Here is a 288358-nt window from a genome sequence, read left to right as displayed (position 1 = left end):
TAATATTTTTTATTATTATTCATTTTGGTTTTACTGCTATTTTGAGCTCCCCAGAGTCGTATTCTAAAATAGTCAGCCATACAAATATTTTAAATAAGTGATCAAATCCAAAGAACCGCTGGAAAGGGAGCGGCAGAGAAGAAGTCTTCTTCCGCAATCTCTCCCAATATGGTTGTCAGCCACACCAAACCCGTGCTAAGAATCAGTCCAAACAAAAAACAACAACTCATAATGGTATTTGGAAATGATCTTTTGAGACAAGGGTAAGAGCCATAGCTATGGGAATGCTCGGACAAGAGGCAGTTTAGTCTGCAACAGGAATGTGGGCATGACATATGTCTCAGAAGGGACCCACCCTAGTTTCTTGGGCTATAAATTCATTTATTTATATCTGAAACAAGCTTATATGGCTGCCCAACTCACACATAGTGTCTCTGGCAGCTTACAACATTAAAATGGGGAGAAATGTATAAATACAGCCACTGATATTTTGTGTGAACTCTGATTTGGGCACAAACTAGTAGAAACACCCCCCCACCCCCGGAAATATAAGAATAACATGATTGATAGGTGCTACATTAAGAATCCATAAAGTTTCACTATTCGTCAACAATAAAGGAAAAATGCAATGACCACTATTATCATATCTTCTGCTTGTTCGCTTCTGCTTAGCTGTATAATAAGAATCAACTGTGCAGAAATGTCATGCATGCAAAATCTATGCAAAGCCTCTAACTATGGTGATGCCTGAATCAATTTAAAGATACTCTATCAAATAAGATAAAGCCAGATTAAGCACATACACATGAAACAGTATGAGGGCATAGAGCTTATCACAACTTATTGGTATGTGTCCAGAATATAAATGTAGAAGCGGATTCTATCAGATTTTATATGAAACCTATTTAGTAAATGTATCTGAAAAAGGTCAGAAGAAACCACAGAAATAGCCAGCCTGGATGTCCTCTTGAAAAGGTCATGGAAAGCTCGGAGAGAAAGTTATCACAGATTTATCACAGATAATCCCATTTGGACCTAAAGTACTACTAGCTTTGATGTTATGCAGGCAGGGCCTATGAAACATTCCCAGCCTTCTCAGGTTGAACATTTTTTTCTATAGCATCTTGTCTATCTTTTCTTATATGATATACAAATTACCCAGCCTAATTTAAACTGCGTTATCTGTCTATTTTAAATCTAGTCAAGAAACATATGAGTATAGTTTTCTCTCTCCATTTTATTGTGCTGCAGGAACTTGCATCAAAACTTTCTTTCAGCATTTTTTAATGCAATGGAAATGGATCTAAAGTTTACTAGTTTGGCCTCCTAGATTTTCCCATCTTCAGACACAACTGGAGATATATCACCATTTGGAAAGAAAGAAAAAGTGATTGATATATGGAGAAAAATATGAAAAAGTAATTGGATATATAAAAATACATTTAAGCATTGCTGATAATGTAATAGGAAATAGTAGTAATGAATTTATTTTAGGGAGGAAGGGGGCATCAAACTGGCAAGATGATAGGTGTAGCATCATAGTCAAAACCCAGTCCTTTTTGTATGAGCTTCCATGTTTTGGCTCTACCCACATCAGAGAGATCATTGAGCATTCCCCTGCAAAATTCCCCTCCACACTTATGCCTTCTGAGTAGAAAATGAAAGCACCAATTTGATAATATTTTAATGTAATATTTCATTATTCTGCATGACATTGCATTGCTATGTCCAATTCTGCCCACATGCCAAAATTCATGCTTACTTTACCTGTTCTTTCTTGCAGACATTGGATATTTTTCTTCAACAATTACACCTGTTAAATATACACACAAGGATAAATGAGATCTATAATATAACTATTAACATGTCTCAGAGGATCTCAAATGTATCAACTGGCACGTCTCAACATTATTATATTGCTCATCATTTGTTATGAACCCTCTTTCATGGTGATGAAACAGTGCTGAGTTTTGAGTACTGAATCATTGGCATTTTACCACATTTGTGGATTCATTTAGAATTGGACTTTTAAAACCATTAAAACCAGCTACAAACATTTAGTTTCAATGCAATTAATTCGGTTTTATCATCTTCAAACCTCTTTTGCCTTTTTTCTCCTTTTCCTCAGGCACCACACAAGGCCCTTGAAACTGCTCAAGCATATCCAGATCATATTCAGAGATGCAAAGAACAATATTAAACATAATTCCAGTGGTGCTGTGAGTATATGCCCTTTCTGTGTGTCTGATGTTTCTGGCAATGCTTATTTTTTGCATTATGACTGGAGAAAAGATAAGAAATTATCCTTTGCTAGTTTAAATATAACATTTTCCTCAGTGACATATGAAGATTCACTTGTGAATAATAACCACAGGTACATTACAAGGACTGTGTAGGTGGTTCCTGGTTTAGATATGAAAATTTTAGGCAATCAGTTTTCACAAGACTTTATCATTTGAATTCAAAACTGAACAGAATTCCACATACAGTATAAACCTAAATCCTCTTAACTTCTACGTTCTCAAAAGCTTTCAGGAAAGACTGTATTGGTTTATATAAAGAAAAAGGCTAGGAACATCTATTTTATGACTATAGAATAGCAGACATTTTGTACCCAGTGTATGGATTCCTAACCTTGCACTTGGATAATGAATTTGTATATTGTGTATTCAACAGGTATGTTTTCCTTAGACAAGCAAATCTTTAGACAAGCAAAATGTTTTAAGTGATGTCTTCCCTGAGTTATTTCTCTATTTAGAAGCAACAGGAGTATTATCAAAGAAAGTTTCTAATGCATTTTTCTGCATAAGAAAAGATGAACTGTAATTCTGTATGACTGTAAAACTGTATGACTGTAATTTTGTTGCTGGTGTCCTTACGATTTACATTGATATTGTTTCCTGATTGCTTATTTGTACCCTATGACTATCATTAAGTGTTGTACCTTATGATTCTTGATGAACGTATCTTTTCTTTTATATACACTGAGAGTATATGCACGAAGACAAATTCCTTGTGTGTCCAATCACACTTGGCCAATAAAAAATTCTATTCTATTCTGGTCTATGAAATGTTTCATGGCTGAACGTAAATGAACTGCAGGATTTTTACATAGTAAAGACGAATCACAGAGCCTCTGTTAACTTGATTTTTATTGCCTGACAGACAAAGTATAATTTTATAACATTTTTCAGTATGCATTGAAAATCATATCCCTGTTTAGTATCAAATGTCTGAATAAAGTATTTACTGTTGAATATGAACGAAGGTAACATATCATGCATGGACAGATGATAATGGAAACAGAGAAATAACTAATCTTTTGTTCTGAACTTTTGCTTCTTGATCCCTGCAAGAATCCATCCGTTTCTATGGTTTCTCCAAACGCTACTCATATCTTTTCAATATCTTATTTGCAAACCTGCAGCGTCAAAAGTCCTTTCTTACAGAAGAAAATAAAACAGATATTTCAGCTGCTTAATTTTGTATCATATACAAGATTTTGCAGTGACGGCCCCATCCAATGGATGACTGAAACACCTTAACATAGGATTCATGTGTAAAGAAAGATTCTTGAAATATTCTCATGCACAAGTGGAAGTCACGCCTTTGGTCACCTAGTATTTTCTACTTCTTTTATAGGCAACAATAATCTGTAAAAGAGAACTTGATTACCTAAATTTTATAAGACCCTTTTGTTGTACATATAGCACTATACTGATCCGCCCTAAAAATAAACAAAAAATAAATAGAAATATTTCAGAACACAAAATGGTGGATTAAGTGAGGCAGCATGTTGATTGAAAGCATAATCTTTATGCTATGAGTTTAAGTGTATTTGAGGCTTGGACAAACATGCCAGAGGACAGCTTTTTAATTTTTGTTTTAATTGATTACATTTTGGTTCTATATAGATCAAAAATATGGAACTGGATTAAATCTTATTGCCATAGTTAATTTATTTCTCTTGAAAAGTTACAGATGATGCCTGATGGTGAAGCATGCAGCTCTTCTTATTTTGGCAATGATATATGCATAGTTGTATTCCCACGAAGAAATAAAGGAAGGAGATACACTGGTTTGCCAGAAACAGCCAGAGGAGATGAGCAAAATGCTGAATATTTGATCAGCTGGGGGATGCATGTATAGTATATGTGTCTGAGTTTGTATGTATGCATGGGTGAATATATGTGTGTGGGTATATATATATATATATGTTTTATTTTCGTAGGCCTTTATGTGTATTTCTCTTTAGCCAGGTTCTTCCTACGTAAACCACGTAAAAAAGCCTAGAAACTAGTGGATTGAGATTTCACTGAACTAGGGCTGCATAATAATCTTGGTTTACGTAGGAAGAACCTGGCTAAAGAGAAACACACACACACACTCACACACACACACACACACACAGAGGGAAGGAAAGAGGGGGGAGGGAGGGAGGGAGAAGGAGAGGGAGAGGGAGAGAGAGAGAGAGAGATTTTATGGTATTAAGAAGACAACTTTGCTATTTTTACTTGTTGGATTGCCTGTTTAGCTGCTATGGTAATGCCAGTATGTTTGTTTGGTTTTTGTTTAATGTGATATATGAACCCAAATATTGTAGCTAGTAAACCATAGATTATGACTTAAACTGGAATGGTTGTTATTATTGGTTCAGTTAATTTTTTAAAAAAACCTTCTGCATATTAGCATGCTTCTTACCTGCACTCATGATTTCCTACCTGATCTTACATCCAAACAGAACCATTGTCAACTATGCTACTATAGTACTTTTCAGCACTCCTATAAACTGAATATCATATTCTGAGATCCTGTTCATACTTCCCTGCTCTCACTGGAGAATTATAGCCTATTTCTTTAGCCATGAAATAAGATGTGATTGAATTCTTTAATTAGTGCAGTTACTTTTGAATCTCATAGCAGGTACATCTACTATTGTTTCATTTCATTTCTTTCAAGAGCATAATTTCCTTCTCTAGAAAATAAGTGGCAACCATTGTCTCCTATGCTCTTTTCTGAGTATGAATCATCATTTCTCCATCATTGTGGTAGCTGTTGCTTATGGTTCAATAAGCTGCAAATAGCATCTTGCAGCACCATAACTCATCAAGCATGTTTATAAATGGAATAGCTGGATTCTCAGCACATAGTAAACCAAAATTATTCTACACAATGTGCAAATCTGGTCATTGACAACTTGGTTAAGACATGTTCACCCCTGCAGTGAAGGAGCATTGAATTTTGAATAACTATAAGAAATCTTTCAGCCTATCTGATCTTCTCCTAAGCATTTTGTATATAATTGCCTTAGGATAAAGAATTATTCTAGAAACTTGCAAAATGCACAGTGCATTGGAAAAAGCAGATAAAAGTTGCTGAGCTGGGATAACAGATAAAAGATTTGAGGCAATGCATTAATCCTTTTTCTTTTTTCATTTTTTCCAGTTAAAAAAATAAGAAAGACACTGAAGAGAATTTGTTTAATTAGAAAATTTCACAGATTCAGCTTTGTAAGACAACGTCTTCACAGAAGAAGAAGCATGGAAGAGAAGGGAGTATTAATAGTAGCTGATCAATAACTAATCCACAGTGTCCTAGATACTAGTGTGATGGGGAAAAAGATCATGGTGCTTAAGTAATTCGAACTAATTTTAATGAATACCACCATACTGGCATGCCTGCTGAGCAGTGTGAAATTTATAGTAAAAATGTAATTCTGCTTCCCTGTATATTTTCTTTCACTCATAAAATGTAGCATAAAAATGTTGTTAGATATCTGTTATCTCTGCCTGCCAGATGAAGGCTTCAAAAGCTGAGCACTCATTTTGCTTTTTTAAATAGTAATTTTGTGAAAAATTACAACTACAATGGTAAGCAATGAACACAAACTAAAGGGAAAAATAAAAAATAAAAAGTGCTGTAAAGAAAAAGAAAATAAATATATAAAGAACTGATTTTTCCTTTCATCACAAGTATAACCAGTTTTAATAACTTAAAATACAACAAATTATCTCTTCTTCCCATATTCCATCTCTTGTCTATAAATCATTAAAAACTTCATCATCCATTTCCTAGTCCATTGTTACCATATCTATTTAACTTATCTATTTAACTTTGATCAAATAAAACAATTTATATTCTTTCCTTTTACTTTAAACAATCCTGAACTTTAGTCCTTCAAATAATGTTATGCAACATGATTTCAATTCTCACAAAATTCCTAAAAGCTTTAACAAGTTCCTTCTGTAAACCCAATGTAGCAAGATTATCCAGACCTCAGTTTCTTATTTGTATATATGTTTTAATAATTAAGATATCAGTTTCTTTTGTATGTCCATTGTACCAATTTTTTCTCCATATCATTCTTGTAGTTTTGTGAGAGCCGCAGTGGCGCAGTAGTTAGAATACAGTACTACAGGCTAGTTCTGCTGACTGCCAGCTGCCTGCAGTTTGGTAATTCGAATCTCACAGGGCTCAAGGTTGTCTCAGCCTTCCATCCTTCCGAGGTCGATAAAATGAGAACCCAGATTGTTGGGGGCCATATGCTGACTCTGTAAACTGCTTAGAGAGGGCCATAAAAGCATTGTGAAGTGGTATATAAGTCTAAATGCTATTGCTATTACTATTGTCATTTTTAAATTCACTTTTAGATCAGTTTCAGTCTTGTCTGGTAAAACTTGTTCATCTTCCATAGCAACTTTTAAATGCAGTCTGTCTAGACAGGCTGATACTCTTAAAATTGATTTCCAAGTCCATCGTTCCAAAATATCCTTAAATATAACAAATATATTATTAGTAATTTACCATATTAGTAAGTCAAATTTAAGTGTTCTTCTTTAATTGTGATCTTTAGTTTCTTATGTTTACCATAGTGTCCTATTTTCGAAGTCCCATCCTGTTATTCTTTTTTAAGAATTAAAAACAAAAGTATTTTCTTATAACAAGAATTCTTATAAATAATTCCAAATGGTATTTCAAATTTGTCTGGATCCTTACTCCATTTGTAACTTTCTAAAATCAAACTTTTAATTACCCTTTTGCTGTTCTTTTTATTTTTTAAGGTTCTTAAACTTGTATTTAAAACTTGTTCTGTATTTAAAACTTCAAGGATTGAAGGAAACTTGTGGATCCAAAAACTCCTAAAAACTGAAAAGATGTTGACAAGCAGTTAACAAGCAATTTCTAAAAATGATTAGAAAAGTAAATATATGAACCCAGTGTCTTTAAAGACCATGGGTTGCACAAAATAGTCATTCCTTCATTTCCCATGCTCCAAATGTACTAGACATTGCTGCCTTGTGGACTCCTTGCATTGAACAATTGTATGGAGAACTTATGACTTATCTTAAGTACTCTCTTTGTCCAAAGAGGAATTCCAAAAAGTTGATCTATTTTCTAGGTTCTTCATTCTGTCATAGTTGTGAGGTCCACTTTTTATGGAATCATCTCTAGTTTGTCTTTTCTTCCCTGGAAGTCCATGAGCACTCATTTTGTGTGTGTCATAAACAAAGACAATTTGAGTATATTATCTAGTTAATATTTTGGGGGGGGGAGGGGGAATCAAAACATCTAATTTTATCTTCTTCCCTGTCCATCTTATGTCTATAACCCTTTTAGTCCACTGCCATCACCTGGGGACAAGAAATCTGAGCAAATGGTTCCTTCCATATATTTATTTATTTATTTATTTATTTATTTGTTTGTTTGTTTGTTTGTTTGTTTGTTTGTTTGTTTGTTTGTTTGTTTATCACCCTTTTCCCGAAGGACTCAGGGTGGTGAACAGCCAAGATCAAATACATAAATATAAAAGTTAAAAACAATTTAAAACCAGATTAAATATTTTGGCCCACAATTAAAAACATCCCATTAAAATCCAATTTAAAATTTAAAACCGTTAAAATTAGGCTAGCCCGGCTTGCTGGAATAACCAAGTCTTCAGGGCACAGTGGAAGGTGCGCAAGTCCAGGATCTTCCGTACCTCCTGGGGCAGCTCGTATATGACATTTCATATAGCGTTCCTCAACTGTTGTGATCATTAGAAAATCTCTCAATGCTACCCAACATTTGTATATTTGTCTGGCATCAAACAGAAATATGAAATTTTCCACTGTAGTGTCTGCTGTTTGGTTGGTTCACAGAATATGACAACCTAGTATTATTTAAGTATCTTTAGGAAATACAGTAAGTCACAACAACCATGGTTTATAAGCTGTGGGTTTGCACACAATACATTAAGCAAAAAATAATTCAACCATGTTATAGCTAGGTATGATATGTTACCTAAACTTGGTATACCTTTTTATAATTTAAACACATACTGAAAATGTTTTTGGTATCTTAAATTAATATTGGTATTCACTCAGCCACAGGCTATATTACCTGCTTTGTTTTTTTATATATATCTCATTATATTTTGATCGTGTATTTAATTTAATTTTCATGTTATATATCATCTAGAGATGCTTTGCATGAGAAATACTTTAAATAGATAAGTAAATAAACTCACAGTGAAGGGTTCCTGTCTCTAGTACAGCTTGGCCAGAAAAACACATTCATTTATAAGATTCATGTTGTATTAGCTATTAGTGATCTTTGAAAGTGATTTTCAGTACATGCTTTAATGTACAAAAAATAATAAATAAATATGCCAAATGCAATGTACTGTAAATTCAGTATTTGTGCCTTGTGTTAAGAACCCTGGACTGATTTATTCAACAATCCATTTGTTTGTTTTCTTGGCTTTCCATGATATTCTTAGGAGTCTTCTCTAACATCAAAGTTCAAAAGCATCAATACTCTTACCCTGCTTCTTCAAAGACCAGCTATATGGAGTAGTGCCTCCTTATAAGACTTCTGAAGGGCCTTGAAATCATGGTTCTTCATGAAAGCTTTTGAGAATAACAAGGACTGACCTACCCTCATTGGGTGAATCTGTTACAGAATAGTGGTTGTCTTATCACAGTTCAATCTGGAACTGAGTGGTGGTCAAGCCATAATGCATATACATATACATATGCGTGTGCATATACCGATTGGCGGCCCCCAGGGGGAGAGCCTTCTCTGTGGGGGCACCTACTATCTGGAACGAGCTCCCCCCAGAGATACGGAGGATTCCGGATCTGCGTACCTTCCGTTGCACGCTCAAGACATTCTTATTTCATCAAGCTGGCCTGACCTAAGTTTTTTCCCTTTTTAAATGGAAATTTTAAATTTGGCTTTAAATTATTGGGGTTTTAAATTTTCAGCCAAATTATTTAATTCGTTTTACTCTATTTTAAATTTTGTATTTATATGTTTTATTCTATGGCTGTTCACCGCCCTGAGTCCTTCGGGAGTAGGGCGGTATACAAATTTAATAAAATAAATAAAATATACATAACCAGTACTGTAATAGCTTCTCCACAGTTTCAATATGACAAATTCTACTTTCTGTAACTCTTACATTCTTCATATAATCCAGTTGTTTCTACCTATATACCTATATATCACACCTCAAATTCAGTGTTGTACTGTACGTAGGATGTTGCTGCTTTCATCAAGTGGTAGAGATTCTAGCTTGACATTGCAGTGCCCCTTTAATCTGAATTAAATCCTTAGATCCGTCTGCATTGACTCAATCCAGTGATTTATGCTGCTCAAATTAGTAATTGTAGGAGATATCACTCTGGTAAATGTGAGACAAAATTGATGTATATATCAGAGGTGGTATTCAGCAGGTTCTGACCAGTTCTGGAGAACCAGTAGCAGAAATTTTGAGTAATTTGGAGAACTGGTAAATACCACCTCTGACTGGGCCTGTCCCCATCTATTCTCTGCCTCCTGAGTCCCAGCTGATTGGGAGGAAATGGGGATTTTGCAGTAACCTTCCCCTGGAGTGGGGAGGGAATGGAGATTTTACAGTATTCTTCCCCTGCCACGCCCACCAAGCCACGCCCACCAAGCAATGCCAGGTGCACCAAGACGGTACAGAACCGATAGTAAAAATTTTTGAATCCCACCACTGGTATGCAGTGGTGGGATTCAGCCAGTTCGCACCCCTTCGGGAGAACCGGTTATTAACTTTGTGAACAGTTTGGCAAACTGGTTGTTGGAAGAAATCATTAGGGCAGAGAACTGGTTGTTAAAGTACTTGAATCCCACCACTGCTGGTATGTATGAATGTATGTATGTATGTATGTATGTATGTATTTACTTATTTATTAAATTTACATGGCTATCCATCTCAAATTCCTGAGTCTGAGCTGTTAGCTACAATTAAATGCATACACCATAGACACACAGATATACATATCACATATCAGCAGCCAAAGTAAACAGTCAACAAGAACAACTCAAAAGACAATTGTCTCACATATGGAACTCCACCCCAGTGACAAAATATCTTTTTTATTTAAGCAATGACAAAACTAGTAAAAGGCAGGATCATGTAAACACAAAGGCAAAATTCACCTTTTAAAAAAAAAAATTTTTTTTGATTTATATGCCACCCTTCTCCGAAGACTCAGGGTGGCTTACAATGCGTTAAGCAATAGCCTTCATACTTTTGTATATTTATACAAAGTCAGCTTATTGCCCCCACAATCTGGGTCCTCATTTTACCTACCTTAGAAAGGATGGAAGGCTGAGTCAACCTTGAGCCTGGTGAGATTTGAACTTGCAGTAATTGCAAGCAGCAGATGTTAACAACAGTGCTTTAGTCTGCTGCATTACCAGGCTCCTAACAAATGTAAAAAGAAAAAAAGAAATGCCTAAATTGTTATTGTTAGAAGATCTACAATATTTCCCAGGTACAATTTAAAAGGGGAGGGTCTGAGCTTTTAAATCCCCACAGATCTTTAGGCCCAACTATTTAAGAGAATTTTTTTTCTTTGAATTAAATATGGATAACAGAGATGAAATAAATCAGAGATGAATAAATAAATGGTTATGGGTGTATTTATTTATTTGTATCTTGCCTTTATTATTTTTACAAATAACTCAAGGCAGCACACCTTCCTTCTCTTATTTTCTCCACAACAACAACCCTTTGAAGGAGGTTGGGTTGAGGGAGTGAGTGGCCAAAAGTCACCCAGCTGGATTTCATGGCTAAGGTAGGATCAGAACCAGGGGCGGGTTTCAAAACCCATCACTACCAGTTCACTCGTGGGCACGTGTGTGCTCGCTCGCACGACACTTTTGTGCATACGCAGAAGTATCCAGGCAGGTGGGTGGAGCCTCCTGCCACTGCTGCTACTGGTTCACATGATCTGGGGTGAACCAGTAGCAACCGACCACTCACAGTCTTCATGTTTCTAGCCTGTTTCTTAACCACTAGATCAAACTGGCTCCATCCCCAGGAATATTAGCCTCCTGAAGACAATAAAAATCTTTATGATTATTGCAGAATGCCCATAGGGTTTTTTTGTTTTGTTTTGTTTTGTTTTGTTTTGTTGACATAGTAGTTCAACATATCTATCAGCAATTAAAATGGAATGACCCCATCTCATGCTTCCCCACTTTCATATCAGCAGTGAAAAGAGCTTGACAAGGAGGGAAATTGGTAACAATTAATTAACTTCAATTTCTCAATCTTCCCCAGGCAAGAATAAGATACAGCTTCCCACAACCCACATTTCTTGTAAGCTTCTCTCCCTGGACTCCGTGTCTCTGAACCTCTTATTATTCTTGGTGACACCTCACTTCAAAAGATTTTTCCCCCCTTCTCCTTGGATGCCTTCAGGGCCCAACTTTGGTGGTGCAAAATATGAGCAGGATTATTTTCTTCAGTAATGACTGTAGTTTATAACTAGGCTGGTTGGAGTTTTATTAATTTTAACAGCATTGTTCCTCTTATGAAATATTCATCCCCCAGGATTTCTGCATACATGAGGATTTTGAAGAAATTGATCTGCAATGCAGTCACTCTCTTAAAAAGAACCATAGCTTTATTAGCTCTACATAGCAGCGATACTGTAAAGGCAAGTGGGAGCTGATTAACGGTGCAATCAATCTTGTGAAACTAGATAGATCTGTTTTTAATTGTGAACTAATAACTTACTTCCTAGGAGAGAGTATTCCAGGGAGCATGAACTAGTAATGAGTCCCGTGGCTTTATGTGCTCATGCTGTGCCCATGAAACATGAAACTAAGCTTTATTCACCCCAACACCCAGCTCTGGGATGTGTCTCTGTGTGTGTGTCTATACTTTCGCATGTTCACCCTTTCTAGTTGTTATGCAACAAGATTTCTCCACTTTTCTTTTGCCTAGGGGAGCTTCCAGACAAGACTTTTGAGATGCAATTGCTATTTCACAAAATTTTAAAGAGAATCTAGCCATTGTCATCTCCCCGGGTAACTTACCAATGTGTATCTACTATATTTTCTTATGACAAAAATCTTTTAAGAAAGAAATACATAAAAAAGCCTCTTTTTTGACTAGTAATGCTAAGAGCTATCTATCTAGAACAACTCAGTAGAATATATTGTAACTATGATTGATCAAGCCACACATGGTGTCAGTCATCACTACATATACTGTATATAGCTAGGAGTTGTGTGGGTGTGTTTGCTGATATATGCACAATTTTATACCTGTTTTCATGAAACTATGTTGCAGTTTTCAGGTCTCTTCAGCTCAGTTTGAAAAAAATCCTTTCTGAAGAGCTTATCTCTTTTTGTTTAACCATGTTGAACTGAAGGGCAACTTAAATCTAGCACCACCACCCTTTGTTGCCCTTATTTATACCTTAAAAAAAGTTTTTTTTTTCCAATATTAACCTTAAAGGACTTCCATTATTAACATCTTTCTATCTATATAATACTGTGTCCCCCTATCTTCTGTTTAAACTTCTTTAATCAGTTGTGAAGTTTTTAAGAAAGCATCTCTAATGTTCAGATGGTCAAACTAGATTCATGTAACCTGAGCTGGGCTATATTGGCATTGAGTATTTCATTATGTTGTTGTGGGAAGGTAGTTATTTTATGAGTGGCCTGAATGAACCAGCCTATAATATTAGGAATTGATTTATTTAGACATAATATATTTTATGAACACTGCAGTTATGTTCTGGTAAAATAGGTCTAGGTCTTCAGTGCATATTGTACAAAGCCATCCCTAAAAATCTGAAGAAGTAAGAGAAAGTATACATGTTTTGGCCTGTCGGCCAGCGACCCCTCCATCAACCAAATCAGATGATGAGGTGGAGTGGGAGTGGGGGCCAGGATCAAGGCAATCTGAGAGCTCCAAGGGGGAGGGGGAGAGGAAATGGAGCTGTCAGAGATAGAGACAGAGGCAGAGCCTGGACTGTCCATTAGCCCCTGGATGGAGAGTCAACAGCCTCCCAGGTCTGGAGATGGCTGATGAGGAAGAGGAGGAACAGCTGACTCCCGTGCCAGACGCGTGGATGCCAGAAGGCAGAGAAGAGGAGAGCATCAGGACTCTATGGGCTGGTCATTCAGATAGAATAGCCACCATTGCTCACTAAGCCCCACTCTAACTCTTGAGATAAAAGGCAGGGGGTGGAGATGGATAGGTGTGGCAGACAATTATTCATCTCCCTGTCAGTCAGCCACTGATAGTCCCAACTTCTGAACCCTATCTGGACTGTATTGGAATCCTTTATTGGGATCTGCAGCACTGAGAGTTGGAGTGTGTGTGTGTGTATGTCTCCACTGCTGGAAAAAGATTGGGCGCACCTTCCAGGACTTCCTTTACAAGTGTGTGTGGAGAGAGAGAGAGAGAGAGAGAGAGAGGGAGAGAGAGAGAAAGAGACTCCTGGTGTGTTGGGGCCATTTCAGATGGAAAGGGAGCGAGCTTCGCTTTCCACAGGCACTTAGAGACTTTGTTAGCCTGCTGTGTATGTGAGAAAGACTTTTGTCAATGTTTAGTTGACAATGTTTAGTTAAAAACAGCATGCTTGTTGTATTTGGGAGCCAGGTCAGAACAATACCCTTATAAAAACCATACTGATCCTTCTTAAGGATAATCACTTGGTCGTCTTTAGCCCTGATAACTTTTATCTTTAATGCCATTTTTAGTCAGTTATTAAGAAAAGACTTTAAGCTAATCAGTGTGTAATTTCCTGGGTGCACATTACGAAACTGGAATTACATCAAATACTTTACAGCCTAGGGCTAATATTAAGAATCCAAAATTTCTTTTCTTTAGTTTGAAAGATGGTTGTTTTGTTTTGGGAAGCAAAACACTCAGATGTAAGATGTAACATTCTCACTGTTTGTTAGCACTGACATTTGAAAAGAACTTGAACATTTTATGGACACCAGTGGATTGTCTTTAACCACGGATTCCTTTAACCTCCAGAATAACACTTCTTATAGCTAGCTTACCTCCTACCTCCTGAACTGACTTCAATTTTCGAGGGTTCTTGAAAGAAATCATTATATATGATACACTATAGAATTGGAAATAACAAGAAAAAGACTGGTCAACAACTGTAATATGGATTTGACTGATTGATTGACATGCAACAAAGGTCTATGTTACATGGTATGACTCATAACATGATCATCATTTTAAATATTCCTTAGTCAACATGTTTGTACTTGCACAGTGATTAACTGTAATAGGACCAAATTTAACTCCCTATTTTTGAGCCAAATAAAACAATTTTTAACAAAGTAATGTTTTGATTGGTGTAGAAATTGTCCAGTACTAAGCATGATTGTTACTTTTAAGTTAAAAATTATCTGAGTAAGGCATGGTTCAAAGTGATATTGAAAAGAGACAGTGTCTTAGCATGCTGTGTGAATTAGGTTACGGAATATCACAGTCATGCAACATAGCAGTTGGTTTAAAACAATTCAGTTTCATTGCTTAATATTCTGTATGAGTCTAGCTCATATAAATATACACTATGAAGGGTGTTGGGTATATGAGATTTCCTTCTCATATACTATGCTTTATTTTAGATATAGATATGCCATGGCAGTTATTAACCAGATAATAGGGATTATTGTTATTCTGATTTGGTTTATATGTTATGGATGATATTGCATAAAATGAAAAACTAAAATGAAAAAAGAATGATAGAAAAAATGCTTCTAAATCATTTTTCAAACTGTTTTCTTCTTTAGTTTATCCTGTATTCTCACTCCATATTAGTTCTGTGATATATGTATAAAAATAGCTACATAGAAAGGGAGGTTATCAGAAGACCTGAGGTAATTTCAGAGTTTGCATTTTTTTTTTACAAACATTCTTTAACAAAAAATAAAAATAAAAATAAGGTAACCCCTCCTCCCCAGAGTACCATAAAAAAACTAAATACAGATTTTTCCCTCTCACTTGCCCTCACTACTACCAAATATTAAGAGGAGGAAAAGTGCTAAACATGCTCAGTGTTTATGGAATGCTAGACTTGTCTATGTATAAAGGACGGGACTGAAGAATGGAGGGGGCGGGGAAGGGAGATGGATTATAACAGAGAAAGTCACTTTTTAAAGATGTCCCTTACATACAGACAGACCATATTTTGTCAGTATGGATCCATTTGTTTATTAAAGAACATTTCCCTGGTTAGATTTTGCTTTGAAATACTTGTTTATTGTTTATAAATATGCTTTGTGGCACAAAGAACAGTAATGAGTCTTAAGTTGTAATTTTTGCTCTGGATAAGAAATAATATTAACCTTACAATTTCAAAGGGTATGAGCAATTCTGCTTTAAGGATGATCCAGGATAGAGAGCTCCTTGAGGAAATAGATCTACATGCTTCTACTGCTTCAGAAATAGGATGCTATCTACGACATCTCACTGCACACCTTGTTTTATTGTCTGTGGAACATGGCATAAGAATGACTTAGACACATTATTTTCTGTACAGAAATGTATTTTCCAAAAGTGAAGGAGGAATTTTTGGTATCTGTAAGTTCTTGCTAGTCAGTACTTTTTATTGTCTTCTTTTTCAAAGGGGAATGCCTGCAGAGAAGAAAGTGCACTGAAATATGGGTGATATTATGGAAGTGTAGAAGAAAGCATTACTGCTTCCTAGACCTGAAAATGGAAATAAACATTATTGAGCTGCTGGGAAATATATTTTCTTTCATAACAATGGAGTCTTTGGTAGCCAGCAGCTATTTTGGCTGCAAAAATCCAGCTAACCACTAGAAGGAAAGAGAGATATAGAAAACTGTATCCACATTTTAACAGCCTGGATATGGCTATACTTTGGAACGTGTTCAATAAGCAGGAATAAACAGGTTTTAAAGATGATCCCTTTCAGTGGTTTGTAAAATGGTACCAATCTGCCAATGAAATTATACAGCATAAAATGTTAAATGTAAAAATTATTCTAATTTCTCATTTTAAAAATTGAACAGATTTTGTCATGTTCTGACATGAATACTAGCAGTATCAAATTTATTGGAGAGCTTTTATTAGGTCTAATTTAAACAGAAAATCCAATACTAGGAATCCTTTTTACACATTGTTCTAAATCCTGAATAACGTAGCCATAAAGGGTAGATTTGTTTTTCATATGGATCATATTATTGGTTAGTGTTTTGTGGGAAATTATTCCACAACTGTATAACTCCTAGAAAAGCTATCAAAAGTCTATGTTTTGCATGCTTTGTATGATTGCTGATTGCTGATATTGCTGATATGTTGATTTTAATTATTTCATATACTTTTATAGATTATGATTATCATCCTCTATATTAAGTGGCCTCTGTGATCTGTTTTTTTCCCACCCACTCCCAAATTAGGGATGGCCTTCAGCATATTGGCACAATTTCACAAAGCAATTGGATTATAGGACACAGCAAGAGAAGAGGAAATTAAATTTTGGTAGAACACAGATGTCATTAATGGAAGTACAGATCTGCTTCTAAATTGGGAAATCTTGTTGTGATTATCTACTGATTAAACAAAATGAAACGTGTCACATATCAGCAAAAATGGATATGTGGACTTTGATGAACATCTTGCTTCTTGGTCTGGGGTGTTTCTCTCTCTTTCTCTTATGCAGCCTCATTGCTATATTAACATTCAACATTCATTGCTTCCTGAGTATGAAAGTCCTTCCCAAGTTATTAAGTGGTTATATGATTGTTTGTCTTGGCAACAGGAACTAGTCAAGACATATTACTTTAATATACAGTCATTATGATTTTTGCTTGACATATGACAGCCCCAATTTTTTTCCTCCTACATCTACATTGTTCAGTGTTTGGATATTTACAAACATCTGAATGATCATTGTCTTTTTGGGAAGAAGCATGTCTCTTTCTGAACAACAATGCTCTTTCATCCCAGGAAGACTCCTCCCTCTCCCTTTTCTAAAAAGCAGAATTATAAGGCAGCTTGAAATTTTATATGCAAGACATCCAAAATCGAAACAATGGAGCAGTGACTAGTCTTTCAAATGCCAAAAATCAAGCAACAAAAAAGAAGTATTTAGAAAAAGTTGGAGAAGTGCTGCTGTCAGATTCTTCCTCAGGAATGCGCTGCTGCATAGGCAAAAGTCAGAAGAATTAAGGGAATCTGCCCTAGTCAAACCCACTGAGACATTTTGCCCATGAGACTCAAGGATAACTTAACCAAAGTCCCCAGTGAAGATGAGCAGGCAGAAAGTTAATTGTGGGTAGCAGAATGTAACAATATCCTCAACATCCACTTTATTCTACATAGTCCAACATATGTAGAATTAAACCCATTTATTTAGGAGAAATGCATGCTTCTGAAAACTGTATACCCAAAGGGGAAGTGGTGTTTTGAAAAGAACTTATCACATGTGACAATTTAAATTAGAAAAGCTTGAACTGGAGTTAAATGTATATAACAAAAAAGGATCTCATGGAAATATGGGGAAAGGGATTTGGAAAACAATTCTAGAGGAAAGTGTGGGTTTGGGAGAAAACTGTATATGAAACTTCTATATGTAAGGGAAAAGATCAAAGTAAATGGATGTGGGCTTTTAATAAATCATTTTTTTAAAAATAATCAATGTAGAAAATAGTTAAGATGCTGAATTTGAACTTGGGAAAGCAAGATTACACTTGGTTGTAGAGCTCACTGAATGATTTTGAACCAGTCACTGGTTCATTTATCCATGTTTAAGTCAATCTAGTCGATGGGTTCTCAGATTAACCCACCTCATAGAATTGCTGTTGTAGGGAAAATTTGGGGGAGGAAGTTTTTAACTCTTGGTGAACGGTTACAGGTACAAGTAAACGGTTATAGGTACAAGTAAACAGGTACAACTAAACAGACAAGACATAGTTACAAATCTTGCACCATCTGCACAAGTTATGTTTCATTAACGTTAACCCATTTTTTTTTATGGTTTAGCATTTTGCATGGTTCTAGATCTTCTAGTAAATTTATGGTTCCAAGTGGTATTCATACCCAGAAAATTGGTCTAAAATTTCAGCAGCTTTGTGATAAAAGTATGGCCCAGTAGTAGAAATGTAAAGCAGATGTGGGAGGCAAGTCATAATAAATATGTAAGCAAATAAAACAAAAATCAAAGTGTGTTGAGCACCAGAAGAACAAGCTGTCTTAAGTTAGCAGAAAAAAAAAAGAATTAAGTAAAATAAATAGATAAAATAAAGAATAATGTTAATGTACTATTAAGGAGAAAACAAACCAGAATATGGCTTTATAGCAATGTAGACAGTGAACCAGATCATATTTGTATCCCTATTTATGAGAACATTTTATTGTGAAATAGTAATGAAAACTTTATGCTCTACCCTTTACTTACTTACCGATAATAGAAAGTAAGACATTTGATCCATTTGTTTTTATCAATCCCATTTCTGTGATTTGAAACCATTAGGTGGGCCTGTTTACTAGTGAAGGCAATCTACCTTATCTATATATTTACAGATATATATGAAAGCTGAGGAACCAGCTGGTGTTACTTCTGTTCCATAGATGAATTGCAATTATTTTGCAATGATTATTATGAACTGTAAATCCAATATGTACTATTCAAAGCCTCATTTAGTTTTCTCAGTTTATTCCTTTTCACATAGACCCAAAAAGTGTCTCTCTCCCCAAAACATTGATTTATATTAATTTTTTTTTAAAAAATCTGCTTAAATGCTGTGATTGCATAACAAAATTAATGCAGAGCTCTATATTTTCAGAGACCCAAATATGACAGATATATAGGTATGTAATAATTTATTAGATGAATTTTGCAACCTTCTGGGATAAATTATTCATTGCCTTTTTTCTCCATGATTTGCCCTTTTTACTGAGGGGGGACTAATAATTCACAAGTATGTTAAATAATAAATTGGATAAATTTTGCAGAATGTCCCAGATATAATGCTCAGGTAACACTGAATTCCTTTTCGAAGGGCTTGGGAATAGTCCTCTGAAAATAAAATACAGATAATAATATAAGCATATTATTATCTGTATTTTAGGTTATTTTAGTAACTTAATGGGTATTTTAGTAACTTAATGGGAGTGATAAGGCAAATCATACTAACATGATAGATCTATTATATATACAGATTTGTTTGCAGATTTGTTATTTGCGAATATTTATTTATTTATTTATTTATTTATTTTATTATATTTTTATACTGCCCTTCTCCCGAAGGACTCAGGGCGGTGAACAGCCATAATAAAACAATATACAAGACAAATTTAAAAACCAGATTAAAATAATTCAATTTTGGCCGAATTTAAAATTCCCATTCTAAAACCCTTATAAAACCATATTAAAACCCATATAGATTGGTATGCATTTTTATATCCTGTTAATAACAGGATCTTGCTCCAGAGAACTGAACATTACTGCTGAGTTAAGTCTGATGTGGTGTTAGAGAGTAAGGGCACTTATAATATGAGTCTGTTCTATGCTATGTTTATTTTCAGATGAATGTTTTCAGTTGAAATGGAAAGTAAGTGATGTTGGAGGCCAAGCAGAACTTACAAAAGATATAAAGTTAACAGCAATGTGAACATTTATGTTGTATGTGTATATGTGTGTGTGTGCGTGTGTGTGTTTACTGATATATTGATAAGTTCTGCAAACTTTGACTTATTAACTGAATGGGAAGCAAGCAAAGCAAAACTGAGATGCTTGTCCATTGAGACAAAAACATCAAATTATAATAACTCCAAAGTGCTATCATTAAATGTACATTTTAATCATTGCTTCTCTTATACTCTTACCCTTCTATTTTACTAACTATGTTGAGGTCACTGACTGAGTCTGTCAGTTTCTTTTGAGGTGGCTCTCTGCCATCCTCTCTCCTTCTTTTTCTTTATCTCCTGAGACTGGTCACCACTGGTAGCTATCAGGGTACTTAGCTGATCTAGACTTGATGCTCCAGTGCTCTTCTCTCTTCATTGGCCCTATTCTTCGTTGCTCTGACCCCCAGCTGTGAGCACAACTAGAAAGCTGCCCTTGGCCCTACAAGGGGCCGGGGGATGAAAGACTATTGTTTTTTCTCCCTTTCCTCCTCTTCTCTCTTCTCCCAGCTCCTTTCCCTTTGGGATACTACAATCTATCCAGTTGTGGTGGGTTTCAAATATTCTTACTACTGGTTCTGTGGGTGTGGCTTGGTGGGCATGGCATGGCATGGCGGGCATGGCAGGGGAAGGATACTGTAAAATCTGTAAAATCTCCATTCCCACCCCACTCCGGGGAAAGGTTACTGCAAAATCCCCATTTCCTCCCCATCACCTGGGACTTGGGAGGCAGAGAATAGATGGGGGCAGGGCCAATCAGAATTTTTACTACCGGTTCTCCGAACTACTCAAAATTTCTTCCATATTAGGTGTTTAAGGACCAAATTTAATCCTAAATAAGATGTCTATCAAGTTGGGTTGGTGACCAATGCCTGTTTTATTACCATTTACAGACTTTTTACCCTGAATTGTACGTGGTTCTGCAGTAATTTAATAATCGGTTCTCAATTTATTTCTTGCTCCAAGAACCTGCTGTGCTAAAAACTCTTTTGGATTTAACATCCAGTAGCTGTTTAATACAACAATGTTCTTACGTTCTTGATCAGCTTGAGGCTTTTTATTCATAATCAAAATTTTTATTTCCCCAGTCTCCATCTTTTGCTAGTGCTCTGCTATAATTATTAGAAACATTATGCGTGTCCACATGTCAGAGAGTAGACCTAGCTGTCAAATTGTTTTCCTCCGCTGTAATGTATTTGCCTATGTGCATGTGTGTATTTTAAATAAAAAAGTAAAGGAAAAAACCCTTCTTGTTTCTTCATGGCTCCCCTTCACATTTGTCTCTGATAGTTCCAAAGGCTGGTTTTCCAATGCAAATATCTCTTGGGATACTTACAAGCTACAGTATATAGACCTCTTGTCTCAGTTTCCATACTTTGAATCTCAAGTACTGACAGCTTCCCATACTCCATTTAAGATGTCTCCTTACATATAAATGTGCAGGACATGGGAGAGAGCAGTAGATAGATTATTGCCAAGGACTCTGTTGTGATACTTCATACTTTGCTTAAATTCCTAAGTTCACCATAAATGTTATGCCGGTACTTGTTTAAGAAAAACATCTATTTTTAACACCAGTGCACCCAGTGGTGAGCTGCAACTGGTTTAACAACTGGTTCTGTGAGTTGTGGGCTTTGCGTGTTTCGCACATGTGTGCGCCTAAATACAGCAATTTGAAGGTCAGCTGCTTACCTTCTAAGGCAGCTCTGGTAAGTAAAACAGCTGAGGCACAGAAATCAGCTGTGCTGCGTGAATCAGCTGAGTCAGAAAGAAGGAAATATAGGACAGGATAGGGCAGGGCGGATGGGCGGCGCCAGCTGATCATTGGAACTACCGGTTTGCTCGAATCAGTCCAAACCGGCAGCAGCCCACCACTGAGTGCACCCTATTATTTGGAGTTCACTCCAAAACGTATGGTAGTTATTTCTTCTGCCTGTTTTTGTCCTGATTTTTTTTATTTGTTAAATCCTTGGCTATCATTTTTCATTTGGTTCACCTGTGTGCGAAGTACCTATATGCAGTGGTGAGATTCAGCCAGTTCACACCACTTCGGGAGAACCGGTTGTTAACTTTCTGAGCAGTTTGGCAAAGTGGTTGTTGGAAGAAATCATTAGGGCAGAGAACCGGTTGTTAAATTACTTGAATCCCACCACTGCCTATATGCCTTCCTTTGGCTTAATTGTGTCTTTTCAGATCTGCTGTTCATAGTTAGAAATGAAATAAAGTTCATGTTTTTAATTAAAAATAATTTTAATTGTTGTAATGGTGAGGAAGAAGAAAGTTCTATTTATGATTTGAGAAGGCCAAGGTAAGAATGTAATACAATAACTATGTTCTACTTATTCTCCTGCAATTGTTCTTATTCATTCTGAAGTTTCCATAGCTGGTGAGCTATGCATGCATTTTACATAGTTATTATGTAAAAGAAAAAAATATAGCTGTTAGGCTCCATTTTCAAATGGAAGATGCTTCTATTTTTGAGGTAGCAGCATAAGGAGAGTTTTTAAAGTGTTATTCAGATCTTAGTTCTTTGGCTTTTTGCCAATTTTTGCAATAGAACGATGTCAAATATTGGCCTCTAGCTATACAAAGGTGCAGGAATATAAAATTACTGTTGGTGGATATTATATTTCCCATATACTGATTAGCACACTTTTCATTTCAGGTCCAGGTGCTTCCATTCCATTCAGCCACTCTCTTGTAATAAATTTTCTCCTGTCGTCAAATTATTTTTTTAATAACAGCGTCTTCACAGAATTAAAATAGAGAAAAATAGAATACGGTACCTGTCCTGTCCATGTTATATGATATAGGGATCTGTTTTTTCTCCCTTATTCTTTCATTTCTTATCATCATCTGTTTTCAAACATTTAAAGATATAATGGGATGCACTGTTTCAGTATTTCAAACATATTATTTGACTGCGTTGAATCTTTCCTTTTCTCGGATGCAAATTATCACAGCCCAATATATTATTTGGGAGTTGGGACCTGCTTTATCTCAATGAACATTTATTTTAGTTTAGAGCTGCATATTGGTTATCATTGCTGCTGCTTCCTAAAAGTGTTTTCCTTTTTTATTTTTGCCCTCACTGTCCCTGGAAGCCTTGCCCACAATTATCACTGCCTTCCAAGGTCCACGGAACCACTTTAGTGAATGAAATATTATGGTGTTGTTGCAAAGTCAAATTAAAATTAGTTTGAGTGAAATGAAGCTAGAAAGAATGAATGAAGACAAATTGAAAGAAGCAAACTGATATTAAGAACAGCTTTAGGAAAACATGACTACATTGATAATGAGTATTAAAGATATGGAAACCACGAGACATATACTGACACTCAGTCAAACGAAGTCAACACAAGATACGCCACCTAAGCTCAGTTCTTGTTTTTATATTTTAAAAAGGTGTACAGCTTCAATATATAATCTGCTTTAAAGTTAAAAATAATTTTAATTGTTGTAATGGATAAGGAAGAAGAAAGAATCCCAAAGTGTATGTAGCTTTATTTATGATCTAAGAAGGCAAGAATGTCATACAAAAAATGTTTTACTTATTCCCCTGCAATTGCTTTTATTAATTCTGAAATTTCCAATTGTGTGCTGTGTTTTGCATAGATCTTATGTAAAAGAAAAATATAGCTCTTAGGCTCCATTTTCAATTGAAATATACTTCTATTTTGGAAGTAGAACAGCATAAGGAGAGTTCTTTAAGTGGTGTACAGATCTCATTTCTGTAGAACAATAGTGATATATCACATGTTAAATGGAATACTATGTAGAAATACTTTCATTCAAACAATTACTGCTTGTACTATATATTGTGAGGTTTTTGAAAACCTCACATTGTTTATCTTAACATTTTGAATCCTTCCTTATTACTGCAATAAACATCAGGGGGCAGCAAAGAGCTTTTTGTGTAACAACCAAACCCTGCAGTGACCTGAATTATAATTTAGTTCTTTACAAAACCAGCTGAGTGGTAAAACAGAAAATTGTTAGTAAAAAGTGGAAAGGTTATCTTTGAACAATAGAAGTGGTCTGTGCTCCTGATTTTCTTACCTTATTTTTTTAAAAGGAATATTATGTACAAGTACCTAACTATCCCTCAATTTAAGTAAAAGCTAGGCAAAGTTGGGTGGTATTTATCCATATTGCCCCAAGTAATGCTAAATTGTTCTATCATTTTAAAACATTTATCTGATTTTGTAAATAGAGGCATCCAACAGCAGTATATGATTTCTGTACCCAGAAGAATGCAGCGAAACACACGGCCTTGCATTTTTCCCTTTTGAAAATAAGGTATTAGTATCCTGTATACTCGGTCAAGGATTTTTATTTGAAAAGCTTTTGTTGTTTCTTTTATTACAGCCACACCGGGGTGAATCAGGATGTGATCACAGTGTGATGCTGCATGAGGAGAGAAGAATGCTTGATGGCCTTGTCATGGTTCATAGATTTTCATTATTTATCCCTGAGTTTGGTTCTTATCTATCCGAGATTTACCAATTCTAATTACTTAGTATGTCCAGTTACTCATTTTGATTAGGCAAGAAGCTTCTGCAATCAGTAAGTTATTGTGGATAGTATACTATACTACAATGAAATCTCAATAAGTAATGAAGTTGGATTGGCTGGTTTGACACCCTTTCTTAGCCTAATAGACATGAACAATGGAATACAGAGATACTTGGTCATCAATCGAGGTGACCTACCAAGGTATGATCTACCAAGGCCAGAGTGAATAGAATCATGGGGAGATATTGGGGTATGTGTGTGTGTGTGTGTGTGCATGTTTGTGGCCTGTATGTGGCCTGTGTGGCTGGTGGCTGATTCAGACAGCGAGGAGGCTGGTGTGGTGTTGCGCCAGCAGCCTGTGCAACTGGCACTCGAGTCGGACAATGAGGCTGGAGAAGATATGGTGCCAGAGGCGGGGATTCAGCCAGGGCTATCAGAACCTCCAGAAGCTCCCTTAAATGAAGAGGACGAAGAGGAGGAGCTTCTTCTCGATGCACGGGCACGCAGAGCTGCCAAAAGGCAGGAGTGGCTCTTCAGCAAGAGGTCTCCTCGAGAGTAAGGCTTGGGGCTAATTGGCCACTCCCTTAACCTATTTAAGGAGGAATGCCGACTGAAGCAATTTGTAGGGAACAACTTTAGTTCACTGTCCTTCGCGTCTGAATTCTCTGTAAATTGCTTCTTGGCTTTTTGCCAACCATAGTAAGATTGTGATTACTTTCTCTTGTATGATTCTTGTAGGCTGTTAAGAAAGTTTATTAATAGGCTTTGTTTGAAAAAGACTGAGTTATTTTAGTAAATTAAGTTTTGTACAGGCTTTGTGTGTGCTGCGTTCTTTAGGGTCCGTCGGGGGCAGAACAGTGTGTGGTATAGTCCAGTGGTGGGTTCCTCCCGGTTCTGCCTGGTTCCGCCGAGCCGGTAGCGGTGACAATATGATGTCACCGAACCGGTTCTGCCCCCCCACCCCTCCCCTCCCCACCCCCCCACCCCCCGCATTATTCTTACCTTTTATTTAGCCCCACCCCTAATCTATTGCTGCCTCCTGAGTCCCAGCAGATAGCTAGAGGGAAAAAAACTATTTAAACTCTTGCCACGGGGCTTCAAAGGGCTGCCCTACAGTGGATCAGTGTTAAAAGAAAACAAATGAGTAGAGGTGCCTGCAAAAATACATGAGTAGATCAGTGCCTGCAAAAATACACGAGTAGATCAGTGCCTGCAAAAATACATGAGTAGATCAGTGCCTGCAAAAAATAAATGGGTAGATCGGTACAGCCTGGTAGACCAGTACCTCTGCTAAATCCTAAATAATTGTCACATGACCATCACGCCACTCCCACAAAATAAGCCACCCCCACAGAACCGGTAGTAAAAAAATTTAGAACCCACCCCTGGTATAGTCAATCATATCATGTTTGCTACCAGCTTATTTATCTGATGAATTAGATAAACACAGGAATTTTTGACCCAAATCAAAAGTCAAAACTGCATTTTAACCATTCAACATCGCTTGAAGGAAAATAGACCTTTATCTTAGTTCACACTTTAGAGCTCTCCTGCAAAAAACATATTTTGTGCCATACTAATGGCTATCTTAGTGGCTACTAATATGATGTAAAATTTTCTGGCCAAAAGAAACAACTTCATAAATTGAATCAAATTAAACTAAGATTTTTATGCAACTCTCCCATATCATTTTTTTTCTTATTTCCACACTAATCTTTAACAATATAGGATCCCACATTGCATTGATTTTCTATTTCATCTTTTGATAACTTGTTTAGAAAATAAATATGCATTTTCCCCTATTTAACAATGCATTTAATTTTCATGTTGAGAAACTTAGATTAGAATATACAGTAGATGAGAAAATGGGAGTGGACTGCTAAAAATGGTTGTGTTGATAGAAAGGCTTAAAACAAATTCCCTTTTCTGGGAGGAAATGACCAAGAATTTGAAAAATCTTGTGGTTAAAAAAAAAAAGATCTCAAAATTATTCCAAGCCTTTTCTCAGAAGGAAATGAAAAAAAAAAAAAAAAACAAGGAAAAACAGTCAAAGTAATTGCTGAGTTATAGAATTGACAGATGGCTCCAAGACAGAAGTAATTATTCAAACATGTATTGACATCTGCAAATTCAAACCTGAACCCACCAAATCTATATCTTTACTTCTGCTTTGCTTTCTCTCTCCTAGAGATTTGTAGAGTTGGAAGGGATCCTTTAAGCCAGGGGTTGCCAACCACCAGTCCGCAGATTGGTACTGGTCCCTGGCATGCCAGAAACTGCACCACGCAAGGAAAGCCCCATCCGCAGGATGCAGACAGCACATGAAACCATACCTCTTCTGGTCCACCGAAAAACCTGTCTCCATGGAACTGGTCCCTGGTGTCCAAATGGTTGGGGACCACTGATTTAAGCCATCAGATCCAACCTCCTGCTTCATACAAGAATCCAAATTGACAGATGGCTCTTCAGTTCTTCTTGAATACATCCTGTACAAAGTATAGCTCTCTACTTCTCTGGATAATTGCACTGCTAAACTACTCTTAGAAAGTCCTCCCTCCCCCAACATTAAGTTGGAATTAGTCTTCCTGAAACTTAAACACTAATTTCATATCCTGTACTTTGGTGCACTAGAAAACAAATCTTGAACTCTGTGTGATATCTTTTCTGAGGTTTTTGAGTGCTGCTATCATATGCCCATTTAGTCTTCTTTAAACTAAACACCATTTAGTTTACTTTCCATTATCATTTCTCTTTACAAGGCTTAGTTTCATATTAATTCAATTTTTCTCATTGCCCTCCGTGAAATGTTTGTCATAAGACATAAAATTCAAAGTAGGGTCTGATGAAAGAATAAGATTCATTCTCAAAATTTGGAAACTATACTTTTGTTGAAGCCTAACTTTGGATTTTTCTTTTTTGAAGCCATATCATACTATTGATTTATATTCAGTTTGCATTCACTTACTATATCAAGATCTTTTTCACGAGAACTATTATAGAGCCTGGATTCCCTTCCTATACTGGTGTATTTGATTTCTGCTTTCTAAATGAAGAACTTTGCATTTGTCTCTTTGCATTTGCCTTAAAAAGAAAACATTCTGTTACTTTCAGTCCATTTGTGTAACCATCAATATTATTTTGATTTTTTTTCTGTCTTCTGTGATACTCATTATTCGATGCAGTAAGCCTTCATTTTTTATTGAAATCATTAATAGAGATACAGAAGAAAAGAAGTTTATTCAAACAGAAATCTCCCAGTCAAATAGAAAAATAAATGTACTTGTCCTCGATTCATTTTCCCAGTTTGAAAATTATCTGGCTGGCTTTGCACATGAATTGCTGCATAACACTTTTTCTTAGATCTTAAAGTCATAGGTTGGAAGGGATCTTGGGTCCAATCTCTTGCTTGAGCAGGAGACTTTATACCTGTGATGGCAAACTTATGACATGCATGCCAGAGGTGGCACACAGAGCCCTCTCTGCTGGCACATGTGCCATTGCCCCAGGTCAGATTTCCGTGGCGTTTCTTTTGTGAGCTTCTGTTTCCCTGCAAATGACGAAACAGAAGCTCATGAAAGAAAAAGATCTTACCTCTTGCTGCACTGCCGGTGTTGGGATGCTCTGACTCTCACTGGCCAGCTGGTCTTCGGGTCTCTGATGTGCATGTGCACATGTCCATACATGTGCACATTCACAACATGTGCACATGTCCGCACATGCACGTGTTCGTGCGCACACACTTTCAGTTTGGGCATGCTTGCAAGCAGTTTGGGCATTCAGTGTCTAAAAGGTCGCCATCACTGCCTTATAGTATTCTGGACAAATGCTTGTCCAATCTCTTCTTGATCTCCAGTATTGAAGCCCCAACAACTTCTGGAAGCAAGTCATTCCACTAATTAATTGTTATTACAGTCAGGAAATTTTTCCTTAATTCTGGGTTGGCTCTCTCTTTAATGAGCTTTCACCCATTACTTCTTGTCTGGATTTCAGGTGCTTTCGAAAATAAGTCACCATATTCTGTGTTGGACTGCATTGGCTATTTTTGCTACCTGTGGCACACTGCTGGCTTACACTTAGGCAGTGGTCCACTAGGACATCTAGATTCCTCTCACAGTTAATACTGTTGAGTGAGGTACTACCTGTGCATTTGATTTTTTCTTGCCTAAGTGAAGAACCTTGTTTTTCTTACCAGTGAATTGCATTTTGTTGGATAGTGCTCAAATATGTCAAGATGCTTCTGAACCTTGAGTACATCTTCCAAAGTGTTAGCAATTCCCCCCCACAGCTTGGTGTTGTCTGAAAATTGGTGTCATCTGAGCTCCCCTTCTATGCCCTCTGGTCTACTTTGTCAAATGCCTTACTTTCCCTTTTTATGACCCCATTATCCCTTAATTCAGAGTAGAGTTGTGGTGACTGTATGTAGCTGAGCATTTATTGGCTGCATGCCCTTCCTGATGCCATGCAGAGTTAGCATCAGATATTTTTTCCTTTACACCCAAGGAGAAAAACATCTGCCGCTGCCTAGGATTGAACTCTCAACTTTTCAAGTGAGAGGTGAGCATCTTCACCATTAGGCCACCACGCCATTCATTAAATGCCTTGCTGAAGTCCAAGTAAACTATGTCCACAGGATTTCCCTGATGCACTAATTTAGCACTTTATCACAGAAGGCAATAAGGTTTGTCTGACATGATCTGTGTTTAACAAACCCATGCTGGCCTATAGTAATTTCCTTGCTTCTTCTAGGTACTCACAAATCCACTGTTTTAGTACCTTTTCCGTTATCTTGCACCAGGACACCTCCTATCCATTTCTATAACCAGATTTTGCCTGTGTTGCACATGCCTAGAAAGATGCAGCTTAGAAAGTTTAGAGAACAGTCAAGAATATTCAGTAGTTAAATTATCCATTGAGCTGTCCTTTCTTCCTTTCCTCCTACTTCTTTCTCCCCCCTCCTTATCCCTGTCGCTTCATCTGGACTTTAACTGAACACATGCACATCACATGCTTTTCCCAGAGCTAAAAGAATCCTATACCTTATATATTTTGCTACTGAGCAAATTAAGCGTTCTGCTCAAAGGTCCTTAAAGATGAAAGGTGCTTGGCAGCTTCAGAGCCTCCTTTACAATAATTATCCATATTTCTTTTACATATGACCAGACAAATATTTACCACCCCACTGATTTTATTTCAAAATGCAGAATGAAATGACTGGTACCTAAATCTGACCAAAAAAAAAAGTATTGATTTGGGCTGGGCTGTTTTGATTGCAGACCCTTGCCACTTTTTACAGAAGCATAGATGAAGGAAGTTGAGATGAAATTGATAAGGATGTTTGTTAAAAACAAAATTTGGTTTTTATTGTGCCAAATTTCTGCTTTGCATTTTGTTTTGTTTTTTGAAGAAAGTGCCACTCATTGGAGTGGCAGAGATTGATACATTTGTCTCCTGCTTCATTTTGGTTTCCTAAATCATGCAATCCAACTACATTTTTCTCCTTAATATTTTCAGCTTGGGTATTCAAACCTCCAGTCACAAGCAGCACCTCTTACTTGCATGTTCTGTCAACTTCAAATTGAATTTGATCATAAAACTCATCAACCTTTTCTTCTGCATCAATGGTTGGAGCATAAGTTTTAGAGGATCGTCATGTTAAAGAATTGTCCATGAAGTTTAAATGATATTATTCAGTCACTGGTTATACTATCCTAAAATCTTCTATGGGCTTTTTAAGCATTTCCACTATTCTTGTTCTATTTCTTATTTCGTTATTTTTATTACCATATATTATTTCACAATTTGTTGCATTTGTTTTGAAGTATGTATTTACTGTAACTTGTCAAGTAAACATTTTACTGGATATTTTTGCTATTACACGGCCTATCTCTTCTTTTACATTTTTTTCCTTCAAAGTTAGTGCCTTGTAATTAACTTCTTTTCATTAAATTATATCCACAAAGGCAAGTATAACATTTTATTACTTTATCAAGAATCATATAGAGCTTTGTAACAATATTATATCATCTGCATAACATTTCACCTTATATTCCTCTTTTTCAGTTTTGATCCCAATTATCTGTTTATGTTTTCAGCTCTTGTGAGCAAGACTTTCAGAGTAATTACAGATACAAATGAGAAGAATGAGCAACTTTGCCTTGTATCTTTGCTAATTGAAAGAGATTTACTTTTGTTTTCATATATTTCTTTCAGTAACATAGATATTTATCTATATATAACATAAAGTAATAAATGCAGTTTTGTCTGAAATAAATCATTTAACACTAATATATGATTTCTGTACATATTGCTTTGTAATATGGGAAATTATACACTTTTTAAAATGATATAAATAGATGTTAAGACAACTATTGGTTGTCCATCCATCCATCCATCCATACATACATACATACATTACGTCCTCATGTACCTCTTGTCTTTCAGCTTTGAATTCTGTGTTGGTTTCAGTGTAGATAATTTAAAAGTATGTTTGTTACAAATGTTGTTTGTTAGCGATTTTATGTCCAATTCATATCCATCATTTGGCACTTCTCTGCTTTGGGCTCTGTTTCTAAAATGTGCTAATCACAAATGATAGACCATATAGTATCAGTCATTATCATTCTTTGCTAAATCATTTAAGTTTCCAAAATAAATTTTGATTTAAAAATTCAATTTTCCCTCTCAATCATCCCTTTGAAGTGTGGTTAACAAAGCTATTAAATGTCTTGTCAACTACTTGATTGATTGGCTTTGTATCTGTCTACATGCATACCATTGATGCCAAGATAAAAGCCAAGTTCAGCAGATACCAGCAGAAAATTGCTGGGGTTACTTCTCCCCAGCAATGAAAACTACAAATTATTCCTCCTCAAAAGATGCTAAAATAGCTATTGTCAGTGAATTGTCAAAATAGAGAATATCAAACATCCTTTCTAATTTATCATCACCAAGGAAGGAAATAATGGGAAAATAATGAGCTATTATTGTTTCCTCTCTGTAGTGATTTTCAAGTTATTTATAAATGTTGCAGTTAATGTTCCAAAATATGCAGATGAGACAACAAATGAATTTATTTCAGTGTGTCCAGTATAAAATGGGTGTCATGTGTTTTACTCTGGTTTGACAACAACGAGACTGTATCCCTTTTACTGTAGTTATATTACATATTAAAGGTGATTTTAAAGCCAATATTCACATTTATGGCTGACTAAAATCCCCTTACAGACTTTTTTGATCATATAGGAAAAAATGCAGCTTTTGATGATTAAAAAAAGAAAAAAAAGTGAGATTTTCTTTTTGTAACTATAGATTAAGAGATAACTTTGTAATCATACTTGTATTTGCTAAAAAGAAAACCAGAAGCTTCTTTCTATTTCATCTTTTTTCCCCTTGTACCTTTGTCTTTATCTTTTTTCTTTCCCTTTTTCTTCTTTCTTTGATCTATATTAACGCTTGTTGATTTTTAATCTTCTTAAAACTTTCAATAAAATTTCTATTTATATTTAAAAAGAAATGGTGATTACAGGAAAAAAATAATTATATTTTGGGGTGGGTTTTCATGAATACTTTTTATTGGTGAAATGACTTATGAGTACTGTACTATTGTTGAAGACAATATGAATATTGTATCATACTATTAGCTCCTTCAGAAGGAATTCTGAATCTAAACTTTGCAACAAATCTCATATCCTTAAATATTTCTGTGTCTATGACTATGTAGGTAAAAATTGATAACCTTCCTCTATATTTAAATTATTTAGATGTTTATTTATTTCTACTGGCACTATAATAATTCTTGGCACATACAGTATTGTGCTGGGATGTGGGCATTCTAATCTCCAGGAGAGATTTAGGTTTTGGGATCATGATCTAAAACACCTGGATAATGGACTTCAGACACAAGATAGTTTGTGCCTTACAAAGACTAGGAAGAATGTGTTTGGCAGAGGTGTGCTGAATTTGGTCAGAAAGACTTTAAATTGAATCCTTAGGGATTGGTGCTGAACACCTAGAAGAACTTCAGGTAAGGGTATATGTGCTGCAGGAGCTGATAAAGTAAGCAGACTGAGGCCTATTAAAAAAACCCCAATGAAAAATTGGGAATAAATATTACAGAATACAGAATAACAGAGTTGGAAGGTCATCTAGTCCAACCCCCTGCTCAAACAGGAGACCCTATACCATTTTTGACAAGTGGCTATCTCTTCTTGAAAGCCTCCAGTGATGAAACACTCACAATTTCTAAAGGCAAGCTGTTCCATTGGTTGATTATTCTCATTGTCAAAACATTTCTCCTTATTTCTAGGTTGAATATCTCCTTGATCAGTTTCCATTCATTGATCCTTGTCTGGCGCTTTCGGGTGCTTTGGAAAATAGGTTGTCCCTCTCCTCTCTGTGACAGCCCCTCAAATATTGGAAAACTGCTATCATGCCACTCCTTGTCCTTCTCTTCACTAGACTAGCCATGCTCATATGTTTTAGCCACCAGATCCCTAATCAACTTTGTTGCTCTTCTCTGCACTCTTTCTAGAGTCATTGATTCATATAGAGATATTGATTCATATTCATTGATTCTCTTTGAGTCATACTTTCATGGCCTTTATTTTTTATATACCTAATATATAAAATAGAACATGGAAAGTAAACACACCTGAACTCTTAGTACAACAAAACAAATTCAATTTAATAAATATTATTGAGAAGCCTGTAGGATGATTCTCATGATTAAAATACAGTAATTGAAAGATTCTATTTGCTCAGAAAGAAGGGGAAAAAAAAACACTAATGGAGGGGAAATTCTATAAATGTTAAAGGTATTTATATATGCACAGACGTCCAAGGAAATACAGTAACTTGTAGTACTGCTGAGAACACTCAAAATATATTGATCAATTAATAAAAGCAACCACTATTGTTTATCTAAGAAATTCCTAACTTAACTTGCTGGCAAGTCAAACTATCAGAACAATTGAGAACTTAACAAAAAAGCAAAGTATAATTCTGAGCTTCTTGATATTAAGGCACATATTTTGGGATTCAAGGCATTTGGGGATTCACAAGCTGATGGTTCATATACTGGGATGAATGTGGTTACTATTTATAATTACTTGTTATTAGTATCATTGAATTCAATTGTGTATCCATGTCTCTGTGTGTAGATCAATAGATGTTCTTTGGGATGGTTGCTTATACTGTAGCTTTTGTAAGCAACTTGAAGCCATTTGATTAAAATAGCATAAACACACATACTAAATATGAAATAGATAAGGAGATTTTAATAACTCACAATGATGATAAATAGAAGCTAATGAGAGAAACAGATTGAATGAAACCTAAAAAGACATGCTACAAGCATAACTTAAAAAGTCTATGAGGAAAGATATCTCAAGTAGCTAAATGTTATGCTTTTGGCAGGTCCCTGAAACCAAATGCAATTCTTTATAGCACAAAGTTTTCTTTAGCAATATTTACTAAGATGACAGGGATGAGGTTATAATGTTTTCAGCAACTGAACTGTTTCTGATTTAGAACCAATTTATCCTCTAATATATCAAACAAAGAGAACTGCTTAGTTTCTTCCCAGAAGGGCTCATGTGAACCAGCAAGGAGGTGGGTCTTTTCACTGATAATGGAAAAGTCTGCAGCTGTTTGCTTATATAACTATCTACCAAATCTTCCTTAGACTGAGAAGTCACTGTTACATCAATGTTTATTTGTTTTTATGCCTTTGAGTCAATGTTGATTCCTGGTAACTCCTGGGAGTGGTTCCTGTAGTTTTCTTGGCAACGTGTTTCAGAAGTGATTTGTCATTGTTTTCTTCCTTAGGACTGAAAGAAAGTGACTAGTCCAAGGTCACTCAGCTGATTTTATGCCTATGCCTTGATCTCCTGGTTTCTAGCCTAGTGCCTTAACCACTGCACCAAACCGGGTCCTATTATGCCAATGTGGCTGTACTGAAAACAAAACCCTAACTCTTCCCAACAAAATTCTTAGTAAAAAAAAAATTAAAAATCATAATGGATAAAAATAAGCAGCTGAAAAAAGACAAGTCATAAAAGTAAAATAAAATACAGGCTAGGCCCATGTGTATTATTTGTCAAGGCTCTTTGCTTGTGAAGCTGTTTAAAGCATGGTTGTCTTGAGGTTTTCCTAAAGTCTTCTGTTGTAGAATTGCTCTCCTTCAAGACAAATACACAGTGACTTGTTTATAAATCAAATACAAACTAATAAGTTTTTATTCACCTTGTCTTTTTTATAATCATGAAAATACTGATGGTCATCTTATGATGATGATTATGGTCACTAATGATACTTTTATGAGTATTATTTTATATACTTCGTATTATATTTTAATGTACTTTAATGTTATATACCATCTGACGATGCTTTGCATGGCATGGAGTAGATAAATAATTTAAAAAGAAGTGAGAAAGGCCCTTTATGCTGAGCCACTACTATGCTTGAACCTCTAAAGCATTGTGTTTCTCAATATTGGCAGTTTTAGATGTGTGAACTTCAACTTTCAGAATTCCCCAGACAGCATTTCCCAAGGTTGCCAAGGTTGAGAAACACTGCTCTGGACCATGATGGAAGCCACAGCCCCTTCTTTTTGCAAACAACTGGCAAAAGAAAAAGACATAATTGGGTTATTTTCTTTAGTCTGATGTAAAGAAGGCAACAATTTGATCAGGTCTGCAGGTAGAATAAAATATTGCTGAAATGAGGCATTTTCAGGGAATAGAAGGGTATAGGGAAGCTTATTAAACTTGAAACACAACCATCTTAATGTTCAGGTATATTTTGTGACGAGCTTCTTCATTTAGATGAGAGGTTGGCTGGAGAGAAAGAAAATCTATCCCTGGTCCTCCTGTTAACTGTGTTTCTTAAAGCCATCCTGTCTTCTTTCCACATTAATATGTTATTTCAATTCACACTTAAGAGACTGTACAGGTGTTCAGATCTGAAGGAAAATACTTCTCTGAAATGCACAGGGTCACATAACATTTGCATGTAGCTGCTTAATCCAAACATGTCTTTTCTCAAGAAAAAATGTGGCAGTTTTAGCAAGTTGCAGACAGGTGATACATTTTCTTGCGTGAACGTTCTGAAGGACATTTTGGCTTTGAATCTGAAGCACAGCAGAGCCCTGGTATAAAATACATACTGTACTTTTGAATGTACTTTGTCACAAAACCCATACTTGATTTGTTTTGTAATTCAGAGTGTAGGTTTCTGAAAGGGCAACCTGAGGCTGCTTCAAAACATTCTGGCATTGGAACACTCCAATGACATTATTACTTGATAGTTTGGAGCCTAGCAGGGTGAAGATACTGAAGGAACTGCTCATCTATTTAATTTCTTAGGAGAACAAGCCCCTCTGCTGTGTAAGCGAAGCAATAAAATAAAGTTAGACCATCTCAAAAATAGCTGTTTCCAAATGTGTAGGTATTTAGGGGCAAGCATAGAGTGGAATTAATCTCATCTTCTGGCTAATTATGATATACCTTATTTGATGTCTTCCCTTAAAAATAAAGCCTTTAGGAAAAATTGAAGGTGGTATTTAAATTCAGAAGGTGATAAATGCACTAACTTATACTTCCCATGGAATTATTCTTGAAGTCATAAATATGCTACCTAAATACATTTTAAAATACATATTTATAAATACATGTTGCTGTATTTAGAGCTAACTGCCTCACAACATTTAGAAAACTTCAAAATTTAGGTGCATTCCAACCCACACCATTGTCCTGGAGGAATAGATCAGATTAGTTGGCTTTGAAATGCACTGAAAAAAATCCTTCGGTATTCCTAGCTACTAATAGAAAGTAATAGTAACACTGCTGGTTAACGCTAAGACCAATCCACCTTATACTTCCTTTGACTTCCTGGTGTTAAATAAATCAAATGATCACATGTTAAATTAAAACTTGCTGTTCTTTTATCAAAATCTTAATTTTACCTATCATACAACCAATCCTGGCTAGGGAAATAACTATGATATGGCTGAATGATAAGAGGTTGGGGAAAACTCCATTATGAGGTAATTTTGTTGGTACTATCAAAGGTATTGGTTCAGCCCTAATAATTATGTTTTAATGGACTGATATATTGCTTTATTGTAAACTGGGAATTCCACTTCTAGTCTGAATTGCCCTTTTCCTTGCCAAAAACAACTGTTATGTTTCCGCATGACAAGTTACGTATGGTTACAATGTCGTTGTTTTGCTATGTAGAAAGATCTGTTGTCTCCCATCACTAACTGTATTTTCTACTGTTTCAATGCATAGCATCAAAGCAGCTTAGCAGGGCTTCCAACCGCCACCTGGCCATTAAATTGACATTTTCTCTTCATCAAATATTTCTTCTTACTACAGAGAACCGTTCATGTCACAGTCATCCTGATTACAGCTCTGAACCAGAGATTCCTACTGCCTCAAATGGGATTTTTGAATGAAGGCTGGACAACATCTGACTATATTGTTTCTGTGCAACTCAGCTGGGGCCTAGTTGGCCTCATTTTCATTGTTTACATTGGCCACGTTAAGTGCTCTGTGGATTACACAAAACAAAACAAAAATTAAAAAGCAGACTGTCACTTAATAGGATTATTTGATGGGTAGTTGCACATGCTTGAACAGAAGTTGGCTTGATTAGCTTTATAAAATGGCTTTGTTATTTGCATCCATTGGCATCTTCTTTCAGCTATATAAAAAGTAACTCATGAAATCTAATAAACTGGAGCTGAAGGGTGAAGTGAAGTTTATCACATGAACACAGACCATAGATGTAGATGTCCTCCAGTACTTTTCAATTCTGGATATACATGTAAAACCTGAAATATACTTTTCAAAGGTTCTAACTGATTCTGTAACATATAAAAGGAAGCTTAATAGTTCTGTACTATTGCCAATTGGACAAGTATTATCATAATTAGGAAAACACAAAAACAATAAGAAGTCTTATTTTAGCTAAGAACACTACTTAGGAAAATGGTGATTGAATTTCCATTGAAAACATTTGAAGGATTAACTATTTTGCTTGTAGAAAAAATTAAATGGCAAAGTTTTAATCTTTATATCCCACCTTTATTTTATATGGTTCAAGCCACTATACAAATATAATACTCCTACCTCCTATTTTTTCCACAGGCATCCTGTGGTTGTGGCTGGCTCAAAGTCACCCAGATAGTTTTTATGCCTAAGGAAGGATTAGAATTCACCATCTGTAGTTTCTACTCTAGCACCCTAAGCACTACCCCAAACAAATGTGTGCATGTGTCAATTTACATTGTAGAAATAGCATGGACAAGCATAGAAAAAGTTAGGCATCTTCTCTTTAAGCATTTCTTTTGGTAGCTTCATTCATTCCAATTTCTCATGTTGTACAGCACATCACAGTAGGAATAATTATATTGGGAACCACAGCCATGGTTGCCTTGCATAAATTGCATTTGGCACTGTGGTGAAATCATATTTTGGACTTAGTAATGATGATGAAGTTTGGGTATAGTACAACGTTTCTTTACAGTTATTTCTTTTCTTCCTTTTGGCTTCTTAATTTTATGTTTTTATTTCCATTTTATGTTTATGTATTTAAACTAACAAATTGGCTTAACAAATTTTTTAAATGATTTTAAATTTGTTTGTCTTTTTAAATTTTGGGCCAAATTGAGATATTTCCTTTTAATCTGTTCTTAATGTATTTATTATGTGTTTTTATTTGGCTGTACACCGCCCTGAGTCCCTAGGGAGAAGGGCGGTATATAAATTTGAAGTAAAATAAATAATAAATAAATAAATAAACTGGTTTATTTAAGGTTTTAAGCCAGGGGTGGGCAATTAATTTTCCCAAGAAGCCACATGAGAAACTGACACTCTTGTGGAAGCATGCAGGAATGCACACTGTTTTTCTGGACAAGAAAAACACAGTCCTAGGCTGCATTAATAGAGGAACAGAATCAAGAGCATGTGAAGTATTAGTTCCACTTTAATGTCACTTGGTAAGACCTCACTTTGAATACTGCATCCTGTTTTGGTCACCACAATATGAAAAAGATGTTGAGACTCTAGAAAGACTGCAGAGAAGAGCAACAAAGATGATGAGGACCTAGAGGCTAAACATATGAAGAATGGTTGCAGGAATTGGGTATGTTTAGTTTAATGAAAAAAAGGATTATGGGTGACATGATAGTAGTGTTCCATTATCTAAGGGGCTGCCACAAAGAACATGGGGTCAACCTATTCTCCAAAGCACTTGAACACAGAACAAGAAGAATGGATGGAAACTAATCTAGGAGACAACCAACCTAGAACTAAGGAGAAATTTCCTGACAGAACAATTAATCAGTGGAGCTACTTGCCTCCAGAAGTTGTGGGTTCCAACACTATAGGTTTTTAAGAAGAGATTGGACAACCATTTGTATGGAATGTTATAGGGCAGTGATGGTAACCTTTTCCAGACCAAGTGCCCAAAGCACATGTGTGTGTGGACGAATGTGTAAGTGTGTGCCTGAACTCCCAAAATGCAATGCATGTGCAGTCCCCTGCATGCATCCTGCCCCCCACATGCATGCGTGAACCCTTCATGCACCCTGCGCATGCGCCCCACCCCGTGCATGCACACACGCCCCTGCATGCATCCCACCCCACACATGCATGGCAGAGACCCAAAGACCAGCTGGCCAGAGGAGGCATGCATGCATGCATGGCAGAACTGAACTGGGCTGATGGCTTGTGTGCCCACAGGGAGGTCACTGTGTGCCACCTCTGGCATGCATGCCATAGGTTCACCATCACAGCTATAGGGTTTCATGCTTGAGCGGTGGATTGGACTAGAAGACCTGCATCTGAAGATGATTATTCTATGTCATCCTCATGCTAAGCATCCAATATAACAAGCAGCTGGGAAATAACCAATCTGCTCATCCAATGCATTGAATTGATCCCCACCCCTCTGAAGTTGCTTTCAACTGAATGTGAATCTGCTTTGACTTCCAGAGCTTGGAGAAAGTGAAGGCCAAAGTCTGCTCTGATAGAATTGTTCTTGAGAATAATAAAAGATTAAGATTAAAAACTAAAATGTAAGAAGCTAAGCCTCATAAGTTTTAATAAAGTCTGATTCTTTTAAAATTGTAATTGACATTTCTGACTCTTCTTTGCAAGATTCCTTAATACATATACTGGATTGGGAATAGAGATGATTTAATCTTTTTGCATAGCCTGGAGAATGGTCTTACTCATTTGTCAGTACTTCAGGATAGAAAAAAGAAAGACATAGAGAAAAGATTCATCCTTCTGTAAAAGTGCAACAGGCCTGCATTCTCATCTGTTCAGGTTGAGACTTAGTTATTAATTACAGAAATACAGGCACTGAAGTTGCCTCATAAATATATAACAAAGGAGGTCTGGCAGTCTCTGCTACTATTTGGATTGGAGGTGTTAATACATCCGCCCTTCAACCTGTTCCAAGGGACACTGTTACAATATCCGTTACATTTTGTTGCTCATTGGTCAAATAAGGAGTATTTCCAGTGGTGGGCTGCTGCCGGTTTGGACTGGTTTGGGTGAATTGGTAGTTGTGACCTGTGAGTGGGGTGGGTGGGCCCGCCCACCCATCCACCCATCCACCCATCCACCTGTCCACCCGCCCACCCACCTGGGTGCCATCCCGTCCTATATCGCTGTGTTTTTGATGCCGCACCCGTGTGCAGATGGTGAGTGCACGAGCAAAGCAAGCATGCATGCTCACATTTCCTGTGCTGGGCGAACTGGTTGTTACAGTATGTGACACCCACCTCTGACTATTTCCATAATGCAGTACATCTTTACATCCTTAGATATTTTTGATGTTCAGTCAGTAAGTCCTGTCTGACACTTTTCAACCCCATCCTTAGATATAGCAATTCTAAAAACAGCTTTGTATTGCCTCCTGTATGTAAATACTAATACTTATGCAACTAAGAAGACATTAGAGTAAAAGAATTCTCCCATCTTATTTGGAAAATACATTCGGAGTTACCTCCAGTTTTAAAAGAAAGAATAAAGTAATACATCCATTGGGAAGATGAATTTCTCTGATTCCCAAATTCTTTGTAGATATATTTTTTATTTCCTATGCCAGGAAAAAAAGAGAGGGGAGGGGAGGAGAAGAGAAGAGAAGAGAGGAGAGAGAAGAGAGGAGAGAGGAGAGAGGAGAGGAGAGGAGAGGGGAGGGGAGGGGAGGAGAAGAGAAGAGAAGAGAAAGGGGAGGGGAGGGGAGGGGAGGGGAGGGAAGGGAAAGAGAAGAGAAGAGAAGAGAAGAGAAGAGAAGAGAAGAGAAGAGAAGAGAAGAGAAGAGAAGAGAAGAGAAGAGAAGAAGCATAGCCTGTTTTGCAGCCTGTGATTACTGGGGTCCAGTTTAGCCTGTCAGTTCATATAATTTGTTCATATAATTTGAATCTATCCAATACAAAATATTATTCAAAATTAAAACATTATTTTTGCTGCTCAGATCCTCCTAGTGATCAATGTAATGTCATGTTTGAAGTTTTCCTTTTACTCTAACATTTATTTTTCCGCAAGCTTTTTATATATAAATCTACATATGAGATCCTGAACTTTTATGAGGCTTCAGACTCTTTATTTTATTTTTATCACCAAAGCTTTCATGTTAGTAATATTTTAATTGGCCACCAATTGAACATGAAAAGGAATGAGTTACAGTCCTTGACTTAACACTACAACTGGGACTGGAAAGCTGATTGTAAAGCATTGTGTAGAAAGTTGAGGCACCCATTTGACCGGACCCAGTTTTGGTTTTTTTTTTCTTTCTTTCATGGCAGTCATTAAGTGAACCCATTCTTCCAAATTGGTGGAAACCAGAATAATCACCAAAGAAATTCAAAGGAAAACAGATCTTGGCACAATCTTATTTTTTTACAATATTTGCTAACCTGCCTAATTAGTACACCATCGTCCCACTGTTTTTCTTTATAATATACTACATTAGGAAGCAGTAATTTGCAAGTTCAAGAAGTAGATAATGAATGTGAAAACACTGATGTTAACTCAGCATTTTCCAAATTGAAAATGTATCAGTTACAAAAGATGTTTGTTAGGAAATTTTCCATTTAGTCAACTTCTTCTATGACTGAGGTAATGCCTGATTCCAGGTATATGTATATTCGTATTAGTAGACATGTTAAGCTGAATCAACAAAACATGTAACTTTCTGTGGCAAATGGTTGGTTCCTTTGTCTCTGTTTTCTTAGTTGATTCATCATAAGATCTTATTTTTTCAGGAAGAAAGAGGAACCAGTGGCTAAGTAAATGTTTATTTAAAAAGGTGAGAAGATAGAGCATAAAGACTTTGATGTTTGCGACCTGACATAGACAAATATAGTTATATGCAGTAATGAGACTAATCATATTAACTCATGCCTGAAAGCTCTCTGCCAAATAAGCTAGATCTTGAATAACTGGATAAGTGTCCACAGACTCAAGATTTACATCTGAGTCTGGTGTGAAGCCTAACAAGCCCTGAAAGACATTAAAAAGGAGGCATTTTTGACACAATAAAAATATTAATAACAAATGGAAGTACTTTAACAGCTATGCCATGAATAGAACGGTGGTCTGAATGTATGTTTTGATGTTACAAATATATGATAGGTCAGGAAGGAGTAAAGTTGTTAATAGCATTTAGCAATAGCACTTAGACTTATATACTACTTCACAGTGGTATATAAATACAGCCGTATTTAAGTGGTTCACATAGTCAGCATATTGCCCCCAACAGTTGTCCTCATTTTATCGATCTCGGAAGGATGGAAGGCTGAGTAAACCTTGAGCCATGAGAATTGAACTGCCAAACTGCTGGCAGCCAGCAGTCAGCAGAAGTAGCCTGCAGTACTGCATTCTAACCACTGTGGTTCTAGACAGGTAGACCTCGACTTATGACCGCAATTGAGCCCAAAATTTCTGGTGTTAAGTGAGCTTTGCCCCATTTTACAATCTTTCTTGTCACAGTTGTTAAGTGAACCACCACAGTTGATAAGTTAGTAATATGTTTTTTTAAGTGAATCCATTGATTTTGCTTGTTGAAAGGTTGCAAAAGGTGATCACATGACCCCAGGACAAAGCTTTTGTTAATTAAGAACATAAATACAAGTCAGTTGCCAAGCACCTGAATTTTGATCACCTGATTGTGGGAATGCTTCCAAGGTTGTAAGTGTGAAAAACGGCCATCAGTCACATTTTCAGTGCAGTTGTAACTTTGAACGGTGCCTAAATGAACTGTTGTAAGTCGAGGACCACCTGTATAGGAAAATGCATATTTTGGATAATAAAAATAGTTATTGTTGGAAGAAAATTTAGGCAGTCCTTCCAGAATTGTTCAATAACAAGGAATATGAAATGCTAAATAAGTTGATTAAACAAAAGAAAATCAAGAAAATGATATCAAAAAGCCCACTATATTTGTCAAAGATAAAACCTGAAAATTCAAATTCTATCCATGTATATAATTGGGAACAAAAAGTAATAGTTGTAAACCGGTGTCTTTTTGAAGTTAAAAGAAAAAAGCTAAAATAGACTATTTTTTCCCCAGTTTAATATATCATAAAAAAGAGTCTGTTGTGAAAATAAAATTTGCCCAAAATGAACCCTCAGCAAAGAACTATTGTAATTTTAAGACATATAAAAAGATGGAGAGAGACACACACACAGAGAGAGCAGCTCTCAAGAACTTTTTGTTTTTAAGAGAGAGACAATTTTAATGAACAAAGGCCTTCATATCTTCAAAAAAAAATTAAAGCATGGAAGAGAAATGCAGAGGCATTTTCTAGCCTTACCTCACACCTGATCTGAAAACAACAATTAAGATCTAAAATAAAGCAGTAGCCCTGCTCAGCTTATAGTTTGTAGTGTTTTCTATGATTTGAACATTTGCACAATTATAGTTCTTTATCATGCATACTATCCATGTTCTTGGATAGTAACATTCTCTCTGGGACCAGAGCAATGGAACTGGAATGGGAGCTTCATTCCTTCTCTATGCTTGAATATCTAAAGCAGAGTACAGGTAGTCCTTGACTTATGACCACAACCGAGCCCCAAATTTCTGTTGTTAAGTGAAACATTTGTTAACTGAATTTTGCCCTGTGTTACAATCTTTCTTGCCACAGTTCTTAAGTGAATCACTGCAGGTGATAAATTAGTAACCTGGTTATTAAGTGAATCTTGCTTCACTTAATTGACTGCTTGTCAGAAGGTCGGAAAAGGGGGTCATATGACCTTGGGACACAGCAACAGTCATAAATATGAACCAAGTGCCAAGCATCCGAATTTTGCTCACATAATTATGGGGATGCTGCAGAGGTTTTAACTGTGAAAAATGGTCATAAATCACATTTTTCAGTGCTGTTATAACTTTGAACGGTTGTAAATCAAGGACTCTCTGTATTGTTTTAAGGCTGTGATGGAATGTCAAGAACTTAAAATCAAAATTAAGATACCTTAGTGAATAATGTATCATATTACCATACATACAGAGGTGGGTTTCTGCAGGTTCTGACCAGTTCTGGACAACTGGTAGCAGAAATTTTGAGTAATTCGGAGAACCGGTAAATACCACCTCTGACTGGCCCCACCGCCATCTATTCTCTGCCTCCCAAGTCCCAGCTGATCGGGAGGAAATGGGGATTTTGCAGTAACCTTCCCCTGGAGTGGGGAAGGAATGGAGATTTTGCAGTATCCTTCCCCTGCCATGCCCACCAAGCCACGCCCAGCAAGCCATGCCACGCCCAGCAAGCCACATCCACAGAACCAGTAGTAAAAAAATTTGAAACCCACCACTGCATACATACATACATACATTATTCTATTTGTGAATATCATGGTAGCTGAAAAACTATAACTAGCAGAAATTTATTGATTAAAATAGTAAAATATAACTGAACAGTATAATACATAAAAAGTTCATCCTATATGTAAGATTCATTTTGACATATATTTATATTTGTAATATTTCTGTTTTAGAAACTGGAAATATTATGAGGTTTATTGTTAGAGTTCCCACATCCCTTTGCACAACCTTTTATTTTATTTTCTACTGCACAATCTTTCAACTTCCCTTCCTTTTCCTACAAACAAGTTTTAATATCTAATAACTTCTTCCTCTCCCACAATCCTCTCCCACAATGGTTCCCATTGATGGAGCAAACCCTTGATTCAAAAGGGTCAGACACCATTCCGTCTGGAAAATCAATTCTTGATTCCTCTTTCTCTGCCTTCTCTGCACACAGGTATACTGTACACACAGGTATACTGCACACAGATATACTGTACACTGAAGAATTGACAAATCCAAGTTTGGATGCACTGGATTATGTTTGTATAACTGTACATACACTCATACCATTGGTGAAAGAATGAGGAGAAGTGCCACTGTATTGGACAGTCAAGATATTGGACAGACAGTTGTACTATGTTGGGTGTAATTCAAAAGGATTTTTCTTAGTCTTTCATCACAAGAAGCATAACAATTTAATAGGAAACTCTTTTGCTCTCATGATTTTCTGGTGCATCACCAGGCAGGGTTTATACCCCTATGAGATCATTCCTTGCTATCTTGTTTATAAGTTCTATAAGAGGAGAACAATATACAATGTTCTTGACATTGTATATTGGTCTTTCTGACTGTCCTGTGATTGACACACATGTCTAAATTAATACTAGGAAGAAAGGCTACATAGATAAAGTTTTTTCTATTTCTTTCCCAACCTATAAACTACTTCTTCGTTTTGTGCAAGCTAAGAAATAAAAACTTCCTGTTCTGGGTCTTGTAAGATATAGTAATTATTTATCTCTTTTGCCTTAATTAGCTGTCCAATACTAATAGCTACTGACTAAACAATGTGGGTAACCTTTGCTACTTTACTGATACTTAAGTAAATTCAGCTGGAGTATATGTGTGTGTGGAGGGGGAGGGGAAGAAGTTGAAGGGTTATAAAGTTTTAGGAGGCAGGGGAAGGAATCAAATGGGGACTTAGTCCAGAATCTTTATGTGGTGAAATCTGACCCCACCCCCACTGGAATGGCCTTGAACCATAACTAGTCTCATTCAGGTATAGTCTCAAACTGTCAGTCTGAAGAGATTCCTATGTATAAGCTTGAGCAATAAAACAGCCAACTGAACTCTTCAAGTATGTGTCTGACATAAATTTGTGCCTGGCAGAAATCTTTCTAACAAAGACAACCTTCATGTAAGCATAATATATTTTCCTCACCACTATCTGTGCTGACCATGTTTCTCTAATGCTGTAAATATCTAGAGTTAATTAATCAATCTTTATTAATTTTAACCATCACAGTGTCTTTCTCTGGGTCTTCCTCCTTCAGTATCCAACCTGCAGCTGCTTTAGGTGGCAATACTAAAGCAATCAAATAGGCATTTTTGGGATGACATTATCATATGGAGTGCTGAGAGAATGCAGGTACAAAAAGAGACTTTTACATTTATGATTTTGATATGTTGCAAATTACATATATGAGTTTTCTGACAGTCACTGCAGCCTCTGAATCAGAAAAATGTGGACAAAGTTAACATTTTTATTTGGAACTATCATTGAGAAAAGGTATTTGTCAAAGGTTGGAAATAAGTCAAAGACATGGCAGCAGGGGTGTTCCCATTTGATTTCAAAGATAATAATGAAACAAAAATAGACAGTATACATGATTCCTGAAATAAGCCCTCAAAGTGCTTATGGTCAAATCACCACTTGAATGAGAACATAAATTGCTTCAAGGAGACAGTTTACACCTTTGGTCAGCACTTCAACAAGGTGTTCTATGAGTGGGTACCTGGAGAGAAACAATTCTGGGGAACAACAGAATCATGCTGTGACACCTAGACTAGTAGTCATTTGATGCTCAGAGAAAAAGTCCAACAATGATATTTGTTTGCTCAAAAATTCAGTGCCATGCTGTGTCATTTTATGAAGTTTTCAATAGCAAATCAAACTTGGAAGCAGAACTGAAAACAGAAAGCAAAAAAATAGGAATGTCTACACACTCTAGAAAAGTTGTTGTTTGAAAGAAACAGTGATTATGGTCATAATCTGTTAGATTTTGCTTGTGCCTCAAACTAGCTTTAATGCGTACTGAAATTTTTAAAAGTGTTTTGTATTGTGATAGATTTAGTTAGCCATATATTAACTTTATGGGGGTTTTGTATTAATCTGATATATTTATCCCCTCTATAGATTTTTTAGATTTTTGTTTTATACATATACATGCACATGCATGCACACAAACACACTTTTATAAATGTAGTGCAGAGTAGGGCAACAAAGATGATTAGGAGACTGGAGGCTGAAACATATGATAAACAGAACTGCAGGAACTGGATGTGTCTAGTCTAACAAAGAGAAGGACTAGGGGTGGCATAACAGTCTTCCAATGTTTAAGAAATTGTCACAAAGAAGAGGAAGACAACCTATTCACCAAAGCATCAGAGGGAAAGGCAAGAAGTAATGAATGGAAAGTTATCAAGAGAGATACAACGTGGAATTAAGGAGAAATTTTCTGATATGAAAACAATCAATGGAATGGCTTGCCTTAAGAAGTTGTGGCTGCTCCAACATTGGAGGTTTTTAAGAGAATGGATGGCAAATTGTCTAGAATGGTATAAGGTCTCCAGCCTGGGCAGGGGGTTGGACTAGAAGACCTCCAAGGTTTGTTCCAACTATTATTCTGTAAATCCAGAATGTTGGTCTCTCAAATCCTTGACTAGGGCACAAACTGAAGATAAAACCATAGACTTCTTTGTAAATTATTTAAAGCCTTTAGTACAAACATGTAGGTGTAGGGAGCTGAAAATCATTTTTTAAATATTTCACAGGCTGTAGCATAAACTTTCTGATTTACAGAGGGCAGTTTAAATCTGTATTTTGCTGCACATAACTTCTGGGCAGAGAAACACATACAAAATAGTTAATAGTTCTGGGAGATGCAGAAGAACAAATAGATAAACAATTCTTGCATTCCTATACAATTTTCCTCAGAAGCTTCATTGCATTCAGAGAGATAAATTCCCAAGTTGGTATGAGGCTGCATTCTTAAAATGTTAAATAAAATCCAGTTTTGGGGCAAAGGAAGAAGTAGCATTACCAGGACTCAGAAGAATAAATGAGTATCACAGAGGTATGTAGTGGGAACAGGCTAGGTGTAAATGTGGTGTCAGATTGAATCTAAATTCCTGTCCAGCATACTGGAAAGAAATATAAAGGAATGTATAAAAATAGTACATAGGCAGAAAGAGATGAAAACACAAGTGATTTCTTTGGAACATTGAATATTTAGCTTACAAAGACAAGCAGCATGTGGATCTTTTCATAAACAATCACGAAAAGCAAAGTGTAAAATTGAGAAAGGGGTCATTCAATGTTGTTAACATTTAAAATAGTCTTGCAAGCTGGGACACTATGATTCAAATGCCATATAAGTTGCATATTAGTTGCCTGTTGTTAAAAAATATGATAAGTTTGAGCTAAATGCTCCTGTGGTCGTTGGATGAAATGGATTATCTGGACCCTTTTCAGTCTGGCTTCAGACCTGGCTACAGCACAGAAACTGCCTTGGTCACGCTGATGGATGATTTCTGGCGAGCCCGAGACAGGGGTCATTCCTCTATCTTGGTGCTACTTGACTTCTCAGCAGCTTCGATACCATTGACCATGGTATCCTTCTGGGGCGGCTAAGAGAGGCACCGTGTTATGGTGGTTCACCTCCTATCTCTCTGGTCGATCACAGTTGGTGCTGGTAGGAGGACAGAGGTCGTCCCCTAGGCCCCTCATCTGCGGGGTGCCTCAGGGCTCGGTCCTCTCTCCCCTCCTATTTAACATCTACATGAAACCACTGGGTGAAATCATCCAACGACACGCGGTGGGATATCAGCAATATGCTGATGATACCCAGCTGTATATCTCCACCCCTCGTCAGTTCAGTGAGGCAGTAGATGTGATGCGCCAGTGCCTGGAGGCTGTGAGGATCTGGATGGGAGTCAACAGGCTCAGACTTAGCCCAGACAAGACCGAATGGCTCTGGGTATTGCCCCCTAAAGACTATGTCGATTGTCCATCCTTGGTTCTGGGGGGAGAGAAAGTGCCCCCCTCAGAATGGGCTCACAATTTGGATGTCCTTCTAGACTCACAGCTGAGATTGGAACAACATCTGATGGCTGTAGCTAGGGGGACCTTTGCACAGGTTCGTCTGGTGCACCAATTGCGACCCTACTTGGATCAGGAAGCTCTCCTCACAGTCACTCATGCCCTTGTCACCTCACGATTGGACTATTGCAACATGCTCTACATGGGGCTACCCTTGAAAAGTGTTTGGAGACTACAGTTGGTCCAGAATGCAGCCGCGCGAGTTATAGTGGGTGCACCTAGATACACCTACATTACACCAATTCTCTGCGAACTGCACTGGCTCCCTATCGGTCTCCGGGCACAATTCAAGGTGTTGGTTATTACCTTTAAAGCCCTACATGGCTCAGGGCCAGGCTATCTTCGAGACCGCCTTCTACCACATAGCTCCCAGCGACCGGTAAGATCCCACAGAGTTGGTCTCCTCTGGGTCCCATCAGCTAAACAATGTCGGCTGGTGAGCCCACGGGGGAGGGCCTTCTCTGTGGCTGCCCTGGCTCTCTGGAACCAATTACCCCTTGAAGTCTGGACTGCCCTCATCCTATTGGCCTTCTGGAAAGCGGTGAAGACCTGGCTCTTCCGGCAGACCTGGGGCCGTTGATCTCGTTATAATGATCTTGCGAGACCTGGCCACAAATTGGAGTGTATGTGTTTTAACGTTTTAATGTTTTAATGTTTTAATGTTTTAATGTTTTAATGTTTTAATGTTTTAATGTTTCAATGTCTTCTTTTAACTTTTGTATAGGATATTGTTGCATTATTTTATTCTCTGTTGTAAGCCTCCCAGAGTCCTTTGGGAGTGGGGCGGCATAAAAATGCGACAAAATAATAAATAAATAAATAAATAAATAAATAAATAAATAAATAAATAAACAAACAAATAAATAAATAAATAAATAAATAAATAAATGACAGTGATAAAAAAGAAGGCAGCTAAAATTGGAATTTGCAACAGAAGGTTTTGCTATATGGGGTGTTCATCTATTACAGTTAATTTAAGTTAGGAACAACTATAGAGCTTTGTTTTTTAATGAAAGTACTTAAAATACACTTAAAGATCAATTATACATTGTTACAAGCTTTAAAGATTAATGTATTACATTGTTTTCTGTACCAACACGCATATACATATACATATATCTACACTAATATATAGAAACACACATATTTTACACACACTTACTCATACACACACATATATTAGAAGGTTTTTATCTAATTAAGAAATATAAAAATGAAATGGTACTGTTCATGAGAGTATCACTGAAGATAATGCATTCAAAAATATATGGCTTCAATACACCTTATTTTCTCTGCACCATTGAGATTGTCTTTGTGTCTGTGTCTATGCGTGTTGATCTCAGATTCGGAAAAATTCTCCTTCCTATCTTTTTCTTTCTCATTAAAAGCAGAGTTCAGAAGTCTGTTGCTTTTTTTCCTCTTTATACAAAGAATTGAAAATTGTGAGAGCTTTATATGGAATCCACCTAACAGAACAAGGAGAAAAATATATTTTAAGTAAGCTGATGTTGCTACTACATGCTTTGTGTTTAATCAGATAATCTCAGAGCACAATAAGTTTTTTAAAACATATTTATTTAAATTAAAAATATGTAACTTAAACAAACGAATTGTATTGCTGGATTGAAGTGTTTAGGTTATATATTTGGCATTTTTATTGGTGAAAATTCCCTGTGGATTCTTTAACTATTGCTTTTTGATAAGATAGCTTTCTTCTATATAATCCTACATTTTCATTTTAAAAAGGATAGGTTTCTGTTTTTTTACGAAGAGTCTTAGTTGGCTGCAAATATCTGTCTTTTATTTCTGGAAACAAAATGGCACTTGGAATGGCAGTCTAGTGTCTTTCTGCAGAAGATTCTGCAGAAATCTAGTGTTGTTATTGGCTGCAGTTAGAATACGTTATGATTTCAGTTTATTTTCTGTAAGAACTATTTAAAATTGGCACACAATTTGATGAATGAGATGGAGCAAACTTAAAGGTTTTTGTTAAATTCAAATACGAGTAAATTATAAATTCATCTATCCAGACTGAAAACTATTCAAGATCTGGTTTGAATCTCCCCCTATGCTTTGGGGGCTGAATTAGAGCTATCTTTTTTCCCCTGACAGTCTCCCTGTCTTTGACAACTACTTGGTAACACCTATTGCTTATGGCTATATCTGTTGAATTTCACCAATGCAGGTCTGTGAAATTTTATTTTATTCATTACTGGATAAAAATGCATCAAAAATTGCAAATGTTATAAACAAGATGGAACACATATAAAATGAATGCGAAAAAAGCAAAACTAAGCAAAATCTACTCCTGTCCATTCTTAGAAATAAACAAAGATATCACTGTGTAACAGATTTTAGGGAAAATATCCATTTGGTATTTGGGCTAGTTATGAATATCCAAGAGATGCTTGAAAGAAACCAAGGATTAGCAGATAATTTGAGCAGTTTATCCAAAGCTGGGAATATGGAGCATATTTAGTACTGTACATTTATGTTCCATATTTGAAACTGTAATAAAAATAAACGAAACAAAATCTGTGCAGAAATGTACAAAATCAACATATAGTCCCTGGATTCAGAGAAAGTTCAATAAAATAGTATTTGCATTTGTAACCAAGAAGGTTGAAACTGGATCAAAGCAGTATAATAAGAAAATACAATAAATACAAATATAATATTTTTTTTAAAGCAGAAAGGAAATTATTATAGAAATCCAAAGAATCCAGTGTTCCATATTAATGCAAGGATTTCTGCACACTAGACAACTGAGAGATGCAGTGCAGCCATTTTGAGTCCTTCCAAGAGACATTATGTAGTGATATGCATTTTGTTCCATACACTGTTTTTCTAATGTCATCTTATATAATGTTAATAATACAGAATCAATTCCGAAAAGCCTTAACAAACTATTATAAACAACAAGGGCAAGATTAGATTTAATTTTTGCTCTATCAGAATAGACCCACTGGAAAAAGAATAGGATTAAAATTAATCATGATTGGACAGAAATGATGAAATATAATCATTATTCTTGCTGTGCTGTAGTTCTTCTTGCTAGGCTAGAATGAGTCTGAGAGAGACAGAGAGAATGACTTGCATTAATCAGTTAGTGACACATTTCCAAGGATAGAGAAAACAGCAGAGAGAAATGAATAATGGCGTTTAAAGACGGACGTATCAGCCCAGTGCAAAGCTGTCTTTATACAGCATCACAGACAAGAGGGTTGGGACACTGCCTCCTTTTGTTTCTCATTGTGCCACTTTTTGACTTGAAGAGTTGTTGATAGGTGTCAGCAATGATGGATGGATTTCTCAGATCTTTTGTCATCCTGATGATTGCTCATAGAAGTCTTTTATTATTTTATCAAAGAAAGTTATGTGCCACTTATCCAAACTGAAGTTGGGGTGAAAGTAGTTATTGATTTAGAGCGGTATAATAGCATTTTCAAGTTTTTATTTCCTCTAAAGATGATAGAATTACCAAAGTCAGGATGAGATGGCAAACATTAGTTTGCCTGCCAGGAACTGAATCCATCTCGGTTGCAACTATTTTTTTTAAAAAAAAGTATTGCTGACATTGATAGAAAAGAGAGATATTCTTTCATTACAGAAGCATTTAGTCTCTTAAATGGGAATTTTAGAAAATGAACAAATTATTAGATCTGATGTTCAAAATTACTTCGTGACTTCCTAGTTCAGTTTGCTTCCAAAATTTACTGAAAGGAAAAGTCCCAGTGAGGCTTGTTGCCATAATATGATAGACATATTTCATCCTCCACAGGTGTAATTGGTGGACTTTCCACTCAATCTAGGCTACCTTGATTTGGTTAAAACTGGTTATTACAATGGCATTTATACTAGTGTTGGGTTGTCATTGTATTTTGGTGATTGGTTGAGTAGAATGGGAGGGGAGGTAGTGGTAAGTACTCTATTGCTCATGGTTTCAAAAAAGATAAAGGGAAAAGATCAACAGAAATATTATCATGGAGTGACTTCCGGTGGCTCTGCGGACGTCGAGGACAGTCTCCATTGACTGCCAGCCACCCGATCTATTAAAACCGCCCTGACAGCGCTAAACTGCTGTCCGGCGGTTTGAAAAAACTCTCCTTCAGGCAAAGAAGGAAAGGAGAGTCGGAGGGGGTGGGTAGAGCTCCCCGAAAGTCCCTGGATTAATCCCAGGGACTCGGAACGTGAGAGCTCCCCAGTTCAGCCCTCCCATTGCTCTGGATCGCTGGTGCCTCTGCTAACCAGAGCCAGACGTCGCGTCCAATTCTGCTGGCAAACAGTGAGTTTTAATGATTTCTAACAAGGCAGACAGAGCGGAAGCAAGAGTGCAAGCCTTTTAAAAGAAACAGAGCTTAACTCCGTGAATACATTGTTGCAAACGGAACTTTCCTGAGCTGGAGGCTGGAGAGGAAGCCTTTGTTATGGGCGGAAGGGAAAGTGAAAGTTAAAGGGAAATTGCTTGTTAAGAGTCTTCTGCTTGAAGAGAAAATTGCTGGGGACTGAGAACAGACTGGAGAGAGGACTGTTTATTCTGAAAAACTCTGAAATAAACATTGTAAGACTGTTTATAAGACTTTGTGGCTGTAAAAGGAAAAAAACTCATTTTAAAATAAAATGGCTGCTAAACAACTAAAGCCACCAACTTCTAAAGGGGGAGGAGGTTCCCCTGTAGTGACTCAAAAGCAACAACTTCCGGCAGATACACAGTCACAAGACCTTAAAGAATTTATAATGGGTGCCCTGAACAATCAGGCAGAAATGATGAAAGAATTTTTGGGGAAATAGACTCTGAGACGGAACTGGTTAAAGATTGCATGATTAAATGGGCACAAAATTTTCAAGAGCCAGTGGTGATGGAGACTTGGGAAAAGATTTGGACTAGAAATGTGAAATTTACACAAGCACAAAATTTAAGAGAAAACTTTTATAAAATGTTTTATAGATGGCATTTAGATCCAAAAAAATTATCATGTATGTATCCTAATGTGCAAGCTAAATATTGGAGATGTGACTGTGATGATGCAACTTATTATCATATATGGTGGACTTGTAGAAAAATCAAAGCATTTTGGATAAAGATTTGATGGGTGATGCAGAATATTTTTTTTAAAAAAGACTGAAATTTACTCCGCAGTTGTTTTTACTGGGTATAACTACAGACTGTACAGTTGCAGAGACTAAACTGATTTTGAACTTGATAACAGCAGCAAGATTGTTGATAGCACAACATTGGAAGAAGGATTTTTTGCCTACTATTGATGACTGGATATTGAAAGTAACTAATTTATCTGAAATGGCTAAAATTTCAGCATATTTGAAGGATCACACACAAGAAAGGTATATACAGGACTGGAGAAGATATTAAAAATATTATCATGAAAGCCCATCAGATATATGCCTCATTTTGATCATAAATGTAATATTTGCCATGTGAATAGGGTTGAACAATCCCTATAAGCATAGGTTCAATAGGACAGCCAGTCAAAGAAAAAACCTGAAGAGAAAATCCAGAGAATCCAGAGAAAATGTAGAGAGGAACATAATAGATATTATTTCTGTGCTATTTTTCTAAGCAAAGCTGGACAAGTTTGCTGGATCTTCAACAGAATACTATGAAAATCTATTTAGTATAGGACTTGGTTTTCTGACAGACTGCTTATCTCCAGTTGTTTCTATCTTTCCAGTATGTTTGAGTAGAGTGGGTTTACTTCTAGGCCCCTTCAATTATGTGTTGCCTTTCTGTGGGACCAAGGAAGTGTACTTTCTCTGTCACTGCTTCTGTCCTTTGGAAAAGTATCCCCCAATAGATTTGGATAGTGCTCTCTCTCTCCTAGGATTTGGGAAAGTTATTAAGACCTGCCTCTATTCCCAGTCATGGGGTTAATGTGGATGTGATTGTTGAACTCCTGTCATATTTTTGAGTATTCTTTGTTGTTTTAGTTGTTTTAAACTGGGATGCCTGTGCTAAAAATTTTAATTGTTTAATTTTTTTTACAGATTTTGTAAGACACCCAGAGAATTCTGAGTGACCAGTTATATTAAATTGAACAAATTAAATTAAATATTCAATTGCTATTTGTTTTGTTATTCAGTCACTAAGTCATGTCAAACTCTTCATGACTATAGCATGCCATGGCCTCCACTCTCCAAGTCTCTCATGGAGTTTGCCCATATTCATGTTCATTGTGTCTATGACACTATCTAACTATCTCATCCTCTGCCATCCTATTCTCCTTTTGCCTTCAATATTTCCCATCATCAGGGTCTTTTCCAATGAGCCCTCTCTTCTCTTAGGTGGCCAAAGTATTTCAGCTTCAGTATCTGTCCTTCCAAATAACAGTTAAGGGATAATTTTCTTTAGGATTGACTGATTTAATTTTGCAGTCCAAACCATTCTGAAGAATCTTCTCCAAAACTACAATTCAAAAGCATAAGTTCTTCAGTGCTTAGGCTTCCTTATGGTCCAACTCTCACAGCCATAAATTACTATTGGGAAAAACCATAGCTTTGACAATATGGACTTTTGTCAGATGGTTTCTTATGTACTTAAACGGATATATCCTGTTCTGCAGAAATTGTTCTTCTGGTCTAATAGGGTAGAGACACATAACATGCTTCATGTAGCTCTAAATCCATTTGAAAATTGTTAACTATTAACTATGTGGCAATAAACAAATTAATTCCATATGTTGATTTTGCCATAGTTCTGTCCATTTGTTGGAGAATGGCCTGGCCATAGCATTTATTTCCAAATATAACCCTACTCCATCATCCAGATGATGACCTGTCCCCATCATCTACCCTCAAACCATCAATACCATGCATTCCCATAACAAAGGTGGCACATGAATGAGTCTCCTTAATCTTCAGAATCTAATGTAATCTGCTTGGTAGGTTAGGGGGAGTAAGAGAACATCTGTTCAAGATATTATTGTTTCCCACCCATGTTCTCCATGCTTCATTTTGTGTCATGGCTAGGAAACACTTCACAGCAGCAAAAAAAAATTGACTCCAAGGATTGATTTTTCTTTCCTCGCAGGGTTGTTAGCTGCTTTGTCTCTTATTCAATACCTCACAGAACTTAACTAAGGGGGAGAGAATAAGAATGAGCAATAGACTTACATATAAACTCTGCAGAAGAGTACATGAGTATGTCAATGGAAGTGAAATCCCAGTGCATTCTTTGCAGCAGGAATCTATTTCAAATGCTGTGCCTTGTTATTATCCAAAATCAATTTGTACTCATTTTCTACCATCTAGGTTCCTAGCGTCCTGCAAGCAGTGGAAAGAATTAAAATCCAGTGCTTAGGTTGGTTGTTCTGAATAGAATGATTCACAGCAATGTAATTCTGAACCAGAACAGCTAGAAAGACAGCAGATTTAATGATATTTACCATCTAATAGAGAGTAACTTGAAGCCCTGATGGGATCAATGGGGCACATTAACATGAGCAACGCACAATGCAAGTGGCTGCCTGGCTTGGCTGAGCTGTGCATGGGAATGAGCACTTCAGAGGAAAACACATTTGCTAGTTTTGAACTAGGGAATTTCAAGAAGATTCATTTGCAAGAATCCAATAATAAAGAAATTCTTATATGTAGCATCTGTGACCTCAATGACAGGTTCTGGTGCTCCAAATATCTCAAAATGTGGTACTTCCAGGGGTAAAAATGACCCCAATATGCAGGATTATGTGGCCAGGATGAAATGGAGGGAGGTAGAACAGCTTTTAGGGGAATAGACCTAATTGAAATTTGGAACTGGGTAACAAGTATGCTCAGAAGATGAACCCTTTCTTTGTAGGTGAATGTGTATTATTCCTCTTATAAATGTGCATAAACTTATCAGTTGTGCAGGACCATTTCCACACAATACGTTCACTATACTAATAATCCCTGATATTGAATGGATATATGCACATTCCATCAAAATTCTATGAATGATTCTTTGCTGATCTGGTACAAGTTAGGAAGTCAGAACTTGATTGATCCTTACATATAACAGCACACACCAACATGCGTGATTTTCTTCTTCTTGCATTATTACCTTCTAGAAATGGGATCACCTAAAGCTTGTAGAATATCAGGTTTCTGCTTCTGTTTTGGTGAAAACAAAATGAGTCTTTCCAATATTATTGATCAACATTCCTAACTTCACTGAATATTGGTTTAGCTTCTCTTACATTTCTTGTAAGAGAAACTTAAAAAAAGTGGTGATACACTTTTCACCCATGTTGAGAAACTTGGGTGAATCAATTGAATAATTCAAATGAACTAAGTATTTATCTTTTCTAGAAGGGGCTCATTGTTCAAGATCCATGGCAGCATCACATCTTTTTAGAAAAATATACAAGTGGTAGAGATTCACTATATATGGTTAACATTATATTTCAATTAATGTTAATAGACAAATTCAGCACTGTTTGGAATAGAATAAATCACTGATGACTAAAATGGCAAACAAGATGATAAATTATATGTTTCTAAAAGGAGTACATGTGTTACTGTAAAAACCCTAGGAAATATCCTTCAACCATATTAGGGCTTATTTAATTTATATTGATGTGATATAAGAATCAGGGTGTAAACTATGCCGCCAAATAATTTCTTACCAACTTATTTTGATGGATTCAGCCTCTTCTTTCATCATTCTGTTGAAATTGGCAAAGTAGCAGTGTGTTTCATACTGAAAGAGATCCATTTTATGCAATTAACACATTTTGTCCATTGAATTATACAACCCCAAAGAGTTTCCTTTCCCTAACATAATACACAGACTCACAAGAAAGAAAAGCTTTGAATTCTTCATAACATTCGTCATATTGTTATGTATGAAGTTGGACTAATTGTTCTAAGGCAAACACCTTTATTTCACTAGCATTTCAGGATTTAACACCGAGACAAGAAAGACTGGATGCTGTTCTTGTGATTTCCTGGTTGATTTAATGCTGTGCTGTTGTGGTGATTGTGACAAAACTATCACTCTCAGGAAGATTCCCTGTTGTCCAAAATAACATACATTTCAAGATACTCTTTGACAGTTTAGCTTTCAATGGATAAAAGGTGTTAATTGCATAAAATGGCCTGCTTGCAGTGTGCTCACACTTGATAGGCAAAAAAAAAAAAAAAAAAAGGTAAACTGCTTATGCTTTCCACAATGATCCTTCCTCCTGGTCGGAAGAATTCCAAAACTTCAGCCACCTACATTAGGAAGAGAAAAGATGAATTTGTGTCATTGTAAGGTGAAATCCAAATTACTTTGGGATGAAGACTTCTAGGCAAGTGACCTCAGGTGAATTCCAAAATCCCAGACGCCTATGGAGATTCTCCATCATTCAGGTCATGGTTGTCCCAAAGGTGCTTTTTCAAAAGGCAACTGGATTTTGTTTTTCCTTGACGGCATTTTGCTTTTAATTCAAGAAGCTTCTTCAGTTCTTTCTGAATGGTGGAGGATGGAAGGATTTATATGCCTTGCAGTCATCTCATCATTAGCACTCTTTCTGAGAATCATTGAGGCCACTTGAAGGTTTATCTGTGCCCTCAGGGTCACCTGAATAGTGCAAATGGCTGTGGATCCTTCTTGGAACTGCTGAAAGGACTGTGTTGTAAACAGGAGATAGGTGGTGTCATATCCATCCCCCTCTGTTGAGAGAGAGAGCTGTTCAAGCTTAATGTGGATGGTCTCTTTGACTCCTCTTTGACTCCAACCTCCAACCTCTTTCATCTTTCTCAGGTGTTAACAAGGGATCGTTAGGCAACTCAGCTGGGATTGTCAGAGCTTGGATCGTCAGAGCTTGGATCGTCAGAGGCATTTAAAAGAAAAAAAGCCTCTGATGATCACGTGGCTCAGTTGGGCATGGGGGGCGGGGGCAGGGATTTTTGCTACCAGTTCTCCAAACTGCCCGCCGCCATCGCTACCTACTTGCCCGAGCCGGTCCGAACCGGGAGCATTTCACCCCTGATTGGTAGATACAAGGTACAAAGTATATGTGATTCCAAATCAGGTTTTTTCTTTAACAATTACTGTTTACAGGACTTGTAACACACACAGATTCAGTCATGGCTAATCATTTTTTGTTTTAGTGATATAAATAGCTTCTTTGATTTATCACAAAATAATAACCTTCCTCACAAGAATGGAATTTATATGGATTTTTTCCTAAATGATACTTACATAATCATTAACTAATCCAAGGTCTTCCAGATAATTCTTTGGAGCTGCATGCTACATTCCATCCCTTGAATACACATGCCATTTAGCTTTCCATGGCATAGAAAGGTGGCAAATTTAATAAACAAATATATTAATTAAAAAGATGCATCATCATCATCATCATCATCATATATTCTTCATGTCAATAAGAGTGGCTTGGAACTTAGACAGCTGCTCACTACATTCAAAGAAATATAAAAGAACGAGTTCAATGAAAGGCAAAGAAATAAGGGCAGTTTAAGCTATCAGAAGATAAATCAAGGAATTCTCTTGTAATAAAGCCAGAACAGTTTCTTTACAGATATCTTTAAATGGTGCAAATGTTGTTGAAGAGAGTCTTAATTCCATAAAGTAGAAAGCAGACAATAGAAAGCTCTGAGGTAACGTTCTGGTGGGATAAAAAACAAAGTTACCTTGCCTGCATGGACAAGCTGAGTGCACAGAAACATGAACTATAATCAATTTATTCAAATAACTGCATATACCTGTACACACAACCTGGAAGATAAACACTGGTTGTTTAAAGTACCAATCTTCCTGAACAGCACAGCTGGCACTTTTTTCTGAATATTCCTGATTTTAAAGCTTGAATTTCAAATACTGAATGTTCTGTAAATAACAGAGGCAAAAGTAAAATAATGTCCCCAAACACTGCTTTGCTTTTACTAGAGGCCAACAATAACCTTTTGTAGTGAATGAACAATTCTCCACTCACTGAGGCAAGGTAGGACAATTTCCTCATGTCCTACCTGACATTCAACCAGAGAGCCAACACACAGTTCCAGATTTGAACAGACAGGCTGAAGAATTCATAATGTGTACAAAATGCAAGGGAGGGGAAATAAAGATGCTCAAGCTTTGCCCAATACACCCTCCTGGACCCTTGCTAGCAAAAAGCTTTGTCATGAGACAAAGGGAAGAGAGAGAGAGCTGAAAAATGTGATAGAAAGTGATCATCTGGGAAAAGAAAGGACAAAACATAGCTGAAAGAGGGAGAAAATGAGATTGTTGGGAAGTTGTAATCAGGATGGAGACTGGAAAAAGTCAGATGTTCATGGCGAACTAGTTTCCTGGAGAAATAGCAAAGCAATGCTCACTTGCGAACAACCATGCCAGGAGTTCAGCTCAAATTCCTTGGGACTAGAGATCATAGATCTGGTACCTCCTTTTCTAAATAACACAGTTTAATTGACAGCCATAAATGTTTGTGGGCTGCAGCTGATGACTTTTAATAAAATGTCTTAGTGAGAAAAGATGTTGCCAGAATCCTGATATTTTGCCATCACAGATTACTTTGACATTCCCCCTACATTTTCTGGGAGGGAAAGTATAAATCAGAGCTAAGGAAAGATTCAGAGACCAGAGAAAAATCCGGCTCATGTGAAGAGGATGTGAAAAATGTAGATAGATAAATTCATTGCACAGTAAGAGCATAGTTACGTAGGTTTTGGCTGAAGGCGAGAGAAAGCTCCAAACAATGATCCAGAAATCTTTAGGGAGTTGACAGAAGTTAAGAGGAAGTGAGTTGATTGAGTATTGCAAAGCAAAAGCAACTAATTGGAAAAGTTACTTGGGGCAAGTCCTTCACCTTAGAGGTAAAATTAAAGCTCTAGGATCTGCATTTGTATTACTTTGTTTTAAAATATGCAACTTGTTGCATGGTCTCCTATATTGTGTCTAATTGTTTCAAGAATTTTGCCTCTGATTTTAGTGTGAGAAGTTAATTCTCTTTGTCCAAACATCATTTATCCATATTTTTGTCATATTTTTGTAAGCTAAATGTGTCATTTTATCTCACTGTGATTATTGTGGTCATCCAATTAAAAACTTTTATATTTCTTATTTTTAATGGATACTTAAATAGAAAGGCATTCATAAATCTTAAATCTTAAATTCCATGCTCTGTTTTTATTTCATCTAAAGGAGAAAAACTGCTATAATCTGACCAGATACTTCAAAGTTTTTAGTGCCAGAAGGTAACAGAATTGGTTTTCTCTTTGCAGTATCATTGTCCATCTTCTTCTTCATCAACACCAATACCATTATTGTTTTACTTCTAGTTTATTAGACAGTAAGATGCTCAGATAGTAAATAGAATATTTTATTTGGCCAAGTGTGATTAGACACACAAGGAATTTGTCTCCAGTGCACAAGCTCCCAGTAAACAACAAAGTAACAGCCCTACATGGATAAATATCCTTAGACATAAGACAGTGCTGTGGTAATTAGATATTCAGCCCGTGGCAACAGTGATGACACGAGGGAAAGTTGTCTAGTTGTTTTGGAATGCAATATCCTATAGTGGTGTCCTGAGGTGAGAAGTTGAAACACATATGTCCATATGTGTGGGGTCTGTAGATATTTCCTTAGCCCTCCTTCTTACCCATGCAATACACAGGTCTTCAATGGTAGGCAGTCTAATTGCAATTGTTTTTTCTGCAGTTCTAATGATCAGTTGGAGTCTTTACCTGTCCTGTTTGGTTGCTGTACCAAAGCAGACAGTTATAGAAGTACAGATGACAGAGTCAATAATTCTTCTGTAGAACTGCATCAACAGGCGGTGAATTTCCTAAACTGATACAGGAAGAACATTCTTAGTTGTGTCTTTGATGGTTCTTATGTTAGGTGTCCATTTCAAATGCTACGAGATTATAGAACCCCCAAACCTGAAAGATTTTACTGGTGATACTGAGCTGTCAAATATAGTAAGGTAGAGTAGGAGGGCTCTTCCTAAAATCTTTTTAAAAACCCTAAAAAAAAAATAAATGACAGATTTATTTTGCATAAACTGGTATTAAGGTGGAGAACAAAGTTGACCAAGGTAATCCCTTCCTCCAGGAAGATGGCTGATAGCAGAAGAAAAGCATTAAAGCAGGGGGAAAATGACTAGGAAGGTTGAAGCCCCTTCCCCAGCCATCCTCTATACCTTGTTGTAGAATCAGTAGGAATGTATGTTCAAATTTATATTTTCAATAGAAGTTCCCATTTCTATTAAAGTATCATGATGCAGTATATGGATTAAATACACTTAGCTCTGATTCTAGAATGTCTCCCTTTCTCAAACTCAAATTTGTACTCAAATACAGCTGCAAATAGTATTCTACCCAGTCCCATTAATCAAGATAGTAATGTCTTCCAACTTAATTTTTTTAATGAAGAGGAACTAGCTATTTGTTTGCGATCATTAGCATAAAAATATCATTATACCCCCACAAGAAGAGACTTATCTAAATTACTTGGCAGAAAACAGCAAAGCCACTTGTAACATGATATAAGGACAATTTGATTACCCTGAAAACAAGTGGAAGATGGGTATTGGACAAAGATGACCTGGGACATTTTTATAAAAAAAAAAGAGCAAAGTCAAGATGCCAGTTTCAAACAAGATCAAATTTCATGGCTAGTTCCATACTAAAAGACTTTGGGAACTACAATTCTGTATAGAGTGCAGTAGGAATCACTTAACAATAAACCTTATCACAAATCTACAATTACCAAAATTCCTTGGAGGGAAAACATGACAGTTTAAAGAGGTTTCAAAACCAGTTAAATTTGCAGTGGAGTCATGCTGAGAATAATTTGGAAACAGTGGTGCTCCATCATTCTGTAAACCATACAAGAAATGTTCAGATGAGTGAATAAAGAGAGCAGTAAAGCTGTCACTCACAATTTCATAACTCCAACTGTATTCTATAGCCACTTCTTTCCAAGTTCTTTATGTAACTCTATGGATCAAATATTAGGCACTTATTACAATGAAAAAAAGGAGGTAAGAATGCTAATGCACACTAGTGATGACATCTCTGCTTCTCCTTAATAAAGTTTTAATTTCAATTTTTTACTACAGAGGTGATAGTTGGTACACTTCAGACCTTTTTTCCATATAGTTGCTGAGGAGATGAGGCCATGAAGTAAAATTTACGTCTATGAAGTAAAATTTTCTAAACATCACATCAATTCTCCTTCCTAAAATATTTGTTACGACAGGATTCTCTTCATATATGTAAAATAACATTAGTAAAATAATAATGAAGTTTGAAAATAAAGTGAAATAAAGTGAGCAAATTGATAATTAAATTATCGGGGGGGGGGGGAATTATAGGAAGTGCCAGATTGCAAAATGATGGAAAATATTGCATAATTCTTTCTTTCTCTTTGGGTGTGCACATCTTACCATTAACATACCATGATTGGTGAGAAACCTGTGACAAATAATGAATACATCTGTTCCAGTATTCTATAATTTGCTATAATTATAGCAAAGCAGGAGACAGAAATTTTCTTCTTCTTCTAAAGCCCATACCTCACTCACTGTGTTTTCCAGCATGTTGGCCTTGTGCTTTAAAGAAAACAGTATAATAACATTGTTGTTCTGTGAAGGATACGCTTCAGGTACTTCCATTCTGTTTTTTTCAGAAGCATGTGAATGAGAATCAATGGGCTTCCTCCCTCCCTTGCAGGCTTTAATTGGAGAGCAGAAGGTAGCTCTTCATTCTTATTCAGATGGAGGGATTCTTCACAAGGACAAGGTTGCATGGAAGAGAGACGTGCTTTTCGCATGGTTCTTTGAAAGGATTTTTGGGATCATTTTCCCTAAGTGTATAAAGCCTAAATTTATTTCCTACACATTTCAGTATCTTTTTTTTATTTTCATACTCCTTGCCCCCATAAATAAAATATTTAAAAAGCCACAGTACATTCCAAAAAAATAATTTTTAGTGAAGAAGTACTGCAATTGTGACAGCTCACTGTATATTTCTTTTAGACTGAGCCAGAATAGAAAGAATAAACAATATTTTAGCAAAGAGATGAAAAGGGTTTTCATCTGATACAGATTCCAGGCAGCCATTATTAAATTAAAAAGTAGCTAAATCATTGGACATACATAGTTCATGAATATTATGGTATGGTTGAAGACCTTGAACCTTTCTGCCAAAATTTTTACATTGAATATTAAGAAAAAGCAGAGCACAATAATGTGGTCCAAGAACGACCACATTAATACTACTTCAGTACTTTATTTTCTTGTTGCACCAAGTATATCTACTTCTGTAATGTTCTCTAAAAGCTCCAGACCTTGAAAGCACATACCCAATTACGGAAGACGATTGAATTAATGAAATACATAAAATAACTTTACATATGAATATTCCTTATAATTCTCAACCTGCTTTTGCTGAGATTTGCTCTGTTGGAAAGCTGAAATACAAATCCCCATTCAGATCAAACTTATACTTGGCAGGGTTTTTACATTATTTTATCAATATTGTTTTTTTCCCCTACCTTATTTCCCAAGGAACATTTTGGTCTTGCTTATGTTATAAATGCTAATATTAGAACTGAAGTCAATTAGAAAGCAGGAGATCAGGGCTTTTAACTTCTATAGATTATTGACTTCCAACCTCAAATGTGGATAGAAGTTTATCTGCTAGAGTTAAGAAGGATTATCACTTCTTTTCAACATTTAAAAATTAAATAAAAGAATTAAGGAGCTATTCCTTTTTATTCTTCACAACAAAGACAGAAGAAAAAAATATTTTTAAATGCTCCAAAAGGAAAACATATACACAGATGTAAGCATGCATAGAGACACAGAAACTAATCCATAAATTGTGTTGTAATTAGCTTTTATCCAAGTAATTCCCTTTGCATTTTAAAAACTGGCTGCAGAAACAAATTTCGAAAGACAAGAGATAAAGAATTAACTCCTCCAAATCCAAAATAATAAACTTACAAACAGTTTCCCTGATATGTAAAATTTATAGATTAACATAGTTAATCACTGTGCAGTTTAAAATAGCTACCTTAAAGCTATTTCTAGTAATGTAGAACTGTGTTTATCACCAAAGAGCAAATTTGCCATGCTTGGTGCATGATCTTAAATAGGCTTCCAAGGCTTTTGCACCATATATTCAGGAATTAAATTATCCCAATGACATATGCAGTTCAATTTATTTATTTGTATGTATGTATGTATTTATATGTATGTATGTATGTATGTATGTGTGTATGTATGTGTTTGTTTGTTTGTTTGTTTGTTTGTTTAATATGCCTCCCATCTCACCAATAGCTTAGAAAATGGTAAAAACATAAATATAAAAGCAGTTAAAATGAATACGTATTAAATAAGAACAAAAACCCAAGGGGTAGGGGCAAGATCTCACTTCTACGATTGCCAGGTCTGCTTCCAAAAAATAGCGGACAAGCGGGGGGGGGGGGTGTTAAGTAGTAAAAAAATAAAAAAAAATTACAATTAAATTATATATTTTCTTACAAACATTTTAACACGTATTAAAATAATCACTTCAAAACTTTACTTAAAATTCAAAACATCAAATATATTATAATAATATGTAAAATATTAAATTACATTTTACTTTGCTATTGTGTATTTATTATTTGACTGCTCAGCTTTGATCAATTCTTTGTGTTTAAGGAATAATTCTTTAATTTCAGTACAATGTTGAGAAATATTAAAAAATATACAAAGTTCACTTCGGACTAATGGTACAAGCAGTCGGTTACATTCGTCAGTCCACAAATTTCCCATGACGCTGAAAATTGGTTCAACGTTTGCATTTGATACTGGAATTGATGCACAATACTGGAACAGTTTCAGTAAACTCGGAGCTGGCTCTTTCTTGAAAAAGTACGTCCACTTATCAAGGGATGAATTGCCCTGCAGATGAACATAAACTTCTTCTAAGGCAGAAATTTCATCGAAGAAAGTGTTGGGTGGAAGTTCTTCTCGCCATAGTGATAATAACCAGATGTTCGTCATTTCTTCTAAAGTTGGAGGATTATTGCGATCAATTAGATTAAAACAACTTAGTGTCTCATATACTGAATCAGTGAAATTATACCACTTTTCTAGATACGCAATGGCTCTTTGATACACGTTGATGGCTTCTTTCTTGAACTTTTGCACGGCATTCTCAGGCAAATGTTTTTTACGTAAGGCAAATAAAACTTTCATTCCAAAAAACTGCTCATCGTATTTTTTTTGCAAATAATCACGCAGCTTACACATGATAATGTGAAGATCACATGCAAGAATTTTCTTGCTTTCCAACTTCAGTAGTGTGTCTTGCATTATTGACATGAAGAAGTGCGTGAAATATAAATACAATTCTGAAATTGTTGGTTCATCATCCTTTGTGAGTTCATTTTCCTGATCCGAAATAAGGTTCCGATAACCCTATGGCACTCATCAGATCCAAGAGAAATAAAATACGATTTTAGAGGTATCCAGTTTAAAAGAAGTCTTTCGACCGCTTTAAACAAACTTAACCAACGTGTTGGAACATGGCGCAAAACTTCATGGAATTCTGACTAGCAAAACTCAAAAAATGATATCAACTCTTCTTGTTTCTTCGCAGAATTTGAAAATTCGGCAAAAACCTTCAGCACTACATTTTCAATATCAAAAGATAACTGCTTTAATGCATTTTTTGTGCTGTTGTGTAAAATGTGATTATTGCAATGAGCAGCTACAATATTGTCATTTTCCAGCAATAATTTTTGGTAAACAGATTTGTTCACACCATAATTGACCGATCCATTATCTGCTGAGTAAGCTGAAACATTATTTATTTCCAATTCGTTATCATTAAGAACTCGACACAGCTGATTTTTTATTGATGTAGAATCTTCGAAAGAATCCTCATAAAAGTTTAAAATTTTTACACACAGTCCTTCTTCACAAGTAAAATATTGTGCAACAACGGGATACATTTTGCGATTTTCCTTGTTTGATGTGTCAGTGGAGAGAGAAAATGGAATTCCAGTTTTAAGATCATTGAGAACCAACTCAATAGAAAAAGGATACAAAACCTCATTGACAATAGCTGATGATTTGGTTTTTCCACAAGACATCTTTTTTACAATTTCTGAATCATCAAAAGTTTGCTTCATTAACTTAATACCGCAATCTTGAGCCAGGAAAGAAATATGGTGTTTGATCCCATGGTAAGTTTCAGCCATTTCAGCTACAGTCACTTTCTCACTGAAAGAGGAGTCTTTAACAATGAAAAATGAATTGATTCGCTTGTTGCTGGAAGCTATTTTCTCCTTATCTAAATGATTTTTTGTGCTTGCATGCTGTGTGACAGCTTTTATACCAGATATTCAATTGTGAACGATTTCTGACACAATTTAGGCCATCATATTTGTTCTGTTGGTTTCGTTGTTAGTAATCCATGCAAAAGTAGCTTCCCAGTCTTTGGTGTATTTGCACACTCCTCTTTTTCATTTTAAAGAATTCAAAATTTCGCCGCTGTCACTCTCATCACTCGACGCCATTTTAGGTCAGTCGACACAAGTTACAATACATTTTAAAAATGTGAACTGTACATAATTTTATAATATATTTTTATTTTAATCTCATCATTAATTTTTTCGGATAATTGAGTTCAATGGATATTTGATCTTTGTCTCATTCTAACTTATGAAAAAAAAAGACAAAACGCGATTCTCCTATCCTTATTCTCTTAGACTGTACAGCTTTAGATTACGTACCATTTCATCATAAAGCTTTTTAATAAAAAAAAATGTCCACTATTTTTCACATAATGTGAAAAAAGTGGACTGTCCGCTCAAATAGTGGACACCTGGCAACTCTACTCACCTCTGTTGGCAGAATGTTCCATAGGATGGGAGACATAGCAGAAAAGACTTTTATAATCTCCATCGACTGAAGTTTCTTGTCAGACAGGGTCTGCAGCAAGCCCCTTCTGCTGAAGCAAGTGGGGCAGGCTAATTAAATTGTGGTGAGATGGCACTTCAGATACCCTGCCCATCAGATGCCCATGCTATAATGGCTTTAAAAATAATAACCAACACTTTGAATTGGACCCAAAAGCAACTGACAACCAACACAGCTCACGCAACAGCGGTATTATATGCACCATTAGAACATGGGTGTCAAACTTGCAGTGTCACGTCGCCGTCATGTGGTGTTTCACATTTATGTTAATGAATAACATAAACAAATATTAAGTATATAAGAGAATAAGAAGCAATACAAAAATCTGATAAGATACTAATCCCAGATGGACCAATAGCCTTATGCTATAAAAAGTTAAAGTAAATACTGTTGGAGCCATTAGTAGGAAAATGAGTGAAACTAAAGAGACCAAAGACATGGACAGAAGCGAATATAAACCTGATTTACAAAGAAGGAAATGATCCAGAGAAATCTCAGTCATAGATAGATTTTTTTTTACTGAACTTTGATTATAAGCAATTTTACAATACTAACTGAGTTTGAGGATATATATTTCTGAAATAATACATACCAACAAAATAGCTTATATTCTTTAGAGAAAAATGTGGGAAAACAGTAGATTTATAATATATGTATTGATAAAGAAGAATATTCGTAGCTCAAGGTTGACATGAGGGATCTTTGGTGCTCTCTGGGATTGGTTGTTTTCTTGCAGGCATTTCATTAGCCAGACTAGCTAACATCATCAGCACCGCAAGTTTTAGTAATGAAATGCCTGCAAGAAAATAACAAAGCTCAGAGAGCACCAAGGACCATTACATTTATAATAAATGTAAAAGAAGACAGCAATAATAATTTTAGATGCAGAAAAAAGCCTTTGACAATTTCTTATTAGTAGTTTGAAACAAAATGAATCCACGGCAAGAATTTAACACTTGGATGGAGAACATATATCAATCACAAATAACAAAGATCACAGCAAACAGAACACATATAAATATGTATAAGTTGAAATACTATGCAGATCATGTAGTCATTATGGAACCAAAATATCTGCAAGACTATTTATAAAAAGAGTCAAAACTTCGATGAATTCACCACATAAAAAAATCAATGAAACATAAACAAAGATAATAACAAGCTAATTAACCCAGGATAATAAGATGTGAAAAAGAATGAAATTTGGTACTTTCTTGACATACAATTGGATACAAAAACAAATCATATAGGTACTAATGTACCAAGGTAGTATGCTACTATTACATGACACTAATAGTAGTATACACAAGTGTACAAAAATTTGCCACAGCAGAACAAATTTTAGACATTTGGAGTATAATTTCTAGGAAAATAAGATATAAGACCAATAAAAAATAATAGACAAAAGAACTTCAAGACATGCAATAATCTTTAATGTTCAATGTAAAGTATAAATGTCTACCTTATGGTCAGTAATTGGGAAACAAGTGGAAGTGAGAGGGAGAATGTCCAACTAGAAAATTTCCCCATAATATTTTTGTTTGTGCTTAATAGTTACAGTTCATAGTGTTATTCAACATTACTATTCAATGCAGACTTTTCTTCTTTTGAATTTCATTATTCTAATAATAAAATGTTCTTTTAAAAATAATAAATCATAGAATCAAAATCATAAAATCATAGAACCATAGAGGTAGAATGGGTCTCTGAATAAATAGTTTCATTGTTGAATTCCTTTTACTGTTAAGAGGTTTTATTCTAACATTTAATCAAAAATTGCTTTCTTGTAACTTATATCCATTAATTTGTATAAGAAACCCTGGAAAAAGAGAGAAAAGATCTTGACTTTCTTCTCTGCAACATCCTTTGAATTGTCTCCTCATTTGTTTTTCTTAATGCTAAATATCATACTTCTTTCCCTCTCTAGTTCCTTGCAAATTCTTCTTTGAATCTGTTTCAGTTTATCTGAATAATGCTTAAACTGTGCTGCCTAGAACTGGATACAATATGCGATATAATGTGATTAATGTAGAATTCAGTGAAGAGGTTATTTTCTGAGATTTTGAAATTATATTTTCACTAAAGCAATCTAAAATTGCATTTTTCTTTTTTTTCCCAACCACATCACATAACTGATTCATATTCAATCTGTAATCAACTACTATTACAATAACTTTTTTCATAAATATGATTACTAAAACCAAGTATCCCCCACCTATGTCTTTGCATTTAATTTTTGTTTCCTAAGTGAAAAAGTGAATTTCTCCCTATTAAATTCTGCTTGGTTTTTTTCAACCTTTTTCTTTAGCGTAGCAATCTCATTTTGAATTTAATTTTTGTCTTTTAGGATATTAGGTAAAGGTAAAGGTTTCCCTCGCACATATGTGCTAGTTGTTCCCCACTCTAGGGGGCTGTGCTCATCTCCGTTTCAAAGCCAAAGAACCAGCGCTGTCCGAAGACATCTCCATGGTCATGTGGTTGGCATGACTAAACACCAAAGGCGCATGGAACACTGTTACTTTCCCACCAAAGGTGGTCCCTATTTTTCTACTTGCATTTTTTACATGCTTTTGAACTGCTAGGTTGGCAGAGGCTGGGACAAGTAACAGGAGCTCACCCTGTTACATGGCACTAGGAATTCAAACCGCTGAACTGCCTACCTTTCCATCGACAAGCTCAGCATCTTAGCCACTGAGCCACCACATCCCTTTTAGGACATTAGCTATCCTAAAAATTGTAACAACTTTGGGACAAATCCAATCATTCCAATTCTTCATCCACATATTTAAATAAAAATATATTGAATATAAGTATTCCAAGATGATTCATATGATGCCTTGCTCAATGCATCTCTGCAGTCTAACAAAGTTGTAGTTGTAGTTGTAGTTTATTTGATTTGTATACCGCCCTACTCCCGAAGGACTCAGGGCGGTGAACAGCCAACAATAAAATACATAAATACACAAAATTTAAAAACCCGATAAAATCAAATTAAATTATTTGGCCCAGACAAATTAAAATACCCCAATAATTTAAAAACAGATTAAAATTTACGTATTTAAAAAGGGAATATTGGATACATGTCCTTTTGGTATAATTTTTCAAACCAGTATGCCTGCACTTCATTGTCCTTCCATCCAGCCCACGTTTAAGTATCTTGCTAATCAGCTTTTCATGGAATCCTTTGGAAGGCTATGCGGAGATCTCAAGTTGAAAAGGAAAAAATGGGTTTCACAGTATGTTTAGATCTGGATATTGCATCTGACAGCAACTGTTTAAAGAAGACATATCTTCCATGGGGTTCACATGATCCCAGGAAAATGTATGTTTTATTTGTTCTCATCTTTGAATCTGGCATTTTGTGAAATGTTTACCAAAATTATATTAGCAGCAGCATTCCCACAAAACAGCATTTCTTTTTTCAATGTTTATGCCAATTCAATGGTGTGTGTGGGGGTGTTTTAATGATAATTTAAGGAAGTTAATTCCTAGTTTTAAAAATGAGGTAGGAATAGTCTGGCAAGATTTATTCTTAACACATCTATTCTGACTTCTGATAACTATAACAGTGTTTTTGGGTTTCTTCCGATTCATCTCTTAATCTAATATATAATCTTTCTGATTGATTTTTATTACCTTGGGACTTCCAATTTCCATTATGTTTTAGGGTACTTTTATTCTTCACTGGAAGACTTTGCAAGTTCTCCAGGCTTTTCCTACATTATTATATAAAGATTTGGATTGATCATGAGGTGATTTTTTTCATTTTCTTAGATTGGAATTCTCCTGACCCTAAAGATGTAAATCCATTCAAAGTTAAAATGACATTCCTAACCATGTTTTTATCAAACTCTGGCTTGAATCATGCCCTTCGCTCTGCTTTTTCTAACTTCATAGTGAAATCCATACTTTTTTGATTGAATATATAATAGGCCTTATACACGCACTTAAATGTCACCATATGATCTTCAGCATTTTTGGAAATTATCCATATGACACTAAATCAGTCCTGAGTGATAGTGTGTTCTTATCTTCTATTTGATAGTCAGTTTAGTAGAATACATAAGGACTTGACTTGACTATATTATCCTGTATTCACTGGGATTATCTGGGAAGAAAGCTGAAAGCAAGCCTACTTCCTGGAGATGTTGGTGCTATGAAACAAGATGAAATAGTTCAAATGACTGAAAACAGAAGAGTTGACTATTAGTAAAGAGATAACAGCCTTAACATAAAGAAGAAGGCATCACTTTTCTGTATTATTTGTCCCCAGTTATTGCTACTCCTTGTGCATATTGAAAACATGAAATTTCTATCTGTAATGATACCATGAAGGTATCATTGAGGTACAATGAAGGAACAAGGAACTCTGATGACAGCATCTGTTATTGTCGTTTTTCTTTCTGTACAGTACTACAGAATGATGCATTATTGAGTTATTTTTGAATTAGGGTACCTTACTGGCATAAACTGATCAGCATTCAGAATTGGCTGCAAATATAATTTTGTTTATTAGGATGCCTTGATTTGGTAAAAAGAAACTAATAGTTAAGTACTGTATATTTATAATCAGGATATAGAGAAAAGTGAAGAAAGGGGGTGATAGAGAAATTCAAATACGAATGATTGGGAATCAGCGTGATAATTTTTTCCCCAAATACTTGCTTTTTTTCTTGGTGAATTAAAAGAACATTTGATAGGAAATATAATTACCTACTGCATTCCCATATAATTTCTGAGCACTTTGTAAAGCAGTCCAGAAAAAACAGAGCAGCAGCTATCTTTCCATTAAACCCCAAAAATCCTTTCCTAGATGCTCTGTTGGCTTCTGGGTTCAATAATAGTTTTCTGTAGAAAGAACTTTTCTCCTATAAAGCAACCCACTGATTTCATCATCCAAGGGTTTTATTCCTCCTATTTTCACCCCTTATAGTTTTCCTGTTTTATGTCAACACACCAATCTCATTAAACTACAGAATGAACAGAAGTTTATTCTCCTCTGCTGAATCTCTGGCAAGACATCATAGCAAACACCTAGGAGTTTTTGCCAGGAGCAATAACTTCTTCCTTTGCAACAAAAGTCTGTGAAAGCTCTTGGCCTCTTGGGCCTTGTTTATCTTCTCCAGAAACCCTATTTTGCTGTTTGCATATAAAAGATGCATTCACACACACCTACATATTTTAAATGAAATGGAAATAAAATGAAAAATTGGAAACAAATAGAAGTATCCCTAATGCAATAGCACTTTTTTTTGGCTAGACACAAATATTTGAAACAAGCAAAAATCTGATTATACCACAGACTGAATGTTGGGTTAGTTTATTTTCACTGTATCATTTAATTTCCATATTCTTCTAGATCAGTGATGGCTAACCTTTTCCAGACCAAGTACCAAAGTTTGCATACACACAAATGCATGCGCATATGCCCAAACCCCCAAAATGCAATGTGCTCACAGCCTGGTGCATGCCCCCTGCCCCCAGAGCATGCATGCATGGACTTCGTGCATGCCTCGTGCATGCCCCTGTGCATGCGCCCTGCACATATCCCACCCCCTGCGCATGCACGACAGAGACCTGAAGACCAGCCAGTCGGCAGGAGGCGTGCACACATGCACAGCAGAGCAGAACTGGGGCGACAGCTTGAGTGCCCACAGAGAGGGCTCTGCGTTTCACCTCTGGCATGCGTGCCATAGGTTCCACAATCATGGTTCTAGATTGTGTTGATACCTGAATTGACAGCTTCAACAAAGATTTATATCTTATTTGGTTTTTTGTTATGATGTTCCAGTTGGGGAAATTATCTGTTCACAGCCATCTCTCTATCCTGCAGGAGATAACCCAGTTGGATCTTACAAAGCCCCATAGCATCACCTTTTGTGTCCATCTATGGTCAGGTAAATATACAATGAATCCTGCCCATTTATATTACTGTCATACTGTCTCAGTTATGAATCTTTGAAGTTTGTTGCAGAATTTCTTCATTTCTGCTATTATTACTGATCAAGGTCTTCAGTATTCATTTTTTCAATGTGTGCTGTTTGATTAATAGCTTTTCTGCACCTGGCTTCTACAGGGTGGATCAGAGGGAAAGGCCTGTAGCTGAAAACGTCAGAACAGTACCTCCTCTAACCCTAACAAACTGTAAGGAGGACCAGCCATTCAAATCTCTATCTCTAACACTCAAGAGTAGTAGTTAGTGACTATTTATTTATTTATTTATTTATTATTCATATTTCTATGCTGCCCACTCTCCGAGGACTCTGGGTGGCTTACAACAAAGACAACATGAACAACATATTGCCCTAAACAATCTGGGTCCTCATTTTACCCACCTCGGATGGGGAAGGCTGAGTCAACCTTAAGCCGGTGAGATTTGATCTGCTGATCTGCTGAACTAGCAGTCAGTTGAAGTAGCTGCAGTATTGCACTCTAACCACTGTGCCACCTCGGCTCTCTAATCCTGACCTGATATACACTTTACAGAAATATTGGGTCAATTAATATCTGTTACTCTAACAACTATATAGGATTATGAATATGAGAATAACATGCAATGAGAGATGCCTACTTGTGCTTCTTTGATGCCTGGAAAAAAGATGGAATATAAAGAGAAGATTACATAAGTAAATAATAAATGAAGAAGTAATTGGTACAAAACAACAAGTGAGTTTTAATGAAATAATAGTATGTTCTTCAACAACAAAAAATCATAGACCAATCACATGCCTTGCTTTCCATGCTTTTTCCTACCATGATTCCTTCCTTTTTCATGATTTTATTTCTTAGAAAAAAATGAAAATGTTATTCAAAAGATATTGTACTTTCCCTAACACTTATTAATTCCACTTCACCCTTCCACCACTTCCTGCAACTCAGCAGCCCCAGTTATCTTTGGTTGTAACTGAAGCATGTTCCTGAAGCTGTATTGATTGATAAGCTTATTCCTATTTAATTATATTTATCCTCCTTAGTTTGGCAGAGTATCACCGAGAGACAGAAATTATCTGATAGTTTAGGAACTAGAGTTCATAAATGGGAGACATAAAGCTTAATCTTCCAACACATAATAGAACATAGGTCAGAGTTTCTGATTATATGCATGCTAGTGACTTTTTCTAATAATTTCATTTATTAGCAGTATATAACACTACTTAGGAGAAACCACAGCTAAAGAAAATTACAGTACCAACAATTGTAATATGCTCTGCAGCCTTTTCCCCCCATCACCTATGATGTTTTATTTATTTATTTTATTTTTTAGTTTGGCAAACATGTACAAGATAGCAGGTATGAATATGAACATGGATATGAATGAGGGAAATGAATACAAATAAATGGGGACAATAGGACTGGGATGGTAGGCACACTGATGCGCTTATGCATGCCCCCTTTCTGGACCTCTTAGGAATGGGGTGATGTCCACACACTTTAAGGTTGAAGCTGTGAGAGTTTGTGGATGTAACAAGGTAGAGCATTCCAGGCATTGACCACTCTGTTGCTGAAGTCATATTTTCTGCAATTGAGTTTGGAGCGGTTTACCTTGAGTTTGTATTGATTGTTTGCCTGTGTATTATTGAGGTTGAAGCTGAAGAAGTCATTGACAGATAAGATGTTGTAGCTGACAATTTTGTGTACTGTGCTTAGATCAGACCGCAGGCAGCACAATTCCAGATTATCCAAGCCCAAAATTTCAAGCCTGGTGGCATAAGGGATTCTATTGTGAGTAGAGGAGTGCCTTACTCTTCTCGTACCTCTGGACCCACTCAATAGTATTAATGTCTGATATATAGTGTGGATTCTAGGCAGGTGAGCTGTATTCGAGAATTGGTCTGGCAAAGGTTTTGTATGCCCTAGTTAGCAATACAATGTTAACGGAGAAGAAGCTTCGCAAAATTAGGTTTACAATTCTTAAAAACCTTTTTGGCAATGCTGTTACAGTGAGCTCTGGGGCTTAGATCATTTGAGATGAGTTCTCCTAGGTCCTTGACAGAATGAGGGTTGTCTATAAGGTTGTTTCCACCCAACTTGTATTTGGTGTTCTGATTTTTATTGCCAATGTGTAGGATAGAGCATTTATTAGTTGAGATTTGGATAGCTTCTTCACAAGATTCATCCTCTACATATGGAATGGGTCGCATGTATGGATGTAGGAAACAGGGCTATAAGATTTGCTACCTATCCGGTGTGAAGGGCAACTAACTCAAGAACATACTGTATACTGTATCTCCATGCTTTTAAGATTTAATGGGAGGTGGAACTGGGATATCAATTTATATAGACTCCTTTGGATTTCTTTTAGCTAAGATAACCATGTCTAACTTACAGTCATCAAGGGAAAGCCTTGGTAAAACATATAATTCATACCTGAACCCTTTTAGGGAAGTAGAAAGATATAAATTGGGATAAATAGCATTGAACCATTACAGAAATCCATCATGCCTATGTATTAATTATGAAAAACAAAACTGACCCTGAAAAGTGTCAGTATGCAATGGTCCTTGGTATAGCTGTATTTTGCTTTGCGCTTATCAGACATAATTAATACTGTATGTGAATCTCCCACAGAAATACAATAAATTGTGGCCAAAGCAGGATTTTAAATCATCCTTGGTTCTAAATGGCTTAAATGCCAGCTTTATCACGTTTATCTTTTTAATTGAGGGATTTTTTTTCTCTCCTTTTCACAGGCTTAATTAGCACTTTGCAGGGCAAATTAAAAAACACTATCAGCTTATTCTAACAATCTCTTTAGAGATAAACATTAAATACATGATAATCTAGTTCTAAACAGACTAAATTTTTCTAACTTAGGACAATAATAGCTATTGTGCTACATCAATGTCGCTTGCACACTGATAAAACATGACCTCTATTAATGAAGATAGCTAAATGCAAAATTAATATTTTCATAACAGAAGATAAAGGAAAACAGAAACTTCAGAGACAGCTGTTTTATAATTGCATGATGTTAAGCTTAAAGCAAACACTTGGTAAGATTATCCAAAAGGATGAATTTTACATTTCCTTAGGTTTAGCTTCCTTTACTGATGATCCCTCAGCCCAAATTCTGGATTGACAGCTTTGTCCAATATTTCTGTGCTATGGGGGAAGCTATGGGAAACAAGAATGACTCTTGAGGCATTAGAAGGTTATATCTATATCTATCTATCTATCTATCTATCTATCTATCTATCTATCTATCTATCTATCTATCTATATAAAAGACAGAACTAACATTTCCTAATTCACGTAATCATCCAAGGCAGTTTCTTTCCCAAACTGAACTGGAAGCCAGATTAGACTGAATTTAAATAACCAATTCTATTCAAGATTGCTCAGGCTAAGAGAATATTTTTTGTTCAAGGTCTAGAAAATTGTGTTAAGAACCTTTCTTTTCTCTGCCTTTCATTATTAAAAAAAAGCCTATAAAAAAGCAGAACTTTAAATGTATTTTTTAAAAATGATAAAATACTTCCTGAAAGGGCAGTGTTTTTGTTTCATTTTGTTATTAAGAAAAAACCTCTTGAAACCGCTTGATTTATATAGGTATAATATTTAATGAAAATAAGTGTCTTCACTTATCAATGTCATGGAATGACCTCAATGAGTGCACCAATTTATCTTTCAAATGACTGCAAATCCTAAAGCTACTGTGCCCCTATTTGAAAAACCTTTCTTGCAGATCTTAACAGGGCTTTATACATTAAAATTAGCAGCTTGAATTCAGTGGCAAATATATGTTCATTTCATCTCTTTATGGTCTTCTTTAGATGTTATCATACACAGTGGTGGGATTCAAGTAATTTAACAACTGGTTCTCTTCCCTAATGATTTTTTCCAGTCCAAACTGAACAGTTTGTCAAATTGCTCAGAAAGTTAACAACAGGTTCTCCTGAAGTGGTGCGAACTGGCTGAATCCCACCACTGATCATACACCTAAATTAGTTGATATATACATGCTTGCATTTCTATAATTCAATGTGAAATTCAATCTGCTTTCTATCTGCAGGTATCATTTATTCCTTCTTGTTCCTTACTAATTCCCACAACTTTATGTCAATACAAATTGGTTCATTATTCTTTTACATCCAGTCCCATAGCTTACTTTTTAAACTGACCAAATATACATTAATTCCTTAGTTTACTCTTCTCTATTCATGAGTCTTAAATCATTATTGTTTATCTTTTGCAGTCAGATCCATATTACCAATCTTAAATCCTGCTGTCTCCTTTGTCTCCTTCCCTTTAATTAAAAAAACAACAAAAAAAACCCAAACTGTTCTCACTTTTCTCAGTTACTGATGCATTTCCCAATTGTCTTCAACTATAATTTAATTAACATGTGATTTTCTCCTACCTGTTATCTTGGCCTCCAGCTCTCACTACACATTGTTGTCAGCAAATATAGTTTTGCTACTTGTCAATGTCCTTCTCTTCATAAAATCCAAAGGACTCTTATACGCAGTATTCTAGGACTTCCCAATATCTTTATGGCTGCTGTTGTATGCTAGTGTCATTCACCACATTATAAAAAAGACATTGATATTTTGGAAAAAGTACAAAGAAGAGCAACTAAGATAATTAAAGGCCTGGAGATTAAAACATATGAAGAACAGTTGCAGGATTTGTATATGAGAAAATAAAAAAGAAGGACTAGGGGGGACATGATAGCAGTATTCCAGTATTTGAAAGGCTGCCACAAAGAGGACGGGGTCAATTTATTTTCCAAAGCACCAGAGGGCAGGACAAGAAACAATGGATGAAAACTAATCAAGGAGAGAAGCAACCTGGAATTAAGAAGAAACTTCCTAACAGTGAGGACAATTAATGAGTGGAACAGCTTGCCCCCAGAAGTTGTGGGTGCTTCATCACTGGGGGTTTTTAAGAAGAGTTTAGACAGTCACTTGTCTGAAATTGTATAGGGTTTTCTGCTTGAGCAGGGAGTTTGACTAAAGACCTCCATGGTCCCTTCCAGTTCTATTCTGATTCTGATTCATTGAGTCATCCAGCGTCAAAGTTTTGATGAGGCTAATGATTTCTTTATTCAACTGTTCCATAGATAGATCGATAGACATACATACATAGTGGAGTCATAGGCAGACTGCTTGGGTTTTGACTGAAAAAAACCACCAGGGTTGTGGACCAGTATTATATATAACATTGTCATTGCAATCAATAAAAAACTTCCCTTTTTCTGAGTGTTTGACTTTTACAGCCAGAAAGCATGTATGTAACATGTGGCTACAGCGTATCAATAAACTGATCTTCAGTTTGTTCCTCTCTCTGCTCTTAGAAGATCTGCCAATGGCATCTGTAGGATCTTAAAATATTTTTGTCAGAGTGACAAAAGTAGTGTCATGGCATTACATTGCAAGTTCCTGTTCCTTTGGGAGTATGTGCAAAAGTGTGAAAATAATTTGGGCTTGCTTCATGACAATGTCAGTCTACCTCCCTTTTCCCCTACTACTGGTGTTTACTATAAAAATATTTTATTATTTTGATAGGTTGACCATCCAAGAGCCATGGTAGTGCAGTAGTTAGAATCTAGTACTGCAGGCTACTTCTGCTGATCACCGACTGCCAGCAGTTTGGCAGTTCCGGTCTCACCAGCTCAATGTTGACTCAGCCTTCCATCCTTCTGAGATTGGTAAAATGAGGACCCAGATTTTTGGGGGCAATATGTTGACTCTGTAAACTGCTTAGAGAAGTGGTATATAAGTCTAAGTGCTATTGCTATCCAACATTTAATTAATTTCCTGCAAAGTCAGGAAATGGCTTTGGAATCAGCATGCTTAACTTAAGCTATTTATCTAAATAACATATGTGTTTTAGAATTCGTGTTAAAGTAAATCAAGAAGTTCAGAGAAAACATATCTGGCAATCTTTGTTATTTACCAGAATATTGATCTTTAGACTACCTTCTTTTTATTCTTAGCAGGATAGGCTGATCCCCTTGAAGAATGATCCTCTTTCATTTTTGGCAATTACCCTTTATTCAAGAACTTTCTTCAATATTTTATAGCCCACCAGTGGTTCTTCCACAGCTACAACCATCTTTTGCCAGCCATTATTTTCTTCTCATCAGTTTCTTAGTTCACTTTAATTTTCTCTTTGCCCATAATGAGAGGTTTTCTTTGTGTATGAAAGAAGAAGTTTCATTCTCAGCTACTGTACATTCTTATCACCTTATCACCTCCAGACACAGCTTTTGTGTCTTGGAAGATCAAATGACAGAAAAGTGGACTGTGATTACCTGCATCAATCTATTGGGGTGGGGGGGGAGGGAGGAAAGCATCTTAAATTTGATGCTCTCCTGATATGCTATGACTACAGCTTCCATTTGTATTGAAGTTATAACTTCATATACTGTCTGTAAATTTGGAAAGTTCTTATTCTAATACGTATGGTGGAACCAGCTTAATATTTCATTGGAGCTTCCACTGGACTTGATATTTTTATTTTTACACTTAATAAAATATACAACTGCTACCTACCCTTTTATAATGATGTCTCAATTCTTAAACATTTAAACATTTAAAAAATGTTTAAAGCCATTATTTTTTTCAAACAAAAGAAATAGATAGGGAATAGTTCTGGATACTTTAGTCCATTCTGTTCATGATCTATTACTCATCCATCATTCTGACATCAAGAACTATTCCTTGAGCCAACTTGACTAACAACTTTCACAGATTTTATACAGGTAGTTCTTGATTAATGACTTGTTCAGTGACCATTTGAAGTTACAATGGCCTGTATGAAAAGACTTGCAGCTGGTCCTTCAAGCTGAAGCTGTTGCAATATCCCTGAAGTCACTTGATTGTGATTTGGGCACTTTGTAACTAGCTCACAATTATTATCTTCGCTATGTTCCAGGGTCATGTGGTCACCATTTGTGATTTTCACTGCTGGCTTCTGACAAAGTCGGTGAAGAAGAGGTCACAAATGGCAATCACATGACATTGCACCTAATGACTGTGTTGAATTTGCCTAATGATCACAATTGAAACTACTACAACTGTCATTGTAAAGTTAGACTGGTCACATGATGTTCTGCTTTATGACCACAGGCTTAGTGATAAAGTTTCTGTTTCCAATTAATGTTGTTAATTAAGGACTTACAATATTTTATCTTTCCTTCAGCATATGAAGATCTTAAGAGGAATGTGAAGATGATATTGATGATGATTATGATGCTGATTTCTCTCACTGTACTACTTCTGCCCATTAGAAATGATAAAAGATACAGCCTAGCATCTGGAAAGTACAAAGTTAGAGAAAAATTCTATAAATAATCTATTGGAAGCAAGAAACAATTTTAATCTCTAACATTTTGAGTTTCCCCCTTTTTCCTTCGGAAGTTTCAGGGGGATCACCACAAATGAATATAGATTGCATAACTTATTTATGACAGAAGACATAGCATACATTTTCCTCATAGTAATATCCAGAAATAACTATACTTCTTCATTTTATTTGATTCCTAAATCAGAATTTAAGATGTTTCTATCCTTAAAGTTATATTGGCAAAGCTTCCTGTTTTCTTCTAATTGTCATGTTCCACAACTTGTTTAAGTTATCTGGATTTGTTTTGAAACACATTCTTCACCTTGTAGACATAATATGACTCCTCAGTGTATTTTTGCAAGCTATAATATTGCTTTCATGTTAATCCAATTCTGAAACGATAGAATCTGCAATACCACTCGTACTACAGACATTTCTCACTTCAGTAGCGAATGGATGAACATTGTAGAAAAAATGCTGTTCCAAAAGATGTCTTAAAAATTCATGTTTTTTGCCCCCCTCCCCCCCGGGAAATAGAATTCAGTTGCTCTATTCATTTTCAGAGTACATTTGAATTTATTCAGAATTTTATTTGATATTTGTGAGCTTCTATTAGTTTCTCAATGTGGCAAAATAATATTATCTTTTGCAAGTGTCCTGTTTGCACCTCTTTCTGGTCCAAAATAAATAAATAAATAAAAAATGCCAGGGACAAATTTGCTTATGAAGTCTTTCTTTGGATTTACCAATGTTTACTAACTCCAGGCAGCTGAAGGGATTATGTGTAAAATCCAAGGTAAACTCAAGAACCTTCCATGTAACCCCAATAATTTTACAGAACTTTGTTTTGAGAATAAATTAAAAGCAACAAACAAATTTTATTTTATAAAACAGATTTTATTTAATTGAATGAAAAGCATAAAAATCTGTCAAAATCTATCATAAAAGCCTCATAGGCTCTTAGGAAAGTTGCACTGTACAGAATTTGCTTTGATCATTTCGTTTCTGTATTAGTAGTTGTGAACAACATTGTCTTTATGCTAAATTTCATGCAACATACAATCACATGTATTACAATTAGATACACTTCCTCTCATTTCATTTGAATGCAAAAGATAAAAATATATTAGATTCTATCAAAGTCTCATGTTTTATGTAAGCTACACTGTACAATATTTGCTCTGACCATTTCATTTCTGTATTGGTAGCTGAGAATAACACTTTTTCATGCAAAATTTCATGCCACATGCAATCACTTGTAATTTATTTATGATATACTTCTTTTTCATTTTAGCTGACAGCTTTTATTATGGGGAAGGGGAAAAAATGTCAATTCTGGGACAGTAAATGGAGAGGAAGCCCCAGGAAAGTAGCAAAATTATGCCAAGGTCAAAAAGAGTAAATGATAAATTGGGGAAATATACTTTCAAATTAACATGAAACATGCCACATTTTCTCCCAAAATGGCCACAAATGAAGTCTCTAATCCTTAGATCTACTACAGTACATCTTTCCTGGGGCTCACTAATTGCAGCTTAGCACTTTTGCTGCCTCTTGACTACTCAGTGGAATTGCAACCTCAGTACATTCAACTGAAAGTACATTTATTGGTTGTATTTATCTCCAGCGATAATAAACTTACCACTTATGGTCTATTTTTATTTAGAGTCTAAACCAGTAATGGGCAGATATGTAATTTCGTTGTTTATGTAGTTTTCCCATCAAGTTTAAATTGCTTCTGAAAAAGCATCTGTTGATTCTTCTAATTTTGTAACTTTGGGTACCAACTAAAAAAGAAATAGTGACATGACCTCAAAGATTATAAAATTACTCATTATCTGTGAATTTACTGAACATTATAGAAAACAACTGTTTTAACAAATCTCAATAATGAAGCAATGATAAAATATTTGCTCTGTCATTATGATACAAATCCTGTTTTTTTGGTGCAAATAAGTTGATTATATTATGAAATCATGCATGTCATGGCAATAAAAATGGCATTTTTTTTTTAAAAAAAAATCCTGCTTGTAATGGAGACTCTTTAAAGAAATCAGAACAATGAGGATATCTTTCTCTTGATATCTGACAGCATTAGCAAGGGGCTCAGGATAGAGTTACCTGAAGAAATTATGATGAAGAAAAAAATGGATTTAAAATTATGGTTTGCTATCTAAAGGACAAATTTGTGCATCTTTATCTCTGTTTTCACAATGCAAGTCTTACAGAAGGGTTTGAGGCTAAGGAAAAGCAATTCTGTCTAGATGGTTTTCTCCAAAGTTCACTCTCAACGTTTTGTTTGACTTCACTATTTATAAGATTAACAGAAAGTGTTTGTAGAATATACATGTTTGTGTGTGTGTGTACCCTGTACCTATGACAGATTTTTATTCTTTTCTACACACAGAATTGTGGCTCTTATCTATCTGCCCGTCACCAAAATAAATATCCTAAACTTAAACAGAATACAATTAGATTGGGTAGTAATGGTGTAGAGAAGCCAGCAAAAAAAATATTTAACACAAAAGGGCTAAATCAAGCCAAGTACTATTGGGGGTGCGGGGGCGGGGGGAGAGCTCTGAAAAGTTATAAAAAACCAATAGAAGGGAATATATGTAAAGTGGCTCAGGTTTGAATTGTGGAGTTCTTGATGCTCTCTGAGATTGTTTGCTTGAGGAAGTTTGGTTACCTAACTAGATAATATTTTTATTGCTGAAATCTGTAATAAACTATAAGAAAAGCAGAGGATAATCCATGCACACATGCATTGGTTACACATATAGATATTGACACATAGTCCTTGTTGAAACAAGGACTGGAAAGGACTTCAGAAGCCATACTTTTGTTTTCCTGGTTGATTTCCTGGTTGATACTGATTAGTCTCAATATCTTGCATAAAATCTAATTATCCATCTTATCATCTAAAATATGCCTGAATCTCAAATGTTAGCCTTTGTATTTATAACTCTCCCTCGTGCCTATAAACATCAAAATTTATCTCACAATGTAATTTCTAGTAGGCCTATGACTGATTCAAGGTGATCCAATCTTTTTAAAACATAAGAAAAGCTTTGCTAGATCAGCCCAGGCTTATCTTGTACATCATAATGGCCAACCAGATACTTCTGGGTACATGCAGCTGTAAGTGAAAAAATAACTCTTTCCCAGCAATTGGAAACCGAAATGTGGTGGTGTGAAGGTAACACTGAGTCTGTCAAGAATGTATCTAATCCTAGTTTAACGTTATCCAAATCAGTAGTCTACAGCTCATCTTGTGGCAATGAAATATAGCCTGGGAAGAAATACCGTATTTTCCAGCGTATAAAACAACTTTTTAACACATGAAAATCTTCTCAAAAGTTGGGTCATTTTATATGCTGGGTGTTGTTCTCCTGTAACCAGGCAGACAAGCCCGAAAGGCTCTGACGAGCCAAGCTCTGACCATCCCAGCTGAATTGCCTGCTAATCAGAGCCATGTAAAAGGAAAAAAGTTTTCCCCCTCCAGCTTGCTTACCTTAGCTGCTAGTCGCAACGCTTGCCTTGCTTCGCTTGCCTGAATCCATTCCATCAGCAAGCAACTCCCTGCCTGCAATCAAGCAGGCAGGGAGTTGTGGACTTCAACTTTCAGAATTCCTCAGCCAGCAAAGCAAAGCTGGCTGAGGAATTCTGGGAGTTGACGTCTACAAGTCTTAAAGTTGCCAAGATTGGAGACCCCCGTTCTATTGGGTAAGTTTTTTCCCCTTTTGGGAGCTTTAAAAAAAATAGTTAATTGGGGTTTTTTTTAGTTGTTCTTTTTTAGACCTAGCCATTTAAAGTTTAGGAAGTTTTAAATTTAGCTTTTATATAAAAATAAAAATAAAATAAAATAAAATAATATTTGTGCAGCTTTCTGAGATTTAGTGTGTTTCTGTAGTGTTTCACTCTAACTACACAAACACACAAAATTTCACAAAGCTTCTAATATCTTCTTCTGTGGCAGTTTTCATGTTCTTTTTATATAAACAAACATCTGCAAACCATCCTTCTCTGACCTTTTATCAATTTTGTATTCAGATATAACTTGATCCACTGATTCTGTTGTATTAGGCTTTTCTTATATTAAGTCTTTTAATATTTTAGTTCAGAGATTTTCTAGCATTTGACAATTGCATCTTTTTCAAATATTGGCATTTTTTCAGGGTTTTTTTGTTTCCTGAATCTGATATCATCTCACCAATCTACTATTATAATATATTAAGCAACATCTATATATTTTCAGGTCAAATGCTACTCTGTTGACTTTCTTCCAAATATAAATTTAATTTTTTTTTTGTTTACTATCCAATAGAGTTTTGGTTCAGTTTGAATTCAAGTTGAGATTATTTCTCTTGTTCCAAAATATTCTTCAGGCTTAATATAATATAATCCTGACAGCAAAGAAACTGTCACTCCTAAGAATAGGATAAAGATATAAAATCCTGGAAAGTCTTGTTTACATACGTCATTGACTCTCGTGATTTTTCCAGTTCAACCACCATTGTTTCAAGGAAGTAAACTTGCTATCTGAATGACAGAAGCTTATTATATTAAGCATACAGTCATAAACTTAATACTCAACCAACTATAAAATATTCTATTCCCTGCTGATTGCTACCTTATTGTTGATAAGTTGGTTTTCTCACTTAGGAACTGTACAGATAAAAGGTAGTCTCTATATTTCATAGGCTTTGGAACCCTGGCTTCCTCACAGTCTCTGAACTTTCCTTGATCATTTACTCTGCAGAAAGGAAATCAGTTTTCTTTGTCCCTTGCTCAAGTCACAAAACTCCCATATATCTGATCCCCTGCTGTGGCCAGGAGTTCCTAGCTGCCTCTTTTCTTTTTTAAAAGTGTGGCTGAGACTGAGTTGTTAACCAAGCAATGTGGCACTATTTACCAGGTGCTCCCCCCCCCTTTTTTTTTTAGTTAATCAGATGCATCTGTGAGCTTCTCCCCTTCATACAAAGTGCTCGGATTGTGTGATCAGCAGACATGCAATCTCTCAGCAGAACCTCATATAGTCAGTCAAACAAGCCTTCCCAAACTTAGCAGATGAGCTTTACAACTGAATGTGTGGTATTTTCCTTCACAAAATTCCTGTGTTCTCAGTGGGCATCAAATAAACTCCTATGGCAATATATGTGCCAATGATATCATCTCCTAGAAATCATGGTTATATCACTTGTGTCCAGAAATCTGACATAAGTATGTCAGTTGTGGCTTTTGAGTGGTAACATGCATGGTTTACCATTCCTTCCCCCTCCTCTACACACAGATACTCATGCCTCTTCCAATTTATTGGAAAGGAGGAGCTAAATCCAAGTTTTCCTGCAAAAAGAAGGTACTTTTTAGATCAAGACTAGGGATATTTTTCTTCAATGAAGTGCATTCATTCACAGAAAAACAAAATGGAGACTGCAAGAAATTATAGAGAATCATAATCACGAATGGCTAGAATAAAATCCAAAGCCAAATATGGCAGAGCCAAATAAGGACAGGAACTACTATACTGCAATATTCCATAGTTCGTTCTCTCTCTCTCCCTCCTTCCCTCCCTCCCTCTCCCTCTCTCTCTCTCTAACTATATATATATATATATTGCACGTACTGACAGCTTAAAAGGAAGTTATTCAAGAAATGTGGTCCAAAGTAAAAAAAAAAGAAAAAAGAAACAAAACAAAACAGCTGGAGAGCTGAATGATACCATTCAGGCCTGGAATTGGAGTAATTGCCACATGTGGCCTGAAGATTTCCTTTCCCAGCTTTGGTTACTGTGGCAGTAAGAAGGAAAATCTTCTTGTTCCGCATTGCCCCCAGCTGAAATATTCAGGTTGATCTTCAGAGCAAGTATATAACAGTAGCAATATAAAATCATAGTGGGTTGAATTGTTCTTTGTGGCATTTTCAACATAATTTAGTACATTAGGATATAATTCAGCACTTGGCAAATATTGATATTAAGAATCTGCATCTACATGATCAGGACTGATTATCAATGGAGTCATCCATTTTTATTTTAATAAATAAACCCTAATTCACCAAATAGTCTAAAGAACACAGATATGTGAGGTAGAAAAAAGGAAGTATATTTGATGAAAGGTATTGGGAAAGTAAGGTAATGGGCCTTGTAATCTAACTAAATTCATATTTCATTCTGAGTACTTTTCATGCCAACTGCTATCTCAGAGATTTCATGGAATTTAAGCATAAATAATAATATGGGAAAATGAGTTAATGACTGTGGGCAAAGGAAAAAAGGTATATCTTTAGATGAAAAGAGATGGCAACTCAATGAGGCAGAAAGTTACAAGAGAGGTTTGATTTGGGTCAGATGTTTAATACTGACCTTTTCTACTATTAGTCATAAGTGATAAAATAGCACTAGTGGCTTTGGGGTATTCTTACTTTGAGTCAGATTTACAGAAGCTAATAAAGAAAGCTGAAAATTAAATGCTGGAGTTTTAGTGGTTGCCACTTAGTTGAATGACTCATTCTAATATATTAGATCCTTATTTCTGACCTACCATGATATTATAAATACATAAAATAGGTCTTCCTATTCCATTAGGAGATACAGCTGAAACAGCAATAGAATATAATTTGCGGAAACTTATTCCATTTTTAAATCTTACTAAGTCTTTTAATTTTGTTCTGAAAGTCATTATGTTGTTTTTAACCAGACAATAACAAACCAAAATGCAGCTACTGAAGAAAAGAATGCTACCTTAAGAAACATTAGACAATCTATATCATTCCATTATGGCTTCCAGGGCTTACAATCTAGCCAATTCAACATTGACTATTGGCAATTACGCACCTATGGTTAAGGCAGACTTTTCCAATTTTATTAATCCAGTTCCTTTAAATCGCAGGTGTCAAACTCGATTGTGTCACATGACATATCATGACCGTTGTTTGCCTTTGTGGAGCTGGGGTGGGCGTGGCCTGCATGTGATGCATCCACCCACCAGTTTGACAGGCCTGCAAACAGTGCTGAGACAGCATTTATTTATTTTATTTATTTATTTATTGTTATTAAATTTGTATACTGCCCTTCTCCTGCTGGACTCAGGGCGGTGCACAACCAAAAATAAAAAACATTCCCATATAAAATTTAAAATTTTTTAAAAGAATTACACAACTTTGGCCTAAAATTTAAAACATCCCAACTAAAACCCATAGACAATTAAAAATCTAACATGTCAAAAGGAATGCTCAAAAGCATGTGCTCTACTATTGAGTTACGGTCCCACAATATTACATTGCTTGATCACTTGGGCTTATGAGAAATATTAGGATAACTCTAAATGAAATCCCAAGAATGAAGCCTTGTTCAAAGGCTGTCTTGGTCCAGACTTATGAGCAAACTATGCAGTTGCTTAGGGCACCAACTTAAGCAGAACACACCAGCTGTATGTAGGATTCCAATTGCTGGCAGTTAGTCCAGGGCTATCAGTCATAATTTTTCTGGTGATAAATGTTTGTCATAAATGTTTGTCATAAAAACCTGGCTCAATAAATTTTTCTACCTAAGGCAAAGAACAAAAAATACATAACCTATTCTTTACAGCATTCACATACTGACAGACTTAACAGATGAAAGCTATTTCAAATTGTATGGTTGATGATTGGACAGTTTCCCACATTACACTTAGCTCAGCAGACTAGATTACTGAGAGCATCACAGAGGAAATTTAGGAAAATAATGGAGAACTGATGTCTTTCCCTGCAATATCTTCTATTGGAGAAAGCTAACTTGTTTTACCTAAAGCTGATGCCCCTCATATGTATTATGTTTTAGAACAGAGGTGGGGAATGATAGTCCCTTCATACTTGTGGACTTCAACTCCTAGAATCCTGAGCCAGCATGTTTTAGAAGAACTTTCCTCTTTTTTTCCCCCTAGATCTTTTCTTTTCTTTCTTACAATATATTTATCTTCACTATATTTGTCTTCAAAGTCAGACATTAAAAATAAACTAACATAATTCCCCAAAGGGAAAAGAAGCAGCAAAACAAATTTAAGAGAACCAACTCCATTAAGCTCTGCTTTCTAAGGCTGAGATCTTCATTATCTTGCAACAGGCTTGTTACAACCGATTGTCCTTATTGCTGGTCAGGATCCTCTCCTGCAACCACAGATATTTCCAAGTGAATGAAGCCTGCTTTTATGAATAGGTGCTGCATAGATACCAACTACATAGCTTTACAACTCCTGCCAAATATTTTATTTTCATTTTTTTTTTACTTTTGAAATATACTAGTGCTACATGAGTAACAATAGCATATGACTACACTGAGTGTTTGAAAGAGTCCATCAGGAGATTGATTTTATTATCAAAATCTGAAAACCTTTTATAGCTGTTTTAAGAAGGTAGTGATGCTGTTCTGTCTTTTCACTGAAACAATTACAGAAAAACAGGCTACCTGCTGTCACTATTGCTGGCCTGGAATTGTTTTGCTAGTGAAGTAGTGATCTGATTTGCTCAAAATCTTTTTCTTCTCAATCTTTATTTTCCTCCATCATTCTGCTGGCTTATCCATCCCCTTTCAGGCAGGGCAATTTCCTGCAAGTAAGCTATATTTTTGTTGAACTTACAAATACATGTTTTCTGTAATAAGCATTCTCTGCTATCACCTGGAAGCTGATTTTTCTACCCAAGTGACATAAGACATAAAATGAACCCTGTCTGGTTAGAGAATAGAAAACAGGTTCCTTAAGGTTACATTGTTTATGTAGATTTTCTCAATAATTATAATGATGATAATAATGATAATAAGAATGATAACAACAACAACAACAACAACAACAACAACAACAGAACTGGAAAACTTGGAATGGAAAACGCACAACTTTTGAATATGTACCACGCTTTACATCCATGAAGTGACATCGACAGGTTGTCCCTGCCAAGAAAAATATGGGGCAGAGGACTATTGCAAATCCATCAAACTGTAGAAGAAGAAAAACGAAGTTTCAATGATTATGTGAACTAAAGTACAGAAAAATTGCTGCAGGTTGTGAAAACGGAGAACATTATAAAAACAACAGGAACAAAGGCAGAATATAAGGAAAAACAGCTGGATGACAGATTAAATAGATGGAAAACCAAAGCTCTGCATGGACAGCACTTGAAAAACATTGAAGGAAAATGTGATGACAACTTTACATGGGCATGCCTAAAGATGGGAACCATCAAGAAATAAAGGTAAGGTTTAATATTCGCTGCTCAAGAACAAGCACTACAAACTAATGCCATGAAAGCAAAGATACAAAAATCCACCGACAATCCAAACTGCCGACTTTGCAACAACAAAGTTGAAACTGTTTCACATTTAATATGTGAATGCAGCAAAATTGCATGAACTGATTACAAAGCTAGACGCAACCGAGTTGCTAAATTAATCCACTGGTCATTATGTAAAAAATACAACTTACCTGTATCCAAAAAATCATGGGAACATAAAGTGGAAAAAGTTATAGAAAATGAGAAGGTGAAGATCTTGTGGGACTTTTGAATATAGACAGACCATCATTTGGAACACAACATGCCAAATATCACAGTTGTCTAAAACTGAAACATACAATTTATTGACATTGCGGTACCAGGAGATGCCAGAGTCGAAGAAAAAGAACTGGAAAAAAATCACGAAATATTGTGACCTGGCTATTGAAACTATGTCATTATGTATGAAACATGTAACAGTGATACCCATTGTCATTGGGGAATGTCCCATGTCCAAGAATTTTACAAAACACATCAAGAAATTGCAGCTTCCTGCAATAACACCAGCAGAACTGAAAAAAACTGCGCTACTCTGAACATCATATATTTTAAGAAGATACTTGGTTGATAGCTAGGACTCTGGCAGCAACCCGTATCAACCATTAACACCAGTCAATCGTACTTGTGACACGTTTTTAAATGTTCAGTTGACTGAGTGTCATGTTGAATGAATAAAAGAGATGATGATAATAATAATAATAGAAACTAACAAGAAGCAATGTTGCATCGTTCAGCATGTATTTTAGCATTAAATATCAGACAGCACTGATGGCTGAAACGATTTTGTGTTTTTTTCATATTGCTCAGGTTGTAACTTCTATACAAAATCTATTTTTTAGGCATTGTGCCAACTATATAACATGGGAAAATGAAGGTATATAATAGGAAAGGGTTGGATCAATAGGTTGATAAGTTTCTCATTTCTCCAATTTTATATTAATTTTTCCCATTTTCAGAACAGATATATACTATTTTAAAAAGGTCTTTATATTCATTTTTTATTTTAATTTTTTCTTTCTAGAAAAACCCTGTGACAGAATTTTATATATGTGCCTTTGGGGATTGCAATCTGCTATGATAGCATTTTCTTTGAATATCTGAGGGATATATAATCCTGTATTTTACAGTTTCTTCTGACCTGTGCTTTTAAGAATATTGTTATCTTTTTGTTTGTTGTTAAATCAAAATTGGTAAGCCCATTAAAGGTAAATAAAATTACTTCATAGCAAGCTACAAGATGAAAATTTAGCATAATATTCTGTAAGGTAGATACATATATTACTTCACATTTGATATGCTTCTGGCTCATATTTATAATTATTTCTTTTTAAAAAAAAACAGCTTGACCATTCATGCTGGTACTGTTTTTTAAAAAAGTAGAAAAATGAAGAAAATGGATGATCCAAATAAAAGTGTGGAAAATTGAAGATGCTCTTATTTATTTTTCTCTTATATAAAATATCTCTAGATAATTCACTAGATAATTGCTTATAGCAATCAGTAATTTGCTTGTTGTTACCATTTATCCTAACTGGGCAGGAGGAGATGAGGAAAAATAAACATTTAGAAAGAAATTAATTTCTTTCAGTAGTTTACATGAAAGTAAACAAAAATGGATTGCATCTGGATTGCTTTCCCCGCTTTGCCTTCTGGCATTTGCAGTTGTAAAGGAGGATGGTATGGTGGACTTACAATACTTGCTTCTTAAGTTCGCCCATTCCACGTTTGGTGTATACTTGAATACAGTTTAATTTTAAAATCTCCTTTTTCACAAGGTGAAAGCTGAACAGTAATGTAATGAAAAGTTGATAGGCATAGTTTTTTCCACTTTTTTTTAATAACTTCTATGTTGTGCAGCTTAAATTGGTTTAACTGGAGCTGAGCTGAATAATAAAATGAGCAAAAAGGAATTCATCTCCTAAACCATGAATATTTTTTAATCTTCTTTAGAAAGGGTTCAATCACCGAGCCTGTAACTCATGGGGAATGGACACTGCTCTTTCTCTAATCTCTATCACTGTCTGATAAGAGAATTATGATAATGATTTGCAACATCTGAAGCCATCTGCCTTCTCCGTGCATCACACTGACTCTGGAAAAGCAAGCCTTTCCATGTCTCTTACATCTTTGGAATACCCTGGCTGAAAATATATGTTAGAAATGGGGCTGTAGAGAATAATAATTTCACAAAATTATTCATGAAATATCCCAGTAATTTGAGGAAACACAGTTCCACATAATGCCCCCCTAATTGTTTTCTCAGAATAATTTTATTGATTCCTACTGAACTCAGTAGGATTCACTTTTCAATTAGATATGCACAGGATATGCACTGTTAATATCTAAATTACCCTCCAGACAAAAAAAGAAGGATAATCTTTTTTAAATCATGACCAATAAACTTGTGAGTTTCTTTTCTTTTTTAAGTGGCAAAGTAACCATTTTTGACATTTTTGTGATATATTTTATTCATTTAATATTTTCAAAACATATTGTGGATGTTTTATTTATCTTTATTATTTAGAACTATAAGCATTCTTTCTTAAAAGCAAATAGGAGTTTAACAAGTGAGTCTCTCTCTCTCTCTCTCTCTCTCTCTCTCTTTCCCTCCCTCTCCTCTCCCTCTCCCCCTCTCTCCTTCTTTCCTTCTCTCCCTCTCTCCAATCTATTTCCTTTAGTTCATGTTAGTCCTCACCAGAGTTGCAACTTCTGGGAACCCACATTCCAAAGAAACAAACAGGAAAAATTTATGTGAAAGTTCGGTAGGGGGAATTGGCAGGGAAAACTCGGAACAACATGTGCAGTAAGGGAACCATCACTGTGAAATATCTATGGAAATTCCCAGTCATCCAGTTCATGGTTCAAAAGGCAACTGGAGAAGCTTTTTTCATGCAAAGTGAAACATCTTCAAGGAAAAAGAAAAAGAAGTCCAGTCGCCTTTTGAAAAAGCATCATTGGGACATCACTGTGAAAGTATGCAGAGTTTGTCTTCCTACATGAAGAGGAGTAAAGTACACTTGCTTTCAGTATAACCTTGTTTTCTTATTCGGGGACAAGACTTCATTATTGAAGTGAAAGAATTTGAAAGAGGAGAGACAAAATACATTAGAAAAAATAAGAGCTTCTTGGACAGGACGAGAGCTTCTTGGACAAGCGGGACAGAAAAATGAAGGGAACACTAAAGGGAAAATCAAGTCAAAGCCATATCCATTTGGCAGAAATAAATGTGGAAGAACGTGATCCTAAAGCAGAAAAGGATCAGGAAGAATTCTGTCCTAATGGAACTCAATAACTGGTACTATATTCTCCCTCTAGAGCAGGGATGGGCAGCTACGGCCTCTTTTCAACCTATGGTCTTCAACTGTGGAGTTGAAGTCCACAGATCGTAAAGGGGCTGTAGTTGACCATCCCTGCTCTAGAGGATGATAAACAGCTATCAAAGCAAATTGCATCACAGAACATTGTAGAAGACACTGTGAAGAAGAAAGAAACCTCAAAGTCGCTTTGAGAAAGGAGAGGTATGTTGTTGTAGTCAATATGGACAACTTAAGTTTGCAAAACTGGTATGATATTGTACAAAGGGTATTATCTTCTAAGTGCCTGCTATAAAAATAATGACAGAGGTTATCAACACACTATAAACAAATAACTACGTTTCCCTCATATTTATATGGAAATGAATTACAAAGCTAGTTGAGATTCTGAAACTATCTCTGAATACTACAGTTCTTGGATAGAAAGAGAAAAGTAATGGGAACCAAGTTAAGTTTTTCATCAACCTTTCTATTTCAATGTTATGGTGCAAATATAAAAGCAGGAAGCTGGAAGTCAACAACTAAATGCATAAATGCTGTCATCAAGAAGAGTTTGAATAGTGGGACAATCACTACCGTCACAAACAAGTTTTGTTTTGGAAAAGAATGTGTCTAATAAAATCTGGGAAGAAAGTTTTGGGAAGATCTGACAAATATCAATATTAAACTAGAACAAAAGAAGGAGGGTACAGAATATGAATATGCAACCATTGATTAATGCCAAGAAACCATATTACAAGTAGCAGAAATCCAGAATAGAGACTCTGTGTTTCACAAGACCTTATCACAGAAACACCAATAGGGGGTACTCAAATGTTAGATATTTCAATACCAATACAAAGAGATCCTAATCCAGGAATACAAATATGATTTTACAGGTATCACTCAAATTTAGTGGGATGATATTTGAGGAGGATTTTTTGGGTAAGAATTAAAAGGAGAAAGGTAAACAAGAATGATACTATTGTAGGATTTTTATTATAAAACACTTGGATTAGGAGAAAATATAGTGGTTATGTTATTCTTTGATTTGTGATATTCAGAAAAACAACTAAGAGTCATACCTATGTATTGGATTTCAAAAATTGATTTTGATGAACTCTGAGGGAAGATAGGTTGAATTTAATAACTTGAAATCTTAAAAAAGAAAAGCATTCAAGAATGATAGGAAATTCTATAAAATTCACAGTCACAAACAATCCCCAAAAAAAGAAAAATGGGGGAAATCGAAAGAGGTCAGTTGGGATACATGTACAGTTTTCTAAAATGCTAAAATAAAAAAGGACATGTTCATAAAATGGAAGAAAGACAACATAACTGAAGACAAGTACAAAATGGCCTTCAGAAACCATAGGAACTGTTAGAAAGACTACAAATAAAAATGAGCTGAGGCTTTTGAAAAATAGCAACAATAACACAATAGGATTCTTTGAATATATCAAAAATAAAAAGTAAATTTTAGAATGGGGGAATTGTATCTTAGGATGGACAATTCTATCCTAAGATACAATTTTTACAACAACAAGAAAAAAAGGAAAAGACAACTTAGTTAATTTAAATGAATACAAGTTTTCAGGTCCAGATTGTGCAGATCTGAGAGTCCAGTGTCCAGAGTTGCTTGATGAGTCAAATAAATACTGAAGGAAGGAATGAAAATAATCACAAAATCACTCTGCAATATTCTGAAGAATAGATAAAATACCACACAACTAAAGGACAGAAAAAGGCATCCCAATCTTTAAAAAGAGGGGCGGGGGGAAGAGTCATGAAACTACATACTGTCAATTTCATCCCTTTATTGCATTAGGCTCTCAAAAAGATTACCAACAGCATTTTTGTGAGCATGTAAGTTCTTGGATAGGCAAGCTACACTTAACAAGAGCCAGAGTGGATTTGCCACAAATTTTCCAGACTAATATCCTCTTTGATAGCATTTTAGCTTAGAAGGTCAGGCATACCTGGACTTCAGAGCAACCTTCGATAGAGTGCCTCATGACATTTTTCTTAATAAAACTGTAAAATATAGGCTAGATGCTTGTAAACTCCTCATTGATTGAATGACTACTTTCAAAGTAGCTCCTTGATGTCTCTGCTTCATTTTGGAATCAAGTGAATTGCCACCAAAGTCTGCCTTGGCCTTCTGCTGTTCAATTTTTTTAATCAGTGACTTGATGAGGAGGTTGAAATAATTATGAACAGATTTGTGAATTACACAAAGCTGAGATGGATAAGATTAAGTTTTAGATAAAAATCAGAGGATTGAAAAAGATTTAGATTTAGAAAGGCTCGGGCAGTTGGATGAAATTCAACAGAAAGAAATTTCTGTATATGAGTAGGAAAACCATAAGGCACAAGCTTATAGGGTGAAGAAAACATGGTTTGACAGAAATGCATATGAAAGCAAAATAAAAGCCAGCAGTGTGATGCAGCTGTTGAGGAAGCAAATGCTATCTTGGAAGTCATTAAAAGGATCATTAAATTCAGAGAATGAGAAATAACACTTGCAGAGGTTTGGGGCTGGGCATTTTAAATCTATGCAAATAAACAAATAAATAAACAGTTTCACTTAACTCCGACTTGGCTTGAATGAATGTAGAGTACTGTGCCCAATTTTGGACACCAAAAACAATAGTGATGTTGGACACTGAATAGCTGAAGGGCTATATACGAAAAAGGAGGTAGATTTACAGTATTCTTTATTGACCCAAAGAGTAGGACCAATTGCAAGAGAGGAAACTTAAAAAGGTATCAGGAATATCCTCCCAACTATGAAATATCAGCTAGTGTAACACTAGCTTCTTCATTAGGTTTATTTGTTTGTTTGTTTGTTTGTTTGTTTGTTTATTTCTCACCTTTCTCAGAGTTTTTCAGGATCTTTAAACAGAAGCTGGCAGGTTATTTGTCAGAGATGATCTAATGGATATTGTATTGAGCAGAAAGTTGGAGAAGATGACCTTAAAGGTCCTAACCCTATGGTTCTGTGACTCTATGATTTAAAATGCATGTAGCATGTGTGAAGTAATGATGATGCTATTTAAGGAACAAAACAACAATTACACTTTGTTTCATTCAGTTGAAACTATAACACATTTCAGTGAGCATACTTCCTAACTTCACATTAGCCATTGAACTAAACAGAACATTCTATGCTTCTTTTCATTGAGGGATGCCTTCTGGCAATTCTAATATTTTCCTGATGACACGCTATAACAAATGTCAAGTGATGAATAAAGCACAAGACAGATGACAACATTAGGTCATTTACAATGAGATCCGCCCTGAGCAAACAGTTCCCATCAACATTTAAATGTAAATAGCCTATGTTTTCCCAATGTGCTAAGTCATACTGGGGTTTGTTTGTTTATGATTTATCACATTATGTGAATTCAGCCAATTCTAGTCTATTAAATTAGTTATGTGTAATCATTTCATTAATTGTTATACCTTGGCATCAAATGCAAAAGAATGTTGACATGTTTTAATTGGGGCCTCTTAGGAGAAAAGTGAAGAAAAGTACCATGTACGGAATTTCAACTGCTCTTGCAGGTTATGGTGGAGATACATAGTTTATACTCAGCATTATCCTAAGCTAAAGTGTTTGGCCTATTCTATAATGATGCTTCTTCTAGATGCTTATCCCATTATCTAACTGTTCTACATTTTCAATATTATTTGCTACCTACTGGGTAAGAATGCACCTGTTATGTGTCCAAGCATCTGAAAAATAAAACCATCCTGTCCTGTCAATAGCTGCAGATTGCCTGCCTGTTTCCATGGAAACAGGCCCCACAGAGGCCTGAATAAAATGAGCAGCCCAGAAAGGCATAAAAGCCCAGGATTTTAGTGAAGGAGCTGGGGGATGGTGGAGTTGTCTACCATGACAGCAGAGGTGAAATACAGCAGGCTCTGACAGGTTCTGGAGAATTGGTAGCAGAAATTTTGAGCAGTTTGGAGAACCGGCAAATACCACCTCTGGCTGTCCACAGAGTGGGGTGGGAATGGAGATTTTGCAATATCCTTCCCCTGGAGTGGGGTGGGAATGGAGATTTTGCAGTATCCTTCCCCTGCCATGCCCACCAAGCCACGCCCACAGAACTGGTAGTAAAAAAAAATTGGATTTCACCACTGCATGACAGCTGTTGAGATCAAAGTCAGCTAGGCTAGTAGTTGTTCATATGTATTTAAATTCTGCTCACCATTTTAAAACAACAGATTTACAATTGGAATTGTTTGAGCAAATGGTAGCCAAAAAGGAGAAATTGTGATTTGAATTGACTGGTTGCCAGGTTTATCTTTTCTAGCTCAATTGTCTAATTTGATAATATGGAACATATGAAGTGACACAAGTGCTGGAACATTTATATTTATGCATGCTACCTTATCATAAAATATTATTAAGTTTTCATTTGGTATATCAGGACAAGCGAAAGCTCTTTTCTTCAACCTGCAACAGATCAAAACTTTTCTTTTTATTTCAAAGTGCTAAGAAAGATTACTGTTAGTGTGGGACAGATACATGAGTAGGAGCTTGTTTGGCCATCATATTACTTTCTTTCAGCCCCCAGTTGAAGCTCTAGTTCAACATATGGAGGAATGCAAGTTTTTCATTCATAATGGATGGCAGCTGAAACTGAAAACACAAAAAGAGAAATAAGGAATGGTGAAGCAATTTGCCAAAATTAGCTATCTGGGACAGAGAGGACACTTAATGTGATTAATGAGAAGAGTGTGGCCAATTTACTGGGAGTGACAGTGGATGGAATCCCAATCTATACAAACCTTTTCATCCCATATAGCTGGCAGGTAGCCATCCTAAAACTACAAGATAGCAAATACTCAAAAATATGGCAAGAAACAAGTCTTCTTATTACAATTTAAAATTTAGGGTGAACTGAAAAAAAAAAAACAGAGACTGAATTTTGTGAATTTTAATTTACTTTTAATAATCCATAAATTATTCATGCCTGTGCCAGATTTATTTGTGGTTGGGTACATTGAAGCTAAGACAATTTCTACAAGTTTAATGAATGCTGATAAATTAAGAATAGTGAGGTTTGTATATCGTTTTCCTTCCTTCTTAAACATTATAGTCTTTTATGTTTGGAGCAGAAAGCTCTTCAACAGGAGATAACTTATACTAAAAAATCCATTTAAAAACTGTAAAAATAAAGAGAAGATTTATTTATTTATTTATTTATTTTATTTTATTTATTATTTAAATTTCTATACCGCCCTTCTCCTTTCGGACTCAGGCTGTTCTGGCTGAACAGCCAGAAATTTATTTATTTATTTAGCGTATGGTTGGTCACACACAGTATTAAAACACGTCATTTTTACAGGTTAAAAACAATTAAAACAATAAAAAAAGTAAGAAAACCTAAAAGGAACACAGAAATAACATTTCAAAGTTTAATGTTGAGTTAAAAATAAATAAATAAATAAATAAATAAATAAATAAATAAATAAGCCAGAAATAAAACATTTGTGCACAAAAGTTAAGATAGTTTTAAAATAATTAAATAAAGTTTGGCCCATAATTTAAAAACATTTCAATTAAAATCAGTATCAATTTTAAAAACCAATATAAAATCAGGCCAGCCCGGCTAACTGAAAGAAATAGGTTTTAAGGGCCCAACGAAAAGTCCAGAGATCTGGGATCACTCGTATCTCTGAGAGTAGATTGTTCCAGAGGGTAGGCGCCATCACAGAGAAGGCTCTCCCCCTGGGGGTCGCCAGCCGACATTGTCTGGCTGATGGCACCCTGAGGAGGCCCTCTCTGTGGGAGCGAACTGGCCGGTGGGAGGCAATTGGTGGCAGAAGGTGGTCCCGTAAGTACCCCGGCCCTAAGCCATGGAGCACTTTAAAGGTGATCACCAACACCTTGAAGCGCAACTGGAAGTCCACCGGAAGCCAATGCAGCTTGTGCAGGAGAAGAGTCACAGCTCCCCGTCGCTCCCATAATCCCCCGTGCGGCTGCATTCTGCATCAGTTGGAGCCTCCGGGTGCACCCCAAGGGGAGCCCCATGTAGAGAGCATTACAATAGTCCAGACGAGAAGTGACGAGTGCTTGAGTGACCGGGAAGACAGCAATTTAATTAATTGCTGTCTTCCCCTTATTTCAATGTTGTTGAAATGAGTTACTTTTAGAAAAATAAGATTTTTTTCCCACTAAGAAACTATATGATAGCTCTAAGAAGACTCTAAAGAAAAAGGCAGGGTCGTATAGGAATAGGGTTGATTTGTAAGCAGAAATGTTCATGTTGTTCAGTATTAAACACTTACTACGAGTATGAACTTAGCTCCAAGGCTGAGTTGTTGTAAAAAAAAATTAATGCAATAAAAAAAGTTAATTTTGTAAGAAGCTGACAGTTTTGTAGAATGTTCATTATATGCCATATCAGTAAGTATATGAAATGTCAGAGTGAAGGGAATTCATTTCCCAGTAACAAGCATGACAAACTATTGAATGAAATGGGGGAAGAAAGACTGTAGGCAGATGGATGATGAGGCTGTAATCAGGATTTCACTCATCAGCATTTACCTGAAGAGGATTTTCATTTTAGGTCTTCAAAAGTCCAATTTTCTCTCTCTTTTAAAAAAAGCAATGAATTATTGCTTACATTTTCTTTGTAGTGGTAAGAGGGGACTTTGACTATTCCTGTTGGCCATGGAAATCTGGTTCATTACTTTTCTTCCCTGTTATTTAAATACAGGCTCAAAGATTTTCTTAAACTTCAAGTCTAAGTTACAGTAGAAGTGGCTCTGCTCTGGCTGAAACTTTTCATTTCTATTCTGACTCTACAGAAGTGAAATGATATTTGATTAATAAAGAAAGTGTGTGCGTCTCTCTCTCTCTCTCTCTCTCTCTCTCTCTCTCTCTCTCTCTCTCTCTCTCTCTCTCTCTCTCTCTCTTTCTCTCTGTGTGTGTGTGTGTGTGTGAAAAATTGTTTTATTCCTCTTTCTCAAACTTAAGAACAAACAAACCTGTAATTTTTTAGGGATTCTTCAATACCTTCAATAATGGCAGAGATTCTTATATAGTAATATAAAGTTCTTTATAATTCAGAGTAATATTCAGAAATGTATCTGCTTTGAAAGTAGCCCTTGTTGAACCTTAGGGCACAGCCAAACATGAAGAACTGATCACTAGAATTGTTTTATGATAAACTTGTTAAATTTTAATTCTACAGGAGTGATGGATCCTAGATTTTGGACACATTCTGTAAGATAGCCTGTAAGGTTATAGACATTAGAATTTTAGAAGCATATAGATGAACATAAGAAAAGGTATGATGAATTATTCAAGTTCACCCTTATGCTCCTACTATTGCCATTTAATTGCCAGTGGGAATCAATACTTCATCACTTTCAGTTTTTCAGATTTGCAAGGAACATCTGGGTGGGAGGGTCAAATCTGAAAGAAGACAAGTACAGATGTCCTGATTCAAACCCTTCTCCTTTTATATAGTATGTAAGTGTGATATGTTGATAACACATATGATTGGGTTTGGGCCTTAGATTGGGAAGCTGCCCCTGACACTTTGCAGATATTGATCTCGTGACAGATGTCACTGAATCTCCATGTTAATTTCTCCAGTAACAAGTTTTGACAAACATTCTGCTTGGAAATACTACCCAGTCAATCTGATAAGAAATCAAAGATGTTTTTATCCCCTATGTTTAATAATCCCCTCTTTGAAGTTATCCCCGTTCCTGACCATCATGACATCCTACATGAATTGCACAGAGATTCATGGGTGTAGGGAAATCTTTTTATGATACTCAGTACAATTTTTCTCAGGAATAATAAAAAAGTGAAGTCACAAAATAGATTTAATAAAGAAATAAAGATTTAAAAAAATACTGTTACACATACCAAGAACCTACTATATTGTTTAGTTGACTGTCAAAATATTTTTAGCCTCCTTTATTTTCAGCTAATAAGCACTCGAGTGCAGGAAAAAAATACCACTTAAACAACGGCAGAAGGATATACAGTATCTATATTTATATCACAGGGGGAAAAACCACAAGTTAAATATAATGTATTAAAAGATGTAAAGGAAAGATGATGATTGGATTTACAGTTCCTGATTTGAAACTATACTTTGCTGGTTGTTGTTTAGCTTGGATGAAGGAGTGGGTGTTTCTGAGCAACAGAAGACTATTAAATTTAGAAGGATATGATTTGAGATTTGAATAGCATAGATATTTGTGGTATAATAAAGCTAAAGTTAATGAAGATTTTTTAAAAAATGATTATGTTAAATGTACCATTCTGAGAATATGGAATAGATACAAATTTAGTTTGTGTCTGAGCACACCTTTATGGTTTTCAGCACAAGAAGCATTTTATAGAAAATAAATGATAAGTAAATATAAATAGTTAATTTACTGTGTTATACTAGAATATTGGGGCCAATATTCAGAGTACATGATATTATTAAAAATCAGTTTAATTTTTATACAACAAGCATCTCTGTTGACCAAGACTCTTTCAGTTTTTAAAACGAATTTGCTAAAATAGCAACATTTGCAAATGTTGATAAGTTCATTCATTTAAATGATTCGGTAAACATTTTCTCTCACCTATGCCTGCCAAACCATACAACAGCTATTTACAGCATGGAGAAAACTCTGCTGTAGCTCCCTGTAATGGGACTATTAAAGAGAAACCTGACAGAAAAACTTGGTTGGCATCCCAATTAATTATCAGAAAAAGATTACATTTTCAGGGATTCTTATCCAATTTTTGAACCAAAGTATCCAAAGACCCCTGCCTGAAAAAATGTCCTCAATTTTGCTTGTTTATGTCTTCGCTGCTTTTTAAATCTTAATTTATAACCATTCTATATTGGAGAAATAAATGGGTTTTTTTGGTGGTTGTTGTTGTTCTGAATATCTTTTATGTGATCACAAGAAAACTCATAACAAGGTTCAGAAATTTGGAGGACTAACTTATGAAAAGGATCATATGTTGAGAGGAATGAGAAGACATATATCCTGGATTTCTTTCAACTTTATTACGATTATAGGATTTGAAAATAAATATAGATCATTAGTTGCAAACTGTAAAACATTTTTAAAATAAATTATCCCATTTCAGGTATGACTGATTCATAGCCTTTCTAAATAACCCTATGATCAGTACATGTAACCTTTTGCATTACCATTGCTCTGACTTGCTGTTTCATTTTAGGATATTGAAGGGACTTCAATGTGGCCGTTTTTCATTCCATTTTCACTTTCAATTCTACACAATCCCACCTGAATATTGGCTGTCATCTTCATTTTTGTTGCCCTTGAATTGTGAAGAACAGGTAAGGCTTCTTTGAACACTCAGTCCTTCCTGTAGCTGAGGCACAGGAACATTCAAAAAGGATCAGACAATGACTTCCTCCTATAAGTCATTTTAACAGCTACAGTAATTAAAATCCCCTAACCTCCATTCTGTATAAAAGAAAAAGAAAAATACACACTCTTAAATAAAAAGTAATCATTATTATTAGTAGGCAAGGTGAAGGGATTGCACAGTTCCTTCCATTTCTGTTAAAGCTCTGACTGCCAGGCTTTCCCAGCAGGCTAGATTGGAATCAATTAAACATGTAGACAAGAATCAAGGAATTTCTGAGAAGGCAGTTTAATTATAGAAAAGTTAAGAAGCCATCCAATGACTGCTATGTATTTAATACACATTCTTTTTTATATAGCCAATGTTCAAATTTCTAGAGAATCTTCTGCTTGCTCTAAGTAAAGGATAGGAAGCAACTGTCTTGTTAGTAAGGCAGAGTTCCATATTTCAGTACGGCTGGATCTATATCTCCCCCCCCCCATTGGCCATGTGAGAACTAACGTGAATGGCCGCTAATATTTTGCAATAGTCCTAGATGGGATTGTAGAGTAGATTGCCACATAGAGCCGTTATGTGTGGTACATGGCATGGACATAGGGAGTAATGACTTACCCAAGCCCAGAGGCTAAATGTTGAGGTAAGATAAACAAGAAAAATCAAGTTGAACAATTGTTTCATAAAAATTATAAAACTGAATGGAAACTGATAATGACTCAAATCATTTATTATTTGTTTATATTCTATTCTTGTACTTATTGCAAAAATATATTGAGCAAAGGGTTGTTCACAACTAGGAATTAGATGACATAATAAAGCAAGAGTGTATAAAACAAGCAAAGGAAGAAAGACATCCCCAAAGCTTTAATTTTGGAAGATTTTAGCTTTGCTGCATTTTCAGATAAACTAGTGCAAAACTAGAAAAGTGCTAACTCAGTCCTCAGAATGTGAAGTAAGCTTGGAGCACAAATAATGCATGCATATTTTAGTCCTTGAGGAGCTGTAACAAAAATATAATTTTGCCAAAAAGTGTGAAGTAGAACTACTTACAGTGAAACTTCTTTTGACCTCTAGATATGGACCTGCATCTCTAAGTGCAGCAGAATCCTCCTTACGTATACATTTTTAATAGACTCTCTATAAATAATTTGCTTGGTACTACAATTTATACAGGTAATTCTCATTCAGTGACCATAGTTGAGATCAGAAACTTGGTTGTTAAGCAGAGTAGTTGCTAAGTGAAACTGTGATGGTGCTTATGATCTTATTTTAACTTTTCTTTGCTTTATAGACCTGTAAAGGTCATAAATGTGAAGAATGTTAAGAAAAGAAATTTTCATCACTATGATTGTGAATGTCTAAGGAAATTCTCAGTTGTCCAGGTCATGGTTTTCCCACGGATCCTTTCTCAAAAGGCAACTGGATTTTTTTCCTTTCTTTTCAAGGAAAAACAAAATCTAGTTGCTTTTGAAAAGAGCCTTTGGATCAGGGGTGAAATTCACTTACCTTCGCTACCAGTTCGCAAATGAACCTTTGGATCAGGGGTGAAATTCACTTACCTTCGCTACCGGTTCGCAAATGAGAACGCACACACTCGTGTGCTCACTTTGCTTGTGCACACCTCTTCCAAACATGCATAGAAACTTCTGCGCGAATGCAGAGGTTCAAAAATGGGACATGATGATGTCCGGGTGGGTGGATGGAGCCTCCCACCGCCAGCACTACCAGTTCACCTGAGCCGGATAGAACTGGCTGAATTTCACCACTGCTTTGGATAGGACTGTGAACGTTCACTCACTAAATGAGGACTTCTTATAAGTAATTGCTGAAATAAACTATGCTATTAGACATTCAACAGATAGGCATAGAAAATTCAAAAGTTGATTTTAAGTATTTGTATTCTAAATACTTATAATCATTAAATTATTATTAATTCAACACAATGTTCACTAGACATGCCCATATCTTTTGAAGCAGGAATTGAGAGATTTAGATCATTTTTGAAAATATGCTGCTCAAGCTGTAACTCTGAATCACATGATATGGTCTTATGGCATAATACAGTAGTTCATTTTTTTCTTTTTATGGCCCTTTAACGCCTTTATTCAGGATGGAATCTGCGCAACTGAATAGGCCTGACCATTTACTGACCAGATACCCTTCCTGATGCCTACATGGAGTTCACAGCAGATATTTTCTCTTTGTGCCCTGATAGAGAAATATCTGCTGCTGCCTAGGATTGAACTGTCAACCTTCCGAGTAGGAAGCAAGCATCTTCACCTTTAGGCCACTGCACTGCACTTTTTTATCTATACATTTTCTCACTTATTCATTTTGTCTTTAAAAACTGATTGGTTCTTATAGACCTCTGAATTACATAAAATGGAAACTAAAACAAAAAAGGGAAAACGATATTGATCTTATAATTATAAAAAGCCAGATATGCCAAGGATAAAATAAGATAACTGTACAGTGGTCTAAATAACTTTGAGTCTATTCATATCTAAATGAGCAGTTTATTCTGGAAAGTTTTAATGAAAGTATTTAGAAATGTGAACTGCTTATATTACTTTAAAGTTTAATATTTTTTTAAACGTAATGAGACGTCAAACATATAGTTTATATGCAACATCCTTGAATAGTTTATGAGTGACAGATAAGAAGACAAAGTATTCCTTTTACTTAAGGTTAAGCATGCAATTTTTTTTTACCAGCATTATGGATAGATAGTAAAACATGTAATGTAAACAATGGTAATTGGGTATGTAAATAATTTAAAAAGCTATAGTGAGTGTGTGGGCCGCTGACAAATAAGATCATAAAATTATATAAAATAATAAACTATATAAAACTCAGTGGACTTTACCATTGAATAAATCTACTTTATTTTCTATGGAACTGTATCATCCTAGAAAAGGAAAAAGATGGTTCTCATTTCTTCAAATAGCAAATCAGGATTTTGAATCTCATTGAATTAAATGTGACTTATTTCCAAACAAGAGTACTTAAACTCATTCCAAACTGAATGCAATTGATTTTTACTCAATATGGAGTCTATTCAGTTTTGTTCTTCCCAAATCTTCCCACATTTATAGGGCACAATTGCTTGGTTTTAGTTTTAGAACAAAACACAATGACTAGGAGTTTAAAGTAAGGAATTAAAAAAGGAGAAACATAGTCAGACCTTGTTAGACCAATACATACTATATAGAAGTACGATTATTAGTCCCTACAACATTCATACACACACACACACACACACACACACCTGTACACACACACACACACACACACACACACACACACACACACACCAAAATTGTTAAGGAGGCAGTCTAAATTTAGTGAATTGGCTAATTTTATATAAAAAATAGTTGAATGCTTTTGTCCTGCTAATAAGCAAAACCAAAAAAAGTTATTTTGAATAAAGGAACTTTATTTGTAAGGATCAGTGCTAGCCAGAGTTCATTACAGGCTCATTGCAGAATGACATGACAAGACTGTCACCCAGCAATGTACTGCCTGCCATTCAGTACTGACTAGAATGGGATTCAAAATACCAAGACCTGTCATAAGAACTTGACAGAAGCACATAATATCTGGTGATAGTATGAAAATTGATTTGCATCACTAGTAAATGGAAACCTTTTTTCCCTTTTGCCAGCCCATGGCATGTAATAAGAGTGATTAATTTCAAGTATTATTTACTTGCTTACCTACCTACCTACCTGCTACCTACCTACCTAGTTACTTACTTGCTTACTTACTGACAATCAGAGCATGTGGCTGAATATGGAATGCTATTTGTTAGCACACAAGAATATATAATTTGCTACATCTAAATGAATTCCCTTGGATGGCTCCTCATCCATACATATGATCTCATCTCAGAAAGGAATAATAAAGCACTAGTGTAAGAACGAAATCACAAGAAATAAAATTCAGTTGCTGGGTTCCTTTGTTATTCAGAAATCCCTTTCATTTTATATTGATGATTTATATCCAAATATTTCCCAATGTAGAAAGGTAATTCCCAATATCGTGGCACTGACAGTAACTAATACAATATCTACACTCGTTGAATCCATGAAGGATGATGTGGTAGGTATGCAACAAGTCACATGCAAAATTATAAGGTGTGAATGAATGTGAGAAGGAAGTCCTAGTCCAGGAAAGGCTTAATTGACTCACCAGATGAGCCTTAGAAAAGATCAAGCACAACTTTCACTTTAAGCAGGAAGTGGGAATGCAGGACGACATCCAAATTATAGAATTGGAAGTGCAGCTCCATTCTGAACTAAAGCAGGGAAAACTACAGCATCAGTAAAGTTGTGTACACAACCATTCAGTCTTGTCAGATTGAGTTCAAACCTATTCATCATCTAAACTCCAAGATCCTCCAGGCACTGTAACATGATGTTGACAACATCACTTAGTAAACTGGGGAAAGATATAAAGCTGGGTGTTTTAGAATGCCTGACATGGTATGAAAAAGTGACCTCATCCAACAGTTTCATGTTGATATTAAACATGAGGGTCAAGCCCAACAATACTCTACAAATCAGGATTGTGAGGTTCAAACTCTCTCCCCTCCTGTCAACACTAACTGGAGCTGCCACAGAAAAAGGAGAACCACCATAAACCCATGCCTCTCACCCAAAAATGTACCATTGTAATTGATGGTATCAAATTCTGAAAAGTTAAGAAGAACAAGAAGGATCGTATCACCCTCATGTTGGCTCTAGCAGTGGTCAGCAACAAATAAAATCAGTGCTGTCTCCATATTGTTTCCTGAACCTGAAATGTGACTGAAAAGGATCTAACTCAGCCACTTTCTCCAGGTCCCTCTGAAATTGTCATCTAAAAGGAATGATAGGAGATGATACAAAAATTGTTCAGAACTGTTAGGTCCAGTAATATCTTCTTGACAAATGGGCACACCACCACTTTCATCAAGACAGCTGGAACTACTTCCTCATTTAAAGAGAAATATACTGGTATTACTTTTATTAATTCTGCCAGTAAGGCTGCTAGAATGACAGAATTATTCTGTCTTTCTGCAGAATTACTCTGCATGTTTTTATATATGTATAAGATATTCCTAGGGAGGAAAGACAGATTCACTATGGAAATGTGTTACATTTGCAATATAAATACATTTTCAAAATTTATAGAAGAATGGGAATATACCCATTCTTACTCATGTACTTACTCATACACAGATCCTTTCAAATATCTAGATAAACTCAGGCCACTTGCAATTTTCAACATCCCTAGCCAACATTTTGAAAATGAGATATGGAAACTATGTATTCACAACTGAGGATAGCAATATCTTTAGCCATGGGTACTTTCCATGAGCATAAATTCTTTCGTAGAATTCTTCTTTCTCTCTGTGTGTGTACAGTACATGCAAAGGTGAGAAAGAGAAAACAGAGTTGTTTATCAAGGAAGAAAGGCATTTTCTCAGCTATCTTTTCACAATGCTGCCATATACCATATTCTCCTGTTTCCTTGTTTAGTTATTCATGACACAGTTCAATAACTGGATTTTCTGACAATGTTTGAAATCTCTTATAGGGTTTTAGGGCAGATTCAAAAAAATATCAATAAAACAAAATTCAAGAATAATGTTTAAAAAAGATACAAATATGTTGTTCCTTGTTTGTATCAAATGCAGAAACATTTTTTTTAAATAAAACTGTTTATCTTCCATAGTAACTTCTGTCTTTGTAACGATTAACACTACCATCAACAGTCATTTTTAATTTGAAACCTGAACTAAGTCACAATAGTGTCACTAAGTAGTGAATTTGTCACTGCTTGTCTCTCTTTCTTCTTTTCCTCACTAGCTGGCCTTTCTGGTATAAACACACTTTGTAGGGATTTTCCCCATTGGGCTGATTCAGCCCGGCATTTTAATTGTGTCTATATACAATATTTATACTTTTGCTTGAGTCTACCGTTCTTTTTGTAGTTGGTTAAGTTGTTGTCAATTCATAAAACGTTTGTGTACGTAACAAAGAAACTATAAATACATAGATGGAATTGGAGACAGATGTTAAAACAGCAACACCATTGATCTAACTAACTCTGATGAGAGTCAGAATGGCTTAGAAACCTTTATGTTTTGGACAAACTTCTTAGATGCTATTTTTCAAAACTGGGGGTGGGGGAATGGCACTTTTTTTGTGCGGGGGGGGTCCCTTCAAATCAGTGTGGACTCTTGGCAACTACCTGAACCATTCCCTGCAGTTTTCTTGGCAAGGTTTTTCTGAAATGGCTTGCTATTGGTGCCTTCCTAAGGCTGAAAGAGAATGACTGGATCCCCCGCTCTCTCTCCCTCTCCCTCCCTCTCCCCCTCCTCTCTCTCTCTCTCTTTCTCTCTCTCTCTCTCTCACACACACAACTAAAACATGGAAGACTGCCAGTCTGGGGATTGTAAATTTTGGTAGTCCCTCTCCACTTTTTCCTGAACAATTTGAGTATTGCATAAGGAAAACAAGAAGGCTTGCTACTTAGATGAGACTACAAAAGGATTTTAAAAGCCACAGCAATTCAAATCATGCTTCTGCAAACATCAGTTCAGCATAGAATTGTATAATATAATAGAATTGCATAATTCTATTATTCATAGAATTGTATAATAAGCCATTCACAGTTGTATCAGTTGGGGTGGCAATCTCTAGAACTTTTATTTCAATCTGTTCAGAATCATCTTCCATCTAAAGATCAGTGCTTCATCAGTACCAAAAGACTGCTCTGTGAATGTTGGTATTACACCAGAGCTGAAAAATCTGCCTTTTTGCTATGGACTTGTGCAATTTATTATTATTTTCCCCCTTTTTTCCCTTTTCCTTTTCTGATGGTACAGCCAGATTTGGTGAAGTAATTCCCTAGAAATGAATGCACTTTCTGTTAGAGGAAGCAGAACATCAGTGTTGCTATATGACAAGGCTGGGATTCATGAATTGCTGAGAACTTATCTAACACTTGGACTGCTATAAACTTCATCAGGATTAAGATGGGATAAAAACTAGTGAAGAATCACAAGAAAAGAGAATGTAAACCAGACAGTAAATGGAGAATAAGCAAGTGGTAGAATGTTACAGAGGATCTAGGCCGACCTTTCTCAATGTGTTGCTTTTGTGATCTGTTGACATTACAATATATTCATTTTCAAATAGACACAATTTTGTCCTCAGTGCATTTCAATAGTCATTAATTTAATTTTATTTAATGTTTTCAATTTAAGAAACAAAAATTTCAGACTGATTCTGGATGAGTACAACAGAGTAGAAAATGCAGTACAATAATCATAAAATAAATAAGTACAGAAGCTGTGTCCCAAAGGTGCTTTCTCAAAAGGCAGCTGGACTTTCTGGTTTTTCTTTGAAGACATTTCACTTCTCATCCAGCTATGACTGGATGGTGGGGAATGGAAGGATTTATAGTCCTTCCCGACAGCTGGACATTTGCATTCTTTTAGTGGGTTGTTAAGGTCACCTGGAGGTTTATCTGTATTGTCCCTCCCCTTCTGTTGAGGGAGGACTGTTCAATTTTGACATAGATGGTCACTTTGACCCCTCTTTCAAATTTTTTTATTTTATTTTATTTTATTTTTGAATTTGTATACCGCCCTTCTCCCTGAGGACTCAGGGCGGTGAACAGCCAAATAAAAACATCAAATACAAATATTAAAATACAATTAAAAATATATATATAAATTTGGCCCCATTAATTAAAACAATAAACCAAACAATTAAAAACACTTAAAAAGAATTAGGCCAGCCCGGCTTGTTGGAAAAGGAAGGTTTTAAGGGCACGGCGGAAGGCACTGAGGTCATGGATTCTCCTTATCTCAGGGGGCAGCTGATTCCAGAGGGTGGGAGCCCCCACAGAGAAGGCCCTCCCCCTGGGGGTCACCAGCCTGCATTGTTTGGCTGATGGCACCCCGAGGAGGCCCTCTCTGTGGGAGCGCACGGGTCGATGGGAGGTCGTCGGTGGCAGCAGGCGGTCTCGGAGATAGCTAGGCCCTATGCCATGGAGCGCTTTAAAGGTGATAACCAACACCTTGAAGCGCACCCGGAAGACCACTGGGAGCCAGTGCAGCTCGTGCAGGAGTGGTGTTACATGGGAGCGCCATGCTGCTCCCGTCACTACCCGCGCTGCTGCGTTCTGGACCAGTTGGAGCCTCCGGGTGCTCTTCAAGGGGAGCCCCATGTAGAGAGCGTTACAGTAATCAAGGCGAGAGGTCACGAGGGCATGAGTGACTGTGCACAGGGAATCCCGATCAAGAAAGGGCCGCAACTGGCGGATCAGGCGAACCTGATAAAAGGTCCCCCTGGTTACAGCCATCAGATGTTCCTCCAAGGACAGCTGTGTATCCAGGAGGACTCCCAGATTGCGAGCCCTCTCTGTGGGGGCCAAAGACTCGCCCCCAATAGTCAGTGATGGAGTCAACTGACTATATCGGGATGCCGGGAACCACAGCCACTCAGTCTTGGAAGGGTTGAGCTTGAGCCTGTTCCTCCCTATCCAGATCCGTACAGCCTCCAGGCACTGGGACATCACTTCAAGGGCATCATTGGGGTGGCCTGGGGTGGAGATGTACAGCTGAGTATCATCAGCGTACTGATGGTATCTCACCCCAAAGCCACGGATGATCTCGCCCAGCGGCTTCACAAATCAGCATCTCCAAGGAGTATAAATCCTTCCATTCCCCGCAATTCGGTCAGAGCTGAAGAAGCTTCTTGGATGAGAAGCAAAATTTCTTCAAAGAAAAACCAGAAAGTCCAGTTCCCTTTTGAAAAAGCACCTTTGGGGCAACCATGACACGGATGGCTGAGAATCTCCATAGACATAAAGAAGCAATGTCGACTAACCACATCCACATTATCTCATAATACTAGAGTTTTCGTGCATTATATGAATCTTAAATTACTGGGTCTATTGATGGTTAAATGTGATTTTTAATAAAACTGATCTATGGAAGAATATGTGGCACTAATATTGAAATACTTTCAGTGCCACCTGAAAAATATTTTGGTTACTTTAAATTTTTAATTGATTGACCTTATCTGTTTCATTATTAACTTTGTTTACTGTCTGCTTTGTTATTTTAGCATGATAGGGTGGTTGTACTGTGTATTAATGTAATTATATTTGCAGATTATTCTGATACCCATAAAGATGAAGGGCAACTTTAAAATGTTATAGTTCGATAAATAAAGAAGACTCCTGCAGATCTCATTATGGGCCTTTTACTCAAATGGTGTTGAGCAGATATGTTCTAAAGAGCTAATATGAACTAGAAAATGTAGTTTGCTCTGCATTTAGGTAAAATGACAGTGATTCTCTGGGAGACAGTCACTCTCACTCAGCATGACAATTGAGAAAGGGTTTGCTTCCTTTCCCTTCTTTCATAGGCCCTTCTTCTAATTAAGCAATAACACCTTTGTCGGTCTGTGCGAAATAATAAAGGATTTTGAAAATGTACAAGGAAGGAGGGTGGTGGATGGGTCACTCATTGGGGAATGATACTGCTTTAGACAGAGAAAGTGTGGCAATTAAAAATCTATTTTAAAGAGAGAGAAATGTAATTTTGAAGTTTCCAGAAATATTTTTCCAGCATTGGTATTTTTAATTAAGATAACTGGCAGTGAGTTATAGCTTGAGAAAAACAGAAGCACATCTTCTCAACCAGCCTGCAACTGCAACATGCCTTTTACAGATTCTTCAGAAGTTCCAACTGGAGATGAAATGAAGCCTTGCCTCAGTCCAAATATTATAGCTCTTCTGCAGAGGTTTCATTATTTCCTTTGCTATTGGTCAACATGACTCCTGACCATTCTAATGCAAAGAGCAATATTTTATTTCATTCCTACTGGAAGATAAATCAGGTTCCATGATGGACTGGATCAGGAATGTCAAACTGGTGGCCTACGGGCCAGATGCATTGTGCACAGACCACACCCACCCCAGCTCTGCGATTGGGAAAAATATCATGAAATGTCATGTGATGACCTGTGGATAGGTAGAATATTTTTAAAAAATTTACTAAACAACTTTGATTCTTATTAGAGTACACTGATGCTCTGATTCTTATCCTGATTTAGATTTAGATATAGAAGATTTCCCCAAAAGTAGATGCATCTATTAAGCTTTAAAAAAACTGAATGCAGTAAATTTGACAGTTCAGTCATGTGCACTGAATAAATATCTTAATACTGTATCTTCAAAATCTTAGTACAGTATAAGCTTTGCACTCTGCATTCTTAAACTGCTTGACTCCCATATGTAAACCATGTAGAAATGAAGCTTGTTAAAGAATTCCCTTTTCAGATTTCAATCTTTTCCTCAGCTTTGGTCACCATGCTAGTCTGGATCATTTCCCAGTCATTCCAATTGATAGGTCCCCCTGCCATGACAGGAAAGCAAGCACCAATTAGTTTTGATTCTGCAGATGGACTTTGCAGAACATGTGATTTCAACTGATACTCCTTTAATATAAGCTGGTCTTCACTGACTCCTTCTCATATTTCATACTTTATTGGTTTATGAGTTCACTGGTAAATTAGTAAAAAGAAAAGGGGAATTAAATACAGTTTTGCCATTTTTTTCTTTATTTGAAGTAGGAGAAAGTGACATCTGGCGATGATAGTACTAGTGGTACTAGTGGTGAGGAGAGGGAGGAGGAAGAGGAGGAGGACTCTTTGTCTACCATTTCATTGTCCAATTTTCTATCTGTCAAAAGGAAAAAAAAGTCCAGTTTCACTGATAATCTTTAAAGAACAAAATAAAAATGGCAATGGAAGCCAGCAGCCAGATGGAAGAAATGTTTCTGCTAAATGGCTAGTACACAATAGCTAACTGCAGAAGAAAAAATTGCCTATAATAAAATGAAATATGACAGGTTTAACCAGACAGCTCTTCTTGGATCAATAGAAGTTAGAAACTGCTACTTTGATGATTAGGACAAACAGACAGGTGGACATTGCTGTGGGTAGATGGAGGATCACATTGTGCATTCCTAGCATCCAACCATGGTCAGTTTCCTCTGTTTACACTGGGACAACCTGATCATGTGGATTAACCCTATATTATCCAACCCGTTTGCTTTGTTAGCAATTTGGAATCAAAGCCTTGTATATTCTTTTCTTTGTTATGACCTGGCTTGAATTTTTGATTTTTAATTTTCCTTAACATAGGGGTGCAAAATGTTTAGAGAATTCAGGACCTCTTGGCCTTAATAACACCTTGAGATCCCAACAACATCTTCGGATCCACACTCAGAAACATAGGTCACAACAAACAACAAACAAACATTGCTGTTGTCCACTTGATTTAAAAATTCATTTAAAAAAATCAATAAATTACATTAGATCTTTTATATATAATAAAATCTTTTCTTCAATATTCCACATAGTAATTTTGGTATCAAGGTTCTGGAAGAGCCATATGCAGCCTTGGGCTTTTGGATTATACACCCTGTTTTAAATCATTATTCCAAAGAAAGCAAGAATAAGAACTTCAAACAGATCATTTAATCTAGACACATACACTAGTCCACCCTTTACACACTTAGTGATTTCCTTTCATCTTTATTGGAATAAAGTAAAAATACATTGAGAAAGGTTGATCACTGAGAATAAGAGAATGGATTAAAATTGGTCATAAGATAAGGAAATCTTACTTTCAGAATCGAATTCTAAACCTCTCCCTTAGTCACAAAATTATTTGCTACTCATTAATTTTATCCAGAATCCACATCTAACATTGGCTCTTTAGCTAATCCTGCCAGTTTTATCAGGCATGTTTGTTAGATTCATTCTGTTTCCTCAGAGATATTTTAATCAAATCTTGAACTAGCAATGTCAATATTTACTATGAAACTAATGATTTAAAAAATCTTATTTATGGTTTCTGTGAGTTTCAATAACTTCTTTTCCACATTTTTCTTTCATTGGATTCAATTGCCTCACCTTATCGGCCTTAGCTAGTTCTGTGCTTGGCAGTTGTTTCCACTGTAGATTGTGGGGCCTCAACCTGACTTCCAACCATTTTTTAGCCTATCTTTAGCTGCCTTGATTACTGGCTGGTGCTTTAGTTTTGCAGTCAAGTATTAATTGCCTCAGTCTTGAGAGCTGCTGAAGGGACTTTAGCATCTCTTAGGGAAAATACAAGTTTGGTACAGTCTTTTCCTGCTATCCAGCACACAAAATGCAAGTCCCCCAAAAAATGTTATATCTACTGCAATAGGTACAGGGGGCATTATTCATTCAAGGTAAGGGTATAAATTCAGTCAGCTAATTTAGCTCAGAAGGAAAGAAAAAAAGAGGACTACTGTGAGGTTGTCCTTCCACTGTGCTTCACAAACTTTAAGAGAGAGAGAGAATATACCAAAGTGAAGGTACCATTAATTGAGAAAATCAGCTAGGACTAGGAAGTTTTTGGCAACAAACATTTTCCCCACTCATCTTAGCAATCAATTTGCTCTGAAACAGCGAGCATGTTTGCCAGGAATAATTTCACAAATTATTCAAAGTTCTATATGTCAACAGCAAAAGTTTGAAAGTTAATTGACAGCCAACTTCTCTATGCAGCGACTACATCACCAAAATTCTGCCCTGTTGTGAGGTAATTTGACACTAAAATACTTTATAGGAGTCAGAAGGAAAAGATATTGGTGTGGGTCCCTTTCTAGGACAATATGTCACTGGTATACAGTACCTATCAAAACTGGCAAAGTGACTCCTTGTTCCTGAGCAATCAGGAACAACTTCAACAATATTTCCAAAATACATGAATGTTCTGGAAGTGCGATCCCATTTAATAGGCAAGTCCTTGATTTCCATACCCAAGAACTACTTATTACAAACATTTGTTTTATGAGAATTTAACCTTAGTTTCTGTATATTTCCCATCATTATGTCCACACATGATAGCTTTAAAACTCGATTTCATCTCCTCAGTGGCTTCCAATAGGTGTTGAACAGTATTGGGGATTTGCAGCATACCAGCCGAGTGTGGAGGTACAGTCACCCAATTCTGTTGTCTGAGATGCCCTCAGAAGTAGGAACAAACTGCTGTAAGAAAGCTCCTAAACCTCCATTTACAGTTATGATTCAAGTGGATATCAGGGTTAACAGTATCAAAAAATTTCAGAAGAATCAAACAGGTTATTATAGCAACCTCAGCTGAATCTGGACCCAGGCCAGATCTGAAGCTCAACTGAAAAGACTCAAAGTAGTTTGTTTCCTTCTGTAACTTCTGTAGCTACATAGCATCCCCACCATCTATCATTGTCCACTATTTTAAACTTGAAAATAAATTATTCTGAAGATACAAAAGATTAAAAGTTCAACACAATTTGTTTTAAATGGGCACTTGAACAGTAGAAAAACATATAGTTGAAAAGGTTAACATGAATCTCCAAACATTTTTGAACAAATGAATATAAAATAATTTTAAATTCATTATAGAAGATATTGATCATTTGTCAATTCCATTTTCTTAATCTTAATCCCATCACATAACAAACTGCTGTTTTACTATATCATACATTTGGTGGGGTACTTTGGAAATTTGTAACATTAGATTGAAATGACTAAAATTGATGTAAAGTTGAATCTTATGAATGGAATTGGTTCTGTGCAGGTTATCTGTACCTCACACTTCATATGAGATGGCCAACATCAAAAAAAAAAAATAGATTATTATTATACGGAACTAAAAATACAATTCCTACATTATTATATTCATTACTAAGGGGACAAAGAACAAGATAGAATGCCAGTTGGAACTAATGTGTGAAAATCTCACAGAAACCTGATGATATATTTCATCATAGTGTCAAATAAATCCTAAATTTAACTTGACTGAATCTCTGCAAGATGGATAGTTTTTCCAGTTTATCTTAAAAGAGATTGGTACACTTGTTGCTGAATGAGAAATCCTCACCATTGCCCAAGAGTCTGCTCCAAATCAAATAAGTCTTTCTCTTTTAATAATGACTCAACTGCCTCTGCTCTGCTGACCTTAGAATGAGAATCAAAGAGAGAAAGATATCATACATAAAACAAAAAGAGTAGAAAACAGCAAGAAGTGAATTGAATTCCACCTAAATGTCACCTTGCAAGTTGGCTTTTATTATTTGAGAGCAAAGCCATTTTGCTGACAAATCTGTTATTGTCTGCCTATTGTACAAAAGCAGCAGAAGGCATGTGAAGAGAAATATAATTGTTATATATAAAGGGTCCATAGCAGTATGTAGCACTAGTTATCTTACACAAGATGCATACAACACACAGTAAGTTGCTACAAGGGCTGTTTGAGAGATATTCTGCTGAAAGCATGCATTCATTGAATCAATTATTACATAATGCAGGCATTGTGTTTGATGTGCATGTCACATAACTTGTACTTACTGAGTGTTAGTGGAAAGAGGTGAAAATAGAGACTATGTTGCTATATTGTAATTTTAAAAGTAAACATCAATTTCTTGGCAGAATGCTTAGGTTCACATTTGTTCTTTTTCCAAGAGAGTCTTTAATTCCTACATAAAACTGTATTTTGAAAGAAACTTGAATTTTAAATCAGCTGACTTATGTGTTAGTAAACATTTTTTGGAAAAATATTCATTTAACATTGGGGTTATTACTTATTATATCAACAGACTACAGTTCAGTATTCTGTAGGTATACTGGACTATTAAATTTAGAATAAAAAAATTGTATCCATATAGCAAGCTCACCTACAAGCACCAAGCTGAGAAAAAACTGTTAGGAAAAATGTTCTCTCCATTTGTTGTACCTTTGAACTGAGTAGTCCTGATTTGCCTATTTATCCAAAAGCCAGAAATGAGGTGCTGGCCATAAGGCATGAATCTGATTTCCATTTGTATGTCCATTCTAAGCAAGGTTTCATTTGTCAATGACCTGGAATCATTGGAATAAATGAAGGAATAAATTAAGAATATATTCTACCAAACTGAATTCTTGTCTATTGTCTGACACAGCTTCAAAGGCAAAACTGAGAGAAAGGAGTTTAACAAAAAGTGTTTGTCATTTTGCACCAAAGTTGCAGAATCATGAAGATCTGAGTAAATCGTATTCAAACATTTTGTAAGATCCCAACAAGAGAATCTTGTTCCTTTTATATAATCCTTGGAATATACAAGAGAAAAGAAAGAAAAGAAAATTGCCTGTATTTAAAAAGTACTTTTTCACCTCCTTGGCAACATCTGTTCTAAAGTTCTTAGTTGAACAGATCTTTGCAGGCAAAGATTGTTGAATAAAGCAAGTTCATTGCAATCAATAGCAAAGACTGAAAACAATCAATTTGAATCCAAACACTTCATAATTAAATTTGGTTAGAATGACTGGCAGATCATACTGCAGATTCTAAATGGATTTGATTGAACTGCAATGAAGTATATTGAACTGAAGCTGACATAAATAATGTTTTTTAAAAAAACATCTTTATTGTCCTCTTTTTATGTATTGATAGATGGATAACTTGGAACACAAAAACCTGAACATTAACTCATATATAGGAAGCTGAGGGTGAAGGGACTGAAAAAGTAGTAGAGGCAATTTTCTGTTCTTGATGGATAACTCCTTGTTTATTCTCTCAAGATTTATATTCCAAAATGAATAAATCATATACCAATTAATATGATTTATATCCATTATTTTGCAATGTTTTAGTTTCATTAAATAAATGCTTTCTATCTTGTCTCTTATGACCACAATAACATTTTGAGCTATGGGCAAAGAGTCCAATGATGGCAATGTGCAGCTTTAGTTTTTCTCATGATATTTCTAAGTTATTTTTATCTTTGCCGAAACTCTGGAGGCAAAACAAAACTTATTCCCTTATTCCAGGGGTGTCAAATTCACATCATCACAGCGTCATCACATGACGTATCATGACTTTTTCCTCCTTCGCTAAACTGGGTAGTACGTGACACATCTGCAGTGCCTGGGCAGTGTGTGACACATCTGAGTCATGGGCCGAGAGTTTGACAGCCCTGCCTTATTCTCATTCCACAAAGGCCTTAAAAATGTTACAATCAATATTCCCAGAAATTTGTAATTAACATTAATAGAGATGTCTTCCTCTTTAGAATATTTTCTGAATCTGAATTATATCAATTTGCAGATGAATGTTCACTACCCTGTTAAGAATGAGTCCTTGCCCTTTTTTTGAATCTGATCTTGGAACATAAGGAACTTTTTTATAATTTCCCAGTTGGACCATTTTTCTTAGGATTGTATATACAATACTACTGTATATTTACTGACAAGGAGAAAATATTTTACCCAGAAATAATTAGCTCTAAATTAGTGGAATCCTTTTACCTTCAGCTGATTAGAATAGAAGAAAATGTAAGAAAAAACATTACCATTAGATTGATTGGTGATTGTTGATAAACCTGCTGAAAAACAAGAATATATCTGAATATTAGTTGCTTTCCTATTGAATGCTAACTCCTTTAGCATCTCTCTGTCACTTGTTTCATTCAAGTTTGAACCTCCCATTCCTTCCCTTCCTAAAGTAATTACCCTCCCTTTCCTTCAGATAATACCCACTATTTTTCTTTTTCTTTATTGTTGTTTTGTTTTTACAAGAGAACTCTCATGTGTGTGTGTGTGTGTGAAAGAGAGAAAGAGAGAGATAGAGACAAAGACAAAGACTTAGAGAGACAGAGAAACAGAGGGAGAGGGAGATAGAGGGGGATAGAGATCAGAGAGACAATTGTGGGTGTATGCAGATAAAAATCAATCAGTTTTGTAAATGGGACATTTTACTTAATAGGCAATTACTTTTTATTAGTTGTTACTAATTCAGTTAATGAAGGAGGGTCCTGGCTCTGGCTTTTTTTTTCCTGAGTGTGGTTTATAGGAGATATCTATAATAGGGCTGAGCAGTGTTTAAGATTTTATTCAGAAAACATGACTTGAACTATGCACAAACATGAATGTAGCATTTCGGTACAATTGATTAAAGCAAATCTATCATTTTCAGAAGTTTCCACTGAGTAACACAATCCTAGAAACTGCTTTAAGAGCAATAGACAAGTGTTACACTTATGTTCCTATACTTTCCAAAGGACTTATTTTAAATTTAACCAAAGCACTGTAGAGTCTTAAAAGATACAGACATGAACACATGCATATGCATGCACAGATACAGTAGGTGAGATGAAACTATATGTTGGGGAAAGAAATTGTTCATGGTTTGGCTTCAACTACAATAAGTTGACAAGATGCAGGAGTTTGATGTATGTATATTCTCTATATTCTTTGCTGAACTTGCAAGGAAATATCTTAAATTTAGGTCATCTCTCAGATACATAATAATTGGTGTCCAAAAATGGATCCGTAGGGCAAATGCAGCAGACCACTTAATTTTTTTATCCTGCAACTATCACTGTGAATCTTTTTTTTTTTTTTATGTTTGTTGTTTTGGCAAGAGTACCCTGGCAAATCCTAAACTCTTGTATCATGGCAGATAACAGCACACTCTTTTTCAGGAAGGAACAGAAGATGAAGTGCAAATATAATTATATAAACCATGGGTTTATATCTGAGGTTTTAATTCTGGGACATCCTAGCAGGACAACGACTATGAGTAAACAGGCTAAATTTCAGCTAAGCGAACAAATAAACAAAGATTGCTGTCAATTAGCAATCTACTTCCAATTCAACTTCCACCTTACCTGAGGGAAGAAATTTTTTTGGCCACAAGAGCTTTAAGAGTCACATTTTCATTTTTTCCCTATTTAAACGCAGAACTCCACTAAAGCTGCTTATCTATAATCCCTTTTTTTTTTTTCAAATGGTAAATCTTACTAAAGACTACTAGAATTACTACAGATTAAACAATTATTAAAGTTGGACTTTGAGAATTTTTGAATGTGCAAGAAGGCAAAACACAGGCGTAGAAAAAAAATAAGATGTTAGAAGTAAAGACTATGAAAGTGCTGTAAATTGTAAAATCCACCTACATTATGCCTATAATTAATTTGGGTCTCTTTCTTGTACACAACTTCTTCCTAGAGCTATCTCAGAATGAATCTGGGATCATCTTCATGGTTTATGAAAGGTTGCAATATTTTAGGTTCCCATATAGCCAATTACTATTTGGTATATGGCTGCCCATTTGAACCTCTGCCTTAGTGAAAATGATATGCAAATACAGCTGCTTCTCTATTCCTATCAGGCAAATAAAGTCTGGTACTTATTTGCTCATCTATCAGCTTTTCCACCTCTAATGGAAAATGAAATTTCTATACTGATAAGCAGCAGAAAAATCTTGTTTTTTCTGTTTGCCAACCTGGAAGATAATTTTGAATATCTGAAAAAAAGCACTCTCTTAGAGCTATATATCTTGCTAGCTTAGCCCAGGTGCGTGATAAAATAATGCATGTAAATAGAAGTCAGGGTTGACTCAATGCAAAATGATGTCTACAGAGAAGGTGGGGTAAAATATGACATATGAACTATGATGTCGTGTTATAAATGGCACCATTTATGTACTTGTTTCAGATAACATGTGTGAAGTGCATAATTGCATCATTTGTGTAAAGATGTCATGGTACCCCAATCATCATTCTAATATTACCATGGCTAAATATGGAAACACATGGCCACTTTATGAGAATGTTTTTGTTTCTTTTGTATGTCTCAGACAGGTTGGCTGTTGAGGATTCCAAGTCCATAATAAAATGTCACCACTGTTACTTACTTTATTGCTATAAAGTATATTGCCCACTGAGCAGTCATCAAGGCTATTATCAGTGCCATTAATACCTTGCTACTTCATTGACTGTACTCTACACGGCATCATTCAAAATCATTAACGTTAACCAAGCAGCACTAAAGTGCACTGCAGCTCATTCTGTACTTACTTCTTTCATTGCTGGTCAATGGTGCTATAGTTTACTTACTCTGTTAATGATTTTGATAAATCTCTGGGTGAAATGTTTGAAGAAACACCAAAGGATCTGGCTATTGTCCAGCTAGCCTTTATATTTGGCTTGTTCTTCCTCATAGTTCCATGAACAGTTTATTTATACATATAAATATGGAAGCTAAGGGTTACACCTAGTATATAAATTTCCAAGTCCCTTAAAATGTGCTATGTTTAAACAGCAAATATTAATAAATATTTTGTTTATGTATCCATGAGCCTTGTTAAGAGTCTTTCCTAATATTAACAATTGGGTTGCCCGATAATTGATCAGTTTCACCAAAAATACACAGATTATAAAAGCAGGAGAGAGAGGCAGATTTGAGAGCCAATTGAAGATATACATCATGGCAAATCTTAGGATGGTATTGAATATTACCTCAGCACAAAGACAGTACCACAAATTGCATAGCACTGAAAAATCAACTATATTGATGGATTCAGTTCAATGAAGGGCCATCATTCAAAGCAAAAAACTCAAAATGGCCTTAAGGAGGACCTTTAAAGTTGTGGATGAGTTCAAAAACATGGATAATCACAACTTTAACATCTATGCTGAATACTCCATGTGATCTTATTTTTGCAAAGCAACCAGAACTACATCTATTCTTTAAAGCTAGCTGTGTGGGTTGTCATAGCATTCTAAACCAGCTAATATGGAATTGAATATTTTGTAGTCCAGTTAGCAGTGGGAAGCCAGCCACTTTCTTAACAAGTTCTATGAACCAAGAAATCACATTGAATTTGGTTTCTTGTTTAGCACTTCTTTCTTTCACATTTTCTTTTAAGAGCATTGTGTCCTATTATCACATATTAAAGAGGTATGCCATTTTCTTGTGTATTCTGAACTGTTTTTTGTGGAAATGTTTATATAAATAATTCATCAGGTGAAGCTTTTAATATAATAATTATTGGTGTATGGGATAAAATTTACTAGAATTATTTATGCATTTTAGCCTGCTATTAGTTTGGAATAGATTTTAACATTAGATAGCATCTCTAGCCATAGTACTGCTTCTTTCTTTCTTTCTTTCTTTCTTTCTTTCTTTCTTTCTTTCTTTCTTTCTTTCTTTCCTCCTTCCTTCCTTCCTTCCTTCCCTCCCTCCCTCCCTCCCTCCCTCCCTCCCTCCCTCCCTCCTTTCTTTCTTTCTTTCTTTCTTTCTTTCTTTCTTTCTTTCTTTCTTTCTTTCTTTCTTTCTTTCTTCAATCTTGAACTTCACTTTTCACAATAGGAGAAGGATAGTCCTATAATTAAGTAGAGTGAAACAATACAGTAATGTGGAGGACCAAGAAAGGTTCTGGATAGGGTCTCAAATCAAATTCTTTTATTACTGAATCATGAAATGATTATATAAAGAGAGAAATGCAGGCCGCTGAAATAGCTCCTCCTTTTGTCTGCCAAGAAACCCCAACATAAATTTGGATATACATTCCAAAAAGAAACAAAAAAGAATAATACATTAAACATAGTTTGAATACAGCTATCAATCCGAATTTGAAAATAATATATTTTCACACAATCATAAAACCTTAAGATTTAGAAGGGATCTTGAAGAACATCTACTTTGTTTTCTATTCAGCCTAAGTATCCATCATTACAATGTCTCTGAAAATTATTCCGCAGGCTCTTGTTAAAATCCTAAAGTGAATGAAAGGCCACTACCTCCCAAAGCAATTCATCGCTTAACAGCTCTTACTGTTAGAATTTTCTCCCCAAAGCCCACTTAAAATCTGCTTCCTTGTAATTTAAACTTATTGTTTCTTTTCTTATCTTCTCAGACAACTCTGAACAATACTACACATTTTTTCCATGACAGCATTCAGGTACTTAAAAACAGATGTTATGTGTCTCTGCAATCTGCTCTTCTACAGAGCCTCTAACTCTCATCACAGGTTTTTCTTTCTAGGTTCCTTATTAGATTGGTTATTTTTCTTTGGATAAGCTCCAGTTTATTAATGCCCTTCTTCAAATTTAGTGTCCAGAACTGGGGATCATATTCTAGGTTTAGGATTAGAGATGAACATTGAAAAATTTTGTTTTTGGTGACTGATTTTGGTACTTTTGTTGATGCAGTTCCAGATATTTATTTATTTAAATTTCATTTGTTGCTAACCACAATGGAATTATCTGACAATGCCTGCTCACCCAAGGACATGTATGCCCACATGTCTCTGTTGTTGTTGTTCAATCTATTTTCAGTTTTGCATTTCTCCTTATCATTTAAAATCATATTGAGATCTTTACACATAACACTTTGGAACACAATGGACTTTACAATTTTGCCTGCTTGTTAAGTTAGGTTTTAGGGACAAGCTGGTACCTTGGTATATTAGCTGCTCTGCTCCCCAGTTTGATCTCTCTTCATGCTCCTTGAGCAGGTCTCCAAGTTGGAATAGTACTCATCTTCTAAAATTGAATAATTTTAATACTCTTTCCTTGAGTGCCAGTTTCTGACCTCCATGGCTACTATAGACTTGTCTCAGTAATAGCTGTTTTCCTTAAATTCTGGTAAATATACTGTATGTTTGATCCCATTTTACCCTATAATAATTGAGCTGTGAGCAGAATATACAGGGTTTCACATCTAATCCACTACTATTGTTAGACAACTTTCTGATCCAACTGAGATTTATTGCAACTTGAAACTTGTGCAGAAGTGATGTACCCATTAGTAGTGTCTAGCCCAGCCATGTAATGGATCCAGAAGTGCACTTAAAGAGATTCTAAGTGATCTGAAAGGCAGTTCCATTGATTACCTGTTAGCCTCTGGTAACAGAAGGAAATCCCAGCTCTCAAAAAGATTGTCACTGAGGCCTTCTTTCTGTGCGCTAATTCAAAGTTCTGATCTCAAAGTTCTCCTAGATTCACTGAAGGTGAGGTGAATCAGAAATGACAAAGTAGTAGTATGTCATAGTAGAGAAAAAGGAATATAATCTCAAGATAAATATAAACATGGTGTTAAGATGAAGTACCGTACTTGTAGGGCATTTCTTACCTGTTCACACAACCAATTTGCCCAGCATTTTGTCAATAAAGTAACTCAGACTTGTCATGGTATCGGTTTATGGGTAGGGACCAATGTGTGACTCTGTCTGGGACTTCTTTTGACCTGAAGACTTTGAAGAAGTGATTAGAAATCTGCCTTCTATGGATTTTGCTACATGTCTTGATCCATGCCCATTTTGCAAAGAGTAAGGAGGTCAAAATGATCTGAATCTGGGACAGATCAACCCTTCTACTTAGGAAGAGATTACCAGCAGCCTTGAAAGAGGATATGTTGTATATCCTGCTTAAAGGTCTTCCTCGGATCCAGGATTGCTTAACAGCTCTCATTGTTTTTGAAGAAAGTTGTCATAGTATCTTGACATGGGTTGTAGAACAATGGTGGGTTTCAAAACCCGGAGCTACCAGTTCGCTTTCGGTATCAACAGCTATATTCCTCCCTCACTATAGTGAATTTTCAACTCTGGCCTGGACTTCTGCAATTTTGGGGTCACTTTTAAAGTCTACTCAGAAATTCCAATTGGTTCAAAATGGAGTAGTCTGTTATCTAGAACCTATCCCCATGATCATATAATACATTTTCAGTGGATTCTGGCTTGATAGAATTGAAAGTGCCAACTTTTCATTTCTAAAACCTTATACAACCTACTATCCAGGAAAAATGCAGGACTAAGTGCTCCAACCTCACTCAATATGTTTAAGGATGTTAAACTGGAAAATTTGGTGGTGGTACACCATTTCAAGACTGAAGCCAGAAACCGCTAATTTTGTATTATGGTATAATACTATAGAACAGCCTCCCCCTGGAAGCTAGATTGTCCTCCTTGGTAACAACCTGTCAAAGGGGCTAAAATCAAACTCCTGGGAGAATTTTGGAGATTGGCAGCTCACCATGTTATTTTTTGCTATATATATGCTGTAGTTGGCATTTATTAGGATTTTATTTTACTTTTATTAATACAATGATATTATTTTGGAGTTAACTGGTTAATTAGTATCACAAACACTTTATTATGTTGTATATCTTATTATTGTAAACCATGACAATCTAGAGGCATTCACCAGCAAACAAATTTAATAATAACAACTCTCAAATGGATATGACAGAATTAACATCTAAGGTTGTGGAATATCCATTTAGAATTAATGTCCCAATAAAGATGCCAAAGAAGGTGACTGCAGTTGCATTATTAGATTCAGTAGTTGTAAGGCAGATTCAATACCATGTTTCTCCTCATTAAAACAGAGTTTGTGGCTTTCCCCCTATCCCCTTCAATTAGTGAAGGGCTATTTCCTACAATAAGTCCTTTGAGACCAATAGTGCAAATCCAGTACAAAGTATATATTGGTTAAAACTTTTAATTGACCAATTACTTCTCCTTCTTTTCACCCAGAAGCTTAGAAGCAAAACCAGATGGCCTCTTACTGCAGAGAGAGAGTAAAGCTACAATACACAAATGGAATCCCAGAAGTTGCTCCTGGAAAAGTCAGGGATCCTCTATTAGGACTGCATAATCCATACTAACCCAGTCTTTCTTTGGGCTGATGCAGCTGCCCAACTGCATAGCTGATAGAACTGATTTCAGTAACATTCAAAATATATAATTGGTGAATATTGAAAATATGGTATAAAACCTGTTAGAACTCCTAATTTCCTAAGTGTCAGCTGATACTTCCCTTTTCCAATCATTTCACAGAACTAGTTTACAGTTGTGGCTACTTGTTGAAGGAAGTCTTCAGAAACTTTAGTGAGTGTCCCTCTGCAGTATAATATGCCCTGTAGTGATTTAGGGATTGGAATTCCCATTCCAAGAGTTCCAGACACAGAAGGGGTTAAAAAAAACTCTGGTAGATGATTGGGGACACCTGAAGGCTGCAAAAATCAAATTATGAGGAGCCAATAGCAGCAAGACTGTTCACTTCTGGGGTGGCATTTTAAAAAGGCCTCATTTCTGTTTATATATTTTCTCTTTCTAACAGAACCTTTTGTTCTGTCCCCGTACCATGCACACACCAACCAGTCAGCCGAGGGTTAAATAAACTCTTCAAGCACTCAACGTCAGTGATAAGGAACTTGGCAGCAACTCCGTGGCTGCCTGCCAAAAACTTTTACTCCGATAACACAGACAAAAATACACACAGTTTGAATAGTCCAGTTTGTAATTAAATCCACAGCAAATAGGTGTTGTGTCCAAAGGTGCAAAGTGCCTCGCCAGAGATTAGCTTTGTCCGTCACAGAGTCCAAATGGCCACCACACTCCCTTTTATAGCCTGTGGGGTGTGGTCCAGTGACTCAGATAATCTCTGGCACGCCTTCCCCTCTGCTGCGCACGCTTCTCCCTGCGCCTCTGGCGAGGGTCCAGCCAGCACTTATTTTCCTTGCCGCTGTCCACCTGTGGCTGCAGGGATGTGCTTGGCTCTGAGCCTATCATTTGGCCTTTGGTGTCCACTGGAGGCATTGCCAGAGCGGAGGGTCCTGGAGAGGGAGGCCTTGCCAACTCCTCCTCCTCACTCTCAGAGTCTGCATCTGTCAATAGCCCAGGCTCAGGCAACGGAGCCACAACACCTTTCCTCTAGATCTTGCTGCAAGCCAGTTAACAAAGTATATCCACAGGGAAATATAGAGTGCAGATCAGAGGCTGAAACCAGTGGTGAGTTGCCCCCGATTTGCACCGGTTCTATAGAACCGGTAATAAAACTGTCCACTGACTCTAACGTCACTAAAATGCTACTGTGCATGTGCAGAAGAGCGTGCAAGCAAAGTGAGCGCACGCGCAAGGCACTGCTATGAACCGGTAGTAAAGGTAAGTAGAACCCACTCCTGGCTGAAACAGCAAGCTAGGAAATACAGAAAGCTAGAAGGAGGATTGTATTTGATGTTCATTGAAGATTACGATCTGGGTCTTCAAAGTGGTTTGTGGCAGTCTTACTAAAGGGATTCCTTCCATGACTTAGAGTGCAGTTGAATTACAGCTGGGCTTTTAGAGAAACATAGTGGAAACAATGGGGTTTAATCCAGCACACTGTGTGTATACCCTGTTTTGTTAAGGCAAAAAGCCCAATTTGTCATTAATTTCTAGTCAAATACATACCTGCACTATCATACTGATGGACTTAATTAGAAAAAGGGAACAATTCCATTACTCTTTAATTAATTTAATGTAGTTAAGCTTCTTTAAGCAATTTAATTTAATTCAGACTTTCCAAATGAATAAGTACTCTGGAGCACAGCAATCTTTCAGATTCTACTTTTCATTGAATAACAAAATAAACGAAGAGGTATGTGTTTAAGAAAGATGTATTCAACATGCATGTATTTCTTAGGAAAAGTTTATAAAAAGTTATAGATTAGGATATCTTATAAAATATTAGGGAGAAATACATGTGAAAACAATTATAAACTTTCATACTTTTGCTTAAATTAAATGGAGGAGATTTACTAACTTAATTTATTACATGTGAACCTAACAGAGCAGACTAATTTTTCCATCCCTTATGAGGAAGGAATGACTTTTAGAGCTTTGCTGATTGACTTTTGTAATAGCTTTTGTTGTTAATCATCCAAAATACATAGTTAATTGGCTCATATTCAAATGCCATAAATAAATAAATACATAAGATCCTTGAATCAAAGCACTTAAAAGATGATTTGTGCCTGATTTACCCATTAATTGTACTCTTGAAATATGACTAATAGCTCCTTCCATAGACTGATTCCAACAATAAGATTTTGCCTGACTGCTGGAAGAAGTTAATCCAAACATACTTGATCATTTAAGTACTTATGCAGTAGAACCAGCTAGGGGGACAGGGCAGGCACTGTAAAGCATGCTACAGAAACAACCTTGATTCTTTTTATGACAAAAATAAAAAGTGAGCAAATGTCACATCTTTTCATTTTTGGGAGGCTGCACTTTCTATGATTATTTATCTCTCCAAAGACTGCAGATGTTTTTTTTAAAAAAATGAATTATTAATGCAACAAGTATAATTGAATATTTATAATCAATAATTCAACAAATATAAATGAATAAAAAACTATTACCTTCCCATTTTTAGTTGAAACTACTCTCAGCTCCCAGGTTTATCACATACCATCTGCAAATTGTTATGTGTCCTTTTTCACTAAACTGTTGTGGTCACGATGGAATATGGGGTGGGGTTATTTTGGTTTTTTTTTTTGCCATTTCAGGAAGAATAGCTGCCATTTCTTAAGAAAGATGAGGACATCTGAATAGCCATGTCTGACGTTTTAAAACAATTTCTAATTTTGGGATCTTTGGAGTAGATTTAGAGGAAATAGAAGCCTCTATTTAAATCTCCTAGAGCTTTCTGGCTGAGGAGCTCTGGGAGTTGAAGTCCACAAGTCTTAAAGTTGCCAAGGTTGGAGACCCCTGACCTAGGGCACAATGTGTATCTAGTATAGGATTTAATTGTGGAGGGAAAAAAATGGTCAAAATCCATGCCTCTGGGAACTGCTGTTTTACTGTAGTACTATGAGAGTGTTCTGGGAATTGTAAAAATTGAACTGATGGGATAGGTGACTTGTGCACCATTGGTTTTTACCCCTGCAATGTTTAGTAGTGCTTGCAGATTAGCTTCCCTTTGTAAGTCAGAAGCCATCCTTCTTCTATGACAAAAACTGAACTGCCATTTTCATGTAATGATACGGGGGAAAAAATCAGAAAATGGCAGTATATTTATTCTTGGACTGTGTTGTTCTAATACAGTTGCAAATCAGTATGATCTATTCCAAAACACCAGCCTTCCCAGCATGGCAGATTGCTATAACTACAGGGGAATAGCGGCAGAATAAGCATTAGTGAGAGTATTTTGCCCAACACTTACAATTTCTACACAGGAGTTTGGCAGCAGTTGAGAAACAAGTCCATATGCTAGCTACTAATGTTGCCTCTGAAAATGAGTCATATATACTGTAACACAGGATGTAATTTTCCACAGACTCATTCAGTAAGTAAGTAATTAGTTAATTTACTGAAGCTAGGAAATAATCTTATATTTGTCCTAACCTGGTGTCAGAGAAGCAAAAATATTCTCATCCTCCAATAGATTAAGCAGATTTCCTCCATTTCCTTTCCATTCCGAAGGAAATAACTTAATTTTTTAAAAACATGTAGGTTTCATTCCAAGAAAAGATGAACTTGTGAAAAAGGCCATCGAGAGATTTCCTCAAGAAAATATAGAATGTTCATCCTAAAGCAGATATTATTATTCCTAAATTGTCTGCACTCACTCTTCCATTCTGGCATTTCATTACTTTTTAAAGCACATCTCTTTTTCCTCAGTAGGCACTCACTATTGATATTAATAGAAACAGAATTAATATTAATAAATGCAATAAACTCTGTGTTTGGCAAAACCTTGTCTTAAACTTCAGGGTTTTTTTTTTTTAATTACTTTGCATAGCCTGTCCTCCATGCATAAGCTCACAGGTCTGTATTTTAGGCTTAGAAATATGATTGTCATCTACCGCGAGATGATTATAGGGAAAATATTTTGGATAAAAACTATGGTGGTGTTTCCTATGTGCAAAATTATTACATCAAAATGTAATAAGCGTAGAAAAGAGAGACAGAAGGCATGCTGCAAGGTAGTTAGGATGGCTAATGGAAAAGAATCTTTTTTTTAGCTTCTTCCCTTTTGCATTCATTTAAAATGGTGAACTGGTTGCGTGCAGACATTCAGAAGTATATCAAGGAAGGCTAGGGGGAGAAATTCACCCTTGCATATAGACAAGAAAGAGTACTACTCTTCAAGGTAATCCAGACAAAAAACGCAAACAAGAGTTACCATCACTGTCTTCCTTGTAGAGTTACAATAACAGATCTTGCAAATCTGTAAGCATTTCTCCCCCTTTTACCTTCACTTTCCAGAAAACTAGGAATGGTACGTTCTGAGGCCTTTTGCTTCTATGGGCTGAGATACCTTTTCCATGATGGTTAAATAGTCCACAGTCCTTCCTTATAACTGCCAAGGTCACTCCTGCAAACCATTACAGGTACATTGTCTGTAGAGATTTTAAAAACCCAACTGACTAAAAGTGACCTTTGTGACTTGCAGACAAAAGGCAGAACCTCTTATCTGCCAAAGATGATTGTGAATCTGTCTGGATGTTTATGGATTCAAGTCGTTGCTGCCAGTGCACTGATTTGATGGTTGTTGGCATGGTGCAATAACAAAGGCAGGCTGGTGGTAGTGTGGTTGGGCCAGATGCTGCGGCTGCTGCTCTGCCCCCTGATACATTCTAGCATCAAATATGCTAGTATGCCACTTCTTCTTCTTCTTCTTGTGCTATATCCGTCATCGGATGTTGGCGATCAAGTTGGCGATCCTATTTTTATCAACAGCTGCATGAAAAAGTACTGTTGAGTTTTGTCCAAACCAGTCCCTTAGAATTTGAAGCCATGATGGTTTTTTTTTCCTGCCTGGAACCTCATTTGCCTTCAATCTTTTCTTGGATGATTAAATGAAGTATGCTGTATTTTTCTGGGTGTCGCATCACATGTCCAAAATATTCTAACTTTCACTTTTTTTAATATGCCTGGAAACTCTAAAAGATTGTGTGGAGAACCTTGGGGGATAAAGGAAAGAAATGCTGCCTAAGGAACAATCAGACAAGAAAAGCAGGATTTCCAGTAGCTAAATAGTCAGTGAAAGAAACTCGGGAAAAACTATCCTAATTGATCTGATGGTTAAAAGTAATGGTGAAAAATCTGTACCTTCAGAATTGCAAGATTCTGATAACTTACAATAAATTAGGGCTGTCAAACTCACTGGCCAAGGGCCAGATTTGTCACGTGCTGGGCATGCCCACACCTGATTTAGTGAAGGGGGAAAAAAGTCCCAATACATCAAGTGACGACACCGTAACAAAGTGTGTTTGACACCCCTTATTTAGTGTATCTAGTGTTTCTGTCTGATTTGCTTGGAAGACTGACTAAAACAACCTGAGGTATTTTATGATGTTCATTTCAAAGAATAACAAAGCATTAGTAGCTTCCACATTCTTTTCACACATTGGTTCAAATTCAATTTTATAGTATACTTCTTGCTCAAACTGAAAAGCAAAGATGTGTATCTGTCCCTGTTGTCTCTGTCTGTCTGTCTGTCTGTCTGTCTGTCTGTCTGTCTGTCTGTCTGTCTATCCTTCTCTATCTCTCTATTATTTCTCTATCTCTATCTATCATCTCTAACTCTATCCATCCCTGCACTTAGATTAAGGATCTTTCACTCTGACTTTTTTCTAGGGTCATTAAAAATCTAGTTTTCTGGCACAGTATCTGCTCTTTCCCATCATGTAATAACCTGTCATGTCTCAGACATTTACCAAGTAACTAGGTGTGAAGATCCCCCCTAATGGGGCCGGTCTACCAGGAGTAAATAGGAAATCTCACACAGTTCACACCTCTTACTTCATTCTTCCTGGGTTGTTGAAAAGTGTTAATGGACCATTTCCTTCTGCTGGTAAAGAGAAAGCTGATCAAACCTACTGACTGACTGGAGAATTCACTACTTTCTATCCAAGCCTTCTGCAGGGATTGAAAGTTGGGGGAGGGTCAGAGTGGTTTAATCCTTAGGAAATTTGTCATTCATTCATTCATAATCCTTTTGTCAACCACTGAGTTTCATGGGAGATCCTGCTATATGTACAGGGTTTAATCTTTTATTCTAAGTTAAGACTATTAATAGATGAGAAATATGTACAGAGCTTTATTAATTTAACAGATAAGGTAGTTTTCTTGATTTCAGGGACTCACGTTTTCTGAATGAGCCTATAGAAACCTTTGTGCTAAATGTGTGAAACTGTGGGGGCACATCCCGTCCCTGCCACCATTCTATTTCTGTTCAGGCAAATGTTGGGTTTTGCCTGAAGTGTTTGAGAGAAGCTGTAGTGGTCTGATTTGCTCATCCCTGGAGAAAACAGATGGAACTTGCTTAGAGGCAGCCTGGAGAGTTAGTTAGGACTTCCTTGCTTCTGGGTTCAAAATAACCTTAAGTCCTTTATCTTTTATTCAGCAAGTAAGGTGAATGACAAATGAGAGCAGTGGTACTGCCACAGGCCAATTTTGTCTGCCAAGCAGCTGGGAATTTCTCCACTAGCACTTTTTGCAATGCTCTAGCAAATCTTCTACTTCCTTCAGAGGATCCCGCCTCACCTAATGGAACCATGGAATAAATCCAGTCAATTTCAGGTCATGATTTCTGATTTGGTTCAATCTGTTTTGTTTTCCTCATCTATATTACATTGCAAACTAAAGTTTTGTACAAGTCTGCTGGGTTTCACATATGATTTATAAGGGTAGACTGGGGTTTGGTATCCTCTGACCATTTTATTTTAAAAAAATCTTGCTACATGTTGTAAAGAATTTTGTGAGAACTGGTTGAATAAGAACTGGAACTCCTAGAGGAAAGTCTAGGATGTGGATTATTCATAAACCTCAATACATGTCATTTGTGCTATATAGAACTTGGTGATTTGCCATTTTTGTGATTTATATATTTCTGATCAAGCTGCTATATACAGTGTATTCCCAACCAGGTTGCGCAACTTGGGCATGCTTCCCAGCTGTTAGAGCATTATATTAGCATGATGATAGCATAGAACCATGAAAGGTTGTATTGAACAATGTAATATCATTGAAGAGAGTGGAAATCGTGTACTTTTTTGTTTTATATAAGAATGTGTAGAATATTAATAGATAGCAAACAGGGTATGGGCTGCCTGTAGTCCAATCTATAGAGTCAATATAGGCTGCGTTCTGTAAATAATAAACTTCATGTCTATCAAATTAGCCCCAAATTTGTGTGAACAAAAAACTATATTCTGGCAGCTTTAGACATTTTGAATATGTTTTCTTAAGAAAAAAGGTAAGATATTAATCAAAAAATAGCAGACAAAAAATTTAAGTAAATATAATATTTTCAGAAAAGGCAAATGCTTAAGTAGTGGTTATTGGCTATAGATAATGGAAGAGAAGGGAAAATAATCCATTCTCTTGTAAGACAATAGTTCTTTACCATTTGTAACAAGTAAAGAAAAGGAAGAGACTGCAAGAGATAGTGAAGCTGTAAGTTGAAGTTGGCATTTGTTGATTTCTTCTAAGATTCAGTGGCTTGATGGATACATATGTTTATATGTGGTGAACCTATGGTATAGTACAGAAATGGAAATCTCTGGTTCTTCCAGTATTGTGAATTATGGTTTCCAGCATCTCATCCTATTCCCCATACTAACTAAGGTTTTAGTGAGTGAATGGGACAACACATGGAAGATTACATGTCACATATCTGAAGACCAGTGTTCAGTGAAAAGAGACATTTTTATTCAAATATTTAATCAGTACACTTTTTTCACAACAATGTCCAAGTTGTCTTCTTTTCATTTAACTTTATATCAATAAATGTTTCTGAAGTTCAAAGAAACATGCTGTGTTCTAAAAACAAAATCAGGGAACTAATTTTGCTGTCCACAGAGCAATTTTTGTCTATGGTGATTCTGGTAGGAAATTTTCCTTTATTTTCTTTTAGGAGAAGGATGCTGAAAAATTAAGTTCCCACAGAGATATTCCAAGCTCTCTAGCTCCAAATTTCTTCCATATAGATATACATGACAGGTCCTTCTGAGAATCATAACTCAGAATACATTTAGATTTAAATGCCTATAATGAGATGAACAAAATACATATTTCCTGATGTTGGAAGAAACATCCTTCTAGGTTCTGCTCCAAGTGGGGAAACAGACACTGGAAACATGGAGACTGCTTGGAAAGATGGTTTAATGGTGGACAGGATCACATGGCTTGAGTTCCTGAACAGAAAAGGGGTGATACAGTAAATCTTTGGGTTTTTATGCTCTTGCTGGCTCTGCATTTCTTGGGGCCACGAAAGAGTATCCTGATTGGTTGTCAGACTCCCAGGGGGTGGGGGTCTTGCTGGCTGATGCAATCTTCCCAGGTGCCATGTGGTGAGCCTCGTCTAGATGGGTCCCATTGTGTTAGTTTCTGTTGCTATTGTGTAGAGGGCTAATCCTATCTTTCGCAATTCCTACTATGGCTCTGCCTGAAGGAGGTAGATCTTTGTTATGTAGAATAGACTGGCCCAGGCCTTAATGGCCCATTGACAAAGGGTGGGGGGCAGGAAGGTGGGAGCTGCTTCAAAACATGCTTATCCCAGGGAAATATAATATTCTGCCTTTTTCATATTTCCTAAAATATTTCACTCTTCCAGGAGAGGGGTGGGTGCTAACTTCCTACAATCCCTACTCTTTTTTTTTTCAAAACGTGAGTTTTGAAACAAGTTCTTGGCAAAAGATTAAAATTGATCACATCAGGGAGCCTTAATGGGTGCTTTTAATTTTCTAATGCAAAGGGGAGGCATTGATAGAGGCAACAGAAAAGGATTCCTTCAGTGGCTCTTGAAAGCTTTCAACCATGAAGGTCTAGCAGCCAGGAGAAAAGTTCTGGTAAGAATTTTACAGTATCCAATTTTCCATGCCAATTAATTTCAGATTTCAGATATTACTTTCTGTGAGCTTCCAGTCAGGTTTCAAGCAAACACATGTCCCAAAATTTTTCACAGCCATGATTTTCCTTTAAATTGCAGGCTGCCCATTTCCAAGGGTTGGTTACTGAACCTGCCCTAGCTCTTTATTGCATCCAGGATTTGTGAGTCCAAATTGAGGTTAGCCAGTGTACAATATCCATTCTTTTTTTTTTTTTTTTTTTTTGGTGTTACACATAATGAGCCCTGGGATTTCTACTCATGAGACCACCAGTGCAATATATCTTCCTTTACTGGGCAACTGGGCAGCATCATTTGTGAGTCACAGTCAGGGCTTGGGTTTTGGAGATCACTTTTCTGCTATCTCTTCAAGTGAGGGAATTGCCTGAGGGGCATTGCTTCCTCCCCTTGGAATTAGCAGGGAGATATGACTTCTTGGGCTTTTAGTGCTACAGAGCAAAAATCAACCTAGGAGAAGCTTTGTGTGGAGGTAAGGGAAGGGAATAGTTGCAGTCTAATTCTGAATAATGTGTGTCTCTCTGTGTGTGCATGTGTATGCAGCTACTTTTACAATACAGGCAATACAAACATTTTGGACATATTTCTCCTCTCCACCAGACAGAAATCTAGAGTGTACATAACTTGCTGTGGCAATCACTCCCAAATACAATTTTTACAATAAACTGATTACAATATAAATGAGACAAGAAAGAAAACCTTACAATGAATTTCCACCCTCCCCCATAGTCTTTCCAGCTGTCTTCTGGGAATTGAAAAGAATCTTTTGGTCTTTACTTGTACATCTCAGGGTCTTTTCTTTCATGTCTGCTGGGTAGCATGCTTGGTGGTAAGGCTGGTCAGTCAGGCTTGGAAAGGTCTGCCCCACTCTGGTTGCTGTGCTGACTTTCAGTGGAGGCTGGATTCAAACCCAATTCCTGGTTCAAACAGATGGAGGGTCTCCTTTGGAGGCAGCATCTGGATCCATGTGCTCTGCTTCCACAGGTTGCAGAGTCCTTTGTGCAGGGCTGAAAGACATTAGAACAGGGTCCCCTCCCACCTTTTGTGGGTAATCTTCCCAGGAAAGGCAATGTAACAGGATTAGAGATGGGGGGGGGGTAGATAGCTTGCAGGCAGAGTTTGAAAAGAAACAACACAACAATATTGCAGTTACTAAACAGATAATGCAGTTTCAACAAAATGGAGACACAACAGATAAGAAAAAAACTGGATTCACATGCTTCAGGAAAGAGATGAACAGGTAAACCCATTTAAACACATACAGTAAATGCAAGACTGATTTTTTTCTTGTAAACAAACTTAAAACGTTTCCTCATAAACTTGAGTTGTTACTTTAAGATACAGAGAGGAGGAGAAAAAAAAACCAGAAATGAAATGAAATGCTCTCTTTAATCTGTGTTTGTTGGCCAGACAAACACAGGGCAAAGGCTCTTTCTTTCTTTTTTCTCTCTCTCCCCCATTTTCATTGCTTCAACCTTTTTTTTTTTTCTAACAATTTAAAATTCTTGTCTCTAGAGATCAGATACATTTTACAGTTACAATTACCTTGAGGGCGCACAAAGACTTAGACACACACACATAAAACAAGGAAAACAAAGAGAAGAAAACAGAACTCTGAGATTTCACACACACTGATCATTCCCACATAAATCTCAGTTAAATTAGGGAAGGCACAAATCTTAAACATACCACGTGGTTGCATAGAAGACAGAGAGACAAACAAACAAACAAAACAAACAAACAAAACAAACAAAATCCCCAACATTCCTATTTATATATTTCCCTTTTCTTTTAAGTACCTTTATTTAGCCAAATTTGTCTCCCGGTGTTGTCTCTTAGCAAAGCCCACTTTTGACACAATTTTCCCGCTCGTTTCCGATCCATGCCATTTAAAATGGCATCCGCCTGGCGTTCCAGGCCTCGAGCACTTTTTCCAATCGGGGTTCCTGCCACCCGCGAACTACCGCTACCCATGACCCTGTCTTTTCACCTGAAGGATCACTTCGGCTTAGCCGGGTGGCCCGCCTCAAGTTTGCAGAGAAAAAGCTCTGGGAAGGACTTCGATTCCCTTACGAAGTACGGGCCCCTTCCATAGGGAACTCGCCACAGTTTTCAGATCCAAAAAGGGGATCCGGGAGGACCTGCTGACCCCAGCAGTGAGTACTGGCCCCTCCTCACACTATCTCCGTGTCTGGGCTGGACACACCGGGATTCCCTTTTACAGTTTTATTACCCCCCCTTCACACGCTTGGCTTTCGCTCGGCTTCCATTCCTTTTAAACACAAAGTTCCACATTTGGTGACCCCCCCTTGCTTTCTCTATCCTACCGGTCATGGCTCGGTGGAGCTAGCAGTAGGCAGAGGTGCGGCTAGAGGTCACTCAAAGAGGTGAAATCAGACTGTTTTCCAGGTGGAATCCCACATACACACTTCCTCCTTCCCTAACAGAAGGTCCTGTGCTCTGGCAAAACCCCCATGCTCTCCAGACTGTTAGTCTTTCTGCGGCTAGGAAATGCACAGAGGAAGCAAGATCCAGCTGTAGTTGGGAGAAGGGCCTTCACTCACACACATGCAAGCATACACAAATTTCCCATGCTTTTCCATACTTTAAAATGAAAAATTTAGAGGTACTCACCTTCTTTCCAAGCAGCCTTTGAGCTCAAACTCAAAACCCCTTTAAAACCTAGTTCCAAATGGCCAAGGTCCATGAAAACATACCCACAGACTCAATGGGTCTGCTGCTAGCAAGGGAGGCTTACCTGGGCCTGGTCCATTGGTTAGGTTAGCTTGGAGTCCCATCTGGGTCGCCAATTGTTGGAAGAAACATCCTTCTAGGTTCTGCTCCAAGTGGGGAAACAGACACTGGAAACATGGAGACTGCTTGGAAAGATGGTTTAATGGTGGACAGGATCACATGGCTTGAGTTCCTGAACAGAAAAGGGGTGATACAGTAAATCTTTGGGTTTTTATGCTCTTGCTGGCTCTGCATTTCTTGGGGCCACGAAAGAGTATCCTGATTGGTTGTCAGACTCCCAGGGGGTGGGGGTCTTGCTGGCTGATGCAATCTTCCCAGGTGCCATGTGGTGAGCCTCGTCTAGATGGGTCCCATTGTGTTAGTTTCTGTTGCTATTGTGTAGAGGGCTAATCCTATCTTTCGCAATTCCTACTATGGCTCTGCCTGAAGGAGGTAGATCTTTGTTATGTAGAATAGACTGGCCCAGGCCTTAATGGCCCATTGACAAAGGGTGGGGGGCAGGAAGGTGGGAGCTGCTTCAAAACATGCTTATCCCAGGGAAATATAATATTCTGCCTTTTTCATATTTCCTAAAATATTTCACTCTTCCAGGAGAGGGGTGGGTGCTAACTTCCTACACTGATAAGATAGAAGTAAAGTGTAACTGAGATGGGACATTATTACACCTTTAGAGGTCTATGTAGTAAATGTCACCTTCCTTGGGCTATCCAATTGGATCTTGACTCTCATTCAGCCTCTTGGGACCATAACATTGATCAAATTTATAGTGTGATTCAAATATGATTCGTAAGCTGTTCTTGTATCATAAGATGAAAGTGGAATAAAAATAGTTGTCATCAGTAAGTAACTTAGTTTGTTGGACATACCCTACATTCAAACACCAATTAAATTGTGCTTTCTGTATTTTGTACATAAACTTCCAGACAGACTCCTGTAATCATTTTACAGTCTAGATTTGGGGGGGGGCAATAGTTGTAGGCCCCTGACACAAACTGCTTATCTATGGTAAATACAGTGACTTTCTGTATTGAGAAGTACTCTGTCAACATTTTAAAAAAATATTTCAGATATCTCCAACACAAGGAAAAGCTATTATTTAAGAGTGTTGCGTCTGAATAACTTGACTAATGCAAGGACAAAACCTATAAAAACTGTTTACTGTTAAAGAGATTCTAAAGGAGTCCAAATTAATGAGATTCTTTTAATTTTAAGGATTGCACCATTTGAAACACAGAATTGAATGAAGGTTTGTACATTCAGGCTATTAAAAGTGCAGATATAGTTTTCTTTTTATTTATTAGTCAATGTTTATATTCCTTAAGCTCTGGAGAGTAACATTCATTAAAATTACATAAAACTGTGCTAAATTCAAATTAAAATATGCAATTAAGATAGTCTTATATGTGTCCCCAGCCTGTGAATATTCCTTAAGTAAAGAGTCTTACATCACTTTTTAAAAATTAGCATTCAAGAAAGAAAGTTAGAGAATTTTTCATCTCTTCCCCACATTTTTGCTGATGAAACTTGCTATAGAGATATCACCATTCAGATTAGGAATAGGAATTGCCAGTTTAACTTTATCAAGTTTTATTTTACTTAAAAGGGAGTTGAGAAAGGTGATACTATAATATAGTGATTATTGTACTGAATATCAGGTTTGACAAAGATTCAGATCCCCATTCAGTGTTAAGCTCTTTGGATAATCACCTCAACCTAATGTATTTTATACTGTTGTTGGAAAAATAAATTGGAAGGAAGAAAACCAAAGGAGGAGGAAAATCCTTATGCTTTAGAAGGAAAGAAGGTTATAAAGGTAATATATAGACAGGCAGATTGATGAAATCAAATAGAAGGTACATAGAATCATCAATAATAATGTTACTGAAAATTACATGTGCACTCTTGATTTAGAATAGTGTTTGTCAACATCAACAGCTTTAAGATGTGTGAGCTTTCACTACAGAATTCATTCACCCGAAAGATTGGCAAAAATGTTTAAAGACAAATCAACTAAATGTTGGAAATGTCACCAGATGCCGGGGTCGTATTATCGTATGTGGTGGACATGTGTAGAAGCAAAAAAATATTGGGCAAGAATTCATATGTGGTTGGAGAAGATGACGCAACAGCATATTGATTTAAAACCTGAGATATTCCTGTTGGGGAGTTTACCAGAAACTTACAGTAAAGAAAATGTACTGTATATTTGATTATTCATGTAATAACTGCAGTTAGAATTGTATTTGTACAAAATTGGAAGGGTGAAGAGATCCCTACAGAAGACAATGTGATTAAGAAAATATTAGAATGTGCAGAAATGAACAGATTAACACTTGCTATTAAAAGAAAGGAAGAATCTGACTACTATAATATATAGGATTTATTTTATCAATGGTTAGAGAATAAATATGAAAGGAAGGTATTATAAAGTTAAATAAGTTAAGAGAAATGTTACAATAATATACAATAGTATTATGTATTAGTATTTAAAAAGAGTAGATATAAATAATGAATATGGTGGTAAACTTAAATTGTTACAACACAAAAAATTTGTACCCAGATGACACACTGTTTAATGAACGATGAAATGTTTATATTAAAAGAAAATAAAACTTTATTTAAAAAAACTTATAGAATTCACCAGCAACAATGGTATAGAGGAATAAGAAGAAATGCTTCTTGTGAAGGATGAAGCTGGCAAATCCAAAACTAAGAAATGCAATAGAACTGTTATCCAAATCTCATGCAAATCAGGGGTGGGTTCTAAAATTTTTTACTACCGGTTGTGTGGGCATGGCTTATTTTGTGGACATGGCTTGGTGGAGGGGTAATGTGACTGGGTAGGCGTGGCCAACTTTTTTTTTTTTTTTTACTTTTAAAAGCATTTCTTCTATAACCTTAAGAGGTTGCAGAAAAAAATGCTTCTAAAAGCCTCTGACAATCAGGCAACTCAGCTGGGATCGCCAGAGGCTTTTAAAGGCTTTTTTTTCCTTTAACCTCGGCTGAAGAGGTTGTAGAAAAAATGCCTTTAAAAGAGCCCCTGATGATCCCAGCTGACCCGCACGATCATCAGAAGCTTTTTTTTTTTTTACTTTTAAAAGCATTTTTTCGGCCGAACAGGTTGTAGAAAAAATGCTTTTAAAAGTTAAAAAAAAAAGCGGTGGGCGGGATAAGCGAGCGGCGACAGGACTGGGGACCGGTTCGGGGTTGTGACCAGCCAATGATATTACCAGTTCTCCGAACTACTAAAAATTTTTACTACCGGTTCTTGCAAACCGGTGCGAACTGGAAGCAACCTACCACTGATGCAAGTGCCCTCAATATCCAAGATTGAAAGAATGGGTTCGGAAAAATATTTGTAGAGGTGGAAGAAGATAAATACTGGATTTAAATGCTGGAACTGACACATAAATATAGTTAAATTTCTTGATTCTGCAGGAGCTGATATTTATCATTACAAGAGCTTCTTTTGCATCTACAATAAAAGCAACTTATCTGAGATTCGTCCTTGACTCTTTTGCTGGTAAGCTCATAAGTGCATATTTGTCTTTCCTAAAGAGAGATTTATTGTTGTGCTCAGACTGAAGCTCTGACAGCTATAGTCAGGTGTAGTGCATATCCTTGTGAATTTCTTATGCCGACCCTTTGTAACTATATTTGGGGACGTTACATGAATACTTCCTTCATCAATGAATAAATGCTGTTAGTGATGTATTTCTATTAATTACTTATTCAAAGTTAGCAAGCCACATGGATGCCAGAATGGCACTTTTTTGTTGCATTTTATCCCATCATAGGAAGATAGAAACTTTTTTCCAGTTGAAGGTTTACTTCTCTTCCCAGTTCTTCTCTAGCACTTGACCATTTTTTTGCCTGTAATTGCTTGGTGTTAGAATACAACTCAGGGATATTGCCCTACATATTTTAAAATCAGTAGGGAAATTTACCGCAGGATAAAACAGAAAAATTCAGATGAATGCTTAAATTATGAAGTAAACCCAAAGGGGTTAAGAGTTTGCCTTGGCATTTTTTTCCCCCTGATAATTTTTAATGTAAATCCAGAATGAAAAAAAAGACTCCGGGACAGGGGTTTGAATATCATGTCAACCACACAAACCAGTAGGGCATAACAAATATCCTGTACTACAACACAAGCTTAAAAGAAGATAAACAATAAGATTTTTAAAGCAACAATACTGACTCTGTCTATTCCAATAGGATCTCATTGTTATATCATGCTGATATGTATAGGCAAAATTTCTCACTTGAATTATAATGCTTAAAAATATCAAACATACCAATCAATAAATCATATATATATATATATATATATATATATATATATATATATATATATATATATATATATATATATATATATATATATGATTGAGAGAGAGAGAGAAAGAGAGAAAGAAAGAGAGAGAGAGAGAGAGAATGAACTCCAATTGTTGGTTTAATTTTGCTTAACTTACAAATAACACTATTTAATTTGTCATTTACTTTGCAGCTGTACTGAACTGAAATACTAAAACTTGGTGAAAAACTCCATTTTTGGTGAATTTTCTTAGCTCTTCTCAATGGAGTGAAAGTGCTTGCCTCTCAGAATAATTGATATGTGGTTGAAAAAGTATTGCCTTGTCTGATGTTTTGTAATTTTTTTTAAGAAAATGAAATTAGTCTACTCCCTTTAAAAGCATTATTTTAAAAAAGAAGAAAGAAAGTAACAAGCATTTAATGAGTCCTGCATTATAAAAATTGGCCAGAGGCAAATATATTTTTCTAGAAGTCTTTCTCTCTGCAACAACCTAAATTAATAAAAAAAGAAAATAAATGTTATAGCAGAGCTATTCAATTTGGGCTGTAAATTGTGAACAAAATTTCTCAGTTATCTATATTTTGGAACCTAATTCTGGTAGCCATACAGTACATATTTTATAATAAGATCTTCATTCTTCAAAAACTATGTAATAATTAATGATAATATTAAGACAATTTACTTAAAGAACATTAAAGATATTTATATAAGGCAATAATAATCACATAAGTCCTGGTTGCATGATACAATAACTTGCAGGAAATGGTCTAATACATTTCCTATGTTCTTTTCAGCAGTTACAAACATAGCCATTTCCATCGTCAGTCTACCTCATTGCATATCATAGTCCCCTTCTTCCCATAAAGAAACCTTTTTAATCAACAAATCCTCAAATCCTCAATTCATTTTTATCCATTTTCAGCAAAACCTCTATACTGTATAGGCCCGAATGGTTTAAAAAGTGACTGGAAAATCCTGAAACTGGACTTAGAATAGAATAGAATAACAGAGTTGGAAGGGACCTTGAAGGTCTTCTAGTCCAACCCCCTGCCCAGGCAGGAAACCCACCACTTCAGACAAATGGTTATCCTGCACGGTTCGAATCTCGCCAAGGCTCAAGGTTGACTCAGCCTTCCATCCTTTCTAAGGTAGGTGAAATGAGGACCCAGTTTGTGGGGGCAATAAGCTGACTTTGTATAAATATACAAAAGGATGAAGGCTATTGCTGAGCACATTGTAAGCCGCCCTGAGTCTTCGGAGAAGGGCGGCATATAAATCAAAAAAATTTTAAAAAATAAATAAATAAATAAAAAATCCAACATCATCTTAAAAATTTCTAGTGTTGGAGCATTCACAACTTCTGCAGGCAAGTTATTCCACTTATTAAGTGTTCTAACTGTCAAGAAATTTCTCCTTAGTTCTAAATTGCTTCTCTCCTTGATTTAGTTTCCACCCATTGCTTCTTGTTCTACCCTCAGGTGCTTTGGAGAATAGCTTGACTACCTCTTCTTTGTGGCAACCCCTGAGATATTGAAACACTACTATCATGTCTCCCCTAGTCCTTCTCTTCATTAAACTAGACATACCCAGTTCCTGCATATGTTTCTTCATGTGTTTTATCCTTCAGTCCCCTAATCACCTTTGTTGCTCTTCTCTGCACTTTTTCTAGAGTCTCAACATCTTTTTTACATTGTGGCAACCAAAACTGAATGCAATATTACAAGTGTGGCCTTACCAAGGCATTATAAAGTGGTATTAACACTTCACCTTATCTTGATTCTATCCCTCTGTTTATGCAGTCCAGAACTGTGTTGGCTTTTTTGGCAGCTGCTGCACACTGCTGGCTCATATCTAAATGCTTGTCCACTAGAACTCCAAGATCCGTCTCACAGTTACTACTATTGAGCAATGTACCATATATACAGTACCTGTACATTTTGTTTTTCTTCCCTAAATGTAGAACCTTGCTTTTTTCACTGTTGAATTTCAAATTGTTAGATAGTGCCCAATGTTCAAGTCTGTCAAGATCCTTCTGTAAGTTACGAATCCATCTGGTGGTGATGCTGTCTAACCCACATTTTTCTACTTTATCTAGTAGTAGGTTATGGCCTACTTTATCAAATGCTTTACTGAAGACCAAGTAAATTATATCAACAAGCATTCCTCTGGTCCACTAATTTTGTCACTTTATCAAAGAATGCAAAGACTACCTCCTCTGTGGCAGATTTTGAGAAATAGCAGCAAGTTTTTGGAATATAAAGTTATATGTTATTTCCTAAATTAATCTGTATATTCCCAGTGTGGAATAAGATGTAATGGCCCATCAGGCAGGCAAATAAATGAAATGGGAGATGTGTCTTCTTGTTGTTAGCAAATAAAATGTCTTCGGTTGGTTGGTTCTATCTCTGACATTTTGGATACATTCTATTTGAGGAATTTCTGTAAAAGTAGTTTTACATCCAAGTATTTTTTGAGGGTTAGAAGTGGTGGTAAGGACTTCCTGCAATTGATCTTCCAGCTGCACAGAAAAATAACTTTTTCCACTTTATATTTATTTATTTATTTATTTATTTATTTATTTATTTATTTATTTATTTATTTATTTATTTGTCAAGCATATATAAGATAGCATATAAAAGTATAAACATGATTATGAATACATGAAATGGATAAGAATAAATGGGGACAGTAGAACAGGGACTTATGCACACCCCTTACAGACCTCTTAGGAATGGGGTGAGGTCAACAGTAGACAGTCTAAAGTTAAAGTTTTGGGGGTTTGGGGAAGAAATCACAGAGTCAGGTAGTGCATTTCAGGCATAGACCACTCTGTTGCTGAAGTCATATTTTCTGCAATCGAGCTTGGAGCAGTTTACCATAAGTTTGTATCTATTGTGTGCTCGTGTATTGTTGTGGTTGAAGCTGAAGTAGTCATTGACAGGTGGGACATTGTAGCAGATAATTTTATGTACTACGCTTAGGTCAGACCGCAGGCGGCATAGTTCTAAGTTGTCTAAGCCCAAAATTTCAAGTCTGGTGGCATAAGGTATTATATTCCGAATATTCATTTGCAGAGCAATGTATTGACATAGAAATACCATCCCACTTCTATAAGCTCCCTTACCTTAAAAATCTTTTAGCTGTTACTTAAATCTCATTTTTATAAACAGGCTTCTAGAATACAAATTATTCAGAGACAAATTCCACTGAATTTAATGCAGCTTATAATCAAACTATAGACTTGTAAATTTTCAGAACTCTCATTAAATACAGTGTTGGGGACCTCAGCATTTTGCTGCAAAAATATAAGCGAGTAATATTTTTTATATCCACTTCTAAGACAAATTTTAAAGAAATAACCTTACATCTTATGTTGCTAATCTTCTAATAAATAACCATGAGGATTCTTAATAATGTTGTCAGCTCTTGATGAAATGTACCTTTCTTAGAAGTTGATCATAGAAATAAATTTGCTTATTTAAAGGAAATGTAACAATAATGCATGATAAAAGCAATATATTTGTTTATTATGTAGCAGGTGAAAGATTTATGAGCTACTAGCTTTTCATTTTTCTTCATCTTAAGAGGTGGTGACTATTATGCCAATAACTGTATTATTCACATTTTGTAACATTAAGTAGATGTCGCAATGAAGTTCTTGGCTTTAAAAACATATATTATATTATATAATATAGGATTTCACAGCACTAACAATTACTGTGAAAGAACTTGTTGAGCATAATGGAACTGTAATGTAGCATTTGAATCGTCACTGTGCAGAATTTCTATTTCTATTTCTTGCAGTTGCTTTTATACACCCCACTTAGCAGTCATCCAAGATGTGTTGAGATGACAACTCCCAGAATACCCACCCATACAATATACCTTTCTTGACTGGAAACTCTATAACTGGGTGGGTGTCTGAATGCCAGGCAGCCTAGGGAAAAGGAAGCATATAATGATAAAGTTCAAGATAGCCCAGAGAGAAAGGCTTAGAGATTGACTGATTGCTAGTGTATGGTGCTTTGCAATTACAAATGTCTCAGTGGTAAGAATATTAACATAATACAATATATAAAACATCTAGGGCATAAGTAACAATGATACAATAGTGAAACACAACCACAACAGGAGGGTCTATGGCAATTTGACATGGCCAGCTCAGCACCTCCAGGTCACAACCACCAAGTTACCTCAATCAGAATAGAATTGGAAGGGATCTTGGAAGTTTTCTAGTCCAACCCCCTGTTCAAGCAGGCAATCCTATATCATTTCAGATAAGTGGCTGTCTAATTTCTTCTTAAAAACATTCACACACCCTGCCACTGCCACTGTCACTGAGCTAAGCTCTAAGCTATTCAAAATTTGGATTGTTTGGTAGAAGTTGTTGTATTTGGGCCATTCAGGGACAGTGGACAGGGCAGGGACTGGGTGGTGGGCAGAGGATGCTGGGAGCTTCCAATTTTCATACCATCCCATTGCCATCACTGTCCCCAAGCCGAGCTCTGAGCCATTTGAATTATCCACACAGCAAGCTGGCTGTGTTAAGTTGCCCCATTCTGACAATAGGAACAGTGGCATCAGTTCATCCTTGATAGCTCTAAACAGCTTATTTTTTACAAGTTTATTTTAAAAGCCACCAATAAAGGATTTAAGTTGATTTCCGGGGAGAAACTATAACATAACATAGAAGTCCTACTAAGAAACATGCTCATTTCACTTTGCGAAAGTGGGTACACACTATTAGTTTCTTTTGAGTTGAAATGGATGGGTCAAATCCAGCTTGGAATAACCTCTCAACTACACCAATGCCAAGTAATAAAAAGATTTATCACAGGACTTAGTTTGGATCCAGAAGCCAAATAGAAATGGATCTCTTTTACAATGTGCTCATTCCAGCCATAAAAGGCCTCATTGTATTCTGGATTAGATGTAGTTTCCATATAGCTTTAAAGGCTGACCCATATACAACATATTGCAATATCCTGAGAAATACATTAAGTTGGTGGGTTTCCAGATTGATAGTCAAGAAACAATTACGTAAACTGCCATATACCATTTCTCCATTAGCAATGAATAGAGCTGCCTCCTTAAGAGTTCATCATAAGAAGCTCTCTGTCCTAATATTTCCAAGGATATATTCGTTCAAAATTGAAAATAGTTCAGTTACTCATCCATTTCTATAAATGTTGCTAAAAATAATTATGGCAATTGAACTTAAAAAAAATAATTGTTTCTGGTTTAGGCACATGCCACACATCCTGAAAAATCATGATGGCATTAATCACCATTGTAAGGTCCTCCCAATCAAGTATGACTACAACTGGTACATCATCTAGAACTCAGGAGAAGCCCTTCTGTCCATGGACTCTGCCCATGGTCTCCACCACTAATCCAGCAATAGCTCCCTGTTCAGATGAATTGCAAGAGATAAACCCAAAACTGACAAAGAATTTTGATGTATGAAGACATTGCTCCCTCTTGTTTAGGTTGAGCTCAGAGGAGGGTTTCAGCAGATTTTGACCAGTTTTGGAGAACTGGTAGTGGAATTTTTGAGTAGTTCAGAGAACCAGTAAATGCCACCTCTGACTGGCCCCACCCCTATCTATTCTCTGCCCCCGAGTCCCAGCTGATCGGGAGGAAATAGGGATTTTGCAGTAACCTTCCCCTGAATCGGGGAGGGAGTGGAGATTTTATAGTATCCTTCCCCTGGAGTGGGATGGGAATGGAGATTTTACAGTATCCTTCCCCTGCCACGCCCACCAAGCCACACCCACAGAACCAGTAGTAAAAAAATTTGAAACCCATCACTGGTTGAGCTTCACCTATTTCATCCTGTCCAGACCTTAATAGCCTCTAGACACTGGATAATTTCATTAGGGTAGTGATGTGCAAATTTATATCATGAGCAAACTGATATAATACCCTGAACTGACCAATCAGTTCTTCCTATGTCCTTTTGTAAACAATAAAAAGGAAATAAAAGATTGAAGGACTAAAACCTGGAGTAAACTACAGTGGGTAATCTCTTCTCTTCCACCATCATCAAATGGAAAGCATTTATTCAAGAAGAAGTAGCAGTGTGAAACAGGGCCTCCAGTGGTAAGGTAAAATACCATGACAGAGACAGTATAGTAATTCCATTGCTGGAATAAACCTTAGGTTTAACAAATTATACAAAAGTAAGCAAACTTGTATTTCCTACTAGAAATACAGTTTTACATTTTGCTATTATCATTTCCAATATACCGTTTCATTTTATAAAGTTATACGTTTCTATTGTTGATCTATTTGAGCTATAGATTGAAATTTAATTAAGAAATCAGTACAGTTATTTCTTACCAAACCTAGTCCCCAATGAAATTGTTAATTTTATTGATAGGGTGGGTAGGAGAAACACACACATTTGTTTTATAATTTTAGTGTGTCTCATTGTCACAAAGTTTTCAAATCCCTGGGCTAATTCCTTAGAGAGAGAGAAAATGATCTCTGTAATGCTTGAATGCAGTAAACCTAACCTGGATAAGTAAAATCAAATGCATAAATACAAGATTTGGAGGACCGAGCTATGTACGTGAAAAGATTCTAGGTGTACTAGTGGACGACCCGCTAAACATGAATATGTAGTGGTATATTTGCTTTAAAAAAAGCCAATTCAGTGCTCCAATGTATTAGAAGTATTGTGTCTTGCTCATGTGAGGTAATAGTTCTATTCTTCTATGTACTGATAAGATTGTCCAACTCTGGGAATAGCAGTTTAAAAGGAGCTACAGTAAATTCAGAGAAAAGCTTCTCAGATGATAAGGAAAAGTAGTTAAAGAAACTGGACATATCTAATTTATGAAAATCTGGAAAGAGCTTCAATAGCAATCTACAATAGCAATATCTAAAATATTGTCACAAACAAGGAGAACTTGTTGTCTATTGAAACCAAAGCAGGACAATAGAGTGAAATGAAAGAAGATTTAAACTGAATATTAGGTTGTATCCTGATGGTAAGACCTATTAATAAAGGAAAAGTCTTTCCATTATTGGGTTCCCATCAACTGAGGGCTGAAGATGGCTAATCAACTGTTTGAGATGTTTTATGGATTCTCATACTGAGCAATTGGTTAAACTAAATGACATATAAGGTCTCTTTAATCACATATATTCAATGATTTTATGATCAAAACAGACTAATCTGTATATTTTATGTACTGTACTTCATGATTTCCAAGAGCTATGTGTTGGACAAAACTAATACATTCATAAATTGAATTTTTATATAATTTTATTACTACTATAGTCAAATCTCAACTTATGCCCATAATTAAGCTCAGAATTATTATCATGAGTCATCATGGTTATTAGCAAATTGTTGCATGACCAGACCTGATTTTAAATGCTTTTTTTGCTCTAGCTATTAAAGGAACACCACAGTTGTTAAGTGAATCATTTTTAGTCAATGAGTGTTTTTTCCTGTAAACCAGAAGTAAAGACTGGAGGCTGGTAAAAAGTCAAAATTGTGGTCATGTGATTGCAAGATGCTGAAAAATGCCATAAATATGAACCAGTTGCCAAGCACCCAAAATGTGATCACATGACTTTAGGTGATATGGCTATCATAACTTTGAAATCGAGTCATAAGTAGCTTTGGGGGAAGATGGGGGGTCAGTCATAACTTCAACTACCTGTACTTTCAGGATGAAAAAGAGCAAGGGTAAATTCAAAAATGCTACTCCATCCTTTATGTATGTATGTATGTATGTATGTGTGTGTGTGTGTGTGTGTTTGTATGTAGTGATACATACATGGTAGTGACATGTGGAATGTGACTATATATATATACAACAGTTTCTTGTATTTTCTCTGTGTGATTTGGAATCCTGGAAAACTAGAGTTCTAAATCACTTAGAAAGTCTTCACTAATCGACAATTGTTATGTATATATATGAAGGATGATGGGAGGGAGCAATGGATCAATCAAATCAAATCAAATATCTGTCTTTAACGTGCACAACAGAATCTACTATGTCTGAACTCCATTTCCTCATGTGTAGAAGGTACTTCAAATGCCTCAAAAGGCCTTCTGTAGCTACAGAATCCATAACTCAGTGAAACCTGTAAGAGCAACCTCACTGAATGCAGATGAATTACTCACTTGAGTAATATTGAGAGCATGCTTAAGCCTCTTGTAGATTCATTACTCCTGTGTTTTCCTACTGCAAGACCATTTGTCAAGGCCCCATGCCAAGAATAGGCATATTTTAACCAAGGACTTAAATATACACATCGATCAAGTGAGCTTGGCAGAAGAAAATTACTGCATAGCCTTATGTGGTTAATGTCAACTAATTGACACTGCTCAGATTGTTAGTCTCAAGTACTTATATTAGTGACCTGCTTAAAATCAGCACAGATAGCCAATAATAAATTAGAATACCATCTGCTGAATCATTTTAATGAAGTAAATTGGAGAAAATTTGCACTTTACTAAAGCTCATTCTGCAAAAAAAGAGATGGGGGGAGAGAGAAAGTGATAGAAATCAAATATATTGGCCATATGGCAGATTGGGCAATAACTTCTAGGTTCTATAATATATTCCCCCCTCCCATTTCTAGTTTCTAACAATGCTGAAAAAAAAGCTGACATTTCTTAAGACAAAAGAGACACAAAGCTTTTACTGGCCATGTTTCAGAAAGTCATATCAAAATGACTGTTCATGTAGGAAGTTGGATATTGTATATTGTTCCATCACATCATAAGCAATAGAACATGCTGGTAATGCCTTAGTTCTCATATTGAGGATCATAGTTTTATTCCTGCTCAAATATTATTTATTGCCAAAAGATCTCTTTCACAATGTATAGTGCTTCTGTAACTCTCAATTCACCACTTTTTTTTATTAAAGCAACAGAAATTATTCTTTTTGCTTAAAGAAAACTATAGCTGTCCTAAATAATTTAAAATATTTCAGATATGATATAGGAAGGATGAAATGATAAATTGTATTTAGTAGAAGGTGCCTTTGACTGCCTATTGGATAAACAGGATTAAACCTGGATTAAATTTGCAATTAACAGTAACTACAGATATAGAGATAAAATAAAAATGATAAAAATCTATGACATATTCTGGGATTCCCATGTAATTTCAATATAATAATTAGCTAATTAAATACTTAAGTGGCATAATTCACACTAAGCAAAAAGATTTGAGTTATCCCAGCAACAAGGTGGATGGACTCAATTACTGTAGCAATGAGTCCACCATTGGAAAACTGGAAAGAACAGAATAGGGATAGATGGTTGCGGAAAAAATCTATCTTATTGCTAGAAGCAGAAAACAATTTTATAGCACTGAATATCCTATGCCTTGTTTCAAAATATGGTTTCTGCATTTCAGGTATAAAAGATATAATTCAATCTTAATATCTAATAGATAAAATAAAAAAGTACAAAATATTATGTATGTCTCTCAACCCCAACAGTTCACAAAGTGCCTCCCCAAAGGGATATCCGTTTCCCCGAAAATAAGACCTTGTCTTATATTTTTTTGAACCCTGAAATAAGCGCTTGGCCTTATTACCATGCACTCAAAAGCCCGATTGGGCTTATTATCAGGGGATGTCTTATTTTGGGGAAAACAGGGTAGTCTCAGGCATAGATTACATATTCAATCTATTCTTTAAAGTTCCTTCGGACCAGATAGAAAGCAGGTCCATGGGTAGGAAGTTCTTAGTCATTCCTAGAAACAGTGCAGGATTATTCAGGAGCTCTAGTATGATTATTGTGATATGTTAAAACAATTATATTTCAGAAACCAGTATGTTAGATGGGATTGATGCTAATTAAATCTTAATGGCAACATTCAACAGAGGATTAGATATACTTCAACCTTCAAATGGTTGAACATAGTTATTTGGACAATGAGACTAATAGTCAAATTTAGCTAAAATTTGACAGTTTGGCTAAAATGAGGATGTACAACCTAAGCAATGAAAGCCTTCACTGAAACCCCTTCAAACATGGCTTCTAATTTGAAGTTTTAATACCAGAGATTAAGAAAATAACAACTCATTGAAAGCAAGCAAACTGTTTTAATCAATTAAATAAAAAGAGATCTAGATTTCGTTCAGGTTTCAACATCAACTTCTTTGTTCTACACTGTATTCTTTTTTTTCTTTTTCTTTTTTTGGCATGTAGCTACCAATAGAAACTATGTGTCATATGTCTGGTTTAAATTATTTTCTTTTAATGGAAAGTTGGATATTTATCTTTAGGGTATTATGTAAAAGAGAAATAATAATAGGAATTCTATGTAAATAATAATATAGTTATAGCACACAGCCAATTCTTATGCCACTGGGTGGATCACATAAAGAATAGCTGAGTTAAAAGATACATAGTAGTAATATTTCTAGAAATGTGCATCTGACAATTTTATTACTTACATTCGCCAAAATATGGGGTTTGATGTAATGGACAAAACCTATTAAAATGTTGTCCATAATTGTTTAAGATTTTTTTTTCTTTAAAAAAGCTCATAATTGCCTGATTTACATACACACTTATCAAAATGCATCTGTTAAAATTATTACATAAAATACTGCATGTATATAATATCTTCATGCAATAGCATATATCTTTATTTCCATCAATGATAAAAAATGGACTGCTATAAAATATGCAGAGTATGTAACATATAAAGAGCTAAAGTGCCAGACAAATAGAGTAACTGCTGTCTTAACACACTGCATTGATAGAATAAATTAAATTAACCCACGTGGCTATCAAACAAAGCTCATCAGTTTGCCACTGCCTTTGAAAGCTACTGCTACTTGGAATTAATTATCTGAAATAGTTTTGCTGGCTGAAACTGATGGATTTGTGGAGAGATTATCCATTTTCCTATGTTAACTTGGAAGTCACAGTCACAAGGGTACCTGCTTCATGTTCAAGCCTCTTTAAGATACAGAAAATCTGTAACAGCTGTAAGCTTACATAATAGACAACCAGACTATTTTCTCTATTTTATATAATGAGCTTCAAGAATTACAAAATTGTAGTTTATTGCTACAAAGAACCAGAGCAAATCAACATTGCACCAAATGTAAACAAAATTAGCATATAATGCAAGTCTACTTTCAAGTTCTAATCTGTTACTCTCCGAGGCCAGTATAAAGTGAATCAAATTTCCAGGGAAGTGTTCAAAGGAAAACACAACTTCTTTAGATATTTGCTCATAAGCAGCTCTTCAAAAAGGACAGGGAATAAAATAAAACTTTTCACAATCTTCTACTGCAAGTGCCTTCTGAAGTAAGTGCTGATTAGACTAATTATCTCTTTCCCAAAAGAGGAAAAGCAAATATATGCATTGTGTCTGTCACCTTCTCCAAAGGTAAATATATTTGTATTCAATTTCTGAGCTGAGAAATCTCTTCAGATTCATCATACTTGACTCTGTGAGTTACCTGTCCATTTGTCTTCTATAGATTCTGTTTCGGTGGATCTCATTGTTTCTCTTGAAAAGAAATTTTCACCAAGGGCACTAGGAAATGGCTACCCCGGTGCTACTGTCACTCAATGCCAACTAACTGACCTTGTTTTTCATAAGCAGAGAAAGGAATAGGTCAAGCAGAAAATGCTTAAGGAGAACCTGTATTTCTTTAGAGATGCGGAAATACTGGTGGTAGCTGAGATCTTCCAAATTAATTTTGGAGAATCCAGAAACAAAAAGTGGGAGACCTAACAACTTTTAAAGTTTTATTGGAACTCAAGGGTGCGTTCTTCTTACCTCCGCTACTGGTTTGCAATGGGAGCACGCTCACATGCACTTCTGCGCATGTGCAGATCATCTGTGATGGTGCCAGCTGGATGGGCGGAGCCTCCCACCGCAGTTACTACCAGTTCGTAAGAACTGGACTGAACCAGGAGCAACCCACCATTGCTGGAACTGAACAAAATCACCTAGCAAGATTAAGAAACACAACATTGATGCAGGGGCAACCTTTTGTTGCTGCGGTATGATTCAATTGTCTTTTAATTGCTCCTGTGCCATGTAACCATGGTACTATCTGGAGTGTTTAAATTTCCAATACAATAACTGATGAATTGTAAAAAGCATTAAACTATGCTTTAATAAGTTATTTCTCTCCTTTTCACCTCATCTCCAGCTGTTGCGATACATGAAACTCCACATGTTCACTAAATATTACATTTTTATATTTAAAGAGTATATATATATTCATTCTCAGGTCACTGAAAAGATGTGGTGATAAAAAGAAGCAGATGAAAACTATGAAATCTATTTCACCACATTGTAAGACAAATATATCCTGATATTATAGACTATATATTCTGTGCCAATTCATCTAATCTCTATCCCATTTTCATGCTTGTTTTCATGAGCAAAGATAATCATAGAAAAGATCACTAATTAGAGGGAGTAATGTGCTGATATTATGGCCAAATTATAGGACATGACTCAGTGGAAAAAAAGAGTCCTGTTCTACTTTTGATCCATAATAACTTTTAGTATAGCTGGAAAAGAGCTTGCCTGAAAGCTGTTCGCTGCCATTCAATATAGTATAGAGAAACATGGGGTAAAATGAGATAATAGTATGTCTGGATATAAAGCAACTTCATAGAATTAGTTTCTATTGTTACAAGTGATTTTGCACTGGCCATTGACCATAATGAATTTTGTTCTGTTCCATTCTATAAATGATTAAATACACATACTTTGAGATTACTTATAAGATTACAAGGGAGAGAAAGAGAGATACAAAGTTCTATAAAATGTCTATTTTTCTGGTTGTTGTTTTTATGTTCATGTATAGGAGAGAGATGCATAGAGTAAACATGATATTTTTTTAAAAAAAAGGTAATTTAACATTACCTTATTGAAGAATTGTTCTTCAGTACTGCCAAGCATTAATTTGTATTTCCTCAGATATGTTATGAAAAGTGTTCAACTTCAGTGACAATACAGCAACATTTTGCATGTGAACTACTGTGTTATTATCAAAAAATACTATTTTGCTTTGAAACATACTAGTTACAAAGAAAATAGTTATGGATGCAAAAGAAACCCAGCATGGATTTCAATTCAAGCAAATTAGCATGATCCATCAAAATAGACTTTACCTGTAGAATTGGCAAGCAGAATGAAAGGAATTTGCTAAATTCGATCCATTTTCATTCAGAAATGTTTACAATGAGTCCAGTTTGAGGAATTAGTGTTCAAAAGAGTCCATATTTTGGAAAGTTTCATGTGAAAAACAGAATTTCAGTGCAAACTTTTTAAAAAGACCCTACTATGATGAACATATTTTTAAAGTACTTCTTTATGACTATAATTGGGACTGGCTGCTGGATAATTAAGTAAAGTGCTTGTTAAATGACACAACTCTAGTCATTCTCTTCAGTTTTGTGGAGTTTTTGGTTTACTTTACAGACTTACAAAGATTGTAAATACAGTATTGGCCATAAAGTTATTTGTTTAATCCCCATTGTAACTATGAATAATTTCTAAATAAAGAAAATCACTAAACAAAAACTATCTGTATGTATTTTTTTCATTAAAGTACATTATAGAACACTATAGAGAAATCTGTTATGAAATGTTTGGGTAGCTTCTAAACATTTCTTGAGCAATGTTTCTATTTTGTAACCACAGTATCACTGATATTCAAGAATATACAAAGACTAAGACAGAGTTAAAAAGTCTTCATAATGTCTAACAATCCTGATTTGAACCTTCTGCTTCTAACTTTTTATCACACACTGTCTGGATATTTTCATGTAACCATTTTCTTAAGCATTAGAAAAGTATGTGTTTTAATACATTAAAGAAACGAGATTCTTAAGTTGCTGAATCTCTAATTCTGTACTTCTGTTTCTGTACATCTGTCATGTGATAATAAAAAAAAATCACACTACTGATAGGCAGACTAGTGAGATTTTCTGTCTGCTCCTTCCATGCCTCTTTTTACTCTACTACTTTGCTGCAGTCATAAAGGCGTGTGCATTGTCTCTAGTGATACTAGGCATTGTGTGTTTGTACAAAGCCATAGGTTATAACATTGCAGCTGTTCGCATCATCCCTTTCATCTGCATAGTTTGTTTGCCAGCACATTGGAGCAGACCTCTGAAAATATAACTGATTTATTCATGAAATTGAATAAAAACAAATCTGCTCCATAAAAAAATGTGTATGTAGTTTTTCCAAAAAGGATACATTTCTCTCTCTGAAGTGGAACAATTTGGTTATGTCAAGAACAAATTTTCAGTCAGAACATCAGCTTTTGTTTACATGTCTTGCAAATCAACCACACGTTATTAAAATTAAGTTTCTTCAATAATCCTAACTTTTCCCCTGAAGCCAAGAAGTACCAGCTGCCACTTCCACATACGCATATTGATTCTTAGTTGAAGACTGGAAGGACAAACTTATTACCTGCAGCACTTGTCACATTCTAGTGTTTCATAACACATCAATAAAGGCCTCAGCTCTTCAAAACAAAGAAAATTGTATAATCCCTTGAACAATCTATTTAACAGACACACATAGTCTGGAGTTGTTCTCCTGACAAGATGCACACATATTGAAGGATACAATTTAGTCAGGTTTTGACCAAGAATACAATATGAATCACCCATTTTTAAAGCAGGTGCCCTTATCATTTATATAGCAATTGTGTTGTGTTTTGCTATTGTTATAGTTAGTTAAAAGGAATTTTGGAATATCATCTCCATGCTGACCTGAGTCTTACATTTAATGCAAACTGAAATGCACATCCAATGTCCTATCCAATCTGACTTTGTAGAATCAGTTTCAAACTGGGACCTAGAGATACAGATAGGAATTTAGCAGATTGAACCTAGCAGTTCAAAACCATGCAAATGTGAATAGATAAATAGGTGGGAAGGTAACAGTGTTCCATGGCATATAGTTCTGCCTGGCCACATGACCACAGAAATGTCTTCAGACAATGCTAGCTCCCTTGGCTAAAGAGATGAGCACCCTAGAATCATAAATGACTGGACAAGGGGAGGAGAAACTTTTACCCTTACCTTACAAAAACATGAACATTATTTTAAGGAATAAACAAAACTCAGGGAAAATTGCTTCTTGAACTCTTAGCAGCTTTTAATGCCATTGATCATTGTATCCTTCTGTTTCAACTCTGTAGAATGAAGGGAACACACACACCCCAGCTTTGGAGAGTTAAATTGAGAAGACAGTATAAGATGGCCATACTTTAGTTAAACTGTTGAGTTTTGCAAGATTCCATTCTGTCCCAATGCTGTTCAACATGAACCTATTGGATATAGTAATGTAACAATAATGCCCACATCTATTTTTCTGTATTAAATGAAACTGAAAAGCTATACAGACCTTGAACTAATATATGGACACTCTATCTAGTGGTTGACTAGATAAAGAATCCAAGTGTTCTTAAAGCTAGATACTATGAGTGTTGTTATATTCTTCTTGAAAGAGCTGACATGTATGATGGGAAAGTTCCTAAAGCTATCACCATTGATAGAGGTACAAGCAGTCCATATAGAAAAGAGTGCCTTCATTCTATCTCTAGCTAATTTACCAGCCATGACCATTGAATGGATAATCTGGTTCACAGAAAATTATGAATTACTAATCTCAGGAGTTGGTTACTGCACTGTGTTATACAAGACACTATAGCTGAGGTTTTTCAAATTGCTACAGTTATAGCAAAATGTTGAGCGCTGTTTCCTGAAATGCAGTGTCTAACAAATTCATTACACCTGATCTGAAGGCATTGCACTGACTCCCAGTTTACTACTGAACCAGTAGAAGGCATAGATGTTCTACATGAATGAAGACTGTGACATCTAATGGAGTATCTTTCAGGTTTACATACCTGTCTCTTTCTGGTAATAGATAGCAATAGATAATCTAATGAGGATGATACATCTTGCCAGAAGTTGCTATTTTGTGACCTGAGACAGTGTTTGTTCAGTTCAGATGTGTGTGAAGTTTATGGGATGACTCCTGGCTAGACACTATCTCACATTTTATAACGTTGTTGTATGGAAAATAGGAGTTGGAGCAGGAGCTAGGGTCTCAGTTCCTTGTAGAAAAACATAATATAAATCAATGAAGGAACAGTGAAGGAATGACTATTTCAATTTTATCTGAAACAAAAAATGTTTAATATGCAGAATCAGTCCCAAACATTTTTCTTTGGGAGGGCCAAATTGATTCCGATTGTCTGCCCACTCACTCACTGGATTAGTCACAATCTCATTTCAGCATTGGCACTTCGTTGTTTTGTTTTTGTTTTTTTCATGTATGTATTTACAATGTGTAATGACCCAAATTCAGCAAAGGAGATTGGAATTCTTTTTGTACATTTGGGAAATGTTAGGTCTGGCTTTTGCTTTCAAATGGCTTATGGAAGAAATGCTTTGAAACAAGCTCCTGCCTCGGGTGTGCATGTGTGTTATTTGGCCTTTTCTTTCCCTGCTTTTTGTTCTACAAAGCCTGCTGGTGCCCATTCCGCCATCTCTTTGTCTCATTTAGAATTTATTCACCTATTTCCTCGCTGAGTAGAAAAAGCAAAAACGGGAAAGCTACTGATTGATTTCACTCTTGGAAAGTCCCTGTCATCATGTTTGATGACTTCATTGCAAAAATGAAATAGGCATGGGAGATGCAATGTTTTCAAAACAATTTGGAGCAGAAGGAGGAGAATGCAGGCAGTGGGAGGCAGTAGGCTGGCTGTGCCAGGAGAAGTTGATGGCCTTTATTTATCAATTCCCATGTTCTGCTAGGTTTTCTGCAGGCTGCAGAGAAAGCAATATTGTTATGATTCTTATTAGCTTTTATTTTTTAAAGCTGGAGCTCTTGGGGGGCTTCAGACAGAACTGCAAATCACAGTCATTCCTGCCTATCTTGGTACCTTATCTCCACCTTAATGGATTACGTATCTCAGGGGTAAAAAAAGAAGGAAAGGAATAATATCAGGTTTGGTTGCATCAAATCACTAAGGGTAGTTATTTTAGGAACTGTGTCAGTTTCACAGTCATTAACTCCAAAATCTTTTTTATACGTATGGTGAAATGCATGTATCAGCCACAATGTCTATATCACAATGTTTGACAAAAGTAGTATGAAAGTAAATACTGAGGCACATCAAATAGGCTTATGTTTAGTTTCACTCTAAAGCAATAGCATGTGATTGAAGCATATAAAAATTCTAACATATAGATGTTCTGTTCCCCTATACATTGTGTTATACATTTATCAGGTATATTATTATACCATTAGAGCACACATAGAAATTCTCTAGTTTGGTAAATTTATGATCATTTCTTAATAGATCAGGCTAGCACAATTTGTGAAGAAATAACATGAATAAAGGCCAGAAGATTGTCATAGCAGCCCTTCTGTATTTCAACAAATACCCCTTTGTTTGCTCTCTCTCAGAACTGAAAAAAGAGTGGAATTAAATATTTCCCAGGCCACAATGCTGATGTTGATATGCAGTTCAGTGGATTAGAGAAATTGCAGCCTTGCTTAATATTTGTATATATACTAGATTGAGGACATTCGATTTTTGCTGCCAAAAAGAAGGACAAAAATAAATCTCATGACAATGAGAACAATCAGAGGAACAGCTTGACTCCAGAAGTTGTGGGTCTCCGTCACTGGAGGTTTTAAAGAAGAGGTTGGACAGGCATTTGTCCGGAATAGTGTAGGGTCTCCTGCTTGAGGAGGAAGTTGGACTGGAAGACCTGCAAGACTCTTCCAACTCAGTAATTCTGTAAAGTAGCTGAACCACTTTATCTGGGCTGAAAACCAAAGTTATCCCATAATTGCCCATCATATTTTAATGCAAATAGGCTGAAAACTGGAGCTGTTTGCATTTATATTTTTAGTAGTTCAGCAAAAACTAAGATTCATTTTGTGAAGAGCTGGAACACGATTCAGGCTGAATTATGTGACCCAATAATGAAATCATATCTTTACTCTTATTAATGCAGTATTATACATCCTTCTTTATTATACATTTATGTAAAACCTCCTGATGATTTTTAGAAAGGAGAATTGTGCCTGGAATAACTATTAGAACCTTAGAAGCAGAAGATTCAACAATATACACTATTATATATTTCTTTTATTTCTGCAAGAAAGTACAGTACAACCTGTTAAAACAATTAAAGCTTTCATGCAAGTTGTGTATCAAAGCTACTATATTGTTGTTCAGGAATATTTCTGTTATGTTCCTGCACATAAATAATATCTATGTTTCCATTATGCTACTCTGTGGCCTAATCAGTTATAACCTCTATGTGTTTCTTTACGGATGTGTGTTTGTGTTTAAGGTGCCCTTGGTTAAATTTCTATAGATCATCTGCATAGAATTACAAACTTAGCTCAGGGCTTGCCTGGACATTATAACCTATGGATGAATAAAATGATTGTTTAAACCCAATTGTTGGTTTTACCCAGGAGTTGTTTTGCCATTACAATTTCAATAAGTCATCTCTTTTTGGGGAGAGTGGGACAAACTTCCTTTTTACCTTATTCACAAGGAAAACAGTCTTCTTTTGCAATTCCATAACATTTTTTGTTTATTTCATGGTCTGGTAGGATGCCAGCTTTTGCTTTTGAATAAAACATTGTCTTCAAAGCCCTGCAGATATTTAGAGAATTAATTGGTTTAGTCATATAATTCTGGAATGAACATTAGATTGATGTGCAAAGGTATCTTAATGTTTTCCCACATAGTTTTGCCAGAAATATGAAGGAGATTTTGTTATCAAATGTGTCCATGTGGTAAGAAATTCAGCAATTTGTTTGGGATGAGCCTGAATTAACAGCTAGAGAATAAGAGAAAGTTTATATTTTTTTCCACAAAGAAAACAGTAATAATAAATTGTTTTTTCCCCTCAGTGGAGTGAGGTATCCTTGCATTTCCTTAACTATAAAGCAGGTACAAAAAATATGCGGGTGAATGTTCTGCCTTTTTATGTACAACTGTCTATCGAACAGTGCCCATCATTGAATTCAATGCCACAGGAAGATTTTATGAGGGATTGGTGTCCCTGATATGAAGGAGTGCAGCTTTTGAGAAATGGTTGGGGAATTTTTTTCCCTTGAAAAATATTGACAAAACATACCTCCAATTTGAAAAGCTATTTTAAAAAGCTATTTGTATCCAGCTAGTCTCAATATTAGTAGTAGTATTGTTCACTATCCAGAGTGCTTTAGAAGATTGACAATATATATATGGAAAGAAAGAAGAAGAAAGGAAAGCAAGAAAGCATGTAAGTAACAGGGAGGGAGGGAGGGAGGGAGAGAGGGAGGGAGGGAGGGAGGGAGGAAGGAAGGAAGGAAGGAAGGAAGGAAGGAAGGAAGGAAGGAAGGAAGGATTTCCTTCATTCCTGCAAATAAGTACAACACAACAGTCAAGAATAAAAAAAAATCAAGTTGGAAGATTGAACTGGAGGAACAAAGCCTTTCACCTTTTTATATATGTTTCATGTATGATGCATAGAGGGATGACCTTTATTGCCATCAAATGTTTTGTAACAACTCTGTGTATGCCTCTGACAACAGTATCAACTGGCTATTTACCCCTATTTCATTCAATTTCAGGGCATTCTGCAGCAATGCAGAATAGCTTTAATAGCAATACCTTTGAGAAACTGATAGAGAAATTTTTGACAGATTCCTGCAAAGTGATCTTTGCCTAGAGTAAAACTGAAATAAAAATCTCAGATATTTTCATGCTTTTTAAATGAACTGAATATTGGATTTTGCCTCACTTTTCATCCCTCTCAGTTTTTCAACTGTGAGATATTTTGATATCTTGATAATTTCCCCACTTGTTAAATTCTCATCACATTATTTATTTATTTGTATTCCATCTTTATTACTTTTATAAATAACTCAGGATGGTGAATATATCCAACAAACATTTTCCTCTTATTTTCCCTGAAATTACAATCCTATGAGGTGAGTTGTGTTAAGATTGACTGGCTCAAGGTGACTCAGCTGGCTTTCATGACTAAGGCAGGATTAGAATTCACAGTCTCCTTCTTTCTAGCCTGGTTCATTACCCACTAGACCAAACTTGCTTTCATTATTGCATTGTTTCAAAAATATAGCCTATAATACACCCTATATAGCCTATATATACCTATAAAAATGAAGCTCCCTCCCAGTTTCCCCAATGCAGTTAAATAAATTGTATTTTTACAGAATAGATTCTGAATTGCAGAGCCTCAGCTATACAATACAGAAAATATATGAACACTGTGGACTTCTCTATGTAATCGTACAAGGTGAAGAGTAAATGCTGTTATATGGATCCTTCAGAATGAAACACTCTTTCTTCCATAAAGGTAGTTGGATTAGAAGTCCATAGGTTTATGTTGAGCATGCCAGTTATCTGATTATTATGTATAAGACCTCATGACTCCTGTGTATTAATATGGAAATATGGATAAATGTTCATGTCCAGCAGTGATTTACTGCTTTAGTAACCACATCTGATAACATAAATTAATCTTAGCCACCTTGTTCCAATTATGTTTTTCCTTTCAGATATATGTTTTGTTACACAGGTTCTCATATCCCTATAAATATGTGGAAGCTAAAGTGCAACACAAATTCACTTATAAAATGGGACATTTTCTCTGGGCCCAAGGGCTTTTATCTTCTATACACAAACTTGTACTGCAAAATGTATTTTGTACACTCAATTGGAAAAGTACATTTAGCGTGACAAGAGAGCCCAGGAGGGTTTCCATGGAATCAAGGTTGGAGGTACTTCTAAATTACTAATCTACATCCACTTTGGGCATGCATAATTAGAATATTGGCAATACAATCTGTGTAAAAGGGATAAATTGTCTATATGTACCAGGATATCATTTATGTAAAGGAAGCTAACATAAAACATTGGCACAAAATAACATTTTACTTTAGTCTTTCTGAATGAATACATAACTATTTTTCTTTCAAGCCAAGGTTCACCAAATATGAAAAGTAGGAACTGTTACTAAAATCTGCAGCCTGGGTTCCATAATACAATTGACCTTAAACTGGGTTAATAAAACATAATTGCTTTATTTATACACCATGCTGTGCCCAAACAAATTGATGGTTTCACAAGATTGCTTAGTTTCCACATTATCCTAAGACAATGTCTGTATTCCTACAACATGTTGAACCATGAATTACTCAGTCCCTTTCTAACTGTTCCTAGTGTATAATTCAAACTAGCCTTAAATTCTATTTCTCTCAAATAAGACAGTAATCCACTACTCTCTCTTTTATTAGGTAGCTTCTCAATAATAAGGGCTTGGCCTTATTATCGGTGGGGGGGTGTCTTATTATTTTGGGGGTGCAGGAGGCAGCAAGCATGGGACTGGATGTCTCATCGCTGCTGTTGCCTCCCCTCCCTGTTCTTCACGCTGGCCGAGCAGCCCAACATGTCCCACCCCACCCCAATGGCAACAGCTGCTTCCCTTCCCCACCGTTTCTTTATTGAGAGGGGTGGCAGGTGGGGCAGGGGGAAATGAGATGTGGGGAGTGAGATGTGTCTCCCCTTGCTGTCTCTTCTCCTCCCCTGGCTGGACATGACAGGGCTCCTGCCCCTCACTTAGCCACCCGCCTCCTTTAGGAATGCAATTTGGGGATGGCAGGTAGGGCAGGTGAGAAGCAGGATGCATGTTTTACCTTTCCAGCTCCTTTGCTTTACTCACTGTTGTGTCCAGGGAAACACGCTGTAAAAGAAAACCTCGCATGTTTGAGAAGTTTGATTGAATTCGCGATAAGTTTGCTGTTGCCATTGGGGTAGAGTGGGACATGTTGGGCTGCTCGGCTGGTGCGAAGAACAGGGAGGGAAGGGCATATCCCCATCCTTCCACCCCTCCAGCCTCGCATCCTCAACTCATTTTTGTTGTGCGGCGAGCAACCAGAGGAAATGGCAGGACCGGCTGCGCATGCGTATAAGTAGTTGGTGGGGGGGGGTTATTTTGCGGGGGTGGCTTATATTATTGCATGTGCTGAAAAGCTCAATTGGGCTTATTATCCAGAATGTCCTATTTTCGGGGAAATATAGTATACACACACACACACACACACATATACACACAATTTTTGTAGAAAGTTTAAGTGGAATGCCTCTTGGTTAAATACAGAGGGAAAAGTGAGGTTAATGCGGTTTGCCATGTTTCTTCTATGGCAAGATAAAATGAAGAAGTTGTATGATGCTATAACCAAACTAAACAAGTGACTATAATGTAATAAATCTTATTAGAATTGTAGAAGCCAGATAATAATCCAGATGAAAAGATATAAATACAATGCAAAGACTACTTATACAAAGTAATGTAAGAGGCTGAATGAGAATAATATTCATAAAAAGAATGGGAACATCATCAAAGTAAGAAACAAACATGTAGTAGTATTTTGTAAAAAAAACATGCTTCTTGGAAATAAGACTTCCAGAACTGAGTAAAAATCTGAACAGCAGGAAGTACAGAATGTTGCTGGTAACTAGTCAAATCACCCATATTTTTTTCAGTTCAGATTTGGAAAAGGCAAAGAGAAATGTAAAAGAGAAGATGATTTGTCAGGAGATTATGAAGCAAGAAGACACACTATTCTTACACTTACATTACACTACATTACATTACATTACATTACATTACATTACATTACATTACATTACATTAGAAGAAAACCAAGGCAGAAATGATACTAAATACAGCATTTCTTTATTATGAGATGACACTAAATTTAGGTGTTTTAGTGTAAACCAATTTGTTGTCAATAAGGATATCAGTGATTGCTAATTTTTTATTCACTTTCAGACATGACATGACTTAGTTAAGAACTACTGGATAGTGGAACCGTGGGAAGAAGTTAGAGCCTTCCTTATCCAGAAGGAGGAAAAGATCAGCTTTCTAAACACCCTGAGTTTTTGAGGTTTGGGAAACACTGAGCTGGCCAATGTAGAATCCTGATATTGAACTATCTGATTCTTTAGTCAGATTCAGATGGATTTTGTAAACAGAGCCAAAGCGGTAGAAAATCTTACTAATATTCCTTTAATTTTCTGGATAATTCCTATTGATCTTTCATAATAACAGTGGAGTTTTCTCTTAAGGAAATAATTTCTAAGGCCAATACAACTTCATTTCAGTGGCAGTGTTGGCATTGTATCCATAAATGTGTGCTAGAGGGGAGGAGGAGAAAGCAAGAGGGCAGATGATGAAATTAATACCATTATATCAGTTATATACAGGTTGGAACTGGCATCAAATGCTTACTTTGTTATTCTGGCATGTGAATGCAATGATTTTAGCAGTGAAGGCCAAAGAAGCATCAAACAACATGAAGGTAACATTTTTAAAAAGAGAATGTAGAACATTTTGTCATATAGTCATTTATTTACTTATACCTGGTTCTTTTTTTATTTATTTCAACACTCAAAGTGCCTTATAGCAATTTTAAAAATGGAAAATCAGATCAAATTAGATCAAATGGAAAATCAGATCAAAATAAATGCAATTAAGATCAATACCAACATTAAAACTAACAATTACCATATTTTCCAGCATATAAGACGACTGGGCGTATAAGACGACCCCCAAATTTTCCTGTTAAAATATAGGGTTTGGGCTATACTCACCGTATAAGACTATCCCTCTTCCAACGCACACCAAATAAAAATTAAAAAAACATCAACTGGCTCACCCACAATGTAAAAGCAGCTGTGCTAGTCCCAAAATGGTCCCTGAAACAAACAGGAACCTCACACAGCCACAAAACCCCCCAAAAAACAACTGTCACACTTTACACACACAAAATTCCACATACAGCTTTGTGAGATTTTGTGTGTTTGTGTAGTTAGAGTGAAACACTACAGAAACACACTAAATCTCAGAAAGCTGCACAAATATTATTTTATTTTATTTTTATTTTTATATGAAAGCTAAATTTAAAACTTCCTAAACTTTAAATGGCTAGGTCTAAAAAAGAACAACTAAAAAAAACTCCAATTAACTATTTTTTTTAAAGATCCCAAAGGTGAAAAAAAACTTACCCAATAGAACAGGGGTCTCCAATCTTGGCAACTTTAAGACTTGTAGACTTCAACTCCCAGAATTCCTTAGCAGCTTTGTTTTGCTGGCTGAGGAATTCTGGGAGTTGAAATCCACAACTCCCTGCCTGCTTGATTGCAGGCAGGGAGTTGCTTGCTGATGGAATGGATTCAGGCAAGCGAAGCAAGGCAAGCAGCTAAGGCAGTGGTTCTCAACCTTCCTAATGCCGCGACCCTTTAATACAGTTCCTCATGTTGTGGTGACCCCCAACGATAAAGTTATTCCTAAAACCATCAAAAATATGTGTTTTCCGATGGTCTTATGCCGGGGTCCCCAAGCTTTTGGACCTCAGGGATCACCAACTTCATATTTTTAAATTTCGCGGACCACTAATACGAATCCAGTGCGCCGCTTGCTGAAGCACCTGGACTCCCAGTATGGGATGGGGTCCTTCAGGCACTCTCCGTCCTCTCTGTCTCTCTCTCTCTGTCTCCCACTCTTTCTCTCTCATTCTCTCTTTCTCTCTCTCTAATTTTCGCTTTCTCTCTCTCTATCCCTCTCTTTCTTTCTCTCCCACTCTTTCTCATTCTCTCTTTCTCTCTCCCCCCTCTCCCCCCTCTCTTATTCTCTTTCTCTCTCCCCCTCTCTTTCTCATTCTTTCTTTCCCTCACTCTTTCTCTTTCTCCCCCCTCTCATTCTCTTTCTCCCCCCCTTTCTCATTCTCTCCTTCTCTCTCTCTCCCACTCTTTCTCTCTCCTTCTCTTTCTCCCCCTCTTTCTCTCTCTCTTTCTCCCACTCTTCTTTCTCTCTTTCTCTCTCCCCCTCTTTCTCTTTCCCCCACTCTCTCTCATTATCTTTTTCTCTCTGTCCCCCTTTCACCCTCTCCCCCCACTCTTTCTCTCTTTCTCTCTCCCTCTTTCTCTTTCTCTCTCCCACTCTTTCTCTCTCTTTCTCTCTTTCTGTCTCCCCCTCTTTCTCTCTCTCTCCCCACTCTCTCTCATTCTGATTCTCTCGTTCTGATTCTCTTTCATTTTGTCTCTCTCTCTCATTCTCTCTCTGATTCTTTGATTCTCTTTGATTCTCTGTCTCTTTCTCTGTCTCTCATTCTCTCTCTCACTCTCTGTCTCTGATTCTCTCTGTCTCTTTCTCTCATTCTCTTTCATTCTGTCTTTCTCTCTCTTTCATTCTTTGTCTCTTTCTCTCTGTGTCTCATTCTGATTCTCTCTCTTTCTCTCTCATTCTCTCTCTCTCTCATCTCATGGGCCAGCCAGTGTCTTGGGGCTGAGAGGAAGTCAAGCATCTCCCTGAGAGACTGAGGGCCGGAAGAAGTGTGGGAGCGAAGCACTACTTGAACTTGTGCGGCATGAGCATTCACCTTGGTATATTTGCACCAGCCAATGGCCAAGGGAGCCCTCATCTCTCTGCTGAAAGTGCAGCATCAGATTCTGCCTTGGTATATTTGCGGCGCAAGGCAGCCTTCGTTTCCTGCTGCTTGGGACTCAGAGCGGTAAATGGTGACTGGTCCGGGGAGCAGTCGGATTTTGCTCTCCATTGCAGATGCCAGATCAGCCCCCTGCAAGATCTCATCTTTCGAGGAGCGCTCCCTGAAGTGGCACTGGAAACTTTGGTTGGGCTCCTCGAGAGACGAGAGCTTGCAGGGGGCCGATCTGGCATCCGCAATGGAGAGCAAAATCCGACTGCCCCCCGGACCAGTCACCATTTACCGCTCCGAGTCCCAAGCATCAGGAGATGAGGGCTGCCTTGTGCCGCAAATATACCAAGGCAGAATCCTGATGCCGCTCTTACAGCGGAGAGAAGAAGCCGGATTTTGCTCTCCATTGCAGACACCAGATCGCCCCCCCTGCAAGCTCTCCTCTCTCAAGGAGCCCAACCAAAGTTTCCAGCCCCGCTTTAGGAAGCGCTCCTCGAGAGACGAGAGCTTGCAGGGGGCCGATCTGGCATCCGGATTAGAGAGCAAAATCCAGCTGCTCTCTAGATCAGACGCCATTTACCACTCTGAGTCCCAGGCAACAGGAGACGAGGGCTGCCTTGCGCCACTGGCTGGCCAGATTTTGCTCCCCATTGCAGACACCAGATCGCCCCCCTGCAAGCTCTCCTCTCTCAAGGAGCCCAACCAAAGTTTCCAGCCCCGCTTCAGGGAGCACTTCTCGAGAGATGAGAGCTTGCAGGGGGCCGATCTGGCATCCGGATTAGAGAGCAAAATCCAGCTGCTCTACGGATCAGACGCCATTTACCACTTTGAGTCCCAGACAGCAGGAGAGGAGGGCTGCCTTGCGCCACTGGCTGGCACAAATATACCAAGGCGGAATGCTGTTGCCGTACAAATGAAAGTAGTGCTTCACTCCCACAGTTTCCAGCCATCGCAAATGCCGCTTCTTCCTGCTTCTGCCACCCCCTCCCCCACTGCCACAACAGCACCATTCATTCCGGATGGCAAGGGTTGCGTTCATTTTTTTGTATTGCACCACCTGCAAAAATGCAAAAATAAAAACATTTCTCCGCGGACCACCAAAGGACCACCGGTTGGTGACCACTGTCTTAGGCGATCCCTGTGAAAGGGTTGTTTGACCCCCAACCACTGAGCTAAGGTAAGCAAGCTGGAGGGGGAAAAGTTTTTCCCTTCTCCATGGCTCTGGCGATCCCAGCTGAGTTGCCTGATTAGCAGATCGTCAGAGCTTGGATCGCCAGAGCCATTTAAGGCTCGTCAGAGCCTTTCAGGCTGGTCTGCCTGGTTACAGGAGAACAACACCCGGCGTATAAGATGACCCCCGACTTTTGAGAAGATTTTCATGTGTTAAAAAGTCGTCTTATACGCCGGAAAATACGGTAGAATAATAGTTTATTTCTTATAACAGTTCAAGGCATTATGAAAGAGATATACTTTTACTATCTTCCTAAATACTGACAGAGTGGGAGGCAGACACACCTTTTTAAGGGGTTAAACTCCGTAGTTTAGGAGTCATAGAAGAGACTTTCTAAATTGTCAGATACTCTGGAAGAGAGATATCCTGACAAAGGCTTTACCTCTGATGTGAATTGCCAGGCAAGATCATACTGGATGACAGTTCTACAGAAAATCCGGCTTAAAATCTGTATGGCTTTAAGATTAAATTCTGCCCAATCAGAAATTAATAGCTATTGTAGGCATTATGTGATTTTTTTCTCTTTGTCCCGTCAACAGCTTGGATATCGTATCAGGATCTTGTGCTTTTTGAGGGAAGCCCAATAGCTGAGAATGGGTTGTAACTGAGAATGGGTTGAAATGTGTGAATAACTGTTACTAAGTCTGATCAGCTCAGGATGACTGATAGTGTACCATTAATTATGTAGTAAAGAACTGTGTTCTTTACTACAGCTGCCACCAGCAAATGAAGGGACTGCTGAGAAGCAAGGAGTCTTCCTAAACACTGATTTTTTTTGGCAGCTGTGCAACTCTATCTAGTATAAACTTCATCTCAATCATAGACTCAACATTTTCCTTACCCATAAAACTTCTAACCTGGATTTAATTTTAACTTGTTTTCTTCATATAACCAATTATACAGAACAGGCAATCTTGAAGCATCCATTTTTAAAGTGCTAAATAACCCCTCCCATTGATTTTATATAGATGAAGAAGACAGGATTTTGTACCATACTAGGTCAATGTGTCCAAATCTCAACCTTTCCCAAATGCTCCCTCTAGTGAGACTCATTAAAATTAAGAAGCTTCATTTTCCTCATCTAGTTTCTGGCATATTGATGACTAAAGTAGTCTTGGTACCAAATATAACACTGATTGAAATGGTCTCTTAAAAGCAGTTTTGTGCCGATGAATCTGGAGCTAAATGACATTAAAATGATTTCTTAATCACCTTAACCAAGAGAAGAATATGTCAGACTAGCATATAATGAAAATTATCTTCTGGGTGGAGGGACAGCTTTTTCTGTAAAGTTTTCTTTCTTTCTTTCTTAATTTATTTATTAATTCAACTTATATATCGCCCTTCTCCCCAGGGGGACTCAGGGCGGTGAGGACACATCCAGGGTACAAGAAGGCATTAATCACCTCACTTTACTTTGGGTCCAGTTCTTATTGGTCCTGCAACTGCTATTATAAAAAGTTCAGGTTTTGACTTGAGTGCATCAGAATTTTTTTTACTGAAAAACTGTAATAAAGATGAGGATCACCTTCTACAAATGCTAAGTATCTGGTATGCAGACCTGAACACACACATCTCTTGTGGTCCATTTCTAACACTGGCTTGGCTGCACCTGATTATTATTTAACAAACAACCATATCCAATTGCAGGTGTTTTGTTTCCTTTTTGCCTATTCCAACCCCCACAATCCCAGTCTGGGTTTAATGAGCTAGGATCAAGCAAGCAACTGGTGGTTGTCATCTCTCCACATGCACATCCATGTCCTTGAGATCTACAAAAAAAAGAAAGAAAGAAAAGAAGTCATATAAACCTGACAAGCAGTTGCTATGGTTACTTTCCTAGACCTTGCCAATTATTAGTCAAAATCAAGGCAACTCTGATTGAGTTTGTCTGAAAAGTACAATAAAAAATTGCTCACAATGTGTCTCTGGCTGTTTGGACTCTTTTCTCCTATCTCCAAATTTTTCACAGAGGTTATGCCATACAGTATGGAAAAGCACTGTTGATTTTTTTTCCCTGTCCAGTTACAAAGGAGATAGACAAAATCTTAATTGTGGTACCCCTTGCTGTGGAATAGGATTTCCAAAGGGTCTGAAAGATGTTCCCATTCCATATTTGACATGATTTACCCTTTGGGCTCCAATCCTCTACTTCTGCATATCATTGTGTTTTAGTAGCTTCATAAATTAAGATTACAAATTAATTATACTAGAGGGAAATGGGTACATAGGAGCAACAGTATCAGTTGCCTGAGCCTTTTCTATATTCCACTGATTAACTAATTGCTGACAGAAAAGGAAGAAAATTCAAACCCATCAAATACCTTGATTGGACCATTTAAATCAGTTCTCTACCCCTTTATAACTTTATAGCCACTGCTAATCTAAAATTGATCTGATTAATCTGTTAATACAATTAATACAGTACAACTACAGAAAGCTCCTCCACTTTCAGTTCATTGACCTGTTTGGCTTCATGAGTAGGCCCAAATACAACAAGGCCATGATCATCATTAAAATGTGAATGAGTTGTACATGTGTTTTCTGGAAATAGTGGGTGCACTACCTTTGTGCTGATATAAAATGACTCAATATTTGTCAAGATTTCTCTGTCAGCTTAAGAAGCAAGTATGTTATCAGTATCCCAGGCAAACAATTATAAATTCAAATACTTGACACTGATGAGCTACACAACTCCTTAAAAGATGGAATCACCATAGTCTAGAGGAACAAACTTTCAACCTTCAAAATACTTTCAGTAATTATATAATGGATATTCTGGCTGCTGAGATTTGTAAACCATGATTACCATTCCCAATATTGCTAATCAAGTCCATCTTGGACAAGAATCTGAAATGATACATTTGGGAAAAATGAACTCTTACTTATTTCATTCAGCCAGATCTTAGTGGGTTAAGGAAGAGTTTTCCAACCTTTCTGGCTTTGCGGACTGAGAAGTGAGAATGGCTCCATGTGAGTAGTGGGCAAGCATGCATGCCGTTCCATTTGCGTGAGAGGTAGGTCTTTGTCCCCACTGTTTGTGCAAATGGAGTGGGTGCTCAGTCATGACTTTGGGTGGCCTGGTTCTATACAGCTCATGGCCCAGTAGTGGGCCACAGCCTGGGGGTTGGGAACCTCTAGTTTAAGGCAGTCAGCTTGCTCTTACAGTATAAAATGGGGGGAAATGCATTGCTTCCTATCAGTAAGACACTCAAAACAAAGCAATCTTCAATGTTGTCCTCTCAATGCGACTGGTTTCCAACAGTGCTACAACATTGAAAAAGTAAAGTTAGTGAAGAATCACCACATAAATCTTACTCAGAGCTTCGTTCTGATTTAATCAGGAGCTGGTTCAGTTATTGTGGTAACCATATATGCCAGTCTTCATTTTCTACAGGGAAAAAGAAAAACTTTTTTAATGGCATTTGCAAAGTGTCTTAGGGATTCAGACACCTTATTCCCATTCAATTTAGTGACAATTGAGTATCCCTTAAATAGCTTTGTGTACCTCAGTTAGAAATAATACTGCAATTTTTAAATGAAAAAACGTTGCAGAATTCTTAGACAGATTTGTCTAAGCATGAAGGAGACTGTTCATCTTAGCATGAAGATGAACAGTTTCCAGTGATATTTTTATGCACTTTAAGTAGGTTTTGTTGTTATATTTTTGTAGCTTTATGTATGATATATGATTATTGACATTACATATTAAACATTTCAGTTTTGGTTAAATTTAATTGATTTTAATTGGGTTGTTTTTAATTGTGGCCAAAAATATTTAATTATTTTTAAACTGTTTTTAAATTTTATATGTTTTGTTTTATTCTGGCTGTTCACTGCCCTGAGTCCTGCTGGAGAAGGGCGGTATACAAATTAAAACAAACAAACAAATAAATAAATAAAATAAAACATGTGAAGTTCAGATGGAAAATATGTGGAAGTCAACAAAGAAGAAAAGTGAGATTCTGTAATCAAACTTAATAAGATAATCAAATGGACAAGGACATCTAAAAACATGTATTTCTCTTTCTGTTGCTCTCTCTCTCTCTCTCTCTCTCTCTCCCTCCCTCCCTCCCTCCCTCTGTCTCTCTTTTTGTAATCTTTCTACTATTCTTATTGAAGGTCTGCTATCTCATGCTCTTAAGCATATTTTCTTAGAAGCAACAGATCATAAGGCTATTACCGTGTTCACTTCGACCCAAGATAGCCATAGGATAAGCAAAATAACAGGTTTTTACTAACTGCTACATTCAGAAATATTATCTGATTTCCTGAAATGGCAATACATGTCAAGGCAATTGCAAGAATTGTAAAATGGGTCTGGGAAAATCAAATTCACATCTCAGCTGAGTTGTGATTGTTTTCTGGCTAGACGTTTCCCTCTTTCAAGCTAAAATATCACTATGTGGATATTTGGATAAACTTTTTCTACTCATTTTATAAACATCTGACTCAAATAAAATGTGCAGTTAGAAGAGTGGGGAAAAAAAACCGGTACAAAATTAACAGACTGATCCATCCACAGTATTTTTATACTAGCATGTTCCTCAACACAACATATGTGTTATTTCATAATAGCATCTCTCTTGTTTTCATCTTTGGTGCTGGCATATTTCAGTCCTTTGTTATTCAGTTTGGAGGCACTGCCAAAAGATCTTATCCAGTTAGAAATGCCAACAAACTCTGAGACAGATGGAATTAGGTGACAACAAAGATACAAATTTCTGTCTGTATCAGAACAGCTGTGATTTCAAAGGCTTGTGCAGTACAGAAGCTTTGGTTTGTCTGCGTAGAAATCTATTATAGATGTATAATGCAACATTATAGATGTATAGTGTAATTATATTGCTGCATCATGTAAGCACAGGAACTTTCAGTTGCATGGTATATGACAGCTGAATTGTGATTTCTAGAACTGAAAATGAATCCCAAACCTGAGGATGATTGGAAAGAAAAGAAAAGATCCTTTCTGATGACATTGCCCACATGATTTCATTCTTCCACGAAATATCATAAATCTCCTTAAGGTCCTGAGGATGGCAATGTCTTACAGAGAGAATTTATTTATGCTAGATTTAGTGAATCTCCATTGAAGTTGTTGTAACATTTGCCAGTGTAGCATCCAATAGAGAAGAAAAATCAAGGGGATCCAGGAGATCTGGGAAGGGGGATGAGGTATGTAAAGATTTTATTTCAGTATTGAGAAAAACACTGTCCTTCAGCTCAGGGGTGAAATTCACTTACCTTCCCTACCAGGTCACAAATGTGCGCGCAGGCGCAGAGGTTTAAAATCGTCGCAAAAAAGTGACATCATGATGTCTGGGTGGGTGGGAGGAACCTCCCGCAGCCGCCGCTAGCGGTTCACCCGAGCCGGATAGAATTGGCAGAATTTCATCCTGCTTCAACTGCTTGCAGTTTTTCTGCATTGCATATCAAGAATAGATGCCACAAAAACCTCTTTAAGATCTGTGTTTGACCTTGGAAGGTAAGTGCATTAATCCACTGCACCACAGTCTTTCCTGCTCCTAATCCTCTTGCTGGGAAAGGACAATGTTGAAGGACAATATAATCATGTTGGCAAAGTCTGTAGTAATGCCTTATGACAAGCTCCATTCCTCTGCGGCCCCTGCATTATATTAACTTTGTCTAGAGATTACTGAACTTCTGGTTTTAAAAAAAGGAAAGCAATGGGAAGAAGTAAGGAAGATGAGCCTTTTTTTGGCAATTATTTTTTGAAAATTAACTTTATGAGTAAAACTTATCTATTTCCAAGTCTGTCACATTCTGTGTATCTTTGTACAAAGTATCTTCTCTGCTTTTTGATTGAGTAGAAAAACAGCCCACAGTCACTATACCAAACACTAGCCAGGTACTTTTAACCTGTGATTGATCTATCTATCATCTACAATATCTATCTATCTATCTATCTATCTATCTATCTATCTATCTATCTATCTATCTATACAGATGTAGATAGATATTGATATTGATATAGATATAAATATAGATGATATAGATAGATACAGATATAGATGATATAGATACGGACTACAGACAGAGAATAGGTATTTAGGCATAAAGATTACAAAAAAAAACTGGAAAAGAATGCCTTGTTATCTTTCATAAGGCTGTATTTCTATCATCTATGTGATTTGATGGATCAACTGTAGTATGTTTTTGAATAAAAATCACTTGAACTGCAATATTATAAGGAATCCAATGTATTAGGCACATAAGAAGATATGTTTTGAATTTACCCACCGTAGCTTAGTCTAACATTCTATTTCCACAATAGCTAATCATATGTCAGGCTAAAGCACCTTCTCAATCTTATTTTCTTGTCTAAGCAGTTACATTAAGTTAACTGCTGTCTCTATAATCTAAAGTTAACATATAACTAGTATCCATTAGGGAGGTAAAAGAACTCTTCCCTGAAGTTTTGAAAGCATGAAATGGTGTGTTTCATCAGTACAGAATCTATAGCAACCAGGCAGCAAGAGAGTCTGCTAGAATTTGCCACTCTAAACCAGGGGTGTCAAACTAAAGGCCCGCAGGCCGGATTTGGCCTGTGGGTGCTTAAATCTGGCTCATGGGGCTGGCCTGAAAATAGCAAAGGTCTGGCCTGCGTTGCCTCTGGCAGCCAAAACAGGGTGTGAGAGGGCTGTACACACCCACCCCACCCCATTTTGGCCTGCAGGGTGCTGCAGGAGACGGTCCAGGCTGAAAACGGGGCTCAGGTTCAAATGCTTTCAAACACCTTGAAAGCCCTGCATGGCATTGGGGCAGGTTATTTGCGGGACCACCTCTCCTTAATTGTATCTGCCTATTCCACCAGTTCTGATAGGTTGGCACGTTCCAGATCCCTTCTTTTAAATCTTGACATATAGCATGACCTGGAAAGTAGGCCTTTTCTGTGCCTTGTCTGTTTCCATTCCCTGCTTGTTGAAACACCCTTCTCCCTGGGATCTGAAGGCCCTCATTCTTTTTAACATTCCAGAAGGCCATAAAAACTCCCCCCCCCAAAGCAGGCTGAAGACTGGAGAATATACTTTATTATATTGGAGAGTGTTAGTTAGGGCACCAGGTTCTTGTTTATTGTTTAATTTTTTTAATTGTTATTAGCCTCCTAGAGTTGTGGCCAATAAAATGGGTAACTATATAAGTCAAACAAACAAATCAATATAGAAATATAGTCAAAATATACATGGACAAGTCCAGATTGAAAAAAAAAATGTCTAAAGGAGTAAATTCCACTAAACTCTCTCTATATAGCATGTAATAGAATGTCTCTTATTTGATTAAAAAAAAGGAAAAAAATTGCTTATCTGTGTGTAAAGTATATAGATGATGCACTGTAATCCTAGTAAAACTAACCTCTGGAGATAATTATTCAATTATCTAGTAGGCCCCAAGTAGGCCCCTTGTCATACATAACTCTCCATAGTTTTGGGTCTGAAAACCAGAAGATACTTATTCTATCTCTATCTATATATAACCTTCCAATGTAACAATATATTTCTGCTAATGCAGTGGTACCTTAGCAATTCCTCCCAGCAAAAGGCGGAAAAGATCACCTTCCTAGATACATTGAATTCATTAGGAGAGAGAATGGGGAGGAAGAAAGAAAAGGCAGAAATGTTTAAAGAAGTTTCATGTAAAATGCATGAGAAGGAAACCTAGGCCCTTGCAGGATAGCTTAGATTCAGCACTTTTGGAAACTCCTGCTTTATCAGTGTGGAGAGAACAAAGGGAATGAAAGCATTTCTCATCTTTTTTATGTTTCTCAGATCAATCAGTCCATTCATCACTAAATAATCCTACCGTTCATTTCCTAAGGCAAATCTAGAGGCTGGGGTGTTTTTGGTATGCAGTGTACTGTTTCCCAACCATATATGTTAGACTAAAACTTAAACTAGGCATACAATGCCTAGTATACAATGGCTGTTAGATACAATGATTGGGTAAGATTGGAGTTCTAGTGCAACATTTCTGATTTGCATCATTTTGGGGAAGATAATGTTAAGTTATTCTTTATTTTGGAGTAACAGTAGGTGGTTGAACAGTGTTCAAAATATAATACCTAATTATTAGGAGAGAAAAGCATTGGACGAAAAGTCATTTGGAATTGTTGACTGTTTCCTATATTCATGCTTTCATAACTTCAGTGATGTACTACAATACCCCCCTTAACATATATAATATGAAGAAATCATCAAAGCATTCTATACCTGGAGCCCAAAGAGTGAAAATATCCTTTTCTCTGATCCTAATCATAAAAGAAATATGAATGGCTACCATTACATCTTACAGGAGCTATGGTGGCACAGTGGTTGGAATGCAGTATTGCAGGCTAACTCTGCAACTTGGAGTTTGATCCTGATGGGCTCAAGGTTGACTCGGCCTTCCATCCTTTTTTGCGGGGGGCTTCCATCCTTCTGAGATCAATAAAATAAGGACCCAAATTGTTGGGGGCAATATGGTGACATTGTGCATTGCTCAGAGAGTGCTTGCACTATGATGTGGTATATAAGTCTAAGTGCTATTGCTATTTATTTATTTATTTATTTATTAAATTTATATACCGCCCTATTCCTAAGGGACTCAGGGCGGTGAACAGCGAACGATAAAAATACATTTAATATAAACGTTAATAAAAAAACCAATTAAAATATACTAAACACTCTGGTCCTAGATAATTCAAGACATCCCAGTTTAAAATAAAATCAAAAAGCAATATAAAGGGAAAGTTAGGCCAGGCCGGCCTGCTGAAACAGGAATGTTTTGAGGGCACGGCGGAAAGTGCGCAGATCCGGAATCTTCTGTATCTCTGGGGGGAGCTCGTTCCAGATGGTGGGTGCCCTCACAGAAAAGGCTCTCCCCCTGGGGGCCGCCAGTCGACATTGTTTGGCTGACGGCACCCTGAGAAGTCCCTCTCTATGGGAGCGTACTGGGCGGTGAGAGGCTATTGGTGGCAGAAGGCGGTCTCGTAAGTACCCCGGTCCTAAGCCATGGAGCGCTCTAAAGGTGGTAACTAAGACCTTGAAGCGCACCCGGAAGACCACAGGGAGCCAGTGCAGCTCGCGCAGGAGGGGAGCCACATGGGAGCGCCATGCTGCTCCCATAACTACCCGCACGGCTGCATTCTGGACTCCGGGTGCTCCTCAAGGGGAGCCCCATGTAGAGAGCATTACAGTAGTCCAGGCGTGAAGTGACGAACACTATTGCTAGTGTTTGCAACAAAAATCATTCAGGATGGTCGATGTAGTTCACACGGTTTAAAAAATGTTTTTATTCATTTTATATATTGATGAAATGGCAACTAGGAATGGGTCTTACCTGTTCTCCTTTATGAATTTGGTTCTTGCCTTTGCCCTTGTAACCTTTCCTTATGATGTGTTTCAAAAGGTTATTGATTCCATGAACTTGGGAAAAGGTGGACAAATTCATGCCTTTCTAATTCATATGCATTTGCAGTAGATTTTCAATTCAGATTCCACTCAATTACTTTTGTATCAATTCCAAGCTGAAGGAAAAACACATAGAAATGGACTTTATTTTCATTTTATATACCTTTATTACATGTATAAATAATATATATATTTTGACTATCTCAGACTTTAGAAGATGGACATTTGTGTGATAGCTACAGGTCTAATTACTTCAAAATAAATAAAATAGTTTATTTCATTCATAAATATGAACCCAATGAAATCCTGACCAGTTTAAAATTTAGCAATGAGGATTTAATCCATTCTACTTCCTGGATTACTAAAAGGTCTTTTACCCAATATTTCTATTTTGATAAAGATAAAAGTTACACTTTTCATGAGTCAGGTAAATACAGATAGGAATGAAGTACAGCAACTCTGTATTATGTTCAGTAACTACAGATAAAAACTCTTGCCAAAATACACACAATAAACATTTAGTTGTATTTTTCATGTGAAGACACACATAAAAATGCATAATAAAAACCAGAAGGCTGGTATAAATATCAAAAAAGCCACCTTCCAATGTGAAATGAGAGTACTTCAGTTGAGTGCTTTTGGCAGGGGCTTGTCAAATTTGTAGGCATTATTTGTTAATCAAAACCATAGCAAAGCTAACAATCCACCCTTTCTGATTTTCTGAAAAGTAAATATTGTTTCCTACACACCCCTATAGCTGTGGCAAGGCGCAGCTGAATTCGCTTAGGAACTGGCATGTCATTAATCATTTTAAAAATGGCTTGTTCAACCTCACAGATTTCTGCTGAGGCATGAACTCAGTTTAGAACATTCATTCGCCCACCTTTATTTAGGGGAACTTCCAATTTCTTGATTTGGACAAGCTGTTTTAATATCTCATAAAACAGGCTTTAAGAGTTTCAAAATCATGCAAAGGATTTTCAAAACTATGCAAATCCTATGAATACCAATATTCCCTAAATTGGGAAAACTGGATTTGGATTATAAATTCTCCATCTCATAATGCCTTGATGTGTTTCAAGGATACCATTCTTGCCATAAAACTATCAAAATATGTTTAAAATACACAGAGCAAAATGACCATGTCAGTTTTGCATCTGTCTAGATTGCAGTTATCAGATCTGGAATTTAAAGCAAGCAGCCAATGCTTAAACATTGATTACTTTCGGAGCTTTTCATGAAACTGTCACGGCATGATGCAGTTGCTAATTTTTTAAAACAAAATCACAATCTGATTTACAGAAGAGAAACTTACTTTCAGGAGTGCCCAAAATCATACAAAGGTGTGTGTGTGTGTGTGTGTGTGTGTGTGTGTGTGTGTGTGTGTGTGTGTATAGCACTTGAATGTGATCTTTGAAATAATAAAAAAATTCCAATCATTGCTAAGCAAAAATTGACGTTAAAAATACCTTTTAGGAGACCTGGCATTTGAGAAAATCTGAAAGGAAACTGGAAGAATGTTGCAGCATTCTCCAATATCTTCCTTTGAATATCAGCTGTTCCATGTTTTGAAATAATACTTTTATTGTTCTTGCTATTGATAAGCTAGTCCTACTATTAGACAAAATGGGTTAATTGCAGGGGTGAAATGCTACCAGTTCGGACTTGTTTGGCCGAACTGGTAATGATAGCAGAAGGTGGTTCGGAGAACCAGTAGCGATGGCAGTACGAGGCTCCACCCACCTGCCCGGTCGTCGTTACTTCCTGGCTTTAACCAGGAAGTAACCTGTTTTTTACCCTCTGAGCACATGCTCAGAGAGTCTGTGCATGCATGTGACACGCACGGTGCATGCATTTCCGAACCGGTAGGAAAGGTAAGTAGATTTCACTCCTGGTTTATTGCCCTAGATGAAAGGTGCTGGATATTGACAGTGATGTTAAGAGAGAATTATCTGACTTGTATCTCCTAGGCAAAGATGCCTATTCAGATGCAAGAATGATGTAGATCACTGATAGCCAATGTTGTATCCCTATCCAGTCCAGGTTTGGAAATGAATGTGTGGGCTGGAGGGATGTTAATTTGTTTCACATATTGGGCAGCAAAAATACTTGGCTCAGCCCACTACTACAGTTTGTCCTACTTAAGAGTTGCTCTTTCAACTGTGAGATGATCCATGAAGAATAATTTATCCATTATTCTTCAATATGGCTCCTGGAACTGATCCAACTTTCTCTTGAAGATTCAGCAGCAGCCAACCCAACTACATTGCTGTGCAACTTGCCATTTTCCCCCTCTTTTCCTGAAACTCCAGGATCAGAGGGAACATTGCCTTTGATTGCTGCAGATACTATAAGCAGACTCATTCAGCAGCTTTGCTTCCATCTATTCAACTGAACATTCTTTTTTCAGTGATTAGGTGGTCATTTGTTTTTGAATAGCTAAGTTTGATTACTGCAAAGTGACATTGATTTCCATAATCTTTCTTGGTGTATTTTTTTTTAATTTATTTAAAAATACAAACAAAACAAAACAAGTAATAAACATACAGTACATGTAAACAAAAAATGAAGTCAGATATAATCATGTCAAAGTTATCACAACTGTAGTCTGTTATATAGTTCTTATTTGTATATTTGACTCTTCCCTAATTGGGTCTTTTACATTGTGTCTAAATTTTTTAAGTCCCTATTGGCCTATATTGAGTAATATGTATTTCTATTTCTATAGCTGTCTTGGGTTCCACTGGCTACCTCCTAGTCCTGTTTTTTTCCTTTTCCTATCTTCCAACCAATTGTACCACTTGTCCCATACTAAATAGTAGTCATGTTCCTCTTTATCTTGAAGTTCCTTTGTGAGTCTATCCATTTCTGCACATTCCATGATTTTACTGATTACTTTCTCTTTGCTTGGTATGTCATTGCTCTTCCAATTTTGTGCAAAAGCTATACGTGCTGCCGTGGTTATATGGATTATTAAATATTTTATTTCCTTTTCATATTGTCCAGATATAATACCTAGTAAGAAGATTTCTGGCTTCTGTGATTTCTGTGTGGTGTTTTACATTAATGTAGGAAAAACTGAGTCAATAGGTAATGTTTTTTGTTTATTTGTTTATTTATTATTTATAATCTGCCTTTGTTATTTTTACAAATAAATCAAGGTGTGAACATATTCAACATATCTTCCTCCTCCTCTTTCCCCACACAACCCTGTGAGGTGAGTTGGGATGAGATACAGTGACTACCCAAGGTCACCAAACTGGCTTTCATGCTAGGGTAGGACTAGAATTCATAGTCTCCTAGTTTCTAGCCTTGTGCCTTAACCATTACTCCAAGCTGTCTCATTTCATTATTCAGTATATTGTAAAAGCCAATGGAATTGAAATGGTTTTTTAATCTGATAATTTTATTCTCCCTTTGCTTCAGGAAGGAACATCAACCTTAATTTATTATGGCCATGGTAATGGTTGTTTGGGTTTTTGAGAATTGTGACATCAACACAACTAGCAAGTATTGTGTGGTATTTGTCTTTCATTTTATTAAATTCTAATTAAAATCTTGAGAGGCAAAGAGGTACTACCCCCTTTGTGTGTAGCTGGAATCTAGACTCAAATCTCCCAGTCCTAATTCTGACAATATAATTACCACTGTCCAAAACAGGCTCTCCAATTTAAGAGGGTAGTTTACGTTTAAAAAAATAAAACAACCCCTCTCCCTTTTTCACAAATACCTGAATTATACTGTACAGATGAACATATCCTTAATATTCAGCTTCAATTTGGGAAAATCTCCACTTGCTGAAGATTTTTTCCTCTATCAACCAAGAGTATCTAGATTTAAAGGTGTAGGAAGTTAGCACCCACCCCTCTCCTAGAAGAATGAAATATTTTAGGAAATATTAAAAAGGCAGAATATATTTCCCTGGATGAGAAATGGAGAAACTTGTTTTAAAGACAAAGCAGCTCTCACCTTCCTGCCCCACCCCCCACCTTTGTCAATGGGCCAGAAGTAGAAACCCAATCTCCCCCACCTTTGTCAATGGGCCAGAAGCAGAAACCCAATCCCCCTCACCTTTGTCATTGGGCCAGAAGCAGAAACCAAATGCTCTCCCCACCTTTGTCAATGGACCATCATCTGCAACACAATAGGACCCATCTAGCAACAGAAACTCCCCACATGGCACCTGGGGAGATTACATCAGCCAGCAAATCTAGCTATGACTTTTGACAGCAACCAGTCAGGATACTCTATGCCCCAGGAAGTTTAAAGCCAGAGAGGGTATAAAACCCAGGGACTCTCAGCATCTCTGCCCTTTTCTGCTCAGGAACTCAAACTATGTGATTCTGCTCAGGAACTCAAGCCATGTGATCCTGTCCACCATTAAACCATTTTTCCAAGCAGTCTCCATATTTCCAGTGTCTTTTTCCCCACTTGGAACTGAATCCAGAACGATATTTCTTCCAACAAAGGAAAAGTTAAAAGATATATTCTTAGTATACATTAGAAATATTTTGTTGATATCTTGTGTAGCCTCTGCAATGTCTTTCTCAGTGCCATAGTTGAAATTAGCAAGATCAAGCTTTATCTGCAGTAGGAAAACTACTCTTGCCAAATTTCTGCCTACATACATCTATTAAAGGCACACATGTACAATCTCTGTAGGCAGAAGTGATAGTGTAAACAAATTACCAGTGGCTGATTTGTTATGTGTTCTATGGGACTGAAATCTAAAGCCTATTCAATTATTATGTTTAAAATCACTTCCTTTATATTTTAGGACTGGCTCTGTCTCTTGTATTTTGAGCATATCATATAGAGCTACCAAATTTGGGCACAAATATTTTTCAGCCCACTTCTGATAGCCTCAATTTTTCCCCAGACCATTAATAGAAATAGAAAACCAATCAGAATTCCACAACCTCTCAAATGCTATAGTGTGCAATTCTAGAAACTTCTGGATCCTGCTAGAATGTCACCTTGTCTCATTAGTTAGAATGTTCCCTTTTCTAGGTCCTCAAAGGTCACATCTTGCAAATTCTTTGCGGTTCCAAAAGATAGATTTTCTTCCCTACAAAGGTATAGCTAGTAAGGGCATGCATTTTCATCTCTTAAGAGAGTTTATGAAGCTGGCTGGTAGAAGCTGTCACTTTGCAATGCTGTTAATGAGTGGGGCTGCTCCTTTCCAACCCTTTTTAGATTGTAGGCTGAAAAGTCACCTCCGTGGCTATTTAAAACACTGTTAATCTTTTCAATGTGTTTGTAATTGGCGTAAATTGCCCCTTGGGTTTAGCAGAGAAAGATACAAAGGCCCCTCTTTTTTCTGCCAAAGTTGCCTATTTTAAATTTAGATCTCAATTAATAGGCTGTTTTTCATCTTTGGAAGGTCAAGTCAATGATTGCTCTTCTTTAACAAGCTCTTGGATCACAGTGGGATAGTTTTGTAATGATACCACCTTTTCATGTTCTGATCAATGTGATACAAAAGCAAAGCAAGCATTTTTCCTACAGGTGGATATACTTATAAACAAGAAATTGAACATATCATTCACTCTATCTATCCTGCCTTACATGCTATCTTATGCAAGTTCTGCTTCTGCATTGTGCATGACAAAACAAACAATGAATCCACAATTAAAGGAAATAAAGTGGATGGTTTGTTGCTATGTAGCATAGTAATTACTCCAATTTGTAGTCTTTGGGTGCCATGTTTGTCCACCAGATTAAAAAATGTGTTGAATTTCATCCGCCAGATTATTTTTTTAACTGCAATCCCAACATATTTTAAGTATTCCAATCTTAAAATATCTGGAGCATAGCAAGATAAGGAAAGTTGACCTGGTCATTGCCAGTTATTTAATAAGTATCAAAAGTTTACAGTTATAGCCAATATTTAGCATTTAATCATTGGCATCCAGTGTCTAGTAACTTATTTCTATAGGTAATAGAATAGTTTATTAGTACAGTGTGGTCAACCGCTAAGATTGGCATGGTTCATTAGCAATCAACCAATTACTGATTTGACTGCTGATGAACAATATCAATCACAGCAGCCAGGTGTGCAGTGCTAGTGTGAAGAACTGAAGCAGCTCTTGAGCTATTATTTCCTTTTTGTTTAATTACTCCCTATGCGTAAGTGGCTTTTGATCAGATGTGCTGCCCATTAATTTTTGCTGATGCAATGCACTTAGAGCATAAAGCTTGGCAGAATATTAGGATTTTCATACTTGCCCTCTTGGCTTGGTGGAGATCATTGTCCAAAGGGAAAAATGGTAGTGCATGGCTATCATACAAAAAGTGAACTTTCAAAATGGTCATCTGATTTAAAATTCACAGTGTGACCTTTATTGGGAAGAAAAATAGCTTGCAATTGAAATAAAGACATTGTGTGTCAATGCAATATCCAGTGCATCTTCCGTTGGCTATAAGAGCTGTGGTGTTAATCCTAATCCTACACTGCATAAAAGTAAATAGATACTGACTGTAGATGCATACATACTAGAGGGGAGGGAGAGAGAGATGGAGGGAGGGAGGGAGGGGGGGAGGGAGGGAAGGAGAGAGAGAGAGAGGAAAGAGAGAGAGAGAGAGAGAGAGAGAACACAAACTTGAGACAAAAGCTTGAATCACTCTGCAAAAAACAATAATCTCTCTGATATTCTGTAATACCACCATATGGCTAGAGTCTACACTGTATTAGAGTCTTAGTTTGCTGGATTTCTATCTAAATTCATTGTCTGCTTGTTTTCCCTTATTGCTATAACCCTATATAACTCAGCATAAAGAACCCTTTCCATTTTCTGAGAATTTAATTATCCCAATATTTGAATTCCCCCCAGCCATTTAGATAAGTGAAGTTATACTCTGTTACACAATTATCAATTTCTTCTTAAACACAAATAGTCAAATTGCTTCACAGTGAAACCAGGACAAAATGGAAAGAAAATGTTAAACCTGATTTTATGGACCACAGCACAAGAGTGCCTTGAAAATTAAATGTTATTGACTAAGAGAGCCTGGCAGTGTTTGTGTCCTTTCAGGGTTATATTATCATGACCATGCAACTTCAGAAGAACAATTTAAATTCTGCCAGTATTTTGCATATTTGTGCATCCAATTAAAGAAATGAAACAGATTTACATGTACAAATGCCATGTCCCAAAGGTGCTGTTCAAAAGTCAACTGGACCTTCTTGGTTTTTTTTCTTTGAAAATGTTTCACTTCATATCTAAGAAGTTTCTTCAGTTCTCCTTGGATGAGAAGTGAAATGTTTTCAAGGAAGAAACCATGAAAATCCTTTTGATTTTTGAACAGCACCTTTGGGACAAACATGAGCTGGATGTTTGAGAATATCCATAGACATATTATGCCATGCTGTCTATACCTGGACTGAATTTTTGGCCACAAACTCTCACAGCCACAGAAAGATGATGGTGATGGTGTGGGTGATGGTGATGAATGATGATGAAGATGATAATATAATTGTAGGTTCCTGGTTGGAACTCGAACTTCTAAAGAACACCAGTCAGACTTATGATTCATTTTGTTTATTATTTATACTGTGCTATTCCCTGAGGAATTAAAACAAATTATCATCATCATAGGGAAAGAGAACCTTTGCTACTATCAGTATTGATACTTAGCTGTATTCCAAAGAATTTTGACAGGCAATTTGTGTACCACTTTCTAAATAGAATCCTATATAAAATATATTTCCACCCTGGAGAGGGAGAAATATGGTTGATATATTATGTTATATTTAGCTAAAGGCAACACACATATTATTTAAAAAGTAAACAAACAAATCAAAGAGATAACTTATATTTGTCTCATTGTACTTTATACAGATATTTCTTTATTTATGGAAAATTGTACCTATTCTCCCCAATTCTTTATGGATTTGGGTTCATATAATGATTAAGCATTTTATTGAATTCGCCTCAGGACGAATGGTGCTGGAAGATCCTCTCCTTTTATCCCCTGCCTACCTCTCCATCTCTATTGGCTAATCTACTAGACACAAATATGTTTGCCTACTGCCTAGTTATCTAAGATACATTGAATCATGGCCTTGAGTTGGGCATTTAAGCTATGGAGCTCAACCTCTGCTAAGTGTAGGAATCTAAAGGAGAGCATCTCAGATAGATAGCAGATTAGTTTCTGTTTGAACTCACCTAGTGAAGGGAATTCCACCACCTTCCTGGCTAATTGATTTCACTGTTAAATTTTCTAATTTATTTTTTTTAACATTGAATTAGAATTTTTTCCTTTCAAACTTAAACTCATTATTACATGTCATCTACTCTGGAATGGGAGGAAACAAGATTGGACCCCTGATATGACATCCTTTCCTGTATCAGTCATATTTTCTCCAGGCTAATTATTTCCTGCTCTTTCAGTCTCTTTACATAGATCTTAGTCTTTAATTTTCTGGTTACCATATTACCCACATCTATTCCAGTGCCCTTTTCTAAACCCGATCTAATTTATGTGAATACTTCTTAGAGTCAGGTGTCAGGAATTGGACTCAGTGTGTGATCAAAGTAGAATATTCAAATAACAGAAGATAATCCATAATCTCCAACCTTTTTCATGAAATCACCATCCATACAATAAGGTAGCTGATGGATCAATCTTCTCATAAATATAACTATAAAGTTGGATTTTGAACTTGAAGTCCTGGACTGTGCAGAGAATAGTATTCTGTTTCAAGCAGATGCCAAATCAGCTCTTGTTGAAACTGGAGTTGGGAAAAAAAATGGAAGGGTTGCATGAAAAGTTCCATGTATTTTAGATGAATGTAGTTACTGAATAGATACTTTCTAAAGTGAGGAGCTGGGTGGAAATATCATTTGCTGGTCCCCCGGTGCAGAAATATTTAGGATCAGATCAGCCTTGAAACTAAGAAGGGGAAGGGGGAACCACAAACTCCACCAGGAGTTATGAAACTTGAAGTGTGGCAAGAAAGAAAAGTAAAGGTGGCTGAACTTAGCAAGTAGTTAGCAATGAAATGTGGGCTCACAAGATAAAGTTACTTAAGAAGTAGCAGCAAACAAAAGCCACACTGTAAACCCAACATATATTCTCCAGTACATATTGCACCAGCATATGTGTCCTTAATCATGTCCCTGGGATTTGTACCGCAAACTTACTTTGACAGACCCATTTTGCCTTGGTTTTAAAGCTTGACTGCCCTCCCTCACCTTCAAACAGAAGCCCTTTATAGAAATGTGCTTCTTCTAACTCTTGTCAGCTGCAAATGCAATTACTCTTCACTTCTCATCAGCTTCATTAATGACACAGAGAGAAAAGAGTGAAATTGAGCATGTGGATTGTACAGGAACATTGTTAACAGGAAACACACATTTGCTATGCCAGATCACATCTTCTTCATTGACTGGTGATGTCCATTCTTTCTGAAAGGATGGAGAATGAGAATATTATATCAGTGCTTCAATACTGCTCTGGTAAGGGTTGACCAGGATAGAATTCTGCGGGGTTTTAAGTTTCAAGGAAATAGTAATCAGATAGTTGAGAAAGAAGCTAAATGGATCGAATGTATTATTTTTATTATTTTTACTTTTATTAGATTTTTATTCCACCATTTTAATATATATATAGAAAACTAAGGGCAGCAAATATGTAATATTCCTGCCTTCTATTTTTCCCACACAATATAAAGCTCTTGAATTAAATTCAATACACTTCTATTGTTTCCATTTGTACCAAATTCATTGTGTGTTCCTGCATTCATAAACAGAGATCAGGCCTGTCTCTTTTACATTTTGTATAAAGTTTGGAAAGCAGAGGTCTTATTGATAGAGAAAAGACTACTCTCAACACGTTTTTAAATCATGGATAACCACATAAAGTTTGTATTTCTTAATAGAATAAAAGACAAAATGTAGAATACAAAAAAATAATAATTTTACTTCTGTTACCACTTCTATTCTCCTCCCCCTCCTCCCCCCTCAAAGTCTGATGTAGCATGATGCAGCACTGGAGATGCACAATACTATGTATTTATTGGACAACTGCATACCTCCCTCTCTCTCTCCCTCCCCTCTCTCTCTCTCTACACACACACACACACACACACACACACACACACAAATGGACAAGAAAGAAACAAGAGAAAAAAGATGGAAGCAATTTTCAAGAGCTAGCAAGTTCTGAAAGACACAAGCCTGATAGCTCAGGATTCTCATCTTGGAAAAAACACAAGTAAACCTGTCCCCATATCCATTTACAATGAATTTTAGACAAAGATAGTTTTAGTAGCGTTTACTAATAGATATCTCATTGTAGTCTTTCGTAGCCTGATATTCTTTAATGTGCTGGGATTTATGAGCATTTACAGAGCAAGAGTGAAGGTGGTAGAAATGTAAACCATGAATGATTATATCAGAATCAAATATGTATGTAATGGCAACATTTGCCAGATGATGTCTAGAATCAAAATGTTAGCATCCATCAATCATCAATCAAACATTGCTACAGTGTTGCTGGTGAGCTTGAATTTAACAAGTCCAGCTCTTATTCAATACTGATTCCTTGAAGAAAAGAATACAACTAAGTAGTTTGTCTCTGGTTGGAAGAATTTCTCTCCTTTTTAACTTTCAATTGTCTGTTTATCTATCTAAAGAAATCAGATGCTAACTGCCCAATAAAGATGGATGCATATGACAGAAGACCTGCATCCATCCTGAGAAACAGCTAGTTACTTAACACTTCAACATAATGAAGAGGAAATTGTTCTCACAACTTGAGGCCAATCACACATCACATCCCAGATTCAAGAAGACCAGGGAAAATAACTGGATCTGGAATGCTGTGTCATCCCTTTCATTATAGAGTATAACAACTTATGTTACAAGACATAAGATCATGGATAAACTAATTACAATCAACCCTTGAGACTAATTACCAAGGCTCAGTGAAGAAGAAGCATCAGACAGTATGCTAAAAGATGACAATAGAGTCCTGTCCTCAAGACAATCCCTATTGCCACCAGTATTACCACCCTAACTCAAGCTGTATGCTACAGCTGCTGGAAATGCTTGGCTACATAATTAAGAATAGCAATATAAACCTCCCATCGAAGAAAATGAAGTTAGTACCTACAATCAAGGCAAGACAGAGAGATGTTAGCTGATGGAGCTAAAGAAGGGTGTAGAGATTAATGATAAAACTTTGCTACTAAAAAAAGATGAGTACCTGACTCCATCTGAAGCCCTAAAGACTGCTAAACAAAGGTTCACAGCACTGGCTACCAGATTAAGGAGATACATTACAGAAACAGAGGCCAAGAAAATAAATGCCCTGTTCTCCAAAGAACCATCCAAGGTATACTCCCAACTGCAGGGCAACAACAGCATAACCACAAACAGCAGTACTGGAAGAACGTGAGACATAGAAAAGACATCAGTACCAAGTGGTTGCAGACCCTGAAAGCAGACTATAGCAATCTCCCAGAGCAGGAAACAGTCACCATCACAGTAGCAGACAAAGCAGATCAAGAAAGCTGGACAGCACCTTACTGGCTATAGAAACTAACAGTTTCTATATGACTCACACTTACTGGCTATAGAAACTAACAGTAGTACATGAATGCTTAGCACCACAGATGAACCAGCTGCTAGTGACAACCTCCCACATAGACTAGCTAATACAAGAAACATCAGTGCTGATTATGAAATATACCCACAAGGAAAACAACATTATCCAACTACTGGCCAATAACCTGCTTTGTCACAACATGGAAAGTCCTATCAGACATCATAGTTGTCAGGACCAAATTCACAGTACAGCTCAAAAGGGCATTGGGAACAATACTAGGTTCAAAAGACCAGCTGCTTATAGTACAGCTGCCCAGGACTCAAGACCAAATAGACCAATCTGAATGCAGACTGGATTGATATAGGAACGTCTATGACTCAAAGTCATACAAATGGTTCTGTGAATACGTGATGATGTATTCACAAATACAATGACAAAGTCAACAGGATACTAAGAGCCTTCCTCCAGAGCTCAATGGTACTATAGAAGTCAATGCTGAAAGTCAACTCAAGATAGCTGACTTAAGTTGCCATGAAGTATGCACTGACAAAATGATGTACTGTCTTCACCGCTGTTCTGCATAGGCTTGAATCTCCAAGAACTGGATATGTATAAAATTCAAGAATGGAACTACAATCAGCCACCTCCTCTATATGGATGAATAAATGAAACAGCAGTTCACTGATTCACCTACCCAGATCCTCTGTCAAGGATCTACGGATAGGACTATCATTGGGATATCATTGGACTGGTGAAATATGATCAGATGGTAGTAAAGACAAAGAAAGAAGTTATGACTAATAGAGCAGAAGTACTAGCAGACTCTATAGCATACATAGACACTAGCTACAGGTTTTCCATCCTTCCTAATTTAATTTCTTCCCCATTTGCCCAAATGAGGTTTTTTTAAGCTTAAATTCATGAAACTGCAAAATGTGTTGTTGGCTTCCAGGGCCAGTTTAAAAATCTGAGATTTGGAAACAGGAAGATCACTTTAATATCATTCCATAATTTATTTATTTTTTACATATTTGATGTTATTGTAAATTATTTATTACAGGACTGTAAAAAAAAAGGCTAAAAAAGGGGGTCTCTGTGTATTTTACTCCACTAGTCATTTGTGCTCATCTCAGGGTGTGGTGCTCATCTCAGTTTTGAGGCCATTGAACCAGTGTTGTCCAAAGACATTTCCATGGTCATATGGCCAGCATTACATCACAGAGGCTGTTACCCTCCCACCAAAGTGGTACCTATTTATCTACTCACATTTGCATACTTCCAGACTGCTAGGTTGACAGGAGCTGGGGCAAGGATGGGAGCTCACCTCATTGCGTGGCAATTGGGTCTTTCCAAATGACAAGCCCAGGAAACCTAAATATTGAAATAATTATTCAGATTATGTTTAATTGATTGTTTTTATTGCCTTAAATGAATGGGAATGAACTACTGTATATAAAATATTTAAACAATTGAGCCTCACTTTGATGGAACATTTGAACATTTTCCAATGAGAGGTCCTGATTCTAGAGAACAGCATTGAATTGTTATGTGAGGTTTTGGCCAAATAACGGGTTACACTTAAACTTTTTTTTTTTGAAGGCGGTAGTTAATGTACATACCACATTGTAGTGACATACAGCCATAAACTGTGGTTTATGGCATACATGTTCCTTGAGCAAAAATTCCACCATCTGTACAGATATGTAGAGGAAACAGAATTTGATGAAATATCAAGGTCACAAATCTTGAACAAAACATTATCTCAGGATGAACATTCATTTAAGCATGCTTTTTAGAAACCATGGTTTGTGAGCAAGATACTGTATATCACAGGGTCCATATGGTATGATCAAATCAAAGAGATATATTGTGACTTTGCATGATGTGTTAAACAAATGTTTGCAGAGGATACAGGGTTTTTCTAATTAGTATGATGCCTTGCTAGTTTTATTAGAGAAAAAACAATTATTATATTATAGCTGAATCTTTCCTGGATTTTTTTTTCTGTAGAAGCATAGTGGAGATTCTGCAACAACAGGACATCTTTCCTTCTTCTCATATCCTAGATAAATTATATTCAATATCAAGTAAAAAATCCATAAAAATAAATATTTCAGCACTAAATTCACAAGTTACTCAATACTAGGTGCTACATCTATCTTTACATCTATTGTTACTTAATTTTTACATTTTTCTTTGAATTATGGTTGACGAATCTCAGATTTTAATTTGAAAAAGCTATTAGAACAGCGGTTCTCAACCTGGGGGTCGTGACCCCTTTGGGGGTCGAACGGCCATTTCACAGGGGTCGCCAAAGCCCTCTCTACCCCTCCCCCACGCCTTCACTCACCCTCACTCTCTGCTCTGTTGGATCGCCGGGCCGTTCGTTTACCCTGTCCACTCCCAATCTATTGCTGCCTCCGATGGCTAGAGGAAAAAAAACTGTTTAAATTCTTGCCGCGGGGCTTCAAAGGGCCGCCCTAGAGCCAGTGGTGCAGCCGAACCCTTTGTTAAATTGCTGGCTTGCCCCGCCCCTCCACACCACTATTTATTGCCAATAAATAGTGGTGGGCGAGGGGCGGGGGAGCCAGCAATTTAACAAAGGGTTCGGTGTTTTTTTGTAATTTTATTGGCCCACGGAGCTTCAGCATAGGCTAATTAGCCCTTGCTTAGATCGGCTCCCGACCCCCAGCTGATTTGCTCTCAGCTGTTTTGCTCAGAGCTCTGCTGCTTGCTTGGAAAGAGTGCAGATTTTTTCCCCCTATCTATACTGAAAAACGAAAGAGAAAGTAAAGCAGGCTGTTGGCATTGCACGTTGGAAAATAAGGCACGCAGATTTCTTTTTCATCACCAAAAAAGGTAGGTGCAAACAACGGGAAATTTAGGGAAAAAGAGGAGATTTTAAAACACAAAAGAAAAAAAGCTCTATTTAACTAGGGAATTGTAATAATTGAGATACTATTAATTGTATATTGTGTTGAAAGCAGAAATCGTTAAGTTGTGGTTTGGAGGAATATATGGGGGAAATTATTTGGTTTATTATTATTGGTAAATATAATTAATTGATTTGTAAGAAATTGGATTGCATCGAAATAATTGGAATATTCATGTTCATATTGATTAATATACAAAAAAGGTAGTTATATAACTAATTGATTTATATTAAAATATTGAATTCATATTAAACAACTGTAATATTACATAATTAACCAATGTGAGGATGGATATAAAAATAGATGACAATGGGAAGGGGTATAATATAGAATAGAAGGGAAAAATTGAATTTGATTAAGATTAGAGATGAGGATGAAGGGTAATATTGGTTTTTTACAAAACTAGATGAGGCATAAATATGGCAAAAAGGAAATATAGAAATTGTAAATTTAATTGAAATGACTAAACACTGTTTAAATTTATGAACCGGCCAAATACTCTGTTCAAAGAAAATACATTCTATGTTTGTATGTGTGTTTCTAATTATTGTTATTTATTCATATTTGTTCTCTTTTATTCTTTAAAGTTTAACAATTCATTCTTTATCTTAATATTTGTTTGGGGTTGGCTTTCTTCCCTTTAATCTTTTTTATTGTACAGCAATCTTTCTCCTCAAACCTACCACCTCTCTCTTTTCTTTCCTTCTTACTTTCTCTTCCTCACCCTCTTCTTCTCCTCCCTACTTCCTCTTCCTTTCTCCTTCTTCTCCTCTCTTCCTCCCTCTCTTACCCTCACTCCTACTCTAATTTCCCTTCCCTTCCTTCATCCCTCTCTATTGCTGTATCCTTTTATGCATATGGACTACTCAGAGGGCTGAAAAAGTTATTTCTGACTGGTCCTCGCACTTTTGACCAGTCTTTGAACTTATGGCTGTCCTCACATTTTACGTTTTTGCCCTATCTTGTCACCATGGTGAAGAGAAGCAGTTGTGAAATGAGTGACACATTGTTAAGAATGCTACAATGAGCATAAATGATGACCAGTCATAAGTGCGAAGACTGGTCAAAAGTGCGAGGACCTGTCAGAAATCACTTTTTTCAGCCCTCTGGGTAGTCCTTTTGTGCATATGGCCTACTCAGAGGGCTGAAAAAGTTATTTTTGACTGGTCTTCGCACTTTTGACCAGTCCTCGAACTTACAACTGTCCTCACATTTTACGTTTTTGCCCTATCTTGTCACCATGGTGAAGAGAAGCAGTTGTGAAATGAGTGACATGGTTGTTAAGAATGCTGCACGGACATAAATGTGAGGATTGTCATAAGTGTGAGGACCAGTCAAAAGTGCGAGGACCTGTCAGAAATGACTTTTTTCAGCCCTCTGAGTAGTCCCTATACACATAGCCATGGCCACCCGGTCACATGACCAGCTAGCCACACCCACCCAGTTACATGACCTCCAAGCCACGCCGACAAAATAAGCCACACCCACAGAACCGGTACTAAAAAAATTTAGAACCCACCCCTGGTTGGGGGTCACCACAACATGAGGAACTGTATTAAAGGGTCGCGGCATTAGGAAGGTTGAGAACCACTGTATTAGAAGAACTTGGATTTCCTCCCATTTTCACAGCTACCCATGAGATGGCTGAGATGAAATGACAGGAATGTTTTTCAGAAATAAGAGTTTCAGAATATTTCTTAATTTAAATCACTGAGAGTTATTAAATTGCCTCAATGCAGTTAAATTATTTGTAGCAATCTTTGCTTTGGGAGCTTTCAGACAAAATTGTCTAACATTCTTCAGAATACCACACATTTTCTTTCTTGAAAATGTACTTTGAAAACTAACTTGAAATGAACCAATTTTTCAAAGTGTAGGTTACCTAGAAGAGTAGAACTTGTTAGTTTGGCAATCCTGGGTTTTTCAGATTCAGACAGACAGAAGAATAAGAATATGAATACCAATGTTTGCTTAAAACATTGCAATTCTTCTAGGTATTTATGGCATAGATTTGTTTAGATGAAAAGAGTAATTTTTATTACCTGCAAATGGCATATATATTTCATTGTTTCTTATCTGGACAAATTGAAATCTGTGTTGAAATCTATCATCTCTTAATTCCTGAAAATTTCTTCCCCTATCAAAAGAGGCTATTGCTTTTCTACTGCCTTTGAGTATTGTTGTTTTTAGACTTACTTTATTATTGAGTTGTGACTTTTTCCTCCTCCTTATTATGTACACCTGCATCACTCTAGACCAAGGATCCTCAAACCTTGGTCAGTCTGTGCAAACAAGTGAAGCCCATCTGTGGGATACAGGCAGCATATGAAACCATGCTCCCTCTTTCTATGGTAAAAGTCCTCTCCACGTAACCGGTCCTTGGTGCCCAAAAGGTTGTGGCCCACTGCTCTAGACTCTTAAAATGAATTCTCTTCCTATTTCATCCTCTTGTCTTAAATTATTCAGGATCACAGGAATACCTAGATCACTAAACATGGTTACTTGCTATATTTGGGCTTCAAAAATCTAGATAACCAGTATAACAAAGATATACATCAGACAAACATTTATGAATTCACTCTTCTATAACAGACAGATATACTCTTTGCCCTTCTCTATACTCCTTTGTTTTGAGATGCAATACCTGGATTTTTTAAAAAATCCTTTGGAACCATTCTCAGAAGCCTTTGCTCAGTCTATTGGAAAACGTTTTTCAGAAGTCCTTGGTGCTCTCTGAGCTTGTTTGTTTTCTTGCAAATGTTTCTTGCAAATGTTTCATTACCCTACCTAGGTAACATCATCAGTGCTAGTAAGGAGTGCTGTTTACTGTCAGTTTATATTCTGGTGTCTTGCCTGTCTCTCCTTCAGTTTCTGGTGACTATGTTGTATGTATCTTGTATGTGATTGCACCTTCAGTATTTTAACTTGTAAGATTTCCCATTCTCCCATTTCTCAGTCAGAATATTAAGCCATTGAATATGACCTACTTTCTGACTGAATTCATTAACATCTACTGTTCTGAGATCTAGTATACAAATCTGAATCTTCTTTATTCCTCCTGAACTTGATATCATGAACTTAGTAAAAACATGATTACTTTTTACCAAGGATCTATTTACCTTCACTTCCTTAGCTAATTCCTGTTTCTAGGGAAAAGGCCATGGATGGCAGACCTCCCTTGTTCCTTCTTGTACCCTCTGACAAATGAAGTTGTGAGCAAAAGAGGTTAGGCATTGCTTTGCCTCTTGATATAGTTAGATTTTCAATAGATATTAATATAATAAATTTCTACCATGGTAACATTTCATTTTCCCTTTTGTTTTCTTACTCAAATGCTCCTGACATAATTTCCATGCTCCACAAGACCCTGGTCACTTGTATTTTGAGTGAGTTAATTCTGGAATCCATCTCTCTATCTCTCTTACATTTTTTCTTTGGGAAATCTTATTATAGTTAGAAACAAGTGACCTATGACTGAGGCAAAAATGTTTAGTTCTGCTTTCTCTACTCAACTTTCATCAGAAAAAATGTGACAGTATCATTCTTGAAAGGTTCCTCTTGTTCTACTCTTATAAATGAAAGTTTAGTGCTTTTCTGGCTTTGACTGTGTTGTGTGATCTCATGGTTTATGGCTTAGTATGATTACACCCAGGTAACTGAAACATGTTCAAAAGTTTAAAACTTGGTTTTACAGGATATTTAAATTCATTCAAAAATTCAGGATTAAACCTGTGAAAGATTTATATGCATTAAATTATCTATTACATTATTATATATTATGCATTGTATTATATCACACATTTATATGTTAATAAAGGGTTTAGATGACAGATCTAAAGGGTTTAGATACTGTTCCTTTGATACATTCTATGTTTATATAGATGGTGGAAAGCTTATTCAGAGGCACTATGTATGTAGTTTCAGTTCCTTCCTATTTCCAAAGAAGGCCTGGAGAAAAGCCTTGGCCAGTACAGTTTGGCACAGTAAAAACTGAATGTTCTCAGGCAGTGTTCAAATTCTTTGTCCAAATTCAGCCAATGACTAGTCCCATAAAACTCTCCCTCTAGCTCTATCCTGTCTCTACTTTCTTCACATAAAATTTTGGTACACCACTAATGGTCTTCTTGCAGGTTGAGGAATCAAACTTCTGTATCAGGAGCAAGAACCAGGGGAACCGATTCAGGAACTATTAATTTTGATTTGGCCATGACCCTGATCTAGGTCCTGGATTCTTAGATATGAACCTATCTAGAGCCTCAATTGCCTCCTGCTTCCCTTTTTTTAATGAAGATACATTTAGGAAGACCTCTATAATTTCACAATGGGATTCTTTAGCAATTGGGTAACAATTCCACACTTGGAGAACAAACTCTAGGCAATAAAACAGATTTTTCGCATCCCTTAGTCCATTATTGTTCTAATTTAGTGCAGTCTTTCCTTATACATTCTTTAACCTTTTCTCCTCCTCCTTCCTTCAAAGACATTGATTGACTGAATAACACAGGAGAGCAAACTAACAACTCTTCCTTAGAAGAAACTCTTCTTCCAAATGCTTATCCTTCAGAAGAAAGCTCCCTGAAGGGGATCAGTCAGAATAGCCAAATTGGCTGAACCTTCCTTTAAGCATTTATATCTCCACTGGTTTTGATTCTCCAAGGGTCTGATTAAATTGGCAAGGAAAGGAATGATTCAGAACAGCTTATTATGGTGGGATGAAAAAATAGGGTAGAATAAAGTAAAAAAAGGTCAGTGAGAATAGTAATTTTTAAAAGCTTCTGAAAAAAATAATTGCCTTTCATTAAAGTGTAAATGCCTAGTTTGAAACAAATGGGCAGAACCTCCAGTAAAGTCAGCTCATGACATCTCATTAATTTTCATTCCAAAACATAAACAAACTTGCAATAAGCAGAACAGTCTGGAGGAAGAAGATGATTAAATGAGGTCTGATTCCCAAGGAACCAATGTGCACAGACAAATGGTGATAAAAATAAGGAAACCAACATCTTTTATGGATTAGACTGATGTACGGCAGAGGTAGCCATTCTGATTATCTCTAGATATTTTAGTTTTCTGTTCATCTGTATGTCAATTAACAAGACATGATGATTGGGCATGCAATTCAAGTAATTTGCAATATAAGGAGAGCAAATCATCCAAACACTTTGTATACTTAAACATGGTTCATTGAATAAACTACAACAGGCTGAGTCCTGCATTCCATGGTTATTAAACAGAATGTCTAGCTTTAAGTAACATGTTAAATCAAAATCCAACATCCCTTGGAGTCCAGAAGAGATGTAAAGAATCTTTTAGTTCTACATTGCTACAATAAATTCACATTACTCAAAGTTTCCTCATATTGTTTTCATTGTTTATCTGTGTTTATTTTGGTGTTTGGAAATGAGTGCATTAAGATTACACTAAAGGGATATACGATAATAAAAAAAATAGGAACACTTGATCTAATTCCTGTAGATATATTCATAGAAGCCAGAGATCAGATAGTTGATAGTTTTAAGATAAAATTCTTGAAGTGAAGCCAGAATGGGTAGAAGCAGGAAAGAAAAATTAATAGATGAGTTAGATGCAGAAAGTCATTATGGGATTTGAGGCAGTGTCACAGAAAAATTAAAAATAGACCAACGTTTTCCCAAACTGATTCTCATTTTTGAATGACACTACCATTATCAGTTATTCCCTGTCTTCATTTTCTGCATTCTCTGTTCCATGACAAATGAAAAATTGGGCAGGTGGTTTTGGGTCACTTTTTCTCAACCCAACTCACCTCACAGAGTTGTTATTGTGGAGAAAATTGGACACCTACCAGATGTATGATTCCCCCAGATGACCAGCCAGATGACCAACACTCAGAAAGTGAAAGTCACATATCTGGGAGGTGCCATGTTGGGACAGATTATCTCAGAGAAAATATATATGTGGTTGCTAAGAATCAACGCTAACTTGATGCACCTAATCAATTAACCAATAAAATCTGAAACCTGTGAACATTAGCTGGGAATATAAAATGAGGTATTATCAATATGCAGGAGCCAGTGGTTGTGGTTAAAGAATCAGGCCTTATCGGAAGATCATGAGTTCTAGTCTTGGTGACCTTAGGCACTCATACTCACTCAGCCTTGGAAGATGAAGACAATGCCAACTACTTATGAAAATCTTGTCAAGAAAACAGCAAACACTTGTTCAGGCAGTCACCAGAAATCAACACTGACTTGTAGGCAGAAAAAACAATCATAAGTATGGACAAAACAGCCAAATGTGCTTGTCTTTTCTTTTTCAATAATCAGTCCTGTATCACTCTAATACTGTATAGATGTTGCCAAAGGGAGCACTTTTCCTTCTTGCTTGTGTGAGCAAAAGAATGAATACTTAATGATTACATTACTGTTGCCTTCATAAAAACTGATTCACATGGAGAGGGAAGTTTTATATTGTAGCAGTTTCCAATTAATCTACAACAAAGTTCAAAAATAAATAATTAAAATGTTTTAAGGGAGGAAACATATTAGGTAACTTTAAGATTTTATAGACAAGAATATGCCTAGCATTTATACTGAGCAGCAACCTTGAATTGATTTAGTTATGTTCCTTTGAACTAGTTGCAAAACACCTCCTAGATAGAAGGATATGCTCTCAATTTGCTTAATATACCACTTGTTGAAAGCCTATAATAAATTGTAGTGGAACAAGGTGGGGTGGGGGGACATAGAGATTTACTGGCAGATCTCTAGCAAAGTGATTTACATTGATTATCAGCAATGATTTCTAACATCCTCTTCTTTAAAAAAAATAGAAAGAACAAAATAGTTTTCTCCTTCTAAATTATACACTGAAAAGATTCTTGAAAACTAGAGGTGGATGTTTCTGTGAAAGGACCATAAGCTCATTTTAGTTCTGGTACTGAAAACACATTCAATATCTAGAGACAAGTGCAGTATCAAAATAGGTAAAATTCTGTCTAAGAGTTATAATAAGAGGAATTTGACAGTAACAAGTATTTTGTTTTGTTTTGCTTCAAGTATAAAACTTCTTGGAGATCAATAGTTCCATATCATTTAGACTAAGACACAGGTCTACACAGTACAACCCAGATGTCTGGTTTCTGTAGCAGTACAGAACAAAATGGATGTACAGAATGTTACCCAGTAACTGGATGGGGACTTGGTATCCAAATAAAGCTAAGCAGATCCTTGCCACAATGGAATCATTACCAGGAGTGTCACCAGGGTACAGTAGCTTGTTGATGTCTGTGTTATAAAAAAAAAAAGATAAAGCACATAACACTGAATTAATTTCAGGCAGATTCCACAGTAGGCTGGAGTGGAGAAGGAAAGAACATAATGATCAAAATTGTTATCAAGATCTGTCAGCAAAGCAGCTTATTTCTGTCAGCCTTATAGGCCAGTGATGGCTAACCTTTTTGCTGCCACGTGCCAAAAGTGGGGGTAAGCACGGGGGGGGTTGCTTGCACATGGCCACATCCATAATTCAATGCACCCACACCCCACACCCCCTGCACATGCGTGCACAACCCCCTACGCAGGCCTACCTGAAGCCTCTGGAGGGCGAAAATGGCCTTCCCCACCTCCCAGAGGCCTTCCGAAGGCTGGAAATGGCCCATTTTTTGCCCTCCCCAGGTTCCAGAAGCTTTCCTGGAGGCTGGGGAAGGTGAAAATGGCCTCCCCCACCCCGTCCGGAGACTTTCTGGAGGCTGAAAACGTCCTCCTAGAGCTTCCGTGCAAGCCTTGTACTTACCTGGCATTCCAAATGGGCCACGTGGAGACTCCTGGGAGGGGGAGCATGCGTGCTGGAGCTGAGTTAGGGCAAAGGCTTGTGTGCCCAAAGATATGGCTCCGCATCCCACCTGTGGCATGCAAGCCATAGGTTCGCCATCACGGTTATAGGCAGTGGTGGGATTCAGCCAGTTCTCACCGGTTCAGGAGAACTGTTTGTTAACTCTTTGTGGAGTTCTGCGAACTGGCTGAATAGTCAAGGCTGCCTGCCTGCCTGCCTAATGATTCCAGTAGCTCACATACACCTCAGACATTCCTGCTCATTTGTAATTAACCAAAGGAAGGGAAAAGAAAAGGAAGAAATAGCCACATAGCGATTTTCTCACCAGAAAAATTCTAGGCCCTTTAAAACTCAGGAGGGGAAATAAAGTGAAAGAGAGGGGTTTTTTTTTCTTCTCTCTCTCTTCAGTTAATAGCTCTGCCCAGGCAGAGAGCCAAGAACCATTTAACAGGATAATATTTAGTTACGATAACAAAACCACAGGAATGTAGTCAGCACAGAAACAATAGAAACTTACAGATCATACAGATTAACAGAGTTGGAAGGAACCTTGAAGGTCATCTAGTCCAACCTCCCAGCCAAGCAGGAGACCCTATACCATTTCTGACAAATGGCAATCCAATCTCTTCATGAAAGCCTCCAGTGACGAAGCTCCCACAAGATGTTCCATTGGTTTATTGTTCTTACTGTCAGAAAATTCTTCCTTATTTCCAGGTTGAATCTCTCCTTGTTCTTGGATTAGTCCAGGGAAGGAGTTTTAAAATTTTTAATACAGAGCAGGAGTTTTTTCTCAGAGATCTTATGTCTTTTTAAATACACATTCTAATTAGTAGAATTGATTTTATTAATTTGGAATAGGGTTGCAATGCAGTTTCTATGTTTATGTATTTTGATCCTGCATTTTCAGCATTTAAGAGTTAGTTTACAGTATTAGACTGTAAAGATTTCAAATTATTTTGTAACTGTGTTGCTTGTATGTGATAGAGCACCCACAACTTCTGAAGGCAAGCTATCCATTGGTTGATTGGTCTCACTTTAGGAAATTTCTTCTTAGACCTAGGTTGCTTCTCTCTTTGGTTAGTTTCCATCCATTGTTTCTTGTCATGCCTTTTGATGCTTTGGAAGATAATTAACCCCCTCATTTTTGTAGGAGCCCTTCAAATTTCATAAAAGAACAATTAATCAGTGGGACAACTTGTCTCCAGAAGTTGTAAACTGTTAAAAGTTTTAAAGAAGAGATTGGATAACCATTTGTCTGAAGTGGTGTAGGGTTTCCTGCCTAAGCAGTGGGTTGGACTAGAAGACCTTCAAAGTCCTTTCCAACTTTGTTATTCTATTCTATTTTTATTCTAAATATTGGAACAGTGCTACTTTATTGTGCTATTTTATTGTGAGTTGGACTAAGGAAAAAATTCCTAAGAGTGAGACCAATTAAGTTGGCCACACCCACCCAGTCACATGACCACCCAGCTAGTCATTAAGGCAGAGAACTGGTTGTTAAATTATTTGAATCCCACCACTGCTTATAGGGTACATTAGACCAAAAAACAAATGGCAAGAATTTGTTTCTAAAATTATTAAGATTAGCCATAGTGATTATTCTCTTTTTTTAAATAATACTTTATTGATTTAAAAAAAAAATTAAAAAGAAAACATCGAATCTCCATTAACATCTGAGGTGTCGTGCGGTTACATATTTACATTATGTACATATCAAATATCTTCAAAACTACCATTATTAGTAATAGACATATCCTTATAATCTCGTTCTATTATTCCACCATTTGTACCACCTTTCCCATACTGTCTTAAATTTTGAATTCTCATCGTCTTTAAGAGCACTTGTTAATTTTGCCATTTCTGCACATTCTAGGATTTTATTTATTATTGTCATCTCTGGAGGGGTTTGTTTGTCCTTCCAGTATTATTCTCTTTTTTATCTTCAAGTGAATGTGAGTGTATAGTTGGTCTGAATACTATGAACCTTTGAACATGTTGTGCTGGTAACAGATATCTCCTTGTTCTATGAAGCTCATCTGCTTTTTTCACTGTAGTTTCCTTATGCTCTCTGATTCTACTAAACTGCTACAAATGATGGCATCTGCTTCTCCTTGTTTTCTAAGCTAAATTTCATTGTAGGGTAAGGATAAAAGTTAAGAATGGAACAAACAAGAAAGAAACCATCACTTTCCAAGCTCAAGAAAACCATGATGAAAATTGAGTTATATAACCCAGTTGCAACTGCCTCCATGGCTTTGAAAAGAATGGAGAAACATCTGTTGTTCAAGAAGGTGAAAGGAAAAAAATTAGAATTTAAATTCCTGAGCATAAATGTATATGATAAATATGTCAATATATTAATTATACTTCAGGTGACGGGTCCTTGGTGCTCTCTGAGCTTCCTTGTTTTCTTTTTATTACCCAAACTAGATAATATCATCAGTAGTAACATCATCAGTTGAATAATGAAACATCTGCAAGAAATCAGGCAAGCCCAGAGAGCATCAAGGGTTCCTCATTCCAGCTCTGAGCTACAAATATTCTCCTTTATTGATACTTCAGGTGCTTAACTTATAGATTTTGATTGCTATACAGTGAGCAGCTTTTCTATTCTCCCCTTCTTTTAGTTTGCAGTAAAGTAAACAATAAGCCTTCTATTGAAAATCAGCTCTTGAATAAGAGGTCAGGGTCTGGAGAACAGAGATTTCAAACTGTAGAAAGAAGATATAGTAAGGAGAAGATTGGGGAACTGACTTTTGATATAGTGCTTTAGTTACCGGTTTGCACCGAGATCACTGATCTCACCAGTGCCCTGTTTTGATAAAGAAAGGAAAAGTCCCCCACAGTGGTTTTCTTTTGATTTGAAATATTTCATAAGAAAATAAAAATAGCAATATCATCTAAAAGTAATGCTTTTCCCCCATGATGATACCAATCACAAATACGCTTCAGTTGTCAAAGCAATGTTCTGATATAAACTGGCCCAGATGAGATCAATGCAGTTCACCGAGGCCACTGAGCAGCCATCGGGTGATAATAACTTTTTGTGAGCTGGATTTGAACTAGTGATCTAAACAGAGAATGGCTTCTTAGCAGTTTAATAATCCCTTAAGAAGTTTGCTCTCCACCTTGCAGCCAGTAAATAAGACCATACTGTCTGCTTGCTAGTTTTTATATATATATATATAAACAAGACTGACCTTGTAGCCATAATATTAATGCTAGTTTTCTTTATAGAGCAGTTCTATACTAAATTAATTCCCATTATTGCAACAGGGCACCTATGGTGAGGGCAACCTTGGATTATCATTGTCCTGTGGTGGTTAAATAAGACATAGTGCTTGTGGCTTTGTTCCCAGCAAACATATGAAGATGCACTAGATAGACGTGTTTGGACTCTGGAGGGAGAAAACACGCATATGATTGCAAAACACAATGACGGTACAACCTCCCCCCCCCTCCCCAAGCCATATGTAGCATTTTAATAAACTAGATAGATCTGGATTGTCCTCTTATCAGTCCCCAGTTCTCGTTTTGCTTGCATGTGACCTCAAGAGTACTGTCTTTTAACACTGGGTTGTGTTACCATGGAAACCCCCAGGATATCATCAATAAATTCAGGGCAAGATTACATGGAAATAAACAGCAGAACTTGGGGAGTATAAAAGAAATAAGACTGATATAACACATTTCCAGCTCAGAAAACTGATTACAAAATAGCTATGTTTGTCAAAGAACTGCAATCTTTTGCAGTTGATTTATTCCAGCACAGGACCAGCTAGCAAGCTTTACACTTAGATGCTTTAAACAGGGTACAATATATTAACTGCATTTTTTAAAGCTGCTTGGAGGAGCTGGTGAACAAGCTAATGGCTAAAGGAAAGCACTGGCTTTCAGAGAATCTGCTGTCAACTAAGAGTCATGCTCACTGCTCAGCTGTCAGACCTCTTTCCCACTCTGTTGGGACTGCTGCCTCTTTCCCTGCAGAAGGTCTGCGCTTTAAATTGAAGCGTACCCAAGAGAGATGCAACAGCCTGAAAATAAAACTGGTTGAAGAAGTTGCTTTTGTTGCTTTTTTTCTTTTCCGTGGAAGGATCGGTTTGTAAAATGAACAAGCTCTTTGGTCTTCATTCCTTCATCTTTAACTGTAGAAATTCAGGAAATAGAACTTTTCTTATTACTTTCTTTTCCTTTCAATGAATTGTGTCTTTTAAATTCCTCCCCACCTGGAAAAAGAATGAGCTTTACAGAGTTGAGTAAGGAGCTTCTGTTTTCTTCCTGATCTGTATCTGCCGAGATCAGATGGGAATATCATCTGGTTTCAGTCTCATGCTCAGAAAGGACAGGAATTGAGATATGTGCTTATTTTTAGTGTTTTTATCACATGACCACACCTGATTTCATAGCATTCATTGGAGGCATTATTTTGGTTTTTGTGTTTTCACTTTAATTCTTATTATGCTGGATGATTTCAAAAGATGAAGGGACTCAGGCTTCTCATGCTCCCTGAAAGAGTATGAGTGTACACTCAGGTTATAATATATGTTAATCCACTGAAGTATAAAAGACAATAATACTCAATTATTCCAGCATCCATTGTTCTTGGATCAAACACTTTGTACCGTACAGCACTGATTTTGCAAAGAAGCATTACACTTGAAAGGAAGCTGTGTACAAAGGAAAAGATATTACATTAGTACATATATATTAGGCAAAGTTGCATACACTATTGAAAGAATCCAGAAAAAAAGTGTGTAGAAAATGCCAACTATTTCATAACTTCACTAAAATACTTTTTCATGCTTAAAAACAACACTGCATTTGATTGCTTTTTTAAAATAACTGTCAAAGAAGTTGAGGGAATGAAAAAAATAAATAAATAGGTATAGCAGATAGTATATTTAACAAACCGTCAGGATAGCTCTTATGGATGGCTTTAACTCTATTCTTACATTTGACCTGTGAGTCAGGTCAATTGATATAGCCACTGAATAATTGACTGGTAGAGATCACATTTAGCAAACATGATAGAGTTTGGGGAAGCTGGGCGTGACCCCATTGATAGGCCAAAGGAAAACAGTTGTCTCAGGTGTAAATTGTTGGGAAATATCAGTACAGTATTAAAGGAAGGAACCAGGTGCCATTTGCACTGTCTTGCACTCTGTAAACAAATCTGCTTCTTTCAGGTTTGCAGTGTAATATACTGACAAGAGTAAAAAATGACCCAATTCTCTATTTTTTGGGATAGGAAATAGGAGATGATACCATCTTATTCTTCGTTTCAGAATGCTAATGTCTCAGCATTTTTTCTCCAGTACTTTTCTTCCAAGTCAAGCTTTATTGCTGTTAATGCAGTGGTGGGTTGCCCCCGGTTTGGACTGGTTTTATAGAACTGGTAGTAAAACCGGTGGGAGGCTCCGCCCACTGACCCTGATATCATTAGAAGCAATCTGCACACGCATAGAAGCAAGGCACCTGCGCGAGTGATCCCATTGCAAGCCAGTAGTAAAGGTAAGTAGAACCCACCAGTCTTAATGTAAACATTTTAAAAGATAGTTCTAAAGAAATAAATAATTTTTAGATGCCATAACCTATATATTACTTAAGTTTAATTAATTATTACTACTATGGTTGGTTGCCCAGTCAGCCAGGTATTTGGACTGGATTTGGCATTTTTATTTATCTAACTATTCCAAGAACATAAAATAGACAGATTTTGTTTTTTGATGGTGTTAAAAGTATTGTTGCAGAATGCTGTAGCCCATTTGTCATCTGAGGTCCAAGTATTCCAACAACTAGCAAAGTCCTTGTTGACCCAGGCAACTACCAGTCCAGTTTGACTTCCTGTAAATACATCTTACCATATTATTCATGGTAAAGATATTTTGCAGAATGGTTGAACCTCTGGCACCTCATATTCTCCAGAGCATGCAAGCCCTCCAACCATGTCAAGGTAGTACCTCATTGGGAAATTATTATTATCTATTCCCAACACTGTGAAGTAACAGCTGCCAGTTCTTTAGCTGATGTTGGCCTTTATACACATTGAGTTCTTTCCAAGAACGTAGGATGTCATAATATATCAGTGTAGCAGATGTGTGGATCTAAGCAGTGTGACTTTTTACAATTAACAGAAATTTTGTCAATATGCAGATTTTCTAAGTGGTATCCAAGATTTGTTGGTATGGCACCCAGTGTGCAAATAACCACTGGGATCATCATAGCAAGTTTATGCCATAATCAACTTTGATTTTTATATCATGTGATCTTGTGCAGTTTATCCCTAGGTATAACCATAGTTAATATCCACACTTTCTTCTTTTCAACCACAATTGTATCTGATGTGTTATGAGCCAAGACCAGATCAAACTATATTCCAAAATCCCACAATATTTAATCTACGTATTTTCAATTACTTTTTCAACTCCATTGCTGTTTGTGATTTTACCTCAAATGTATTGCTACTGTACCACTTTTTTCTAGGCCAAATTTCTATCTGTGCTAAAATTCTTACAGTGTTTGTCAATGACTGGATTTTGATTTCTGATTTCCCATAATGCTTCTTATGATAATAAAGAAAATGTGAGATTTTATTAGTATTTTTTGCTATTTGATTGCCAAGATTTGTTTTCTTCAAAATCACTGAAAGTTGGAATCATAGCAATAATAAATAATAAAGGATATAATGAGTCACCCTAGAACAGTGATGGCGAACTTCCAGGTTCTGGCGCGCATGTGCACCCGACAATGAGCTGGCTGGCACATATGTGCACTCTGGCTTTCAGCACTGCTGCATACACGAAGGACAGCTGATCATCGCGTGCACATGTGTGCCAGAAACCCAGAAGAAAAACAGGCAAGGCCGTGCATGCCGGGTGACATGGCTTCACGTGCCAGTTTGGGCACCATGCCATAGGTTCGTCATCATGGCCCTAGAATATGCCTCTCCTAATATTGATAAATCCATATATTATTATTATTATTATTATTATTATTATTATTATTATTATTATTATATCAGATCTCTTTCCCTCCCAGTTGTTATATGACTGGGAAATTTCTCCATTTTAGCATATTATTCTGGATTGTATTAAAGATAATATGCTTTCCGATGAATTCTGTAATATAATGTGAAGTATTGAACTCATACCTGGTACTTAATGAGCAAATAAACCAAAACCGACCTACAAGTTCTAAGTGGATTTCTATATGTTTATTTCTCTGAAGAATTTTCACCCCTGATCTTTTAATGCTTGCTTTGAAATGCAGTCTGTATTTTGACACCTTTTATTCCCTTTCTTTGTTCATTGGAGCCTTTGTTGTTTTCACATCAAAGTGATGTTGTCCTGCTCTTTCAGGAAAGAACATCTGTCTCCTGTTCTGTAGACTATTTCTAGCCCATCTTAATGGGTACTGAAATAGCTTCCTTCAGTCCCATATGTTCACATGTTGATGAAATGTCTATATGGACCATTTAACCATAGGGTGACCTTATGGGTTTAAACAGATTCACTTAAATCTATGCAGATAAGTTAAGTTGGAGTGCTGGGTAAAAGTAGTTCATGTTAGTATGGCACCTAATTAAGTTTAATGTTATTGTTATTGTTGTTGAGATTCTTCCAGTAAGATTACCGTAATATAATAATTTCTTTATTACACAATAAGAAGAAAAAAATGAGATTTTTTTTTAAATGTGGATGACAGCAACACTCACAAATGCATTCTTTGTACACTTCTGAATTCTTCAGTACATGAATTCAGTTGTTTGTCAGATTTTTGTTTCATTGGTTGTGCATTTACCAATCCCAACTATTTGCCAGTTCTACACCTCTCCAATTATTTATTTTTAATGCAGAAACATCTTTGTGAAAGCTTGCGTCTTTCATCAGGGATATATTCCTTCTTGTCCACATGATGTTGGGATGATTAATGTGTTATCTGTTCAGCCTTGATTATGGAATCCAAGCGCCTCACTTAGGTTGACAAATTAATTTTAATAACAGGGGTTTTTTTACCCCTCCCCAAGTCAATTCTGACATGTGATGACTACACGGACAAGTTCATATTGATATTTTACTGAAGTGATGTGACTTTGCCTTGTTCTAGAATATTGATGAGTTTTGTCTTGTTTTGTTTTAACTTCCCAGTCTAGACCTGAGTGAGAAAGTAAAATGGACCAAAGTCACTTATCTTTTTTCATGCCTAAGGCAGAATTAGAATCTGGATCTCTTCACTTCTAGTCTAGTACTTAACCACTATACCACACTGACTCTCTACCTCTCTTTACACGATAACCAATACAGATATGCAGCACAGTTTCACCTAGACTAAGAGAAACAATTAACTCTTGAGACTAGGTTATAATAATACACAATAATTAATTTTCTATATCTGCACATAATGCAGTTCTGTATGAAATTGTCTCCTATTTATAGGGCTGGGCTTTTTTTAAAAAAAAGTCAGCAACATCAATCATTAGGTAATGGTCTTTGGGCACAGAAACACCTATGCCAAACAGTGGCAAACTTTCTTGATGCTGCCAAATCCTCATCCCCATATGCATCTATTGACTTTGGTGGCATCAGCAGAAGTACTTTTAGATTGGAAAGGGTGCCAGGTTGTTGCTCTTCAACTTTGTTTCACACTGAATCATGCACCGTATTTCAGTGTATACTAAGGTATACTAAGCTCAATAAAGATAATAACAGCACTTCCATATTCTTGTATCCAAAACTAGTGAGACTTTTTCTCCCCTACATATCGATGTAGGAAGGAGTCAAATTTTGTTCATTTCCAGAGATCTTAAATGGAATAGGTCAATCTTATACACAGACACACAAATACACACACAGTGTGTGTAAATGAGAAAGAGAAAGAAAGAGATAGGAAAAAGGAAAGGAAAAGAATTAGGAAAAAGAAAAAGGAGAAAGGAGAAAAAGAAAGAGAGAGAGAGAATGTGTATAAGCAAGTACAACGATAAGATTTTAAAAATATGTAACACTTTAAGTGACAGGGAAAGATAGATGATACATATGGAATCATAAAACCTACCAGTCCGGAAGCATATATTTGGACTGTAGTCAGACAAAACAGAACAAACAGAATAGAAGTCGTGATCTCTGACAGAGAACTTCTTCAGGATAGGATAGATTCTCCAAATTGATATTGAAAAACAAACATATGGTTCAGGGACTCTACTGAATTGTCCATATAAGGACATTTTTATTATTATTTTATTTATTTATTTATTTGATTTGTATACCGCCCTACTCCCAAAGGACTCAGGGCGGTGAACAGCCAACAATAAAATACATAAATACAAAAAATTTAAAAACCAGATAAAATCAAATTAAATCATTTTGGCCCAGACAGATTAAAACACCCCAATAATTTAAAAACAGATTAAAATTTACATATTTAAAAAGGGAAGAAATTAGGCCAAGCCCGCCTGATGGAATAAAAAGGTCTTCACAGCACGGCGGAAGGAGCGCAGATCCGGGATCCTCCGTATCTCCGGGGGGAGCTCATTCCAGATGGTAGGTGCCCCCACAGAGAAGGCTCTTCCCCCTGCCAGTGCAGCTCGCGCAGGAGAGGTGTTACATGGGAGCGCCATGTCACCCCCATTACCACCCGCGCGGCCGCACTCTGCGCCAGTTGGAGCCTCTGGGTGCTCCTCAAGGGGAGCCCCATGTAGAGAGCATTACAATAGTCCAGACGGGAGGTGACGAGGGCATGAGTGACCGTGCGTAACGAGTCCTGATCCAGAAAGGGACGCAACTGGCAAATCAGGCGAACCTGATAAAAAATCCTCCAGGTCACGGCCGTCAAGTGCTCTTCTAAAGACAGCCGTGAGTCCAGGAGGACGCCCAAGTTGCGAGCCCTCTCTGTGGGGGCCAATGATTCGCCCCTAATAGTCAGTGATGGCGTCAACTGACTATATCGGGACGTCGGAAACCACAGCCACTCGGTCTTGGATGGGTTGAGCCTGAGCCTGTTCCTCCCCATCCAGATCCTTACGGCCTCCAGGCACCAGGACATCACTTCAAGGGCATCGTTGGGGTGATTCGGGGTGGAGATGTACAGCTGGGTGTCGTCAGCGTACTGATGGTACTCTACCCCAAAACCACGGATGATCTCACCCAGCGGCTTCACATAAATGTTGAACAGGAGAGGCAAGAGGACCGACCCTTGCGGCACCCCACATATGAGGGGCCTCGGGGTCGACCTCTGTCCCCCTGTCAATACAGACTGCGACCGGTCAGAGAGAAAGGAGGAGAACCACCGCAACACAGTGCCTCCCACCCCTAACTCTTCCAACCGGTGCAGCATGATACCATGGTCGATGGTATCAAAAGCCGCTGAGAGATCTAACAGGACCAGGACAGAGGAGCACCCCCTGTTCCGAGCCCTCCAGAGATCATCAACCAATGCGACCAATGCCGTTTCCGTGCTGTACCCGGGCCTGAAGCCCGACTGGAATGGATCCAGATACGTCGTTTCATCCAGGTGCTGTGGGAGCTGTTGCGCAACCACACTCTCAACAACCTTCGCCACAAAATGAAGGTTGGAGACCAGATGATAATTTACCAACATTGCCGGGTGCAGGGAAGGCTTCTTGAGGAGAAGCCTCACCACCGCCTCTTTTAAGGCAGCAGGAAAGACACCCTCACCCAACGAAGCATTTATAATCCCCTGGAACCAGCCTCGTGTCACCTCCCGAGAAGCCAGCACTAACCAGGAGGGACACGGGTCCAATAAACAAGTGGTCACGTTCAGTCTACCCAGAATCCTGTCCACATCCTCAGGGGTCACAGGATCAAACTCATCCCAGATAACATTCTCAAGACCTACCCCAGTCCCTCCCCCTGAGACTACCCAGTCGGAGTCCAGATCTTCCCGAATCTGAGTGATTTTGTCATACAGATATTGAACAAAATCCTCGGCTCTACCCTCCAAGGGGTCCTCCCGTGCTTCCTGGTGGAGCAGGGAGCGGGTCACCCTAAACAGGGCGGCCGGGCGATTATCTGATGATGCAATAAGAGCAGCAAAATAGCTACATTTCGCTGCTTTTATCGCCACTAGGTAATTCCTAATATGAGATCTTACCAGTGTCCGGTCAGATTCAGAAAGACTGGCCCTCCAACTACTCTCTAGGCGTCTTTTCCGGCGCTTCAACTCCCTCAGCTCCTCAGTGAACCAAGGAGCTAAATGAGATCGGCGCCAGGTCAGAGGCCGCAAAGGCACGACCCGATCCAGAGCTCCAGCGGCCGCCCTATCCCAGGCGGCCACTAGGTCTCCAGTCGAGGCGTGTGCCAGAGCCTCAGGGAATGGCCCAAGCTCCATCTGAAACCTATCAGGTTCCATCATGTGCCTGGGGCGGAACCATCTTACTGGCTCCGCCTCCCTGCGGCGGGGTGTAGCGCTTCGAAGGTCGAGACGAAGGAGAGAGTGATCTGACCATGACAAGGGCTCGGTGACTATATCCCCTATCTCGAGATCACTCAACCACTGTCCAGAGACAAAAACCAGATCCAGCGTGTTTCCCCCCATGTGGGTAGGGCCATGAATTAACTGGGTCAGGTCCATGGCTGTCATGGAAGCCATGAACTCCCGAGCCACCTCAGATGCGTCACCAATGGACGGTAAGTTGAAATCCCCCATGACCATAAGCCTAGGGGTCTCAACCGCCACCGTGGCGATGACGCTGAGTAGCTCGGGCAGGGCTGCTGCCACATGGCAGGGAGCCAGGTACATGATCAGCAAACCCATCTGAACCCCGTGACCCCATTTCACAAGGAGGGATTCACAGCCGGCCGTCTGAGGAACAGTGGCCTCCCTCGGTCTCAGACCTTCGTTAATAATAACTGCTACCCCCCCGCCCCTACCCTGCAACCTCGGCTGATGGAATGCGTGGAAACCTGGTGGTTACTCATTAGTACAAAGTGATACTGTATGTTTGTATGACCCTAGCTGCCTAGCAATATAGCATAGGCAAAGGATCCAACCTGACCAGATGAAGTAGAAAGGATTGGGTACACATGTGTGCTTATTTCATTTATATAGCAGACCCAAAACATGTCCTATAACTGGAATTGAAGAACTAATTTTATCTCCATTCCAAATGTATTTGCTTATCCATCACTTTTTATTTCTCTACAGCAGATTTTTTCTTCTTCAAATAATTGTTTATGCTAAACCAGCTACGGTGATTTTAGGAGGCAAAAACATTTTATACATTTGTCATATTTAATTGTAATGAAAAGTTAAAAGGTTTTTTTAAAACTTCATATCTGTAAATCACCCAGCACTTTTTAAAAGGCTTTATCTTGTAGCAATTGAAATAAGGAACTATTCTCATTTTGGATAGCTGATATATCATTTATATTTTAGTTAAATTGTTACTGCCAGAGCTGCATGCTTGTTTAAATAAGCATCAAGAAAATACATATAACTAGATTAAATAGTAAAATGACTTTTTCAGAAGGTAAAAAATAGTGACATTCCATTTTCCAGAAAGTTTTAACTCCATGTTTTTCAAACTTGGCAACTTTAAGATGTGTGGATTTTAAACTCCAGTATGCTGGCTCAGGAATTCTGGGATTTGAAGTCCACACATTGCCAAGTTTGAAAAATACTGTTCTAACTGATATTGCAAATTAGCAACATTAGATTCAATTTTGCATTACAGATATGTAATGAAGTGGTGAATGTGCTGAATGTGCTGAATCTGGTGCTGGGAGATGTAGATTCAAGTTGTACTTTATGATAGAACTTCCAGGGTGTTCTAACCATTTGCTTCTCTCTCAATCCAATCTATTTTACAGGATTATTTATGTGGGGATAAAATTAGAGGAGCTCACAATGCAAATCACCTAAAGATCTCCGGGAAGAATTTAATTTAACAGTGTTGGAAGGGACCTTGGAAGTAATCTAGTCCAACTCCCTGCTCATGCAGGAGACTTGTACTAGGGATTTGAACCACCGAACTGCCGACCTTTCTGATCGACAAGGTCAGTGTCTTAGCCACTGAGCCACCTAGTCAGCTTAATTAAAATTAAAAGATAAGATCTTGGTGACTACATGGACTTAACCATGCAGTTTTACGGTGGCAACAATATAGTAATACTTTGTTATTGCCATCATCCTGGCTGCTTTTCAACTTCCCAGGTTAGCCTAATCATCTCAGTTTTTGTCCTAATATTCTTCTATCCAATTACTAACCAAATCCAAGCTTGCTTATTTTGCAAAATATCTATAGAGAAGTGTGCATGCTCACTTTTTCTCTTTCATACACACATTTTTAAGTTTGTACAGTAATTCTTAAGACAGATCTACATGTCAGCATCCAATGTAGGAGGACGCTCCATTGAAAAATGATTTCTAGCACTTTATGTTACAATTACCACAGTCAGATATATTCTTTTGTCTTCCTTGGAGAAACAAAAAGGATTGTAGTTTGCTCTTTGCAAGGATGACTTGTCTGCCTGTCTCTCCTCTCAGCATAAGACACTTCTGCCTTGGAATTCAGTATCCCAGCAGGGAGAGATTGAAAAGATCTAAGAGGCCCAGGGCAGTTGAGGGCTATTGACTGGTCTCTAAAAGCTGATGGAAGGACTGTCTTGTTGGGCCCCAGGCAGCCAATCAATGCTAATTCCCTGCTGATCCTTGCAACTGCTGGCCTGTTGCTCATGTAAGAGTGCTGTCCCACTGAGCAATGATTTGTGAGATATAATTGGCTTAATGCTTGGCTTGGTCGTTTAGTGTTACTAAATGACATAACATCAGCTGCCTTCTAGCTTCACTAGGAATAGATCGCAGCAGGAAGTGAAATTTAGGGCGAATTGTTAAGTTTTCTCGGAAAGGACAAAGAAAGGCATTTTGAAGCCACTGAGATTTCAGTTGACAATTTCTGTCTTGAATAAGTGATAGCCAAGTGCTCATGATCATCTTCAGTTCATTAAAATCCTTTCTGTACATATGTTATTCAGCCCAGATATGTCTTTGCAATATTCAGACCTAATGTTTTCCCATATAATAAATAGACAAGTGTGGGAATCCTCCCATCTCCTAGAAGAATGAAATATTTTGGGGAATATTAAAAAGACAGGATAGAATATTTCCCCTAAAGGAGAAATGGAAAAAAAATTTAAGGGAGGCAGAAACTAGCCCCAGGTTCCCTGTCCCAAGCAGAAACTGAGGAGTCAGCTTTTAGAAATTGGTATCTCAGATAAGCAACACACAAAGTTACTTCAGGGGAATATCTAGGATTTGCATTTCCTCTTTTGCCTATACAGCCAGCTATGACCCCTAATAACCTCTACATGATCCCATAGGACCCCAAAGAAAGTATAAAAACCTACCCACTCTCACCTCCATTTTGTCAGCTGTCCAGAATCACATGTAGTTGCTGGTTCTACTTCATCAATAAAGAGAACCTTTCTTTCCAATCAGCCTCCAGCCTCCATTTTATCTCCAGTGTCTTTCTTCCGGATTGGAACTGGATCTGGATATTTCTTCTAACACAAGGTATGTCTATATCATAAATAATTGTTTAATGTGGATGTGAACATTCATAGACAGAAGTTTATTTGGCAAATCAAGCCCTTACAGTGAGAAGAATGATGCCTTGAAAGGAGGTAAGGATCTTCATCAATTCTATATACACTGACTTATTCATTAGATTCCACTTCTTTTACCTAGTACATAGGCTGTATCTTCTGGCAGATCAGAGGTCCTGTACTTTGCTTTATGGGATAACAACATTGCTTTATGATATAACTCCATTCAATATATTCATTAGGAGCTATCAAATCTCATTATATAGATGAGATTTCTATTAAACCTGAACCAAAATTTATTTACTTATTTATTTTTCATATTTTTGAATCACCCATCTCCCTCAGGCAGGGACTCTGGATGGTGTACAATAAAATGTTAAAAAAAAACAGCATATAAAAATTTAGAATGTAGAAAGAAGTGAATATGATTAAAACATGTTACAAATGAATAAAAAGGGAATTTCACACCATCCACCAGCCCTATGACTATGTGCTCCTCTGGAGTCCTCATGCATGGCCACAGAGGCATGTTTTAACTCCTTTTCAGAAAGGTAGGAAAGGGGAGGGATATTTCACTTCCCAGGGGAGAATATTTTACAGGGCAAGGACAATGGAAGAAAAGACTCTTCCTAGACCCCCTTTAATCGGAATTCTTTAACTGATGGTGTCTGTAAAGTATGTTTTTTAAATCCCTCTCCCATCCCATTATGGGCTCCAATTGCAAATAAAAACAGAGAAAGTGTTTTTAATCTGCCTTGAGCAGTGTTTCTCAGGCTCAGCAACTTTAAAATGTGTGGACTTCCTATTTTAGGGCATGCAAGTAGCACAAATATCACACCAGCCTCCAACATTTTAAAGTAGCTATGTCTTTTCAAATGAATATGCAGATAGTGCTACGTTCACGCTCCTGTGCACTCCAAAATACCTTTGGCACACTGAATCCACAACAGGGCACAGCATAAATTCAGGTAAGCACATTTCCAAAATGAGAATAGATTTCTTTTATATCCTATAAATTGAAACTTGGTTCTTATTTTTAACATAGAACATATTTATTTATTTCATGCTATATAACCATTTGGATAATCAAAGTTAACATATAGAGAAAAGTATTATCTTCTCTAATTGTCTACATAGTACTATTGCTATTAATAGATAGAAGGAAGATAAATATGCACAACACTGACAAAACAAATGAACCAGAGTCAGAATATTTGACTAATATGAAAAGAATATATATTTTTAAACCTTTCAGAATTATTTGGCCATAAATATTAAGCACAGCATAAATATATATGGGGTCAGAAATCAACTATTACAATCCTACTATTCTCTTAATGTAATAGTATTTTCCATCAGTTCAAAGTGGCCATGGTTAATATACAATACAAGAGAACAAACCCCAACATTCTGATAACTATTCTTAAGTATATAATTTATATCCTGCCTATTGCTGATATAGATTGCATTTCTTCTCACAATTCTGTGAGATAAATTGGGCTGCGAAAGAGTAAATGGCCCAAAGTGACCCAGTGGCCTTCTGGAACACAGACAAGTTGAACCTGGGTCTTTCTAGTGCAGTATTTCTCAACCTTGTCATCAACATACTGACTGGGGAGTTTTGGGAGTTGAAGTCCACACATCATAAAGTTGCTAAGCTTGAGAAACACTGCTATATTGTATGTTCAGCACTTTAACCACTGTACCCCATTGTCTCTCCATGCTTGTATAAAATATTATGCAGGAAAATAAAATGTTGAACATCGTGCAGTGAGAACAAACAGTGGAACAGCTTAACTTCAGAAGTTGTGGGTCTCCATCACTGGAGGTTTTAAAGAAGAGATTGGACTGCCATTTGTCCAGAATGGTGAGAGATCTCCTGCTTGAGGAGGGGCTGAATTCAAAGACCTTCTAGGTCTCTTCCAACTTTGTTGTTCTCTATTCTATTCTATATTCTGCAGTGCTTTCAAAAAATTGGAGCAGTCATTTTCTAGTAGAGTTTGTGTGCTCTAAAACAAAATTTACCGTCATTTAAAGACATTGCATCATTTGATACATATAATCTGGTAATAAATAATTGTCATAAAACATATCCACTCACTAAATATTTTTTATATTCTTATGGCCTAAAAGCAAATTAGCAAAGTTGATTAATTGAATACTGCCATGCACATGACAAATCTTCAATTTTGATCTACACTACTATTGCTTTGTTTGTTTATTATATTTATGTGCCCACTAATTCCACATGGATTCACAGCAATTTATGTATATCCATAAAACCACTGAACATTCCATTATATACTGTAAACACTACTGCTTCATTTGAAACTGGGACAAACTCATAGCTAAAGAAAAAAGACAGAAAGAAAATGTTTTCTTGCTCTCTCTAAGTCTGTTTTCTATTTCTATTTCCAGTCTTCACACAGTACATTAAAAGAGGTTTAGTAGGCTTTTTATTCCTAGCTTTCTATTTAATCATTGCTGTTGGTTGGTTAAACCAGAGTAGGTAGGGCAAGGGGAGGATGAGTGCTGAAGAAAGATGCCAAAGGCTACTTCTTCTGGACTTGACGTTAATTTGTTTAAAATATTTTTTATATTATTGCATAGCAAGTCTTCTATTAAATACATAAAAACCAGTTGGATACAACATCTAAGCACTGAATGCAGTGCAAAACTAAAATAAGCCTATAAAATAACATGAAGGACATAAGCCAGGGGCGTCAAACTTGCATTGTCATGGCAGCATCACATGACATATCACGACTTTCTTCCCCTTCGTGAAACCGGGCGTGGGTGTGGGCAGCATGTGACACAACAGGCCCACGGGCCGCAAGTTTGACAGCCCTGATCTAAGCAAACACAAAATATGCTTGAAAGGTATGAGAATATTAATGTTTTATTTGTTTACTTGGTGGGCAGGCATACACACACAAAATCACAACCGAGTCACTGAATGTTGTGAATGTATAAGAAGAAATTTCATAACTAGAACATCATCATCAAAAAGATCTTCCTGCAAGGAATTATATGTTTAATATCATGGCAACCTACATAGGACCTCAGAAAATGTTTCTGTGGTCTAGATATTGAAGTGAAAATGATTTTTCAGGTAATTTTACCAAAGTCAGACTAGAGGACAGCATTAATGTAAATCTCACCTAGCATAATTGTGTTGGCTAGTCCCAGCAATCTTGCTATTATTTTAAAGCAGCTGTAAATAAGTGATTGTATTGTGCTGAAGATGCTTTGACATGTTACATTAATTGTAAGTTAAGACATTTAAATTGATTTAATGCAGGCATACTTATATTCTTGCTACAAGCAACAACATTATTTAGAATAACTTCAGTGGTTGAGAACTAATCTGTGAAGATGCTAAGATTCTTTCTGTATTGTTCAGACATGCCTCTGTGCCATTTCTCATGGTTAGCTTACTCTCTCCCGTCTAATTTATAAGCCCAAGACTAACCCTGTTTTGTATCATTATAAGGATCATCTAGTAATTGTCAAGCAGCAATTTAAATTCTGTGGGTGCTCAATTGTTCATGACTGCCCAGAAAATTGAATACAAGCTTAGTTCCCACAATTAATGCTTATTCATAGGAAAGTTAAGAACTATTAAAGAAGATAAGGTAACAATATTTCCTGAATGCAAAATTGGTATTCTTCTTTTACTTCCACCTTTGTTAAAGGACTTCCAGTGTTATCAGCTTGATGACTGCTTCCAATTAAACATCATTTGTATGCCTACATGGAAGTGCTTAGCTTTGTTTCATGGCAGCATTTCTTTAGCATATCCTAAAAGACAAATGCTATGGAAAAATTGGGGGGGGGGGAATCTAAGGCTAAAGTAACCTTACAGGCAGTGCATGATGTAGGTCATTCATATGCATGGTATTATTTTTAAAGACCAGTAAGACAGTATACCTAGGAGAAGGAAATGGCATAATGACATTACTAAAAGTTCAGAATGTAAAATATTCTGTCACATTCAATGCCAACAAGAAGGACAGCAAGGCCAAATCAGATTAATCAGCTTTCCCCAACCAGATGCTGTCCAGATAAGTTTGGACTAGAACCCCCATCACCCCCAGCCAGCATCTTGAGGACTGTTTTTAGTTTTACAAGAATTCCAGTATTTGTCTTTGTCTTGAGGAAATTACAGTATTATACCATAGTGAGCCATGGTGGCATGATGGTTAGAATACAGTACTGCAGGCTAATTCACTGCTCACTCCAGGAGTTCAATTCTGAGTGGCTCAAGGTTGACTCAGCCTTCGAGCCTTCCGAGGTTGGTAAAATGAGAACCCAGATAGTTAGGGGCAATGTGCTGACTCTGTAAACTGCTTAGAGAGGGCTGTAAAGCACTGTGAAGTGGCATATAAGTCTAAGTGCAATTGCTATGCAAGCAGAAGTTTCCAAGCCTCCTGAACAGTAATCAGACATTCAAGTTTTTAAAAGAATTAAAACAGTTGACTCAGTAAAACACAAGAACACTAAGTATTCTGTTAGGAAATATACTAAAAGTCTAATACGTACCTTAAAGAATAACAGATTCATACTTCCATAAGCAATAAATGGAACTGATATGATGAACAAGATACAGATGTTAAATTGGATGTCAAAGTGGGGAGGACATTGATGAAAATCATAGGACAAGAGCCCATTTTGACACAGTGACAGGCAGAGGAACTTATGGTGGGAACATTGGATAGATCATTATAGACAAAAGGGAACCTGCACATTGTTGTAGCTCTATCTTTTACCCCCTGCTCACCAATCTCAAATTGCTCCCTTGTTACTGAGGAGCTTTGGAAGATGCCGTTTGTGGAAAGACACCTAGCAAGAAGATGTAAGACCAAGGATCAGTATAGTTAAGCACTGGTGCATGTCAAGATTAATGGTGATAAGAGCTGTGAAGCACGTATTTTATGATCTGCAGATTCAAACCCTGCAATCCTTTTGGGAATGATCCAATTCTTTTTCAGAAAGGACAGGAGAAATAGAATGCTTGGAAGACAGGCACATGTTCTGTGTGGATTGTTTGTGATTAAAGTTGTGGATTCTGATGGGGCAAAGCCATATGAAGTTATGTACTTAGTGCCAGTGGTGGGATTCACAACTGGTTCTCTGCCCTAATGATTTTTTCCAACAACCAGTTTGCCAAACTGCTCAGAAAGTTAACAACTGGTTCTGCCGAAGTGGTGCAAACTGGCTGAATCCCACCACTGCTTAGTGCTTCCTAAGACTGAGTTTGTGGAACCTGAGACAGTGGTTACATTGCTCTGTGATATACAGGTAGTCTTTGACTTACAACAGTTCATTTAGTGACTGTTTATAGTTAGAACCTCACTCTAAAAAAGTGACTTATGACCATTTTTTCACACTGTTTCAGACTGGTCACTTGATCAAAATTCCAATGCTTGGCAACTGACTCATATTTATGATGGTTGCAATGTTCTGGACTCATGTGATTGCCTTTTGTGACCTTCTGACAAGCAAAGTCAATGAGGAAGCCAGATTCAATTACTGTGTTAGTACCATGTTACTAACAATCGTGTTACTAACTTAACAACTGCAGTGATTCGCTTAATAACTGTGGCAACAAAGGTCATAAAATGGGCAAAATTCACTCAACAAATGTTTCACTTAACAACAGAAATCTTGAGCTCAATTGTGTTCATAAATCGAGGACTACCTGTAGTTTGGATTCATGCCGTATCTGGCTTCTTTAGGCAAGTGGGCAAACTGTCTGTGGCTGGAAAACTTCTGCATGACCTCTAACATTACCTACAAAGTTCTGTATAGTTCAGTTCTAACTTACATAAAGGATTTCCACTATTTCTGCTTACCTTGTGAAGACATCTTGAAAGAATCTCATAAAGATCTCGCTTTGGTGGTGTGGGGGAAAGAATACAGTGACTAATGAAATACATTGACCTCATAGGTACAACTGATCCTCTTGCTTCTGGCATTCAAGAAGACAACGACATCAACAGAAAAAATAACAGCAACAGGCTTTTAATGTCTGACTATATTAATGACCATTGTTGAAATTTTAATTTTACTAATGTTCTCTAGTGGGATTTAATTGAGCAGTTCTTTATTAAATCTCACTTAAGAATCAAAAACAATTGACTTTCATTTATATTGTGGTACATAGCCCAGAATCTTTAGATTGGCAGAATAAAACCTATTGGAATTTTAAAAAGTCCCTAAATCTGATTCTGCTTCTTTTGGAGCCTTTTGTAGAGAAAACTCTATTCACTTAGGACATATCTCTACATAGGTTCCTTGGCATACTGGAAATTCCAGTAAGAGTGCATAGTATGGCTGTCCCTGAGCTGTTTTCAGAAGCTGGAATTAAAAGTATATTGATAACTAGCCTCTTAGAACACAGACATTTTGCTAGGGGAGGGAATCTCAGCGAACCAAAGCATACAAGTATATAAAAAAAAGGCACTTCCAAAGAACATATCCATGGAGAAAGAATAACAAGAAAATGGTATTTCTAGAGTCAGGGAGCTTTTATGAATCTTTCTCAGACATTTGGGTTGGCTTGAATTGTAATTCACCTTTAAAAAAATCAGTTCTGCCTTCCTGGCAATATCATTTTAATGAATGAGAAAGAAGAGATTATTTTCAATGGTTCAGGAAATGGAGTTTCCCCACAATTGCAATTCTTCAAGAAACATTTAAATTCTTCAACATACATTGGCTCTCCAAACTCAACAATCTGAACTAAAAGCATCATTATAACTCATATCACAAACAATGAAAGAAACAAGGATTGCATTGTTGAAATCAATACATTGAATAAAAACATGAAATCATAAGAAGCCCAAGTATCAAGCAAAATATAACAAGTTAAGTATTTTTAGGGACTGTGGGAGGTATATTCTTTTGTCTAAGTTAGAGAAATGTTGAAGAAAACATTGACTAACAAAGAAGGGAAGGAGAGAAAAAATTGAGAGAGAAATGTGTTCTGTTACTGTCATTGTTACTTACAGATATTTCCACTGAGAATTATGACTGGAAATACACTGAATAGCAAATCTCCACCCCCAATTATTAACTTCATAACTTTTTAGAAATCATTTGTCAGCAGCTTCCTTCATAACTCATTATAGATTGTCTTGAAGGGTTGCAGTGATATGCCAGCAAAACTAATTAACATTCTCAAGGTAGAACCTGAGGCTCCAAGTGAAGTTTAAGCTCAAAAATGGGTTTAAAAATAAAAGTGTGTTTTGCTCTTCTCTTCAGTCTTCCATCATCAAGTCCCAACAACAGATAAAGGTTCCCTTTGCTTTGTTTATAAGCAAAGTGGCATATCTGTACATATGCGTGAACCAGAACCAGAAAACAATTATCAGAAAACAATTCTGCAGTTTGGCAATATATAGTTGAATAAACATATTAACGTTAACCATAGTTAACATTAAAAACATAGTGGTTTTCACACTTGTAAAGACTAGCATGGTTCATGTGGATAAAAAGGTATCTTTGAAAAATGCATGTAATATGTAATTATAAATTTGATTCAGATTTTTCCTGGAAAAATAATATGCTGAGTAAGATTAAAATGATAGGTCCATCCAGTAAATTGCATCATTGGATTAGGAAGACTATAGTTCCTTCAAGAAACTAAAGGGAAAAAAGGAGGAGAAATTGTGCAGTAAATCTCAGGGGCTGCCATAAGGAAGAGGGAGTCAAGCTATTCTGCAAAGTACCTGAGGATAGGACAAGAAGCAATGGGTGGAAACTAATCAAGGAGAGAAGCAACTTAGAACTAAGGAGAAATTTCCCGACAGTTAGAACAGTTAATGAGTGTTGAATGCTCCAACACTGGAAGTTTTTAAGATGTTGGATAACCATTTGTCTGAAGTGGTGTAGGGTTTCCTGCCTAAGCAAGGGTTGGACTAGAAGACCTCCAAGGTCCCTTCCAACTCTGGTATTCTATTCTATTCTATTCTATTCTATTCTATTCTATTCTATTCTATTCTATTCTATTCTATTCTATTCTATTCTATATAAACATTTGTTCGAGTCCATGGCCATAGATAGTGGAAAAAATTCTGAGCAAGGATTAAATTCAGTGTTTCTTATGTTCTGTTCTAGGTCTATAATTATATGAATGAACTGGGTGAAATCAAGCAGTGTTAGGCAATGAGCATCAATTTTTTCTTTAATACATACAAGTTAGTAGCACAGGTAAAAATGGATTACTTTAGTCTTTATGGACAGATCTGTCCGAAGTGTAGCTACTTGCTCTTTCTGCCCCATTTATCATATTTAGCAGAAATAGAATTCCCTAAGCTTAAAATACCATTATCTGAGCACTCTTACTTTCTTCTGGAAATCTCAGCTTCTGTTCAGAAATTAATGATTAATAAAGTAATGTTTCTGGGACTTCTGTTTCCAGCAGTATACATTTTGGAATTAAGTGCAGGTAATTGAACTAATGCATCCTCTCCTGCTGACCAAACCAGCAGGAGAGTTGGAGGCAATGCAGCAGTTTCCAGTCAACCACCAATCAAAACATATTTGTGTCCATTGGTGTAATGTAATATCTCACTCCACGCAAGATCTCATTTCACACAAGTGGAAATAATGCAAACTATAGTATTTTTATTTGTTATGACTAAAGATCCCCTATTTGTTATGATTAAAGATCTTCCAAGGAAGGAAGGAAGGAAGGAAGGAAGGAAGGAAGGAAGGAAGGAAGGAAGGAAGGAAGGAAGGATACTCATACAATCTAAAGCAGAAATACAAAACTCTGTCTCCCCATCTAAAATAGAAGAAAACATTGAATTATTTTGCAATTTCATTAGATTTTTTTTAACAATTGATAATTTAGCAATCCTCTATATTTCTTTTATTATTTAATCTCATTGATGGGTGATATCTATGTCCACCCAACAGCCATCCATTTTCTCAGCTACAAATTGACTTTTCAAACTATTCCTAGCACTTTTTAAAAATAATCTAAATTTTAGTACCTTTTTTCCCAAGTCTATCCCTTGGAAATATCAGTTTAAAAATAGGAATCCAAATTTTGAGGATTCCAAATTGAAACAAGATTTCATGTCTTTGTTGTGTTGAACATCAATAGCTTTAAATCTTCTTTACCAATTTATAGAGAAGGAAAGTTGTCCAAAATTTTCTCAAGAGGTGAACTCTCTCTTGTGATTGGTTGCAAAACCAATATTACTTTTTAAGAAATCCATTGGGATGTGCTTTCCTTTTATTTGAATAGAAATGTGGGAGCAAAGGAGGCTGCAGTCTGTTGGAAAGAGTTATTATGAAGAAAGATGTTTGTTTGTTTGTTTGTTTGTTTAGTAAATTTGTATGGCTATCCATTCAGTCTCAGTGACTTTGGGTGGCTGAAAAAATTAACTCAATCTCATCCTTTGACTACCTCCCACTTAGATTTATATACCACTTTACAATGCTTTATAGCCTTCTCTAAGAAGTTTACAGAGTCAGCATATTACCCCCAACAATCTGGGCCTTCATTTTACCAACCTTGGTTGATTTTGAGTTAATTTTGAGATGGTCAGGATCGAACCCTTAGCAGTAGGAATGCAGAGTTTGCCTGCAATACTGCATTCTAACCACTGCACCGCCACAGCTCCATAGATGTGAAAAACATACTTTGCTATGATCACATTATGGAGTTTTTCTTTTCCTTTGGAATAATTTCTGAAGCAACTTTCATTACATTTAATGAAAACTAGTGGGAAAAAATGTAGTAAAAATTATCTAAACAACACTAGCCATATGCACTAGACAATATACTTAAGAGTCACAGGCATCATTGAGCTTTAAGTAAAATATCTCTTTGAAGTATTGCTGCAAAGCAAAGCAGTGTCATCTTTATCATCAATTACTTTGGTCTACAAAAGGCAGAATATATACTTTGTTGTTTTGGTATAAGAATTTAGATTGAATTAATTAGACTGTTTTACACATATGTATGATAACAGTCAAGTTCCATTTGCATTTTGATGGCTCCTTTAAATAGCAATTTCTTGTTATGTTTTCATAGTAGATACAGGGAAGTAAGTTTCTGTGCTTCCTTATCTTTCTTTCTCCACCCTGTAAAGTACAGGATGAGCTTTTTGGAATAATAATTAAAATCTTGACACCTCTCATATATCAAAGCCATGATGCTGCATGCCAAATAAATGTGTCTGTAACTATGAATGATACCTGTATCTCCCTTAAAGTTATTTTGTTTCCTTATCAGTTCTAAAGCAATTCTGACTTTATTAGTATGCATTCTCAAATTTTCTTTGATCAACTTTATATAGAAGATATATGTAATTACAGGGTGGGGTGGGAACTTTCTGGTGAAGACATGGTAAACTAAACTTCTTTGAAGGAGCAGAGATTTTTTTTGGTTTGGCCAGCCAAGCCAATTTGCAGAAAGGAGAAAGTGAGATGATCCATGTGCATTTCTGGACAGCTGCTTCTCAAGAGTGAATGGCAGCAACTGACAATTCTACAGTTGGTTTGTAAATGAAGCAGCTGTGAATTGAGAAGTTTTCACCAAGCTTCCATCCACAACTTAGCTCACATTATGGACACAAAAGCAATAAGGTGATGATGATGATGATGATGATGATGATGATGATGATGATGACGACGACAACAACAATAGCAATAATAATAATACAAATTTAAATAATCATTTAAATTTAAATAATCATCTGGTAGCCAGTAGAACAAAAAGGAAATTATAAAAATTCAAGAGGAACAAAAGATTAGCCGCTCATTGACAAAATGGTACTAAAAAAATGCAAGACAAAGAAAAATGAATTTTAATATGGCATGGATCGATTACAGGAAGGCATTTGACGCACTCCCTCACAGCTGGATTAACGCCTGCCTGGAAAATTTTGGAATCAGCAAAAATATTTGTACATTTTTTAAAGAAACATGCAAAAATGGAAAACAGTTCTAACAGCAAATGGGGAGAAGATTGGTGAAGTCAGCATCAGAAGAGGAATCTTCCAAAGGGACTCACTTTCACTGCTACTGTTCAACATTGCATTAATTCCACTGACAATAATCCTACGAAACACAAAACTGGGATAACAAATCTCAAGCCAACATGGCAATATAAGCCATCTACTATACATGAATGTCTTAAAACTGTATGCGAAAAGTCCCACAGAACTTGAACCAATACTCAATACAGTTCAACTGTTCAGCATCAGAATGAACTTTGGACTTGAAAAATGTGCTATATTATCCATGCAGCGAGGAAAATGGAAAAAATAGAAGGAACAGAACTGGGAAATGGAAGCATCGTGAAAGCATTAACAAAGGATGACAGTTACAAATACTTAGGCATATTGGAAGCAGATAACATCTTGAATGGAAAAGTCAAAGAGTCAACACAAAAGGAATACATCAGGAGGGTCCACAAAGTATTAAAATCAAAACTGAATGCTGGAAACATAATTAAAGCCATTAATAGAAGAGCAGTTCCAGTGATGCACTACTCAGCTGGAATCATCAACTGGACTTTGGCTGAACTGGAAAATGTGGACTGGAAAACACACAAACTTTTGAATATGTACCACGCTTTACATCCATGAAGCAACATCAACAGGTTGTACCTGCCAAGAAGAATAGGAGGCAGAGGGCTATTGCAAATCCATCAAACTGTAGAAGAAAAACAAAGTTTGAATGACAATGTGACTCAAAGTACAGATAAATTGTTACAGGCTGTGAAAATGGAGAACATTATAAAAACAACAGAAACAAAGGCAGAATATAAGGAAAAACAGTTGGCTAACAAATTAAATGGATGGAAAACCAAAGCTTTACATGAAGAGCACTTGAAAAACATTGAAGGAAAATGTGATAACAATTAACATGGGCATGGCTTAAGATGGGAACTATCAAGAAAGAAACGGAAGGTTTAATACTCGCTACTCAAGAACAAGCACTACAAACTAATGCCATGAAAGCAAAGATACAAAAATCCACTGACAATTCAAACTGTTGACTTTGCAATGTCAAAGTTGAAACTGTTTCACATTTAATATGACTTACCTGTATCCAAAATGTCATGGTAACACAAAGTGGAAAAAGTTGCTGAAAATGAGATGGTGAAGATCTTGTGGGACTTTCAAATACAGATGGATTGTCATTTGGAGCACAACACGCTAGATATCACAGTTGTTGAAAACCAAAGTGGACAATTTATTGATATCACTGTACCAGGAGATGCCAGAGTCAAAGAAAAAGAACTGGAAAAAATCACAAAATATCGTGACCTGCCATCAAAACTAGACGATTATGGCTGAAACGTGACAGTGATACCCATTGTCATCGGGGCAGTTGGCACCATGTCGAAGAATTGTCGGAGCCTGGTTTAGCTCAACAGACAGAAGCACTGTAATTTAACACCAGCTGTCTGCAATTAAAGTAAGATCGAATCTCCCCAGGCTCAAGGTTGACTCAGCCTTCCATCCTTTCTAAGGTAGGTAAATTGAGGACCCAGTTTGTGGGGGCAATAAGCTGACTTTGTATAAATATACAAAAAGTATGAAGGCTATTGCTTAACACATTGTAAGCCGCCCTGAGTCTCCGGAGAAGGGCGGCATATAAATCAAATTTAAAAAAAAAAAAAAAAAATTTACAAAGTACATCAAGAAATTTCAGCTTCCTGCAATAACACCAGCAGAACTGCAAAAGACTGCGCTACTCGGAAAACATACATTTTAAGAAGATACTTGGTCGACCCCTAGGATGCTGGCAGCAACCCATATCAACCATCAGAGCCAGTCAATGATATTTGTGATACGTTTTTAAATGTTTAGTTGACTGAGTTTCATGTTTAATGAATAAAAGTTTATAATAATAGTAATACCCCACTGCTTTGAGATTTTTTGGAAAGAGTGAATGAGGCAAGGCTTAAGAATTTGGTTTAGAGGGTCAAGACCTTTTTCACTACCCACATTGGCATACACTCTCTCTATATTCTCAACACAGATATTAAAATATTACATTATGCTATGCACTATTATATTAGCATTGCTAATCCTAAATCCTTTCAATAGAACCATTTTCTAGACAGTGTTTTTAATAGCATAAGAACATAAGAACATGTTAAGGCCAAAGCCCATTGTTTCTCCCAGTTGGCTAAATATCTGAACTTCTCAGAATTCCCACCATTTTTCCCTGCCAAATTGATATGTGGAGGCATGCTGCTGTCACTCCCGAGATAAAAATGAGGCTTTAAGGCTGATAAACTGTTAGATCTGACTTTCATGAATTTATCTAATCACATTTTAAAGTGAGCCAATTAAAGTCCATCATCACATCTTGTGTTATTAATTATAGGTTAGTTATGCACTGCACAAAGAAGTTCTATTCTCCATATTAAACAATTTTGCTGGACTGTCCTTGATGCTATATTTAAAAGCATAAGAAAAAACTTCCCTGTCCATCTTTTCCATGTCATGCATGATTTGATACCATCACATTAGTCACTGCTGAAGTCTTAAGCATTCTAGTATTTTTTTCACAGAAAAGTTGTTTAAGCCATATTGATTGCTTTCTTTCTGCTACAATTTTACATGCTTTTTCTGTATATCAATATAAAGTATACGTTTTAAAACAACGTACTGATTGTCTCATTAATTTATCAATTATATGATAATTGGAATCAGGTAGAATAGGGGATCAGAATGCAAATGGCTGAAAAGGGCAATAAAAAAGATTCATTACTGACCCAGTTCTATAAAATGATGATTATATATCATCAAAGTGATGTCAACTCGAAGCAATAATCTATATAGATTTCCTTAAGGATTATCTGTCCCAGTTTGTTTCTTCAAGTTCCAATGGTGCATCTATCTGTTCATCCACTTTGCTACTGGTCATTCTCTTCTTCTAATTCTTTCCATCTTTCCAAGCACTAAGGACTTTTCAAGGGATTTATGTTTTTGCACAATTTGTCCAGCCTGATCATTTATGCCTCAAATAAGAAATCTCAGTTGAGTTTTTAAATAAAAGGTTACCAGAAAAGAAACCATGGAACACTTTACTACCCTTAATCTGGGACTGTCATGTGGTGAAGTTTATCTGGATTAACAGGAAGCTTGACCAATAAGGAAATATGAAAGTAAGGTCAAGAAAGTTGGTTAGATTTATACACATTCTTATACACTTTATCCTTTGGCTTCCACATTTCATTGCAGGAAGAAAAGGAGAAAAATGTTTAAACCATTGCAAAAGTCCCCAAGTTCTGGTTCTGTTAAAAATTGGTTGGCTTTGCATAGACAATTTTACACATTTATACATTTTCATGGACCATCCTCTTAACATATACCTTTCATATACCTTACACATTCTTTTCATAAAAGCATGCAGAAAAAAAGATGCAAATCTTTCTTTATAAATATGAATTTTATGTGTACTTTTAATATAAAATATGCATATATCTGTATTTTCTTCTCACTTTTGCACTTTTGTGCATATTATCAAGCTGGGAAACATTAAAATCTGAATAAGAGTAAATCACATTGTATAATAAAGTGCTTAACTTATTACTAGTTTTGTTTCCATTTAAACTAATTCAAAAATATTTTTTTAAAAAAATCTAGCAATAGATAATCTAGCATTATTATCAATAGGACACTTCTAGCAAAACTGAAGGATCCCATTCATATGTAAGACATGACCTGTTCTTAAATTGTGTTGTGTCAATAATTTTGCTTTATGAGAAAGACATTATGGTGAATGTGATAGGGTAGGACTGAGATCACAGCAGGAGATCCATAGTACATGCCCAAATTGCTGTTATTCTATGCAAACAGCAGCTCACCATTTTAATAAAACAAAAGTTTAAGTAGTGTTTAATTCCAATAGTGATCTATTTTGGCTCCTTCCACATAAACTACCTGTCTTAGCTTTTTGTCACTCTTGGAATTGAAGTGCCAGAATGTTTGAGAGCTGCATCTCACTGCCTTGGGCAAGAGTATTGATTAATCAGTAACCCAGGAAAAGGGTTACTCTTCTGACTGAACTAAAAGAAAAGGCAAAAATTAAGTGGTGATAAACAGAATTAAAATTATCACAGATCCATTTTGTTTCCAGGCTTGGTAGAGCAAAGATAGAGTAAGGAATTGGGTGAACATAGGGACACTTTATTAGGAAAATATCCTTGCAGATCATGAACTTTCCATTTCTTCGGTAACATATCAGCTAAAGCTAATGGTTAGCTCTGTAGATGACCCAAGTGTTGATTGTGAAAACTCTGAATTCTATTTCTGTGACCTATATGAAGACACAGTCTTAAATTCTGATAAAGGAGATGAGAATCCTCAAGTCCCTTGCCCCATCAAATACAGTTGAACTACATGTTGACATCAATGCCAGGAACTTCTGAGAGGCAAGAACAAACATAGAAATAAATGATTAACAATGAAAGTGTTATAGTTCAGCTTCTCCTGAAGGGAGATACAAAAGTGCTTGAATGATTTGTGGGTTCTGTTAAGACTGAGAAGGAAAAGGAATTAGTTTAATACATGGGGGTTTATCACTGGGCAATGGAGTTCAATCACAAGCAGCCTGACAAATCTAATTCATAAAAAAAAAAACTTAATCTTATTTTATTTATTTATTTATTATTTCTATTTCTATACCGCCCTTCTCCCGAAGGACTCAGGGCGGTGTACAGCCTATTTAAAAACACAGAAACAAAAACAACAATTAAAATTTAAAATCATTAAATAATTAGGCTCCAATTAAAATCCCAGAAATTTAAAATACCCCAATTTAAAACGTTATGTTAATAGCCCAGCCTGGCAGAACAACAGGGTCTTCAGAGCGCAGCGAAACACCCGGAGGTCGGAGATCTTACGTATTTCCGGGGGCAGTTCATTCCACAGGTCTGGGGCTCCCACAGAGAAGGCCCTCCCCCTGGGTGTCGCCAGCCGACATAACTTGGCCGATGGCACCCTGAGGAGACCCTCTCTGTGGGAGCGGACTGGTCGGTGGGAGGCTATTGGTGGCAGAAGTCGGTCTCGAAGGTACCCGGGTCCTATGCTAAAGTAGTTTCTGATTTGGCCTTCTTTCATAAAAATTGTAAAACACATCCTGGTAAAATAAAGATATAATCCAAGTACTGACTTCATACATGATGAAAAATTTCAAGTTTTTTATTATCCATTCATTCAAGTACAAAGAAAGCTATTCATAAAAGAAAAACTAATGGGGGTGTTCTGTTTTATTTTGCAGAACAGAGTAGACATCTTGAAAACTGCCATGTTGAAAATCAGTTTCTACTCTCCTTGCTTCTCTGGCTTGTTTCTGGTGAGCAGATTGTACAAAACAGATACCCATGGCTTTAGTTTCATGAGCCATTCCACTGAGCAACTCAAAGAGAGTTGGTTTATTATAAGTACATAAATAAATAAATAAATAAACAAACAAACAAACAAACAAACAAACAAACAAACAAACAAACTGAATATAATTCAGGAGAAACTTTCCCTTCTCCAGCTTTCAATGTGTACTATAGCAATTTAATAAGAGGGAATCTCAGATTACTCAATTTCTTAGTCAGATTTATCATTCTTAGTAAGTATAGCTGTGACAGCTTCTGACACCAACATTGGTAGCCCTTCCATCTGTCCAGTTTAAATCTGGAAACTCAGGAAAGTGCTTTAACAGTTTAATCAACTCCTGAGGATGGACTATGCTAACTAGGCTGCAGATTATGGCAATGTATATAAGGTTATAGTTTATAGGAAAATTGGCACAAAATGTTTTATAGTTGTATACAACCCTATCAATTATTTGAGGTAGGGCTCGAATTATAACTGGTTGCTTAATACATTCAAAGGAGCCCACAAAAGCTACTTATGTCCCAGGTTAAAGTTATGACAGCTATACCCACCACCATGTGATTACATTTTGGGACTTGGCAACAAGCTCATCTTTACAGCCATTTGCAAGGTCCCATGGTCATGTGACCATGGGTTTCTATGGTTTTTGCCCATTTATGATGTTTATTTTTGTTTTCTGGGGGGAAAAAACCCATTGGGTAAAATGAATTTGCTTAATGACCACAGCATTTGCTTAATGACTCCTGCAAAAAATGTCATAAATACATCCAATCAAATGGTGACTATAATTCTGACCTAAAATTAAAGTCATAAGTAAATGATTACCTGTAGACAGATTTATTTATTTATTTATTTATTTATTTATTTATTTATTTATTTATTATTTTATTAAATTTTTATACCGCCCTTCTCCTGCTGCACTCAGGGCAGTGAACAGCCAAGAATAAAAAAACATCCAATACAAAATTTAAAATTATTAAAAGAATTAAACAAATTTTGGCCCAGATTTAAACATCCCAACTAAATTCCATTACAATTAAAATATCTAAGGGGGGGGGGGTTACACCAGCCCAGCTTGGTGAAATAGAAAAGTTTTGACGGCACGGCGAAAAGCACGGAGATCTGATATCCTACATATCTCCGGGGCCAGGTCGTTCCAGAGGGCAGGTGCTGCCACAGAGAAGGCCCTCCCGCTCGGGGTCGCCAGCCGACATTGCCTGGCTGATGGCACCTTGAGGAGTCCCTCTCTGTGAGAGCGTACTGGCCGGTCGGAGGCTATCGGTGGCAGAAGGCGGTCCCGTAAATACCCAGGCCCTGTGCTATGGAGCACTTTAAAGGTGGTAACCAACACCTTGAAGCGCATCCAGAAGACCACCGGGAGCCAATGCAGCTCGCACAGGAGGGGTGTCATATGGGAGCAATCCATCACTCCCATAATCCCCCGCATGGCCACATTCTGCACCAGTTGGAGCCTCCGGGTGCTTCTCAAGGGGAGCCCCATGTAGAGAGCATTGCAGTAGTCCAGGCGGGAAGTGACGAGAGCCTGAGTGACTGTGCGTAAGGAGTCCCAATCCAGAAAAGGACGCAACTGGCGAATCAGGCGAACCTGATGCAAAGCCCCCCTGGGCACGGCCGTCATATGCTCTTCTAAAGACAGCCATGCATCCAGGAGGATGCCCAAGTTGCGAGCCCTCTCTGAGGGGGCCAGTAACTCGCCCCCAATAGCCAGCAATGGCACCATCTGGCTATATCGGGATGCCAGAAGCCACAGCCACTCGGTCTTGGAAGGGTTGAGTTGAAGCCTGTTTCTCCCATCCAGACCTGCACGGCCTCCAAGCACCGGGACATCACTTCAAGGGCATTGTTGGGATGGCCTGGGGTGGAGATGTACAGCTGAGTATCATCAGCGTACTGATGGAATTCCACCCCAAAACCACGGATGATCTCACCCAGCAGCTTCACATAAATGTTGAACAGAAGGGGTGAGAGGACCGACCCCTGTGGCACCCCACAAACAAGGCACCTCGGGATCGACCTCTGCCCCCCTGCCAACACCGACTGCGACCGGTCAGAGAGATAGGAGGAGAACCACCGTAGGACGGTGCCCCCCACCCACAACTCCTCTAACCGCTGAGAGATCTAACAGGCCTAGGATAGAGGAACAACCCCTATCCCGAGCCCTCCAGAGATCATCCACCAATGCGACCAATGCTGTTTCCGTGCTGTGCCCAGACCTGAAGCCGGACTGGAGCGGATCTAGATAGACAGCTTCATACAGGTACCGAGGAAGCTGTCGCGCCACCACACTCTCAACAACCTTCGCCACAAAGCAAAGGTTGGACACCGGACAATAGTTAGCCAAAACAGCTGGATCCAGAGAGGGCTTCTTGAGAAGGGGCCTCACCACCGCCTCTTTCAAAGGCAGACGGCAAGACACCCTCACTCAAAGAAGCGTTAATAATCCCCTGGAGCCAGCCTCGTGTAACCTCCCGGGATGCCAGCACCAACCAGGAGGGACACGGGTCCAATAAACATGTGGTCACATTCAGCTGTCCCAGTATCCACGTCCTCAGGAGCGACAGGATCGAACTCTTCCCAAATGACATTCTTAAGACTGGCCTCCATCATCCCAGCTGTACCTACCCAGTCAGAGACCAAGCCTTCCTGAATCTGAGTGATTTTATCGTGCAGATACTGGACAAAATCCTCAGCCCGACCCTTTAAGGGATCCTCCCGCACTCCCAGATGGAGGAGGGAGTGGGTCACCCTAAACAGGGCGGCTGGGCGATTATCTGCAGATGCGATAAGAGTGGAAAAATAGTTACATTTTGCCGCTCTTATTACCACTAGGTAAGTCTTAATATGAGATCTTACCAGTGTTCGGTCAGATTCAGAATGGCTAGACCTCCAACTGCTCTCCAAGTGTCTTCTCCAGTGCTTCATCTCCCTCAGTTCCTCAGAGAACCAAGGAGCCAGATAAACTCAGCGATGGGTCAGAGGCCGCAAAGGCACGACTCGGTCCAAAGCGTCAGTGGCCACCCTATACCAGGCGGCCACCAATTCTTCAGCTGAGCCATGATTCAGAGCCTCAGGGAATGGCCCAAGCTCCATCTGGAACCCATCTGGATCCATCAGGCGCCTGGGGCAGAACCCATCTAGTCTGTTCCGCCTCCCTGCGGCAGGGTGTGGAGGTTAGAAAGTCAAGCCTAAGAAGGGAATGATCTGACCATGACAAGGGCTCAGTCACTATCTCCCCTATCTCAAGATCATTCATCCACTGACCAGAGACAAAAATCAAGTCCAGAGTGTGTCTTCCCGTGTGAGTGGGTCCATGAATTAATTGGGTCAGGTCCATGGCCGTCATGGAAGCCATGAACTCCCGGGCCACCTCAGATGCTTCGCCAGCAGATGGCAAATTGAAGTCCCCCATGACCATAAGCCTGGGGGTCTCCACCGTCACCTACCATTTATAGTAATAAATGTTGACAATACCACGAAACAGAGGTGGTATTTGTAACACTTCTATTTGTACATATCCATATGTAGTGGATATGTAAATTAACTCAAAAGTACTTGAAAAACATATGTAGTATAATGAATAAAATTTTGGAAATTATATTTGAAATGTAACCATAACTTTTCTACGAGGTATAAACCTGGGGGGGAGGCACACAAATAAAATCATAATTTAATTAGATATATGTTTACAGCAGTGAGAATAAATTTTGATAATTACTGGGAGAAAGGCATAACCCAACATCCCTGAGAATGTGAACTTGGAAAAAAATGCAGCAATGGCAAATGAGCACTATACTTACATAGTAGATGTTTATCTCTTCCCTTGGGGGAAGACATAAACAGTGGCTTGGAGGATTCTTAATCCTTGTATACCACTCATAGTCATTTGCACAAGGTAAGTAGTCATATAAACAAATACATACATATCCCAAAATCAAAGAATTAAATTCTATTGGGTGTGGGTGGTGTCTCATTTGGAACTGTCCAAGGTTCTGTTTTCATCAGCTCTCTAAATTGTTTCAACTTTTTTTTTTTTGCTACTGTGACTTGAAGATACCTAATTTCCATTTATTTAATCTGACCTTCTCATCCTGGATCCTATTCTAACAGATACTGTTGGATTTTCTTCTGATCTTCAGATACTAACAGTAGTTTTTTCCTCTACAGTAACCACCTAATCATGGCTATCTTTCAGTTTCACTTTTGCTTGTAAAGCAATAATAGTAACCACTACCTCAGCCAAGTGCTTTGTCAGCTCTTAAAAACATTTAAAAGCTAAATAGAATCCCAAGCCCTGATGCAGCTCTTTAGTAAGCAAAGTACAAAACAGGGGCGAAGGCAATGTCCTTGGAGACAGCTCATTTGTATGCACTTAGTCAGTGGTCTCTTATTTCCAAAGACCTTTGTTTTTTAACCTGTGTTTAACCAGAGTGTTTTCCTTCATTTTATATTCAAGGAAGTTTTCACAATACTACCATACCTAACATCAAGAACCCCTTTTACAAAACAGGGACATTCTTTTTATTATTCAAGTTTTATTAAAGTTAGTTGACTTACTTTAGGTTCGCTTCTCAGAAGTCACTGATAAGAAATTCACCTGCCCTTCTGTCTCTCTCTCTCTCTCTCTCAGTCCACAAAATCAATCTATTCTTGTCATCAGTTCTTTCTCCTGTTGAAAGGTATCCTATATTGATGAGGTTGTAGTAGATGAGATAGAAAAAAAGTTGTACAGATAGCTAAACAAATGAAAGCATAAGACTAGGACAGGATTGCTGAAAATGACAGAAAGGAATGAGAGCTGAGAGGGCTTCAATCTCTATTCAGACCAAAAAGAATCAGATATTTCAGGCTGCAAGCTTCTTGAACAATCTTGAAAAGTTTCAGTATTGGTTGTGATAAGACTGAAAGAACAAAGGATCTCAGATTTGTATCTCTGCATTCACTTTGTCTGTAACTTCCTTAAGCATTACAGAAAAATAATCAATGCTTCTAATTAACCCTGATGCAATTCTATTCATAATGCCAGAACAAAATTTCACAAAAAATGTCAGTACAGTATGTTGATAAGCTGGTTTTTGCATATAAAAAGCCAACCAAGTAATCTATGGACATTATAAATGATAGTAATAAGAATGACCCAGTGTATCAAGAATGTTCTGCCTTAAGGTTTATCATATTACATTAAGGGATGCCTACCTTAAAATATTGCCTTTCAGGCAACTGGATTATCCATTTTCTATTTACAGTATTGGAAGAAACAAAGAAAAACATCTACTTAAAATATATGTAATGAAATATGCTAACATATGTCAGCTTTTCATCAGTTCATAGCTACAGTAATTTTTCTTCTATCCTGTTCCATCCCTCCATGTCTGATCTTCACCATAATCTGTGATATAGATTAATCTAGAAAAAATCAATTTATTAAAGGTTGTCCAATCAGCTTCATGACTATGTGAGAATTTGAATCAGAGTTTACTAAGGCCCAATATGACATTCAGCTAGGTACACCACTAAGTCATAAAGGTATTCATCAGCTACTATATCTACTCATATACCCTGTGCTATGATTACACTGAAAAAAATAGAACAAATATATGATTTTCATTATGAATTCCCTCAGTAACAGAAGTAAAGATGCCTGCTGAGGTCAAGCACCTACCAAACAGTTAATTCTGGCATCACTCTCTTCTGGACTAATGATGTCCCCAGATGGCACAGAGAGAACATTATTTACTGAGGACACCAAGCAAGCAATTGTTCTTCAAGAGACAGTAATAAATCTTGTCACATTTCAGTGAGTCCATCACTGTTACTCATGGCTGCAATGATGCAGAGCTCTGTTTATCCCTTCTCCTTGAATATTGATGCTGTACAGGAAAACTTTTTTCTTTTTACCAACCAATCCAAAAGGCACCAGCTAGTTTATTTTTAAATTATCATTGGAATAAATAGTTAATTACACAAATATATTCTATTTTTAAGACAGGGTTATGTCTACCTTGCAAAGTCATTCAATTCACATTGTGTTCTTTTTAGTCCAAAAGGTAAAATTTAACTAGCAGACAAGATCATGATGGAGAATCAGAACTACCACTATAGCATTTTGCCTTAGAAATTCAAAGAAAACGAAGAAGAAAAGATAAAAATTAGGTAATTGGAAAGAAATATAAAATATTTTTTAAAAAGTGATAGAGGATTATAAAACAGGAGAAGTAGACTGTGGGGGGCAAAGTAGATTAGAAGTAGTAGAAGTTTTTTTTTTATCTAAAAAAATCTAAAAAAACAAAAAAACAAAAAAAGAAGTAGTAGAAGTACTACTACTATTACTATTACTACTACTTATTTATTTATTTATTATTTATTAGTTTGATTTATATGCTGCCCTTCTCCAGAGACTCAGGACAGCTTACAATGCTTTTAAGTGCTACTATCGCAGCACTATTGAGAGTGTCCTGACATATGGCATTCTTGCATGGTATGGGAGCAGCTCTGTAGCAGACAAAAAAAGTTCTAAAGAGACTCATTAAAACTGCCCAGAATATCACTGGGCTCCAGCTACCAGCCCTGGATGACATCTTTGAATTTGCTGTTTGAGGAAGTTGCATAACATTCTCAGACACTCTTCCTATCCTGCTTACAATCTTTTTGGACTGCTGCCTTCTGGCAGAAGATACAGAACAATTAAAACTCAGACCACACATTTTCTGAATAGTTTTTATCCCAGAGCTATAACTGCACTCAACAATGAACTAAAGGGCCACCATTAGTGAGCTGTTGGACAGCATTACTTGGTCTGTTATGTGGATGTTTGGGTGGTTTAGGGGTGGGGAATTTGTGGTGGGCGAGGTGTGTGTGTTTGGGGATTGTTATGTGTGTTGGACCTGGTCTTTGGGTGTTAAGTGAATTTCATTGTATGGGTATACTGTACACTGTACACGTACAATGACAATAAAGTTATTATTAGAGAATCTGAGAATTACACTGAATATTTATGTGACTGCTGGTGATGGGCATTAGCCATTTGTATAAGAATTAGCCATTTGTATAAGATGCCATTTGACTATGAACAAAAGAGAACTGATGTGGCCTTGTGTTGCAAAGGATCAACAGTATAAAAATATTTACTGTTGAGTAGGATAATTAGCAAACAGTTGTGAAGAAGAAAGAGAAAACCATCTTACTTTTAGAATAGAGCCAGAAAATGGTCTCTCTTTGGACTGAGATAATTGAGTATAAGGCTGCCTGCATATCTTTTTGATTAGGTGAGAGCAAAGGAAGAAAAGGCTAACCTGCTTATGATAAATATCAAGTGTACAAAGTTGAGGGAGTATTTAACAATTTATTTGAGGCCTAGAGGAGGCCAAGGGGAGAGTTTAAAAATAAAGAAGTTGAAGATGGAAGAATAATGGCCAGATGGCAGGTAATGAGTGTCAAGTTATTCCAAGGGAAGAGAAATTTCATGTCATTCTCTATTTCAAGCTATTCAACCTTGTCTGGTGAGTTGTATTATTTTGTTAACCTGTAATAAAAATGCTCAATATGTCAACATCAATATGAATCACTTTATATCAATAATTTTCCAAACAAAATAAGTTTGTAGCTCTGAACACATTTTAGAATTACTAATGGCTCATGAAGGTTTATTCCAAAACTAGCCATAAACTGACACTGGACATGATAACTAGGCTATTGCCTAGGAATTCAAAACATTGTAGTCCTAACACATATGAAAAAGACCAGAGGAACATTTATCCCCATCATGCTATTCACTGTTGAAATCTGGCCTGCATAGACTATCTCCCTTTTTGCAGTTCTGCCTCCTTTCCCGCAGGAAACTTCACTCATTGCCCTTTGAAACAAAATGAACAAAGTAAGGGAAGCAATGGATAGGATAGGTATTGACGTCAAGTCTTGTGCCAAGAGATGAAAGCTGCACAGAGCAATCTAAGCTGATGAAAAGGCAAGCCTAACATAATTTTACTAAATGTAACCTATTCAGTGTCTCAAGAGGGCAGTTATTAATCATACTGAGAAAGACAAATGGCCATTAACTCAATCTCCAAAGGACAATAACTCTGCTAATAATGAGACCCAACTCTCTAACAGTGATCTTTGATAACTGCAAAGTTGCATAAAGAATGGTATTTCATTAAGCAATGTGGAATACCAGTAATAAATATTGAAACCATTAAATTTGCTAACAAAAGACTGATGTCCTAAGAAAGAGTTCAAAATCCACCCCCATCCCCCACATATCTCACAAAATCTTGAAGATTCTATCTTTGTTCTCTCTCTCTCTCTCTTTTAAGTAAAATTCAAGTTGTGGCATTTGCTTTCTTCTTTTCTTTCCCATATTTTGGAGATCATTATGTCTAAGATATCTTCCAAGGTAGTTTAAGCCTAAATCCTATTCTTGACTCTTATTTTTATTACCTTCTTTGTACATTGCACTTTTCTAGTTGGGGAAACAATAAAAATTGATTTAATCAGCTTAGGTTGGCAGTGTATATAAAGCATAGGGAGATCTGCTTCAAAGCAATGTGGCAATGAGAACCAGGATGAGGTGCGTGCCCAGTGGTTTGAAGCAAAAGAAGTTAAATATTCCTTATTACTAGCTGTCAAGGCATATGAAATATATATAGAATACAGAATATATAGAGATAGAAGAAAAACTGTAGTCATTAGCTTGGTCCTTTATTCACCAGTCCCAGTCTCATAGCCACATGTTCAATAAATCATAAATAAACAAAAGCAGAACACGCACATACACTTCTATATAAGTCACTCATAGTTTTTAATTTAGTATAAATTAAAATTAGTTATACAGTGTAGTGCATTAAGGGTGGAATTTGTGAGCCTATGAACTTATTGGTGATTTGATTATAAACTATTCTTTCCAATGTTTAGAATATGAGACATTATGCAGCAAGCACTGGCTAGAGCAAGTGCATGTAGATGCCAAAGAGCTAAATCTAATCTAATCTAATCTATCTATCTATCTATCTATCTATCTATTCAGTGGTGAAATCTAAAATTTGTTACTACTGGTTCTGTGGGCATGGCTCAGGGGGTTAATGTGATTGGGTGGGCGTGGCCAATTTTTTTTTTTTTTTACTTTTAAACCATTTTTTCTACAACCTCTTCGGGGAAGAAGTTGTAAAAAATGCTTTCAAAAGGCTCTGATGATCCCAGCTGAGTTGTCTGATCAGCAGAGGCTTTTTTTAAAAAAAACTCTGCCAATCAGGCAACTCAGCTTGGATCGTCAGACACATTTAAAAGAAAAAAACTCTTTTTTTCTTTTAAATGCCTCTGACGATCCAAGCTGAGTTTTTTTAAAAAAGCCTCTGTCGATCAGGCAATTCAGCTTGGATCGTCAGAGGCATTTAAAAGAAAAAAAGGGTTTTTTTCTTTTAAAAGCTTTTGATGATCCCAGCTGAGCCGTGCGATCATCAGAGACTCTTTTTTTTTTTTTTTTTTACTTTTAAAAGCATTTTTTGGCTGAAGGGATTGTAGAAAAAGTGCTTTTAAAAATTAAAAAAAAGCCTCTGATGATTGTGCGGCTCAGCTGGGCATGGGAGGGGGGCAGGAATTTTTGCTACCGGTTCTCCAAACCACCCGCCTTCATCACTACCAGATCGGGTGATCCGGTCCGAACCAGGAGCATTTCACCCCTATATCTATCTATCTATCTATCTATCTATCTATCTATCTATCTATCTATCTATCTATCATGTATATATTAATCATACTGGAAAAATAATGGTAATTTTGTTATAAATAAAGCACCTCGGTATTTATAAAGTATAAAGGTATTCCTCTCTCAACACAAGTACTGAGCAGTAAGTCCATAATGGAACTACATCTACATGGAGTGAAGCATGCAAGTGGGGTACTATTTTCTGGGTTGCCTAAGAATAGCTTCAGAGTTAAATTTATATACTTTTCAAAAAGATACATGAATGTTTCAACATATAAATATTTTTGTTTTGGTTGATTCATTTTTGACCATTTTTTTTCCAAAAAAAAGCAAATGAATAACATTTTCAAATGATTGCTTTCTCTTCTCTTGTAGTGTCTTAGCTGAATTTGTTTTCTTCATGTATCAGTACCTGAATTCTATGAACTGCTATAACAAATATGGGGAAAATTAGTGTCAAATTTTAAGAAATAAAAATGTTGGTCCTAAATAGACACCGATAGCTATCATCTATTTGGGAAGAATATACTAGCATGTTTCAGTAACAGATCAATGGGGTTTGGTCAGCCCCCCCCCCTTTGTTTTTCAAACAAGTTACAAAATAGGTATGGCAAGCTCCTGATAGGATTGATGAATCTATGTTTAGTTTTTAAATTAAAACAAAAAAGATGAGAACAAGCTGAAAATTTTAGTCATGGTAAAACATCAATCCATCATTGTCATGTCTTCTTATGGCCTTCAGAAGCATTAAAAAAATTCCCAAGCTCCCAAAAAAAAGGTTATCTACCATGTTGTACTGTAAAGAGTGGAGAAATAGAGTTTAACTCTTTAACTCAGTGTCTACTGATGCTATATTATACCCTTTATAGTCTCAATTGGCACCAACAGGAGGGTCCCTTGAGCTTCAGAAAGGAGGGTTTCATTGGAATTGTGGCAGAGATCTAAAATGACCCCCTCCCCCTTACCATTCGATATAGTGGGAACTGCTTTGACTTTCAACCTTGGTTTCCTTAAGAAATATACATACATACATACATACATACATACATACATACATACATACGGTTGGCCCCATATGCCAACCCACTTGTTCACCAAAAATTCTACATATGAACCATTGCCTAATTCAAGGATTGGCAGCAATTTGCATTGTTCTTTCTCAGCATTTAATAAAACCAGTTTGCCCAGTTCTTCTATGTCTTGCTGAAGCCATAAATGCTGAATGCAATTATTTTAATAGGCATTCAAGGATGGCTTCTTGTAGTCTGTTAACAACCTTATCGTGTAATTATCATCTCTTTATCAGAAATTTGCATTCCAATCTCCCATCCCTTCCACTCATAGCTATGAGCAGAAAAGGCCATTAAATTTTCTTTCTGACTCATGGCGGTCATTTTTTTCCCTAAATAATTGGCATTTTCCTACAAGAACATTTATTTTCTCTGAGAAAAAAGATTGTGTGAAGGACCTTGAGATTAAATTCAACAAAATAATGTCTTTGTAATACATAGTGAGTAAAGGGCAGGCCTTTTTAAAGCATCTTGTTCTTATAATTCATTTTATGTTTGAATAACAGATTGTAAATGCAAAACAAAATGTATGTACTGCCAAATTTTTAAACTTTATAAAAATTAGATTATTTAAATACTGGCATTGCTTCTTTTAAAACTCAACCATTTACAGTAAACGTTTGCATACATGCGTTGCATGATAGTGAATTCACATATTATTGCTTGGTTCATTACTCTCAAGTGCAGTTCTCATTGGTTTCTTTCCATTGGGGTTCTGCAATCTGTCCTATTCAGAGATATAATATATATTTTGAAGGCATAAAACAGAGGTGTCAAACTGGCGGCCCATGGGCCAGATGCATCACGCACAGGCCACGCCAACCCCAGTTCCACGAAAGGAAAACATCGTGATACGTCACATGATGGCAACATCATGTGGCGAGTTTGACACCTGTAGCATGGTAGTAGAGTTGTGAAGAGGCAAATAAGTCTGGGAGGCAAATACCGGTAAATCAGATTGTTAAAAAGACACTTTGCAGGTTATTTTCAATCTTGAGCTGTTTTTTTTTTTTTAAAGAAAACACCGTTGACATTAGTCAACTTTTGCACTGAAGCTCATTTCCCAAATAGGCAGCCACAGATAGCCATGATCATGAACAGGTGATATGTGTGCTGTGATATCAGAAAATACACCATCCTTCCATGCATCCTTATTTACTCTCTGATGCAATTATTTAAAATTCAAAGCCTGATTGTTGTGACATCATAATGATTTCATCACTTACCTCCCCCTTTGCCCTTCATAGACAACGGCATTTTCCATGATTGCCATCTTTGCCCCACCTAAACCTGATATAAATTCTAAACTTTCCAAATACTTATGTAATTCCATATTTCCTTTGCCGTCTAATCTCTTCTGATTCTCCAGCCTGTTTCTGGTTGGACTGTGTTTCTTATCCGGTAGGAATCAAACCTGGAAGAGATCTATTTCCTCTCTTCTGGGGAAAGGCAAAAGAACAGTAGAAAATCATATTGCCCTCCATATTTAAAAGCTCACCTGAGAAAGAAAAAAGTTTCCTGCCTTTGCTTGGAGTTCAAGTTTTTTGGCCTTTTTCACTACCTATATTGATTAACACTTTCATATCTGAAACCCTGACAGTTTCTTTTTACTTCTTTGTATCTTCACATTTCTGCATTGGAATATGAAGCTTTTTACCTGTCCTAGGTAAATAGGACAGACTCCAGCAAAGCATTTGATCCTAATGCATAGGAGGCTACTATAAGAGCAAGGAATTATAGCCTGCCTTCCTCTGATGCAACATCTATGTTAAGGGAAGGGGAGGGAGATTAACTGAATAGAATTTGTGACATGTATGGTTCTAGGAAAGAAAAAGTGTTATTCTAATATTCTGCTGTTACTGACATCAGTTAATTCCATAGCAGACTCTTTGTCTGAAAGGTTCCAGGTTCAAGTCTTGACAGAGATGGGAAATGCTTCAGTCTAGATCTCTAATTTTAATTGGACATACAACTTCATTTGAGTACATGCTTTAGTGAGGCAATTTTATGCTTCAAAAGATGAATATTAGAATTTGCTTAATGGTTTGAAGATATTTCATTTATCTTATAAGATTTAAACAAAAGCTTAAGGGATCTCATCCTTCTTTTTACTTGTAAATTGTGTGACTTTCTTCTCCAATACATTCCTTTCCTCTTTTCCAATGCTTCTTCAGTCATTGAGGAGTTCAGGCAATATCCCAGTTTATCCTGGCATTCGAGGAAACCGTCCTGCTCAAGAGGAGCCTTGTACCAGGAGAACTGCAGCTGCTGCAATCCAAAATGTTTCTCATCTAAGGTGACTAGAATATACAATTCACTCCTGCTGAATTCTTTTACATTTGGGATAAGTTTCTCATGTTTCTACATAGTTGAAACTTCCAAAAGCTAAATGAATTGTATGATTTTAGCCTTACTATTTGCCTCAAGTAGTCCTTTCATCTTTTCTTAAATTAGCAATTCAAAATGGGACCAGTGAGAACAGGGTTGACTTCAGCCTGTTCAAGGACAAGGAAGTTGAGCTCAAATGCATTCCATGAGACCTTTGTATGTAAAACAGCTGTGATAGTATTTGATAAATGCTTCAGGATTAAGTATGAGCTCCCTGATCTCTCTGACCAGCTTCTTTCAAACTAAATCCAGCTGAGAAGCACTGATAATAGTGGGGTCCTTTCTGTAATGTTTGTAAGAACATTTCCATTTAAATGCATATTCTGACCTTCCTCTCATACTGAATAAATAACCAATAAATTATTCAAGCAAGTGTTTAACATAGCTGGAAATTAACACTCTTTCAGTATTGCTCACACTGACAACTGCTACAAGGTGTGAGTAAAAATGAAACAACCAGTTACTGAATTCAACAGAAATATGCACATGCTGCAGTATTCATGCCAATTCATTTGCTCTTTTTATGATAGAACCCAGAAAATATTTTTATTACAAAAATTATAATCTCTTCATTATAATTCCTTTCCATTATAATATTGTTTTTCATTCATTTTTCCTTCCCCCCCATGCTATATTGCAATTATTAAAAATATCTACAAAATGGCACATGTACTGAAACTAGAATTGCTAAGGTATATTGCTAGGGTATATTATTAAATTAATATACCAATTGTACAATAGAAAAACTTCAAACATACTGTATCTTTTTGTAGAGAGGAAGAAAATGTACATATTGCACCAGTGTTTCTACAGCTAAATTGGTTCAGCTATATCAAAGTTTTGAAAGTAAAGTTATAAGAGAGTTATCACTTGGAATTAATAGGTATCACATAAGATTTTTTTTCTTCCTAGTCACATCAAAGACACATCTGCTATGATATTCACACCTTCAAACTAAAAAAATAAAATGTTCACTCAAATTACAATATTTTTTGGGTTGAAGAATGCACTGGTATTCTATAACCAATCCCTGCATATAATACAATTAAACTTTTGCTATTCTGGAACTGAACGTATACATTGCACAGCCATAATACTTAGCTTTGGCTTAGCATGTTGTATGACTCCAGCCATTACATCTTAATCTACTATCATTTAACATTTATTTATTTATTTAAAATTATTTATAGAGCCACCCATCTCACATCAATGACTCTGTATGACATACAAACATCAAAAGCACAATAATAATATATAAACCATGATGCAGCTGGATAAAACATCAACATAAAAGGGCACATCCCCACATCTAATGCCCTGGTTCAAATACCTCAGGACAGCATATGGCCAAAAGCCTATGTGTTTTTCTTGTATATCCCAGAAACTGGTAAAGTAACGGCTCCTTTAATGACATTATTTTTAACTACTAATGCAACTGTCAGTTGTGTACTCTACAGTGTTATCTAATTTGACATCTCTGGGTGTGTTGGATTTTAACACACATAATCCTTAACCAACACAACCAAGATAGGAAATATTGCTCAATCTAGATTGTTGTTTTATAGGAATTGGTTCTGACATGGAACTACTGGAGTGCAGTCTAGAGTTTACAGCTTAAACTGAATTGGAAACAGAGTTATGACAGCATGAATATGATTCCATTGTGTTTGCAATCCACTCTATTTCCCTTTATCTGTTCTGTTGCATTATTACTTTTTATCCTTCTTCTTTTTTTTTTTTTAATTTGATTTATATGCCGCCCTTCTCCGGAGACTCTTCTGCTACCCAGCAGGTAACCTTACTAAGAAATCCTGCTTGTTTATTATTAATTTAGTTTCACTTCATGTTTCTCTACATTAATTAATCTTTAGAAAAGCTTATAGGAAAAATGTCTTTCTTTTTATACAGCCTAACTATAGTTTATAATTTTAACAGGGGCCAGTTATCCAAGATAGAATGGCTTTATGTATTTAAGAGAAAGAAGACTTTATAAATGAATAGTAGCCTCTTCCCTTTCCTCTTTCCCAAGTCTATATCCTTGGGATAAGCTATTTAATAACTATTCGGCTGTTTCATTCTTCTGCAACCTTTATATATTGCTTCAACTTCAACTTTGGCTATTCCAGTTATTCATGAGGCATATCTAAGGCATTATAGTTTCAGCTTTTCTGAGAGTCTTAGTACCCATAGCTCTCAAAAGAATACCATGAAGGATTACATATCTGATATAGGGAGAGATGCCGACAAACACAAAGTGGTAAGCACAGTTTCAACAATTTTTTTATATAGCTACTAATACTTGGTGGTAGTGTAGGTGAAGCAAAATATCAACAGAGTACAACAAATATTTAAGGAAGGAAGTACAAATTGCCTTAGACTACCATAAAACCAACTATAAATGCATTGATTTCATCTTATAGAATTAATATAAAATAGAAGTCCCTGCATTAATTTATTTTCTAGACTGTGATATTTGTGGCATTATTATTGGATAAAAAAAAAAATGCAATTTAGTCCCTACCTAGTGTGAGTTGATTGGCTTTATTCTTCAAAGCTTGTAGCCTAAATTTTAATATTTGTGCTACTAAATATCTCAAACCTTACGGTATCCAGAAAGCAAGCATATTTTAAGAACCATAAAAATATTGATAGTCAGAAGTACAATTTTGTTCACAGATAAAATTCTTTCCCAATTCTTGTGAGTAATAATTGACATTCAGTAGTGACAAGACGAACAAACAAAGAGATGTAATCTTCATAACTAAAGAGTGCCCCAGATTTTTTAAAAATATTTTATTAAAATTTTCACAAAGAACATAAAAACTAACACAAACTAATGAAAAGAAAAGAGAAAAAAGAGAAAAAGAGACAAAAAAGACAAAAAGACAAAAGTCCACAAAGAAAGAAGAAATAGCAATGAATAAAGTACCTATTTCCTTCACAGCAAATATAAATACTATTACAAGTCTATGGTTACAAAAAAAAGTTTATTCTTTTCTATTATTCTGTTTTTTTTTCTAATCATCAAAACCACAAATCATAAGTGCATTTTTTCCATTTTATGCAAAAAGCCTATAAAAGTCAATCACAAATATAGGTATTGTTTTTTCTAAGCAAAGCAATTATTTTAGCCATCTTTGCAAGCTCCAGCATCTTTACCAACCATTCCTGTGTTTGGGATACTATTGAACTGTTCCGCTTTTAAACCTCTACCATAGTAGTCTCAAAGTTGCATGATATTTTATAGTTTCTTATCCACTAGTCTGCCAAAACATTGATAAATTTCTAATATTTTCATCTGGAAATCAAAATCACCCATTTTTTCCCTATCTGCTCATAATTATGTAGCATTTGCTTAAAAAAAATTGAAGTTATTTTGAATAATTTTAGGTTGTTCTAATAAACCCTTTCTGCCTTCTCTGACCATTTTTCTGTAGTCATTTTGAATTAAAAATATCCCAAGCAATCAGAGAGAAAAAAAAAGCCTCCCTTCCTCCCTCCCAACTTCACCAAACAGTATTCATAAATAAATTAAACTGTTAATATTATTTTAGTACATGCAATGGGTTTTCTATTACTTTTGTCTTAACAGCTTTCTTCATTCTCATTTGAATAACCAATGTAATTTCATTCAGCAATTCTGAGCCAAAACATGTCAGTATCTGATTTTCTGAGAGATTTCTCTGAAAAAGTATTTTTACACTATTTTTTTCTCCAGTTGAACTCTGTGAAATCCTTATTCTTTTTTCTCTTATGGAGATTTTAAAACACAATTGCTCTATGGATTCTACTGGGAGCAAGTTTGTTTGAATCCAATTTCATATCTATGACAAGTTGACTGTTACATCCTGTCAGGTTTCCTCAGAAAATCTTTAGTTGTGATAGATGCATAACATTTTATACTCCATGAGATGGCTGAGGTGCTTGATTTATCTTTATTTTTTAAAAAAATTCTGATATGCTCACAGCAGCTTCTAGCTCATTGAAGAGTCCACTTTCTTAAACATCATTTCCTGGATTGGTAATATCTGAATTTCTGTATTTCTATGGATAGACCATGAAGTCCTAGAGAAAAATTATTTGGTCTTACAACATTGCTATGTGCATTCCACTAAAAACTTTGAAAATTTTATAAAGCTACCTTGTACATTCTACAAACTTTGAATTGTGAACATCCTTGTGCATTTTAAAAATAAGTGAAACTTTAAGAAAAAGTGTTTTGGAATGTCTCAGAACATTCCAATATTGGACCATTTGGAAAACTTTAATATTGTTACCAGGGGCGGGTTACAAAACCCATTGCTACCAGTTCGCTAGTGGGCATGTGCGCACTCATGCATGCATGCGACACTTCTGCGCATACACACAAGCATCCAGGCAGATGGGCAGAGCCTCCCACCATTGCTACCGGTTCATCTGATCCGAGGTGAACAGGTAGCAACCCACCACTGATCGTTTCTCTAATTATAGGTAAGTATGACTTATTTATTTATTGCCACATGTGGAAAGTGGTTAAGAAAAATAAAAATTATTTGGGTAAAAACATTTCAGGGATAGCAAGTTACATAGCCTGGGTGATGTATTTGAAATAATCCTAACCAATATCTTTCAACAAAGTCTCTGACAAAGTCAGTCAAATAATGAACTTGATGCAAGTATCTTACAGACTTCCTGAGGTTGTTGGGTTACAGTTTCCACCATTTCTTTAAATTAATTTGGTTAGAAATGAGCTAATGTCTGAAAAACCAAAGTTCCCAATCCAAAATTAGATCTTTATAATTATATAGTTTATATATGTGCATTTACTATGTCTCTGTAGTTAATATAGAGAAACTTCACAACAGTTTCAATAAAGAATGACAATACTTGTAAACAAGATGTCTATTGACTTTTCAGAAATGTAGATTGAGGCTCTGTTTCTCTTCTCCCTCCCTCGTAACCTAGCTGTATGGTTTTCTACTTCACTTGCCCGAGAAAACATGTTTTGAACTTAGCAATGCCTTTTCAGTTACACCAAGTAATCACAACATCAATCCTTTCTTCCTAGCTGTAAATCTCCTGGCAAGTATGTTTCTCAGCAGCTGGACAGGATGTGGACATATAACCAGCTACTAGAAAGTACTGACATACAGTAGCTGATCATGAGCCCATTGAAATAGGCCACATCAGGAAAAAACAGCAAAACATTTCAGGAAAGATATTTTATAGTATTACTGTGGGTACAAGAATGGAATCTTAAAAAAAACTATCAGATAGATATTCCAAATAGAATCAAGGAATATTATTTTTTCATTCTCATGCGTTTCACCTTCTCAGAACTGCACTGATATTTTTCCTAATTAAATTATTGACACATTCTTTCTCCAAGATACCTCATACTAACAAACATGGGTCCTAGTCATCAGATCCTAATATCACCATAGTATGACCACTATCACAAGAACAAACAAACAAACAAACAAAAAAACATGATCGTTTTCTTGAAACTTTAGGTTCATGGGAAAGAAAATTAAGATTTTAATAAAGCTGAACCAGAGGGTTGCTAAAATCAGAGTATTGAAGAAGAATTCTGGAATTCATGTATTTCAGTGATATAATTCATCATAGCTATCACACTTCTGCAGACATTTCCATTAAGTGTTAGCTTTTAGGGATACAGGACTCTCATTATTTATCATTTCTACAGCACTTTCATATGCAAAGAGCTATAAATTATTGCTGTTATTTGTCTGCTTGCAGCTTTATGACATTATGATAGGTCTAAAGATACCAACTTATTCAGCAACCATTTTGTAAAAAGGTACGGTGCAAATTTAACTAAACAAATAAATACATTTTAGTTTTATTCTTCCAGATGCAAACACTGCACAGGAGAAATAGATGTTTAAGTCACTCTTCCGGATATATTATATGGCAGCAGTTGTGTAATTTTTTATTTTTGTTCTGCTTTTGGAAAATTGGAAATCATTTTTTAAAAAATTACAAATGCCAGGTCTTCACAGGTTGTCTCTCTGATGCTTTATTTGATCCTAAATTATACTTTTAACTTTTCAGCAGCTTTCAATTGTTAGAGAAATAACTGCAGGCATGGAATGAAGCTATCAGGATGATACTCAGAAAAGGTTAGAGAGCCATTATATCATAAAATGCAATAATAATCATTGGTGCATACTTGCCTTTAGAAAAAATGCAACTTTCATTTGTGGTAATGGTAGACATCTCTGACCCGGGGTGCAAAAGATCTTTGGTTGATAATATGTGGGCATGAAGACAGTTCATTTCTCCTTCAGGTGTCAGATGGAGAGAATATATTGTTTATTTTCTCTTACATGACAGTCTGTCTTCTTTGAGTAACATGATTCACAACAATCTATTTCCCTTCTTTAGGCAAGCAGCATCAACAAGAGAGAAACTGGTCACTCTCAATAGAGCAGCAGTGATTTGTGCAAGTACAAGAATGTGTGACTCAATTGAGATACACTGCATCAGGTAGAAGCAAAAACCCTTGGCCATAGTTCTTTTTTCCCATTAAGTGTGTACAAGTGTGTCTCTGTGATAGAAAAGAACAATTGCAATGTATAAATGTGAGGGCATCAGATCTGCTCTGTGAAATGAACAAATGCAGATACACAAAATGAGTCTCCAAAAGGGTAAGAATAATTCTCAATAAAAGTGTCAAGTGGATTTGGGAGAAAATTAGTCCTTTCTTAGAAAACAATATAAATTGCACAGTGTATGTGTGTCTATATGTGTGTATTTCTTTCACTGTCACAGCATATCTTATTGCTTGAATTCCATTTCATGATACATGAACAACTAAAGAGAGTAGGAGGAAATCCACAGAGCTCAGAATTTCACAGTTTAAACACAGGAGAGAAGTAATACTATAAGCATGTACTCTGCTGAACTAATTTGCATGGTCTCAGCAATATGTGCTGGAATTGAATTAATTATACAAAATTAATTTAGCATGCAGAATTGGCATGAGACAGGAGCTCAAAGAAACAGCCCTGTTTGATAATTGTTTTAAGAATGCCCTCCTCTATTGACTTCAAAATCTAGAGATACGATACCCAGGGCCGGATTTTCCTATAGGCTAACTAGGCTTCAGCCTAGGGCCTCAAGATCAAGAGGGGCCTACACAGTGGTGGGATTCTGGGGGTTCTAGGGGGTTCGGCTGAACCCTTTGTTAAATTGCTGGCTCGCCTGCCCCTCGCCTCCCACCCGCACGGTGCCAGCCTACCGTAGCCAGGGGTAGGCAATTGTAGCTCTTTTACAACCTGTGGCCTTCAACTTCCAGAATTCCTGAGACAAATTGGCTGTCTCAGGAATTCTGGGAGTTGAAGTCCACAGGTTGTAAAAGAGCCACAATTGCCTACCCTTCCCTAGCCTGAGTTCCGCTGCCTGGGATCCACGTGGGCTGCCACATGGTTCCCCACCGGCTCCGGACGCAAGAGAGCAGGACGGAGAAAGCAGCTTCCACGCCTTCACTCACCCTCACTCTCTGCTCTGTTGGATCGCTGGCCGTTCGCTTACCCCGCCCACTCCCAATCTATTGCTGCCTCCGATGGCTAGAGGAAAAAAAAACTTCAAATTCTTGCCGCGGGGCTTCAAAGGGCTGCCCTAGAACCAGTGGTGCAGCCGAACCCTTTGTTAAATTGCTGGCTTGCCCCGCCTCTCCGCACCACTATTTATTGCCAATAAATAGTGGTGGGCGAGGGGCGGGGGAGCCAGCAATTTAACAAAGGGTTCGGTGTTTTGTTTTTTTGTAATTTTATTGGCCCACGGAGCTTCAGCATAGGCTAATTGGCCTCCCGGCTCTCAGCTGATTTGTCTCAGCTGTTTTGCTCAGGGCTCTTCTGCTTCCTTGCAAAGAGTGCTGATTTTTTTCCCCCTAGCTATGCTGAGAAACGAAACTGAAACTGCTTTGCTGTTGCTGCAAGGTTGGAAAATTAGGCAGGCAGAATTCTTTTCTTTTTCCTCACCAAAAAAGGTAGGTGCAAACAATGGGAAATTTAGGGAAAAAGAGGAGAGTTGAGGATTTTAAAACACAAAAGAAAAAAAGCTCTATTTAACTAGGAAATTGTAATAATTGAGATACTATTAATTGTATATTCTCTTCTGCGCATGCTCCAACATGGTGATGCCGGCCTGAGTCGCTGTCAGGACGGGCAGCATTTTGGGGGTTTCGGGGTCTCCTGGGGCTGTCAGGACCATCGGCAGCCCCACCCCCGCCTGGGAGAGTTTCCCCTCAACCCGTTGAGGGCTTTTTCGCCCTCCGGAATGCTTGGGTGAGGGGAGACAAAGAAGAACGCCGCAGGAGGCTGCAGGACGCCGCGAGGCGCCCCGTGAGGAGGATCAGGGAAACTGGCTGCAGCGACGCCGGCTTCTTCCCCGCTCGCTGGTCAGCGGCTGGCAGAACAGCGGCGATGACGTGGCAGGACCAATGGTGCCGATGGTAGACTGAGGACGTTCTGGCACTGGCGGTGGAGTTGTGGAGTTGCAGCGGCAATGGCAGCCGCTGCGCAGCAATTGGGAGGGGATGTTTAGCTGGATAAAGATGGCTGCGAAAAAGGGTGAGGTGGAAGTTGTTGGACATTCAATGCTGGCGGAGAGGCGAAGCGGAGGTCGCCAACGGAGGCATGATATGGCTCAAATGACGAGGGGGGATGGAAGATCTGGGATTGGAGAGTCCGGTGGATGGCTCTGGGATGGGGCCTCCATGGGTGGCCTCTCCTCCCCCTCCTCCCCCCCTTTCTGGCCCTGTTATCGGCCTGGGAGTCAGCCTTCCTCCCCCCCCTCCCCCTCTCCTCTCCCTTGTGTATACATCTATCCTCCTACGGAATTATTGGGCAACTACTGAGCAGCTTTATTTGTACCCTGCTTCAAATCAAATCAAATCATATTAATTACTTCCATCGAAACTCCTGGCAGATGGGGACTTGGACAGTATTTTGTGGACCCTGAGGGAAGTTGGCTGTTTGAATCATCTTTTATCAGAAGGGATGATACCATCAAATTCCTTGCCTTCTGGACATCTGGCCGGCCACTGTGAGAGGGTGGCTGGGAAAAACTTTTCTCCTGCTGACTGTATAAACCAACTCCTTCCGCTGCTGTGAGAGAGCAGGGGATTCCGGGTTGCTGCTTATAAAAAGACCTTCTGTCCTAGGACTCTGTGGACCCTACAAAACTGCTTTCTCATTCTGATCTTATTTGATGTACTCGGCGGCGGAGCTATGTGCACTGCGAGACTCTCCCCTCTCGCAGGTTTGGCCCTCCACTCTATCGAGGGCCTACCTTAATGACGGGCTTTGGAACCCCGAGAGGTGGCATGGTGCGAGAAGGGGGTTGAGGGGTTTTTTAGCTAAATTTTTAACCAAAATTTTAAGGGGACCCGGGAGGAAGGGAGGGGGTTGTAAAAGTGGACCCGGGGGGGTTCAGATAGCAACTGAGCGGGGTGATGGGTCGATTGGCTGCAACAGAGGGGTTGTGAAAGGAAATTTAACCGGGGAGCAGGGGGACGATAGGAAGGCCTGTGTAATTGAAACAATGAGTGGAAGAGGCAGGTATGATAGGCGCAGGGGGCCATATCATGTGCTGGGGGTGCGCACACGCTGTCTACAAGTAATTATGCACCCCGGCCCCCAATGCGCGACTTGTGTCCTGGGTTGTGCAGAGTCTCAGGCCCAGGGTCCGCGGCTGATGTTGTGTAATGCCAGGTCGGTCGTTAATAAAGCCCCCCTCATTTGTGATCTTATTTTAGAGGGGGGTGCGGACCTGGCAGGTATTACGGAGACCTGGTTGGGCCAAGAGGGGGGGTCCCCTCGTTGAAATGTGCCCACCAGGTTTCCGTGCATTTCATCAGCCAAGGGCCCAGGGGAGGGGTGGGGGAGTGGCGGTGATTATTAGGGAGAGTCTTTGTCCGAGGGAGACCACTGTTCCTCAGATAGCCGGATGTGAGTCCCTCTTTGTGAAGTGGGGCCGTGGAGTGCAGATGGGTTTGCTGACTGCGTACCTGGCTCCCTGCCACGTGGCAGCGACCCTGCCCGAGCTACTCGACGTCATTGCCGGGGTGGCGGTTGACACCCCCAGACTTATTGTCATGGGGGATTTCAACCTTCCGTCTGCGGGTGAGGCGTCAGAGGCGGCTCGGGAGTTCATGGCTTCCATGACGGCCATGGACCTGACCCAGTTAGTTCAAGGCCCAACTCACATAGGGGGACACACTCTGGACCTGATTTTTGTCTCTGGTCAGTGGTTGAATGATCTTGGTAGAGGGGATCTAGACATCAAACCCTTGTCATGGACAGATCATTCGCTCCTTCACTTAGACTTTCCTACTGCTTTCCCCCACCGCAGGGAGACGGAACCGACCAAATGGTTCCGTCCCAGGCGCCTGATGGACCCCGAAAGGTTCCTGATGGAGCTTGGGCCGTTTCCTGAGACTCTGGCACACAACTCGACTGAAGAGCTGGTGGCCGCCTGGGAGAGTGCGGCCGTCGGAGCTTTGGACCGCGTCGTGCCTTTGCGGCCTCTGACCCGATGCCGATCTCAATTGGCTCCTTGGTTCTCTGAGGAGCTGAGAGAGATGAAGCGTCGGAAAAGACGCCTAGAGAGCATTTGGAGGACTAGTCAATCCGATTCCGACCGGACACAGGTGAGGTCTTATATCAAGACCTACCTAGTGGCGATAAAAGCGGCGAAATCTAACCATTTCTCCGCTCTTATCGCATCTGCAGAGAACCGCCCAGCCGCCCTGTTTAGGGTGACCCACTCCCTTCTTCAGGGGGGAGTGCGGGAAGATCCCTTGCAAGGCCGCACTGAGGATTTTGTGCAATTCCTGCATGATAAAGTCGCTCGGATTCGGGATGGCTTGGACTCCGATTGGATGAGTCCAGGGGAGGAGACAGGGGCAGGCCTTGAGAATATTATCTGGGAGGAGTTTGATTCTGTGGCTCCCGAGGATGTGGACAGGGTTCTGGGTAGGATTAGTGCCGCCACGTGTTTATTGGACCCGTGTCCCTCCTGGTTGGTACTGGCCTCCCGGGAGGTTACACGAGGCTGGCTCCAGGGGATTATAACTGCTTCTCTGAGTGAGGGTGCCTTTCCCGCCGCCTTGAAAGAGGCGGTGGTGAGGCCCCTCCTCAAGAAGCCTTCCCTGGACCCAGCTGAATTAGCTAACTACCGTCTGGTCTCCAACCTTCGTTTTGTGGCGAAGGTTGTTGAGAGTGTGGTGGCACGACAACTGCCCGGGCACCTGGATGAAGCTATCTATCTAGACCCATGCCAGTCGGGCTTCAGGCAGGGGCACAGCACAGAAACGGCATTGGTCGCGTTGGTGGATGATCTCTGGAGGGCTCGGGACAAGGGTTGCTCCTCTGTCCTAGTCCTATTAGATCTCTCAGCGGCTTTTGATACCATCGACCATGGTATCATGCTGCGGCGGTTAAGAGGGTTAGGAATAGGGGGCACCGTTTTGCGGTGGTTCTCCTCCTCGTCTCCGACCGCTCGCAGTTCGTGTTGGCAGGGGGGCAGAGGTCGACCTCGAGGCATCTCGCATGGGGAGTGCCACAAGGGTCGGTCCTCTCGCCCCTTCTGTTCAACATTTATGTGAAGCCACTGGGTGAGATCATCCGTGGTTTTGGGGTGAAGTGTCATCTGTACGCTGATGATACTCAGCTGTACATTTCCACCCCAGACCACCCCAACGATGCCCTTGATGTGATGTCTCGCTGCCTGGAGGCCATGCGGGTCTGGATGGGGAGGAACAGGCTCAGACTCAACCCGTCCAAGACCGAGTGGCTGTGGCTTCCGGCGTCCCGATATAGTCAGCAGGTGCCATCGCTGACTATTGGGGGTGAATCTTTGCCCCCCACAGAGAGGGCTCGCAATCTGGGTGTCCTCCTGGACGCACGGCTGTCTTTAGAAGAGCATATGATGGCCGTGGCCAGGGGGGCCTTTTATCAGGTTCGCCTGATCCGCCAGTTGCAGCCCTTTCTGGACCGGGACGCCTTGCGCACGGTCACTCATGCCCTTGTCACCTCCCGGCTGGACTATTGTAATGCTCTCTACATGGGGCTCCCCTTGAAGAGCACTCGGAGGCTCCAACTGGTCCAGAATGCGGCCGCGCGGGTGGTTATGGGCGCAACTCATTGTGCCCGCGTGACACCCCTCCTGCGCGAGCTGCACTGGCTCCCAGTGGTCTTCCGGGTGCGATTCAAGGTGTTGGTTACCACCTTTAAAGCGCTCCATGGCATAGGACCCGGGTACCTTCGAGACCGTCTTCTGCCACCAATTGCCTCCCACCGACCAGTCCGCTCCCACAGTGAGGGTCTCCTCAGGGTGCCATCAGCCAAGTTATGTCGGCTGGCGACACCCAGGGGGAGGGCCTTCTCTGTGGGAGCCCCAGCCCTGTGGAATGAACTGCCCCCGGAAATACGTAAGATCTCCGACCTCCGGGTGTTTCGTTGCGCATTGAAGACCCTGTTGTTCCGCCAGGCCGGGCTATCAACTTAATAATTTTAAATTGGGGTATTTTAAATTTTTGGGGTTTTAAATCGGCCAAATCTATTTAATTATTTTAATTTTTAATTATTGTTGTGTCTTGTGTTTTTAAATTGGCTGTACACCGCCCTGAGTCCTTCGGGAGAAGGGCGGTATAGAAATAAAATTATTATTATTATTATTATTATTATTATTATTATTATTATTATTTTTCTGAAAGCAGAAATGGTTAAGTTGTGGTTTGGAGGAATATATGGGGGAAATTATTTGGTTTATTATTATTGGTAAATATAATTAATTGATTTGTAAGAAATGGGATTGCATGGAAATAATTGGAATATTCATGTTCATATTGATTAATATACAAAAAAGGTAGTTATATAACTAATTGATTTATATTAAAATGTTGAATTTATATTAAACAACTAATATTACATAATTAATCAATGTGAGGATGGATATAAAAATAGATGACAATGGGAAGGGGTATAATATAGAATAGGAAAAATTGAATTTGATTAAGATTAGAGATGAGGATGAAGGGTAATATTGGTTTTTTAAAAAAATAGATGAGGAATAAATATGGCAAAAAGGAAATATAGAAATTGTAAATTTAATTGAAATGACTAAACACTGTTTAAATTTGTGAATCGGCCAAAAACTCTGTTCAAAGAAAATACATTGTATGTTTGTATGTGTGTTTCTAATTATTGTTATTTATTCATATTTGTTCTCTTTTATTCTTTAAGGTTTAACAATTCATTCTTTATCTTAATATCTTTATATTTGTTTGGGGTTGGCTTTCTTCCCTTTCATCTTTTTTATTGTACAGCAATCTTTCTCCTCAAACCTACCACCTCTTCTTTTCTTTCCTTGTTACTTTCTCTTCCTCCCCCTCTTCTTCTCCTCCCTACTTCCTCTTCCTTTCTCCTTCTCCTCCTCTCTTCCTCCCTCTCTTACCCTCCCTCCTACTCTAATTTCCCTTCCCTTCCTTCATCCCTCTCTATTGTTGTATCCTTTTATGCATATGGACTACTCAGAGGGCTGAAAAAGTTCTTTCTGACTGGTCCTCGCACTTTTGACCAGTCCTCGAACTTACGACTGTCCTCACATTTTATGTTTTTGCCCTATCTTGTCACCATGATGAAGAGAAGCAGTTGCGAAATGAGTGACATGGTTGTTAAGAATGCTACAATGGGCATAAATGATGACCAGTCATAAGTGCAAAGACCGGTCAAAAGTGCGAGGACCTGTCAGAAATCACTTTTTTCAGCCCTCTGGGTAGTCCTTTTGTGCATATGGACTACTCAGAGGGCTGAAAAAGTTATTTTTGACTGGTCCTCGCACTTTTGACCAGTCCTCGAACTTACGACTGTCCTCACATTTTACGTTTTTGCCCTATCTTGTCATCATGGTGAAGAGAAGCAGTTGTGAAATGAGTGACATGGTTGTTAAGAAAGCTGCACGGGCATAAATGTGAGGATGGTCATAAGTGTGAGGACCAGTCAAAAGTGCGAGGCCCAGTCAGAAATGACTTTTTTCAGCTCTCTGAGTAGTCCCTATGCACATAGCCACGCCCACCCGGTCACATGACGAGCTAGCCACGCCTACACAGTCACGTGACCAGCTAGCCACGCCCACCCAGTCACATGATTGCCAAGCCACACCCCCAACTAAGCCACGCTCACAGAACCTGTTATTAAAAAAATTGAATCCCACCACTGGTGAAAGGGCCTCATAAGTGGAATAGCCTAGGGCCTCTTCTCATCTAAATCCGGCCCTGTCGATACCCCTTCAAAATCCAGATTTTCGACCTCCATCGAACAAAAACATATGGCAGTCTCTCTCTCTCTCTCTCTCTCTCTCTCTCTCTCTCTCTCTCTGTGTGTGTGTGTGTGTGTGTGTGTGTGTGTATGAGTATGTGTTCGTATGCTGAATGCTTTTCAAATGTAAGGATGGCATTCAGAATGATTCTTTTTCCATCCATTCTGGAGAAGAAACCACTTACATCATGATTTAAAGAAAACTTAATACAGTTCTGAAATTTCTGGTTTAGGAATCCTCACATGCAGTATTGACAGTATGTTTGTCCTCTAACATCAGTGGTTTGCTGATTATCCTTTTTAGGCAATCATGATGATGTTATTGTAACTTGGCATAACTCAATTATTTTATAAAATAGTAAATTTTCTGTTTTCAATATTGCAGGGTTGAGGAGCTTAGAACCAATCTATTTTTGATTGATTGATTGATTGATTCACTGATTGATTGATTGATTGTTATTCTTGACATTCCTCAGAATCTGAATTCTGTAATAGATTTTACAGGCAATCTTACAATCAAGTCCCAGTCTTAATCTTTCCAGATAGTTTCACAATACATTGTGAAATTCAACCAATTCATTGGTTGAATGTTAACTTCTTCATTCAGGAGCATAAGTTTTCCTTATTTTACTCAGTCTTTGGGCTCAAGTGAGTTATTGTTTTTTTAATCTACCCAGCCTTCAGAGGCATAGAATCTATACAATATATTATACCCTACAGTTGCAAATAGAATATTGTCCAGTCTGTGCTACTACTCTCATAGTTTTTCATGGAAATTTATATGCACAAAGAATGACATCATGAGAATTACTTAACTTTCTCTTCAGATAGCTCAGATTTTATTACTATTATTATTTTGCAAAGTGGCCAGATAAACATATATAGCATGTGCTAACAACAAGGGACAACAGGTGATAAATTTATTTATTTTTCTCCTTTGTATATGGAATGGGGTAAGGTTGTTTTTTTTCTTCAGGAACTGCCATAATTCAGGAGGCAGAACACTGAATAATCATTTTTTTCATTCCTGAATTGCTTGAAAAAAATGGACTAATGATTTGTTCATGTTTGCAGATTATTTTCAATGTCCTGAAATTGGTAGGTGCAACAATGATCAGACAACTGACTTTAAAATACTTTGGAGAGATTAAAGAGGAGCAATACAGCTGGGCGGAACTGCCTGTAATTAAAGAAATAACTAAGTAATACAACACATTCAAAGGAGATACATTATTAATTAAGACTAAAGTGCATCCTGAGATTTTGGCACTGAGAGATCTGCCATAGGCAAAATGTTTCAGGAGACTTGGTCAGAAAACATAGCACTGTTGTGTATCAATAAGAGGCAATTCAACCATTCTGTAATGCAGATTTTAAATCTAATTGAAAGTTTTAATGTCCACTCTGATTTTTCAACTGCTTTAAATGAAGAGGTTGCATTAGCTTTGTTTCAGAAAACATGTTCTGAAAGTCAAGAGAAATTTGTTTAAAAAACATCCCAAGGGCTTCTAGGCATGAAAAGGACAAATGTGCACTTTTTAAAAAAAGCCAGAATTTCATTTTTTGCTTTAAATCAGTACCAGCAATTCCTATGCCAAAATCTGTTCTTAATATTTTTGAATATTTTATTTTGTAAAGAAAGAAGAAAAGAAGGGAAGTTTCCCACTCTCTTACAGCCAAAAGATGACTAAATAGGCTGTATTCTTATCAGTCCGTTCTCCTATATGTTGACCATATTTCACGAATCCCATGAACAAGAATTTTGTCAAGGGATATTTCTCTCCCTAAAGTAAAATTGCTATCAAACCAAATAAAAATAGAAACAAAAATAAGAGAACATGTTCAGTATAGTAATACAATTGACATGGCTTTCCCTGACAACTTCACTTTCATTTCTTTTGTAGAACCTCTTTGCCTTTATTGCTAACAATATTTCCTTGGCTAATATTCAGGGCAAAATTGGAACCTGTACAACAAAAAGTTGTAGTATAACCCCAAGAGATAAAGAGATCTGTGTGATTTAACATGGAGGTGTTAAAGTAGAAAGTGGAAAACATGGAGGAATAGGTTTCATACGAAGAGGGAGCTATTAAAAATGATTTCAGGCAAAACTGAATGAACCCAGATTAAGTTCTTAGCATGGAACTTGTTACATTGTTTGGAAAAAGAGTTTTCATACAGAAGTACAACTTAAAGGTGAGTCAGTGTCATCTGGGTATTATTAACAGGGGAACAAAGCAACCAGTGATAGGACAGGAAGAGACAAGCACAGATGGAAATCATTCATTTTTGAATGCTTGAAAAGGTCATTTTATGATAGCTCACACAGCTTGGGCTCCACTTCTCCACTATCAGTTGATGTACAATGTGGAATATTTCTGTATTCCCATCAGGAGAAGCAAATGATAGCTGATATCAGGAAGGCCTTCATACAGAATCATTGTGGGCTATCTGTTCCCTTTTCTGAACTTGGAGTCCCTATCGGATCCTTTGGTCACCTGGAATGTGCATTATTGCAATGCGGTCAGGCTGCCCTTCAAAAACACAAGATCCTACAGGTTCAGAATACAACATAATGGGTGGTTATGGGAATGTGACAGTGGAACTTCCAGGCACAATTCATGCTTGTTATCAGAGGGCCTGGCTATCTGAGAAATCATTTGTCTGCTATAATGTCTACCTATTCTACAGGACGTTCTCAATTTTGTTTATTTAGCAATGATTTGAAGTTTTAATGCAGGAAAAGGTTCTAATTTTTTTTACTACTGGTTCTGTGGGCGTGGCTAATTTTGTGGGCATGGTTTGATGGTCATGTGACAATTCTTTAGGATTTAGCAGAGATACTGGTCTACCAGGCTTTTAACTGCTTGCAGAGCTGTACAGGTCTACCGATTTGTTCTTGGAGCATTCCGGTCTACCCATTTGTTTTTCGAGCACACTGGTCTACCACCACACTGCCTTTTAACACTGATCAGCTGTAGGGCCCCCTTTGAAGCCCCGCGGCAAGAGTTTAAACATTTTTTTCCCTTCTAGCTGATCAGCTGGGACTCGGGAGGCAATGAATAGATTGGAGGTGGGGCCAAATAAAAGGTAAGAATAATGCGGGGGGGCGTGGGGAGCCCAGCTCCCAAACAAAGAGAACCGGTTCGGTGACGTCATATCGTCACCGCTACTGGCTTGGCCGAACTGGGCCGAACTGGGAAGAACCCACCAATGGCCTCAGAAAATGTGACTTGCAACCTATCCTTGAAGTTATACCATCACACCATACCATTGGTCACATGATTACAATTCAGGAGCTTGACAACTGACTTGCATTGATGACAGTTGCACTTGTGGTTATATGACCACTATTTGCAACCTTCCCAGCTAACTTATCGTCCAGTCTCCAACCTTTGCTTCGTTGCGAAGGTTGTTGAGAGTGTGGTTGCGCGACAGCTTCCCCAGTACCTGGATGAAGAGTCGTATCTAGATCCGTTCCAGTCGGGCTTCAGGCCTGGGTACAGCACGGAAACGGCATTGGTCACGTTGGTTGATGATCTCTGGAGGGTTCGGGACAGGGGTTGTTCCTCTGTCCTGGTCCTGTTAGACCTCTCAGTGGCTTTTGATACCATCGACCATGGTATCATGCTGCACCGGCTGGAAGGGTTGGGGGTGGGAGGCACCGTTTTACGGTGGTTCTCCTCCTTTCTCTCTGACCGGTCGCAGTCTGTGTTGACAGGGGGGCAGAGATCGACCCCGAGGCCTCTTATATGCGGGGTGCCGCAGGGATCGGTTCTCTCGCCCCTTTTGTTCAACATTTATGTAAAGCCGCTGGGCGAGATCATCCGTGGTTTCGGGGTGAAGTACCATCTGTATGCTGATGACACCCAGCTGTACATCTCCACCCTGGACCACCCCAACGATGCCCTTGAAGTGATGTCCCAGTGCCTGGAGGCCGTACGGAACTGGATGGGGAGAAACGGGCTCAGCCTCAACCCATCCAAGACCGAGTGGCTGTGGTTTCCGACGTCCCGATATAGTCAGCTGGCGCCATCGCTGGCTATTGGGGGCGAATCATTGGCCCCCACAGAAAGGGTTCGTAACTTGGGCGTCCTCCTGGATTCACGGCTGTCTTTAGAAGAGCACTTGATGGCCGTGACCGGAAGGATTTTTCATCAGGTTCGCCTGATTCGCCAGTTGCGTCCCTTTCTAGATCGGGACTCGTTACGCACAGTCACTCATGCCCTCGTCACCTCTCGTCTGGACTATTGTAACACTCTCTACATGGGGCTCCCCTTGAGGTGCACCTGGAGGCTCCAACTGGCGCAGAGTGCGGCCACGCGGGTGGTTATGGGAGCAATGTGGAGCTCCCATGTAACACCTCTCCTGCGCGAGCTGCACTGGCTCCCGGTGGTCTTCTGGGTGCGCTTCAAGGTTCTGGTTACCACCTTTAAAGCGCTCCATGGCTTAGGACCTGGTTACTTATGGGACCGCCTACTACCATTAATAGCCTCCCACCGACCAGTACACTCCCACAGAGAGGGGCTCCTCCAGGTGCCGTCGGCCAAACAATGTCGGCTGTTGGCCCCTAGGGGGAGACCCTTCTCTGTGGGGGCACCGACGATCTGGAATGAGCTCCCCCCAGAGATACGGAGGATTCCAGATCTGCGCACCTTCCGCCGCGAGCTGAAGATGCTTTTATTTCATCAAGCTGGCCTCGCCTAAATCTTCTCCCTTTTAAATGTAAATTTTAAATTTTTACTGTATTTTAAAATATGGGTATTTTAAATTATGGGTATTAATTCAGCCAAATTTATTTAATTCATTTTATTCGATTTTAAATTTTGTATATCTATGTGTTTTATTTCATGGCTGTGCACCGCCCTGAGTCCTTCGGGAGTAGGGCGGTATAGAAATTCAATAAAAACTAAAAACTTCTGATAAGCAAAGTCAATGATATATGGATTTGCATAATGATAATGTATAGTGGGATTCATTAAATGTCCATGTGAACAGTGTGCTGTTCTGTACTTGCTGTCTTACTTTCTATCTCTGTCGTGAGGTTATTTGTGCTAGAGAATAATACAAAAAACTAGATATTGCCAATGATTGTTACAAATACATTATAGTTAAATTAAAAAGTTTAAAATATTATAATATCATTAGTTCTCCTTCTGCCGCGAATTGAAGACATGGCTTTTTCACCAAATGGGCTGAATCCGTAGGGGTGATTTTTAATAATTTTAATTAAATGTTTAATTAATTTTAACTAAGTTTAAATTGACTTTGATGTTTATGTAATTTTTTTGTTCTTTCTAGTAAGCTGCCCTGAGTCCTTCGGGAGAAGGGCGGCATATAAATTACATAAATAAATAAATAAATAAATAAATAAATAAATAAATAAATAAATAAATAGAACAAAATAATGAAGATAGAATCACAAGAAAATGAATAACTAATAGAAAAACCTGATTCCATTTTTTAATTAAATATGACAAAATATGATTAGAATGTCCATTATAATCCATGTGACAAAATTGTTGTTGTTGGCCAGAATGTTGGACTTTCTAGCTTGATAAACTTTATGCACTCTTAGGTTCCATCAACAAAGATTTAATAACCTGACCACAAGGATTGACCATTCGCCTCTATTTTGAACTGATTAGGCCACATTTGTAACCAGCCAGGTGTGCCATACTTTCCTCTGATGGGTCTTCTCTTGACTCACTGTCTTGGCTTGCCAGTTACCTACTGAAACGACTTCTTGTTGAGCTGCTTCTTCCGTACTACATTAAAAATGTAACTCTTCAAACCTTTTCATTCATTTGTATGCTCGATTTGCATGCATTGCTTAACATTAGGTATCTTCAATAGAACCAACTTCAAAGAATGTGTGCATAGATTGCAACTCAAAATAGATAAGTTGTGAAATATGACAATCTAAATGTTTCTCTTTTTTTTTACCAAGTCACAGTACAGTCACAACTCCTTTCTTGTAAATGAATATCAATGAACTATTCTGCATTCTAAGCCTATATACTTTTGCCTTGTTCTAATGAATTCTTTTTTATTCTTTTATATTTTGCTCTTCTCGAAGTCAGAACTGATGAAGCAGGAAATTTGCTTCCTCCGGTGAATAGATACCGATTACGAGGAAAGGAACATAAAGCGCTACAAATATCTAAAAAATAAAATAAAATAAAACAAGATACATGATTTCTCTTTTGGAAACCAATGGCTCCTAACAAGGATACCATATCAATTTCCACATCATATGATAGTTTAAAAAATAAAATCTTAAGAAGTGAGAATTATGATGGGCAAAATCCAGCTCAGCTAAAACCATTTTGATTCATTTTCTTAGGTGTTCTGAAAATGACTGAAAGCAAATCATCATTTTTAAGAGAGTAAAATCTAAAGGCAGCTAGGAATATCAGGGAGCCTTTTCTTTTTTCTTTTCCTATTCTTTCTTCTGTCTTCTTCTCTTCTCTTCTCCTTTTTCCTTTTCCCTTTCCTTTCTTATTTCTTTCTCTATACTTTTTCCACTTATTGCTTTATATTCTTTACTTTTCTCTTTCAAAATTTGTAATTGTAAATTTGGAAAATGGTAATTTTTCCAGTAAAGACATTCTGTGCCACAGGGAAAAGTTATATATGGAGGTTGGTGACTAGGCCCACTGCATTGGTCCAGTGCAGGACTACCCATCCAGATGTTGGCTTCTTGCATCTGTGGCCATTTCTGTTATGGCTATGAAAAAGAGTGAATACTTCTCTTGTGTAATTAATGTAAATATTTTACAAGAATAAGAGACAAGATAAGCCCAGACAATATTAAAGGCTGTTACGAAGTAACAGAAAATTGCAAGTCTAATCATAGGCTTTTTGGCCTCACTTACTCATAAATGGTTCCTTGAGCAAGGTTGAAATGATAGTCTCTGTGCTTTTCCTCAGAACTGAGGAATTCTGTGATTTGTATGGGGCTTATGGTTCAAGCCAACCATCTTATCCTTCTCACCATACTTTCATTTCTGAGACTTATATTGCACAGGTACTTGAGACAATAACCACCAATCTGCAACAGGCCTGGACATATTTGTTGCTAGGGAGAGTTGGAACTCCTGGGCTTTATGGTGCACTTAACTGCTTTTAAAGATGCCCTTTGAAGGAATCAACAAGGAGATTAATGTTAATCAATTGCTCCTACTACCAAGGAAATTACCCAGAAAATGTCATGTAGACCAATTTCCTCTCTCCCCATTGGCTTTCTCTACTTCCTGTTCTACCTGAATGAACAATATGCCTCCTCATGGGCTGGGTTTCTGTTGTTCATTTTAGACACTAGGAAGGGAGAAGCAGTGATGGTAACAGCACTGTCTCCCCTGTTGTTAAGATGTCATAAAAAGTGGGCTGTAGAGATGGGGGATTTTAAAATCACATACTTTCCTGCCATTTCAAAGGTGGGGGGAAAACACATTAACTGGGCAGTCTGCATAAGTCCTGATAATGGAGAATGGGTAGAAAGGAAATGCACTGAAGTGGGGGAATGCATTACCAATCATTCATTCATTCATTCATTCATTCATTCATTCATTCATTCATTCATTTGTCAAACATGTACAGATAACAAGTATAGGAATGAACATAAACATAAACGAAGGAAGTAAATACAAAGAAATGGGAACAGTAAGACAAGGACGGTAGGCACACTGGTGCGCCTATGCACGCCCCCTTTATGGACCTCTTAAGAATGGGGTGAAATCCACGGTAGACAGTTTGAGATTGAAGCTGTGAGGGTTTGAGGCTGTAACAACGGAGTCAGGTAGAGCATTCCAGGCGTTGACCACTCTGTTGTTGAAGTCGTATTTTCTGCAATCGAGTTTGAAGCGGTTTACCTTGAGTTTGTATCAATTGTTTGCCCATGTATTATTATGGTTGAAATTGAAGAAGTCGCTGACCATATTCAGACATGTCCATTTGTGCCATGATCACTTTGCTGTCCCCAGTAAGCTTAGCTAGAATTAGATCCTGGGGTAAATTTATTAGTTGAGAGCAGAAAAACAATTTGGCAAGTAACACATTTTGCCTGTATATATACTGTCCATGATTCATTCTGAATGGCTTCAACTATCCCAATACACATGTTCTCCTTCACATAAATTATTCTCCTTCACACACAATTTAAAGTGGCATATTATCAACAAAGAATGTGAACAATCCTAGATTGTGTGTTGTCCTAATTCATAGCAGAATTCAGTTCAGAAATATAAAAAAATGAAATTGTTGTCTTGAAAAAAATGAAAAGGAGACAAGATGTCTTTTCTTTTTTTCTTTAATTTAATCTTAGAAGATGATGACATCTCTGGATGAAAAATGAGTAGTAAATGCCCTGCTAACAGCCTTTCATAGAGATCTATCATTTTGACAAATGAGCTGCAAGCCATAGAACCAGAGAGCTGAGTACTATGAGTACACTAGTGAGATCTTTGCAGTCAATAGGAAGAAAGCAAGCAAACAAGAAGTGAGAAAAGGTAGAGAGTGCCAGATTCTCTTTTACATTTCCCAAAATATACTTTCAGTGGGAACCTTCCTCATGTGCTCTTGTTTAATTCTGTTTCTGATGAACAAAGAGTTAAGCCATTTGCAATACTTCTGTGATAGGAACTTGTGCTGGAAGATGACATATGGTGGGCAGATTTTTTCCTTTGCTGAATTAATAGCAGCTGTAAGAGAATTTGGATTTAAGTAAACTGAGATTGGATCCATCTCTCTGCTCTGGTTTGTTCTCCAACAAGGCCACTCTGAATGTTAAAAGAAAAAACCCAACAATTAGAAATGTTTTTATTCTTACATTGGGAAAACAACAAAATTTTGTATTCTTAATGGTACTTGTATTAATTTTATATTTCATTGTTTCATTATATTTCTTAACATTACAGTTTTAGAAATGTTCATGTTTTAACTATGTAATCAGCTGAGAAAAGCTTGATTATTAGGCAAATTAGCAGCAGAATACATAAATTCAATAAACTCATGATTTTTCTTCCTTGAGGTACTGTTGATTCTTTTTCAATAAATGAACTTCTTTGGTTAAAATTTAAAATTCAAAACAAAATCATTCAGTGCTCTTTGTCCCTAAAATAAGGTCAAAGAAGTTTTCTGATCTCAGATTTTGAATACATACCATTTACATTGATTTAACATAAACTATTTTGTTGATAAATCTGCCTTAAAGAACTATTTAAGGTTAAGAATAGTTCAGTAAAGAAGCTTTTTTATTTTTGGATATCAGGAGAAATTCCAGTACAGAAGATAAACCTACTATAAGTGTTTTGGGTGATCAGTTTCTAATTCTGTCTCCTAAGAGTCAAAGCAAATGTCTGAAACAAAAAAGTTTGAAAGAAACATAAAGGCAAGCTAGAACAAGCTACAATCCAATGGAACTCCAAATTTTATCACAATATTACTGATTAAATCTAGATACTCAACACTAGAATAGTCTCTAGCTGGGGGATACATACTACTGCAAAATTTCCCTAATTAATCTGCATTATTTATTATGATTTATTATTTATTGGGATGAGTCTTTGCCAAGAGCTCACTTTACACTAATAAATTAAAAATAAAGCAATCTCTCATAGAACTGAAGGGCCTATACCATATCACTTTCCAAAGACATAACTTTCCATAGCCTTCAGACCCAAGAGAATTTATCCATGAAACAAGATCATTCAAGCAAAGTCTTTATTGGAAGTCCATCTGTTTCAGGAGGTGGTAAATTTGACAACTCACTGCAAGAAGAAGCTTGCACATTTTGGCCTGCAAGACTTTAGCAACAGCAAAGGCACTTTAGTATCAAGATTTGTATGGCTACTTTAATGTAAAGCCCTGTATGCTGGAATTATTACTTCTTAGTTATCTCCAGCACTGGTCATTTTGATTTAAGATTTATTTTGGCTACAAAAGTAACCTTTTTGTAAGTAAACCACTGTCCTCAAGATTACTCCTCAGGTGTAATCAGGGGAGAAATGCTCCTGGTTCGGACCGGATCACCCGATCCAGTAGTTATGGTGGTGGGTGGTTCAGAGAACTGGTATCAAAAATCCCTGCCCCCCACCCCATGCCCAGCTGAGCTCCGTGATCATCAGAAGCTTTTTTTTTTTTTTTACTTTTAAAAGCATTTTTTCTGGTACTCCCCCACCAAGCCACGCCCACAGAACTGGTAGTAACAAATTTTACATTTCACCACTAGGCGTAATGACATTATATCAACTCAGTCTAAATTATTTCATTATATCAGTGGAAACCTTGTGGACTGGGTGGGCAAAACTGGGTCATCTTTAGGCTAAAGCAGGTAGTCATAATTTAGGGCACTAAATTTTTTACTACTGGTTCTGTGGGCATGGCTTGATGGGCATGGCGTGGCTTGGTGGGAGTGGCTTGGTGGGCATGGCAGGGAAAGGATACTGTAAAATCTCCATTCCCTCCCCACTCCAGAGGAAGGTTACAGCAAAATCTCCATTTCCTCCGGATCAACTGGGACTCAGAAGACAGAGAATAGATGGGGGCAGGGCCAGTCATAGGTTGTATTTACCAGTCCTCTGAACTACTCAAAATTTCTACTACTGGTTCTCCAGAACTGGTCAGAACCTGCTGAATACCACCTCTGACCAGCATAATACTTCTAAATCATTCTAAAAATGTAAATATTTACAGCAGTGGAAGGTGATGCCAACAATCAATGTCGCCAAAAGATGCCACACATCTTGAAGCAAGAGGAGCAGGTTGGAGCAGCAATGACCCTTGACTTTGATATCCAGGCCTTCTACCTGCTTCAAGCTGCCCCTCCTAATACTCTTCTTAAGAGAATTCAAATAAAATAGGGCATTCTACATAACAACAGTTTTAAATGATATTATTCCCAGAGCTTCATAGATCCAAACTTACTTACAAATAAAGTTAAAAATGAAATTAAAATTAAATTAAAGACTATTCTAATATATGGTTCTGTATTAATCTTTCCATATTTGAGAGACCTATCCTTTAAGATCCATTACAAAATCTATACAGATTAGACATTTATCACTTTCATACATGAAGGAATATTTGTACATATTCTATTATATTTGATTTTAATGAACAGCATTCAGACACAAACACAGATTTCTTAGATTTTTCTTAACAAGTTTATTTTCCACAGTGTAAACTGTTTTAAACAATGTAAGTCTTAATATTTTGGCTACGTAGGGAAAACCTGGCTAGAAGAAAAACACACATAAACCCTACGAAGAAGTAGGAAAATTGATACTGTACCTTTACAGGGAGGATACATAAGATATGGGTGTGGCCTACTGATGACAGCTAATGAGCTAGAAATGGATGTATTTAGGTCTCCCACCTAGCAGTTAGAGCTTGCTAGGTGTTAGAAAGGAAAAAAGCCCAGAACCGAGTAGATGTGATTCTACTGAGCTGGAGCTACAAAAAAACCTTGGCTACGTAGGGAAAACCTGGCTAGAAGAAACACACACACACACACACACACACACACACACACACACACACATACATACATATATATATATATATATATATATATATATATATATATATCAGCGGTTCTCAACCTGGGGGTCGCGACCCCTTTGGGGGTCAAACGGCCATTTCACAGGGGTCGCCAAAGCCCTCTCTCGCCCCCCTCCCATGCCTTCACTCACCCTCACTCTCTGTTGGATCGCCCGGTCACCGTTCGCTTACCCCGCCCACTCCCAATCTATTGCTGCCTCCGGAGTCCCAGCTGATGGCTAGAGGGAAAAAAACTTTAAATTCTTGCTGCGGGGCTTCAAAGAGCTAGCTGCAAAGAGGTATTTCCTGGAGCAAATTTTTTTCCCCTAGCTATGCTGAAAAGTGAAATTGAAAGTAAAGAAGCAAGGTCTTTGCTGTGACGTGACAAAATGAGGCAGAGAGATTTCTTTTTCTTTTTCCTCACCAAAAAAGGTAGGCGCAAACAATGGGAAATTTAGGGCAAAAGAGGAGAGTTCAAGATTTTAAAACACAAAAGAAAAAAAGCTCTATTTAACTAGGGGATTGTAATAATTGTATATTGTGTTGAAAGCAGAAATGGTTAAGCTGTGGTTTGGAGGAATATATGGGGGAAATTATTTGGTTTATTATTATTAGTAACTATAATTAATTGATTTGTAAGAAATTGGAATGCATGGAAATAATTGGAATATTCATGTTCATATTGATTAATATACAAAAAAGATAGTTATATAACTAATTGATTTATATTAAAATGTTGAATTTGTATTAAACAACTGTATTACATAATTAAACAATGTGAGGATGGATATAAAAATAGATGACAATGGGAAGGGGTATAATATAGAATAGAAGGGAAAATTTGAATTTGATTAAGATTAGAGATGAGGATGAAGGGTAATATTGGTTTTTTAAAAAAATAGATGAGGAATAAATATGGTAAAAAAGAAATATAGAAATTGTAAATTTAATTGAAATGACTAAATACAGTGTTGGAAGAAATATCCTTCTGGTTTCTGCTCCAAGTGGGGGAAAAAACACTGGAAACATGGAGACTGCTTGCAAAGATGGTTTAATGGTGGACAGGATCACATGGCTTGATGGGGCCCATTGTGTTAGTTTCTGTTGCTATTGTGTTGCAAATGTCCTTTGACAAAGGATTGACTTTCTGCCTCTGGCCCGTTAACAAAGGGTGGGGGCAGGAAGGTGGAAGCTGCTTTATCTGTAAAATATGCTTCTCCATTTCTCATCCAGGGAAATATAATATTCTGCCTTTTTAATATTTCCCAAAATATTTCATTCTTCTAGGAAAGGGGTGGGTGCTAACCTCCTACAACTGTTTAAATTTGTGAACCGGCCAAAGAAAATATGTTGTATGTTTATATGTGTATTTCTAATTATTGCTATTTATTCCTATTTGTTCTCTTTTATTCTTTAAAGTTTAACAATTCATTCTTTATCTTAATATCTTAATATTTGTTTGGGGTTGACTTTCTTCCCTTTCATCTTTTTTATTGTACAGCAATCTTTCTCCTCAAACGTACCATCTCTGTCTTTTCTTTCCTTCTTACTTTCTCTTCCCTCCCCTCTTCTTCTTCTCCTACTTCCTCTTTCTCCTTCTCCTCCTCTCTTCCTCCCTCTCTTACCTTCACTCCTACTCTAATTTCCCTTTCCTTCCTTCATCCCTCTCTATTGCTGTATCCTTTTATGCATATGGACTACTCAGAGGGCTGAAAAAGTTATTTTTGACTGGCCTCGCACTTTTGACCAGTCCTCGAACTTACGACTGTCCTCACAATTTACGTTTTTGCCCTATCTTGTCACCATGGTGAAGAGAAGCAGTTGTGAAATGAGTGACACGGTTGTTAAGAATGGTACAATGGGCATAAATGATGATCAGTCATAACTGTGAAGACCGGTCAAAAGTGTGAGGACCTGTCAGAAATCACTTTTTTCAGCCCTCTGGGTAGTCCTTTTGTGCACAGGGACTACTCAGAGGGCTGAAACAGTTATTTTTGACTGGTCTTCACACTTTTGACCAGTCCTCAAATTTACGACTGTCCTCACATTTTACGTTTTTTGCCCTATCTTATACCATGTTGAAGAGAAGCAGTTGTGAAATGAGTGACATGGTTGTTAAGAATGCTGCACAGGCATAAATGTGAGGATGGTCATAAATGTTAGGAAGGTTGAGAACCACACACACACACACACACACACACACACACACACACATATATATATATATGTGTGTGTGTGTGTGTGTGTGTGTGTGTGTGTGTTTCCTCTAGCCAGGTAAGAATATATATATATATATATATATATATATATATATATATATATATATATATATATATACACATATATATATGTATATATATATATATATATATATCACATTTTGGTGCACATTTTTTTATTTAAAAAAATTACATATTTAATGTATATACAGTGTCTGAGGCGCTGTCTAAGTATACGGCATATCTGTGTGCATTGTGCCAAAGAAATGCTAATAAAAGAAGGTATCTGTAGCTCAGTGTTGAAATAAAGGGTCCTTGGTTCTCTCTAAGATTGGTTGTTTTCTTGCAGACATTTCATTACCCAAACTAGGTACATCATCAGTGAAAACAAAAAAGCTCTGAGAGCACCAAGGACCCCTCAGATAAAGGTTAGCAGACTCATTTATCCTTCTATCAATAATAATAGCAGAGTTTCCACTGGTGGATTTTTCAAAGTTGCTTCCACAAAAATTCATATCAGAAGTAATGCTGCAGGTAAAGCAAGATGAACAAATATTTTTTCAAGCACAAAATCTTTCCAAGATTGGCCCAAATATTTAGAAATAGAGAAATACTAATTTTCAACTGAGGAGCCTAGCATGATCACTTACTTCTGTGTAAACATCATAATTGCATCCAACCTCTGTGCCTCCTGCTAGTAACAACCTTGGCTATAGAAGTAAAGGCCCATAAAATTCATTCCCTTAGGACAGTCAAAACTATAAAGTTTATTACCCAATAAAGAATGATCTGCAAACTTAGAGGCTTTTTACTGATCAATAAAAGCAACATTAACTAAATGATCAGTGCTTATCACCACTCCCCTTTATGCCAGCCCATCCCCATTACAATGAAATCAGGCTCCATCTCTTGGGCAAAGTCCAATTTTCCCTTTAATCAGCTTTGGAAGATGTAAGTAACGTCTAATGTGCAAATAAGTAGCTTGTGGCCTACAAGGCAGTTGTAATGATGTTACAACAACTGTTAAGTCTATAATTCTATTCAGCAGCCTTCCCTCTATGTGATGAGAAAGGCCACTGACAATGAGCCTATGGACATTCAACTTGTGTCTTTGTATTTTGCATGCAGTGGTGTGGTTAAAGAAAACTCCTTGCCTTGTACAATAGAAGGTAATTTCGGTGTAATGCCATTACAAGCTCCTTCCTATGATCAGAATATAAAATACCATTTGCTAGAACTGCAGTGCAGTATCCCTTTCTTTTTCTGAAGACTGATTTATGAGATATTTTCAAAGAAAAAGAAAACGTTTTCTGCTACTTTTGAATGAGACACAGAGGATATTGTCTTTATATATATATATATAATTGTAGGTTAGAAAAGTGTTGCTTGAACTGTAGAGTTCAGCCTTAGCTTATGAATTTCAAGACCTTTTGAACAAGAAGACAGGAAACTCCTGAGCTTTTATTCCAGCAGTCAAGGTAACGTGAATGCAAGCAAGAAAGGTACAATAGAACTGCTCTTGGCCACATGAATGTCACAGGTATTAATAATTTGAGATATTGTCTCATAGATTTTGAGTCGGTTCCATCAGAAAGGGGGCTTTGTCCAAGTGAATAGTGAGTTAGCCAAATGCTTCATTGAGATTGTTCCTTTGTTCACTACAATAGAAGATTCCTAAAGGAATAAAAGTAATTTCTGTCCAAAATAGAGAATTATTTTTATTTTATTAATTTACTTCATTTTTCTGCTGCCCATTTCACTGATGCTTAAATTCCGGATGGCTTAAAATATAATAAAAAGTTAAAAAATACTGAAAAAGTTCAAATTAGAAAATTTGAATAGAGAAGTTAAGGTTATAAACTAAGATGATGGGCAACTGGGAGTGAGAATCTTCTCTAATTACCGCCAGGCCAAGTAGCAGAGTCACATTTTTAGACTCTTCTGGAGGGCCAGGACTGTAGGGCCAGACCTCACCTCCAATAGGAGAATATTCCAGAGGGTGGGAGCCACAGCAGAAAAGGCTCTTATCCTGGATCCAGCCAGACAAAATTCTTTGGCTGATAGGATATGAAGTAGGCCATTTCTGCTGGAACAAGTGAGGCAGATTAATCTCATCACGGTGAGATGGTTCCTCAGATTTTATCCTGTTTTTCACTAATATATAAAAATGTTCCACACTCAAAAGAGCAGCATAATCACCACCTCCAGAAATATTAAAGCCCCAATCCAATGTTTAGAATGCAAAGCAGGTTCCAATATAGGATGGTTACATTTTAAAATGTAATTTTAAATTCCAAATAATTCCTCCCATTTTCTTCCTATTTTTCACATGCCTCATTCATAGCTACATCCATAAATCTGTAGATTTTTTTTTATTCCCGATGAAATTTTGTCCTCTGAAAATGGCTAAATGTCATCCTGCATTGTATTACCTTCACTGTATTAAGAACACGTGGAGTAGGAAAGCGAGACTGTGGTGGGAAGCCTGAAGACTAATGTTCATTTAAAATTTGAATAGACTTCTGCTTATATAGAGGTGAGCCCAAGGGATATTTCTCATACTAACTAGTGTCACATGGGCATTCTATACAGAATGAAAATGAATGTTCCCTCTCCTATTTTCTACTTCAGATACACATCTTGCATTTATAGAGTATGAATTCAGAATTCAGTAGCAATTAGTTCTGAGCAATTCATAATATCAGTGAAGAAAAAGTACAATATATAGAACAGAGTGGGTAAGTGAGTGGAATACAGGTAGTCCCCGACTTACAACAGTTCATTTAGTGACTGTTCTAAGTTACAACGGCACGAAAAAGGTCACTTATGGCCATTTTTCACAGTTATGACATTTGCAGCATCTCCATGATCATGTGATCAAAATTCAGATATTTGGTAACTGGTTCATATTTATGACTGTTCCTGTGTCCCAAGGTCACAAGACAACCTTTAGCGACCTTCTGACAAGCAAAGTCAGTGGGGAAGCCAGATTCACTTAACAACCAGGTTACTAACTTATCAACTGCACTGATTCACTTAACAACTGTGGCAAGAAAGGTCATAAAATGGGGCAAAACTCACTTAACAACTGAAATTTTGAGCTTAGTTGTGGTCTTCAATCAAGGACTACCTGTATATACAAATACGGTATGTACAAGTGTGAATGAGGGGGAGGAATACATTGCTCTGCCCTCTAGGCACCCATCAGATGCAGAGAGTTCAGCCATCAGAATTGTTGACAATGGCAACCTTAGTTGGGAAATGCTGAAAATCCACCGCGCTGGAGGATGCCTAGACTGGGGGATGCTTAGGAAAAAGAATAATGTTTCTTCCTTTCAGTGAATTCTTGCACCTTGATTTTCAATCATTCAGAAGGATTTGATATGGGCTCTTCTTGAATATATATGTCTGATTATTTGAGAAGTCAGATTGAACACCTAAAAATTCATTCATGTATATTAAAAAGGAGCAAGCCACTTCCCGCAATGGCATCTAGCAGGTTCAGGTTTAACCTAGACATCTTCTAAATAGGTATGAAATGAAGCTGCGTGCGTATAAAATATAAGCTTCTCTCAAAATGCCGAGCTTCATTGCAGATTGGGGGCAATGGTAAATTGTGCAGAAAGGAAAGAAAATAATGTTTACTCAAAAGTTCTTTCATGGAGAACGAGTGTTGTTTAGACAATGACTACTAAAATTAACTCATGTATAAAAATGTTACTAAGGATGGCATTTATTTACCTTTCAAAAAACACCAAGGCAGAAAGGATATATGTGTTTAAACTAAATATAGAAGGCATGGAAAGCATGATGCATTTCTATATGACTCAGCATACAGATCCCAATTCATGTCTGCTTTTACATATACCAATGTTTTTCAAAGTTGGCAGCTGGGCTACGGAATTCTGAGAGTTGAAGTCCACACATCTTCAAGCTGCCAGAAACATTAAAATATACTATCACACAATACCAATTAGAACATTTTACATAATTGGCAGACACGGTTAACAGTTTAATAAAGAGAAAAAAAACCCTCATTAATTGGATTGGATCTCAGATTAGTCATGCTTACATTAGACTACTCAAAATAATGAACTTTAATTTAACCAGAACTAAGCTGGTTTCAAACAGTCTTTTCTACCAATGACTATATCTGTATTTTGTAAGTAAAAAGTATAGTATTTTCTTCACCTTTATACTGAAAAAGTCAAAACAGTTAGTTTTTTGTCTGCAGTTAAGATGATTGTCTTGAACATGCACCATCGCTGTTTAAAATATATAACTTTCTTATGAAAATTGCTCACCAACTTCTCAATTTTTATGTAAACTATTAAATTTAGGGTCTTGATTATCTATATTAGAACTTGTTTCATTCTTCTCAGCTAAATAAACTATCTTTTCCCTTAAATATTATCTCATTATCCCTTAAAAATATACCAACTGATATTTTCAGTTTGGATATGTGTGAAAGTTAATGGTATGATGTAAATGAAAACATACACATAACCGATCCCCTTTTCTGCATTTCCAATCACACTGATTCTTCAAAGATCTTTACGTATTAATGATAATATGCCTATTCATGTTTAGAGCAGCTACTTCCTTTGTCTATTAATAGACAGGCCATTAGTTGACATAAAAGATAAAGGTAAAGGTTCCCCTCACACATATGTGCTAGTCGTTCCCGACTCTAGGGGGTGGTGCTCATCTCTGTTTCAAAGCCAAAGAGCCAGCGCTTTCCGAAGATGTCTCCGTGGTCATGTGGCTGACATGACTAAATGCCAAAGGGTCACGGAACACTGTTACCTTCCCACCAAAGACGATCCCTATTTTTCTACTTGCATTTTTTACATGCTTTCGAGGTTGGGAGAAGCTAGGACAAGTAATGGGAGCTCACCTCATTACGCAGCATTAGGGATTCAAACCTCTGAACTGCCGACCTTTCGATCAACAAGATCAGCATCTGAGCCACTGAGCCACCAGATCTCCTTGACATACCTGATCTTATTAATAGGCAAAGGAAGTAGCTGCTCTATATAATGAACCGGGACACAGTATAGGGACCAGCAGCCCTTCAGGACCCTATCATAACAGGTTTTTCATTGCAAATGTATAACTTTTACAATGCCCCGATTTTAAAAGCTTGCACCCCTCTCTACTGGTAGCTGTGTAAATATTACTCTGAGGCAGGAGTGAAATCTAAAATTTGTTACTACCAATTCTATGGGCATGGCTTGGTGTGTGTGGGGGTAATGTGACTGGGTGGGCATGGCCAACTTTTTTTTTTCTTTTAAAAGCATTTTTTCTACAGCCTCTTCGGCCGAAAGGTTGCAGAAAAAAAATGCTTTTAGGAGCCTCTGACAATAGGCAATTCAGCTGGGATTGCCAGAGGCTTTTAAAGGCATTTTTCTTCTACAACCTCTTCAGCTGAAGAGGTTGTAGAAAAAATGCTTTTAAAAGCCTCTGATGATCCCACCTGAGCCGCACGATCATTAGAGGCTTTTTTTTTTTACTTTTAAAAGCATTTTTCGGCTGAAGAGGTTGTAGAAAAAATGGTTTTAAAAATAAAAAAAAGCTTCTGATGATTGCGCGGTTCAGCTGGGCATGGGGGCGGGGCACAGGGATTTTTATTTATTTATTTTTATTTATTATTTTATTTATTAAATTTTTATACCACCCTTCTCCCGAAGGACTCAGGGCGGTGTACAGCCATATTAAAACAACATATACCTACAAAATTTAAAAACAGTTTAGAATATATTAAAAATGTGGTCCTTATATTAAAAACTACAAACACCCAATTAAAATTCATTTTCTAAGCCAGCCCGGCCTGTTGAAACAAAAGAGTCTTAAGGGCATGGCGAAAGATACATAGGTCGGGGATCATGCAAATCTCCAGGGGCAGTTCATTCCAGAGGGCAGGTGCCCCCAAAGAGAAGGCTCTCCCCCTGGGTGTCGCCAATCAACATTGTTTGGCCGACGGCACCCTGAGGAATCCCTCTCTGTGGGAGCGTATTGGCTGGTGGGAGGCTATCCGTGGCAGAAGCCGATCTCGTATATTTTGCTACTGGTTCTCCGAACCACCTGCTGCCATCACTACCTGATCGGACGATCCAGTCCAAACCGGGAGCATTTCACCGCTGCTCTGAGGTCATCTTCAAAATGAGGCATTTGAGATGTCCATAGCAGAAACTCATACAGACAATCATTGTGGACAACTTGCAATGTGTCGGTCTGAAAAGTACCCCAGAATAATTTCTATTTCTAAAATAAATTTTAAAAAATTCTAAAATAGACAGGTGCTAAATGAAGGAGCAGTGCCGCTGCTGTCCATACTGGGTGATAGCAGGAATGAGGTTAGAATATGTCTTTGAAAACTGTTCAATGGACTGAAAAATTCTCCCTGATTAAAATCCTGAAAAAGCAAGCTTCCTAAATTTTTAAGTTTTAAACTTGCAGGTATGTTTACATTTGTAAGTGGGTCTGCCAAATACCTTTACTTACTAACAAAAGGTTTTATTATTAAAAGTGCAAATATTATTTTTTAAAAAATCCTCCTTTCCTTGACCCATTTTTGCTACAATTTCACTGCAATAGTATGTGGTTCTCTGGAGCATTTCATACAGCCCTCAGCTAATATCAAGTTAGACACTGGTTTAAACTGCTGGCAAGAGTTATCTGGCTCTTCCTTGTAGCCTGCTCTGAAAAACGATGGAATCAGAAAGAGACAGAAGAGTCTCCACCTTATGCTCTGGCCTTTCCCAATACTTATTTCATCACTGTCCTGTTTGTAGTCACAACAGATTTTCCCTGAGGAAATGTAGCCCTGGACAAGAAAGAACAGTTGCTGACCTAGAGAATTTCATCGTTTGGAAGGATACACTTATTTATCTATTGTACTTTTCTGGATCAACATCTTTCCAAATAATGTTTATTTTATTTTGTTTCCAATTTAAATTAAAATTGGGATTGCACATATTTTTGTCACAGTGTTTTTATGTGGGCTGTAGATTGATTATTGATTAAATTAAATTAGTCTTGTTTTTAAAATTACGTAAGTAGAAATGTGAATTGACAGAAATGTGAATTAATTGTATTTTTCAAATGAACCTGGATTTTTGAAAAATTATTGCAGTTTTACTTTATTCTTTATCTCTGCTGTCTTGTTTTCCCTATGCACATGCAGCCCAAAGTATATTTTATAAGGCCAACAAATATTTCTTAAACCAAACGAAGATTGGCCTCCACATCACATCCTTCCCTCTTAATGTAGATCACGGTCACAAAGAAATGGGCTACAGATCAGTACAAATAATCTTTCAGAAATTTGTCTCAAATGACTAGTCAGAGAAAGTAGATGGATGATTTAAAAAAAAAAAATTCTCCCAAGAAAGGAAAGAAATGATGTTCAAAACTAATCAAAGAATGGATTATTCTGTAGAACTCTGCAATATTTCATTTTCCTTTGGATTGTACCAAACCAGAGGGCCTGTTCAAAAGTTTTGGCAGTTAAATTTCCTGAACCCAACAGATCAACATACTCTGGAATAATGTTACAGACAAAATAGGCTTGTTTGGGGGATGGACTACCTTCCTGAACACTTTAAACTTATGCCAATTCAGATAAATAGTTGTCAAAACTGCTGAAGCAGAGTATGTCTGATGTGGTCTAGGGAGAAACTGAATATTCCAGAGAACTGCATAATATCCATTTGGTGTATCAACAAATTTTACACATGTCTAAAACTGACAACATTTTATACCACTAAAAAAGCCCAATAGGAGTTGAGATCTAACTGAAATGTGGAAAACGATGGAGGCTGCAGATAATTGGAGAGATAATTATACAATGAAAGATAAGAATTTCAAAACCATAGGTCCAATATGAGTAAATAAATGTACTAACACCACAGTTCATCAATAAGAATGTCTTCTAAAGCATATTCACGTTCATCAGATTGAATGAGAACTGCTTGTGGGAAAATACAGAAAAAATTGTAATTTTGTCAAATGAATGAGTGGTAATTCTATTCTTAAGATCAAGAGACTACCTTCAAGCAGTTTGCTTCACCCTTTTCTCAAAAGCTTTAGATGTTTAGGAGTGTAAATGTCTTTTAAAATATATTCATAAAATATTATGAAAGTTCTTATGGAAATTCAATACCAGCATCAACTGCTTCTTTTGTGCAGCTGTCTCTTTAGTTGTACTATTAGCTAAAGGCAAGCAACTCTAATGCCATGTCTAACCTTCAGAATAGAGAATAGTAACAGATTCAGAAAGAATTCTTTGGTTTTTATTACTCACTACTCAATACACTTTAAAACTAATGTCTGCTCTAATAATGCATTTCTTCATCTTCAGCCAGCCATTATCTGTACAGGTGGGAAAACCAACTCTAAAACACTAAAAGCTGCAATCAGCATTATTGATGTCATTCTAAATAAAACAGGGAAAGTGGGCAAGAGACAAATAAATTATAGCCATCATGCCTGGAGCCTAATGCATTATTTTTGTAACATTTATGTCCATTTTCATTCCATATGTTTTAACTGTTACTATTTCTATGCTTGGCCTTAATTATTGCACACCAATTAGCACATTTTAGGAAAGCTATATTAGGTTTTGAGGATTCTTTTTCAAACATGACAACAATGACATGCAAAAGTAAAACCATCCATACTACCATCTTTTTATAAAGCAACTTTAAAGGGGAAGAGACACCATCAAGAATCCAGTAATGATCAGAGGATTCTTTATATTTCAAACAGTGTATGCTGCCCCAGATTTGGAAGTGCTAGGGGTCTTCTGAGAAATCACTACCACATTATTCATGGTTGTACCTAATAGGTAAGGCAATGTAAGACTGCCTTATATGGCAGTCAAAAGGAGATGGGTACCAAAGGGTAACTTCTGAAATATTCTCATTGATATCACAATAAATTCTGACAAAAGCATATTTGAATTTGAATAATAAATAGAAATTTAATGACTTATGAAACAAATAATTTGTCAACTAAAAATGGAATAATGAAATAATAATTAAAAAAATTATTACTCCAATGTTCTTTCCTTGGCTGCTCAGTGCATATGCAAGTGTGTGTGTTTTCTCCTTCCTTCCTTCCTTCCTTCCTTCCTTCCTTCCTTCCTTCCTTCCTTCCTTCCTTCCTTCCTTCCTATCTTCCTTCCTTCCTCTGTAGAAATTTAAGAGAAGTCCTAAAATATCATACTTGAACCACAATGACAATACAATAATACCTTATCAGGAAAAATTCTGTAATATTTGAAGTTTTCATGATGGTGGCAATAATTTTGTGATCTATAGGGTAGGAGATAGTCATATTGATAAAATGTAATTTACTTCAAAATTTGATGGCCTAGAAAACTACATTTCCCAGTATCCTTGGTGTTGTCATTTCAATAGCTAAAGCACAAAAAAGATGTTTAAGGCATGGTTTCAGTCTCAATGATTTTGAGATTAAATACTGCTTATCTAATAGTGCAGGCGGTAATAGTTGGGCTTTATGAAATGAATCATATTCTGAATCAAGTAAATATGGTCAGAATATTACTTGCTTTGACTAACAACAGAGATAATGCAGTATAAAGTAGATCAAAGTTACATAGAAGAAGCATAAATCATACAGAGCAAGATGAATGATGAAAATAACTTGAACAGGAAGGAGAAGCCTCAAACCACAGCTTTAAATCAAACCTGCTACAATGCGGAGGAAAACATTTCTTGCATCAGAAGCGAATGGAAATCATGTAAGAAATGACTGAAAGGTAATTAGGAAGAAACTTCACAAATTTAATTCTCATTTCATTTGACACCATTATGTTTCACCTCTTTTGCTTATGGTCACTGGCAACATGAAACTAAAAATGCAGGCCGTCTTATATTTTTATATGTAAAATATCTCTTGCTTTCCTATGGGTAGACAAGCTCATTCATTCTGGAGGTTTTTGCCTAACAGCAATCAAATGAGACCCCTGCTCCCAAGATGATTTACTTCCTCTTTGCCAAGCAGGCCCATATTAATCTTTGTTTCTGAAGTCCTGGTGTCAGTTTGCTGAGACATACAGCAGCAGGAATCATGGAGCACTATAAATTAGAAATAATTCATCTTTCCTACACTATGTCTCCACCATGCCAAGGCTTTCACTGGATTTGCCCTCGCCTCTTGTTTCCAAAACACAGTACTGTATCATGATCAAGAGATGACTCTCTGGTTAAAAAAGTTGCTTAGCCTCTTTAGGGAAGAATGTATATAAACTCCCCCCCCCCTCCAATCAACTGTCTGGATGTGAATAATAGAATAAATCACTAATATCACAATACGCTAAATGTCTCTGTCATGCACACATATAAGAGCTGCGGTGGCACAGTGGTTAGAGTGCAGTACTGCAGGCTACTTCTGCTGATCACCGGCTGCCAGCAGTTTGGCAGATCAAATCTCACCAGGCTCAAGGTTGATTCAGCCTTCCATCCTTCTGATGTCAGTAAAATGAGGACTCAGATTGTTGTGAGCAATCTGCTGACTCTGTAAACCACTTAGAGAGGGCTGTGAGGCACTATGAAGCGGTATATAAGTTTAAGTACTATTGCTTTTGCTATATAGATACAGAGACACAAAACCTGATAAAGTTAAGAACAAGCAATATAACAAGTTACACAGCTATTGGGACTTTAAGTGATCTATTGACTTAAAGGGATGAGGACCTACGGTATATTAGATATTCATGAAGCAGTGGAGAGAACATTGTGGTGGAGATCAGCAGCCAGCCAGTGAATTCCAACTGGTGTAGCTTTTCCAAAAAAGAGATTGCAAAACAAAAAACAAAATGAACAAACAAAAACACAAAACCCTGAAATGGTTGGCATATAAATTATAATAAAGAAAAGGAAAAAAGCATAGGAAGCAATTTATAGATGAGAATCTATAAATCTGTAATAGGCAAACATAAATCACTACCTTATTGTATGAATTTTATCAAGGGGAATATAACAAAGAAAATCAAGAGAAGAATTGGTGGCAGATGAATATAGTTGCTTTTGCTTTCACTTTGCTTTATTTTTCTTTTTGCTTTCTTACTTTGTTTTAGTTTGTATTAGTTTTCATATTAGTTTTTAGAAACTTTGAATAAACTCAGATGTATATATGGAGAGAGAGCAGAGAGAGATAGAGAATGACTTTAAGTGACCTATTTAGCATCTTACATTATCTCCCCAAAAGAGATAATAGCAAAAGAATGAAGTGAGGCAGTAAGTAAAAATTGGAAATCTCCTTTGTGAGAAGAAATGGCTTGTGCAAGCAGAGCAATCTGTAGTCAGTATATCATTAGTTTCTCTCTGAGGGATTTAAACGATTCAGAAATGTGATAGATGATAGATAGATAGATAGATAGATAGATAGATAGATAGATAGATAGATAGATAGATAATAACAGGGACTGTAGCATTCACATAACAAGACTACAATTACCTATAAACTTGATTGGGTTTGACAACATTTCTCAGCCTCTCAGCTACTGACTTTATTATTTTTTTAAAAAAAAAATATTTTATGTAAAACATCTATGTCCAATATTTCTTTTATTTTGAAAAATACCTGTATCTGAACATGGGAAATAAGCCTGGTGGATAAGAATATATAATGTTCCACTTGCTGCTAATCAGGTCAAAAACAAAAGGCGGAGGAGGGAATTTTGGAATGATGGAGGTTTAAAGAACAATAGGAAGCAACTTCAATATTTTGCCTTCTGGTCAGTGGACACTGTGATAGCCACCCTCTTGTGGTGACCATTTTGTGACAGATCCATCTTTGAATCCTGGAACTGGCTCTTATATTTAACTTATCTGTAATGAGAGTTTAGTGAAGAACTGGAAAAAAAAAATTTAAACATTTAAATATGCTCTGCCTGACTTTCTGTAACCTTGCTATTAATAATGGTTTCTGAAAATGAAAAGCATTTTCATTTCAATTTTGATAGCATTTACTTTCAATTCCTAGATTTAAATCTTCCAGGATATTAATATAGCTCTGAGAATTCAGTGAATCGGGCTAAGCCCTTCCAAATTCAGGGTTGCAAAAATCCAGTCAACCACTAAGTAGCAGCAACAGCTATGAGTATCCTTTTGGACCACAATATCTATAGATACACTTTATGCATATGTTTGTGAACTAGACAAACATGGAAAAATAAATAATAAAGGAGAATAAATACTAGAAGAATAAATAAATAAACAAAGAAGTATGGTGCTTTTGTAAATTGACACAATTACACAAGCATGGTACTGTTCTGATATTCATTAAAGTAGTCATTTTCTTTTCTTTTCAGCTTCCACATAAATGTAAAATAAAGTTGTAGTTGCTTTAAGGAACTGGCTTATTAAAGTTAACACAACCATTTAAACAGCTGCATGTTTTTCAGATTTGCAGGGAAGATATTTCTTCAGAATGAGTTTTCAAGAATGCATATCCATCCTACCTTTGGAGTTTGCTAATAATTATACTTCTCTAAAATCACAGTTTCTGCCAGTTACACCAATTATGTAGCTAAATCTTCCAACAGTGCTAAGATGTTGATAGCCAGCACTTTGGATCTAGCTGGGATGATTTCCTAGTGTCCTGCATTATTCCCTTTGTCTTGGGACACACAGTCCTCTTTTCAATGAAGGGAAGCAAAGACAGTCATTTATGTGTTAATTTTTCAACACGCCTTGTTTCCAGTGAGAGCCTGTCCATCTTTGTCTATTTGTTGCTTCTGAAGATATTCATTACTTTGATGGATTTGTGTAATTTTTCTAAAGTGCTTCAGGTGACAAGCAATAAAATATATTTTACAAAACCAAGAAAACACCCTTATATCAGAGTAAAACTGAAAAGTCAAATTGGAAGGAAAACCTCAAATTATGGAGCAGATAAAGGGGAGAGCTGTGTACAGATTTGGGCTCTGTGTTCAGATTAGATTGAGTTCCAAGCAAGGGTTTCAGAGCTTGTGAAGATGCAACAGAGCACCCATCTGTAGGGGAATCTTCAGAATTGAAGATTAGCAATGACAATATAGCTTGTTTGACTGAGCAGTTGAAGTCCTGCAACTTTTTTACATGCATGTAGTGAACATTAAACAGTAGAAGAAAATAAATCAAGAATGGTGACTGATGGAAGGTCATTACTGAAGCTGAGATCTGTAGAGGGTAATAACACAAGGAATAGAGTTCCAGCTGAATAAGAGAAAAGTAAATTGATCAAATTGAAGAATGGCAAGATAATTGTTAAATATTTGTTTGTCTTTGCCACTTTATCCCTGATAATACTTTAGCTATACTATCAGTTATGCAGAGTGTAGGATAAGAGAAGAAAGAAAGGGATGAAGAGAAGCATACAGTTAGGTTAGAAAAAGCTTGAAAAAAGCAACTCAGCTTCAAAAGTTTTTTCTTACACCTGGCAAGAGAATGAAAGAGAAGGGAGTAAACAGAGTTTCTCATTGCGGGAGGAAAAAGATGTCAGGAAGAGATGGACCATGATCAGTGTTGAAGAATTATAATAAGAAAAGAAACAAAATCACATTAGGAAGTATGTAGATGTTAAAGCACTTTAGGAACTTAAGATACATATGCACCATAGATAATGAATTACAAGCATTGCTAAGTGAAAAGATTATTTTTTTTCAATTCCTAAAAGTACTCAAAGCAGTTTCTCTTTCAAATTCTAAGCTGTTTGTGGCTATTGCCTGGGGAATGCAACACCACTCTGAGGAACTCATGTACACTCCGTCTGGGAAAGAAGGAGATTGTAGGATGCTGGCTGCTTCCTGTTTCTAATGCCATCAAAAATCTAGCTGGAAAGACTTCTGACTGGTGCAAGGAGGGCCAAATAGGAAAAGCTGCATACCCCAACAGTAGACAAAATTACTTTGGTGAGGAGGAGATCAAAGACAGTAACCTTGTGAAAGTGACCTCATTCTGCTTCATTCATGGAAGGATGCATTGAATGTTCTTATACTGCAGTGAGTAGTATATTGTATACTGCAGTGAGTAGTATATTGCTTTGTTCATTGAATAACCTTAGTCATTTCCCTGAATTCTTTCATCAGACTGCCTCTCCTCATTAGATTGCTAAGCCTTTCCCAATGGAGGAGACCCAGACTGCTTTCCTTCCACAATGATCTCATTTAGAATTATTATCAAGCTACTTTTGGGAGCTCTGTGGTAGTCAGGAAGTGCAATGGTAACTTTTATTTAATTGGTAGCTCAGAATTGGAATTCATGTATAAACAAATACATTGAATCAGGATAAGAGGTAGACAGAAAAGAAGAATCCAATTCACTGTGAAGGAGAATGTAGGTTTTGTGATGATCCATGATGCATCTTCATCACTTTGCAGCAATCACCGTGATAAAAATGAACTTGGAGGAATGTAAAGTATCATGCTGCCTGGGAAATCTGGATAGTAATTCTTCTAAAATACCTAGGCTTAAAACTGCTTTATGGTTTTTATTGAGAACTTTCTTCCTCTTCAATAAAACAATGGATTTATGAAGTAGGCAAGCTGAAGATATAAACTACTTGGTTCATAGGAACCTTGTTTGACCAATGGTTACTTTCATACATCACTGATAAATGTGTTGTGCTTGAATACTATTAAACCTAGAATATACTTTGAGTCAAAGCTGTGCAAGATAACGTTGACCTCATTTTTTACTATAATGTAATACTTGATATAGTGATGCTTGATCAAGTCTGAAACAGAACTAGCTTCACTAGATTGATCCAATATTAGGAGAACTGTGCATTAGTGGGCTTATGATTAAAACCATGAGAAAAACACTGCTTCTTGAAGGATAGCATCTGTTCCCACGTGAAAACCTATTTCCAGTCTCCAAGGGAACATGGCCATGATCTATAGCTTCAGTTGCTGAGAAGCAAATGAAATGTTTTTGCTTTCCATCCCTAGGCTGAAAGTAAGCACAGACTGTCACAAGGATTGAGAATGCCTTATGGAAAAGAGAAATTACCTGTTCTCCCCAGCCCAAAGGAATGCCTGCTTATTGTTTTGCTTGTTTTGGAGTATTGTTAAGGAACACCAAGAGCACGTCAAGGCAAACTCTAAATTCCTAAGGATTATATTTCAAGTGGACTCATATAAACCTAATAAGATAATAGGCAGAGAGATTGCTGTAACTAAAATGGAGATGGGCACAGGAATTTGTATTATTGTTGATTGGCTGAAGAAGAGGTGGTTTTTCCTTCCAAAAATCCTAGTCATAACA

Source organism: Pantherophis guttatus, chromosome 6, assembly GCF_059756535.1.
Source record: "Pantherophis guttatus breed Tessera chromosome 6, ASM5975653v1, whole genome shotgun sequence".
In the NCBI taxonomy this organism is placed as follows: Eukaryota; Metazoa; Chordata; class Lepidosauria; order Squamata; family Colubridae; genus Pantherophis; species Pantherophis guttatus.
The sequence above is the reverse complement of the archived record's forward strand: the minus strand, read 5'-3'. Positions refer to the sequence as shown.